This window comes from Manduca sexta, chromosome 11, assembly GCF_014839805.1.
Source record: "Manduca sexta isolate Smith_Timp_Sample1 chromosome 11, JHU_Msex_v1.0, whole genome shotgun sequence".
NCBI lineage: Eukaryota > Metazoa > Arthropoda > Insecta > Lepidoptera > Sphingidae > Manduca > Manduca sexta.
The window spans coordinates 8,340,751-8,560,967 of record NC_051125.1 but is presented as its reverse complement, the minus strand read 5'-3'; the positions used below and the strand labels follow the sequence as shown (position 1 = coordinate 8,560,967).

The 220,217-nt window shown below is 34.5% G+C and overlaps 11 protein-coding genes across 18 annotated transcripts; 7 read left to right on the top strand and 4 right to left on the bottom strand.

Annotated features, from left to right (window-relative positions):
* Positions 1-9,816: 9,816 nt before the first annotated feature.
* LOC115452698 (G-protein coupled receptor moody) lies at positions 9,817-53,201 on the top strand. The gene is made up of 4 exons (XM_037437513.1): positions 9,817-9,869; positions 45,503-45,992; positions 51,949-52,187; positions 52,306-53,201. The coding sequence occupies exons 2-4, from the start codon at positions 45,753-45,755 to the stop codon at positions 53,150-53,152; spliced, it is 1,326 nt and encodes a 441-aa protein (XP_037293410.1). The 5' UTR covers positions 9,817-9,869; positions 45,503-45,752; the 3' UTR covers positions 53,153-53,201.
* Positions 53,202-53,777: 576 nt separating this feature from the next.
* Positions 53,778-59,943, top strand: LOC115452708 (G-protein coupled receptor moody-like). The gene is made up of 3 exons (XM_030181302.2): positions 53,778-54,096; positions 56,022-56,260; positions 56,506-59,943. The coding sequence occupies exons 1-3, from the start codon at positions 53,890-53,892 to the stop codon at positions 57,326-57,328; spliced, it is 1,269 nt and encodes a 422-aa protein (XP_030037162.2). The 5' UTR covers positions 53,778-53,889; the 3' UTR covers positions 57,329-59,943.
* Positions 59,944-103,101: 43,158 nt separating this feature from the next.
* Positions 103,102-107,719, top strand: LOC115452875 (elongation of very long chain fatty acids protein 7). Its single transcript, XM_030181492.2, has 5 exons — positions 103,102-103,222; positions 104,061-104,248; positions 105,355-105,423; positions 106,192-106,494; positions 107,492-107,719. Exons 1-5 carry the CDS (start codon positions 103,180-103,182, stop codon positions 107,678-107,680), a joined length of 792 nt encoding a protein of 263 aa, XP_030037352.2. The 5' UTR covers positions 103,102-103,179; the 3' UTR covers positions 107,681-107,719.
* An 8,486-nt stretch (positions 107,720-116,205) lies between these two features.
* Positions 116,206-119,814, bottom strand: LOC115452989 (telomerase Cajal body protein 1 homolog). Its single transcript, XM_030181616.2, has 5 exons — positions 119,284-119,814; positions 118,553-118,741; positions 118,091-118,254; positions 117,503-117,789; positions 116,206-116,456 (listed from the first exon to the last, which is right to left on the bottom strand). Exons 1-5 carry the CDS (start codon positions 119,730-119,732, stop codon positions 116,238-116,240), a joined length of 1,308 nt encoding a protein of 435 aa, XP_030037476.2. The 5' UTR covers positions 119,733-119,814; the 3' UTR covers positions 116,206-116,237.
* Positions 119,815-119,987: 173 nt separating this feature from the next.
* Positions 119,988-151,204, top strand: LOC115452516 (hormone-sensitive lipase). 3 transcript variants are annotated; one of them, XM_030181070.2, is made up of 16 exons: positions 119,988-120,065; positions 120,489-120,776; positions 124,841-124,998; positions 128,225-128,411; positions 129,886-130,099; positions 134,330-134,520; positions 137,349-137,598; positions 140,161-140,370; positions 140,864-140,980; positions 141,556-141,705; positions 142,838-142,979; positions 143,656-143,754; positions 144,356-144,451; positions 145,009-145,153; positions 145,910-146,035; positions 146,264-151,204. In XM_030181070.2, exons 1-16 carry the CDS (start codon positions 120,030-120,032, stop codon positions 146,363-146,365), a joined length of 2,511 nt encoding a protein of 836 aa, XP_030036930.1. In that variant the 5' UTR covers positions 119,988-120,029; the 3' UTR covers positions 146,366-151,204. The 3 variants fall into 3 exon arrangements, with proteins under 3 accessions (XP_030036930.1, XP_037293343.1, XP_030036938.1); XM_037437446.1 differs by lacking the exon at positions 119,988-120,065 and adding an exon at positions 120,194-120,351; XM_030181078.2 differs by lacking the exon at positions 119,988-120,065 and adding an exon at positions 120,194-120,407.
* Positions 151,205-152,678: 1,474 nt separating this feature from the next.
* Positions 152,679-156,030, bottom strand: LOC115452643 (probable N-acetyltransferase san). The gene is made up of 3 exons (XM_030181224.2): positions 155,892-156,030; positions 155,427-155,750; positions 152,679-154,885 (listed from the first exon to the last, which is right to left on the bottom strand). The coding sequence occupies exons 1-3, from the start codon at positions 155,897-155,899 to the stop codon at positions 154,654-154,656; spliced, it is 564 nt and encodes a 187-aa protein (XP_030037084.1). The 5' UTR covers positions 155,900-156,030; the 3' UTR covers positions 152,679-154,653.
* On the top strand, positions 156,025-161,871 carry LOC115452621 (probable cytochrome P450 301a1, mitochondrial). Of its 3 annotated transcripts, XM_030181215.2 has the most exons (11): positions 156,025-156,217; positions 157,179-157,446; positions 157,740-157,977; positions 158,194-158,387; positions 158,714-158,912; positions 159,387-159,460; positions 159,788-159,894; positions 160,287-160,456; positions 160,974-161,039; positions 161,315-161,528; positions 161,683-161,871. In XM_030181215.2, exons 2-11 carry the CDS (start codon positions 157,296-157,298, stop codon positions 161,791-161,793), a joined length of 1,524 nt encoding a protein of 507 aa, XP_030037075.2. In that variant the 5' UTR covers positions 156,025-156,217; positions 157,179-157,295; the 3' UTR covers positions 161,794-161,871. The 3 variants fall into 3 exon arrangements, with proteins under 3 accessions (XP_030037075.2, XP_030037073.2, XP_037293356.1); XM_030181213.2 differs by lacking the exon at positions 156,025-156,217 and having other exon boundaries at positions 156,998-157,446; XM_037437459.1 differs by lacking the exons at positions 156,025-156,217; positions 161,683-161,871 and having other exon boundaries at positions 156,998-157,446; positions 160,974-161,071; positions 161,315-161,430.
* Positions 161,866-163,376, bottom strand: LOC115452652 (protein lin-52 homolog). The gene is made up of 4 exons (XM_030181235.2): positions 163,229-163,376; positions 162,981-163,082; positions 162,631-162,729; positions 161,866-162,356 (listed from the first exon to the last, which is right to left on the bottom strand). Exons 1-4 carry the CDS (start codon positions 163,314-163,316, stop codon positions 162,214-162,216), a joined length of 432 nt encoding a protein of 143 aa, XP_030037095.2. The 5' UTR covers positions 163,317-163,376; the 3' UTR covers positions 161,866-162,213.
* A 334-nt stretch (positions 163,377-163,710) lies between these two features.
* LOC115452900 (40S ribosomal protein S19a) lies at positions 163,711-166,512 on the top strand. 2 transcript variants are annotated; one of them, XM_030181527.2, is made up of 4 exons: positions 163,711-163,793; positions 164,216-164,286; positions 164,679-164,888; positions 166,301-166,512. In XM_030181527.2, the coding sequence occupies exons 2-4, from the start codon at positions 164,216-164,218 to the stop codon at positions 166,479-166,481; spliced, it is 462 nt and encodes a 153-aa protein (XP_030037387.1). In that variant the 5' UTR covers positions 163,711-163,793; the 3' UTR covers positions 166,482-166,512. The 2 variants fall into 2 exon arrangements, with proteins under 2 accessions (XP_030037387.1, XP_030037393.1); XM_030181533.2 differs by having other exon boundaries at positions 163,752-163,885.
* Positions 166,513-169,397: 2,885 nt separating this feature from the next.
* Positions 169,398-208,207, top strand: LOC115452424 (sortilin-related receptor). Of its 3 annotated transcripts, none has more exons than XM_037437457.1 (29): positions 169,398-169,738; positions 170,994-171,248; positions 173,420-173,581; positions 174,416-174,664; positions 187,667-187,929; positions 188,584-188,771; positions 191,038-191,119; positions 194,137-194,169; positions 194,557-194,820; positions 194,888-196,415; positions 196,655-196,856; positions 198,156-198,280; positions 198,519-198,731; positions 199,225-199,549; positions 200,063-200,280; positions 200,604-200,759; positions 201,152-201,318; positions 201,873-201,988; positions 202,465-202,688; positions 202,858-203,095; positions 203,378-203,650; positions 203,937-204,072; positions 204,473-204,578; positions 205,065-205,190; positions 205,562-205,710; positions 205,989-206,200; positions 206,535-206,587; positions 206,658-206,744; positions 207,234-208,207. In XM_037437457.1, the coding sequence occupies exons 1-29, from the start codon at positions 169,493-169,495 to the stop codon at positions 207,285-207,287; spliced, it is 6,450 nt and encodes a 2,149-aa protein (XP_037293354.1). In that variant the 5' UTR covers positions 169,398-169,492; the 3' UTR covers positions 207,288-208,207. The 3 variants fall into 3 exon arrangements, with proteins under 3 accessions (XP_037293354.1, XP_037293353.1, XP_037293355.1); XM_037437456.1 differs by having other exon boundaries at positions 205,989-206,209; XM_037437458.1 differs by lacking the exon at positions 194,137-194,169 and having other exon boundaries at positions 205,989-206,209.
* Positions 207,431-215,880, bottom strand: LOC115452892. The gene is made up of 8 exons (XM_030181515.2): positions 215,029-215,880; positions 214,162-214,661; positions 213,654-213,974; positions 211,931-212,072; positions 211,168-211,306; positions 210,749-210,857; positions 210,273-210,397; positions 207,431-208,505 (listed from the first exon to the last, which is right to left on the bottom strand). Exons 1-8 carry the CDS (start codon positions 215,742-215,744, stop codon positions 208,362-208,364), a joined length of 2,196 nt encoding a protein of 731 aa, XP_030037375.2. The 5' UTR covers positions 215,745-215,880; the 3' UTR covers positions 207,431-208,361.
* Between the last annotated feature and the right edge of the window lie 4,337 nt (positions 215,881-220,217).

Below are 220,217 nucleotides of genomic sequence, written 5' to 3'. Positions count from 1 at the left end.
TATTGCGTAATAGTCGCCAGTGCTATGAATCTTTGTTTTTTCATTTGGAAAATAGTAATAAGGTTTAGCAATAATAATATAAAAAATCTTTTCGGATCTTTCACTGCTCGTCTAATATGAAAAAACCGCTGAAGTTAATAATAATTTCGTCTAAGCTCTTTGTTTACAATATTATTAATAATTAATGTGAATAAATATCGATTAATGATTTCTTATGTTTACGCGAATATTAGACAATTTAATTTAAATAAATATCGATTATTTTTCATTAACAAAAGAGTATTAGTATCGATAGTTCGTGGTATCGGCTAATCCTTACGTATTAGAGTTGACCAACTAATAATATGAATGTCCAAGACGGATCGTGGCCTAAATTTCTGTCTGGACGTGCTAACAGCATTTTTATTTATGAGGTAACGTCTGAGATCAAAGCTAAGTAAGAAATAATTTAAAAAGGTTTTAAAATATAAATTGTGACTTTGATTGTTTCCCTAATATCTGTTATTGAAAAAATACGTAATTTTGTTTCACTGGTGTTTTGTAGTTGAAAATAAAATAATACCTCTGTATGCCCATTGCTGGACACGGCCTCTTGGACTCAGAGGACAGAGTTTTCATTACATTATTCCACGCATGCGGGTCGGTAGAATTTACATACCTTTGAAATTCTTACTTATTATTTTCATAGTTGTTTTAACGCAGTACATACCATCTTCATTTCCATTTATAGGATGAAGTGTCAATATTAAGACAACAAGGAACTTCATTAACTTTTCTGATAAATTAACAAGATACGACATTCCCATATATCGATTGCACCGCGGCTTGTGATTACGAGGAGACCCACATTAGTATGCTTGTTGTGTTGCAATAACTTTTCCAATACCTCCTGTAGATGTCTTTTCCAAATCATGATATTTTTATAGCAGTACACAAGCAATATATTACATAATAATAATAATAATATCAGCCCTGTATTATATACTTGCCCACTGCTGGGCACGGGCCTCCTCTACTACTGAGAGGGATTAGGCCCTAGTCCACCACGCTGGCCTAGTGCGGATTGGTAGACTTCACACACCTTCGAAATTCCTACAGAGGAACTTCTCAGACGTGCAGGTTTCCTCACGATGTTTTCCTTCACCGTTAAAGCGAACGATAAATTCACAAAGAATACACACATGATTTTTAGAAAATTCAGAGGTGTGTGTTGGGTTTTGAACCAGCGGACATTCGTCTCGGCAGACCGTTCCATACCCAACTAGGCTATCGTCGCTTATATATTACATTATTAAGTATTAAACACCGGCTACAAACACCCACTGGGCTGACGTTGGATGGTTCAATAAGAAATGCGGACGGTTGAATTGTTTATTTATTATAATAATAATATCAGCCCTGTATTATATACTTTCCCACTGTTGGGCACGGGCCTCCTCTATTACTGAGAGGCCATAGTCCACGGTGGCTTAGTGCGGATTGGTAGACTACATACACGCATGCAAAATTCCCATAGAGAACTTCTCAGGCGCGCAGGTTTAAGCAAGCGATAATTCACAAAGAATACACAAATCATTTTAGAAAAGTCAGAGGTGAGTGCCCGTGGGTTTTGCACTTATTTACTTTTGAATTTATTTATTGTTAGTTATTTAAAATAAGTTCTCTAGAAAAGATGACACAAGAATAAATTACTGGTTCACATAAAAATATGGTACAAACCAATATGCATCTTAATCTTTATGAGACACAGCATGATATAATATGTATAAATGTATTTAACGAAAATTCTAGTAGTTGTAGACAGTCGGCAAATAAAGAATCTGTTTAGGAATTATAAACTAAGAGTTATTAAACTGTAAAATTGATTCAAACAATTGTGAGTTTCATAATAGTGTAGTGTTTCTTGGCAACAAGTTGACAGTGTCCGCGATCCCATTGACGTATTTTATCCTATTTTAAACTCTACTGAAACAATTCTGCAACCTGCTTGACATTTAAAACCAATAGATGGCGATATTTTAGGAATAATTTAATTTATTCCACTTTCGATACGAAGTCAGACATGAAATATAAGGGAGGTACAAAGAAATACGTTCGAGATTGGAGTGATCGGTCACGTAGAGAAGATAGTGTGCTCGTGCCTTTACGTTTTATACCATTCCGTGCATAATAAATACCAGTCGAATAAGCTTCCAATATGTATTAAATTATCGAATTTTCAAAGAGTTTGATTCTTATTCGGTTTTCATATGTTAATCTTTTAAGTATTTAAAATATAGCTTTTGCCCGCGGTTCCGCCTACGTGTAAGAGTTTGTCTACAATTAGTCCGTTATATATTATCCGTGATAAAGAGTAGCCTTCATCTTTCAGAGGGTCTCAAACTATGTCCAAATTCCATCGAAATATTCGATAGTTTTGAGTTTATCACGTTTAGATGGACATACAGACGCGGCGGGGAGAGTTTTTTTTAACGGCTGAGCCATGTTGTCTATCTGGTCTCGCTCGGACACTTAGGAAAATGGCTGATATTCCTTTAGATGCAATGTGAACTTATGTGTATTAATATTCCAAAACCTTTGAAACTATCTTCTCCTTTTCTTACACTTCAAAACGGCATACAATGCGTTTAACTTGCGTCGATACGTAAGCAACAGCAATTGTTCGTCAAATACAAAAATCTAAAAATCGATAGACAAACACAAGTCAAGTCATAGATATTTTAGGAGAGTGCAACCATTCCTCTATAAATTTAGTAAATTTATAAAGAAATTTATTGTCAAAGACAGCCGTTTGCATTCGTTCGACCAAGCGGAGAATTTAATCAGACCTACAAAGCAAATATGGAGTGAATGGGACGCTTATTATATCTGATTGTTCGCAATAGTAATGCACAATAATATGATGCAATTATTTGTATTTTTGCTTATCTACTTTTATTCTTGAGTCATCACGCAATGAAAGGCTTTACATTATTATCAAGACAGTAGCAATATACATAGCAAAGTACGTACCTCATAGAACATATAATAGTTATATCAGTACTATATTATATACTGTCCCACTGCTGGGCACGGGCCTCTTGTACTAAGACGGATTAAGTCTTAGTCCACCAGGCTAGTCTAGTGTTTGGAAGACATGACATACCCTAAAAATTCTTATAGGGAACTTCTCGGGTACCTTTGTATTTTTCTTCACCGTTAAAACAAGCGATAAGTCACAAAGAAAACACACAACTAGAAATATCAAAAACGTTGGGATTTCAACCTTAGGACATTCGTCTTGGCAGTTCATTCCAAGTAGGCTATCGCCGCTAAATCTTCTACCCCTTGAAGTACTTTCATATATTACTGTAACATTATTATGATTGTATTCTCATTTGTAGTACTTATATACTGTAAGGATTTTGGTAATGAAATGTACTAGGAGTTGTGTCCTAACCGGCTAATTAAACCGAAACCGAGTGTTAAACCCCGTATTACAAAGCAATTAGCTCCGGGGATTACAGTTTATCTCGATACAGAATTTCCATTGTCACAAACTGCGAATAAAACCGAGGTCCAATATCCATAATGCATTAACAATTAATGCCTTTTTTCATTCGCGTTCACATTAATTTTATTGTATTCGAAATTCGAATGTATTTGTAAACTGGGTTAATGTCGCGTAATATTCTTTTTTTTAAAAATGCATAAAATATTTTTTATGCATAATACAACCAGTGACATACCCTCTATACTTAGTAAAACCTTTACAATATAGATTTCACTTAAAATGTGCATTGCATAATAACTCATTAAATAGTAATTCGAAAATTAAACTGGTACGTTCTGTTTGAATAGGATAATTTTCCCGGGAAAAGTTCCCATGGCATTATAAGGTTATAGATAACAAAAAATCATAATTTAAATGAAACGTTAAATTTGTTATTTTAATGTTACAAGTTATGTCTGTTGTATTTAAATTCTTTGGAGAATGAAATTAAAAAAAAACTTTTACAGTTTTCTCTTACCGTTTCAGTGTGTTAATTATATATCAATTTAATTAATTCCATAAACATCCACAATATCTGAAGTGTCGTATAAAAAGGAACATAATATTGGGATGACAGAAGAGCGGAAGGTGTCCAGGCCACTGGAAATCACAAAATTTTAATCCTAAGAATTTAAAGGAAAAAGACAAAGTAAACCATACAATATGAAAAAGAAGCTAAATATCTATGTGAATTATAGCACTCATCTTATCCCTTTCTTTATATCTTATCTAACTTATGTTATAAATGCTATAGTCCGTGATGTTTGGATGTTTATAAGAAGGAAACACAGAAACACCTAAATGTATTTGGATGAAATTTGGCACATGGTTAGACAAATTCCTAAATTAAAATATAGACTCCTTTATCGCGGTTTGCTGCTGTGAGAAATAAATGAACTTTTAACTAAAGATGGCGCTGTTGTGGTTATAGATGGCGTCATAAATCGCTAAAGATTTATGGAGTTTTGTAGCTAAAAGGGCTTTTCACGCAGGCGAAACCGCGAGCAATACTTGGTATAAATAATTAAATATAACATATTGTCGTAATTGTATTATATTTAACCAGCTGAAACGAATTACGAAATATAGCTAACAGATGTGGCGTGTGAATAAGCACACAAACACGATAATATTAAATGACACTTTTATAAAATTATTCTTCTTTAACTAAATTAATTTCAAAATGAACTAACTCATCCAGCTGTTTCGTCCGCGCAAAATTTGCGGAGTTAATGCTAAAATGATGGGAGCACCCATTACTGTAATAACGCTTATCTCTTCTCTCCACTTAATTAATTAACTCTTTAACTAAAATGAATTAGCGTGGCAATAAATTGAAGATTATGAGATTTTAAATATTACACGTATTATTTCCAATATCACGAATAAATAAATACCTAACTATTCCCACACAAAGTTCGTCAATGTTCTACAGTTTTACTGGAAACAATAATTTTATTAAGCCTAAAATTTGTTTTGTATGAATAAACGGGTTAGCAAAGGCCTAATTCAGTGAGGTTGTTCCATATTCAAATCCTCAAAATAAACAATTATTAAGGGGATTTGAATTTAGAACAATAAACAGTCATTTGCTAGAGTCAGTTTGTTGAGGACTAAGCCTAATCTTCTGTAACAAACATGAACAATGGAAAGTAAATATCGTAGTTGTGTGAAAATAAACAAAATGCAAAGCGTGGACGGCGTGTTTGTCTCGATTTTTAGCCATCGATAAGACAGACACAGGGCGCTGTTATTGGATGATTTTGAAATACAACTTTAATTGGCTGTCAGATACAAAATTGAACAGTCACTCAGAACTATGAAATTGGCGACGGTATACAACCTTCTAGTATTATGTGTGAATACGGTACTTTGGAAAGGTTTATCACGCGGAGGAAGACGCGAGCAAAACCTGATTTTCTATAAATCTAATTAGGGACATGTTCCGTAACAATAATACGTCACTGCTACTTGTAAAGAACTGTATGTCAATAGCTGACCTCAATCCTAGCTTTATGGAGTTTTAAATTGCCATTTTATACCAAACGAAGGCACCAATATGTAATACGGAATGGACTTAATTTGAGAAACAAATTCTACAAAGCACCAATAAAATTAATTCCATTAATTTTATTGGTGCTTTTTAGAATTTGTTGTGCATCGAATGTAAGTAGTTTAATGGACTAACATGGATTACATTAAACGTAATATCTGTTTTATATTTATAAGGTACATATACATACATAGATATATACGACACGCTTTTATATATTGAGGCGAAAGTGGAATTAACGCAAACCACTTTTCGCTAAACCTCTTTCCCGCCACACTGTGTGATTCTAGAGTTGACGATATTATTATATCAAACACTAATTCCAATCTCTAGTAAACGAAGTGTTTTTCTAATCGCAAAACTCGCAGAGATTTTTAGTTACTCAGCCCAGACGTGGTACCGGAAACCTCAAGAGACAGAGTCCTAGTACCCGAATTACTATTACTAAAAGTAAACCTGAATACTACCCAATGCAATCCTTAATAATGACATTGACACACTACGGTACGTAACCAAAGATAAATGATTTGCTATACTAAATACTCTCTAGGCGTCGCGATCCCCAGACTATGGTATGGAGCTGTTATACTCTACCCGTAGCACTCTGATCTTTAGCAAATGGCCTATCTAACTTCAAAAATCATTAAACTAATCGCTTTTCATCAAATCGCTTGAGTTGTATGCTAATTGCTAACCCTGTAAGCATATAGTTCCACGTTGACCCATAGCGCTATAACAAAGTCCATGTGGCCCCTGGATGGTATAAAATTTGAGTGAGGCTTGTACCGAGAGAACACTACCCTACTATGCAACTGACAAGCTTAGGCAACTTCAGCAATTATCTTACTTAACCGCAACGACTTAATGAAATAGAATAGCCGGCACGAGTTGAATGTTAGAATTGTCTAGTTCCCTTCCTAATTAGTTCTTAATTCATTAATGTGCGCTGCTTTACTTATCTAGTAACTAATCACGATTATTTATGGCATCCTCGCTCTTTTTATAATTGTACAACTCCAAGTTGAATTTTTTTTTAGAAAAGTTTGAGAGTTTGAGGATACCGTATCAGGCATAAGTTTTGAAAATACATTTATTTTATTTTGTTCAAAGGGAACAGAAAACAGTTACACGTTAAATAAGTAAATTTAGATAGATTCTAAGAATTATTTCCTTATATAAAGAAATGTATACACTCTTGAAATGTCATAGGCCTAAAATTGTTTGAAAGTCCACCATATTTCTACTGTGTATTTTTAAAAAGCAATTTACCAATAAATCCCTCATATTCAGGCAAAAATAAACGCGTGACAAACCATTACATAACTAGTACACATTAAACAAAACTCATAATTGATTTCAAAATCCTCACCGTCCCACCCATTCCTAATTAAAAGTTAGTAACACAAATACGATTGCTTTCGCATTGCAAGTATTCTCATTAACCCGCCTCCTGCAAAAAGTTCGGTGTTTAGCTACATGGGAATAATGTCGGATGTTATCTCTCAAGATAAATTATAAGCCGAACAAAGTGGATGGTAGATAGAACGGAACTGACAGCAGCGGGGAAGCTACAAAAGAAATGGAACGCAATATAGGCAACTCAGTAAAACAGTGTGCGATTTAGATGATAAAGTTGCGATACTTCCGTTGCCTGATGTTGGAGAAACAAAATAAAATGTATTTGATGGTATTTGTTTTTTAGTGTATTTTATCTAAAGAGGATTGATCTTCGCCAATGAGTCATTAAATCTAAGCTAAATCGTTTCTAGAATAAGTTTAATAAAGTTTGTTGCGCTGATCCGTTAGTGGAGTACCTATAATGATAAGAAAAGAAAAAAAATATGCAAATATATGGACAATAAAAATTGCGCCGCTACTACATTCATTCATCACATTGTCTTAATGCAATGGAAATTTAATTAAAAATAATGCAAATTAAATTATACTCTATTACAAACAATAAAGACACAATTGGCAATGGCGTAACAAAGCTCGATACCAAAATAATAAATTACTCAAGGCCGGGACACACTTCAGCTTCATCGAAAAAAAATTGTACCAAAATGAGGACAAACTTGGACAAAAATAGCCCGTTTCGGCGTAAAACTTGTATTTTTCATACATTCAAATTCTGAAGTTGGGATATTTGCATGAACTGTGTTTTGGTAGTTGAGAAAGTTGGACGATCAAACAGTATTTTGGAATCCACGTTTTTTGGATTGGCAAAAGAGCTGAACCTCAAAAACAAACCTGCGTTATTCTTTATAAGATACCAATTGTTGAAATAAATATCATTAGGGTACTTCTGGTTTAAATATCCCACTTTTTGAAATCGCGCTGTTACTTGAAGAAGCTATGATTAAAATAATTTGATTGTTTTTCATAGGCCGGACGTTAAACATCAACAGGTCAATGAAAAAGAAATCATGAGTAAAAAGTATTAACGCTAACATAGAGAATAAGCCTACATAAGAGTAAAGTTGCCGCATGTGCACTTACATTGTGAAGTTAGATTCCGTTAGAAATAAAACAACAATGTTTGATCACATCAGAGATACAGTTTAAAATTATACAATTCAATCTTAAAATAATAGTTTCATGTTATTATTCGTAATTTTTTTTTTGAACAATTACTTTTTCTTCATCGGAACAAATTTCTCAGAACTCATTTTAACTTTAAGTACTTACTCTGACTATGATGAAACAGCCATAAAGATCGCGTACAAAACTCATATTTCCTCCTTAATATAATATACTTGTACGTAGTTTCCTAGAAAAAATAATAAGTGCTTTTATTTCATTTGTGCTTTGTCACAGATGTGGACAATGGTAAAACATCATTAATTATGTGATACAAGTATTCTAGTAATAGGCGGTAGTATGACAACCTATTTATTATAATGTTTCAAGTCATACACATCATATCTTTGTTCAATAAACTACTATTTTTTACAATATGTTCATATGTCGCTGGCTCGCTTTTACAGTCATATATATTAATTCTTATTTATATTTTGGAAATATTAAATTTAGATATGAAAGTAACATAATTCATGGTTCCCCCTTTATTCATCTTTCGACATTATACAGGGTCATTTTGACATTGCGTTACTAAATGAAATAACATACTTATCTACTTGAAAATAAAACTTTATAATAAGTTACTTGAGCCGAAAATGCAAAATAAAAAAGTCCAAGTATCGAACAAAATAAATATGAATAAAAAGTAATTTATTATTACGCGCCTTAATACCACTACTACTACTCTTAGAGAATTCGTTGCAGCAACAACATCACACTTTCAGTCAGTAATATACTCACGCACACGCCATATTCGAATTAAACTAAAAATGATAAAAAAAAAAGAAAACAGAAAACTAATACCAGGATTTTTAGTGATTATATTCGATATTAATTGATAATTTTTGGCACAATGTCAGCAAAGGTGAAGACGACTATGTGGTTTCATTTAGTCACGCAATGTCAATATGACCCTGTATGTATTTTTACTGGAAAGGACAAAGAATCATGTGATATAATTCAAGTTGTGGATTTTTTTTTACATAGAACCTTACATTAATGAGCCAGATATATACAACACAAAGACAAGCTATCAATAATACATGACGTATACCTACAATATAATAGGAACATGGAACCCTAACGCTGGCGTAATTATATTCAAACAGTTAAACTGTAATTAGTTAATTAATTTGTTAAGCTGACCACGCATTCCAGATTCCTTTCATTCGTTCACCGATGCGGCTTATCTGTTCATCTCATTCCTTTGAAACTGGAGCCAACTTCGTGACCATTTCAAGGATTTTATTTATTCGTTGAGTAAGAATTGCCTTACTGACTTTGGTATTTATTCTATCGTTTGATTAATCTAATTAGGAAAATAAAAACCTCGCCATGATGTGATAAAATACGGAACTATTTTTGTACTTACAACGTTAACTTTAAAAAGAATAAGCTACAGTAGCGCTTCCAAAGCAGGTTTTTTATTTTCTTGGTTAAGCTATACGTGATTTATATTTTCTATCATTATTTTCGTCAACTATACCGTATTCATGAGACGTTATTAATAAAAATACAATCAACTAATTTTTCAATTATCTTTAAATAGTCATTATTTAATAATACAGCTTTATATGTTTGTTTTTTTGTTGACTGTAATAATTAAAAAAAATAGTTTTGATATTAAATGGGTATTACTATTATCTTTTCAGATACTGTCAAAAGGCAGTGAGATCGTGGAATACGAATAAGCCGTTTTTGTAGGTAAGTAACTCTGTTGTTTGCTTCATCATCATCATCATCAGCCTACAGCTGTCCACTGCTGAACATAGGCCTCCCCTAAAGCGCGCCACGCTGTTCGGTCCTCCGCTCTCCTCATCCAGCGACCACCGGCGATGTTTATATTGTTTGTTTGTTGTTTGCTTAGAGCCTTTAATTCATTAGTTTAAACTTGGACACAAAAGGGTATAGCTCCACAAACAAGAGCCCTTACATGCCGTTTTACATTCAGAAATATAAAATAATAATATCAGCCCTGTATTATATACTTGCCCACTGCTGAGCACGGGCCTCCACTACTACTGAGAGGGATTAGGCCTTAGTCCACCACGCTGGCCTAGTGCCGATTGGTAGACTTCAGACACCTTCGAAATTCCTATAGAGAACTTCTCAGATGTGCACGTTTCCTCACAATGTTTTCCTTTGCCGTTAAAGCGAACGATAAATTCACAAAGAATACACACATGATTTTTAGAAAAGTCAGAGGTGTGTGCCCTTGCGATTTGAACCTGCGGAAATTCGTCTTGGCAGTCCGTTCTACACCCAACTAGGCTATCGCCGCTTATTTAGAAATACTTATGTTATATTTGCTTAATAATATATCTGTTTAATTGCAACAAAACATTAGTCAATACACTAAGATCTCAGATTCTCCAAACCACACATAGATTTAACAAAGCTGAAAACTTATGAACATTATAATATCAAAACAAATTGATACATACTTTCAAACTTAGAAGGATTCTTAATTTAATAAAAACATTATACAAAGTAAATAAATAGGTGCTTATTATGCAACAGATTCTGCCAAGCAATACTAGACCTAATTTTTAATATTCCACAAGTAAGCATTTGCTTTTAAACCCAACGTCGCGACATGTCTACACGTTTTAGTAAATATAAAGATGTGCCAATACTCTTCCGACCGTATCAATTATTTATGACCGGCCATACTTCAATGTAATCTATTTGACCGCATCATACATTATGTATACAAATGTTTTCCTTTCATTAAAATGATAAAATATAAACGACGCGTGAAATAAAATACAATTTTTAGCTACATATCCGTGTTACGTTAGGAAAAATTTCATTGTTTGTTTTTCTTGTAGACCCTAAGTGAAAATGATTTTTGAATAAGGCGGATAGAATTTACTACGTACGATATTAAAATTCGTACCTTTACTTTTGTTTTGTTGTTAGCACCCCAGTCAAGATATCAGATTTTACGCAACATTAAATGATTAATTCTTTTTAGGTAACTTATTAGTTAAAAAGATCTCCAGAACATCTGATTCCGTGAAACTAGCCGGTGTGTAATAAATACTTGTAAAAGCTGTAGAGACGGCAATGCTCAGTGGTTCCAATTATATAATTCTACGTAGATCGGACCACCAACAGCTAAAATTTAAAAAGTTGTATAATTGTAAAATGTAGGTAGATATTGTAACTTTGACTTTACGGATGAACTACACCTCACTCCCCCTCGTGACCATGAAGGCTGCAAAGTCTTCGAAACGTCGGGAGAAAACTAAAATATAAAAAACCGCGATAAAATCCGAAAAGTAGTTTAATATTAATGGTTTCAATTAAGTTTATTAATCTTTATACCTATCGTGAAAAGGTTAAGCTGTAAATGATACCTATACCTATCTACTTGATAGATATTGTTGACACGATTATATTTTAAGACAGAGAACAAAAATCACTATAGTGTGTAAAATTAGGCTGTCATCACAAGTTTTTGTACCGATCTTTGTATTATGGGCATAATATTCATACGTTGGAGGGTAGGTTAGTTTTTGCAATTAACAAATCAGTCAGCCGCTAGCTCCCGCGATTCACTGTCTACAATTTCAAGTAAATATTGAACAGTTACCGTATTCGATTACAGATAGTACTCATAAATTACAACAATACGTAGATTACGATGTGATTTGTAACGAATAATATTTAGTTAGAAGGTGTAAAACAAGACCTAATTTTTTTTTAAATACATAAGGAAATAATCCCATATTTTCTACATTATCATCCCAATGACATGATTGTCCATGACGAATATATTATAATAACATACACGGCGGAAATCAATCAATGTTCCTAATCTATCACGGAAATGATCCAATCAGAATGAAATTTGATTACCCCTACATAATAGTATTATATATTTTGATTGGTTTATTTTCGGGAATAATCTGTACATATCTCCAATTAATTTCAGCTAATAACCAACACCAATTAATATACCTTCTTGAATTAATTCGGATACCTGGTCATTAATATTTATTGAAAATATTATAAGGCAAAATTTTAAACTACTAAGATCAGGAGGCCTTATTCCGTCTACGGGCCATCTACGTTTTTTTGGAATTACGGGTGTTGTAATCGAAGGACAGCTTTTACTGGTGGTAGGTGTCTCATATGTAAGAGTCCGCCTGTGTAGGTACCACCGCAATGTCTATTTCTGCCGCCAAGCAACAGTGTGTAGTCACTGTTGTGCTCCGGTTTAAAGAACATTGTAGCCAGTGTAGCTGTTATACATATTAAGACTTACATCTCATATCTCAGGATGGCGAGTGTAGTGGAATACCGAACATTACTTTATAAAATTCGAGGTGTTGAATGGTGTTTATACTTACTGTTTATGGGCGGTCATATCGCTTACCATCAGGCAAACGGCAAGCTTGTCTTCTCATTCAAACAATAAAAAAAAAATTATAGCTGTAAAATCCACTATTTACCTATACGGTTATCAAAACTGCCTTTCGATTAGAACGCCCTTAATTGCAAACAGACCTACATGGCCCGTAGACGTAAAAGACCTTCGACTTTAAAATAACAACAAATAAAGTTCCAAATGCTCCACTTTGAACCGAACATCAACACAAAAAGATATTAAGGTTAGTAGGTGGTTTTAAAGCTGTCACCACCCGTCTCAAACGGTTGCTTACCAGACCGTATGATATTTACCTAGTGCCCACGAACAAACGGCTTGCAATAAAACCTTTTTCTAGAAACCTGTATCTAGATTGCCCTAGGTAATTCAATTGAATCCGAGTTCTACAAGATGTATTGCTAGGAAAACGATTGAAACTAAACTAATACAGCGGGGAATGTATTGTGTGTGTTCTTTGAGGCAAATAGTGAAATATGGGGTACGCGCGTTAATGAAGTGTGTAAGCAGAGATTTTAGATTAGAATTTAAAATTCCATACATAAATTAAAGTTACATATCTATTAAAAATTCCATACACAAATTAAACTTATCTAAAACACACAGAAAAAAATAACATACCAAACGACACAACACAAATAGCCACAAACAAACAAACATTTCTAAAGGCGGCACATCAGATTGGAAACGCAGCATAATTAGGAACTGAATCACAATATGTTCGGCAGATGACGTGCGTTCAAAAACAAAAGAACGTCGCAGCAACATGTGGGGCGGCGCCGACTCCGCTTGTGTGAAACATACGCTACCAGTTAGAGCACCTAGGGTTGGCTATTCAACTCGTCTGAAAGTTTTGAATAGCCAACCCTAGGTGTTACTCGTGTTTGTGTGTACCGTATATGCCAGTCTAGTCTCTCAGGGTTCTCGCGTCTTATGCTTTCCCAGAATAATTACTCTAACGATTGTAAATTTTTAAGGGATAAAAATTAGTGTGTGCTCATGGACGTTGTCCTGCAATTCTGAACATTATTAAGTATAGCATTTTTGTTAACGGCTAGCCGTAAATCTCTCTACGAGTTATAAGAAATAATGATAATAAAAAAAAAAATGAAATGTTGGTCAATCGTATTTAAATAACAGACCGAATAAAACTCTCAAATCAGGATTTTATACCAAAAAAATATAAAGAATTAATTTCAAACGTCAGCATTCGCTTATCTAGCAGTCATTAGGCTCGCGCCAGGGCTCGGGTCATTAACTCTTTTAATGTGTGGCAACCCTACAGCACAGGGAAGTCGTATCTCTTGGCTCCGTGCCGGCTCGACCGCGGCGAACATGACAGATTTCACATGATACATCAAGCGATTTGGATCGCCTGCAAAATTAATATATTGATAACGTTCCTCACTACCGTGTTGTTTTGTGTACGCCTTAGATATTCTATTTTCAAATGTAATCTTTATTTTTTTTTCTTTCTGACAATATTTGTGTCAAAATTATTGCAACTATTTCGACTTTAACCCACTCCAAATATGTTATATAACACTAAAAAGGTAAGAAAGTTGAGAAACTGTTTCTTAGAAATCAATTACACTTCAATTTTTTTTATATATGTGTAAAAAACAAACAAAAAATTTTCGTATTCCATTATAGCCAATTCATAAATAATGATAAAATACCTTCACAAAAAATCGTATTCAGTGGCCTCATTCCTACGTTTTCGATTCAATTCTGTTTTGTGAGTTATAAATAATTATTCGAGGACCCGTAAACATTTCACAAAATAATGAAAACGTACAAAAGATAAGTTACGCCAAAACTACTCCTTTTATGTAATTCTTGTGGAAAAATCTTTTTTTAGATAGTTATAGAAATTATTATTTGTTATAGTTTAATGCATTTCTACAACTTCTTTTCAATATTTCACCTATTTATTAAATAATATTCTAATGTATTTTTATTATTCAATGATTAGGAAACGGCTATTATTTTTTAGTTTTTTCGAAACCAATTAATGTTCTTGTTTTTTTTGTTTTATAAGTAATACAAAAATAACAAACCCAATTACATATTATGTAATTCTAATGGTAATTATTTATCCACATAATAAAATCCACAAAATAAAAATAAAATATAAGATAATATAATATTTATAAAAGCACATGATTGGATTATTTATAGATAATTAAATGAATAAATTATCTTATATATAAAAATGGATAGATCCCGCATTACTAAGTCACAATATGAAAACATTTAGGTATCATACATACATACATTAAGGCATTATATTATATCTTCAGTAGATACTTTAAATGCAAATGAAGAAACTCTCAAAAGGAAATGATATCGAAAAAAAAGTAATCTAGGTGATCGAACACTCTTAATTATTCATTAAAACTTCTAACTTCCCATTATATTTGATGAGAATATATTTGGAAAATCGTATTTTTCCAGGAAACTTAATGTCCAATTTCCCCTGTTTTCAGTATTAATAGATCCAATTAGTTTACCAAGCTGGGCCGCGTTACTTCAAGGTTTTCGAGCAATTTACGGGAACACGGCTTGTTCGGAATGCAAAAGAAATTATGCTTCAATCTATTTTGAGATTTAAGGCTAAATATAGAAGATACGCAATGCCCTAAATATGGCACAAGCATTAACGGACGAAAATAATTTTAATTCTTCGCGTAATTGGATTGTTTACATTGTTTCGAAGCTTCAATTATAGTTATCTAAAGTTTAGCTCTTGGAAGATAATCTGATTTATTTTGTATCTGAATTGAGTATATACAAGGTGTCAAACCCCTTGTAGAGTACAAATTCAATTACATTTAAATTAAATTTGACACATCGTTAGCTATTTTTTGTTTTAACATTATACGTAAATAGTTGCTCGAGACTTCGACCGCAGGAATAGCCTTTTCCACTACAAAAGTTTCTTAAAAGTCGTACGACTCCAGCGCCATCTATTGAAAAAATACAAACATATATTCCACCTTTATCCTCAAAGGAGCATTCAGAAGTACAACCAGGGCACCGACTTTTCGCCAACTGTGTACCGGTCAATGTTGTGATAGTGGCGAACCTATCGCTATATTGAGCAAGATACGATCGAGAAATTCTAGACTTTGGGCTAAAATTTAGTAGTAAAACTGAAATATTATTTTTACCGACCCGGGATTCATATCCAGAACCTAGAGCCGTGTCGTACCGCTCACGCAAGACAGCGGAGCCTCCGAGCAAATTAATAGAATAAAAGGCCTATACATTAATCCAGGACATTGTCTATCTGTATGCCAAATTTCATCCAAATACGTTCAGTTTTTTCTTCTATCAAACATGCAAACTTTTTTACAAACTTTCGCATTTTGTACTATTGACAAGATATTATAATAACATGGGATGCCGTTTTTTTTCCCTTTAAAACCTGGGAGTTTAGTCAAAAATGTCGATACGGACTACATTATACTTATCGTTCGTCTTATTCCTTGGAAGTACACTTTTCCATACCTTCTTGATAAAAAGAATACTGCTATTAGACTAAGAGTGACTAAACTTTACCACTCTTAGCAAAATTAGGTACAATAAAGCGACAAGTAACTCTACCATGACCAATTTATCGTGACCTACCACAGCAATAATGTACCACACGGCAGTCGATACTAATTGCTCTTCATATAGAAACCCTATACCAAACCTTACGAAGAGGCGGATGTGCGGAAATTAATAAAAAAAAATTTTTTTCACAAAATTAACTGAAGATGTCAGATTTAGGTCATATTTTGTCGTCAGCATAACATGTGCGTAAACTGATGGCAAGCAATCAGCGTTAAAAAACAGCCATGACCTACATTATAGGGAAATTGCGGATGGATGTCCAAAAATGTTTACGCTTTCAAATATTAGCGTATCGTTCAAACATTTAGTTGCTGAATCCATTGTCTTATTTTACAGCCAGCAACTTACCCGCTTCGCTACAAAAGCAGCCAATATGAAATTTTAATAACTTAAATACAATTTAAATCGAACTTAAACCTAAAATAACGGTCTAACATATAAGATTGCCTCGGTGGCGTAGTTGTACTGCACGCCCGGTAGGGCAGCGCTCTGTGGTCACGGGCTCGAATCTCGGCACGGGCAAAGTGATATTTGGGATTTTCTGCTCAGTTTCAGCCCAAAGTCTAGAATTTGTGCCCATTATGGCGATAGGCTCGCCCCCTATCACATCATGGGACGGAACACATTCGACGAAAAGTGGGTGCCCTGGTTGCGCCTCTGCACACCCCTTCGGGGATAAATGAGTGATGTGTGTGTTTTTTAAACGTGAAATGTCCGACATCCGTAACTCTCAAACTGCTGTAAAATGAACATAATACTTCATACAATAAGGCTGAAATTAACAAAACAGGGACATAAAATATTCAGTCAAATCAGTTACATCAGTAATCTAATCGCGTGTATTTCGTGAGCATTATCGCGTTACCCAAAGCGGCCCAATATATCACCGGTCGCCTATCCCACTGACAGCGTCCGTGCCAACGACCGCTCTAGTTCAAAATGTATCAGAAATTAAATGTATCTACGTTTTTAAATACGCCGTTCTTAATTAACGGGCTTAAGTAAATAGGTTGGGCCAAAAATAGACAACCTATAAAATTTCGCAGATGTTCACAATATTTTTTATTAGTCTGCAAGTAAATATTGCTATGATTGATGTGCGACCTCGAATTAGTTTCGACTGCGTAATGACAGTCATAGTTAATATTGCCAGAAGGTAAAGAAATATCGTGTAATTTTGCCACAAAAACATGAGATGTTCGTTTATCATAACCTGTAATACTTCACGTGAATTTCTTGTGAAGTAAATGAAAATCTAAGGTAAAATAAAGTTTATCTCACCGGGAAAAGAAAGTCAAACATTTATTCTAAGTATAAAAGACTATTGCGTAAAATAAAGGACCCTTTTCCGCATTCTGGCAGAATGTTATTAACCCAACATATTACACAACCGTCCCATACATATTACACATCTGTACGTAACTCCTACTGTGAATGACCAGAATTTCAACATTGATTACAAAAGTATGCGAAATATAGCAAACTACTCCTCAAAAGGAGGGCGAGCTATGTATCAAAAAGCGGATCTCGCTCCCCTCCAACACCCCAACTGTTAAAACACAACACAACAATCTTTGTAAAAATATTCTCACTGTGTAAAAAATAACACGATTTTTTTTGAACATTTGAAAAAAGTTTGGTAAAACTACTACTACTTCTACTACTACTCATTATATCTTAAGAATACTGTTTTTAAACAAAAAAAAAGAATAATTTGACATGATACGATAATTGATAAACAATACACACGTAACTTCAAAATCCAAAGTTTGTGTCAAAGGTTCCGAACCTGTGAACATTCATCACTTCAGTCTTCCATTCCAGATAAGGCTATAGTACAATCTTTGTTTCGATACACCTATATTATTTTTTACTCCACGTATTAACACTTCTAAATGCTTTGATATCTTTTAAAAGAAAAGTAATTAGATCTAGAAATTGAACCCAATCCCAACCGATTATTGTCAGTCAGACCACCAGCAAATAACTAGATTTATATCGAACTCGTAAAATGGTCACTTTAACCCATTTACCCAGTGAACGCAGCGTCGTGTTAAATGTTCTGCATCCGTTTTCCGACTTTCATCTAATATCTATTTATATTTAAGGTCACGTCGGATGTAAGGTCAGTGAAGATTATGACTTGTGACACTTTAAAAATACCTGCATAGTTTTGTATTGAGTTGTGTGTGAAAATAGAAAGTTTTGAAACTGAGAGAGGGTATTATATTACTTTGAGCCGCGGTTAGCTGAGTTTTTGATGTTTTTTAATATTTATTTTTAGCAAAAAACTGAAGTTGATCCTGTTTTTGCGAAGAAGCCCCGAAGACTTGAAATTCTTGAGTATGTAAATTAGATCTTATCACTTAACTATTACTACTATGACAAAATATATGTGGAAACAAAAAAAATGGGCATAGACTTAGACCATAAACATATATAATAATAATATCAGCCCTGTATTGTCCCACTACTGGCCAAGGACCTCGTCTACTACTGAGAGGGATTGGGCCTTAGTCCACCATGCTTGCCTAGTACGGATTGATAGACTTCAAACACACTGAAAATTCCTATTGAGAACTTCTCGGGTATGCAGGTTTCCTGACGATGTTTTCCTGCACCAAAAGCAAGCGATAATTCACGAAGAATACAAACATCATTGTAGAAGTTAGAGACGTGTGCCCTTGGGATTTGAACCTGCGGACATCCCAGCTCGACCATAAATATAAATAGGTTAATCACATCATGTTTGTATGTACAGGGCAACTTTCATTCATCGAAAATGCTCAGTCATAGGTCAGAGGCATTAATCATCTTCAGGCCAAACCCACACGAAACTAAAGCAAATAAAGTGCCCCAAACAAAAACAAAGTATGGGTACTCTCATGTGTTTCATGTTTCCAACTCTGGTTATCTTGACTTGATATCTATGATTATGCCTGTTATGAATTCGAAATAATTAGTTTATTTGACTCTATATTAAATTCAATAGATGCCTCATGCATATTATACTATCCAGATCTTGATTCATTATACAAGATTCCTGCAGCTTAACCATGCAATAAATAATCTTTAATTAAAAACCGACCCCACTACCTCTAATTTCAAACTCTTGAACTAAAACTCTACGTCTCTACCAAACACAGTATCTATAGTTAGCATTTCTCAGATAGCTATTAAACGAAATTACCGAATAACAAGCAGACAATTGGTATGCTGAAAGGCGATCCTCTTTAATACCTCGCAAAATTTGAATAACCAGTCAATTAACTGGTAACGAGCATGCTTGTTACATACGGTTTACGTAGAGGTAGTGCATATTAATTTATTTACGTACCGTATTTAAAGAGAGCATGAATCGCGGCATTTGTGAAGAAGCGTCTTCCATTGCAAGTTATAGAGCTATGTTTCTAGCAGGGGCTAATAATAGATAAGAATTTCTATTTGACAGCTTTATTAAAATGCGTCTTTCACCTAATTTAAATATTGAATTGTCTACAACTATAAAAATAAATCGCTTCAACAGTCGACTCTTTACATAACCACGGCATTTATAAATGCATCGAAAAACTACAAATCGCTATGAATACCTATATTTAAAAAAACACAGCAAACATGAATGAAGATGCGCATACGTAAACTGAAATACAGTTATTTATGCAATGAAGTATTTAAGAATTCCATTATATTGGCACGTATTTTATGCTTCCCGATAGCAGCTTTTCAAAGAGTATTTTAGAGGATGCTGTAAAATTCCCATAAAATGCGCCGTATAACAAAATAATCTTTTATATATTATCGTTATACCGGTGTAGAAATTTTCCGAGTACATTAAAAGAGCAGTGTAGAACATTATTCGGGGTAATTAAAATAAAATTGAGTTAGCACGACAGTTGCTTTTTGATTTTTATTTTAACTAGATAAAGATCTATAGTTTTTCTTTAACGCAAATATAGTATTATGTTCTATTCCAGGTAGCAACCATGCCGCCTCTGGCTGATTCAGTGGCACTGGCATATGAACCATGATGTTAAGATCTGGGTTCAATCTTGAATCTAACAATAAAGTCTGAGTTTGTTAATTAATGGCATCAAATGCGTTTATACTATCTGGTGTCTGTTTTAATTCCGTGTTCTTTTCTGTTCTAAATATAATCCAATGAAAACGCTCCGCATCCCTGTTGAATCCGATTAGTCTCACTTTAAGACCTGAAAAGGTTGCTAGGCGAATTCCGACCCAATTGACGGCAATTTTCACAACTTTTATAATTTAACAAGAAATATAGCCCGCTCCCGACTCAATAAAAATTAATTGACCCAAAAAAGCAATACGGCGAAAGGTTATCTTCGTAAAAGTAAATTGGAAGTGTTTTAATTCATCAAATGTTTGACCAAGTTCGGCATTGGCCTTAATCTGATTTTGAATGCTGCGTTTCTTTTAAAATTGCTAAAATCGGGGGCGTGTCCTTGTCCCAGTGGCTTGTAAGTAGGTCCTTTGACCAAAACATTAATGAAACTTCCAACGATAGCTTTGGCTTAGGCGTGTTATCATAAAAACACTTCCCTTTATATTTTGATGGGAGATGTCCTTATTTGTTTTATGAGGGAACACGGACACTATTAAGGTTATGGAATTACAAGAGAATGTTATTATTATAAGGGCCTTCACAAGTTCTAAGTAAATTCTATTTGACATTTATCGTATTACATGGCTATTTTGATAGTACTCGTTTAAAAACCATTCATTTGGGAGTATAGATTATAATGATTGTTGTAAGTTATCCGCTTAAACATTTATATGACGAGTAACCATTTACTCAGATGTTAAACAGGCCTTTAATGTTTTATATGAGCTAAGCAGCGCCATCTATTATCATTTGGAGGAAATTAAATTTAATTTATATAACGGCGCCTTACTCAACGTTTTACATATGTTTTTTTTCTTCTAAATAGAATGGCTGCCCGATTACTATTTCATATCAATTCGCAATTATAGATACATTTTACTGTAGACTTGATTCAAAGTCATTTGCTAGGTATCTGTTCATTTGATAGCACGCTAATACGGGAAAATTGCTTGGAAGCCCTTTAGTACTGGCTATTAGCTCTTATACAAAATATACCTTTGAACTATGCGCATTTAATTAATAAAAATATTTCTACGTACAGAAAATATCATCAAAACTGTTCAAATAATATATGTATATAATATTATTATATTTTTATTACTTTGAAGGAGGAGACGAGCTTGCCGTTCGCCTGCAGCGATACGACCGCCCATAAATAGTAAATTCACCATCCAACACCCTGAATTACAAAGTATTGTTTGGTATTCCACTGCGCTCGCCATCCTGACACATGAGATGTTAAGTTTTATTATGTCCAGTAGTTACACTGGCTACAATGTCCTTCAAACTGGAACACAACAATGACTACACACTCCTGCTTGGCGGCAGAAATACCTATTGCGTTAGTACCTACCCAGGCGGACTCTCACATATGAAAGACCTACCACAATTATTGAAATAATTGAATACCAATATTATTCAAATAAGCAAACACGTCAGCGCTTCATACAAAGTTTGCACAACAAATTGCACTCAAAGCATATTTTTTCAACAAATAAAGCAAAACAAGTCTAGCAGACGTTGGTAAGTATTAACAAATATTGTAAAGAAACACTACATTATTAAAGTAACATTCAAAACCTAAATATACATAAGCAAAAGTAACACTTTCATAGAAGTAAGTAGCATCTATCTGTATATATAAAAATGAATCCCTATTTCCCTTGGTCACGCCATCACGCGTGAACGGCTGGGCCGATTTCACTATTTTTTTTGTTTTGTTGTGTTTGTTATTGTCAGGAGAAGGTTCTTATGAAAGAAAAAATTTAAAAAATTGCGCGGAAAATTAGAAAATTTAAGAAAACTTAACGAAAATATCAATTTTATATAACTGTAAATTGTTTGAAATAACTGTCAGCGATTGACATAATGCGCGCTGCAAATTCATAGTAAGACGGGACAACATCTGTCTGGTCAGCTAGTTTAAAATAAATATATGTATATGAGCACTTAAGTAACGCAAGTGCATCATCTTGCGTAACATATTGAAATCCATATCTAAAGCTTAGCATGAAAACGACTCATTATCAAAAGTATAACGTGGCCATTAGAGCGATAATGTAAATTTTCCGCGTATTCCGATCATTTCCTTTAATATCACCCGATACGATCGATTCACATGATAGCAATTAGTGGGGAAATTGTTTGCACGCTTTATTAGGACAGAACTTAATTGGAAAATTTGTTACAGGCATATTTTCGATTGACGGTTGATTTTTAAATCATCAGATAATACTTACTTATAGAGAAATACATCGTGAATAAAAATTTACACTTTTTTAATACTTTGACGAGGCGTGCTTGCCGTTCGCCTGATGGTAAGCGATATGCCCATCAACAGTAGACACACCATCTTACATCTGACATTACAAAGTATTGTTTGGTATTCCACTGTGCTCACCATCCTGAGACATGAGATGTTAAGTCTCATTATGTCCAGTAGTTACACTGGCTACAATGTAAACTTTAATGGAATACAGTGGTTTAATTCTTTTAGTTTCATATTTAGTAAGGTTATAATTTAGTTAACAGATAACTTTTATCCTATGACTTAAAACTTAGCCCTGAGGCTTGTTGCTTGGCTTGGCTGATATTTTATAGTATTAAATATTAATCATAGATGTCGCTAATAATTATTTAAATTTCATTAAATAATAAAGCTGCGTTACCAATAAAACAATTTATTTTTTTGGTTACCACTGCCTCGCACACGGCAAATCTACTTTCACTACGTATAGTAAATATTTTTCGTTCAACATATCCATGTTTTTGTGATATTCGTTTGATTCAAGTTAGTTTAGTTTATTTAATTTCCTAATTGGGAGTGAAGAGAACTGCCGAGACGAATGTCCGCCGATTCAAAACCCAAGGGCACTTCTGACTTTTTAAGTAATGTATGTATTGTTTGTAAATTATCGCTTGTTTTAATGTAGAAGGAAAATAGCATCAGGTAACCTTATATACCTGAGAAATTCTCTACAAGAATATCGAAAGTACGTGAAGTCTACCCGCACTAGATTAGCGTAGTGGATTGCAGCTTAAATTCTTTCAGTAGTAGAGGGGGCACGTATCCAACAGCGAGGTACTACATAATAAATTATTATTATAATTCTATTCCATTTCATAATAATATAATTCAATATACTTAGGTCTATATTTTTTCTGGCACAGTATGATAGTTAAGGAAAAAGTTGCAAGGAAAACCACAGTTTGGATACATTTTACCTGTATGTGCTACATTGGTTATAACTTTACTACAGCATTCATTGAAAATAGTCAACATTGACTAATAGCAAAAATGAATAATATATTAACAAATGAAGAAACATGGGATTTTTACCGCTAGCTTGCTCAATCATACCATTGTTTTATTCTATTAATTAATGTTAAAATTTGTGAAGACGTTTCGATATTTGTTGGAAAGACACATTCAAACTAGTGAATGAATTTGGATGATAGCATAGTTTTATTCGAAAGCATGGCATAGAGGATACCCACTCATGGTTAGTGAAGAGATACCCAGAAACATGTCGACTGGGATGAGATTAACTTCCCCGTCGGCACAGATATGCCGGCCTACGTAATTGCTTCTTCACGCTCCGTTTTATATTTAAACTTAAGTCATAATATTATTGACTGTTTCTGTGGCGTTGTACTGCGATATGCCTGCCGTGCTGAGACCTCTGGTTTGATCCCTGGATCGGGTAAAGAGAGATTCTGTCTACTCAATACCAATCTTGAATCTACAATTTTTTCCCTATACCATAAGAGAATAGGAAAATATTCAAGAAAAGACTCAATTTTATTCCACCGCGATCACATCACTTTGTTGATTGGACGGTAAAGTTTCAACTTACCGTTATTAGTTAGACGTAACAATGCCTAAGGCTACACGAAATCGTAAACATTCGAGAACTTATGAAACAACTAGAAGACTGGTAACAAAACAACTTGTATCTTACGTCATTACCCGACTGTGAAGAAAGATAGTAATGGTTTATGAGATTTGTGATGGATGGGGTGTAATAAATCTGAATTACATAGATCTTTATCTATTTATATTGGGGGTCAATGAAGGTCGGATGGAAAATAGTAATAAATTGCAAATTAGAAAAGTCGATGGCATATGATTTGGGATTACAAATATAGTGGACACTGTAATATATACCAACAGGCTTAGATTTTTAGGTTCCGTTTCGAACATCAAGCGACAATTGACAAAAAATACATAGAAAATTTTGCGAATTTGAACCTTTTGCGCACAATCATTCTCGAACGTTCGCGAACTTTTCAATACGAATAGAACACTAATGAGGTTATCTGAAGTCAAGACTACGGTTGACTATTAGGTTTACGAGGATCTCGGTCAAGAGGGTTATAATGCGAAAATCTGTAGAGAGGCAACATTTATATGATTTATACCAGCACTCTATCGTTTGCAGCTCAGCTGGATAACTGTTATGTAGTTTTGAGAGGTGCTAGGACCTCTTAGTGTTGTACCGAACTTTATTTGAAGTAGACATTATATGTTTTAAGGAGATATTTAAATTGTAATTCGTATTCTATCCTAAGTTGGAGTGTCCATTTTGAATGTTTTAAGTGCAGGGACTGTTTTTTATTTAATTTAATATTCCGTTGTTATACACTCATTCAGAGAAGGCCCGTGTCCAGCAGTGGGACTGTATACAAGTATGATGATAATCCCATGATGTGATATGGGACAATGTGTCATATCCGGTACAAATTACCGATACCAGGCTGAATACTTAGTAGAAAATACCAACATCACTTTGCCCGACGTGGGGATCGAACCCGACACCTCAACACGGCAGCTGTACTATAATACAACTGCACCACCGAGACATTTAATATGGATAATATTTAATTTATTGTCAGGATAATCTGTATTGCTGAATATATACATAGTTAATCTCAAACCTCACACGAATTACAGATAAATTATAGATTATAATAATCGCAAAAACATCTTTAAAATAAAATTAATGTGAAGTTAAAAGAATATTTTATCCACGGACTACGAAATTTATAACACCTAGATTACAATTTGGGTCTTATATTTGTCAACCTAAGATTTTATTATTGCATGAATGAAATACGCTACAACAAAAACATATTTTTCTCTGCGGATTATTTCCACAAGAGTTTCCTCATGTCTCACACTTACGTACACGACTCCCAATTGCGTAATAATGCCAGCGTAAACTACGGATTTTTAAATATTGTTTCTTGTGGTTTACTTAATGAGGAAATACTCCTTAATTCCTTTCGAAAATAATTAAAATTTTGGTATTATGGACTGTTAGGATGGCTTTTTGTATGATCATTAAGTGGTGTGGTATCATAAAATAACTGCTTTTATAAACCAAGGGGGCCAGAAATGGTTGAAAATCGGCGCTATGGAGAACACCAAATGAGGTCCAGCGACTGTTACTTGGGAATATAAATGTGTAAATAATTGAAATTAAACTAATTTTCGGATTCTATCGCGGTAATTAGTGTTTTATTTTCTCCCGACGTTTCGAAGACTGCAGCCTTCATGGTCACGGGGGGGACTGAGGTGTTGTTCATCCGTAAAGTCAAAGTTACAATATCTACCTACATTTTACAATTATACAACTTTTTTAAAATTTTTAGCTGTTTGTGGTCCGATCTACGCAGAATGAGCTCACAGTTTCTTGAAGTCTGGCAGCCGGTCTTTTGGGTTCCGATTTAATTAAATGTAGAACTGGATCCCATGCTTGTGCAAGCTTCCAACCATCTTCCCTATTGAAATTAGGATGTTTTTTAATTTCAATAGCCTCGCGAATCATCCTAGGCAAAATTAGTTTATTTTCAATGTCTAACATTCGCGTAAATATAAGAAATCATTGTGTAAATAATTTTTGCTCGCGTTTTGAAAAACTAAAAAATAGTCTATATGCTGCCAGGATTTTACTAATTGTGCCATTTCCATGCAATTCAACAATTTCCGCCTTTACAACTTTTCTAACAAACAAACGTTCGCATTATAATAAGTATCTAAGATAATTAGAATTGTTTCCAAGCAGGTCCAGTATAGTCTGTACTTTGCCCCGAATAAAAAAAACTGTCCCACTCAGATCGTTCTAAATCAATCACAACAAGCGACGTAACTCCTAACAATTGAATCTATTACCGGAGGAGACAGAATTAGCATCAGTTATTGCACTAAGAACTGCGAACCGACGCGTGACACGATCTATCCACCAGTGGAGAAGCATTCATACAACCCGGTTCCTACCGGCTTTTAGGTTTATTTACGTTGGTCTTAGTTTTTGTTTTCTGTTAAACTGCCCGCGATATATTAACTAAAGAACGTTTGTTTGCCTCGGATTATCTTTTGAAAAATTTCACTCTTCGCCTCTGCTATCCACATTTATTATTTACCGTATGCTTTCTGTTGAATATAACACTTCGGCAATAATATTAGATATTCTATTTTATATGACCAAAATAAAATTTTATGTCGTTTAAGTACCTACATGAAAATATAAAAATGTGTTTAGTTATATAAGCGACTTTATTTAACTAATAAATGTGCAACTATGTCCGCCTACGTAATGAATAAAGCATTTTATTTTATTTATTAAGTAGTATAATTGAAAGACGCCTATTGTCTTTTTTAGGTCTATGAATCGATAGAATTGTACCAATATGAATATATTTCATGCTTACAGATTTATTCGATGGGTTTTTCGGAATAAGTTATAAGTTAGATGTAGGGATTGTTTATCGATTTCAATAGTTTACCTAAAAGTAAACATACATAGATAATTCTAGGCAAGAGGCTTTAAAGATTAATGAGATGTTAACCATCAACAAGCGAAGCGGAATGTTTAAGTTTTAGCTTTCCCAATTTAAAAAGTTGGCTTTTCTATTTACATAACAATGTGAATTTTTATTTGTTTTAACATTGAAAATAGTAAAAAAATTAAAATAATTTTACATTCATAAAAAAATATATTGACAACGACGCGAATACTGAACAATCACGAATAGTATTTTATATTTTAGAAATTTTTATTCAACAATTATTTAAAACCCAATTCTTTTTTATTTGGCTCCTAAAATAAAAAATTAAAACTTTTTTATTTTTTTTATAAATTGCAAATAATAGATACCTACTATTGTTTTTTGTGGCGTGCGGCGATAGCCTAGTTGGGTGTGGAACGGTCTGCCAAGACGACTGTCCGCAGGTTCAAATCCCAAGGGCACACACCTCTGACTTTGCTAAAAAAATCATGTGTGTATTCTTTGTGAATTTATCGTTCGCTTTAACGGTGAAGGAAAACATCGTGAGGAAACCTGTACATCCGAGAAGTTCTCTATAGGAATTTCGGAGGTGTGTGAAGTCTACCAATCCGCACTAGGCCAGCGTGGTGGACTAAGGCCTAATCCCTCTCAGTAGTAGAGGAGGCCCGTGCTCAGCAATGGGCAAGTATATAATACAGGGCTGATATTATTATTGTTTTTTGTACTTAAATTTGAAATTTCAACTTCACTGTGTTCAATTCAGATATACTTACCGCAAGAGAAATTAACTTATTCTATCGAAACTTCGAAATGGGGATCCCATAAATTGTTTAGAATGAATTGTTAATCGGATGACGGAGCTCTGCCGTGAAAATTTGATTTTGTTTAACCCAAAAGATTACCTCACTAATTCGAAAGTTTGAATCCCATTCGGAACTTCTCTGTTTTGAATATTACATTAATAACTCAATTAATAATTCATTTGTTTCAGTAATATTTTGTGCTAAAAGTAGAGGAAAATGATTGTCATAAATATAGCAATAAAAAATACAGTTCAGAATATATTGAGCTGGGTCATTTTATATTATTTAGGTACCTTAGCTTGTAAATACATTATTCAAAAAACACACAGAACATCTTTAAATAGTGACTCTAAATTTTTTAACTATAATTAGTTATAACAAATATTAAAATCAACGTTCTATAGGTCATTTCATTCACGAAGACGCGCCCCACATCCTTATCAGCGGGGGCGTTGCGGGGTGTTGAGGGGTAAGGGGACTGATCCAAACACATACCCCGACGACATCCATCGTAGTGTGCGTGTGCATTTATACTGATCACGCACACTGTAATCGAATGAGGAAAGTAGTTGGGCGCGTCTTCGTGGATGGCATTATCTATACCAAACGGTGGCACAAAAAACAAACTGCATAAAATGATAATAATATCCGTGTATTTTAAACTTTGCCCCGCGATACGAATTAGTTATCTTGGTACAGTTTTGTTAGTTTTACGAGTCACGTAAACAATGGGTTGATAAGTCGTGCTCGTAAATTAACTGAGGTAAGGAAAATACTTACGGTATGAATAACTGGCGAGTGTTCCACACACGCGTTATTTTAGCTGGATTTATGTTATTACTAACCTTATTACCTTTGTAATAAAACAGATACTATTATTCGTACTTTTGCTCGTGGTAGCAAATATTTTTTATCCGCACGTAAGTGTGTCGCGTTCCGGGATCGGGCTGTGTATCCGGTTCCAACAGGCCGGCATAATTATGTCGAGGGGTAATCATCTCTCGTCAGTCGACTTTCTGTTGGACCCCACTTTACTTACCATCAGGTGCTCTGGGGTCACTATGCTGGGCACGTATAAAAAATTAACCCAGTTATGTCAACATGTTCCAATTCCCAAATTATCCACAAATAAGTTACTAATATTCAAAACGCAATAAATCCAAATTTGATACTTTACTGTTCAACAAAACACACTTATATCTATTTATATGACAAAAAAGTGTGAAATATTCCATATCTTTTCGTACAAAGAAAAATCCAGCTGTTACAAATAACAATCCATAAATGTTGTTTAAAAGTAGTTGATACATTTTGGCATAGTTCGGTCCAATTGATTGCTTGCAAATTGATATACATTTATGTACATAGGCATACTATTGAGTACTGAGCGACTCCAAGGAAAAATAAATGTCTTTTTACCCTCGTTTAATCTGTAATATTTAAGGTACGAAATAGTCTAAAACATCTTTTAGTATATTAGACTGTGAATTAAATACTCAATAATACGAAGTGTAAAATTTCTTATTTATCAAAAATAGACAGCCGAACGGCTTAAAGCAGAAATTTTCACCTCTTGATTACAGCTGAATCATCTCAGATCTTGAAGAATGTACCCGTCGCTTCACTCCACGGAGTTAATAAAGTATATATATAGTAGATGAGGAAATAATTATAATATGAAATTAGGCTACCCTCTTTACCTGTATACCAAGTACTAAACTTTCAAAAGTAAAGACATGTTACATAAGTATATTATTTAACCTCTTTGATAAATTTTTTCTCGGGATATCGAGTTCAATTTACGCAGTATAACTTTAAATATATATTTTTTATAACATAATATCATATAGACACAAGCAGAACCGTGAGCAACCCCTATTAAGTTATAAAAATAATTCCTACATAGAATAGTGCCTTTGAAAGCAATTGTTTTATTGAAATCTATCACATATAATACATTCTAACAATGTACAGCCAAATTCAATAAGCCATTCTTTATTCCGATGTAAGCGGGGTTGGTGTGAAAAATAAATCTGCCTGAACAAAAGTCTTTCGAATTTCCTTTGCCGAAAGAAACAATGGAGTGAAAATGAATCTTTAATTTCATACAAACATTACGTACAAAAGGTATTGAAATGGTTACATTTTTAATTACCTGTCAATGGCACGGAAACAATTCGTATTAACAATGCTTCGAATAATAATAAACTACAAAGAAAATTGTACAATTATTTAAACAACGAGGTATATTATTTGAAAATTAATTTTCCATCGAAATACTAAAAGCAATTTCGTGTGTCGAACTTTCAATAGAAATTAAAATATTTAATTTGATGTCAAGGAAATGCTATGCCCAAACTACACAAATGTATGCAAAAGCAACAATAATATTCAAAACCCAATACACAACAATTTTCACACCAACATTAAAATAAAACACAACATTTCTTCTTATTTAAATTTAATGTAATTGCTACGTTTAGTTTGTGAATACATGTTAATGGTGTACGTATAGTTAATATTAATACTGGTGTTATTTTGTTTTCGATGCATGCTGACACCTTAGAATGTTATGCATTTAAATCTAGTATTACTGTTATATATTATTGGAGCTAGTTATAATGTAACAACTACTGGATAATTATATATAAAAATAATACTATGAAATTGTGGAAATATTCTCCTTTAGAGATACTGGCAAAACATTATATTTTAACATCTGTAAATCAGTAAGATCTCTTTGTTTTCTCTCATACGTATGCAAAAAAATCATAAATGAATAAAATAAAAGAAAGAAATCCACACTTACACATTCGATAGTATAATATACTACATAGTTATATCGTAATTTTTTATGGTCTTGTTTAAAGTCATTTTACCGCGATTATCAAGTTCAAAAGTATGATAGCTATTTTAATCTTTTTGCAGCAGACTTAGTGCTGCGGTCTGCCGTACGAAAATAGCAAATACCCAGACATTCTCTTCTAAAATAAGATTTACAATACTAACTATCGAATCCGACTTTGCTCAGAAGAATCAGTTTATCTTAATTAATATCCACTAACTCCTTTCTCTCTTTTCCGTAAAAAGTGGCGATAGCCTAGTTGGTTGTGGAACGGACTGCCGAGACGAGTGTCCTCAGGTTCAAATCCCAAGGGCACACACCTCTGACTTATCTAAAAAATTATATATGTATTTTCTGTGAATTATCGCTTGCTTTAATGATGAAAGAAAACATCGTGAGGAAACCTGTAGACCTGAGAAATTCTCTATAGGAATTTTTCGAGGGGGTGTGAAGTCTACCAATCCGCATCAGGCCAGCGTGGTGGAATAAGACCTAATCATTCCCAATAATAGAGGACGCCCGTATAATGGGACAGTATATAATACAGGGCTGATATTATTATAACTCCTTTCTCAAAATTAATTTTTAAATATAGTGAATATTGTAGCTAAAAGTCATCTAATAACTTGAAAATGATCGGCGAATATTGTGTTATTGGTCTGTTGCTAACAAAACGATATTCTGGGAAAGACAATCAAGTTGGGTAATCATCTTTATGTAGATTTCCATCATAAATAAATTATTTGTTATTGGCCTGTGCGCACGGTGGAGATGAAATATCAATACATATTATAAGTCCCCTTTTCTGTCTTTCTGTATGTTATCGATTTTCTTAAAATGTACTGAACGGATTTTTATGAAATTTGGTATGGAGATAGTTTAAGACCCTGGGAAGGTTATATGCTACTAACCCGGGAAAATATATAGCGGGACTTTGATCTTAGAAAACTTATTCACGCGGGCGAAGCCGCGAGCAAAATTTACTCGATAAATAGTAGGTGCATGCCTCTGCCTACCCCCTTTAAAATTAACGTGATCTTACGTAAAAACAAACGTCTTTAGTCAATATACTTAGACATGCAAATAGAGAAGTTGAAATACGCAAACTCGTGAACTCTTTCAGTTAATAATACATGTACTTTCAGAGCTTTTACCCACACTAAGAACTTTCTTACAAACCAGCGTTATATTTGCTCTGTCCCTTTTGCGTAGAATAGCCCGAAAAGTTTTAATAAGTAGAGGGCCAGGTAAGAAAACTATTTGAATCGGAGCACTCACCTTTTAGTGATGCCATTAGTGGTCTCTAGGTTATACTAGGGCACTAAGAGTAAGTCAATATACCAACTTCTTTATTTACTATCGGGAAACGTAAAATGTCTTAAAAACTGGAATCATCAGATTCCAGTTTCACTTATCAAAGTGATGTTAATTATACATATGTTATTAAGGTGTTTGTTCGTTCTTCTTGAGTGAAACTTGAGTAATGAATAATTTGATGAGTTAAATATAGATAGTTTGTGCGTCAAGAGCAATATAGATAATATATGCTCATTTCATTTATTTATAGATATTTGAAAAAATCAGACAAAACCGGCAATCTAGTAAACTAAACTGTAAATTAAGGTTAATATTTGTTAATAATGTATAGAATGGTTTTCAGTAGCTTACAGTTCAGTGGTTTTTTCTTTCAATCACTATTTAAAGAACTTTGTGCTCAGTGGGTTTATTTCAAATATATTCTTAATATAAAATTCTCCTCAATTTGAGTTCTCCCTACTACCCATTACATTAAATTTTATTTATTCGCCAACATATATAAATTCAAATTTAGAATCACTTAAAATTATTGTGTTAACCTGTTCAAATTGTTGAAAAAGATTTGGCGATTGTCAATAAAGTTCATAGGTCGTCGACCCCGTGGGCGGGAAACCCCGGTTATCCCGCTAGGCGTCGATGGCACAATCTCAGCGGGAATAACACTGCATACGATGAAAACATTTGTTTATCTTAAATCCACACCAGTAGGGAAGGGAAAATGGAAGATTTAAGAAGCACTTATTTAAATGGTTAAGTAAATGAACTGAATTGAACAATATTACTGTTGTTTTATGCTCGGGGTAGGATATATTTTATATCCGCCCGAATAGCAACTACCGTACACAAGGTGTTAAAATCCGCCATAGTGGCTCACGTAAGTGTGTCGCGTTCTGGCTGGCTGGTTCGTCCAACAGGCCGGCATAATTAAGTCATACGAAGGGGAATTCGCGCAACTTTTGCCGATAATTGATAACGTTACGTCATTATCATCAGCCTCATAAAGTACTCATAGGCCTCCCCTACATATTAAAACAAAATGGCTTACATATATAGAAAGTTAATAACAACATTAATCATTCAAACTATTCCTTATCCTTTTACGCATAATTGAGTACAGTGGTTCCAAATAGGTTCCTGTAAAAATGTTCAGCCGACTATGGTTCACAGAACTTAATTTCATCACTCAATACAGCGAGCCTATCGTATCACACATATTTAATTCGGGGTAATTCGCATGCTTCCCCCAAATACTTCCAGACCGACCTATTCCTATTAATCATTGGGTGAGGCCCAGGTTCAGCAGTGGACATCGTACGGCTGATGGTGATGATGATGAATTCGTAGGAGTTTTTTCAAGTATCATACTCGTAAATTGACTTAATATGACTGAAATTTGAATCCAGGCAGCTAGCTAAAAGGGTTTCAACCTCACATAGTTCACCTCACATACTCCCAAAATTCTTATATATGTCTCCGTTGGGCTCGGGCTTCCTCTACTACTAAGGACTAGAGGCTTTAGTCCACCACGTTGGGCCAATGTGAGTAATAAGATTTCACATACGCTCATATACTTGTACTTATGGAGAAAACTCAGGTGTAGGTTTCCTCGCGATGCTTTCCTTCAACGTTAAAGTGAATGATAATTGATAAACAACAATACACACGTAACTTTGATAAGTCAGAGGTATCCTTTGGTTTTGAACCTGCGGACATTCGTATCGACAGACCATTTCATACCCCCATAGATACACTTATAACATAATAATTAAAATTATTTGCTTGAGCCTAAAAGATATTCAGAACAGTAGAGAGGTTATAGGATTATAATTTTTTGCCATTATACTATGAGTCCGAGATTCGAACCTACTTTAACGCAGTAGGGCTCTCCAACCCAATTACAAAGTATAAGAAACTCCCCTGTGGAGTAAACTGAATTACAAAGCCGCGGGGTACTTACATCTTAAGCCTACGTTACTAACATTTTACAAGCAAACTAAGGGAAACTTTATAAAGTTATCGTTTGTTTTATTCTAACTAAACTAGACTTCCTAGGTGATGTAGTAGTTGCGTGACGGTACGACACCTTCCTGAGATCCTGTCTTGGAATCACAGGTCTAGTCCTACTGGATTTTCCTGCTTAGTATCAGCCCGGAGTGTGAAAGTTGTGCCCGATATGACAATAAGCTCGCCTCCTATCACTAGTCATCTGTCATATTCGATTTTCCTGTTTAGTATCAGCCCGGAGTGTGAAAGTTGTGCCCGATATGACAATAAGCTCGCCTCCTATCACTAGTCATCTGTCATATTCGATTTTCCTGTTTAGTATCAGCCCGGAGTGTGAAAGTTGTGCCCGATATGACAATAAGCTCGCCTCCTATCACTAGTCATCTGTCATATTCAATTTTCCTGTTTAGTATCAGCCCGGAGTGTGAAAGTTGTGCCCGATATGACAATAAGCTCACCTCCTATCACTAGTCATCTGTCATATTCGATTTTCCTGTTTAGTATCAGCCCGGAGTGTGAAAGTTGTGCCCGATATGACAATAAGCTCGCCTCCTATCACTAGTCATCTGTCATATTCAATTTTCCTGTTTAGTATCAGCCCGGAGTGTGAAAGTTGTGCCCGATATGACAATAAGCTCGCCCCCTATCACTAGTCATCTGTCATATTCGATTTTCCTGTTTAGTATGAGCCCGGAGTGTGAAAGTTGTGCCCGATATGACAATAAGCTCGCCTCCTATCACTAGTCATCTGTCATATTCGATTTTCCTGTTTAGTATGAGCCCGGAGTGTGAAAGTTGTGCCCGATATGACAATAAGCTCGCCTCCTATCACTAGTCATCTGTCATATTCGATTTTCCTGTTTAGTATCAGCCCGGAGTTGAAAGTTGTGCCCGATATGACAATAAGCTCGCCTCCTATCACTAGTCATCTGTCATATTCGATTTTCCTGTTTAGTATCAGCCCGGAGTTGAAAGTTGTGCCCGATATGACAATAAGCTCGCCTCCTATCACATCACGGGACGCAACAATGTGTGCCCTACTTGCACCTCTGCCTACCCCATCGGAGATAACAATTGTGTGAGTTGTACCGTAAGTTAATTAAACGAATTTGGATAAAATTTGACACACAGATACATCTATCAAAATTGTATCCCATAATGTACGGAATGAGATTTCTATTTCTGAGAATGGTTTTTCACTCGTGTGTAAACAACACCAAAGTATTGAAACAAAACTCTGAGTTGAACGATCTTGAGCACCTTTACGTGGAAATCATAGAAAGCTAACTGTGATGGCTTATTTATTCTCTAACGGCTATAGTGGCACAATGGTTGAGTGAGGGTATGTCGTACAAAGGAACGCATTTAGCATATCGCACGCCTCCGGGGACATCCGATAGGGTTCACGACTAAAATTGTTTAAGATCTGCTTATTTCTCTAAATAAATTTAAAGATGCTGTACAAATTCTTTCTTTAATATTACAGGTAATATATTCAAATCTTTAAATAATAATGTCGTTTTAAAAAATATATTAAACAGATTTTACAAATAATGCTTATTCCAACGGGTTTTTTACTTGTATTTAGATACCATTTTTATTTATTTTTAATATAAATCAAAAATTATCATCTCAAAATTATCATAAACCGAAAACAATAGCTTAAAAGATATTATAATTTTCAATTTCAACTACCATTTCTACTTTATAAATATTTTTTTAACAAAGTGGCAACCCTATTATCTGTGCGTAATAGTGAAAGCTTCAATATTCGATGCTGCATAAGTAATGCATTGTTGGAAAACTGTACGATAAATTAGATTCCATACATAAAGGACGGTGGTCGAACACAAATTAAATTCAAAGCACTCACTTGCTATAAATAAGAAGGGCTTCGGAGCTTGAATATGCAAAAAAAAATCATCAGCCTTTCTGAGCTGAAATAAGTGACTGCATATAAGTGAAATAAGGTCGAAATAAAAAACAATCTAAATATCGCTTTTGAAGAAATGTGACAGATAATAAAGGAAATCGACATTGATTTCAATATAATTTGCATAAAGTATACTGTGTTATGTCTTATTCATAGTCGATTCACAATAAAGAGAATTCAAATGGACTCAAATCATATTTATTATACTATAAGGTAACAGAGCTACTGATAACCCACTTAATTTTAAATTCTCGGTAACGGCACTACTGATGGCCCAGTAATTTTAAAATCTTCGTTAAAAAAAATCTGAAAATATATTAAAATAAACGTTTGATTACATTCAAACATACCATTGCATATTATAAAGTTGAATGATAAAAAACGTACTTAGTATGCCTTTGCATTACAATACAATATAAAAACATAAGCAATGGATGATGGACCATATTAAGAACCGGGTTATCTTGAGTCCCTCTACCCTACAAGTATTATTATATATAATAATATCAGCCCTGTATTATATACTTGCCCACTGCTGAGCACGGGCCTCCTCTACTACTGAGAGGGATTAGGCTTTAGTCCACCACGCTGGCCTAGTGCGGATTGATAGACTTCACACACCTTCGAAATTCCTATAGAGAACTTCTCAGATGTGCATGTTTCCTCACGATGTTTCCCTTCAACGTTAAAGCGAACGATAAATTCACAAAGAATACACACATGATCATTTAGAAAAATCAGAAGTGTGTGCCCTTGGGATTTGAACCTGCGGACATTCGTCTTGGCAGTCCGTTCCACACCCAACTAGGCTATCGCCGCTTACAAATATTATTAAATACATATTAGGTAAAGAGTTTGTTCACATTTTCAATATATTATGCTCTTTAAATAAAATGAAAATGTGTGTATGTATCGGCTAGTATAGAGCTCACTGGCCTTAATCCGCAGTAAGGCCGAAAATATTTCCAAAAACTAGCACAATACAGTCCTCGTAACAAAAACCATAAATCTGATCCGTTCAAAGGCAATATTTAGAAAACTTAGTTGACAAAGTTGTTTATTTATCAGAAGCAATTCGTCTTACCCGATCATAATTGAAATCTCTAACAAGTAAGGAAGTTAAATGAATAGCGAAGTTTTTCTGCCGGTTGTCTCCCGGTTAGTTTGCTACAAATAAATTAATGTTACGAATCCTCGTACGTACAAAATAGCGTTTTTCTATAAAATTGTCTGTATCCCTAAAAGACTATAAAAATAATCATAATTTTCAATAGAACAATCAGACAATGTACATGAAATATTGGAATTGGATAACGTGTGAATGTAACGTATATATAATAATATCAGCCCTGTATTACACACTGTCCCACTGCTGGGCACGGGCTTCCTCTTCTACTGAGAAGTATTAGGCCTCCGTTCACCACGCCGACCTAGTGCGGATTGGTAGACTTCACACACACTCATAATTTAATATAAACTAAGCATCGGAAAAATCCTTTCGAAATCAAAGTTAGGCATTTTTGATTTGTGTTTATATAGAATTAATAAAAAAAATAAACCTTATTTACTTATACAGTAAGGCCTAAAATCCACATAAAACAAAACAAAAAACCATCACTAGAAAATAAACACGTGTCGCGTTATCTTACATGTTTACTTAAATAATTAATTTGTATGTACATACAAAGTTATTCCCATTCATAACTATAATCACACGCGCACACTTGACTTAGAATTTAGAACAATCTAGATAAAATCATTGTTTTTAACTCCTGTACACGAAAATTGTGTGTTTAAAATTATGTAAATTTAGGGCTAACGCAAGCGGGGAAATTTTGTTTCCAATAGTATAAAAGTTTTCAGAAACTAATCTGTATGACTAATCATACTTGCTGGTGGTAGGATATATTTTATATCCAGCCTTATTAAAACCCACCACAGGCCGACATAGTTGTGTTGACTGCCGAGGGGTAATCATCTCTCGTCAGTCGACATTCTATTGGACCTCACTCCACTTACCATCAGGTGCAGTTGGGTCAATTTACCGTGGCTCTATAAAAATGAGCCCCTATGGCCGGTTTTAACACCTTGTGTACAATGGTCGCTATTCAGGTGGATATAAAATATACCCTACCACCAGCATATTTTATAATAACAGTATATTTTTCATATATTCATATATTTTCAAAAGCTCATTTACAACACTCACAAGACCTCCATTATTATTTAACATGCCCAAAAGAACATACTAGAACATTCATTTAGAGTAATATAAATACTTTAATAACTGACATATTTTTTACAAAGATATCAAGCACCATTTTGAAACTCAAACTAACCTAACAAAACAAACAATTACACGTTTTGACGCACGCATTCCTAACTGGGTAACGCGTTTCATCATCGCCCACTCTTGGCCAAATAAACCTGACGACGTTAAGAATTAAATAAATAATGGTTCACCCTCATATAAATGACATACGTACGTGTCGCATATTCTGCGATTTCACAATGGAATCATAACTTATGACATCCCGTTCCCCGTTGATCTAGAATCATGAAATTTTTAAGATAACAACAAATGTCACGGAAACAATTTGAAAACCGTGAATATGTACTTATACACTTAGATACCATACAAACATTATACAGAACCCTCGGTGCGTGAATCCAACTCACACTCGTCTCGTTTTTCTATTACCCGGTCTAAGATTCGAACCTAAAATCTCAAAGTTCATAGTCCATCGCTGCTCCAAACCCAATGAGGCAAACAGAATCGTAACTGTTTTTTAATACTTTTTAATCAATAATAAAAGCAACGCACTGAATATGATCACATTAGCTTACAATGTCGATGTTTCAAATGGGTATAAAATATAGTATTCTTTTTCATACCTCCAGCAACCCAGAAATAAATGTATGTTATGGTGACAAATGTCCTTAACAAATTATAGCGAAACGGCTGATACTTTACAGGCCAATAAAGCCGGTATTCGAATGGCAACAATATTTCATTAACACTGCCAGACTCTCGACCTAAAATCTGTATGTAGGTCGGTGGGCGTCCCTATAAAAGCGAATTCAAGGCGCCATATCCCCTAAGCCTCTCCATAGAGATGGGACGAACAAAAAATCGAAATGTAAATGGTTTGAAAGTTTCTCTTTATTTAACGTTCACTGGTGGTAGATCCCTCATATCCGAGAGACCACCAGAGCAGATATCACCGCAATGTCTATTTCTGCCGCCAAGCAGCAGTGTTTAGTCACTGTTGTGTTCCGGTTTAAAGGACATTGTAGCCACTACTGGACATAGTAAGACTTAACATCATGTCTCAGGATGGCGAGCGCAGTAGAATACCAAACAATACTATGTAATTCAAGGTGTTTAATGGAGTTTTACTGTTTCTGGGCGGTCGTATCGCTTACCATCAGACGAACGACAAGCTCGTCACGTCATTCAAAGCAATGAAAAAAAAAATCATTCGTGCCTCTATTGATAACTAACAACTAATGGGTTCTTAGTACATAAAAGTACTTTTGTACATAAAAGACACAGTTTTAGTCCTTTTTTTACTTTATAGATGTGACCATATCTTCAACGCGAAGATTAAGCTTTGATAAAATTGCCGTTCTAAATAAAGCAATAAATCCATACGGATTGCAACCATTGTTGATATAAGAATTGCAATCGCAATATCTAGGAAATCTTTGTGTACATTGCAAACAAAAAAATAAGAGTCCAGTTTATTATGTATGCATAGAAATATTTTTGCTTTTAAATCTAAAGTACTAATATAAGTGCTGTTTCCATCTTGTTATATTTTTACCTGCCATGGCAAAATGGTTACAGAGGACGCGATTTTAATAATATAGCATCAATATAATGCTAATTCGTTATCATCGGAATAATGTAGGTCTATCAAGTATATATCTGCCAAATAGGGAATGCGATAAATCCCAACATATCAAGGCGAATTTTTCATGTTCACTTTATAGAGACCCATGCTTAATATTTAGAAGTTACACAGACGCTATCAACTTGTTGCCTAAAAACACTACAATACTACAAAACGGACATGGCTGAAAAACTATGAACACTACACTAGTGTAGTATTTCTCTGGAATAAGTTTACACCTAAGCAACACCTTATTATACTGTTAAGAGGATGTTATTCCTGTTCTTGAACATTTTACATCACCATTTGCAAGCCTTAAATGTATGTCAACCCACGACCCTTGCAAGAAACATAAACATCCCACGCGTAAACGTAACACTGGATCGTGAATGGAAGGTCATTGCGCCTGATTCGGCATTAACGCATCACCTCATTCCTCTTTACCTACTTAAATGTCGTAAAATTTGCAAAGAGATTACGAATAGAACTGAGATAATGTTTTGTTTAGGCTCTACTTAACACCCCACGTGCAGGATTTGGTGCCTAATTGAGACGTCATTTTCGCTCCGTTTCACGCGTAATTTATGGCACTTTTATTCACTTTTATTGGCAAAGGAAGTGTGTCGGGTCATCTGGTCTATTTGGAGGTAATTTGATTACGATTTTTATGTCAGTACGGCGTGTGCCCGGTTGTGTAATTCTTATTTATGAAAGGTTATAACTAATTACCTTAGCTCGTGGCTCTACCCGCGTAACTCTACAAACTGTTATAGCCTATTTTAACGCCTAAATAGATGATTATGAAAAAAGTGACAATGTGTTTTGTATCAAAAATCTACCATTTATGAAATAAATAAACTAATAAACTCAATGTATTTCTTATAGTCTATTATTCAACGAATTTGCACATTGACAAACATATTTTCAGTTACGGCGCAGTAGAAACTGAAGCTTTAAATATATTAAACTAACTAGTTTATCTAGAACAAGATCGGATTCTTACGCAAATTGGAAAGGCCATTCCGCGCCGAACTCGAATTGGTAGCTTAAAAGGAACAAGATATTGGGACTGCGGAATTTAAAAAACGAATTTTATCGAATCGTACCTAAGGTTATTATGAACTAGCACTTTCTCGCGGCTTCGTTCGTGTGAGAAAGATTTTCTGGAATAAAAGTCGCTATATAATTTTCCAGGGCGTAAATTTGCTAGTGTTTCTAACTGGAAAATTTCATTTTTCTCCCGCCCATATATGAAAAATAAACAGCCTATTTTATTAATGATTAAAATTATCAATTTGTAGGTAATATTTATCGAGTATCAAATACATTCCAACATAAAGAGATTTAATAATTATTTTGTGTCAATAATGCTTTGACAATAATTTTCACCCTCAAATGACTGCGTCATATTGTTTACTTCGAAAATATGACCGCATACCCACGTCGGATTTGCAAAACCCAGTTTACAAAGCCATACATTTCGTATAGGCGGGAAAAACCCAATAAGCCACACTTCGTCATCATTTTTACCAAATACAATATGACAATAGAGTGGATTAAACTTTTATCATTAATATCAACCCTATATGATATACTGTACCACTGCTAGGCACGGGCCTCCTCTACTTTCGAGAGGGATTAGGTCTTAGTCCACCACGCTGGCCTAGTGCGGATTGGCAGCATTAATATGCTAACAGCAAAGTAATTAATAACATCAGTTCGGGTAAAAGAGTTCGTGGAGTCGACCGTACCAGAGCGTTGGATGTCAAATAACTGAAATTCTAAATATCAATTTCAAAAATTGATTAAGATACTTTTGGAAGTATTCCAATTCGTAAACACAGGAAGTTTAGTGAAGCAAATCATCTTAAATTCTCTACCTACTAAATTATGAAATTTTGCCTAGCTGATACAAGCGTCTTGAAATACAGGTAAGACGTCCAACAATCTGAAATATTAGACAGGTTGATATTTTGACGGCTACTTACACTTAGGGTTGCCTCACAAATTCATTTATCACGTCTTAGGCATGAATTTGCATTGATGGGCTGCTGATGAAGGTTAACACGTGCGGACAGGGTGATAATTTAAAAGGGTCAGGTAATGTTCGGCAGGGCTTTAACCTCGCGTGTCCTTTGCATAGATCCGCTTAATCCTCTCAAATTTGAATCTTATAATCCTGTAGTTTTATAGAGGATAACTAGTGGATTTTCATTTGTTAGTTTAGCGTCGTATTTTAGAACACGGATGACGTGCTTAGTAATAAAGTTTATTTTTTCAAAATTATTATGTAGTAAATTATGTAGTAATCTTTGCCGATTTAAGAGTTCTTATATAATTCGCATAGATTTTATTATTAAAATATGTAACTTTTTAAGTAACACATCATTTGGAATCAATTTTGGATTTTTTCTCGTAAACTGTCTTAACAGCTTTGTGTTTTATAAACTCTTATAAGTACTAAGCTACTGAATACTACAAAATTTGAAATTGTTATAAAACTACGAACAACAAATTAAATACAGACACGATCATTTCTTTCATCCCAAAAGGGGTAGGCAGAACCGCAACTTGTGCACCCACTTTCCGCTGTGTGTAATAAATTCCATGACATGATAGAGCCCATATCGGACACAAATTCCAAACTCTGACCCGATACTAAATAGAAACACCCAAAATCATTACGCCCTCCCCGAAGATCGAAACCCGAGACTTGAGCACTGCAAGCGTAAATAGGTACAACTACGCCATCAAGGTAGACTCTCAAAATACTCAGAATAAAATAAAAGAACAGCATTAAAAAAATTAAGGGATACTTACACTAAAACACCTGAAATTTTGTTAAAACATTTTTCTAATACTCGTGTTGCTAAACTAAAAAGGTCTAACGACATCACTATTCACTAGGAGCCTTTCGTTAGCAACTAGAAATACCTATTCAGAAAAGGCTAAAAAGGCCTGAAAATAAAATCTCCAGAATTTTATCAACTACTTCACGCGCTACCTTTTTTTATAATTATCTTCACTGAATAGAGAGTAAATTATTATTATAGAGACTGACGAAGAATATAAAAAACTTCGCCATGTGATAAAATATGGAACTAATTTCTTATTTTGATCAGGATGTAAATCACTCGCCTCACTCGCGGTACGACATTGCTTTGTGTTCCTGGATTTGAAACCCTGTTCGAGCAGTGATATTAGGTTTTCCTATCAATATCAGTCCGAAGTCTGGAATTTGTGCCCGATATGGCGATAGACTCGCTTCCTATCACACCGTGGGACACAAGCCACAGGCAAAAAGTGGGTCCAATGTTTGCACCTCTGCCTGCCCCTTCAAGGGCAAAGGCATGATGTGTGTATGCTGTAAATTATATTATGTACATACATGTAAAAATAAAACCTACGAATTCTAGTACAATATTTTTGAAACTTTACCAAGAATATTGATGATTCGTCTTATATTCTGTTGTAATCACGATTAGTAAAATATTTTTATACACACTGTTAGGTGTTAAGTGTAATAAAGCGTTAAGTCTTAGATACTTTATCGGTAAACGAAACCTGATATACGGTCAGGTACTAAAAACGAACACAAAGGGCTTTGTAAGAGTACCATACCCTTTACCTGGTCCTAGTAATGAATATCAAGTGGAAGTTTCTGTGGAGGGTCTATCTAATCAACTTCACTGCACCTTTAATACTAATATAAAACTTATACTAAGAGACTGATAGGACATACTGTAAGTATCAGAACGAAAACACAAATTTTCTGTTAGTTATTTAAATCTTTAATGAAATGAAATGAAATGATTTATTTGAATCTGTAAAATGTTATACATTATTTAGATTCCGTCAATATTAACTCTACCACCAGTTCGGAAAGCAGTTTTCACCAGAGAAGAACGGGCAAGAAACTCTGGTGTTGCTCTTTTCAATCAGTGTAGGGTAAAGACTACAGTACATGATAAAGTAAGAAGAAAAAAAAACAAAAAAAGTTTAGAGCAGTTCATTTATAGGCTCGTGAAATAAGGAATAAATTAATTAAATTTTTTATATGACTGCACAACCCTCTCAGGAATCATGAAATTTCTCTATTATCCTTATAATTATTTCCTCCCAGTACCTCTAACAATTAGAAATTAGAAATGTAATGTAAAATTAGAAATGAAAATATAAATAACTAATATTTCGTTAGTTAAAAAAACGAGTAAGGTTTTTATCGGTGCTCCGCATAGTGGCTTCACTGCATGTTAAACGAAGTGATGCCCAAAGAAACTGCCGGCAAAAGATATAAGCAACCCCGACGATCGCGACAGTCATGCCGGCCTGCATAATTGCTTAGAGAAAGTTATAGGAGGAAATATATCTTACAGAAGCAAATTACCAGGACAGAAAGTTACCTATAATATGTAAATTTAAGAACGTGTTATATTATGTGCCAAATGTCATCCAAATCTGTTTAACAATTACTGCGTTTACTTCTAAAAAAACAACCAAACACATAAACATTTTTACAAACAATAAGTTACATTAATGCTCGTACTACCGAGTAAGATTACTGCACAAAGATAGCAGCATCTACATGTTTCAATCTGTACTCCTTACCACAGAGTCTAAATAGGCTTGATTCTTTGACGACCTCGTAAATCAACATCAACTCCGAAAATCACACTTCAAACATTCGAAGGAAAACGTAAGCACCTAATTTACACTTTTTTACCTAAAATATTCAGTGTTGCAATAACAAGTCCTTTTTTATGTAAATCAACGTTAATATTACTCGTAAATAACTTTCTTGAATGAGGTTTTTTCCTAAGGGTTTTGTTGGTACGTTAAATTTTCTTTCTTCACCTCATCTCGAATTTTAATGAGGCTTAACATAAAAAATCAATTTGTTTCGTGTCAATCGCTGTCGCACACAAGCCGTCGGATGTCGATCAATTACTCAATGTCTGTGAAAGCTCGGCTTCTGATTACCGTCTAAATGGTCGTGACACCAGCCTTCGACCTACCATCTCATCATTTGTCTTTCATTTTTGGTGACATCTTCATTTGAGACTTCAAAGGGTCCTTTTGACTTCCGCAATAAATCCTTTTCGAGAGCCCTCGGAATTTTTTGGTGAAACAAAAAATGTGCGATGTTGTGTAATGTTTCTTTGTGACTGCTGGCCAAATTATTAAACGTATATTTTTTATGAAATGCGATTATGATTTTTAGTGTTCTAATTAAAATTATCGGTGACTTCCTGCACTGTCATTTCGCCAATTACAAGTATTTTTAATTTGTCACTGTGCATCAAAGTTATTGTTAAATAAAAGTAATATTACAATTATTATTAACAAAAATATTGATTAACCACGTAACTCTACTGAGTTACGTGGTTAATCAATATGTGCCCTACTGCACTGAAACAAGATTAGCGAAACGTAGTCCAATATACTTTATAGTTTATACTTTAGAAGTAATGACACCACGATAACATATTCGCCTTTACTCTTTTTGGTTTCCAAAAAAGCAAATACACAAGAAGATGCAATTATACGTTTCCAAATTCCCTTCGCTGCAACTAACGCAGTTAACATATCTAATTTATCTTTACACAGATACGAGGAGACAACAGTGGGCCCGCCGTCGTCAGATAATGGACTCCACTTCCTGAGCAGCTGTGACCCGATGACCTCACGCATCAAAATGCCTTATCAACGAACTATTACCAGCCTCTTATTGACCGAACAGTTCTGGGATGTTTATCAGTCACGAACGAAACCCGCGCGCGTCCCCACCTAATCATGATCAATGGAGTCATTAACAGTGCATCGCTTGTGGACGAATGATGTGCGTTGATCTGCTAAGATGGGTGATTTATTTCCGAGTATACCGAAGAGTACGTTCGCGAGTGAGGTAGAAGGGAACTGGAGCGGGGGCAAGGGTTTGGAAGACTACAAGTCTGATGCGGATTTGGCCGCCGTGGAGTTGTTTAGGGATTACCCAGAACCGCTGTTGAGGTTCGCGTCGGCTTGCTGTGTGCTGTTCATGTTGGTCGGAATCCCTGGCAATCTGATCACAATTATCGCACTTGCGCGCTGCAAGAAAGTAAGTTCTGAATTCTCATAATTTGTATGCAATCCCTAAAACATCAACCACGAAGTTTATATATATTTTGTATAGCTTGCTATAATTATTAACGGCTTATAGATGTCTTAGTAATTAAGATAAATAATGCTCTTTTATACAGCAAAAGTTCCGTGAAAATATAAAAGTAGGTTATTTAATAGCACCGAACAAATAAGTAAAAATATTAAAATTAAAACACGATGAAAAGTCTTAAGAGAACTTGCAAATCTGCCACCGAGTCTCTCTTTAAACTGTTCCATTGTGAAGAAAAGGTGCAAACCACTTAAATACTTACTATGCACCATTAAACTTTCCAACTCCGACGTTATATATTTTAAATCAATCTTGCAATGGTTACAAAGAACCGTAGCAATAAGATATTTAATCAGTAACTTAATTCTGGAATTAATTGTGTCTAAATAACCAATTAATCATTAATAAATAAAATGCGAAATAATTATTGTAATGGCATGACGCGATAAAGTAATTTATTTAACCTTCATTTTTAAAGTTATCAATTCATTAGCATTGCAGTCGCTTCCTTTTGTATTATTATTTAATAAACATATAAATAATCAATTCGTTATCCCGCTGTTAAACGATGATTTCCATAAATCATCTATAATTTTAATGAAAAGTAATATAAAGTACAATACTTAGATAGTTAACACATTGTAGTCTAGTTCTGGTTACTTACCATATTTATACAAAGGTACATTAAATTAGTTATACAAAAATATAATTTGAATCATAAAATTAAATTATTCGACTTCATATAATTATTTATTGCAGCACAAAATAAAAATTATCTGCGTCTGAAATATTCAAATACTTCGAAAATGTTGCGTGGAGCGTTTAATGGGCCAAAGGTTTACGTAGACCCAGCTTTAAATATTAATTTCCGAAAGGTCTCTTATCTATAGTGACTGTTGTCCGAAAAATCTCTTCTGACTAATATTATTTGCCCAACTACAATGGGACCCAAATGAATACTATTTACGCGATAAGACGCATTACATTGCTGCAGTACAAATACATTAAGCATTTTCTATTGAAAGTTATTAAGTTTTTAGCTAGTAACTAATCTATCAAATTATTTTATAAAATACATTATACCACAAAATCATGACTTAAAAAGGAAGATGAATATTAAAGATTTTTTGTTCCATAAAGCCATTTGACAAATTCATAATAATATTTAATTATAATTATAAATCTTATTATTTATCTATTACATTCATCTATGGACATAGGTATCTATTATACTTGGATTCAGTTATGGCAAAATGTACTAATTTACAAATAAGAAAAAGTGATTCATATTTAATACGCAATTAATCCAAATGTGACACTTTACTGTTCAGCAAAACTCGCCAATATCTATTTAAATAGATAGATAATTCTTTATTGAACACCACATAAGTGAAAACAAAATTATACATATATACCTATACTGATAAAGCATGAACCAATCGAAGTACATATTTTTTTTAAGAAAGAAAAATCAAATAACAATTTTTAAACAAATAACAATCCACAAATGTTATAAAAGTAGTTGATACATTTTGGCATATCTCAATATAATATTGTTAGTTAATTAATAATAAATTTTATTAAAATTTTGAGGTTATTACGAACGAGAACTTAAAAAAGATTAACATTGGAGACTTAATTATAATTCCCAAGTCGATTATGTATTCTTATTTCTGATTTAAAAACATAATAATAAAAATACTTTCGGGTTCAACGACGCTTGCATTCAGTAAGCACATACTTTTATCGCTTTAAAAAGCGGCACACGTACATAACCTCAAACTATTTCGATGATAATTGTGTCACAAACTTAAAACAACCAAGATAAAACTACTCTACTAAAACAACGTTAGAGAATGTTTGTTTGTTTATTGATAAGCGACGGTCAGCGAGTGGCAGGGACAAATGATAACACTGACACGGTACATCGCAAATATTTGAGTATTTAATTATGTATTAAGACTGATTCTAAGGACATCCCCTTGCTAGGGAATCGTTAATCAGTTTTTAACTAATCGTTGTTTTTCTTTGTGGTATTTAATTTAAGTTAATAGCTTATACAAAATGTCTTTATTAACCGTTAATTTATTTTGATATGATTGGTTACTTTCGTTAGAGATGGTTACTTTTTAAGACATTTTTGTTTATTCGAGCACAGACAAGTGAACCTGCACCTGATGGTAAGTGGAGTGTGGTCCAATAGAATGTCGAATGACAAGAGATGATTACCCCTCGGCAGTCGACACCATTATGCCGGCCTGTTAGAACCGGTTATATACAGGCTGATCCCGGAATGCGACACACACATGGGCTACTATGGCAGGTTTTAACACCTTGTGTACGGTGCTCGCTATATAAAGTTTTGTTTCACTTTAAAATATAACTTTTATATAACTATTTACGTGGAATCAGTCACGTAAACATACTTTGCGTTATGAATTATACTATAATATGATTATACCGCCATATTATTTCCCACAAAAATATTTTGTATGGTAAAGAACCTATTAGACCAATGTATACAATTCGTTTAATTGATTCTAATAACATAATGCTATTATTTCGGAGTCACCTTTGTGGTATCCAATTCGACGGAATATTGCCTAAATGATTTTCATAAATATTCCAGCTTGTTCATTTATCATTGTTTTAATTCGAATACGATTAAATCAAAAATTATTCAACACCATCAAAGTAAAATTTTAATAATATTAATAAATACGTCAAGAATAATTTGTCTAGCCGTAAATGCAACTTGTTTTGATCACTTTTTAAATACGAGCATCGCAAAGTAACCTCACTACATGGTAACATACTACACTGTTTTGTTAAATACGAATTTAAAAGTTTCATATTAATGATAGTGATACCTGATAACAATTCACGGAATTACCACACACTAGGCTATCACCGCCACCTTCAGGTATATACAAGACTATTTCATAAAATAATATTTTTATTTCTAATAAATAATTACAACAAAGACGTGTCCTCGGTCTTGAATAATTCTAAATGGTTACTAAAGGTATCCAAACATACCAATTATCTATATTAATGTAGATATAAATACTCAACTTATGATACCAATGCGTTACGAGAAATGTTTGTATGAAATCCCATACGATTACTGGGAACTCATTAGATTATTATAACATTCTAATTCCCGATAACAAATGATCAATATCCATTTAGTAAATTCCCCAATCCATATTGTTGGCTTCCGAAAAGTACGTTTTTCTTAAAACAATTATTTAGATTTAAAATCATTACGCGAAGTCACCGTCGTTTCGTCTTTATATAAAAAAAATACAGAATATATGAAACATCAAGCATACAATGTTACAATATACAGGGAGTCATCAATGCCTATACCACAGTCTAGGAAGGAAAATTAAAGTAAACTAGTATATTATACCCATTATTTAATTGAGTATTGTTTATAATGCTGTCCGATGCCAACCCGCGTTTTATACGTGCGATGAACGGTCTAAACCCTCTCATTAATAAAAACCTGTTCCCAGCAGTGGGACAGTCGAAGGTGTTATTATTATATTATTATTTGGTATGTATGACAAGTCGAAACAAAAACGGTGTTTGAAAAGTAGGTAATGTTTGCTTACATTTATTTTTTCCTACCTTGAACAGTCTTGACAAATATTTATGACACACTCTTTACGATTTAAATGCGGAAATGAACACACGAGCCACGACCGCTATTTAACTCAGTAAATTTAATTAATTTCTAAGTAAATTCTATTGTTTTACAAAACCACACTAATAAACTTTGAAAATAAACATTACATCGATCATAAAGTTAACACGCAGCTGCGATTTAATTTATTGTCTTTAGTGATAAATGTGACAATCAATGTATTGAAATATTACGATCCGTTCCTCTATTGGGCTAGGTCAGTGCTCACATTGTCAGTGAAGTACATATAAGCTATATTTGCTATTGGTAGAATATTTATATCCGCCCGAATAACGAACACCGTACATAATGTTTATTTCCCGCCATAGAGGCACCCGTAAGCGTTGTGTTCCAGAATTAGCATGTGTATACCCAGCTTCAAATAGGCCGGCATAATTGTATTGATTATCGTGGAATAATCATCCCTTGTCGACACTCTATCATTAGAAAGAAAGAAAGAATTGAAAGAAAGAAGTAATAATCACTTTACTTACCATCAGGTGCAGTGACATCAATTTCAATCACCTGCAAAAAATGTAGGCAAAATTGCGTGTGGTCACACATCGTTATCTTTAGTCGTATATATGATCTGTTATCTACAGAGACCTAGGATACGCAACGCTAATCCTAAAATATGACAGTAAAGTAGGCTTGATTTTTAATATCTTCAGGTATTACGTCACATTAAACATAATCAATCTTACTTATAAAAATTTCGCAAAGCTATGCTTAGTTAAAACACAAATTTACTCAGTCCCGCCATTTTGCCTCTTAATAAGTTTTAAATTAGTAAAACGGTGATGTTATTGACAGCTATTTGAACAATTTTGAACCACCACCTGTAACGCTAAACAATTTATAAGTAAAAATGAATAAGTACAGTGCAGTTAAATATAACGTCAACCAACGAGAGACGTATCTTCGATGGTTGCCGGTAATATACGGGATAGTCTTACTGGAGGTATTATGTCACGAGTGTTTTCAAACAGGCTGGCATAAATGTGTCGTCTGGCGAGTGATGATCACGCCTTTTTTTTCCCGCCCTCGCACCCACCACTACAACTCCTGTAATCCAGGATCAGCAGTGCCACACATTTTATGACACCAGGCGGTGAAGCTCGGCTCGGTCTCAGGGAAACTATGATCACGCCTTGTCAGTCGACACTCTATCTGGATCAAATGCCGCCTACCATCAGGCGCACTAAGGTCACTTTTTTATGACCGTAAAATTATCCCGATAAACGCTATAACAAGCTACTATGATAGGTTTTCATTGTATGAAGTTATTGTCGCTATCCAATTAGTAAAGAAATACAGGGTCATTTTGAGACTGCGTTAATAAATGAAATCACATAATTACCTTCTTTAAAATAACACCCTACAATAAGTTACTCGAACCGTAGATGTAATATAAAAAAGTGTAAGTTTCGAACAAAATAATAATAATCAATTACATGCAATTTTGAGTTTATATGTCCTAATGCCACACAGACAAATCGTCACTTGCGACAACATTACACTGTTAGTCAGAAATACAAGCAAACACACCACATTCCCTAAACTAGAAAATGAAAAAAAAACACCATAATAGTAAAACTGTGATTTTTGGGGAAAATATTCTTTAATCATATATGATTTTTGCGACAAAGTTAGAAGTAAAGTCGTGTATGTGGTTTCATTTATAAACACAATGTCGAAATTACACTGTATATATGTGGTATACAGCAACATATTTTCATAGTAAACGTATTCGTGTTCGATTTTTAAAATAAAACATATGCAATGCATATGCATAATGCAATCAACACAATCTTCACAGAGGAAACTATACCTATGCAATGTTAAATCGATAACTTTGTTCAGTCCATATCTGTGAAAGTCTCGGCTCATTAAACTACTCCAGTTAAATAAAGTTTTGCTTGTAACGTGATACATTTTATAAGTTTTATCCTAGCTTTATGTTTTATTGGAATATTATTTTCAACGCAATTAGTGCCCATAAATAAGTATTTTATTTTATAATATTTATATCGTGTAATATTTTTCGGTTTAATTTTTCTTATCCCATTCGCTCCGACTTCAACTACGTGAAGATTACAGTTAGTGCTTAATAAACCCAATTGTTTGAATTAAAGTAACAACTACATTTGAATTAGGATTCATAAAACACACCAGTATAGTACACAACACGTAAATCTTCCTATCTTCCAGGTCCGAAACGCGACAGCAGTGTTCATCATGAACTTGTCCTGCTCTGACCTTCTGTTCTGCTGCTTTAACCTGCCGCTCGCCGCGTCGACATTCTGGCGTCGGTCCTGGGCACACGGCAAGATCCTCTGCCGCATGTTCCCGTTGGCGAGATATGCCCTCGTCGCAGTCTCGCTATTCACCGTACTGGCAATCACCATCAACAGATACGTCATGATATCACATCCACGATTGTATCCTAAGTGAGTATACATATTCCAAGTTTAAAATTAACCAAATGCACAATATTCATAAGGTTTCTTAGAAGGCAAAAATAATCTTGCGCTATAGATTTTTAATTTCTTTTTTTTTGCTCTACAGGTTGTACAGACGCCAGTATCTTGCGGTGATGGTGGCAAGCACATGGGCATTCTCTTTCGGGGCGTTAATAGCCACTTGGCTGGAAAAGTGGGGCAGATTCGGGCTAGATCCCACCATAGGCTCCTGCTCCATACTTCCTGATCGCAATAACAGATCTCCAAAAGAATTCCTCTTCGTGGGGGCTTTTATGCTTCCCTGTTTGGCGATAGTCATATGCTATGCACGAATATTTTGCATAGTAAGGGATGCTGCTAGAAAATCACGAGCACCAGTTCGTAGAGCAAGACCGGGACTAGAAGACTCTGCAGTTGGGTCCGCTTCTACGGCAGTAGAACGATCACCAGGGCCTGAGAATGGTGCCAATCATAATCATATTTCAGCACCAAAAAGGGCTTTACTAGCCCCACCCGTACCACACTGCCCACCTACACCAGGTCCGGAACGATCATCATCTTCTGGAGTGGATACGTTAGACGGGCATGATGAGGAATGCGCTCTAGACGCTAAGCCTCGAACACCTAGTGGCGGCGAGACCGCCAAGCGACTACGTCAAGCAGCGTGTGTGCTCAAACGATCTCCAGCATCGGTCAGGCCTCCAAGACTGACGCCGAAAGATAGAAAATTACTAAAAATGATCATGGCCATAATGCTCTCTTTCTGGGTATGTTACCTACCGATAACATTAACGAAGATATTCCGCGAGTTTACTTCGCACCCAGCGGCGAATATAGCTGGCTACATCCTGATATACCTCACGACGTGCATCAACCCGATAATTTACGTTGTGATGTCCAGCGAGTATCGCCAGGCATACAAGAACTTGTTGATGTGCCGTCGGTGGGCGTGACGTTCACCAGGCGACGGCGCCTCCGAGAAGCGCCCGCCGTGACTTCGACAACCACCGGACTGCTTAAACCACTCGTGCAAATAACTGTACCAAAACATAAGAGCAAGGACAATCAAAATTAACTGCTCTAGTGATTGCGTTACCTGTGTATACGTGACTTTAGTTAAGGTGTGTTTCGATATATTGTATTTTATTATGTGTAATTGAGAACCGTCCGTGTAATGTGTGGATGGAACTGAATGAAATTGTAAAAGTTTTTATACTCGAACATTGTTTCAAGCGATACATAATGTGTGTACATACGTAATGTCTAAACTATTTGAAACATAAACTATGGTTACTGTATGCGGATAGTAAAGATACTCATTACTAATTTTATTGTATCGGTAAGAATGTAATTTATAAATGTATACCAACAGCTATTACCAAAAATCATCAACTTAATGTGAAAGTATTAGTTAGCAATAATCGTCGGAAGGACCAAAGAGTACGGTAGTTATAATGAAGGAAGCAATACGTTAGTGGTAGAGAATTAGAGCGTTTACGATGCTAACCGCGGTCTGCAGCGTTTATCTTAGTTGGGCATACCCAAGGCCGGGGTATGCTGACTCATCAGGGAAAACGTAGCAAAAACAAATAGTAATCCTGTATTCACTCAATTCATACTCATTATTAATAAAATGCTTGCGAGCAAACGACGTGTGAATGTTGTGCTGTAAAGTGTATTAAAGGAAAATATGGGTGGAATCAATGGTAGTGCAATTGAGGATTTGGTGCCGGGCCTGGAGGAATACGAGGACAGCGCAGCACTGGCCGCAGTGAAGCTGTACACGGATTACCCGGAGTGGCTGCTGCAATTCGCTGGGGCGTGCTGCATTCTGTTCATGGTCATCGGCATTCCAGGGAACCTTGTCACCATCATCGCTCTTGCGCGGTGTAGGAAGGTAAACTACATTTAAATCATTTTGTTCTGCTTTAACCTATTAAAGTATGTAAAGTATGTTGCGCAGACCTATCTGCGCAACATACTTTTGCATATTGTAAAAAGTATTTAGTTTAGTTTTAAGAACGATAGGCGCGGTAATCTAACGTCAAGCCCTCAGTCAATCCTGATCAAATCGTAATACACTCCCGCACAACCGATTTGCCTGAACTGAATATCATACTCAGGACTTTTCAGTCTAACGCTCTGCGCTTCCGCAAGACCAAGGAGACGATACTATATTTCTGGTCTAGAAAACAATGTAATCTCTTCCCTTGTTTTGTTGCATGTTTCCGTTTGCGTAATAGTTTAATCCTACAGCAATGTTCTTGATGATGTATAACACCCATAGGTAATATATAAATTATTTAACTGCACTTATTCTTATGCGTCAATGTTCTTATGTCATTTTCAACAATCATCCATTTGTTGATGTAGTAATTACATTATGTTTCTAATGAATAGCAGTTGTAACTACAATTCGTAAGAGACAAAAGGTTCTTAAAATAAGGTCATTATTAACGTCATCCAATGGATGTAAAGTAGTTAGGTGGCTCGTGACTAGGGTTGCCAAATCGAGATAATTAAACCTTTCTATGCCTATGAAAATACCTGTGGAATTCACCAGCCGCAGGATATTTACAGCTGAACATGAAATTATAAATATAATTTAAATTTGAATTATGCAATTCTGAACCAGGACATTTGAGTATTTTATGAGTACAACAATACAGAGGTCAACAAAGGTGACAGTTCATATATATATGTGAACGAGTGGCAACCCTAGTCGCGACTCAGTTGTCGTCATAGCGCTAACAAATTGTTCGAGGATAATACATTGAACTAAACATAATGGAAAATAAATAGTCCCATTAAATAATTTCATTTGTGTCGACCATACTTCATTTATAGTAATACATATTTTGTACGAATGACGTTGGCATGGGAAAAACATACAATAAACAGTTCCAAATTAAATACTTTATCTAAGTTTACATAATTATTCCCCTTAGCGTTTATTAAAAACGTAAAGCTAGTACTGAGTAAAGCCAAATATTCATGACGATGAAGAAAATATCTTATAGAAGATAGGGCACATATACGAGGTTCCGGCTAAATAAATACCATTACAAAGTCTAGTTTTGCCGAAAAGAAGCATGAGTGAGCATTATGAAACTTAACATCGAATGTCTCAAAATAAAAAGAATGATAAATGCTTTACTCTGCTTTGTAATTCGAAGCTTAAAAAGCGATTGCTTAATGAAAGCGTCGATCCGTTCCATTAGGCAAGTGGCATGCAAGTCGAGTAATTAAATGGGATAAAAAAATATCGAGCCCCGTTTACCACTAACCACAATTTGTTGACTGTAAACAACACAGTCACGCGGTGACGTAGTTATTAACTTTGATTACAAACGATTCATCATCTCGGCGCCCACCTGTTTTCGCTTTAAAATTCTATTTGTTTTAGTATTTTTCATTGTTAGATCTAAAAAGTTTATTTGGAACTCTATTTTCATTTCGAAATGGTACAATTTCCCTAGAATTTGTTCAATAAAAACATCTACGTCAAGAAACAAATGTTTTGATTTGTCAGGAATGTTCTTTAATAACAGTTTGGGGTTTCATTACCTTGAGTTCTTTACTACTAATTAATCATTAACAAATACACAAAATATTGTACATACGGGATTTACATATATTTCGTCAAAATAATTAAAGATTTATCCATAAACCTATTTTGTTACGCATTATCACAGAAAAATTATATTTCTTTTCTTAATTTTTTTGGAGCTTCAATATACTAAATCTACTTATGTCTCACATGAGAAACAAACGTTGCAGCACCCATTTCAGTTGCTATAACACATTTATCTCCCTTTACAGGTTCGGAATGCCACAGCAATATTTATAATCAACCTATCGTGTTCCGACCTTCTCTTCTGTTGCTTCGTCCTGCCTCTCCAAACTTCAATATTTTACCAACGTGCATGGATCCATGGGAAACTTCTCTGCCGATTGCTCCCGCTAGCGAGATATGCTTTGGTAGCTGTCTCGCTTTTCACAATATTGGCTATCACTATCAACAGATATATTATGATCTCGTTCCCAATGCTTTATCCTAGGTAAGTCTTACATTTATTCATTTTACTCGAACTATTTATAGTGTTTCATTATAAAATACTGCTTTTACTCTAACCGTTAACTTTACTCCAAGTGTTTCTTGCCTTGTAGTAAATACTATCTTAACGTAAATGTTTCGATAAAATAAAGTTAGTTGTACTATATGGGTAACGTTAAGTTTTTAGTATCTTCTAATATTTTTGTTCTTGTAGACACTGTATGACTATTTTATCTCTTTTATTAACAGGTTATACAGAAACCGGTACTTGTGGATTATGATCGCTGGACTCTGGTTGTTCCCGACCAGTGTGCTCATACCAACCTACTTCGAAGAGTGGGGTCGGTTCAGCTTAGACCCCATCACGGGCTCCTGCTCTATAGTGGCTGATGAGAACGAACTATCTCCAAAAAAGTTTCTATTCATTGCTGCATTCGTTCTCCCAAGTTTGGCAATAATCATATGCTACGCAAGAATCTGGTGGATCGTGAGGAAAGCAGCGAAAATGGCTCGTATTCCAATGTACACACGACCAGTATCTGCTATGGAAGCTGTGCAAATGAGCAGTAAAGATGCACGAACATCTAAAAGCCAGAGTAAAAAGAACTTAAACCAGATCTCCCCCTTACAAAAAGACGGACGCTGCCAACTAGCTCTCGGCTGCTTTTTGAACACAGGCGCGGAACTATCTTCTGTAGAAAGTTCTATACCAGAAGAACAAGACTCGGGACAAAGACCTCGTACATTAGGCGCGGAGTCTATGAGCAATATCCGCAAAAGTTTCGTAGCAACATTCAAGCGACCGTCGGGACCGCCCAAGCCTCGTCTCCCTACGAAGAAAGATAAAAAACTACTGACAATGATCGTCGCGATAATGGTGTCGTTTTTGGTCTGCCATCTCCCCATTACATTGACGAAGACTGTGTTCCAAGATTTCAAGTCTCACCCTACTTCTAACATTATAGGATACGTGCTGATATACATAACAACTTGTGTCAACCCCATTATTTATGTTGTGATGTCAAATGAGTACAGGCAAGCATACAAAAATTTGTGGAAATGTGGGCGATGAGAACCGCCCCGCGAACTCTCTTGAAACCCTGATAAGACTTTATTGTAAGTATTTTGTGTGACAAGTATTTTTGTGTGCGATAAAGTTGTATTTATTAGGTAGGTGTGAGCCGTCCCTGTCTGAATAAGAGATTAGTGTGATGTGAATAATGAATGTTAATGAGTGCAATTCTTATTTAAAATGTACGAGTAATCTCATATTTGTAAATATGTTGTTAGTGTAGTTTTGGAGTTTAAAGAGCCGCGTAAATAGCGTGTCAATAATACAACTTGGACATGAATTCCCGGACTTGGTATTTGTATACACGTCACATTCCCTGATTATATATTGTGAATTTTGTCATTATTGTTGCTATTCAACATTTCTATTCTGAAAATTTGTTATTCACAAAAGGCTATAGAATTTTAAATATCTAAGAATAACAATTTTTTAAATAAATATTTTAATTAAACGAATCTTACCTCGACCTAGCTATAGGGTAGATGTTTGATATATTTGATTTACTGTATATTCAGTAATAGCGTATAACTCGAATACTCCTAAGACCTAAGATAAATTTGTAAGACCTGTGGTTGACTAGCATTGTTTCGGTTACTTTTTGTGAACTAATTGAGTGCTGTAACAATGTTTGCTTACTATGCTGACGTTGCAAGCACTTAATAATCATAAAAATTAAAATGTTAACAAAAAGTCACCGTAACAAATAAACAGTTAAAGGGGTCAGAGTTTGTAATATTTTTACCATAAGAAAAATATAGTGAAATGTTGAATGATAAACCGCTACCATTGTTTACAAATTATCGAATAAATTGAAAGTGTATACGCCGTTTCTACAATCGCTGACGTAAACTGTGGTTCTTATTCCAACAATTACAAAGTATAGTTTTCTGTAAAACAAATCTCGTACAACTTAATTGACGCACTTCGTATGTACGTTTGTGGTTTGTTTCCACGTACGCGCTACTAATTGTTTCCTCTGAGTTTATCAAGTTGATGTTTAGTCACACTAACATAGGTGTACCGTACGATGTGTACAATATCAATATGTGATATTATTGTATGTAAGATGGATGTCAAAGACATAAATGTTTTCGATATTAATGATATTTTGAATCGAAAAAGGTGCTGTTGTAACGAGCTATACATGTGCTCCGTTTCCTAAAATCTTGAATAGCTTTTGGATAATGTCGAATTTTTGGAATAATTTACTTACAAATCCCTCGCAACATTCATTGATGTAAATTGTAAATCAGAAACTATTTTATCAACATTAAATTGCGATAGGCGTATAACAGCACTATATTTAATCGTTACTATGAGGCATTAAACGGTTAACAATACGAAAATAAAATCTATTGTCGAATTAGAAAGCAACTGTAATTTCACGTAAAAAATTAAATTCTTTATGAGTGCGGCAGCTATCATTGCAGAGAGTTAAATTGTCCCGTAGTAGGGGTTCTGATTATCATTTAATTATACGATGTTTTTTTAAAATATGAACAGATTTCAGAAGAAATAATAGTAATTTACTAACACTTATCCAATGTAAAAAGACAATCATTCCAAATTGTAACCCCTTTGTATCAAAATATTAATTGTTAGTATATTAAATGTTTTATACGCTAAGTATAGACTAAGTACGAGTATATAATTGTAACCGTTTATTTCCAAAGGTGTCTGTAGTCAACTTTTAGACGTAAAAAACTGTTAAAGTATTTAATTTATATGTTGATATGCTACTTTGATAAGTTTTCTATATTAAGATATATTGAATCGACATCTTATGCTGGGGTCACACTGAGGTCCCATGACATTAATTATAATCGCATTAATTAGGTGTAATGAGGTTAATAAGGTAACAACCTTATTAATTTGTATTAATAAGGTTCGCCATATCTTACAACGGCATCCATTGTGGTATTCGCCATTTAGGATTTGATTTTGTCAAATTGCGATATTTTTACGCATTTCATAATGCGATAAACATTAACCTTAGTGTAGCTCCAGCACAACAGTTTTACAGGAAAATAAATTGGCTATTATACGAGAGACTTGATAAACAAAATAATTTTCGATTTCGAAATCAAAAATTACAATCTAATAATGGTTTGTCAGTTTTCGGGTAGAATGTAACTGTTATTATTCAGCAGAAATATACATAAAATTTTAAATCAATGCCAACCTTCATTGCGGTTTAATTTTTCAAAGTATCACGAAATTGTTCGGTTTCGGAAATTTGTAGATTTTATTTTAATTATGACTAATAATTTCCACCTTAGTATTAATAGTCTCTCTGCGGCGTTAATATGCAGACTATATTTTCCTGTAAAAATATATATTCATGTGGCTTTTGATCTATTGGAGCAGTCATACAATACCCTGTAAGTAATATAAAGAATTTTAGATGCAGTCAAAACTATTCCTGGAGACATTATGCATAAATTTTAAAAAAATATTGTAAATGAATAAGTATGTAGTTTTGACTGTATTGAAATTCTATTTGTTAAATAGTCATCCATGTTGCTACCAAAGAACCAAACCTGGGGCCAGGCCATCCCTTAAGCCATTGTACTTACCAAAGATGTATGAAAATAAATAAACAATGTTAAATTTAATGCTTGTTTTTATAGTCAATCTAATAGAAACCTATTCCTGGATTTTAGTTCATCGAGATTACCTTCCTTCCTAGATGTTATACGTAGTATATTTATTGCTATATAAACATGTAGTCGTAGTCGAATACATATTCCATTGGCGTATAAATAAGGGAATTTTCGCATCAAAATACACAAATTTTATTTTCCCTCGAATCGCACTTTGCACCACACTCACCACACCACACTGTGATCTCAAAGGTTCAAGAGTCAACCAGCTGTTATAAGGAAAATAAAGTCATGATTCCCGTGATGGTGCAAACTACAAATTTTAATTTTGTCCCTTATAACTTGACTACTAAACGATTTGTGATGTCAATTCAAAGAATTCTAATGTAGGGCGAAATTAAATAAGTTAATTCTATATTTTTACTTGTGAGTCATATAATTGCAACACAAATATAAGGATTCATGGCAACTAATGATTTCTTCGAAGCAATAAATTGGTAAATATAATGATGGGCAAAGGCAATTATAATTAACGGTGCTTAAGTTTTAGTTAAAGCAACGCCAATAATTTAGTTACTGTCGAAATTAATAAACAAATCCAACGCGACTTCTCGACCTGGAATTCGAACCCAAGACAATCCACAGTTCCACTACCACTGGCAACGAGACAATAGAAAAAAGATATACCATACAACAATATTATAGATATACCATACCATAAAACAATTTAAGAATCTATCCTACAACGCAGTACTCCAAGGCCTAAAAAAGTTCGACCTACTTATAATCAACGCTTCAAAACATCCAAGCATACAAAGTAATCAAAACTTTCTTTAAACATTGAAGGCGTTTGTAACTTTTGTTCGAGCGTGTCTGCGGTTGTTTTGTTTTAACTTAAACTAAATAACAGTTTGCTGTAGCTCATTTTAAGTATCCTTAAATATTTTGACACTTCTTTCTGTGCGATACAATATCAGCTTTTAATTGCTTATTATTAAGAACGGATAAACAGGAAAAAACACTAAATAAAATATTAAAAATGTATCAACTTAATCCCACCACTCGATAAAGACGAAACCGGCAGTTGAAACAGAACCAGCCACTAAGGAATTACGTTTCGATGCCACTAATGGATTAGAAACGCCGCCACGCGACGATCATCTTTTATTCATTGTCCACGGAAAAAATTAAAGCCGAAGACAATATTTAGTAAAGCTGGTGGGAAGTATGTTCGATTCTCAGATCGACTAATCTTAGTTATTACTTAATATGCGAAAGTATGAAGATTTTTTAGCCCGTGTTGTTTCATCCAATGTCAAGTAGTTAACTGTCTTAATACATTGTACAAAGTCGCAGTGCCTTTGTCCAATATTTAACCATTTGTAAATAAGATATAACCTAACAATTAAAATATACCTTAACGCAAGTTGTAGGTGAGGAAAATGTGAAAAGGAAATTCCAATACCGACATTTAGCGCACAGACGAGGTACCTAAATCATTTATATGTCCTACAAAAAAGGAGAGAGCAGAAATATTTTGACTGCCTCGGTGGCGTAGTTGTAGTGCGTACCTGGTACAAGTTTGACTACCACGCTGAGGTCCTGGGTTCAACTTTAGTTCAGGCCAAATAAATAATTATGATTGGGTTTTTCTATATTATAAATTACTCAGTCGCAGCTCGGAGTAAGGAAGTTAGCGGTGTGATACCTTCGTACCTCAGAAAGTACGTAAAGCTGTTGGTCCTGCGCCTGATCTCTCTCCGGTCATGTCGGATTGTCTTCTCACCCGACTATGAGAGTGAAGGAACAAAGGGTGCACATGTGTATTGCGCACACACTCGTGCATTATAATATCTCCTGCGTACCTAACTGATCTCTATTGACCTTGGCCACCGTGGCCAAAATGCAACTAGAAGGGATTCGTGCATATTTTGCAAAGGAAGTACTGTAAAGTAAATATACAAGTAATTAGTTACCAGATTAAATTGATCACGACCGGAAACATGGAAAACGTCGTACGACCACTGGGCCGAATACCTTACCCACCTTATAATAACATTAATAGTGAAAAGATTGTAAGAAAACTTTTTTAATTAGAAAGTTGTTTCATACAGGTGCACTAAATGCAGATGTACATAATTCTTGTACAAACATTCAATAAAATATGTAATTATACGTAAAAATTTCTAACTTATTGTTTTTTTTTTGTAAGTTTAGTCTTTGTTTGTTTTGAAAGTAAAACCTATGCTTTTTCATATTCTAAAATAGGATGATAGGTTAGAATATTCCTTATTACTCAGAAAATGATTGTATTGTGCTGTCAACAGCATACTCTAAGGAATACTTGTGTTCGACACGTATCATTTTCCTATTTATCTCCAATATATCGAAAATAAGGCAGATTTTTTCGATTGCAGCCACTGACAAGTAATATTAAAATTGCTATAAAAATGCATAATATTAGGCTCAGTACACACTATAAATAGTAAAACCATAGAAAGTAACCATATTGAGACGTTTGTTAAATGTTAAAACGCGTAATGACATAGGCACAAAGATAAACCAGATTGTAACTTAAAGGTTTATTATACTGGCACGAAAATTATTCCAGTGCACCTGTTGGTAAGTAGAATGGGGTCCTATAGGATGTTGACTGACGCTAAATACCTACCCCACGACAGTCGACACAATAATGCCGGGCTGTTGGAACCGGATATACACAGGCTGATCCTGAAACGTGACACACTTACATGGGCCACTATGACGAGTTTTAATACCTTGTATATAGTTGTCGCTATCGGGCGGATATAAAATATATCCTACCACTAGCAAATATTTTAATTTATTTCTACTCTGGAAAAGCTAACTCCGTAGTAGAATAAATTCGTCCCCAGCAGTAGGTCAATATGTATTATAACCAGAAAATATTCAGAGATACCTTCATTCATAGACAGGCAGACGACATCGCGTGAAAAAGATAGTGTAATTGTACCGAAAATCACAATACTACTAAAATACGCTAATAATTTTCCATTAGCTCTTTATGTGATTCATTACCAAAATGTCAATAAATGAATGTCTGAAACCAGCTTTTGTATGCCAAGTAATATCTATAAAACAAAATGCAAATGTGAATGAACGGTTTTTTGAACAGCCAGTATTCGGTTTCATGATACTAATTTTGTAGCAATCTGTTGAATATTTCATGTCTGACGGATATTAATTTCATAATTACGCTTTCATTTATATTTGAGGCAATAAAAGTCCAAGAGGCACATGGATCACCATTGTCCATTATATAAATTACAGCAATTAATATTAAATGGTTAAATTAAAACAACTCTTCATATTTATAAAGTCATTTGCGCATAATTTTTTTTAAAATACAACGTTAATGGAAGAGTAAATTGGCACTCAAAGTAGTTATTTTTAAATTAACAACGGTTACTTTCAGTACATTGTTCGTGTTATTCGCATGGTATATAATTTTATAATAATGTCGTAGAAATAATCTCGTTTCGTGTGTCTACGAAACAATTAAATCAAAATACAAGTACCTACATGCTTACTTGGTTTCACAACACCGAGCCTCAAATGGATTCGGTGTTGTAAAACCATGAGTGGTTTCTTTAAAAAACTAAAATTTCACAACATTTTCTTCCAGCACAATATTTATATTCTTAGAAAACATATTTTTGATGAAACCTAAAGCTATAATATAATCAGTTCCGAGTACATAATATTTTGTCTATAATATTACCCATTAACAATTCAAACCACAAACTTATTAACCCTACTATCACAAAATAAAATTTGAGAATTGCAAAATAAATAATCACTCCATTCTAAATCTACCTAATAATTATAATATAATAATATCAGCCCTGTAATATATACTTGCCCATTGCTGAGCACGAGCCTCCCCTACTACTGAGAGGGATTAGACCTTAGTCCACCACGCTGGCCTAGTGCGGATCGGTAGACTTCACACACCTTCGAAATTCCTATAGAGAACTTCTCAGGTGTGCAGGTTTCCGCACGATGTTTTCCTTCACCGTTAAAGCGAACAATAAATTCACAAAGAATACACACATGATTTTAGAAAAGGCAGAAGTAGGTGCCCTTGGGATTTGAACCTGCGGACTTTCGTCTTGGCAGTCCGTGCCACACCCAACTAGGCTATCGTCGCTACTAAATCTACCTTATAATTCTCAAATCCTGTACCCATAGATTACAGATAAGAAAACATGAAAAATTAATCCATTCTGCAGTCAGAAATAATCTTTAGTCACATCTAGATACAGTAAACTTTGACTTGCTATAATCTTTAAACTGCACCTATTGCTGCCCTTCAGCCCTTGGGATTATAAAATCTATTTTCAAATTTCCAAACGTGGAATATCTACAATCTCGAGCCGCTGAATAAATGAAAGAATCACTCACTCTAATGGTTCCTTTTATCATGTTCGACTGCGTGAGGGAGAACGTATATTATTTTATATAATGTACCAATTTATCACTGTAAAAGGTTTTTATTACCTACAAAATTTATAAAAGGAGGATGATATTTTAAGCTACTCGGGTACGGGATGTGGGAATATTGATTTTTACCTGTAATTTTTCTAAGCAGTGTATGTTAGCGACGACTTGTTTAATCAATTAACAAAATACCATCACACTATCGACAAATTTTAAACAAAAATAAAATTCACGCAAGTACGCTTTTAGCTGTCGACGATAAACTTTATTATTTGTAGCTTCAGCAACGATTTCATAGTTGTGTACCTACTGTTCCCCAATATCGAGTTAAGAGCATCCGCACGGCGCGGCGCCTTATTTGATTTGCCCGTTTTTGCAACATTTTTAATTGATGCTCTGCTCCTATCCGTTATATCGTGCTGTTATAAGCCTATTGCCTTCCTCGATAAATGTGCTATCCAACAATAAAATATTTTTTCAATCGAACCAGTAGTTCCTGAGATTAGCGCGTTGAAACTAACTCTTAAATTTATATAATAGTATAGATAAGCGATGACCACATTATGAGCTCATGGATCTGCATTGCGATCAAAATTTTAAACATTGTGAGTTCATGAATAATGCATTAAAATCAAAATTCTATAATACAAAATAAAATTCACACAATACAATATGGGTACACTCGGCATCGTTGTCTACAAAAACAATGGGACCTTATTAACCTCCCAGCAATCGTGACCTTTGCAAAACATAACCCAACTCGTACTAATACTAACACAATTAGCTCCATATGCTCCAAATTCTGTTATTAATTCCTCAACACTATAATTACATTTTGTCAATACGACATTATTTAGTGCTAAACAATATCTTCGTTCATAGATGTATCCACACAATAGTACAGAATTCTATGTATACAATAACTAATATCTGTAATATGTTTACTATAGATTTCTCTTGCGATATTATTCGCGAATATAATTTAACCGGAAAAGTAATAAATTCAAAATAAATTATTGTTTATTATTGAAATAATTTTTAGAATCAGTAATTTTTGAACTTTAAAATTACCGACATGTCACAAATAAAACAGGAAAATTCGCGTGAATTATCACATTGATGGCAGCTGAGTCGAAAATTACGGATGTTCCTTTGTTTTATGGAGATGACGTTGTCCTGGCAACCAATATCCCATTAATAAACAATAAACTCATTTTGTACAACTGAAGAAAATACAAGATCATTTTCAATACCTCACTTGTCCTTATTAGATTAATGTTATAAATAGTATGTTTCTAATAAGTAATATTAATGGATCAAACTAATTTTGTGCCTTATGACATAAAGGTCATTACGGGAAAGACTTATGAGGTAAAAATCTGCTATATAATTATAACTAGGTATAATATGAGATGTTTAAAAAACGTAATAGAACTCCACTTGCTATCAGATGCAGTGGTATTATTTTTCCGAAGCCGTACAAATAAAAACTCTGTTCACTTTCTTATAATAAAAACGTTTTAAAGCTAAGTAAATTTAGTAAATTTGATTTAGCGCATACAACTATCATGTATTAATATTAAACGTAAATAGACCACTTTAAAATTACATATTGTACGAAAAATACAAATTAAATATCATATATCCAATAAATTCAACAGAAATGAACCCATAAATACCTATTATTTAATCCAAATACTGTGAGCTAACAATAACAAAATTATAATTCAAATTTGAGCCCCAATGTTTGAACTTACATTTAAAACTTGTGACGGCGATTGGTTTAATATAGCATAACTAAATATTAGTTGAGCGGTAAAAGGCTTTGTCTTGTTCATTGGAACCCGTGAATGGAATATTAAATGATCATGGGAGCGGAGTTTGCGTATTGGTTATTGCTAAGCTTTGTGCGAAGTTACCCGGTATTTGATAAGGATATATTGTGAATGGGAATATTTGCCACATTAGTTAATTAGAATAGTCTTATGATATTTGAAATATAGTGTTAAGGTTAGATCGCCCAATTCTGTCTATAGGAGCGAAAGCGTCTTTTTGCAATTGCGGTTCTAGTTGAAGGACAGCTTCTATAGCCCTATAAGTAAAAGAGTCTTAGCATCTTATATTTCACATTACACACCCATATTTCACCTACCGAGCTACCGCCTGCCTACCTCCTAAAAAGAGAAAAAGGCGTGATGCTATGTTTGTATGGATGTAACATCTTATATCTCAAGATGAAGAGCGCATTGGAGTGCCACGCAATACTTTGTAATTCAAAATTGTTTACTGTGTTATAACTGTTGATAGGCAGTCTTATAAAAGCGTAGACCGACTTGTAGTCTTTACCTTAAACAGATTTTGAAAAGAGCAACACCAGAGTTTATTGCCCGTTCTGCTCTGGTGAGACCTGCTTTCCGAACTGGTGGTAGAGTTAATATTGACGGAATCTAAATAATGTAATGTATTTTTACGGATTCAAATAAATCATTTCATTTCATTATATGTTCAATGTGACAATGCTAATAAATAAATAGACTGGGGGGTTCTGGTTTCGCTACCGAGTTCGGGAGACACAATCAACTAGCATTATAACACTTCACTAGTTTCTCTGTCTACGCACCTCACAAAAAAATTACAGCAAATTGTCAGAATTATTGTACAAACAAAATTATAACTTAGGTATCTATTATCTGTGGATTGTTGAAATATAGTCATGTTTTTCAGTCATGTTTTGCACGTCCTTCCCAGATAATTTTAACGTCAGTATGACGGTTGGTCATAATAACTAAGACAGATTCTTTTTACATCTTGTTTGAGACACGGTGAATGAAGGGAAGTGTGATGCCTCACCGACATTGGAGAAGATAAGCGTAGAAGGAAAACAGTTCAGCTGTGCTGTACTTTTTTTCTATATTTTTAAAACATGTGAACTTATTGAAATATGAATGGAAGTGTAGTTTAAATAATCAAATATTTGTCACCGTGTTACATTGTTTGATATAAATTGTATTAGAAAACTATATTTAAATATCCAGTTTCTTGAATACTAAAACAAATAAGTGAACAGGCAGGCTGTCCAGGAAATTGTTATGTTATTTGCAATGATCGAATTGGTTTCCTTAGATTTATTTAAACTATTATCCCGAACTACCAATGGTAGTGAAAAAAAGTGTATCGCAGCTCTTTTATACTGAAATGGCAAAGTGATCTCACTGCCTGATAGCAAGTAGAGAGTTATTAATAATTTATCAAAAATTAATACAAATCATTAAATAAATATTGCTGAGGTAATCACTGTTTAGACCTCCTGAATCCAATGTCATCGAAAATAAGCAAAAGATAGGAACCCCCCCCCCCTTGGTGGTTACGTAATACTTGAACGGCCGATAAGGGCTTATGCAAACTATAATAAGTCCTCTAACCTAGAACATAACACGAAAACTAAATGCTTATGCAAACTGTAATAAGTCGTTAAAATGTAACGCGAAAACTATGTAACACGAATATATTCGTCCCAAATTGTTACATTGTATCACATATAAATAGCGAACTGAGGCATTTAAAACGTGTTCCAACTATGTATTACATGTACAGATTCCTAATTTAAATTGTGGTCCTAGTCATTAATTACTGTCAGTAAAATTGTCAGTCCCAACCTTCCTTTCGCCTAAACCGCTCATATACCTAAACGTAATTGTAAAAATAAACAATAAAGGCATTTAAGCATCATTAACTTTGAAACAGTACCGATAACATGCTTAAAAGCAATTTCAATTTTCCCAAAAGCCTAAGCGATATGTTTAACAACGTGTAAATGCCGAGCGGTATATAATTTTTCATCTCACAAAGGTATTGAAATATTACGCTTACATGATAGGCGACAAGAAATTATTCATAAAAGCCCGGAGAATTAAGAGTTCACGGAAAATACTTCAATGTAATGTCTGAATAGTGTTTTCTACTTAAATTATAGAGAAAGTTACTTTGATTCACATTCAGAAGTATTAGGTTGAATAAAACGTGGTGAACAATAAATTTATTGCCGAATTATTCAGCGTTTTTGAGGAAAATAATGTCCGTGGGCAAACTTTATTTTCATTCTGAGGTTGCGCAATTCATTTTAATTTCAATCTTGCGAAGAACTCCCTGAATAAAACATTTTCGACAAAATATTTGGAATGAATTGGTAAAGATTACATGTTTTAAGGCGTGTTTTTTTCTTTAAATGAAAACGTGCCTAATAAAACGTTACGATAGTCGATATGAATGCAATATTGCGCTGAGCCATTAAGTATATCTAAATTCAAGCATATAGAATGCGAAAATTGGTCTTTCTCGAAGTGGGCGATAACATCCACTGGGGTCGCTGGAGGCCTCCATGGGGCGGTAAAGGGTCTAGAAATGAGAGCCGATGACGTGATACCAATTTTCAGCTAAATCCGTTCAGTAATTTTTCCGGGACAGCGTAACAATCAAACAAACACGCACAAATAAGATGTAGATTTTAAAGCATAAAAAGGGTAGGACTACATACGTACTGTTTTTTATAAAATAATTTCGGGAGGCGATAGAAAATAATTTATTCTCAAAGAGAGCTTTATACAAAAGAAATCTGAGAACCCATGCGCTAAACGAAGTTACCTTTTTCAAAATGAATTAGAATTCTGCATCATTAATGAATCAAAATCATCTTTAGGATAGCAAGAAATTACTTTCTAATTTTATTACACATAACAATCTTACATGGCTTACACACTTATACAGTAACTGACATTACCTATTTTAATAAATAGAAAGTCTTTTAACTCTAGAATTAGTTTTAAGAAACACTCTGATATAATCTACTAAGGTCTTAGTATATTATATCAGAGTAAATAAAATATTATCAATCAAAGTAAATAAAATATTGAGATTACAATATTTAAAATAGAATATCAGCTAAATTGACGCATTAAATTCGAATCACAATTTCGCGTGAGATGTATTCACATTTATAAACACATCCATTGTACGAAGCCCCGAGTTTTTACCGAAATGTGGCCCGTAAAATATTTTTTGCGAATCTCCACCAGATATCATTATAATCCCCTAGGGCGGCGGTTCCTAAACTTTTTTGATATTTGAACTCAATAGACTCCTTTTACTATACGAAACCCTATTTTAAATAATTGAAAGACTGTAATGTAAAATAGAACAAACCTCTTTATCCATAATATTATAGATGAAGAAGTAGCTCTGTTTGTCTGTTACGGTTGCATGATTAAACCACTGATTTTCATGTAATTTGGTTCAGAGTAAGCTCGAACCATAAAGGTCATACTACTTTTTATGCCGGAGTATTTCTTTCACGAAGGGGAAGCCTCGAGCAACACCTATTAAGTTAACTATTCATAAAGAATAACAAATTTAATTTCGCAGATACCTTGTGAATTTTTCGAGGAACCTAGAAACATTTGGAGAATCGCTGCCTTAGGGTTTGCGTTGTTGAATCTATTATATGAGAATATACTTACTGCGTCACGCTTTGTTCATTGTTTCTTTGGTACAATCCATCAACGTCTCACATGCTGGACTTACAGTTTAATTACCCAAGTAACAATATACCGCAGAAACATCGTTAATCATTAGTTTAGTAAGTAATTTTCGCGTTCGTTTGGTTTAATGAACTCGTAATGTTTTAGTTGATTTTTAAAAATAATAGTCATGTACGTAGTAAGCGGCGATAGCCTATTTGGGTGTGGAACGGACTGCTAAGACGAATGTCCGCAGGTTCAAATACCAAGGGCACACACCGCTGATTTTTCTAAAATCATATGTGTATTCTTTGTGAATTTATAGTTTGCTTTAACTGTGACGGAAAACATCGTGAGAAAACCTGCACATATGAGAAGTTCTCTATAGGAATTTCGAAGGTGTGTGAAGTCTACCAATCCGCACTAGGCCAGCGTGGTGGACTAAGGCCTAATCCCTCTCAGTAGTAGAGGAGGCCCGTGCTCAGCAGTGGGCAAGTATATAATACAGGGCTGATATTATTATTATTATTAGTCATGTACGATCAGACTTTCGTAGCCTTTTGTTAGTAGAAACAAAACATGATTTGGCCAATTAAATCAACTGTAACATTTATTATGTCGAATAATAAATTCTTTCGCACGTCATGTCAGGGTATATCTGTTGAATGTATTTAACAGCGACAATATTTTGTATTCACATAACATGAATACTACCAGATATTTTATTCATACTCGTACACTTTAATCCCCGAACACAGATTAATAGGCGCCGTCTGGCGTCTGGGACTTTACTAGGATCACGCAGCTGATGCAAATTGTATTTACCGAATTCGTATATTTGCAAAACTAAATTAATTTATTAAATACTAGTTGACCCGACAGACGTTGTCCCGTCTTAACTATGAATTTGCAGCGCGGATTCTGTCAATCGCTGACAGTTATTTCAAACAATTGACAGTTATATAAAATTAATATTTTCGTTAATTTTTCTTAAATTTTCTATTTATCCGCGCAATTTTTTAATTTTTTTCTTTCATAAGTACCTTCTCCTGACAATAACAAACACAACAACAAAAAAATTAGTGAAATTGGTCCAGCCGTTCACGCGTGATGGCATGACCAAGGCAAATAGGGATTCATTTTTACATATATAGATTATTATATAATATAATAAAACTTCAATGAAACTAATCCAATTAGTACCTACCACTGATATGATAATGGGTACTTTATAAAATCACGATAGTTTTACTCCAGAAGGGTTAAGCAAAAGCGTAAGTTGCAACCGCATTTGTACATTCACGCTTTGCCGAACTTATTTCTACATGTTTCTTAATTGCAAATATCCTTACTTGGATATAAAGGCACACTTAGTTTCCTGCGTCATGGTCTACCAACTTGCAGTGACGTAAAGAAAAAAAAAAGAAATAATTTCGTTCTAACAGACATACAATCAGCCATAAAAGTAGCTAAACTAATTTAAAACGCTTTATTTCTTTTTCAATCACACAATATTCGTTTAATATTTTTTTATTTTTCTTTATCTTAAAAACGTAGACCATCCGAAGTTTATTCTGGTAAAGAAAAAATGATTATTGATACGGAGACATAGGCATAAAGTCGATTTGAAATTTTGAATTAGTTCAGCTACTTTTGTGACTGCCTATACATACTTATAGGCAAAAAAATATGTACTTAAAACTATGTTTGCTACAAAACGGCTTAAACTCAGCATAATGCTGGCAATAAAGCTAGCGCTGTTCTTCCGTTCAGCAGTTTTATTCGTAATATCATATCTTACCATAATCTACTTAAATGTAATAAATGTTTCAATGTAACAATAATGTGGTTGAAATGAAGTCAGATCGGCTACGTCCAGCGCATTTCTAATAAGTTGTCCAAAACAACCGCTTTGAGACGTGCCTATGTATACATTTACGTAGAAAGAAGTAATGTGGAGTCCCGAGAGATGTCTGGACTGCGAATAGATCAAGCTGAATATTAGTACATTGAATAGTGATAAACTTTGGTATCATATTCTTGCCGTACGCTGGCTAATAAACTTCTTTAAAATTATCTAAACTTCTATTACTATACCCTAACTTAAGCGTGTATAACACTAGGAAATAGATATTCTTAAAATGCTCTTTAACTATACTGCTTGCTGGTGATAGGATATATTTTAGATCCACCCGGATAGCGACCACCTTACACAAGATGTTAAAACCCGCCATCGTCGTCCACGTAAGTGTGTCGCGTTTCGGGATCAGTCTGTGTATATTCGCTTTCAACAGGCCAGCGTAATTGTGTCGACAGCCGAAGGGTTATTAACTCTCGTCAGTCGGCATTCTATTGCACCCCCAACTCCACTTACCTTTAGGTGCAGGGGGTCATTTTCCTGAGTCCGAATAAAAAAAATAATAAAAAAACTGTGAAGATAGGTGTTCTAATATTGAGCTGTGTAATGTATGGTTTGATTCTCAAAAAGATTCAAATAAAGATTCTGAAGTGGTTAATTAATATCGGCCACCAAAATAAGGATGATTTATTAACGTTATAGGAAATGTGAACAAACTATAAGCGTCATACAAAAACGAGAATAAAGCCACAGTGTGGGTAAAAGGCCACTTTCCCGACTTCAAATTTTTTATAAATATTTTTTAATATGACAAAAATTAGAAAATAGGTATAGGTTCCGGCTGCTTATTATTGTTAAACAACGTAGACTGAATATTTTTTTATTGGGAACTAATTATTTGGATATATAATTTATAATAATAATAATATCAGCCCTGTATTATATACTTGCCCACTACTGAGCTCCGGCCTCCTCCACTACTGAGAGAGATTAGGCCTTAGTCCACCACGCTGGCCTAGTGCGAAGAACGAAAAAAGTGCTGAAGAACTTCTCAGATGTGCAGGTTTCCTCACGATGTTTTCCTTCACCGTTAAAGCGAACGATAAATTCACAAAGAATACACACATAATTTTAAAAAAGTCAGAGGTGTGTACCCTTGGGATTTGAACCTGCGGACATTCGTCTTGGCAGTCCGTTCCAGACCCAACTAGGCTATCGCCGTTTTTATTATTATTTGGATATTAAACCAAAATTATGAACTTATGATTACTTAATTACAGATTTGTTGGTTGAATATTTATAACAAAACTTATTTATTTTAACAAATTATATTATGAGACATTTCTAAATGCTTTTGGAACTCATACTTAAGTATTTTTTATAACGTTAATTTATTTTTGTCGCATTTAACATCACTATAAAATGTAACAACTCAAAATAAGAAACGAAAGAACTGCTTCGTTCTTACATATTATTTATAAAACAAAGTCCCCAGCCGCGTCTATATGTCTGAATAAGGGTTGCCATATTTTTGGTAAAAAAATATATGAAATTGTTTAAATAGGAAAAAAAAGTATTTTTCAAATTTAGGTTTTTGTTGTCCTAAACACATATTTTTGTGTGCTTTTAGCACACGCTGACAATTTTTTGTTACACTTTAAAACTCTCAAAGCTAGTTTTACATCTAAAATTAAATTTAAATAAATAAATAGCTTATATTTTACTTAATTGTTGTCAACATAATATCTACTACGATCCACTAAACCTAATAGTGTCGATAAATAGTTCAATACTTATCCAATTATGAGGTATAAATATAACACATATTCACTCTAAATGATTCGTTTTTTTTTAATCATTATTTAAGGAGCTTGGTCGTTATTTCACGACTATGTCGCTCCGTACGTCCACTTTTGCTTACTATTTTTTTATAAAATCAAAATATTTTTTTAATAAACCCTTAGCCTCTTCCGATACTGGAATGGACAAAAAGCTATTTATGCTGCCCACATTAAAGCTCAAAGTGATTCGTTTTACGTATCAGAATAAAGATTAGAAATTAAGTATATTTATCGAAAATAAAGTAGGATACGTTATTATAAAGTATGGTTGGCAACCCTAGTCTGAATGCGATTAACTCAAAAACTACCAAAGAGTATTCGGTTAAATTTAGTATAACATAATGAGACCCTGGGAAGGACTTAAGATACTTTTTATCATAGGAAAATATATAGCGAGACCGTTTTTCTCGGAAAAACTCTATCATGCAGGTGAAGCCGTGAGCAAAAGATAGTTCCAAAAACAAACCAGAAACTTACTCCCTCATTTTGTGAAAATGATTGTGTAGTTTTTGTTCAACTCGACTGTTAGGCTTGAGAAATAGGTGAGTGTGATATATTAGCGTCATTCAGAGCTCAAACTTCACGTGTACAAAATTCAAGTCACGCATCCGTCCCTCGATGATAAATCACTGAAGACCATTCCTGTATTGAGGTCAGTCTGATATATCGCTCTTATGCCGCCACTGACCTGAATAAATAAACCTCAGACAAACATATATTTTGCTGTTTGATGCGTGTCCGGCACCATATCCTGAAATATCAACTAAACGTTACGTGGCGAGTGAAAACGAATGTGAACTATCATTTTTGAAACGGTCGTTTTATACTCATTTTGCCTTCCATATAGATGTTATAAATAACTTGTAAAAACAATGAAATGCTAGTCATTATAGAAATGTTTTTCTACAGCGGAGACTTAAAAAAAAATGAGGCGGCTATATCGGAGTCTCACAGAAAAACAACGGTAAGTGTTGCGTTTCCCATGATTAGTATCATTTCCGGAGGCCGAAACAATTCGTTTCTTTAAGACGTGTAGCGCATGTAAGATTCTTAATGTAAGTGTTTATGGGCGGTAGAAATCACTTAAATCAGAAGATACACGGGCTCATTTTCCGGCTTGTAAAAAATGTGCTACACTTTACTATTAAGGCACATTTAGACGCAGCGAGTTTCTGGCGGCAAGTTTCTTGCGGCGAGTCTCGCCTGTGGAGGGAAAAATTGCTATTGTATTCAGACGAGGCAACTTTATGTCTTTTCAAGAATCTCACGTGCGAGGCTTCAACATTCCTTTGTCAAATTAAGGCTTCAATTGGCGAAGATCAAATAACATCAAGTGGGTCACTTATTTACCGACCTAAGCTATAAAAAATATGCTACATTTTACTCCCAAGTCATAAATAAAGACAATACGACCTACGGCCTAGATTTCAGTCATTATTTCCAGGTTTACAAAGGAAAATGAATAATGACAACAATTACATTTAAAACACCCCGCAAAAAATGCCCCACCGGTCGTTAAGGTCCTTAAGAGGCAAATTTTCGTGAAAGTTCTTCAAACAACATAAATTACTTGACTGTGCTAACAATATAAGATTGCTTTACTTAGAAAATGTGAACTTTTTGTACTGTAAAATATTCTTGTGAAATAGAACATAGCTTTGGTGATGTTCGGTTTGGTGTCATGGAAAAGAGGGGTTTATGGTAATGTCTTTACGACTATAGTACATTATTAGAATTCAAAAGTTTTAGAACTACGTTGTATACAGTTTTATACAGTGAGAGCTGTAATGATTTATGATTTTGTCTTACGGAAAACGTTCTGCATTTATTTTGACTCTAATTCCTTTTCCTCAATCATCATTCCCCACTAACAGTCAACAACACACAGACAATTCGTTTGGAAAAGAATTGCCAGATGGGCCAAAAAAGTTCTTGAGAGGAGATCACCTGCTGGCAAGCGCAGCGTTAGACGTCCACCTGTAAAGTGGACACAGGGTTTGATAAAGGTCGCAGGAACATTCTGGAAGCAGGGACAGAACATTTGACTACGAGTATTACATCAAGACCTCTTATCCCTGACAAACACGTTATGTAAACGCTAAGAGAGTCACATGGCGGTCTTAGCACCGCAATTTATTCGATCTGTACATCTATCTTATTTATGAAGCAATCAATCCACGAGCCAGCAGCTCTAACACGAGGGCTGTTCATTTCTTAAGGTATAATACAACTTACTGCGCAAGTATTCAGGCAGTGGCTCGGCTGTATTACCGGCATAGCAGTGGCGAAGGATAACCTTTTCCGAAACGGAACCTGGTATAGATACTACCAATACATAAATACGATCTGCAATAATTCCAATAATAATTATACTTTACATAAGTTACAAAAGGGAAGCCGGTAGGAATCAAGTTATATGGATTCATCACCACTGCAACATAGCTGATGTCTTCAGTCGGCAATATAACAGAGAAGCCGCAAATTCCTTATTTGTAGGAAACAAAAAAATTATTATATAACTTTTGACATCGATCATACGCGTAATAGTTACTACACTAATTAGAGTAGACGAATAACTGCCATGAACACGGCAAGCTTTACCATTTGCTACATTTTCGACAAATGCGAACAATTTGTTCCAATAATAATATATTAACATAGACTGGAGCTAGTAACTAACTTGCACAGAAGTAATAAGCAGAATACGGTCATATAACACAAACTTCCAGTAGCTGTCCTACAGTACTTACCAAGCCAACTCGCACGCTAGCTCACCATCTGTAACCATACCATTATATTCACACATTTCGTACCCACATCAACTTAATGAAGGCTCGTTGTGCCGATCCCAATCCTTATTTACTATAGTGTGGTTTAACATTTGCTTGTGATTCTATACGTTAGTCGTAATATACGTGGAATGAATTATTTTTTTGAGTAACATAGTTTGGAAATTAAAATAAATACTTATTGCACGAAAAAGTGACCTTACTGCACCTGATGGTAAGTGGTGTCGGGTCCAATAGAATGTCGACTGACGAGGGATGATTACCCCTCGACAGTCGATACAATTATGCCAGATCCCGGAACGTAACACACTTACGTGGGCCACTATGGCGCGTTTTAACACCTTGTGTACAGTGGTCGCTATCTTAGCGGATATACAATATATCTCACCACCAGCGTAACCTAGTTGTCATAACAATGATGATGTAACTTCCCGCATTTATTCCCAAAGGGATACAAGTGCAGCCATGCTTATCTATGCCATCTGACCCATTATAAAGTATGGAGCAAGCTGCGCACTATTCCCAAGAAACTCACATAATATTCTATGAGCCATTCCGGGAAACGACCGCAAACCTTGCGTTTCACAGCTCAAGTACACTAGCACCAAATCAAAAAAACACAATGGAGTCGAAAACACAGATAACAAAATGAACTAGAATTGATATTGTGAGAATTTTCAACGTTATGTCACTGTTTAAATTATATTCGGATAGATCTTGCAAACTCTTTTATTAACATACAATAAATTTGGAATTCTAACAGATTATATAACTCTAGAGTATACATAGACAATAACCACAGACATGGCGTAGGCAACAAAACAGACAACATTATGCCACAAACATCATATTATGTTTATTCTTTCAACAGTCACATCCACATCATTGCCACCGCCATCTTCTTTAAAAACAAAGAAGGTAAAGTCCCCAACTCTGAAACAGTTAATCGTCTAAATACTGGCACTCCAATTCCAGCTGGCGTTTATGGGATGAAACCGTTTATTTCAGCCGTCGCGTTACACTGCCTTTTCATACACAAAATGTCTTACCATTTTTCATAACGAAAAAATGGGTTTAATAAAATCTTCCCAGTCTGCATTTAAGAAAGAGTAACGTGCTTAATGGTTAACACCCTTGCTATTGACTAGAATATATATTACTGCCAGTTTCTTTTAGTATAGTTGCGTCATTTTTACATATATTTTGTTATTTTATGAATAGCTTTTGTTCGTGGCTCCGCCAGCGTGGAAGTTTTAATAAAAAGTAAGCCTTTAGCACTCAGGAGTAATATATCTTCTTATTAGTGAAAAAAAACTTCAAATTGGTTTAGTAGTTTTAGATAAGCGCGTCCGAAGAAAGAAACTATTTAGTTTTAGTTATTAGAATAGATTCAATTATCATGGTTAAGGGCTCCATAGTACGACGTTTGTCCAATGTGGATTAATCGTAAGATTAGATAACAAAGCATATGATAATAATAGAAGTCCCCTTTATTTATACAGATACCTAATATGACCCCACTACTAGAGATTGCAAACCGGGCCCACGCGTATTAAGAAACATACCAGGTTGCAATCTCTGCCCACTACACATACGTCTATAGCTATAGATAACAAAATAAACATTAAAAACTCATTCAAACCATGGAAGACTGAACACTTTCCATGGCATAAAAGCGGTCTAAGGAATGTCAAGTATTGGACACAGCTTATGATTTAAGAAGAAAAAGATTTCGTTATTAGACCAGAATTTCATTTAACATAATGAATTTTAACAGGAAGGGACTGACATCCGAGTTATTAAAATTGCGGTAAATTAAAGTAGAAATTACGAGTATATGAATATTCAAACTTCATTACAGTACTGGCAAAAGGTTACGAAAATTATAAAAGTTATTATTTATTCTATGATAATATTATAATGGAAATACCGTTATTCGATATTACGGTATATATTTATTCTATATTTAATCACTTATTCTTAGAAACTCGTGCTTATTTAAACAGATTGTAAGTAATTTTCTGTCCCTAATCCAATAAAAGTATAATATCTCTAAAGGAATAATAGAAATAAAAATATCTTAAAAGTAAAATAAAATTACGAAACCCATAAATATTTGAAAACTTCGTTCGTTCCGATACACGCAATAACATAAAATTCAAAAACCATTTTAATAAAAAAAATAATGTCAAAAACTGTACTAATAGAATTGAGTAAACGAATTGCTCCATTCTACGTTTTTTACAGGAATTAGCGAAGTTGGCGCGGTCGAACCAAGTTTTTCGGTAAAAAAGCATTTCGCTCCATTAGTTGGACCGGTCGCCCTAACGAAGCCTTTGAAGTTGCTATATTTTGTAAAAGATGTCTGCGTGGTTTTACCATTCTAATTTTTTATTACAAATAATATTATGTCCCATTGTAATTTGCATCAATGCCGGAATAATCGTGTACAATGCAGTGCAGATGCGGTGTGGTACAAATTAAAATAAAATAATGCCTCAGTATGCCATCCCGATAGATTATTAAATAAAATGGCCAAATAAAACACACAATTTATTGAATAATATTTGTCACCTTGCTCGAAATACTAACTTCAAAGTATTTCGCCAATTTATCAACAATTTCACGGTTTATTCATTTCTCTTGGTAATAAAAAAACCTTTTAGCGGTAACGTTAGCTGTCTACTTTCCATGAAATAAATTTTATAAATCATCTCATTACTCTTCGAGATTATACGCGTGGTTTATTAATATTTCCCTTGACAAAGCTATGTATGTTGATAAAATAGAATTATCATCACCGAAACAGTTACACGCTTATATAGTTATACGGAGAAATTTATATTTATGTTTTACTAGTGTTTCTCTTGTCTTCATTTCTTAAAGACCTTATTGGGAATGAAGGTCCTTTTGCAGTCGCCAAGGATGAGACTTTTCAAAAGGGAACCCGACACGACTTATAGCTTCTAATAATATGCAAAAATGCGGTCGGCAAATCATTCTAATAATAATTGAATGTAACACATAAGTTACGAATGGGAATGGAGTTACGTTAACTGATATTTTTTGTCTTCTAAATTTTATTTGAATTTTGATTAAATTGAATTGTCAATAAAACATTTAAAATCTGTCAGCTCTCTATCGGAATGTCGTAGACAGATAGATATTTATTTTCTGTATTCATTGGAAATAACTTAAACAACGTTTGTAAGGCATGTCAGATGCACAGTAATTTTAATTTATTTTAACAAGATTGTTTGTCATCTTAGAAACAGGGATTTATCATAGAAATAGTTATTATTAGTTATATATTTAGTATAGTTATTTCGGCCATTTTTGGTTTCCGTGGATGTATCTTAATTGAGATTCAAATTATAACAATAGTGTAAATGTCTGTCTTATAGCCAGAAAAAAAAATCTCGCCATGTTGTAATAGAATATAAAACTAAGTTCTTATACTGACAACGTTAACTTTAAACTAAAAACGAAAATTGCGCCCCTAAAGCAAGTATTTATTTTTTGGACTAGCTCTTATTCATAATTTACAGATACTAGTATTTTGTACGAAAAGAAAGAAATGTAATTTTTTTTATGGCACAGAATATACGGCCAAGGAATACAATGTTTCCGCCCCTTTTATAATAAATAAAGAATAGAGGTCATTAAAATGTAGACAAAAGATTGTTACGTACAAAATAAATTAAAATATGTCGCGTTCAGATGAAGAATATTATAATATCGTAAATTCAATTACTATCGACGCAACTTGTTTATTTTTAGATGGACGCTTTTACGTGTTTAATTAGATTTTATTGAATAAACGATTGAATGAGCATTAATAGAAGTAATATAATTTTCTTATTTTATTTATACACATGAATTATAATAAAGTTAGTATCTCTAGAAATAAACTACCACAGTGTTAAATGCAATATAATAATACATTTATATATATATATATATATATATATATAAATAATAATATCAGCCCTATATTATTTACTGTGCCACTGTTGGGCACGGACCTCCTCTACCACTGAGAGGGATTAGGCCTTAGTCCACCACGCTGGCCTAGTGCGGATTGGTAGACTTCATTCGCCCTCGAAAATTCCTATAGAGAATTTCTCAGGTATGCAGGTTTCCTCACGATGTTTTCCTTCACCGTTAAAGCAAGCGATAATTCACAAAGAGTCTGAGATGTGTGCCCTTGGGATTTGAACCTGTGGACATTCGTCTCGGCAGTCCGTTTCACAACCAACTAGGCTATCGCCGCCTATAACACCTTTACATATGACATATTAAATATATTTCCCAGCTACGATCTTCAAGGCGAACTCACAGCCAAATTCCTAGCTTCGATATAACATTTCAAACATAGTTTGACCCTCTAGAAGTTACCCGGCCCTTATGTTTTGTTAACGCCATATAGTTGAAGTTTAATTACTACAAGTCTTCAAACTCGTGTTTGACAGTTGTAAAGTTTTGACATCTTACACCACTGTACATATCACGCCTTTGTCCCCGAAAGGGTAGGCAGAGGTGCAACCAGAACTCGCACGTTTTACAATGTGTTTTCGGTCCCATGACGTGATAGGGGCGAGCTTATTATTTACGTAAATAAATATAATCATCATCTGCTATTAGCTAGCTACTAGTTAGTGAAGTCAACTTGGACTCAATTTTGAAAATTTGCCAATTTTTTCATGAAGTATTCAAAAACTTCATCAATCCTATACGGATGAAACTACAAATTGTGATACATACATTCAATAAAGCTAAAGAATTTGTTTGTTTGAATGTGCTAATCTCAGGAACTACTAGTTTGAATTGAAAAAATATTTTAGTGTATGATAGAACATTTATCGAGGAAGTCTATACACATTATAGCATCACGGCATACCTGCTTCGCTCGTATTGGTCATAACTAATAGGAGGGAAACATCAAAAAATTATAAAGCGGCAACAAATTTCTTATCAAATCATGAAAAAAGAGTAGACCACTTATTTCAAAAAGTCCGTTTTATTTGACTTCACGTCTATTTAACATAATGGTTATGAGATGTCCACGGAAAATAACAACGGACGTGATACTATAAATTGTAAATGTATAAAGCCTAAGGATTTCTAAGGTGAGAACCAGATCCCCAATGTAATATTCATTTCACAATAACATCGTGAAAAGGTGAACATGTTTCAACCGCCAAATATTTTAGGGATTGCTAGGAAATAATAGGTCGCGTTGAGATATAACGTTCGAGATAGGACCTTTGAAGTCTCGGATTCAAATCCCAGGTCGAACAAAATTATGTTGGGTTTCTCTGCTCAATATCAGCCTGAAGTGTGGAATGTCTTGCTTGATACGAATACCTGGTAATTCTTTTATCATTTGTTTTAAGGATACCTTTGCCTCTAAAGTAAAGGTCGCGAAATGAAATTCCCCTGTTATAAATGTATGTATTCATTTGCATTAAATATTTGAGTACCGCCAGGGCTTTCGAATTATTTGTTTCGTCAAACTAGTCATACCCGTAAATTGGACGTATTTATGCAAGAAAGAACAACCCACAAAATATTAATATTTCTTCAGTGAGATATTTCAATTAAATTTTTGTTTATCTAGTCGGTAAGTATTTAATAACGGGCTTTTTATGACGCAAAAACTAAGGTATCTGGTCAATTATCTGTATATTATGAAAATAAATCTGCTATCAGTGGCTGCCATTTTTATAGCTAACTGACGAGTTTGTGGGTTGGTTCCTTTTTGCATGTGTCCAATTACATTTGAAAGGTCGTCATACTGAATAAATCTATTATTTGCCCTCGCTGAAATATCGAGACGATCTAATATTTTCCACAGCTGCATTATTTTCTATTCAATTTTACAGATTCTAAATCAATTTATATTAGTATTTGCTTAAATGATATTCTTATTTCTTTGATGTAAATAATAAATCAAAGGCTTCTTAAGGTTGCTTAAAAGGTCACAAGTTTTATGAAAGGTCATTTTCTCTGTTTGTCATTATTGTTAATATCAGAGAGCACTTCGACTGTAGGAGTATTATTGCTTCGTTTTATATTATACAGAATGGTTTTTTAAGATGAAGCAGCAAGGCCAACCATCTTCGCTGTAGCTACAAAAAAACTTTTCTTAGAAGATTTTTCATAATTTTTAAGACATTAAGATCTGCATTCACAGATGTTGAAAAAAAAACAGTCAGCATGAAAACGAAATATTGATGCAAAAAAAAATTACGCCGCTTAATCTCATTGCTTATAAGTATCATAATACTCTATAGGACAAGTTTATTTTTTTACTAAAGAGTTGACTATGTACAGAAAAAACTTGATCCATCCATTTATGATCTTCGTACTCAGACAGTTTGAAACAACCACACAAATCACAGAACTAAAGGCAATAAAATTAACATTCATATTGAAGGAGAGAGCAAACTGCAAGCCATTATTGCCTCTAAAGATACTGGAAAGTTTGTACATAACGCAGTAAATCAGAACAAGTTAGGAATCTCGAGAGTCCATTCAACAGTTTATACGTTGTTTAACCTCCAAACTGGTGAGATAAGTTTTAAAATCGCTTTTGCAGAGCTGATGGAATATTTGTGCGACTGATAGAGATAATGTATGTTTGTTCTGGCGGAAAAATTCTTAAAAGTGTTGATAAAAAGATTTTGTTTTGCAGGATTTTATTTAATAAAGGTTTCGTTACATACGGCCGTCCAGGGTAAATTCGCTTGCAGTACCGATCGCTGTCAAGCTGATTAAAAATTTTGCACTATTGCCATCAGCTCTTCGATCTTGTCAATGAATTTATAGTAATTATAAAAAACGGATTATAAAAAAAATAGTTTAACTATCAAAAAAACTACACCTTGGAACTTTGAAGGAGTACCACTCAAACGTTAGAAAGTTTTAAATAGTAGGTATATTGGATTAGCTTACATTTTATCCCGAAAACGCAGTTTTAATGCGGAGGGAATTCTAGGCAATAACTATATTATCATACTTCATATTTATTGTAAATCAGAATGTTTGTGAAAATGTTTGGATATTTGATGAAATTCAACACACGAATAGAACATGTACTGGGTGCCCATATTATAGTTAGTAGTATTATTCAATCAGTAGTATTTATTACTTTGTATCCCGGTAATTTGCTCTCGTAGGAAAATATTGGCGCTGGCGTCATATAGATGGCGCTGTAGATCACTACAGTGATTTGAAGATTTTTATAGCAGATAACGTTTTGAGGCAGGCAAAGCCGCGAGCAGCACTAACTAATAACTTTAACTTGAACTATATAGATAAGTATTTCACACTAACCACACTAATTACTAACAAAATCGCCATTGTTAAGTTAACCGCAGCTCAGTTATGCGCTTAAGTTACACCAATTGTTAACCGAATCGATTTCAACTAGAACAATAAGTGATCAAATATCGGAACAAGCGTAAATTCTTTGCGGTAGTTATTGATTTATTAGCCTTTGTGGGCTTAGGTTTATTTACTGTAAACATGATATGTACTTTTTAACTTCCGACGTAAAACGTAAAAACAACGACGACCAAAGTAAAAGGACAATTATAATTTTAAAATATTGTATTTTTGTGTGTCTATGCCATCATAGCTCCCAAACAACTGGGTCGAATTAAATGCAGTTTATTTGAGTATCGTGATTGTATGAAGTTGTCCATATTACTTATTATTTGCCATCAGGCAGTGAAGCTAATGACGTTATCAAGCTACTAGTGTGTTCCCGATTAACTCAATTGCGCCTTTAGTATATCGAAATTCAAATACATTTTAAATTCCGAATTTAGAGATCGTGTCCATGAATTAACCCACTTATCTTTTATGCAACAAAACGAATTGATCTTATGCAATGAAAAATCATTGGTAAAAACTACTCAAAAAGGAATTAAGTTCAAATAACACGCCGTATGAATCTTAATTATTTTGTGCCGTATTCAATAATATTAATTATATGACCGTTTCAACTCGACTAGTGGAAAATTGGGCTCCGATAGAACGTAGATTTATGAGAAAACAATGGCATTAATTTGTTAAGTTTTTGTCTTCATTCATAACAAAACTATTTCCGAAGTTAGAACTTGCCGAATTTCCTAATGAGTTAAAATAATATTTTTTTTTTATATAATAAACTTTTAATTTAGTTTGCGCAACGAAAAATAGCATTGTCAAAATTTACTTTGCGCCAATTTTCATTTACACAAATTCAAAGGTATTCTTTATCATGCAACCTTACAGCATACATACATTAAAGAGCACAAAAACACACTACAACATTAATTGGTCCAAAAAAGTTAGTCGAGACGACATAATTACATGACAAATTGCGACACGTGATGACTGCTGAAATACGATTCACTCCGTCAGACGATATACAAAGTACCCACATAATAACAACTAGTAAAATTATATACTAATTATACCTCCATTTAGGGTAGCTAAATTAGGAAATAATTTATGTAGAAACTAAAACAATATACATAAATTATATTCACATTTTATAAAATCTCTGTAGCTAATTAGGATCTTACATATCAGACCTCATTTTAATATTTTTTTGTTAGGAACAGTAGAATGAAATATATTTTGCGAACCAATAACAATGCTTCATCGTTACATGTAATGGCATCGCTGAAGACATTGTTACGTTGCACGTAAAAAAGTATTTTTCGTGAATCCGAGGTGCGAACTTGCCGGTCAATGGACTTTGAATCCTTATAAAGTCCGTTCACAGTAGGCGGTCAGCTGAAGGCTTTTTTCAAAGCCATGAAAGGATGAAGCCTTATATAAATTTATTTTTGACATATACACACTCGTTGACGCTTTGACCATGTTTTTCAACAATAGTCTATTAAAGTTGAGGGTTTAATCACACTGGCACATTGTAAGCGAATTCACAGAAAGTCAAAGATGCTGCACGCTCGTCGAGTGTAAAAAGATAGTTAACTTCACCTGATCTCGGTTGTAAGAATGACCGTTAAATTCTCACATCCCTTTTATCCCTGAAGTCTTAACTTACATTATTTTTATACATGTCACTTTCAACACATTTCAATACTAAATTCCCACCATTACATAAACTTTCTGTTTTCTGTTACTTTTATGAATCTATAAAAAACATTTTTTATTACTGTAGGTTATTACTATATAATGTTTTCTATAACCTAGAATCCTAGGTCTATGTATAACCTGGTTTATTACAGAACGAATCTAACATGGTGGCACTTATCATGTTCTCTCGCTTGTACACTAGTGCCGTCTATGCTCACTCTCGCGCGTAGCGAAGACAGAAAAATAATCAGTCTTGATTTGCGTTTATGCTGTCTTGACGCGCTCAGTGATTTTTGTTATTTATCTATTATATATTTATCCATTGTTACTTGTTTAGTGATTATTGTTATGAATTCGTTGTTATAATTTTCTCTTATTTATCCATTGTTACTTGTTTGTTATTGTTGTTGGGTTTTGTTAAGTAAGAATTAAGAAATGTGGGGAGACAACCCCTGCAATTGATGATCCCGGTGATGGGCCGTCTCGTAGGCAGTATTACTAATTAGTTAAAAGTAATATTCATTAATAAGCATTTTTATGATTGAATTCTAATTAAATATTATTAATTTAAAATATAGTCTTCGAACTGAAATTTTATATGCTACCTGTACTATCTGTCAACGCAACAAAAGCCGCCATTTTGGATTCGTTTCTTAAATGCATCGGCATATAACAAATAATGTTTAACAAATAAACCCCTTTCACTCATACGATGCAACGCACATACTTCCCGACTACGTCGCCTTTGTATACGTATAAAACGCTTTAAATTTTCATTTTCCTTTCACGTCATGCCCAAGTTTCTTGATTGTAATTATTTTCGCTGTAAAGGCTGCAGGAATTAATGATGAATTAATGATTAAACATTCTTGATAATCTTTTTTGCTTTATTAAAGCAATCCTTTATAATACCTACTGCAATTGAAGATGTGATTGTCATTGGCTTTTTTATTGTAGCGCAAGAATAGACAAAGGATAATCATATTTTTTCGGATGTCTATCTTTAGAACTTGTAAGGACGCAAATTCGCCTTTATACATAAAGAAAGAAAAACTATTTATATATACAGGCTATGTTTTTTTATATTCAAAAATCATTTACGTTTATTTATAAATCAATTTAAGTGTAAATAATATTATAAAAACAGTATGCAGCCCATTCTGTGCATGTGACCGCACCTCCCTTATTCAGTAAAATAATACCTTACGAGAATTTAAGGCAGATTGTAAGATCTTTCATTAACTAATCCCAACTTTTACCATTTTCTTAATAAACCAACGATAATAATTATGTGTCTAGACAGTTCCATTAAATATCATGAAACCACATTTTTATTAAAAATAAATTATGACAACAATATTTACACCATTGTTTATTTTAAACAAAGATAACCTATGAAAAATATCAAAATCCGCTCAAATTTCAGTGCAGAAAAATATATGATTCTAGAATATTTAAAATTCGAAATTTAACGTGCATTCTCAGGCCTATTTCCAACTTTTATTTGTGATATCAGTACAACTAATTACAGTGAAAGGACCACTTGGAGATCGAACTTTCGTATACGAAATTCCTTATCACTAAGTATGTGCGACCATATTGTCGTCGTGTATGTTGCTGAACCTTTTTAAATAATTTCAGTTACATTTTACCCCAGCACACAACTATAAAATATATTTTTATATATACTTGTGCCTAACCACAAATTGGATTAATGGTGTGATTATGTGGTTATGACGCTAAATAGGAACTAATGGTTAGTAAATAATTAGGGATATTTCCGTGATAATTATTAAGAACAAATTACGTTATAATTATATGCAGCCGCTTGAAGCATTGCTTAAAAAAACTATCATTTTTATATAATAGAATGTAGGTAATCTGACAATTTCGATAACAGTACTAAACGCGAACATTGTAGCTTTGTATGTATTTGAGCCAGTTTCCTTGTCAGAAAATAATTTCTGTTCAAGATTGTATTTCTCGAGAACTATTTTTTTTTTTGATCCTGACTTACGTTTGTTAGCCTGGCAGGGCCGGCTTATACAAACACACCGGTCTTGCGGGTGAGTTCTTTAGGCACTACGAGCCCTTAAGTGACCATGCTGAGGGCGACCCTCTAAAGGGTCACGGCCTCGGCTCAGGACGGCCACTGAGAGAAGATGTTTTGGGGACATCAACGATTATGGCTCGAGAACTATAGGCGACATGTATTATTGGTCACAGGAATAAGTACTGACGTACAGTACATGTTCTTCATCGCGATTGATGGATTGTTTCCCTGCCTTTTACTCCACGAACGTTGTAACACACTTGATTTGCTTTCTATTGTAACGACTAGGTTAATTTTAAAAATTAGTAAATTCAAGTTCAAATATACGAAGTCTATTCATTTATCCCACGAGCCAAAGTTCAAAATAAGTCTTAACCAACACCAAGCCACAACAATTTCAATAAGATATTTCTTATAGACAAGTGCACATGCATACGATATAACATTGCCGAAGACCATTTTCACTTCCCTCCTTCAATCTACTCTCTCTTATACTATGGATGTCATGGACGACATTTTCTCGTAAAAAGAATGATAATTTTCTAAACATAAACTCCAATGTCACAACAGGAAATCCCTTATGTATTTTAACACTTCATTTTTAACACGAATCAATCATATTTTTTTCAAAACGTCAGAGTAATGTCTCAAGTGGCAAAACAAAGTAACGTCAAGCTCATTATAAATGCAAACTCGTTGAAACAATGGCAAGTTTGCACGTAATTATCTGCTGAGATTGAACACGTGCTCTAACTAGAAATGATGCATGTTTCCAAGTTTTGATAGCGAAGTTATATTTGTCAACTTGGTGTTGAAATGTGAGTGTATTGGAGTATTTTTAAACGAGCACGATTATTATTTTTAAACAATTCGACCCCTCTGCATCTGATGGTAAATGGAATAGAATGTTTACTGATGAGAGATTATTATCCCTCGGCAGTCGGCACACTTATGCTGGCCTTTTGGAACCGGATATAAACTGATCCCAGAACGCGACACACTTACGTGGCCACTATGGCGAGTTTTAAATCCTTGTATTCGGTGGTCACTATTAAGGTGGATATACAATATATCCTACCACCAACAAAAGTGAATATCCCACTGCATCATATTATAGACAATTATGCTCCCTTTTCTTTGTTCCTTGATTATGATGACATAATATAATATACTCGTATATAGCATACGTGCTGAAACAAGAGCATTAACTCGAATTATAGTGATTGTAATTATAGTTTTGGACAATACCTTAATTTTGCGTCCCAAAAGGCGTTCGAGATAGAATCATATATCTGTTTGTTATTGTTATGAATATGACTATTATGAGCTCATGAGAGCTATATTTCAAATGGGAGAATAGGCAGGTACGAATCCAGAACAGTACATGGGTCAATATCACCCTACTTCCACACATCGCCTGTTTCTCCCACATGTTTTACAAACTTTATCAAACGCCAACATTAAGTCGACGGCAGCATCTTGTAGCTAAAGTTTTGGAGACATTCAAATGTCGATTAACAATTTCATCGGTCTAATTATGGTAGTAAATACAAATTTTCAATAAAATTGTATTTATAGTAATCTTTTTTCACAAACATGTTTGTTTATGCAGAGTAACGTTTTTTGAGTACCTTGTCTGAATGGGAAACACATCAAGGCAAATTACCCCCTATTCAGATCACTGGATAGGAACCTGTGTAGTCTCATATACATTAACGGTTGTGTCCACAAAACAGTATTAAGGTTGACGTTAAAATGTTTGCAGAGGAAAAATCTCGCAGCTGATATGTGTTTGGCACGTCTCGCCTACTCTGTCAGAATAATATTATACTTTTTGCATTGTTGTCGCTCTGCTATTTCGGGAGAGGTATATTGATAACGTAAGGTTCAATTTTATTTACATTTAGTGAGTTTTTATGAACTTCTCAATAATATATTTAAAATAATTTGTAGAACTAGAATTTGTGGAATTTTGTTTCTCGAAATGCCAAGTTATATTTAACCAAATAAAATATATACTTCCTTATAAAATATTCAAAAAATTAGAACAAAAATAATTACGACTTGGATATGATTTACAAAAATAATTTATGCTAAAACTTAAATTCGCCTACACAATGTTTTGTAAAATTCCGGTAAGACCCGTTAACAAATCACATCAGTTTTCCAAGAACCTTACCCTAAATTAAAACAAAACGGCGAACAAAGAAAGGTCTCATAAACAAACCTAACCAATTAGAAAAGACCACAAATCGTATCCGTGTTAAATTTCGTGGAACTTTTTTAATAAAACCATTTCTGTATCAGCGTGGGACAACAGAAAACTTTTCTTATAACTTCTAAGAAATGGCCCTTACGTATATCATAAATACGGGTCTCTTTGATCTTCAGAGAATATAGTTTTACTCAACAGATTCAGGCGCTTCGCAGACGTTGTAATATTATTGTTAAGAAACGCATCGCTACTATGATATTCAATAATATAATAATATCAGCCCTGTATTATATACTGTCCCACTGTTGGGCACGAGCCTCCTCTACTCCTGAGAGGATTAGGCCTTAGTCCACCACGCTGGCCTAGTGCGGGTTGGTAGGCTTCACACACCCTCGAAAATTACTATTATTATACTATGAAATTTATATTTGCTGAGTTTGCTTCTACGAATGAGTTCCAAAGTCGTTAAAATTAAAAGAGCTTAATACCTAAAATATATGAGAAATTATAGATACTTATTTCAAAATATTCGTGTACTTGTCAGTGACGTGATTCGGGCGACGCCAGGGATGCTCAGGCACAATGCACAGAGCCTGACGGGCGCAAAAGTGACACGACTACGGTCAAGGTTTGAGTAAGTATCGGCGCAATTATAAAAACTCGAACCAAACGCATAAAAACCAAATTTTTGTACTGCATATAACCATTCAACTCCTGCCTACCCAAGTTATAAACTTAACATAAGCAATATTCTGCAACAATAATACATTCCTACGTAATATTAGTACTCAGAAACGCATTATTAAGGTTTCGAACTGCATTTTGTAAGTTAATTAAAGTAGTTCGGCACGAAAGGCTGGCTTTAATTGGTTCGGTTCGAGGAATATTAGATTAAAATCGATAGGGTTTTATGCATTAATTAATATAAATATTTCTATTACGTATAAACATAACATTTATTATTACGATAAGTTTAAAATACATGTTTACATTGACATTATAAAATAAACGTCATCCTCTTCAGTGTAAAATACAGTCAAATACAATTAAATCATTTTACGCCGTTCATTTTGGAAATCCAATAATAAAAATATAACTTATACAGGGTTATTTTACCATTGCATTAATATATTAAAGCACAAATTATTCTTTGCCTTTGCTAATATTGCGCCAAAAATAAACCATCAAAATAAATATTTTCATCAAAAATCCCTGTATAAAGACTAGAAACAATACGCACCTTCGGAGATACTTCTTAAAAGTACTCATTACGTACTCTTTTACGAGTTTTAAAATAGGTCCAAAAAAATGAATCAAAATACGACCAAATTCAGCCTATTTCTGAGAATCAGGTTCCTTTAATTTATACAAGACATTAAATACCTACCAATCCTTTCAAAACATGAAATATAACAACAAAATAATACGGACAAAATAGTTTTTTCTTTCCTCTCGCAACATCAACCGTTCCGCCCGAAAAGAAACGTTATTTACGTCCATCCCTCGGGAGAAGTAATAACCAATTAATCCTTAAAGAAAATTAACGCTCCACTGATAAATTATCCAGTGAGACGGCAATACAATGGTATTTACAATCTATACACGTATTTTTATTGCTTAAATAATCTGCATGTTTTCGTGGAAAAGAAGATTCGAAAAATTTGTAAATTTCGACTCTAGACAATTGTACGCTTCCTAGAAATATTTTTGTTTCTTATTTACTTTAAATATTTATTTTATATAAATGTTAAGAAATTCTAATTGAAGAGTAAATATGTTGTTAATGTACTTAATTGAGCGTTAAAAATATTTATCACTCAGATCCTTAATTTGCGTTTTGTGGATCCGTGTAGACATTACGTACGGCCTACGGGGCACTGGGATATTCTCATATTGTGTTAGTAAAATATTTGTTTATAAAACTACTGGTCTAAAATATTACAGCAGCTTTGTGTACACAAATGTACAGCTTAGGTTAGGAAAATATAAATAAACTACCTTTTGCTCGCGGCTTCGCCCGCGTTTTCCGGGATATTACTTTTTCCGACTTACTTGATATTTATCTTTGAATTAACACTAAATTATACAAATCCATTTTAAATTATAGCCTATGTTTTATTCTGATGTATAACCAATATTACTGTAAAGTTACATCCTTGTAGACCGGTTTTTTTCTAGTAAATTTTGCTATATACACCTGACGGTTATCTATATATATATATTTAAAAAAAAAACTAGCAAAAAAACATTATTACTATCTTTAGCCATAGGTTTTACACTGCTGAACTTAATCCTACTTCATAAATTTCCAGACCAACTTCTAAAGAAATATACAAAATTGAAAATACTAACTCGTCACAAAATATGTTTTGTTATTTATTTTAGTTGTTAAACACTACATGCATTTTCCATTTATAACACTTCACGTTTATTCCTCTTGTTCAAATAAACAATTATATTTAGTAAACACGCATTGGTTAAACTTGTATGTGTTATGCAGCGTGACTATGAAACTACGTAAAAATATTTATTATTTAACATAACAAACATGAAAAATATTCCTTGTTTCGTGTTTATGTTTTCATTTGAAAATTAAATGAAAATACTGATATAATACATATCGATACTTATGTTATATTTATGCGATTGTAACTCTATCTATCTTGCGCGTTAGAGTATAAAATACTGAATTGATTTTGATGAAAATTTATACCTACAGAGGAATCTTGAACAGGACAAAAGGACATTAACGGTATTTTTTTCTAATTGTCACAAACCTAATTAATCGTGTGAAAAGTGGCGAAAAAAAGCTATTATTTGTTTAAAAAATATTCAAATTTTCAAGACTATAGCACGTTGTTACTATTTCACTTCTTATCTCTGAAGACTGTGCTCTTTTCTTGCGGCAACCGATACTAATACCTATCCACACTATCGAAGTAACTGATTAGCTACGAGGACATACTGTAACCCAATGATAGTTAAAAAAAAACAAATTTCTGCTCTAACCTAAGTTTGAACGGCCTTTTACTAATTTAAAGTACTTAAAAGAAAACACGTAGTACCTGTATTCGAAAAGTACTTAAGGCCACATCAGTTCTTCAAATATATAAAGAGCTACTTAAGTTGTATTTTTGTAACATTCGGTATATATCAAATCGCACGCCAAGTCACGTAACCTATATTTTTCAGAAACATAAACAGCTCTTCTTTCATATAAATAATACATTGAGGACTGGTTGTTTTCTATTATACTAAAATAATAAAATACTTTGAAATAAGACAATTCTTTTATTTCAATGACTAAAATTCGCAATTATTAAACAAAATACTTTTTATTTTTTAATGTCAGATGATATTAAATTGTATTGTAGTAAATTTGCTAGATATGTTTGAAAAAATAGTACCAGTGTCATTTTTTGCTTATAATAAGATAGATGGAACCCTGCTTTAATTAGAACCATTTAAATTATTGTAGTATAATTTAATAATAAAGTTAACATTACCAAACACAGCACTGAATGGCACACAAATCCTCGACAGAATATTGCAAAGTAAACCCAACTAAGTATTTTAGTTTCTACAAGTCTAAAAATATATGTTTTTAATGTAAATTTAATTATATACTACATAACTCTAAAATTCATATTATGTAATTATTTGTATTTTTTTCTTTTTGCTATATCAAAATATTAATTAAAGAATCCTTATATAAAAATACATAAATATGAAATCTGAAATCTTTTATACAAAATTTTAATCCGAACACCAAACACCAATATCAAATTATTTCATAAGGTTCCATAAAATACAAAAGAAATTTAATACGTGAACATTTTCTTAGCAAGGATGAATTATTTCCGCCGCATTGTAGTGACCTTTATCGAAATTTGGTTACCGTTGTTTACTTTCATCCAACGGACGTGATCTGAAGTGAGGATCAAGGAAAATGGATATTTCTAAAGAAATTTTTAAGCATAACCTCTCTTACTTTACGTGTCGCTAACACAAATATAGGATTATGAGCATTAAATTGTTTATGTTCACAAGGACGTACCTTTAGACTTTTGGTAGACATAACACGACAAAGAAAATAAGAAAAACTGTTCCTCTATCTTCGCAGTATCCTCTATCTAACTATGAAACACGTGTTACAAAGCCATTTTTATATACTTCTTCAAAATGTTATTATAAGAAAATATTTTCCCAGTAAACACAGCTTTACTGGAAATAATGGTGAGTAAATGGCTAGGGCGCTATTTTATCTAAACGCCGCTATTAGCACGTTCTTAGAAATCCAGACATATGTCGAAAAACTCTTAGGCCCTGAATAATAGACACTACGAAGATCCCCAAGTGCTTGCTTTTAATGGAGTTACGTAAACCCCAACATTTCAATGATCGTGGAAATATAAATCTAGAAAAGAGAGGACTATATATTATGTACAGTTTACACGTACATAAGTACGTACGTACATAATATATAGCTTATGCTCACGCTTATCCTCGACGGGGTAGGCAGATAGGTCACTGACCACAAAATATAGGACTTTATAATATTGTAGTCGGATCGCAAAACTCATATCATTTTTAGCTTTTTTACCTGGGAGTAGAATCTAAAACCTGTCCAGCCTAAATTATTACATGAAACTAGACCAAAGACACGATTATGATACAATTATGAAAACGTAGCGTGCAGTTTTGTATAAGAATATCAGGTTTTCATGATACGAGTACGTTACAGAGATTCTGCGACTTCCTGCATGCACACATTGATATAAGTAGGTTTCATAACAATAGATTTTCACGCTCGCACCAGATCCGTTCAGCATTTAAACGCCAATGGCTTGTCAAAACTGAACGCACCACACGCGGATTGAACGTAGCCGAGTGCGTAGAAACAGTTAATTTCATCTACGCGGCGACCAAATAAACTCCGTGCAATCTTATGCTTACACAAAACGTTACACTCATAATTGTAAATTACTACAACAAAATAATATTTTCATAATCTTAATACTAGTTTAGGAAATCTACAATTCATTCAAAGTGATTCTACATAGACCTTGAACAATAACACAAGATACAAATCCTATTAAAAGCATAAACATTTAGTTAAAGTACAACTAACGGCCCGCCGCGGAACGAAACAATCCCCACTAACAGATCAGTGCGTACACTAAATAAGGCTTTATCTGTATCATCTTGTTTAATTGGGAACCGCCCCCGTACTGTTCGCTGAATCCTGTAATTACTCTTGTCACAGCGGCAGATTATATTGGACTTTCATCAATTGAAGCTGGCTTTTTTATTAGTAATGGAAACATGTGAATTTGAAAGTATGAATTGTTAGCGATGTCCGTTAAAAATAATAAAACATATTGTATTTAAATTGGCATCATAAGTTTTATTATAAAGCGGCAACATTGAACGGATGGTCGGACTGTTGTAATGGCAATAGCAGCACTGATTAAGAGAATTATAACTAGTCATGTTTTTGAGAGATTAAAACGTTAACGTTGCTAATTGCAGTAATACCTTACTAACATTACGATAATGTTGCGTTCATTCGCAATAAATACCTACAAACTCAGAAGATACACGGATGCGCTATGACCTTTAAAAGAGTAAGGAATATTTAAACCACCAAATTTAATATTAATCATCGTATAAGACACAAGTTGTTATTTCACATCGATTTCCTGCGAGTGATACTTAGTTTCAATCCAGTCACTTTATACAAATGTCTGACAATGTATGTATATCTATAACTTTTGTTTTAAACATGTATTTAGCTAACAACAGCAGTTTCCGATTCAGAAACTTGTATGGAACATTAAATACTCCCGAGTATGTTTTCAGAAGTTTAGCTGACTGCAGTTTGCCCGGTACACAACAAATGCTTAAATCAGGATACCTAACTGCTTCGAACGTTTGTGAAACAAAATTGCTTGTGTTAGCTGAAAAGTTTATTTATCTGTTTGTTCTTCAGTCAAGCCACGTACGAACTACGAATCAATGATGAAATCTTTATTCTAGATATCTTCTGCATTTGTGCACATTTCGTAATCGGTTGACTTAAAAATAGTATAGCACTACCTCGTGTCTACTTTTTGAATAATACTAATTGCTTCAATACAATAAAACGTATCGTAAAAATTATATATCTACTTAAATTTAAATTCAAATGACTTTGGACTAAAATACTTTATTCAAACATCCATCAAAATGTACTTACGAATCCACGAGCACAAGAATATAGATAGTGGTTTATGTTAACTGCAATGGTCTTTACATGAGAACTACATTATATTGCTCAGCAGTAAATATTACACGTCTACCTTTAAGCGTCATAAAACATTTAGCAGAGCTGTCATGAAAATTTAAGTAGCTATGTAATTAAAAATAATACTAACCATGTTCGTTTTATAATACGCTAATTTGTGAGAAAACATTTACAGAAGAATAATTAGGATCTAACTCGAATAATTTTTGTCATACCAGAAGGGTCATTAAAAATAACCATTTTCTTTTATATTACGATAATTTGCAAAAACATATTCACACAAAAATAATTATTGTCTAGTTATAATAATTGCTCACATACCAAAACGGTCAGCCCATCGTTAACGACAAAGAACCCAACCATTTTCCACAAAGCAAACAAAAATGTAAATCATGAAATTAGTACCTTTAGGTCAAAGGTCTTGCCAACGCTATGTAAAGAATCCAAAACCCTCCAAAAATACCGCAATATGTTATTCTAATTGATCGCATTAACAACAGAGGTTTCTGTAGGGCTCGCAGGGTCCCATAACGGCCCATTTTACTAACAAACCCTAATGCTTCTGAGATTCGCGCCACTGCACTGAATATCTCACACAGGCATTAGAATAATAAAAAAATATTTTATAGAATGTTTTTTGTATTAATGTAGCTACTACCTACTATTACCTAATTGCGAATCGAACGGACTGCTGCGATGAAGGTCTGCAGATATAAAAGTCAAGGCATAGCCACTAACATATCGACACTAAATGTGTGTTCCGTTCGCTTTAACCGTGAAGGAAAATATTATGGTGATGAAATCTCTATATCTAAGAATTCAACATCATAATTTCAAACTTTGGGAATTCAAGCAATCCGCACTAGGCCAGCGTGTTAGACTTTGGCCTAAACCCTATGAGTAGAGGAGGCCTGTGCCAAGCAATGGAACAATTTATAAACAAGGTTCGTACTATTATTTTTTAATGTTAGTTCATAATTTATATATTTTTGAATGTGCACATAACAGTACTCTATTATCAATACTATTCAATGCATATTTACGCAGATATTTAAAAAAACAAAGTCTTAAAAATTATAATTGGCTTATATTACGGATACGTATAATTTTAAAAAATATCTTCTCTTAGATAAAGGCTGTCCCTATTTATACATATTACCCATGCAATCATTGAAATAAAAATCATATGCAAGCATAAAAACAACGAAATACACGAAAATAATATAGAATTTAGAAAGACGAAACAAAAGACCCCAACTAAAGCCTCGCATCGTATACACGGGTTGACCATCTTATCAGTATATAATAATATCAGACCAGTATTATATACTTGCCCACTGCTGAGCACGGGCCTCCTCTACTACTGAGAGGGATTAGGCTTTAGTCCACCACGCTGGCCTAGTGCGGATTGGTAGACTTCACACACCTTCGAAATTCCTATAGAGAACTTCTCAGATGTGCAGGTTTCCTCACGATGTTTTCCTTCACCGTTAAAGCGAATGATAAATTCACAAAGAATACACACATGATTTTTTAGAAAAGTCAGAGGTGTGTGCCCTTGGGATTTGAACCTGCGGACATTCGTCTCGGCAGACCGTTCCACACCCAACTAGGCTATCGTCGCTTATATTATCAGTATAATTCCCAGCAAAATAAACCCTTGCTTGCAAATAATACATGTTAGATACAAATACGTATGAATTACTCTCTCTCAACTAAAATAATCATTTCGCTTTGTTTGTCATCTACACTTCCCGTTATATATAAAATAACAAGATCGTAGAATAAGCTACTTAACAGAACTATGCGTGCTGGCTTGCGAAACCACAGCTTAGTGGTCTCTTCCATCCCATCTCGATCCAAAAGGTTCAGTAATTCTTATTTCTCACCGTTAAGTGAAACAGTTTGGCAACATACAATCCCTTGTGCCTATAACCTAGGCTCCTTCGACCGGAGTATGAAGAAACAATTTAACAGGCCAGCATAACTGTGCCGACCGTCTAAGGATGTTGATCTCTTGCAAATCGATATGTTTTTGGGCATCTCTTACCATGGTATGCATTTACCCACTTTACGGTGCTGTTGATGCGACCAAAAAGGAAATATTCAAGTTAATGCACTATGCACAGTGGCATATCCGATTTATACATCATAGCTTGTTATCCAGTGACCATTTAATGAGGAAAAGCTGGTACACTTATGACGACCGTCACGAAATCACAAAAGATTAGTCGAAATTATCTTATTATTTTAGAATGCTCTACATTACTGTGTAACGTTTTATTCTAGTAGATAATGAATTATCATAATCCACCGAGACACAGGATAATCTCCATGATCTACGGCTCAAATCTTTTGGGAGAAAATTTAATTTGATAGTATGTCGTGTTATAATATAGAAACCGCTACAAGCCTAGCTAGGCCCAACGAGTCCTCAAGAGACTCATGAATCATTTAAGACTACAAATCATAATTTTCAACGTAAAACACTAAACTATGAAACGTATCAAGTTTGAGATTAATAATAAAATTATGCTGTTGATAAAATTCCGTTATTCTACAATTGATCTGAGACAAAAGAGCTTTCTGCAATCATTGACACTATAGAAAACAAAATATGTATAGAATAACACGGTGACGAGGAAAGTACTTGGTCCACTGGGCCCTTATTCTGTATGATAGTGTAAACGCGTAACGCGGCCGTGTCATGTTATCTTCGAGAAATGTGTGTGGAATGGTATTCTGTAAGCCAAATTTCTATAGTCCTAAGCATGATGCGCGACAGAATACCATTCCACGCACATTTCTCGGAGATAACATGACACGGCCGCGTTACGCGTTTACACTATCATACAGAATAAGGGCCCTGAACGGCAAAACAACCTAACAATAAGTCACGTGGTCAAAACCAACGAATGGATAAATAAACTGTACATAGGAAACACAGGATATATAAGTACTAATATACAATAATACTGTCTGCAAATTGTTCTAATGATAAATAGTTTTTTCATAAATTGTGAAAGGGAAGCTGACAGGGATATAGACCTTTGGCCACTAGAGAAGGAAAAAATACAAACGTTTGCAACTTCTCTAGGGCCTCGATTTTTATGCTACGGAACTAGGTGGCTGAGTGTGAAACTAAACGCGCATATTGCTACGAATGAAATGTAATTAAAAATATCACGCAACATTATGTTGAACCCTGTGGCTCGGGGCATCTAAAGAATTACGCCACGGTATCCCCTGCCTGTCGTAAGAGGCGACTAATTGGGGCTTAGAGCGAGTCGCGGGCGAACAGTGGGGGGCTGCTCGCTCGACTACAGCGACTCTGAGGTGGACGACAACGCGGGCAGTAGGTCTCCCGATGTCGTAGACTCCAAAAGAGTCATTCAGCTTGTGGGGCATCTTAGCCCCTTCAATTAGAGAGGTGCCGCAATGCGGTATCGCGCTGGGACGGTTCCGAGCAGCTATCTTAGTGCAACAAGATACCCCGGGGCCGTCCCGTATGCGCCGAAGAAGGCCACCGCGGGTTTTGGTTGGTATGCCGGTGTAGGGTATACAAGGGTTAGGGACGCGGTCCAACGCTCGCTCGGATGATGTTATACTCCCGAGTGTCGACATTGGGCCGTAAGACCGGTGAAACCAACATAACCATTCCAATGACCCTCCGAGTGGTGGTAGCGATAACGCGTTTTTTCCCGCGTAAAAAAAAAAAAAACACAACATTATGTTATTGTGTTTTAAAATAAGGAGCTAATGTTTATTGGATTTATATTTATTTCAATTTCCTTTTTTATGTTGCTTGAACTTTTGCGTGGACGTAATATATATTACCTGATAAGTATAGCTTACGGATTCCCCCGGGTAAAAAACGTTTCACGCTATAAAAGCCCTTAAAAAACTATATGACGCCAGCGCTATCTAATTAAAAAAATATTATTTCCCATGAGACTAAATTACCAAAACAAAACCTATGTGTAAATCGAGAACATGGTCTACCCGTGTGCCAAAATTCAAATCCGTTCTGTTGTTTCTGCGGTTTACTTCTCACAAAAATCTCAAAATTTCGCATTTATAATATTAGTAAGATAGATTAGGAGCTAAGAATAAGAATTAGCAGAATAATTTATATTTATATTTTCTGTATATGTTTGGTTTGGCGGCTGGTCCTTAAAAAGGAAAACCGGAGCTATAACAACCTGCAACCTTCCATTGTCGCTGAATTTAGTTTATATTATTAGACCAGAATAGTGATTAGGAATTTATGTACTTATGTATGACTTTACTAATGCACGTGTGTGTCAATCTTTCCACCGATTTGATTATAATTATTTCGTGATGTCTTGACGGAATGTAAGCAAATACTCACATATTTTGAAAAGAACACTCTCAGAAAGCAAGGAAAAACATAAAAAATATTGGATTTGATGAACGTACAGGAAATGTGGAACTCGTGTACGGAGAAGACATAAAAAATCAAAGAAAGTATATAAAGGCAGGAAAAGAAAATATTGCGTACGAGTGAATACATTTACAGTAGATTGTAGATAAATATATTTTCCTGTTTTTTACTCCTTTCATATTCGACAAAATATTAACAGCAAATTAGAAGCAAAATTGTCAAAAGATCTCAACGTAATCTTCCGCTAAAATTGAGCTACCTATGCCAGTCTGCTAAATGTTTGACGGATTAACATAACACGATCTTAAAAATTATCATTCTAAAGTCTGCCAATAAACACTAACTGAATTCCAAAATTTTTAAATTCACCTCTTGGCCGGTATGCCTATGCTGACCTTATAAAACATACGCATTTGTCGGAACCCTTTATTTACTGTGGGCGGTAAATTAGGCCCCACTGCGAGCATGAAGAATGGTGACATTTACAGCCCTACGCTCTGATTGTGTTTAATACATGTATTATATAGTGTCTGAAACATTTGTCACTTCATACGTTCCTCTTACAACTAAATTATTGGGTTCTTCATTTAATGTGACAGTATTATTGTAACATTTGAGGCTTTATACTGACGATAGTTAGTGTTCTTTACAGATTGCAGCAACTAAGCATCAATTATCGTTTTGGTCTGGTTCCAGCAAACTTGCTCTGATCTTTCGATGATCAGATAAAATTCCCTTTTCATTTTATTCACCTTTCTACAACACAAATAAGCACACAGGTATAACATGATGCGTCTAGAACATATTACAGCATAATAAGAGCAGGAATATGGCTTAGAACAAAAATCAAGGTCACTATAATGCATAGCAAATAAACCGGCTAAAATACTAATACGCCTCGACCCACAAATCTCGTGACGTCACCCACACTCACCCTCAAAACGGCTGAAATGGCATTACTTAGTGGTAAACAAATTTAGCCCCAAAACGCGTCTAAGTATTTGCATTTATAAATCAATTTACTTCAGCGGTGTTCGTACCCTGTTTACCTTCCCATTCGCATTTCTAACCCGTAATACCTTAAGAGGCTATAAAGTGTGCCTTCGTACAAATTCACTGTACCATTAAATTGGAGATTTAGGCCGTCATGTCACAACTCATAAAGCGATCATATTGATTTCTTTACGGCAGCCGTACCTCGGATAAATTATTATTAGATAGGCCTTTATTAGTTGATGATGAGAAAATTTAATAACTACTTTGAAACACATTATTTTGCTTATTACTTTAAAAGGTGTGAGCTTTCTCGTAAAAATCCTTTACGCAAAATGCAGGTTGCTGTTTGAAATCATTGCAGCTGGGTTAACAACTGATGTTTCAGGCTGTCAAGAACACAAAAAGGCAGAAATTTGCAGGGTCGTGAGTCGTGGAGTTCTGAAAGGCTGTCATTGATGCTTGTTTCAACAAATAGCGTTTGGGTGTCAGATGGCAAATAACATTTAAACCAGCATTATTTTGGTAACTGTTAAGGAATGAACGTTAAACAACGTAACATTTAACCAGAACAAAGATTACACGTGTAATATTTCATCTAAGAAAGTTTCTTCTCAACACAAACATTTTGTCTCAAAACTCTATTCAATTTCAATGTTACTCCCTGGAGCTATTACAAAATCCCAAAGGATTAATTTATTTGTCAGTGAGGAATCTCGAACGTCGAACATAAACGTTTCAACGCAACCTGAGTTAAGTTTGAAGTACAAGTAACTTAGTTATGAGGAAGTTGGCGGGTATCAACACGACCTTATTAAAGATAGATTGTTATTATGTTTGTCAGTTCCTCGTGTACAAACAGCAGAATATAGGTATATGATGTTGTCTATTATTGTATAATATAACGTAAAGGTATTTTAAAACAAAAATACACATTTTAAAAATTGCTGTTAATTAAAACATGGTTTATTTATTTCTTTGTCTTAAAAAGAAAAATTATAATGTGATCCTTCGGAAATATAAACATGGGCAGAAATAGAACGTGGTAGAGCGTTTATTTTGTACGTTACGTTTTAGTACCAAAAATAAATTATTGCACAGATTACTTTGGATAAACGAAACTTTAATCTTTAAAAAAACTATTTCAAATATCTAAGAACTTGCTACACATACTCCGACTATACCTATTATATAGCCTTAGATATAACATGTACATATTACTGACTAGTTCTTACATAATAATGATAATTTCAATTTTAAATAAAGTACACGTTCTAACTAACACGTTCACTCTACACGTTCCAATTACAGCTATATACTACTATAATAGTAAATGAATCATATTCTGATTTTAAAACCTATCCTTTTCTTAGTAGTTAATCTTTCAACACAATTTGCTAATCGATCGTTAGATAGAAAGTAGTTAACAATTACATTATAAATATTACTTAACATTTTTGCGTCTAAATGATTGAGGTGAGATGCTTACATAATAACCACTTTTAAATTATTAATTTTACAATTGTTAAATAAATGTAAACATTAAATTGCGTAAGTACTTAAACAGAAAGGTCCGCTTGCGGAAGTGAATTAAACCGTTTTACAATTATAGCGCAATTAACAAACAACCTTTTTTTATTTTAATACGTTTTTATTATTATTTGCAATGGATTAGTAACGGTTTTGACAGTCTATTTGTTAAAAAGTCAAAAATAATTTAATGTGGTGTTTTAAAACAGGAATTGAATTACCTAAAGGAGAGTGTATGTATTAAAAAATTGCACCCATAGATTGGTGGCGTGTAGACTGTAGCATAATATAGATTTAGAAGAAAGTTCGTTTCATCAATATCTGTTTCTGTTCTTAGTACCCAGTTTACCTTCCCGTTGTTTGGGAGTTAGGACTTTCCTGTTCCCTAAGTTATTATAAAATAAAGATTCTTATTATTCAGCATATTATTTATTTCATTTTAGTGCCATGGCGGATATTGCCGAAGGCCTAGCTCGTTTTTCTAATTATAATTTGTTCTCTATGAGGGCCATCAATGGACTCACAATAGGATATTTCACATGTTTAACTTTGTACATTATTATTAAATATATGTTTGCAAATGGTATACAAAATAAGCTTATATGAGAAAACTGCATTAAAATTCATACAGAAATGAATCAGTAATTCATATTTCAAATATTGTAATGTGCAAGAGTGGCCGCGCAGTGGGGATATCACTTCACCTCATTCATTCCTACACATCGTAATCCCCGCTGACGTCGCGTGCGCGTATTGTGCCTTTTTTCTCGTTTTTCGACACTTACCCCCTTCTATTACAATTCAAAGGCTTATGATTTTTACAGGACATTAATTAATCTCTCTGTATTAAATTTTATATGAGGTAAATATTTATAATAAATACATAGAAGAAAAATGAGTCGAACACACATCGATACGTCAATGCGAACACCCTTTTCCTTTGAAAGTGACGATCAGAGGCGTTGCACTAACCATTAGATGACGCATGTCCTAGTTTGCGTCCATTCTTCTATAAAATTATTCACTACGTAATTAAAATGAAACCAATTACACATTTTACCGCTGTTTCAGTAAGCTTCGTGGAAACATGGCCATTGATGAATCCAAACGACGTCGCATTCATTTTAATTACATATTTGCTGTTCACGTTCAAAGTGGGCCCCTACATTATGGAGAAACGACAGCCTTTCCAAATAAAAACTTTTATCGTGATCTACAATGTTTTTAAGATTATTAATTCCGTCATTTTAGGATCCAGGGTAAGTTTATTATTTCTTATGTGACGTTTTTTTATTAATAAAATACCTAGACTTACTTTTATAGTACATAAAATGTATATTTTAGAACATACAGTTTGTTAAAAGAATCAAGGACTTTTTGTATATTTTTTACGAATAAAAAAAAAACAATTATGCCCAAATATTAAATAAAGGAACAGACCTTATATTCAAAATTATGCACATGGGGGATTTAACACAACCTTCCAATAATACAAAAGCGACTTCCTGAAATAGCATACAACATAAAAAGTTTTTTGGACGTTCGACATCACAATACTTTATCCGCATTCCGCACCAAAGGGTTACTCAGATTAAGTAGGTCTTTGGTCCCACAAGATTAGTAATTCGCGTATGACGTCTTGATTATGTAAGCGTGCAGTGTTTTTGTTTTTCATATAAAAGTCTTACTGCGCAGCCCTACAGTACGCAATATATGCATTATCAAAATCTATTTTTTTATATTAGTAGTATAGAATTATCGTCGGTGCGATAAAAAAAAATCCGGTTATAAAGTATCATTTAAATAAAATAAAAAATTGTATGAGCTTTATTATAGAATTAAAACATGAATATTTATTTTTTATTTATTTTGGTAAATCCGATATTAATTTATTTCACGTTTAGAGGCTAGTTGAAATGTCGCACGCTTCCGATTACCTAGTACGGCCACGGCGCTAAGTTTTAGCGGTATTGAATACATCTAAAGTATAGCGACGTGTTTTAGCACACCATACAGACGATGGGAAATCGACGTTAGCGATCTACGTTGAACACAAACATTTTCTGAGACAGAGGACGTGGTTTTTTAGCCGCTTATATATCAACTACCTCGGAAGCAACGACAAGAGACTGATAAACAGGTCTCTTGCCACAAGTTGTACCATTTTGTGACTTATATCACTCGACTTTGACGCATAAGTCTCTCGTAATACCTATTTAGAATTCAGACAGACCCATGAAACAAAATATTTATTAATAAAGATTCATACAAACAGAGATATCCTGCCTTCGTCCGAGCAAATCAAATATCCGCGTATTTATGTATTGTTGTGTAGGTACTAATATCATCGTCTTATTGCTTTCAGTTTCTGTCCTACGTTATTGACAACGGCTTGTTTCCAAGAACGTGTAAATACAATAATAACACTGTTTATGTAAGTTACGGCTTCATGTTTATAGGGACTACTGTGCGTTATGTACTATTGCTTTAAAACCCCTTTATTGCAACAACTATGAAAAATACAAATCATTTTAATATTTTATCGCTTTTATTGTCTGTGAGCAGTATTTAGGCATAGAATCGTTCTTAGTTCGATTCGGTAATGGGCGACTAAATGTTATACGTTTTTCATTTCAATAAAACAAATCAGGAGTTGCTTGGCATTTATACGCGACATAGCTATAAGTTCCTCCTCTATCTGATCTCGAGACGGAAATAAGCTGAGCGAAATGCATCTAGTTATAGTTCCGCTTCTATCTTCCCATTTAGAGATAGAAGTTGTTATTATATGGGCATATGATGCACAGTTATAATAAAAATAATAATATTAGTCCTGCATTACATACTGTCCCAGTGCTGGACACGGTTCTCTACCATTGAGGTATTAGGCCTTAGTCATGCTGGCCTAGTGCGGATTGGTAAATTTCACACATAAAATTGTTATAAAGAACTTTTCAGGTATGTAGGGTTTACTCAAAATGTTTTCCTTCACCGTTAAGCCCAGCAATCATTTACAAAGAATACACATATAACTATTTTTTAGATGTCAGAGGTGAATACCCTTGTGGAAGTCACAGATGCATTCCCTTTAGTTTTGAACCTACGAACATTCGTCTCGGCAGTACGTTCCACTCCTAATTAGGTTATCGCCGCTGATTAAACAGTTGATTTAATCCAATTATGCAATACCTTTTCTTTTCAGACAATAGCGGTCCTCTACTGGAAATATATGGCAGCTTCAATCCTAGACCTTTTCGATACGGTATTTCTGGTAATCTGCAAGAAATACAGTCTTGTGACATTTCACCAAGCCTTTTACAACGTCTTACTACTCATCACCGCCTGGTCCTGTCTTAAATATGATCCTACGGACCAGTGGATGTGTACAAATATGATGAGTTGTTTCATACATACAGTAATATATGTGTATAATGCATTGACTACAATGGAGCCTACTTATGCGAAGTATTTATGGTGGAAGAAGTATTTAATGATTGTACTGATGGTAAGTTACATCTTACATCTTTTATATTTTTTATTTATATATTTTTTTATATATATAAAAAAGGTATAGATTCGTAATTAGCACTCACAATTTAAAGACTCTAAGTCACTCTATTTGAGACCATTTTATACACTATGCGTAAATGAGAAAATACTTTGTGTCTTCTCGTTGGTATGGCTTAAATATGTCATAACCCTCGTATGTTTATGTCAAAAGTAGTGTATGTGTTGACAAAATTAAGACATCAACCTCCTTACTATGTAGCAAAAACACGACGAGATCGCCCATGTCGTATCACTGTGATTGGTCGAGAGACTAACATGAAACACACATCGGTCTCTCGACCAATCCCAATCATCATAATTAAACGACATGAACCTTCGCATGTCGAAGCATTACTCTTTCATTATGAAAATAAATAGTTTATAAACTGTTAGTTTGTATATTAAGTAGAATACAATTCATAAGCCCTGTCGACTGACTGTCTACTTCAAGCCGTAGATTAGCCTGTGCAATCCAGTGACTATAATTGTGTGGGCGGCCGCACCATGTCAGTACGTCGCGCTGAGCCGGGCTTTTGCGAGTCTCACCCGTCGGCCAAGTTGACGGGAACCGAATTAATCATTTTATACGTGAAAAAGATACCCACTTAATTACGTATGACAGATATTTATTGTACTTATAAACAGTTCGCGAATTGTTTTAAACTATTGAAGACTTTTAGAAATCTTATCAATACCGGTACATTAGCTGTGTTAGAGGCTGGTGAATATGAGATACCTTTCGTACGCGGCTGAACAGCAATAATTATAGAGCATAACTCAACGCGCCTCGTTTTGATGGTTCGCGTTTTGGGTTTAGCCCGTGTGCAGTGCACAACCAATAAGGAAGCCCAGTACTATTACAAATTGTAATGGTGCTTCCATTTACACGACCTTGCTCCTATAACCCAAGCCAGTGTCGTCATTTACCGTACCAGGATAAATGTCTGTTTCAGATACAATTCGTGCTAGTTGCAACTCAAGTCGTTATCCAAGCTTCGACCTCGCAGTGTCAGATTCACGCTGGAACCTACTGGGTAGGGCTGTTGAACCTGTCTCTGTACATTTGCTTGTTGATTGATTTTCACCATAAGACGTATGGTGCAGGAGAAGTTAATTTCACCAATAATAAATATTATGAATAATGTATGTATTTATTTAATATCTGAAATAAATCTTGATGATAGTGATGAAGTCCTTCTGATGCTTGCAAGGGTTGTAGTGGCGGGTATGAGGTCGGGAAAATAACTAAAAAAGTCTCTACATTGTACATAAAAATTAAACAAGACATGATAAGTGAATCTCCTGTCCTGTAGTAAACAGCCGGTCTACACAATAATATCAAAACTCTTAACAATAAATTAGGTTTGATGAGTAACACGATCCAATTAGACAGAGTCTGAAATCTACTCCATTACTCGAAATCAAGCAGATAAACAATACAAACAGTAAACTTGAGATTCCCCTAACGAGGAATAGATTGTTTTATCACAGAAGTTTATTCCTTAACTCGCATTCATAAAAACTTGTCTAGACAAATAAGGAGTAACCGAAAACGTATCAGTACGTAAACAGTAACTTAAACAACAATAATAAGGAAAGTGATCCGTTCACGATTTACGAGGGGGTAATTATGGACTAATGGGTAACCTGCGCGTTCTCCCCAAGGGAGGACCACCCTTGGTCATGATTCAATTCCCTGCCGTTTAATGACAAACTTTGTTGGGGAATAGAAAAATACAAGGGAAATCTTTAGATTAAACAAATTATATAATTGGAATGTTTATTACATATTGTTAAATCGTTTTTGTAACTTAATTCTGTCTATATTATTTCTTCTTATAGCTTTTACATTTTATTTTACTTATCTAAAATTCTAAACATTAAATTAATTTGTCAGAAAAAGAAAAGTTTAGAAAAACATTCACTTAAATTATTTTAATTAGTACGCCCATTTCCATCTGTTCACGTCGAATTCGTATAATCGTAGGGCAATATTTGCCCATAGGAGCCGAAGCTATTTCCCAAAAGTATAATGTAAAGTTTCCGCACCGACAGAACAAGTCTAAATAAATTTAATTTCAATTCATGTTTAGTTTCCTTTGCTTGTTAAAATTAAACAAAGAAATAGAAACGTTAACTCATAAAACAGTAATTAATATAGAGAGAAATAAAAATGTTAAGTGACGAATCATTTATAAATTAAAATAGTAGAACTTCGCTGTAAACTAAAGTGTAATGCTGCAAATTAGCCAACACTAGGAAATTATCATTGACCTCCCTAACAGTTGAGGAGAGGGATAGCCTATCCCGGATATGTTACCAGTTTGAATCACGGTTTCGATTTTTTTGGAATATCAAGAGTGTACCTTATAGTAGCAATTTAACATGACGTATAAATATTCTATCAAAATTATTTTACAAAAAATGTGAAACAAAATGGCGTCCTTATTTTCCATACAAAAGGATGGTCTCGTAAAAAAACATAAGTATTTCAGCACACATATATTATACCCCAAAAACGTTGCAGCGTCCTACTTAAAAACGAATTTGCAGTCCCCGCCATAAAATTGAAACCACCGGTCCGCAATTATTACGATTTTATTATGAAGAGGATGTTGGTCCCTTTCATGCCAAATACTGACTTGTTAGGAGGGCGTCCTGCAGACTTTTTGCGGTTGCACGTAAACACAACGCCATAACCGTAAAAACGAGTTATCAGTGCTATGGTTATGTTTGTTGCGACTGGCTGACACTCAAGTATGCCCGCGCCGTTTAAGTGTACCATTTTTATAGGGCCTGTATAGTTTACGACCTCTTCAATAATGCAAACTAGCTGTTTCGCCTTTTTGTATTTGAAAAAATATGTATTAACATAATATAATATTTTTTCAGGAGGTTCATTTCCTCATTAACAAAATATCTTAGGAATCATCATCCGGAATTTTCGTTTTTTTTTGCAATTTATATACTAGTCTTGCAATTTGGAATACCTTATAATTTACTACTAATAAGGCATTTCATATTATAATATACCTACCTAATAATCCTCTTTCTGTTTAAGCATGCGTGAACTATTTATGTTCCGCGTCTTAGGAACTAACCTTGGAAACGATTTGTAAGTTAAGGTGGTAGCTCAAGGTCCATTTTCATACATTTTGTTTCACCTTTAATCTGGGTAACTAAACAAGTATTGGCAAGTAAAGAATTTAAATTCACGTCTAGTTAGTGATTAATTCTCGCAGTTGAAGAAATATGTAAAAATAATTAATAATCATGGATATTTCGGCCTTTAAAATTTCGTCAGATTAAATTTTAAAGGCCGAAATATCCATGATTAGTAATTATTTTTACGTTTTTCTTCAACTGCGAGAACTAATCACTAACTAGACGTGAATTTAAATTCTTTACTTGCCAATACTTGTTTAGTTACCCAGATTAAAGCCGAAACAAAATGTATGAAAATGGACCTTGAGCTACCACCTTAAATAAACTTTTATGTCCGTTTTTCAATTTGCCCGAGTTTAAACCCGTACAGCCATAGGCTCGCTTCTGTTCACATAATTTGAAGAAAATATCGTTTGCAAAATGATGGTATAATAGTGACAGCTCTGTATTAATGTACTATCCCCTTACTGGGAACTGACCTGGTCTCCCACTGACAGGGTATTCTCAATACTACAGTACTATGTTAAATTATTAACTACTGAACTGTGAAAAACGATATTGTATCTGACGGCATAAAGCGATGTCCTATAAATATTTATTTCGTGTCTGTACTTTTTACGTTATATACTTACAGTGAGCTGCCGATATTACGGGTTGTCCTTTGATATTCTACATCAATCTGTTTACAAGAGCTCTCATACATATTCCTCAATTTTTTCTTTGCGTATATTTTAGCATGTTTCTAGTTTTACGTCTTTGACACAGAACTCGTAACTATTTCTGTCTATCTAATATCTTACACCAGATGAATAAAATCTCCAAATTCTAACACGCGTACTTCAAAATTCGCAGTTTTAAATCTTGCTTAATAAGTTAAAGAACTAGATTGAATTTCTAATTATCGCTTAAGAAATGCGAAATCTGTATTATTTAATTTGTATCTAAAAAGCTTTATTGCAACTATTAAATTTAACCGTATTGTAAAACGAATTATCTCAATCTGCAATGCCAAATCGTGGACAATGTCCAACAAAGTTATGTACGAGTTCGTGCGATACTAAAATGGACACGAAACACATGTCCCAGTCAGAAACAAATGGCATGGAAATTCAACACAAGACACGCTATTTGAATACAAGTGTCTGATGTTCCCCGTTCACCCCGATATCACTTTGTCAAAGACGTGCATTGGCTGAAAAGCGCAGTACAGAACATATCCTATTTTGTTTTGTAACACTTTATTAGATACATAAGAGAAGGATATTGTGTGTTTTGAGAATATCTCTCATTATATAGATTGTTTTTAGGTTTAACTTTGTATGAGGTTATCAATTTTAGCTCCCATAGAGGGATTGCTGTCCGACAGAAGACTGATCATTTAATTTGAGCCATTACAATACGAGGTAGGAGCAAGAACCAAGTCACATACACTTAGAAATTAGTTACAAGTTTTTCTTGTGAGTATAAGAACTTCAAATTCCCTATTAAAATTTTCAAGTGCATAGAACTTTTAAAAAACATGAAGATTAGCATTTTATAGAGAGACCAGTTGACGTTGGGCAAACGAGTTTTTAATAACTCAGACAGTGTCAGCTGGTTAGTTTTTAATAAGTAATAAAAAAAAATTGCTGGTCAGTTAAAATAAAGGCGCATGAGTGCATATTATTGCAAATTAAATTTTGACAAAATTAACACTAAAATACACATGTCCACACAAATACATTGCCTCAATGAATTATATGAAAGACATTATATTCATTCAATATACAAGAAAATGACGTCATAATAAAATAACTTAATTTGTTCATGATTAAAATGGTATGCTTATTCATAGTTCGTACTGACATCAGATTTCGACATATGGAAAAAGAATTACTATATTTTTTTCACAGCAAAACAATAAAATAAGCTCATACTACATTTTATTAGTCATAAGTCACCAATTAAAACCATTTACAGAGAGAAACGCAACCACAGACATTCCTAATTCAAATTATCACGTTTTCAAAACTTAAATGGCTATTAAGACATATTAATATAATAATTTAATGTGCGCTTAAGACTGAATACTAAATGAAGTGCTCAGGGATAATGTTACAATAAAAGAACAGTTATAATGAATAACTATCGTGTTTAACAGCTCTCGTTAAAACTTTAGACGAGAATCGCAAGAGAATTTCCTTAGCAAAATGAAGAAACGCCGTTAATATTTAAGCAAATTATTTTATATTAACTTCAGATTCGAGTACATTTGCCTTCAAAAGTTTATCGGTAATTAACAGATTGGATACTTTATAATAAGATTTTCCTAAATAATAGAAAATTGTTGTACATTGAGCTATTTGCTTCTTAAAAAAATATTATATTCCATCTGGAAGAAACTAACAATAAACAAATTTATTGTATAATATAGTGTTACGCGCCGCTATCCTAGCCGATGACATCGGGCGTTTCCGGAAGTATTCGTCTGCGCGGGCAGGCTGGCAGAAGACAAGATATGTCACGCGACGACTATTCTATTATTATTCTCTCTGGTTGGACGTTGTCAAAAAATGTCTAAAATTGTATTCTGTAATTATTTTGCTAATATAATGTTTACTGTAAAAAGAGCGTTTAACAATAGGTCTAACATAAAGTAAATAAGTTTTCATGGCTGTAACACTCGTGTGGGGAAATATATCAGCCCGACAACTTTGGTTAATCAAAGAGAGATTCTTTTGTCAAAAGATATCAATTCAGTCATTATGAAACAATAGAATAACAGAATAAACCCAAGCATCGCTATTTCCTTCAATAAGATATCAAGTGAAATATAAAATCTCTTCGCAAACTACTACTTCATAAACGATTTAAAAATAATGAAACGCCGACGGGCGTAATATCATCGTTGCGGCCGCAGCTGTCTTCAATATAAATGAGTTTCGCAGCAAGTTCCTAATTAATGGAAAATTGTGGTTCAATGATGGATAAATTCGTGTCGGCCTATCGCAGATCCGAATGAACGATAGACAAAGATAATTTTGGAAATAGAGGCGCAACGTATTACCAGATGTAAAGGATCCTTGTGGAAGCGCCGGTAGTCAGAATATATTTTGGAAAATGATAGATAACGTTTAGACTCGCTCATTTAATCGGTGTTTAATGTGATTCAAAAGGATGAATGTTATTTCCATTGTATAATAGCTTTTGCTCTTGGTTCCGCTTGAATAGATTTTCATTGATTCTTTCAATTGGCCAATATTGAGTATGGTATCGAAACCAGGTTTGATAAAGAACTTAATGAAATAAAAATGACACTTAATTATTGCACATAACCCAATTTAATGTTAGTCTATAAACCTGTATACTGTACAGGCCATACGGGCCATAAAATCTGTACATAACGTTAGTTTTACGTTACGGAAATAGTAAAAACATGCCGAAGTAAACAGCAGATAAATACGAATAAAATCTTATCATAGCCGTAAAGTTGGAGATATTTTCTCATCCGTAGTAGCTGTAGCACCGTAGCGTTTCGTAGGTGGTAGCACAACACGGTACGACAAAAGATATGCTACGAAGAAACCTCAAAGTTCAAACCGCAACAATAGTACAACAAAAATATAATAATAATAATTAAGTATTTCGTACTGCACTTACCTAAGTACCAATCAATTAAATATTTCCGCGCCTTTTTGGATCTTGTATTGTTTAAGATATAGGGGAAAGGAAGGCAAAACGAACCACTTAACAAAAAACAGGTATAGAAAAGAAACTATTAACTTTATTAAACTTCTTTTAAGTAAAAGTAAAGAACATTATTATCTCTATATTATGTACGAATCAGGCTTTGATAAAATCACAGGCAACAAAGATATTAGACGATTTCTAATACCTTCAATATGTTCGTTTTACCTTCATGGGTTAGGCAAAACGGACTACACATGAAGGCAAAACGGACTTACATAAAATTAATTAGTCAGAACATATTTCACATAGAAATAATGTCTCACCATCCTCATCCTCGACTCCTGCGCAAGCGCAGTGTGTCCATAGATGACATTTAGGACATTTTACCTAACCTTCGATTGATTCTGAGTATAATTGAGAACAGTACAGGCACTTAGCTTCATCGTCGTCAGATGAACTATAATTTTTCTTTGTTTTTGTGTTTTTTATATCAGATTTTTTTCTTGCCTTTCCTTTTTTATTTTTTCTTGTGTATTTTTATTTTCCTTCTTCCTGTTTTTTTTTTATTGCTTTTATTTTTTTTAGTTTTGTGAAACTAAATACTTCTTCAAATTAATTTTTTTCTTTCTTATCAATATTTTGAGTAGACATATTTCTCCAAATTTCTCTTCAAAGCTGTCTTTGGTATCAGGAACAGAATAACAGCCTTATTGAGGCCTATTTCTCCAGCAATCACTTTCTCAATTGAATTTTTCATGCTAGACTTATTCCAAGAATTCCGATTGGATTTTCTTTTGTAATTATTTACGATCTAAAACCAAAGCAAAAGAGATTATTATGATATTAAAAACATTATCTTCCCCTAATTTTATTGGAATTGCACTAAAATTCTCGTTAGATACTCTATTGAAGGCAAAACGGCACCCCGGTCCGTTTTGCCTTTTTGCTATAAACAACAAAAATCTAAAATTTGGAGATTATAAGTTGAGATAAAGTCTGCATACTTGGTTATTACTTTAATCATACATCATTACACACACAGTTATCATCAGAACACATTATGACAAACCAAACCAAAGTATAGACTAAATGAAAAACGAATATTTTAGATCAAAATCTAAAAAAATATACTTATCTTGCTAAATCAGTGCTCGTGCGGTTGGTAGAATTGAATACACTGACAGAGAGCGGGAACCTAGCGGCCAACATTTTAATGTGACAAAGTCATAGATGCGGTTACTCGTTTAAAAATTATTAAGGTGGACCGTTTTGTCAACAGGGTCCGTTTTACCTTCCTTTCCCCTACATATTGTTTGCATGTTTTTATTACGATTAGAATTAAATTTATCATTATTATAGCACATGCTGCATGCTTACTGTATAAGTTTTAAAAGATGAACAATAGTTTCTTTTACTAAACATTTTTATAGTTTTCGCCACGGAACGTGTAGCAGTTTCTTTAAACGTCGCTTCAACGAAGGGGTACGGTAAGGTAAAGAGGTACGGTAAGCGATCGTTTATCCCGTCCTATCCGCTCGTCTATTCCCGTAATTGAAGTTCCATAAGACCCGGTGGCGTAGTTATATGTGCGGTATGACGCCACACCGTCTTATGTTTGATTCTCCTTATTAAACATAGAGACCTCTATATGAATTAGTAAGATCAAAATATCTGATATTCTCCAATTATTTTCTGAGTGGACACTCAATAACGAAGAGGCAAGGATACGATAATAAACCTTATCAATAAAGATTTATGTTACAATAGAACCCTGGAAAATATAGTAAGTCTACGAAAAGGTCATCTCGTTTTACGGCCCTGGGCACTGTGGATTGGCCAATACATCGTGCTAAGTGTTAACGAAAAGTAAATTACGAATCTTATTTGTCCGATTGCTGTTCTGAAATATGATTGATGAACACATATTTGCAACTGTTAGATTTTTAAGATGTAAGAAAATTGACTGTTAATTTACTTAGTATATTTATTACTAGTATTTGTCCACGGCTCCGTCCGCGTGAGTTTTTCCGGGATAAAGATTTTCTTGGGATAAAAAGTAGCCTATAACACTCAGGAGTACTGTAGCTTCCTATTAGTGAAAAAAGTTCAAAATCGGTTTATATACCTATTATTATTACCTGAGATTAGCATTAAAACAAACAAACAAAATCTTCAGTTTATATATTAGTCACAGATAAGTTCCATCAAACTATAGGAGCAAAAAAATTAAAGATACACCATCTCGCCAGGTAATGGAATACATGTACAGAAATCATTCCATTATTAATAAAATCTACAGAAGAAATAGCGAAATCTCAACTCAAATATTGCACAAAATTGTATTCAGACATAAAAACCCGTATCCAAAAAAAGCATCCATACAATAGTCACCAAAGTAAGTTTCCATTTTCAATTAAGGGGAATCTTGGCCTCCCTTGCCCCGAGGGTCTCAAGATGGGCGCTTAGTACACTAAACTTAGCTTGAGTAGAGATACATCTAATATAATTTGCTATAACAGAAAAAATTAAACATCCAGGATATCATCACTTTAATGATAATTTTACAAATGCTTATTCATGAATTGGTACTCCGGGATATTTTATGATTAAGTATACATCACTATCAGCCAATTTCAATAAACGATCCCAATCGCTTTTTTCGATCTATCTAAAAAATTAACCAATCAAAACAAAGTATTTTTTGACATACTCACAAATGAGTTATTTTGATTGGTCCATTCTCAGAATCGAATTATAGATTGGAATTGGGATCGTTTATTGAAAACGGCTGTTAATAAAACAATATTTTCAAAGTCTAACAGAAAAACAAACATCAATTCATAAAAAATATATTTGTCCTTATCACTACAACACATCACCAGTCCACCAAAAAACTAAACAGTTCTCAGCTGTACTCGAATATTTCATGTCTCTGAAATCGTCTATATCTTCCTTCTGCAAATCTTCTGGTGATTCCAGTTTGGTAATTGGATTAGTGAAGTGAAACTGGCCAGAGCCGGTCGCTAAAATCGGTCGACATGGATGTATTGATACGCTGTTACAGCAATCCTTGTGTAGTGGAAACTGAAATAAATGGCAGTATTGGTAATATTGATAATTTGGATTGACCAGTTTTTAGAAACGCACTCTTGATAAAATTTGTTGAATCATCAAAAACTAATTTCTGTTTGCGACCATTTTTTCCTTTTATTTTCATGCTATAGGTTTCATTTTTGACCTGTCTTTAATATGTTCAATTTTATAGCAACTTAAAAAAAAAACACTAACACAAATTAGTTTTTTGACTATTCCCACAAATTAACAATTTTGAAATAATCAGATTTTATTAAGAGTGCGAAATGTACTTATAGCTAACGGACTTAAGAAGATTACGATAGTTAATAAATGTTGAATAATAATTAAATAAGTGTAAAGTTAAATAAGTCTATTATAATTGATGATACATGGCTAGTTTTGGTGACTAAACCTATCCAGGAAAAAGTTGTCCATACATTTATGTTATTCTAGTTATTTCGTTAAGGCTTCGCATGCGACAGATCTTCCATGGAACAGGAAATTAAATTACAAAATTAAATCTTAAAATTGGATGTTCACTTATTCTAATAGTGACTGTGTGGTACAGGTACCAGGTAACTTTATTTAATTTACCTATTACGCGTACCACACAACTGGAATGAATTTAATCAACAAAAGCTCAGGCAATATAAATAGGTTTCTAAAATTCTTAGTTCTAACTAATTTACACACAGTATACAATTTAAAGTGGTGGCTCTGGAAGCATGCAATTTAGCTGCTAAGGTTTCTTTAAATATTTTTTTTAAATAATATGCTGGTTTTAGGATATATTTTATATCCACCTGCATAGCGACCACCATACACAAACAGTTAAAACCCACGAAGGTGTTAGTGGCCCACATAAGTGGTTCACGTTCCGGGATCAGCCAGTGTATTTCTGGTTCCAACAGGCTGGCATAATTGTGTCGACTGCCAAAGAGTAATCATCTTTCGTCATTCAACATTTTATTGGACCCCATACCACTTACCATCAGGTGCAGTGGGGTTACTGTGCCGTGTGTTTATAAAAAAAATAAAAGATAATAATAAATTACCTTGTATGTTGCATCATCACCTTCATCAGCTGTATTAAGACTAGATTTCCAATCATTCTTTTCTGCATCCCATACTTTCACAACTCCGTCTGTACCACCAGTCACTAAATATTTACCACATGGTGATATATCAAAGTATACTCTTTGGTTTGTGTCCATAGCTCTGTGTAGAATGTTTAATGGGCGGCGATAATATCTTATGTCCCACACTAGCAACCTATGATCTTTGCGCGCACCTGATACCAGCTTTAAACCATCTGGTGTGAATTTCATATGTGTTACACCAGCTGAAACATAAATAAATAAGTATCAGCATTAATTTATAATTTATTTATGTTTCCAGAAGTTGTATAGAAAAACTTCTTAATGACATTTCAATATGGCAGTATTATATTTTCTACATTAAATTATAGGATTTAATGTAAAGCACATAAATCACACAAAATACGCAATTCCACGATCAGCCAATGGGCTCCAAAGCTAATTGTGTCCTGCTCTCAGGTATATCAATAAGTGACCCAAGATTATCAGGACCTTTGTAAGTAAGGATAAACAGTAGCAGTTTATATATAAATTTAGTAAAATTACCGGCATGACCATGCATTTTTCCAATACTTTTGTATGTGCCAGTTTCACTAACATTATACAGGCTGATTGTAGAGTTCCATGAACCCACTGCTAGTAGATTACTGTCCGTCGCAAGGCATGCGGCTGGACTTGTGATTTTATGTTCTACATAATCCCTGCCTGGTCTGGAAATATAGAAAAAATTATATCAATTGGAATATGTACATTCCGTATGCTGTGCAATCCTCCGTTCACACCTCTCAGTGAACAATTCATTGTGTGAGTTGAAGTTTATTTTATACAGAGAGATTACAAATTGGTAAGTGCTAAAAAGTTTTTGTATCATATTTTGTTTAACATAATTATTAAATCAATATTATGAGAAATATTTTTAAATAATCTTATTAGTATAATCAAAACTTTAGCAAATCATGTTTACGCTTTACGTTTTTATATCAATTTAATAAACCTAAAACAAATTACCTTTCAACATCAAAAGTCCTAAGGACTTTGGTATAACCAGCTACAATTCTACTGCAGTCAGGGGTGAATGTTATGGTCAATGCAGCTTCCATTTCATCAACTGCATTATACCCTCTGTATGAACATCTTAGTGACCCATTGTATGCATCCCACATCTGTATTGGACTATTTTGTATTGTAGTTAGCCAACTGAAAAAGAGATTAGAAATTATTAATAGGAATTACTCTTGTATTTAATAATGATTCTTGTTAAATTATTTATTTTTCTTGAATTTTTTATAGTCTTTGATAGTCTGATTTTTAATAAACAATTTGAATTTTATAGTTTGTCATATAAGTATTATTTTAATCATTTTATGGCAAGAAAAGTTTATCAATATTTTACATGACTAAATATTTACACTTTACTATCCTTCTAAAATTGTGGTGTGGCTTGTAAAACAGAATTATGAATATGTACCCTACTCCACTTACCATTAGGTGTAGTGAGGTCACATTGTCATGCCAGTTTAAATTATAAAATCAATACCTCTCATCTACAAGTGAATTACTATAAAATACTGTGTTCAAGATACTTATACCTTTTTATAAATATAATAATTATTTATTGTATATAGTTACTATCTTCTAAGATAAGATGAATAAATACAATACAATAGTACCCCATTCCAGTGAGATATGTCAATGCTTATATCATACTACATTATTGATTTAAATCAAAACACGCTTACCAACTAGTTTCAGGAATGCTACTGTTCATGGCAGGATACCAACAGAAATCATAAATTAAACCAGCCTCTTTTACGTGTATCACCGAATCTAAAACGTCTATTAGCCTCCCAGAAGCTAAATCACCCGTGTACAAATCTCGGGGCAGCTCTGTCACATGCACCCCATCGTTATTTACCACACAGAGGCAGCAGGTACCGTCTGGCGACCACTTACAACCTCGCAAGTACGGCTGAATTTGTTCATTAGCATTCCTGGACCTCGACCATGATGAATTCGAGAGTTCCAACAATGTTTTGCTTGTAAACAGACCGGGTATTTGATAACATGTGTTGGTATTATTTAGTCCATTTTCTGTAACTTCTGTTGCGTCATAAGTGTCGCTATTGTTAGATATTAAGTTTACGTCGTATATTGGGTTAGTGTCCTCGATTAATTCTTCCATTTTCATATATAATTTTCACAAGAAAACAAATTTACTGCTTTATTTTTCACAATTATAGACTGGTAAAATTGACAGCTATCATTGTCAACTGTTAGGTGTCAAATGATAACGACTAGTTACGTTCAGGAATCTTAGTATAATTACTATTATCGCTAATTAATTAATAACCAAGCTATATTTTAATAATAATACTCTGTTATTGGCAAGCTCTATATAAAGCAAATTTTCTTAAGTACATATTAGTTGCAAATTAACCGTCCACTACTTAAGTATATCGTTGGGTTCCATCAAAAATTAAAATACATGATAAATTTGTCAATAATGGGTAATTTATGCAAGGTATTAATTTCCAATCTAAATATTAACGTGGTAAAATTATTTAGTGATAATATTATATTCGTCGAGTACCTGTTCCATAAACAATAGAAGATAATTGTGAAAATGGTGAAAAGTTTAGCAAAACAGCTGTCATGTGTCATTCGATAAATTTTCCTTCGTTGACGTAAATAGATTTCCCGTACTACTCGTCTACTCTAGCGAAACGAAAAAATTAAATATAGCGATAAACTATTCTTAGCGAACCTAAACATCAATGTTAATGTTAATTGGCTATGTAAAGATAAATGTAATAATATCATAATAATGATACAATGATAGCAAAATTTATTCGCGAAGTATTTTGTAATTATGTTTTTGATCGGTGTCAGTTAATTAAATTGGCGAGTTTAAACGTGCTAGATGTTTATAATAAAATCTTTGCAGATGAGGCTTAAGTTTATTAGTCGCGGATTTCGGTTTGCTTCGGGGAATCTGTCGAAAGTAATGTCGTTTTCGGAGCCGCCCGCGAAGGCGTCACTATGCTGCGAAGAGACCCAGGAGGGTGCTCCGCCGACGTACGCGATGTACGAGGCGCTGAAGGATTCGTGCCAGAACAATGCCACATACTTCCAGCCCGACGATAGTGAAAATGGTCAACGCCTGTACCAGGGCTTCATGACTTTACTGGATCACATAGACACAGTTTGGCCGCTTGTTGATCATGTGCGAAAGGTATTTATGTTTCTGCATTATATAGTATTTTTAAAAAAATACACTCTTGACAATATAACATAAAAGATGTATGTATACCCACATCATATATATTTGTGTTCAAAAAATTATTAACTGTCATTTTAATGTTGATTTACATTTTAGAAACATCAGGGTTGAATATAATTCTGTGTTGTTTAGAAGTCAAATAAAACAGAATCCTAGAGTAAGCCGTAAAGTATTTCATAAGTTTTAAGAATGTATAGTGTAAAAAAAATATAATCCCAAATATTGTTTAACTACATTATGTTCTAAATTTATACCAATGATTATAATCTTGCCAAGATTTTTTTATGTATTGTAGGTTCTTAAGATATTTATATTAAGTTCATTACCTTATGATAATTTTATTCATGATAAAAAGGAAGTGTCGGTTATATTGACATATGATATTATTTGTACTTCTTGCATATTGTTTCTTAGCAAAGATACAATCTTATTACTGGAACTAGGGAATATGACGATATTTAAATAAGTATAAACTATAGGTATATCTTATAATACTTAACATAAGCATGTAAAGTAAAAATTAATGCATATGATGAAATATTTGTATCAAAGAATATAGAATAATGGTTTTTATTTATGCTTTATTGTTTACCATGCTGTTGGATAGATAATACTTTTCAGCTCTCTTAATAATTATCTGAATAAAGAGCTGAAATATATTTTAAAACATTTAATCCATATTTTCACATAATAATAAAAATATTATAAATAGTGGAAGAACATAAAGATTGATCTGTTAATCTACCAAAATCTCTTAACATGAACAAAAATACACATTACATCATGCATAAAACAAGTGTTCAATTTAAACTCTTTGTTACACATCAGCTTAATAGGCAAGTTTCTTGTTATCACACATGTGTCTGTACTGTACGTATGGCATCGGACTTTGCCCATGATGTTAAATAACTAATCAGTTCACACCAATATGATTCACTCAAGGATAGAGAGTACAGTTGTGTACACAGTGTTTTAACAATAATATTTGTATAAATGATTGTGTAGCATTCTAGTTTTTCGCTTCCTACACATTTTGCTATCAACTCGTAATAAAAATTGTTTTACTTATGCAAACAAAACAGAAATAAATCAAAATGTGGGTGTTTATTGTGTATGTCAGTTTTCGAACAAATTTTTAAATTGTTGCATGTTTAAAGTGCATTATTTCCGCGCTAAAAGTAGCCTACATGCAAGCATACATAATGCAGAATTTAGTCTATTTCTTTGGTTTTACTACGTCGATATATAAAGATTTTTACGTGATTGTCTAACAAACATCTTTCCAAAATTTCTCATTACTATAAAAAACAATAAAAACATATGAGTAAAAGGGTAAAGATACACTATTATCAGTTCATCACATATAATTTCAATTGTTCTGATTATGATTCAGCGTATCATTGCCACTGATAAAATACGGCAATAAAATTAAGATCGGTTAAATGCTCGCGTATCGTATCTTAATACCTCATATCTCATCGATCTCTCTCAGTGGTTACTTACTAAAATGTAGAATGTTCTATGACAAAAATTAATTAAAAGATATTTATAAATGACTGATAGAGACAATAAATACGCAAAATAAATATTTTTTAAATTCCAAAGACTTTATAATGCCATTGTTCACTAATTGCTCGTTTAATATTTATGAGTTCTAAATGAATTGTACGCTCGACTGTCCTTGTCAACGCAATTAACGCTCAAATAATATACAAGACGACGCTTCGGGTGTGTCCATACAAAACTCAATTCATTTATTATCCTCATTAAGCTAGTTATAAATGGCATGTATCAGAGTTCAGACTAGTTTATGAATAGAAACTTACCTTGAGTTGATATAAAATAAGTTACTACTGATTGTAAATGAAAAATAAGTAACGCTACCCTAAAGAGTCATGACGGAAATTGGTATAACGCGCCCTATTGTTAGTATCTTCAGCCAGAAAGCCGAAATTTCAGCCAATTGTATACGTTATTTAAAGAAATCCTTCGTAGAACGTCTGAGGGCAAGATGCAGAGCAGTGCGGTTTCAATATTCGAAGCTACATATTATGGGTAATATATATAAAGTCAGTGCATCAGATTTGTTTGAGCGAGCGTTCAAAAATCCTCCCCATGTCTACCTTTTCTCATCTATCTGGCAACTATTGCTTATTTAATACTATGACAACAATGGTTCAATATTTTAATATGGAAATTATAATCAGTATTAGAACGTCAAAAGTGCAACGGAACTGTTTGCTAACATCGCAGTTACTCATATCTTCTAACTAACTACGCTAACTGTGGAAATAAAACCCCCTCGTACATCCCGCTCGACCTATATTTTCCGTTTTATATTGAAATCCTCCAATTACGTCTCGCTATTGAATAAAGTAAGCATGTTTCGGAAACTCTTTTATACGTTTTATATGTGGACTCAAAAGTGCTGTTACGATGCGAAATTGTAAGCGGTGAGAAGTTGGTAGCTTTGGTTTCAGGGACAAATGTCAGAAACACATGCTGTAATCTCATAAAGATTTCATTTTACAGCGACATTTTGATCAGAAAATAAAATAAGTTATATTTAGCGTAATGTAATCTTATTTTAATGTACAGACAAACAATATTAGTTGGTATTGGTTATTAAGTAAGACCAATAGTACAACGTGAAGGGGAAAAAAATTTACTACGAAAACCGGAATGACCGCACGTTTTCAATTTCAAGTTCAATCAATGTAGATTACGTTAAACAAGAGTTTTGACTACCGCATCTACACAGCTATTGTGCCATGAATTCATTTCAATTCCGATACCAAGCAGTAAGTCTTCGAGAGTTCCTGTCCATAGACATTAGTGGAGAAGGGTCCATATAATCCGATTCCTGCCGGCTTCCCTTTCATAATTTATGTAAAATCTAATCATCATTCATTATATCAGACCGCATTTATGCATATTGTTAGTACCTATAAGTTGTGTCGGGTTCTCTTTCGGAAAATTTCAACCTTCGCCACTGATGTATCAACGCATTTTATATCTTTGTCGCCAAGCAGCAGTGTGCGTTTTCTGCTACGGTTTAAAGCATACTTTAGCGTGTTTTAATTAATCATTTGGGTTGTAATATTCGTTTCATTCCTTGGCGTTATCGGAATTTACTTAATTTTAAAGATGACGAACGATGTTCGGCAATTCATAGCTTTGAGTGACGTTACTGCTATTGTTACTGTTTATGAACTCTTGAGGCGATTGCTATTAAAGGAGTAAAACTTTTCTCAATAGCACTTAGCTCTATGCGTCATCTGGCTAACTAACCCTTACGTAGTATATTTACTTACTCCGTGAACTTGACGTAAATACTATAAGTACTCCCTATCGTTAGGAAATGCTTTTTGCACATTGAAACGTCCATTTCAAGATTCAATATTTACCTTATAGTTCAGCCATATTTGCTTCGGACTAGCTGCCATCTAGCCTTTCACAATTCGCTGAGTTATGCCAAATATTTTTACATAGGCTGCAATTCCGTTTACCGGAAACCTCGATGGTATGGGCAATTAAATACTATCTTTTGGCATCGTTTGATATTTACATAATTTTCAAAGAGCCAAATGTACAGACAAAACTTTTAAAAAAAGTTGACATGAAATTCGCATTCAATAGTCACAAATTTCGATAATCTTACACACCCATGGTATTATGTGTGGGGGGGGGGGGGGAGCATACTGTCGTACAAGATGCAAATTCCGATCCAGAGCAATGACACGCATTTTCTATACACATTTTTTTTTTATCCGGCTTGAGAATCAAATCTAGAACTCTAGATTTGATTTGGCTGTGAATCTAGTTACTTAAGGAACTCCTTATTATTACTCCACCACTAAACCAAAATAAGGATATTATTTTTAAATAATTTAAATTTTAAAGAACTTAAACAACCAGTCCATACCAGTCCGTACATTCATACATCGCAAATTATGTATCATACGTGACCTCGTTGCAGTTTTATAAAAATGTAAAATCTAAGATGTTTGTTTTAGGTGGCGCCGCAATACGACTTCGACGCAAAATCCCCCGGGAACGGTTATCGCAGTTTTGTATCTGTGGTCGACTCGTGTGTGCTGTACGGATTAAAACTGAGCCGGCAAGTATCGACTGGCAGAGACGCGCTGCTGTTCCGCAAAGGGCACTTTGTGAAGTAAGTCATGCGACGAGTGAAAGCAAAAACAATACATTATGTATACCATACACGACATATTGATTTTTTTGGTATGTGAAAATGCATATCTATATATTAGAAGTGTTTGTTACTGAGCACTATGTAATCCATGTATAATCTTATGCAGGTAGATGTTAATCGTGATGTGTCTCGTTCGCCAAAAGTATAAAATTGCCTAGATATTAGTGACGAGGGTGAAATGTTTCAAAAGGTAACCCGAGAAAAAAATCCCTTACCTAACATATCGCAAGTAATTTAAGAAAAAACAAAAACGAAGATAAACGTAAATAAACCTAAAAGGGAATCCGGTACGAATCTGTTTTTACTACAGACAGACGAAAGCTACTACTCTGGTGGTTTATTCGCCGTGTTTGGTATTCCATTTCCGTAACATTATTATTGCAAAATTTTGTTTCTCCGTTCCAAATGTTGTAAATTCTTGTTCAATAATATTAGCTTACAGCGCTCCTAGATAATGTAACTTCATATGAGCCGATTTTTTTAGAATCACATTAACTATGGTTCCAATGATTACCTTCTACATGCAAACAAACAAACAGCCTCTAAATATTAGATTGTTATTTACGATAGTAAAATCCTTATATGAAATGACCAATCACATTATCACCACTACCGCTCATGCGCATTGAAAGTAGGTGTACCTGAAAGTAGGTCTTTGCCTCGATACTTCAGATGCCGTTGCTCTGTAGTCTCCACCTCTTGTTCAGACTGGAATGGAAGGTGCTTGCCGCGTCTCGCCAACGATACGCTCACACGCCAAATCTTATAATATATGTGAGACTAGCTGACCCGACAGACGTTATCCCTTCTTAATTATGAATTTGCAGCGCGCATTCTGTCAATCGCTGACAGTTATTTCAAACAATTGACAGTTATATAAAATTACTATTTTCGTTAAGTTTTCTTAAAATTTCTCATTTTCCGCGCAATTTTTTGATTTTTTTCTTTCATAAGAACCTTCTCCTGACAATAACAAACACAACAAAATAAGTTAGAGAAATCGATCCAGCCGGTCACGCGTGGTTGGCGTGACCAAGGGAACTAGGGATTCATATATATATATATATATATATATATATATATATATATATGTATAAGATATATCAGTCGTAGATAATTAGTTATAGATATAAACATATCTCGAGATACTTAGATATAAGATTGAAGATATTAAGAATTGAAATACAAACAGATTTAAAATGTTTTTAATTTTATACTGCTTGAGAAATATAAGAAACGTTCACATATTTACGACAAATTCTATAAAGATGAAACATACAACGGATAATATAATAATCCAAATAAACTAGTAATGCAGAATTCCTACAATACACTTAAAAATTAAAACCATGTATTTTATTTGATTGTACATTTAGATGCAAGCTATGTTACATGTTCAACAAACTCTAATATTCAATGCAGTTCATTTAAATAAACAGATTGTAGCGACTGAACATATATCATCGAATGAGCTCCACTCATTTGACATATTCAGTCTGTAAAGTTATATTGATCTAGGAGCACTTGGCACATTTTTGTGTCGCCGACGAACGCGGCATTACTTATTGATAAGTGTATTAAAGCTTGGGTATTTTATACTAGTTTTTGCCTGAGGGTCCGCCAGCGTGTAAGTTTCCCGGGATAGAAAGTAGTGTATGACCTTCCCTGGGTCTCAAACTTTATCCATACCAAATTTTATCAAAATACGCTGGGTATTTTGTGCGTTTATCGCGTTCAGATAGATAAACACACGCAGCGAGGACTTTGTTTTATAATTTATTTTTTTAAGAGGAACAATTCCGACATACGTAATTGTTGCGTAACTTTAACGATTTAGGCAGCGCCCGCAACGGAAGCTCTTAAAAGAAATATTTTTTTCTGTGTTTTTGCAACATATTCGTGAATGCTCCACTCCGATTTGCCATATACAGCCTTCCTCGATGAATGGGCTATCCAACACTAAAATAAATTTTCAATTGGAACTCTAAGATCCTGAGCTTAGCGTGTTCAAACAAACAATCTCTTCTTTGGGATGGATGCGGTCGTTATGAAGGCGATCTGCACCTAAGGTTCATGAAGCCGTCCCTAATGCGTCGAAGAAGGCAACCATGGGGTTTTGGACGGTGTGACGGGGTAAGGTATACAGAGTGTTAGGAAGTCAGTGCAGCGTGATGGCCGACCCGATGTAAATCTTCCCGAATGACTTAACGTTGGTTCGTAAGACTGGTGAGCCTAACATAACCGTCCGTCCACCATTCTCCATGGACTGAACGGTATCAATAATCTCGGTTCCTAGCGAAAAAAGGGGCAAAAACTTAAACGTTTCCTCAGCCTGGGAATTGAACATGTTTACGTCGCCATGACACCAAGCGACAAAATAGAAATCGATGTAATTAATAAACTGTAACATTGGAGTCGCTTTGTTAGCACATCAAAGTGATTACACCAACTTTATTTGAAGTACAGTACAGTCCAAATATAATGTAATACAACAAGTCATTGCAACCCTCGAGAGCCGTGAGAATTATGCCGGCCTGTCTTAGCTGTATACACCGACTGTCTCGGATTCCTTTGATGCATTTTGATAGCAGAAGTTTTCATTTCTATTATAAATGATCGATTTAGCGGCTCTATTGGTCCCGTTGGTAAGCCAACATAATATATAAAACTAAGTATGATCTATTAAGAGGTAAGATTTTCTTCAGTCAAATAACTGGTCTTATTTAATTGATTAGCTCCGAAACGTGACATACGGATGCCAATTGTTTTCTGTCTCCATGTAATATTTATGTCTATGTGGTGAATGGTAATGCCTAATTACATTCTCATTAACTTTCTAAAGTATTAATTTTTATAACATATAAAGATGGATATTCTTAAACTTTCTATTTAACCGTCAATTTCTATTACCCAGTTGCTCTTTTTGAGTATTGCGAAAATGGACCAATCAGAATAGAGATTTTTTGACAACCTTACAAATGACTCATTTTGATTGGTTTACTCTCGAGATTGGTACAAAGATCAAGATTGGGATCATTTCTTGAAATTAAATTAATACACTTATCTGCAAGATGTAACCTGACATACATCATAATTTTAATGTTTTCCTAATTATGACCTAACGTATTCCTTATCTTCAACGTACTCATCCAAAGCTCTTTAATCAATACTAAATCTGTTTTAGGGAAGTGGAATCATGTGGCCAACTCCTCGCATCCCTAGGGACCTGTCTGCACCACCTACACACGTTGCTAACATGGGCGCCGCCTGGAGAACTTTTCCCGACCGAACCTCACACGCCCGAGGAACTGTTCGCTCAAGCGGATACGATCAATCAGTATTGTTTTTATGGAAGATGTTTAGGGTTCCAAGTAAGTGCTTATATAGAATAGAGTACTTTCTCAACTTTATGAATAACAAAAAACTGTCAAATTTAAATACACCCAGTATTTTTTTTTAAACCTGATGGATCGAGTTAATATTGAATAACAGATGAAAGTTACAGAATGTGAGCCGTGACGTCACTACAATATCACAGCAGGTGTAAGAGTAAGATAGCCAGAATATCTCACTTCGCGCCCGCTCTCGCAAATAGCAATATTTGAATTATCTATTACTGATTTCCTTTTCACCAATTTTGACGCGGTTTCACAGATTTCTAATGTATTATTACTCTTGCATATGAAATAGAATACAAAATGAAACATAGAATATTATCTTCTCTGATCTCTCTCTGTTCAAAGTTTGCTTTAGCGAATATGTGGTTCCAATTTTCGAAAGCGACCGCAGCGGCGGCCACAATTACAATTGAAATAGCGGCAGGCATTGGGTGTGCAACTAGAGGCTGTAGTGTTGCTATTTGAAACTAATAAAAATATACCTGTGCCAACTAAAGAATTTCTATAATTTGGCCTAGTCTTATACTTTTCTAAATGCGTTTGTTTTTTGGCAATGTCTTTATAGAGTAATTATCATTACTAATGATTGATGCAGAAAGCACAAATTGAGTCACATAGCTGCCCGATACAGCAACTGTATTTTTCCCAGAAAAATATTAAAAGCTATATACTGCTCTACACATTATTGAACAGCACAGTACGGTTCGATCCCAGCACGATGCTCCCCGCACGATATTTAGGTCACAGAAATGACGACCACGCGATTAGACGGCATACGTAATGAGCACAGAAGTGGATACTTTCACGTGCCCTCGTGTGCCGGTGACGTGGCCTATCGCGAACCTTTTGTCGCGTCATTCCGATGTGACGTCATAGTGCATACGGGAGTTCGGAAATGAGTGTCGGAATTTGGATTAGAAATTAGGATAAAGAATAACAATTTGCATTCTATTATATCGTATGAAGCTTTTTTGAAACGAAAGATTATCGGTTTAGTAGGTATCATTTTATTTTCGGTTAATAAGTACGGACATAAATTATATAATTATTTAAATAAGATTGCTATTTTATTCCAATGTTTTACAATGATAAAATACATCCTTGAATTTAATGAAGAATTTGGGACCAGAATAATTTTAATAACACGAATAACATCCGTCTAACAAGATAATAAAAGATACGTATCCATAATATTTGTTATAGCGTCTTTATTATTATAAGACACATTAAAATAATTGTTATAGAAAAAAATTGTGAGTTTTAATTTTATAAATAATATTTCGTACATCATGTGTCAATTATCCCACAAGAATTGAAACACAATGAAGTTTACATCCGTTACGATACAATAAGACAGTTAAATACATTCTGAATTCCTTATGAATATTTATTATCGCTTCAAATGATTCACCTGTGCCATCGAAAACAATAAACTTTTCTCTTGCAGTTTCTACCGTCGATGCGCGGAATACTAAAAGGTATATCTATATGCATGGCGGGATTCTCGGAAGCGTATTATTGTCAAGGCAACCTGATCAGCTCGGTGTGGACTGGAGGACAGTATCTGATAGACCCAGAGATGAGAGCGAGACGGATCGTCAACATATCGCAGTCGGCAAGCATCGAATTTTGCAAAGCGTTCTGGTTTTTGGCTGAAAGTGGTAAGTTTTATTTTCGCACGGCAAAGTCACTACGCTTGAGTATAAAATGGAGTCCAGATAGACTGACTTGAGGTTATTGTTCCTCGCCAGTGGCCATAATTATGTTGATTCGTAACGAGATACAGCCTGATCCCGGAACGCGACACACTTTGTCTACTGGTTTTATACTTGGTATACATGTGTTATCATTGTATAGTACAGGTCATTTACCTAGCCGGCGTGCATCGACTGTAAGTGAAGTCTAGTTTGAATAGATCTTTTTCTAGTTTCAATGTAGGTGTTATGTCATTTCATCCATTTTGTTGTGTTAGGTATACTTAATACTCTAAAATAAACATTACCCGAGTGTTTACTCACCGTAGATTATGATTAATTGTGGTGATCGTGAACACAATTATAGTATCATAGAGAATATCCATTAGATCACTCCCACAATAGTATCGACCGTTGAAAGGCGAATTGACTTAAGCGACATTTCTTTTTTTTTCAAAAATTTTAAACTTAGAAAAAAAAAAAACAGAAAAAGTGCTGATTTTAAATATTTCTATGAAACTTAGTATGGCAAAAAAATGTCGCTTAAGTCAATTAGCCTTTCAAGCGACGCGTCGATATATTACAAACGTTATTAATAATAGTACCTATCATTCTTAGGTATATTTTAAAATAATGTTCATAATAATTGCGGAAAACATTATATATTGATGGTTTATAAATAAAACTAAGATTCCAGGATGAACGGACATATATATTTCTACAGTAATGTTACAAGAGCCATGGGCACAGACAGAGAGAGAGAGGAAAAGCTAGTGACGTTTTGTTTTGTCAAAACGTCATTAGTGACGTGCTCGTTTTATCAATTGCGTTTACAATAATCGTCTTACATATATGTATAATATTTAAAAGGAATACAATTACAATTTATTTTCCATACAATTTATGACTACATAACTCAATTAAATATAAGCAGATGTTTATTTTGTTAATTGTTTATTGTTTTTTTTTTTGTAGAGTCGTTTCCGTAGTATAATTTCAATTAGGGCGTAGGTTTAAGGAATACAATCTAGTCCTAATGTAATTTAGTGCTTAAGTATTCTTTATAGTGATTGTGTTCTGTGTTATACCTTTTGTTAAATAATAAAAACAAAAAACCGCTAAATATATTTATGTTATTTTTGAAGCTGTAAGTATTTGAAATACTAAATACAGAATACCTCAACGTCAGATTTTTGAAACATCGATTAAAAATTACATATTAAGGAAGTAATTGAAATACAAATACCAAATGTGTATTTGTATTTAAATTACGTATTTTAATTGTAAAATAATTTAAATGCAGCCTAACCTTGTAATAAGTATTAAGTATTGAATTTTCGAAATATTTTAATACTTTATGTGTGAAACATTGAGATACGTCACTACTTCACTTACTTCCTAGTATGTACATAAGTGTATCTGTTTTGAAAAATCTACGTCAAAATGATACATAGAAAATACAAAATATAAGATGGTGAGTATGTTCTTGAAAACATGGTTTACTTAAACTATACGCCGATATTAGCTTTCTTTCTATACAATAGATTAACGAAATCATCCAAAAAACATCAATTCTTAACCGACAATGTAGTTGGAAGCTATTTTAAACGGAACACAGGTTCGATTATAGAGAGCGTAATTATAGATTCTGCTACTGCATTGTAGCAAATATTTGCATTTATCTCAAGGCTGGATGAACGATACGCACTTGTTTACCTATATACATTTATTCTGTTATAGGTACGGGAAAATGAAATATAACATCGTATGGTATATATCCTCATTTTCGTTTAAGTAAAGTTTAAAAGATGATCCGTGTCATTGGATGTAATTTAACACGCACATAATGTGATTTTGTTTTATGTAATGAATTTCTATTAATTATGTTTTTTTTTTAATTGCTTTGAATGACGAGAAGAGCTTGCTGTTCGTCTGATGGTAAGCGATACGACCGCCCATAAACAGTAGAAATACCATCCAACAACTTGAATTACATAGTATTGTTTGGTATTCCACTACGCTCGCCATCCTGACACATGAGATTTAAGTCTTATTATGTCCAGTAGTAACAATTTATTATATTTCTTATGTTTACGCGAATGTTAGACATCGAAAAAAAACTAGTTTTCGAATTTCATCATCGTGGTCACGGGGCGGACCATGAAGGCATACTTCCAAACGTCACGAGAAAATTGTAATATAAAAAATCGCGATAAAATCTGAAATTTAAATTTATTTTAATATAACCTAATTATTATTAGGTTATAGGGACATTGTCGCATTGGGTATACTTTACCTATGTTAAAATCTATGTTCACAAATAAATAATTTACATTGCAAGTCTGCAATCGGCGAAGAAATATGATTTGAAGAAGTTTATGATTTAATGAACCATGTAATGGATTTTTAATCCCATTGAAACCATAAAATACATATTATAGTCTCTCCTACTGTAATATTTGCCGTGCCCGACAGAGTCTACGATTATGTATCTGACTATATTGTTTAAATGTAACACTTTTTATTAACAATAATTGTGGAGATCAATAAATTAAAATCGAAATTGCCTTTCTAGTTGCGACTATATTCAATTAGTAAAAAAAAAAATAAGATAGGGTAGGACGGGGCTTAAAGGTCCGCGGGTAAAAAGGTCCACCACAAATATCTCAAAAACAAGTGACGTATCGTTGTTGCTAATGACACAAGTATAAAGATACGGGCGCGGGGGGAGGAACGCGCTATCGCTGGCCGTCGGGCGACGTCGCTTGCGGGAGATACACGGTCGCGTGTCCAAATTTTGACGTAAGTATTTTTTTTCGTTTTGAATATTTTTGGTTTCAAGGACTGTTTTTAAGTTAACGATGCCTGGAAATATTTTTTTATTATACGTTGTTTAATTGTTTTTAAATGTTTATAGTCATTTTTAAGTTATACTGAATGTTTTTTTTTTGTATAACCTCTATAAATACTCACACGCGGTTGGGGTAAAAAGGTCCGGTTGGACCTTTTTACCCCAACCTCGAATTATTTTTGTTTTATAAGAGTTTAAATATCTATGTTTAATATTCTAAAATTTTAAGTGCTGATTTGTTTAATTTTGTTCTTCATCTGAGACTGAATATTAATTAAAGTATTAAGATAGTTAGAATTGATAAATAAGACTTTATATTTTCCAAAAATATATTGTTATTTGATTAAGACTGATTAAATTGAATTATACTTCAATGAAGAGATTATATTTTTTTTGTAATAATGATAACCTCATGTGTTATTTTTTGTTTTTTTGAAAAAACAAATATACTTTTGATTTCCATTAAATTATATGTAGTTATTATTTCATTAAACCCTTTAAAATAAAGAACGAAATATTGGACCTTTTTGCCTCCTCGCTGTCCCTTTTTACCCCTACTATGGGGCAAAAGAGACAGATTACAATGTCTAGAAAAACAGTAAAAATATATATTTCTATAATGATGAATCAACCAAGAATTGAGCCAAACATAGTTCGATAATTGTTTGTTTCATATGTGTTGTTTGTTTTGTTGTAGTAGGTTTGATTTTCACAATGTAATTGCTAGAAGTGAAATTGGACCTTTTGGCCCCGCCCTACCCTACAGGAAAGAACCAGTTATGTTAGTAAAAAGTGTAAAAACACGCGGAAACAGTTTTTCCAAGAGGCAAACCTATTCACTTTTGAAATTGAAAACTTGCTTACTATAATAAGATTCGCAATAAGGATTATTATTGATACTATTATTCGCAAACAATTTATTAACTTTGTTTCTTGATTCCTTATTTGTAACTTTTAAGGGATTCAATTAAAGTTACAATGTTATACTTACTAGGCATTGCACGCGGCTTCGTTCGCGTAAAAAGGTTTTCTTCTACAAAAATCCAATATTTCTAACGTGAGCAAATTACCGGGATAAAATTATCCTATGTGTTAATCAAAGACATGGTCCATCCGGGTGATAAATTTCATCCAAATACGTTCCTAATTCATCCAAACATTTGAAGTTATAATATTATAAGTATATATTAGTAAGATGATATTAATAAGAAAAGTATAAGGATATAAGAGTAAGAAATAAGACATTTTTTTTTTTCAATAAAACGGTGTATTATTTCCAGACCACCGGAACATTAATAATACAATTTTTAAATTTCATAAATATTCAAAATATAAAACATTTCCAGAGATAATGAAGCGCGTGCCGAGTCTGATGTCGTCTACAGTGGCGGTGAACAAGCTGATCACCATCCCGCCGGAGCCGCTGACGGTCACAACCGCCGAGGGCAAGGAGACCACCGTCCTACCACCCACAGTGCATATCGGACTGCAAGGACTGAACGTTAGGTTGATCAGCGTTAACAAGAGAGTTGGTATGGTGAGTGATTTTTTTTTATTCACTACAGTGACGTCACTGACGGTAAGTGGAGTAACGACGACAGTACTACGCCGACGTGTTTGAAACCGGACATGCTAAGACTGGTCCCAAAAAGCGATACTTACGTGGACCATTATGGCGGGTTTTAGATCTAGCGTTCGGTCGCATCGTATATATCCTGCAACCAATTTCTTTCTTTAATAATGTTAGTGTAATATGTTATTTTACGTAAGGCTTGTTTCTTTTCGTTGGTTCGTGATGACCTCCTGAAATAATTATAAAAGTATTATAGCACTTTCATAATCAAGTGAAAAAGAAAAGAAGAAAAGTGCTACATAGCTGTTAATGGGCATCTTTTACGCTCATTTTATCATATCTTCAGTGTTTACCCACTTATTTATTATGATAAATACTATGACGTATTCTTAGTTTCTACTTCTATCTTATTCACTGAATGTTGTAATAGGGTTAGAAAAGCGTCTTTAGCTCGTTTAAAAACATTCAGTGCATAATGCACATTGCATGGTCTGGAAACCTAAAATGGGGGATGCCGTTCTAAACATCCATTTTACATTACGTTTGACATTTACGTTTTGATAAAAGTTTTGGTACTACAGTAAAGTGATAATGGCGAATATTTACTCGTCTGAACACTATATATACGAGGCTTAGCTCTGCCTGTTTTGAGCCTATACTTAACTAAATCTAATCTAATCAACCAATATTATAAATGCGAAAGTTTGTGAAAATGTTTGTAAGAAATAAACGCTGAAACAGCTGAACGAATTTCAATGTAATTTGGCAAACAGATAGACATATCCTGGATTAACACATCATCATCATCATCATCAGCCTACAGCTGTCCACTGCTGAACATAGGCCTTCCCTAAAGCGCGCCACGCTGTTCAGTCTGCCGCTCTCCTCATCTAGCGTCCACCGGCGATCCTACGAATATCGTCGGACCAGCGGGTCGGAGGTCGTCCTACGCTACGCTTACCGAGACGCGGTCTCCACTCTAGGACTCGTCTGCTCCAGCGGCCATCGGTCCTACGACAGATATGGCCAGCCCTCTGCCACTTCAGCTTGCTTATTTTCCGAGCTATGTCCGTTAATTCGGTTCTCTCACGGATAACCTCATTTCTGATTTTATCCGCGAGAGAGACACCTAGCATAGTTCGCTCCATCGCCCGCTGCGCGACCTTAAATTTATGGACTAGCCTTACCGGATTAACACATAGACTACTTAATATCCCGACAATTAGTTCCCATAGGAAATAGTGGGATTTTTTAAAATAGGTGGCGCTGGAGTCGTAAAAGTGAAGTTATAAATCGCTACAGTGTTTTAGGAAATGTGTGGCGGAAAAGGCATTTCATGCGGGTGATGCCGTGAGCAAAACCTCCTCGCTATAATAATCTATAATCTGATAATTATTAGTCATCGCTATACAAATTCTTATACTATTGACATAAATATGCACTCTATTAAAGACAGATACTATTAAAAAAGATATCGAAGTTTGAAAGGCTAATTGACTTAAGGGAATTTTTTTTTTGTGACACTAAGTTTCATGCATGTTTAAAATCAACACTTTTTTCCAATGACGTTTTACAAATAGACGCGTCATACACTAACAAAATGGCACATAAAAACGGCGCACTATTTGCTATATTCACGTACCTGTACATATAATTACAAATTGGCTCGAAGAAGGAATAAAAGGATGCAGCCTACATTCGTTAGAAAAGAATATACATACATCGACAGTTACGTAACAAAGTTAGTGCCGCACGCTCATTGGCTGTCAAGTCGGGCAATTACCTTACTTTCGTCTTGCCAGTACGGAACTCGGACAACATATCTATGTAATAAAAACATCTTGGCTTTTTTCTATATTTTTTTAACCTAGTTAAATTTTTTCGAAAAAATTTTTTTTTTGGTAAACAATGTCGCTCAAGTCAATTACCCTTTCAACCGTCGATATACATCGAGCCGTTCAAAGAAAGCCGCCAATATAAACCAGAGCACATCAATAGTCACGTGTGAGATTATTAACAATACTATATCTATAAAATGCACCACGCGTCGATGATAAAGTAATAATAAAGATAACTCATCATGCAACAATAACGTAAACCGTAAACATGTTGACACACAGTAGTGGTTGTCTTGTTTTCCCACGTGCTAGTGTGTAGTGAAGGTTCTGTAGGGCCCGGGCTGTCAAACATTTCTTGACGCAAATAGACTATTTCATGTCTACTAAAGTCGCTCTCAGAGCTGCCGGCAGCAGCTTATCAGTTGTCAGTCAAGTGATGGGTTAAATTTGACTTATCTTGTCGTATTTGACGATCCAAATTTAAACGTTTTGGTTTATTGAAATGCGTTTAACAGTCAAAAGTTGTTCAATTGTGTACCGCAAGATGTCACTATACTATATGGGGTAAGGTTAAAATGTCATTAATCCTACATTCACGAAGAAATATCTGTGATCAAGGCAGAACCACGGATTATCCTTAGTCAAGTAATGTTAAAGGCAAGGCTGTCGAATTGCAAGCGAATTCACAGCGAGACGAAGACTAGACGCTTGTCCAGTATAATAAGACAGTTAACTTTACTTAACAACGTATGAAACAACACATGATTATTGATGTTGAAAAATATAGATTTGCTGCAAATAAACCAATATAAATAATTAAAATAAATAATTTTTAAGCATGTCAAAAAAGTTGCTTCTAATTTTCGATATGGATCGAAAAAAGGATTGAGATCGATTATTGAAAACGGTGAACAGCCTATACAACAAAAGTGATCTTGTCAAATATTTCCTCAGGGTTCGGACCGTTCGTCCTCAATCCCACCAGCGGACGGCGTGCTATTCCACTGTCACGGCGGAGGGTTCGTGGCGCAGAGCTCCAAATCCCACGAGACTTACCTGCGAGACTGGGCGGCTAAGTTGAATGTACCCATTCTGTCAGTGGATTACAGCTTGGCCCCACAAGCGCCCTTCCCGAGGGCTTTGGAAGAGGTGTTCTATGCGTATTGTTGGATGCTGAATAACTTCAAAGCTATCGGGACTACGGGTGAGTGCAATATTATCGATACAATTCAAAGCGAAAGTAATAGCGTAAAATGTTTATGTACTTTCAGTTGGTATTTAAGATCCACTTGCGTCTAACTAACGTTTCGATTAAACTCCATGAAATATGGTTCACAGTTGCTTGTTAAAAAGGATGAGATTGCAATGCCAATATATACCAATGTAAAAGTAGACTTTAAATCTGCTGTAGTAACTGTACACATATTTAACAATAGGCGATGAAAAATACGATGTTATAAAATTATCTTTAAAAAAGGGTAGATTTTGGTCAAAAGTTACATTGATTCTTAATTTAGGTTCTTTTGCGTTTTTTAACTCGTTATAACTCCTTGACATACAAATAAGAATTCTGACAGCACATTTATAATGTCTTAGCTCTTCATATAGAAGTCTTAGTATTATGTTTAAATTTACTTCATATATGAATGTACGATCAGCAACAAAAGTCGATGAACAGATACTAATTTACAAAACACCTGAACACTGAAACGGACCATAAATCACTTACCAAAGAAGAATACAGATTAAGGTTAACATTTCAATATGGACACCAAAGTAAAGGATTGGCTGAAAAATTATGGAAAAGAAACTGACGTTTACGTTGAATCCTTCGAAGAGAATCTCCTGCCAGAATAATTTTGAATTTACACATTTGTTTCTTAAAGCGGCCAGTGCTCTATAAAATAGGATGTTTAAAATGTAACTAACCTATTCCTATTAATGTTATAATATTACTTACTAATATATTATGATGTTTTGCCCATACTTAAGAAATATATAATTCTGGTTATTAACTTCAATATGTACTATTATATTAACCTGAAGAATTTGTTTGTTTGAATGCGCTAAACTCAGGAACTACTCAACTTATTTTGAAAATATTTGACTAATAGAAAGCTACATTACTCCCGAGTGCTATAGGCTACTTTCTATCCCGGGTAAATATATAGCATGACTTTTGACCTTGAAAAACTTTTTCACGCGGGCGGAGCAGCGAGCCAAAGCTAATATGTTATAAAATAACAATTTAATTGATATTCTGGACTGTTGTATTAATTCGGCAATGTTTTGATACTAAAAAACGCGGTGCGCTGCGTTTCGCGAGATGGGTGTATTGAAGCTTGATGGGTTCAATTTAATGAATAGGAAAAAAGCTTGTACTTATATAAAACAAAGAATGTGCTAATTTCAGCCACATTCGTATTTATTACAGATCATAAAAAGAATTCGCTAGTAATATTTGACATTCAATGGTTTGACTGCGTTCAGCTACTTTTGTAGTTCAATTATGACAAGTTATTTTGAATTTAATGTAATCAGTAAGTTATGGTAAATGATAATGATTAGGAAATATTGGAAACAAATTATTTTCGACGACTTCTGTTGCTGACTGTAACTACCCCATTTCTTTTTCTGGGTATTTAAATTCCTTTGATGTATACATTATCCAAAAACGTAAAGTTCGTAATGATCTGATTTTACTTATTTGAAACTCAATTAAATGTAAGAATGGTGTTATCACATACAGACGTTACCTTCAGATTTCTGTTTATCTGTGACCCCACGAGATCCGTTTACGAGACGGACGTTGTTGACCTTAAAACTGATATATGTCTATAGGCTTAGATAAAAATATGTTTGGGACTTCCCTCATAAAAACATGAATCAAACATTCAGTAGGCAAGCGATCAAACACAATATATTTCTAATATTGTGGCCGATTTACAAAACATTACTTGAGTCGTATCCTTTTTACACTAATGACAAGACGAGCAAACCACTTTCTTGATGATAAACATCACATCTTCTCATAAACAGTAACAATACTATTGAGAACTTCGTATTACAAGAACAGCATAGCGATACACTGCACTCATCATTCATAAAAATAAACGACTGGGTTTTTCTGTCTTAAAAATTACTCAGTTGCAGCTCCGAGTCAAGAAGTTGGTGGTTTGTCTTGCACGTACGCATGCACGCACACACGTACACACACGCACGTACGCACGCATTTTACTTCCTAAGGGGTAGGCTGAGGCGCAACTGGTTCATATACTATCCGCCGTGTTTTTACTGTCCTATGATGTGATAGTTGGCGAATCTATCTCCATATCAGGCACAAATTCCATCCATCCATTTTGATGCCTAGTAGAAAACCCAATATAACTTTGCCATTCTTTAACATACGGTAATCGTAGAAAATTAGTTTTTAATTAGCAGAAATAATAATAAATGTGTTACTGCCTTACTGAACACACATTTAAAAAAATATAACAGATATATAATCTGTACTAATATATAAAGCTGAAGACTGTTTATTTGTTTTTTTGGAATGCGCTAATCTCAGGAACTACTATTCTATGATAGATTTTGAATTTATTTTTACTAATAGAAAGCTACATTAGTCCAAAGTGCCATAGGCTTTAAATCCCGGGAAAATATAAAGCGGAACTTTTATCCCGGAAAAACCTTATCTTGCGAGCGGGGCCGCAAGCAATATACAAAATGGCGGTGTAAGTAAATATATAAATCTGATTGTCTCCAGGTAAACGCATAGTGTTCGCGGGCGATTCCGCCGGGGCGAACCTCGTGGCGTCATGCACCCTCAAGATATTAAACTCCGGTCTCCGCAGACCAGAGGGGTTGTTCCTAGCGTACGCTCCGTTGAACGTGAGCTTTGTGCCGAGTCCCGCGAGATTACTGTGTCTCATGGACCCCATACTGCCCTTTGGGTTTATGATGAGGTGTCTCAAAGGTTAGTATTTTGGGTACGTGTAATGTAACTACCACACCTTGTTAACATGTCTGACGTCTCGAGATTTAAAAAAGATTTCTGTGATGGCCAGAGGCTTGGCTATGCTCCTGGGCCATGGACGATGATGGGCGGTGTCTTTCCAGACTACAAAAGAGGGATTAATAGAAAGTCTTTGCCTTTAATTTTATTGTGTTTTAATATATTTTTATATTAATATTTTGGAAATGAAATACTGTGTGTTTATCTTAAAAAAAAATTAAGCCTTAAATTATAAATGGTGTTTTTTTTAAGTCATTATAAGACTTTCGAAAAAAATAACCGGTTGACATAAGTTATTTATCCTCGTTTAACCCATGTATTGTTCAAGCTGTCGAAAGGTATTAACTAAAATAGGCTTTATTTCATGCCCGTTAAAGTCACTCGTAAAGGGCTGTCGGCAGCAGCTTATCAGTTGACACTCAATAATTATTATAAAATTATAAAATAATTTCAGCATACGCCAGTCCAAACTCGAGTGGCAAAGGCGACAAGCACGGCAGCCAGACCGCCATAATGAGCGCCACCACGCCGCCAGATAGCAACGGCTTTCTTAAAGTCAGTCCATCACAGGGTATGTTACTTTTTTATAACTTAAAAACTGTTTTTTATATTCTACGAAAATCACTCACCATATCTAAAGATCTGTATTTAAATTTTTTTTTCTTTGACTACGTCGTTATAATGAATGTGTAAAAATCAATGTCGCTGGTTCAAGATACTAAATATGTCATATCTTATGAGATCAATTAATAGCTTTTTTTACCAATGTGAAGACAGTTACAAACAGCTTGACACTAGTTTCATAACCTAAACAGCGACAGATATAGATGACGTTAATCACTTTATTGGTTCAAACACAGGGGGCTTTATTCCCTATGATAGGGATGGCGAACCATAATTCAGGCACGCCTATAATATCCCTACTGAAAACTGTGTTGGGACATAAAAAAAGGGTCACTCGGATGGATAAGGCCGGACTTGAATGGCACGTTACCTACTTACTTAATCACTGATCACCAAAGAACCAACTGAGCGACACCAACGCCATCTATTTAAAAATCAAAATAAAACCTACGGAAGCAAATTACTGTTATGAGTTTCACATTTAGGTATATCAATAGGAAATAATATAATTGTCCTCCGCAGAAGGTATAAGCGAAGGTCCATCGTCGTTCGAGGAAGTGTCGCCGTCGGACCTGGCGGAGCTGCAGGCTCACAAGTCCGGCAGCGAGCGCAGGAAGTCCTCCGACACCACCATCAGCGCCGCTTCCTTGCAGAGCGAACACACTGCCACCGGTAAGGACATATACAACCCAAGTACGCTTTGGCAGTATAGTGGATAGTATTCAACTGTATAAAGGATGTTGCATAAAGAATAATGAAGAATTAGTGCATGTCGTCTAGGCAATATATTAATGATTTTTTATGTTTACGTGTTAGACATTAAAGTAAAACTATTTGGCGGTTTTTATCGCGGTTTTTATGTTATAATTTTTGAAGACTTTACAGCCTTCGTGATCTCAGGGTGTTGGTCATCCAGAAAGTTGTTGCAATATCTACCTACATTTTACAACGATCTACGCAGAGTGAGCTCACAATCATTTGAAATGTGGCAGCCGTTGTTTAGGGTTCCTATGTAATTAAATACATAACAGGATCCGAGGACTATTTTTTAAATTTAATTTTAAACCCTACTTTTTGAAGCATTCTGTATATCAGTAACTAAGGCAATGTATAATATATTTGTAACGTATTGTGATGGATATCACTCTATAAATGCGCATATTAAGATACGTAATCTGTCATGTGTAAATATTTCATTATCAATGAAAAACAATCCCCGCAATAATCCAATAACAACACAATTAATGCGGATAATCCGTCATTATGCTAAATAACTGCGCATTATTCGAACCCTAACCTAGTTTACTTTAATCTTATCGTTAGATATGCGAAATGCGTAGGTAACGATTTTTAATGATACATAAAGTTGCCAGCAAACGTATTATAAAATAAATTTAATTATGTCATCGCCCTTTATAAGAAAATGTAGTACACGATAAAAAAAAATTGCGTATTAAATAAAATATATCCTACCACCAGCGTAATTTGCTGGTCGGATATAATTTACATCCGTCCGGATAGATCATACACAAGGTGTTAAAGCCCGCCATATTTGCTCATGTAAATATGTCGCGTTCCGGGATCAGCCTGTGTATATCCCGTTCCAACAGACCGGTATAATTGTGTCGACTGCCGAGGGGTAATCGTCTCTCGTCAGTCGACATTCAATTGGACCCAACTTCACTTACCATCAAGTGCAGATGGGTCACTTTTTTGAACCCGTATAAAAATATATATTAATTGTACCGCCACACACAATATATTACTGCAAAAACGTTCATTTATCAAGTGTTTCTTTCACCAGGTATAACCCCACCAGAGGATAAGTCGCAGAAGTACGTTGCAGACTTTCTAGAACGTTACGTGTTGGACAGCGACACGGACTCCGAGGGCAGGCGGATACCGGTCATCAAACCTAACCACGAGGTCATCGACGAGGTGCAAGGGTAGGTTCTCCGTTCTCCAGAGTTTCTTGCCCGTTCTTCTCTGGTGAGAACTGCTTTCCGAACTGGTAGAGTTAATATTGACGGAATCTAAATAATGTATAACATTTTACAGATTCAAATAAATCATTTCATTTTAAGTAACAAACCTAACAGTATTATTGGGATGTAGACATAAATCCTGTGATAGCAAACTTCATGCTGCACTATGGTCTGTCAAATTAATTCTTCTTTTGTAACTGTCTCTTACATTATAACTAACAATTATTATAAATCGTATTTTATTTATTACAAGTATCTATGAATTTGAAACATGATTCTATGCGGTTATTGTGTTTTTTTTTAAAGTCTTAAGATAAATAAAAAAGAGTGTTCAACTCCCGGGAGGCAACGGCTTGGCTGTGCCTCTAGCATTGCTTTAGTCTATGAGCGGCGGATGCTGCTTAACATCAGGCGAACCGCTCGCACGTTTGTCTAGTAAAGTAATAAAAAAAAATATTAAAAAAATGAAAATTGTTCCTGAGTCTCGCTGAGCTCCACCGCTCGTGGAATGCGTGCCACTGCTCATCCTTGCGAAGGTTGTAGCGGCGAATTTGAAAGCAAGAAAGTCTTTGCCAACAAAGTACAGAAATAACTTTTATTTATTATGGTATAAATATAACTTTAATTCGCTTCTCAGGGATCAAGAATCGGAAGCCTCGAGCACGTTAGTCGGTGAAACTCCTTTATTAGAAGAATCTGAGCAGACTGCTGAACAAAAGAAAAGAATGAAATCAAGGTACTAAAATAAAAAAAAAATTATCAAAATCGGTTCATCCAGTCAAAAGTTATGAGGTAATGAACAAAAAATACAGGCGAATTGAGAAACTCTTCTTTATTTGAAGTCGGTTAAAATAAAAGATTACATTACAGTTACATACGTTATATCCGATTAATAATAGTTTTTATTCAGTAAAATATAAACAGACATACATTTTGTTGTGATCGGTATGATTTGATAATAAGGAAGGATTGAACGGTTAAAAAACTTGCATTCTTGAAAATTCTATAATTTTGCTTAACATAATAATTTAGTTGCATACATAAATAAACTAGCTTTGGCATGAAGTTAGTTTCAGGTTAATCATACATTACGAGATTCAAATTTGTAAGCAATATATTATATACATTTCGCAGATTCACACAGCCTAGATAAACCTTTTTTTATGTTTCGAGCGAACCACTAACAGATCGTAATATGACATTTTTCTTTTTATTAACAATTTGATGTTTTACTTTGACATTGACAGTTCCAGTAAATAAAAGTTGTAAACTTTTTGGTACATATATTTCCTCCACATACAGTATATTGGCAATAATTGCTTTGTGTTGTGTTTGAGGATAAGCGAAGCGGCGACGGGTTTCATGGGCGCGATGCAGTCGCGGCTGGCGTACATCACCGGCTCCAACGCCATCGTGCGGCCAACACAGGAAGAGTACGTACCATTGTGTTTGACATAGAGTCTTATTTTCATATTTCAGAATGATACTACTGCTTGGTAATGCACTGCGCACTTTGCAAATTTTAAATATCACTATTAATAAAATTTGTTGTTTGATACTTACTTAGTGAAGGTATGATTTATCAGTCTATATTTAAGGAAGAAAGTAAGAAAGTTATTTTGCAACAAACATAAAGTACATACATATAAAACAAAACACAAAAGTACTTAAAACTATGTAATTTTTTTTTTTAAGTCTCCAACTTAGCAATATGCTGGCAGTGAAGCCAGCACTGGTCTTCCTTTGTCCCGTTTTTAATATGTGTGTTTAAACTGCCGGGTATGTTGTATGGACCAGGGCCCTTATCCTGTATGACAGTGTAAACGCGTAACGCGGCCGTGTCATGTTATATTTGAGAAATGTGCGTGGAATGGTATTCTGTAAGCCAAATTTCTATAGATAAACATGATGTGTTGTGTTACGTGCTTGTTACGCACTGAATAACGTGCGGGATAGAGAATAACGCCCCAGTATATGTGTGTGTGTGCAGGCTGTCGGTGCGCAGTAACCTGGACGCGTTGATCGCGCGGAGCCCGTCGGACGAGTTCATATTCAGCGTGCCACGTGATCCATACCTGTCGCCCTACTGGGCCGACGACCGCCTGCTCAAGATGTTCCCGCCCGTCAGAATACTCGTACGTGCCGCACGCGACTCACTTCACACCTGTTTACAGTCTTACTAGTATACATACACAAAGTTTATCCTGAAGTTTGTTCAGGCACGACTCACTTCACGTCTGTTTACAGTCCTACTAGTATGGGCATGCACAAAGTTTATCCTGAAGTTTGTTTAGACACAACTCACTTCACGTCTGTTATAGTGGCACTAGAATATGGATGTATACAAAGATTACCCTGAAGTTTGTTTGGACAGTGTTTTTCAAATGTTTCAGTTACTAAGATATCAAACTTTGGAACGCGACGCGTATTTCGCATAAATGAATCTATGCCGTCGTACAGTTAGTCGTATAAATAGCGGATTTCTTTTTATCTCCAAATCGCCCATACTCGTTAATTGTAATTGATTTTTTTTTCTGTTCTGTGTTATTTTTTTTATGAAGAGAAAAAAAAATGGTAAGAACACAGAAGGATTTAGGTGATTTGAAGTTTTGAATTTGTTAGCGACGTAGTTGACTGTACATTTGAAAATTTCGAAGTTGAGATGGAAAATATATTTTAATTCTTCAAACAACATAAAAAAATGAGTGTCATGTTACTTCATTTTTGTAAAGTTATCGTCAAAATTTATATTGCTAAATTTCTTTACAAATGGCGTGACAGCGATTGTTTTTGGCTACACTGCGACAAAATACGTAGAGGGCGCTTTTGAGTAACTAACTTCACGTCGGTAATAAAGTTAGGTTTGAGCTGTATAAATGTTTTTATTTCAGTCCGTACATTTGGACCCGTGCCTCGACGACTGCGTGATGTTCGCCAAGAAGTTGAAGAAGCTCGGGAACACAGTCAGTATTGAAGTGTTAGAAGGATTGCCGCATGGGTTCCTTAATTTTTCACTTGTAAGTATTTATTTTTTTTTAGAAAAGGAATTAGTGTTTTTGTTATTTGTAATAGAGGCTATCGGAGATGGATATCTTCAGTATTTATTCTCTTGTGAAAAAGTACTAAATATAAAATAATGAGTTTGGGGTAACAGCCAAAAAATTAATAAAGACATACCCTTAATTGTAAGCAATTTAAAGGCACGGTCCGAATACAACTAAATAATACGAAACTTTTTTCACTAGATGGCTAAGGAAGCAAACGAAGGCTCAAAACTGTGCATCGAGCGTATAAAACAGCTGCTAGATTTGGAACAAGTGGCGCCATCTAGCGAGAACGACTTATGAATGTGCGGGCTGTGCTGCCGCGCCTAGACTGTAGCCTACATCCGAGCCTGACATCCGGCCCGAGGGACGGTCGGCGCCTGCGCATCGTAGTGAACACGTGGACTTAGGCGGTGCACAAAAGTGTACGTAAACTATTAGTGAAATTATTTATGTACGTATTTGGACGGCATCACAATGTTCGGGTCGGAAAGACCATAGAACATATATAGTACCTTCAGAAATGATAGATCGAAGGAAGGTATATATTATATAAATAACGTTTGGTTTAACAAATCGAAAAATAAAAGTACTATAAAAGCAAAAAGTTGTAACCATAGGACGCAGCGTGTTCGGAAAAAATATATTTTTTTTATTTCGTTGTCTTTTTCAACAAGTGCACCGTCAATATGAAATTAATTATTTACTTTATTTATTATGTTTTTAATATAATGGAAAATTCATCAAACATGTACATCAGGCGCTGACTGTCAATAAGCACTGAAGTGGTGCGATCAATATGTATTGAACGATGTGTATTGCGAGTTACCTATTATATACATCTTCGTATATTTAGATAATATAATACGTATTTAAAAAGTGTATCAATATTGAACATTTTTATGGGCTCTATCCGCTAAAATGTTCTCTCATTGTGATGCTGCCACGAGCGTCACTCTAATTGGCATCGCTTGAAGAAACTTGCAAAAATTTATTGCGCGATTTAATCTGCATACAATTAATTGATCGTGCTTGCGTTAACGTTTGTTCGTATGATTCGTTAAAATATGCCAATATGAACACTGATACGTATACAAATATACACAAGATGTGAAACTGGCTGTATGTGATTAATTATTTTACTTTAGTCAAGTTTTTTATATATTTTTATTGAGGGTAACACCGGCCCTTTCATACGATGCTTATTACTCTATAGCCCGTCCACAGATGGCCTTATATCCAGTAATGGACAATGTGAAGCTAACGCTTTTATATGTAGTGTCTATTTATATACATCTTATAATGCCCTGTAGTTGATTTCAGACTCTCTCTTTTCAATAATCCCAATAAAAATGTTCAATATAATATCGTCCTACTTGCGTCGCTATACGACGTTTATGTGCACACATAATGTATATCTGTAAATTTATTTCTATATCGAAATTAGCGTATGAAATGCTCATTTACCAATAATTTTAATAAACGATCGTATTCGCGTATTTTCGAACGAAAATTGACCAATCAGAATAAAGTATTTTTGACATTACAAATAACTGGTTCTAATTGGTTCATTCTCGGGATCAGAGATTAAGATTAGGATCGTTTATTGAACTGCCGTTAAAGGAGTAAAATATTTTATTTGTACGTCAAGACAACGATACCACGCCATCCGTAATGTTATAAAAATGGAATACTCGGGAATACAAACCAAAGTATGTTTGAAATAGTGTTTAAATTTATGCTCAATAACTAACTACATTTGCCACCGCAGTCTTGCTTTGAAAAATATTTTACACTTTTAATGAAAGTAAAGACTTCTGTATTGTACGTCTTGGATAACATATATAAAAATATAATGCACTGTTGGCGGAACTATATCCAAGAACAAAAAACAAAGAACAAACAATATTAGAAACAATGCCAAATTAAACATGATCCATTTCTTATGAAAACAAATGCGTGAATATTTAAAAATGTTTTTTAATGTATTTATACCAATATTATACTTCTTTTTAGTTTTCACAGTCTACAATTCTACACCAAAATGTTTGTTATCCGTTAAGTATTTTCTCGACACGCCAAAGATTTTGTAATCGCTTTAATTTTTGTAACATCTTTTTCTACCTCTGAAAAGAATTAAGGACTATATACATATAAGGGCGTACACGCATATACGCATTTATACTCTTAAATATACTAGAACTAATGCCTCAAAAGTATATTATTGGGCCATACGCCACTATATGTGTATACCTTTACATAAAGGTCGGGAAGTGTAACAAGGAAATGAAGTTATTAAGTCACGTTTAAAATGACAATTTATAAGCGTATATTTTAAATATTTCGAAGCGACGTAATTAATTATTCGTGTTGTAGTCGAAGCTTTACGTGTATATAATTTATTGTTGTATTTGTAATGTTAGTGGTTGTGTGATTTATTATGTGTTGTGTATTTTCATTAATTATTTAGTTTAGGAAAGGAATGGGAAGGCTCGTGTAAAAATAGGCCATCGCCAACGGATGCCGAGGCCAGGTGACAATGAAAACTCAACCTTTTGATTTTTGTTATACAGCTAATATTGTGACAAAACCCAAGAAATGCGGAAGCGGTTCGCCAGTTTACTATTTACCAATATAAGACGTATGAAAAAAAACTTAAGGTTGATTATCGTTGTCGATTTCTTAACATTTTAATTAAAAATATTAGATTGTAATTTTGCTGTAACTCGAAATTGTTTCGTTATGTCTAACTCGAATATAACTAACTAACCAGTAGAACACTCAAATGTTCCAAACACACGATTGTTGTCACACTAATATTTTGTGCCGGCAAAATATATTGTATGTTGAATATATTGAAAGCAATATCTTATAGTAGCAGTCCTACAAAAAAAATTTACTGCTGGGTCCAAATACCTCAACCATTTGTGACACCATACTTGAACACAACTAGTTTGACCCGTTGCTAACTTCAAGTAACCTCTAAATAAGAAAATATCTGAATATAGTGTTCATGAGTGGTATTTGGTAACACTATTTTATTATGTATTGTTAATTTATTACTATAATAACCAATAAATCCCTATACTAAGGGAACGATGGGGAAGTGTGGCAAAAAATATGAATATTAAAATAACATTTATTTTTATTAATTTAAAGTTCTACAAGCCGGGTGGATTTTATTTGAATGAATTTAAAATGTGAACCTATACAGTATACCTTTCATACCGTATAATTCCTTCTCGAAGTATTTCATTGCCAAAATGCATATAATCACAACGGTTTCCTCTGTTAATACTGGAAGCTTAGTTAAAGGCTTGTGTATATTCTTAAAAAAATCAATGCATTTTATAACATTCAGTTCCTAATAAATGCAAATACTTAACATCACAATGTTTTGAAAATTTCAACGTCACGCTAGATAATTTAGTTTGAATTTAATGTAGTAACCTTAGGTATTAGTAGAGTTACATTAATGTTATATATACAAAAAGATGGAATGCTCATCTCTGTTAACAAAGCTATGGTAAACAGCATTGTACAGATTGGCAATTCAAAAGAAAATTTATTATTTTTTGATACTTTTAAATTGGAAGTAAATCCTAAATGTTAAAATGTAATAATGTTTGCCATGTTTTTTCTCTAACGTTGCTACCTAGATGGCTATTAAATGCCAAAGAGTGCGCATTTTTTCTTAAATTTTCTTGATCATTCCGTCTTAAACTTCAATTGTCAGATCTTATGTCTTTGTTCGTGAAACTTATTTATTTAATTTAATAGTTTATGTTATATTAGATGTGCTAGTTTAGAATGTGTGTGATAACTTCGAACATTTTATAAAACTCACTTGTTGTATTTCAATAACTTTAATAGATTTATAGAAGGTATAGCCTTTTATTACCTATAGTGAAATTTTGTGCAAATAGCTCTTGCAATTTAATAAGTAGTCAAATTAACCGAATTGTGTACAATTGGCAATAAAAATTAAAATGTATAATTGTTGTTACATGCCCATACTCCCCCAAAATGTCATATTAAGAATTTAAAATCTTATAAAATGGAATTTAAAAAAAAATTATGGCTCACTAATATCAATGGTTTATAGTTTGAACAACCATAAACAAAAATCAGTGCAGAGAACTAACTCATGGCCTTCGGCATACGACGCCATCGAAATCATAAAGATTTACAAAAATTTAAGCATGGTAAACTTTTTATTGAAGAATTTTTATTGCTGATTGTGCTGCAGATTGATGCTTTAAATGATTTCGCGTTAGTTTTTATGTAGGGGTCCATGAAGCATCGGTCGGAAGGAGACTAATGCATATCACAGCGCCACTCACCGCTGACCTACGCATTATACAAGTACATTCTATATGCATTACTTAAATATTATAATATTTTTATAGGTGAATCGCAAAATGATTTTTTTCTTTGCATCTTTTATATATTTTTTTTATATTATGTACTTAAAAAAAACAATGATGATTAATTTAACTTTAATTGTAAATAATTTCTTTAAGAGTTTAATTTTATTTACCGTTCAATATTATTAAATAGTGTTCTCCAGATTTATTTTATTATACGTTGATGTAAATCCGACAAGGCCATTACTTACTGCAAGAATACAATTATTTTAAAATATCTAGTTACACGCAACCTTGTGTGCGTGTTGTAGACATCATAATCTAATATCGGCGAGGTCAGATGTGTGTGCGCGCTTTTGTTGCGGTCGCTATTAGAGGGTTAAATGCAATATGTTAAATGTATCTGTGATAGCGAATTGAAATGCATTGATATAGCTAACAGTATTCTAAAATACTAAACATATAATATAAAATATAAATAACATCGTATTGAAACGATTCTTATATCTTTTCGTGTAAAGGAAATGGAATATAATGTATTTAAAATAATATTTTTATAGAATAACTGAAATTTAATTCTGTAGAAAATTGTATTGCATATTGTAATTTATTTATGAACATATGAAAACTAGGCCTTGAAATAGACACTATTTAGAATAATCAATAATCACAATCGAAATAGTTACGACCAAAGGTTGTATAGTAACCAACTAGTCATACGACAATATTGTACAATGTGTTTTATTTCAATAAACTAATGCAATTAACTGTGTTACTTATATTTTATTTTTTCTTTTAGTACCCAAAGTCATCTTATAAGAAAATACAAAACTTATCAGTCACTTTCGTATTCGTGGTGCCATTGTGTAATTATTTTCAGTGTTAGTACTTGTGAGTACCTACTAGGGCACTAAAATTAACCATCAGTTTATTATTCTATATTTCCATAGATCTGAGTCCTGACCATGACCATACTTTTTATTGGGTCGCAATATGTATTTATAAGGTCAAGGGCCTTATTCCCCCCACGGGGCGAATCCATATTTTTACAATTACAAGCATTATAAATGAAGGACAGCTTTGATAGCTGTATAGGTAATTTCTCTCATGAAAAAAGATGGATTCGCCTCAGCGAATAGCCGAGCCACGCCCCTCCACCCCTACCTTTACCTATAATGGAAAGTCTATTATTTTATAAATACCTCTAGAATTAACATAAGACTTTTTGTGGAGTGATTGGAGCTATGATTTTAACCAAAACTCAAGGGTAAACGAGGTTAAATAACCGATCACCGAATCCGACACGTGATTGCTATTTAATATCTCACAAGATACCTTATGAATCTTATCTATAAAAATTAAATTGCAACTGGAACATATCTACGCTTCAATTTATTAATGGGTGCAAAAGATAACATTTATTCAAGAATTATTTACTAAACTTGTATGCATCTTTAAATATTTAACTCACCAAATTGCTTTGAGTAAGTATACTTGAGTATTTTAAAAATGATTATAACCAGATTCTAACCAAAACCAAATATAAAAAGGAATGGCAATATCGTTAACACCAATTTTACACTTGACCGTTTTAGTTATATTACCCAATATGGACTTGGTTTCGTAATTAGGTTTTTCCAAGTCTGGCTTTGAAAATCATGGACACTCGTACCATTGACCAGTTTGATGAACTTGTCTTATTCCCTTATACACTTCAGTGTAGTTACTTACCGTACCTTAAGTTTACTAGTTTACCAATTAAATTAGGTGGGTTACGACCTGTGAACTCTGAACACTGAAAATTTCAACTAACCAATAATTGAAGGTTGTAATCAATGTAAGAAAAAAACATATTAAGTACTTATATTACTTAATTAAAATTAATATTTACTGCTTTCCTCAGGCATACAAGAGATGACTATCAAAAGACCACTGCTTAAATATTCTATCCAAGACCAATGCTTTCTGACAGAATATGTAGATTAAGATTTCAAAGTTCTCTAAAACGACATCTAGATTGGCAAGAAAGCTTGCAAAAGTTGACTTGCGCTATTGACTTTTACCGTGTAGTCACGGAAACTGATTTTTACAAACTTTAGATTGGTGGGCTTGCGGCAAACCGCATTCGTATTGAACTGTTGAAATATTGCCGCCAGTCTGAACACATCTGGAAGATCTTGCGCAATATATTGCTGAGAGAAGTTGCTAGTCTACACTTAGCTTAAAGCTTAAATAAAAGTAAAACAATGTAGAATGTTAATAATATTTTTATTATACTACTAATGCTAAAGTTGGAGTGAACATGATGTAAACGAGTTGTATACAGTACGGTTTAGGGGACTGACAATTGACGTTTTTGGTAACAATTTAATTATACCGAAGAACAATTTCCATTATCTTACTGGGAGAAGTTTTTACAACATTACAAAATATATAACACAACAACAAATTTAATTAAATAGTAAAGCAAAACAATGTTTAGTTCAGACAAGATAATTAAATCATTCGTTAACAAATAAAAGGAAACGCCAATTAATTTAATGCATATTAAAATACATGTGTTGAATTCGAGAACCTTAATTTAGAAGTTTTTATGTCTATCTCATAATACTATCATATAAAGGTATAGTAAAAAATGGACACGAATTTTAACATGCCACCATAGTTAAAAGAATGTCTAGAGCCACTTACTTTTTCTTAAAAGTCTAGAGATATCATGAAGTAAAATTCATTATGATTTTAAATGTAACATATGCATACACGAAAGTTGTACATTCTGTCAAGTTATTTGATGATTATATGTTATAGGCCGTCTGGACATTATCTAAGTAAGAAAAAATTTTTTCCTCATTGTAATAATTTGGGCAAATTGAAAAATATTTTAACAATGATAACATACTCATTAGATACGGGTTCATGGCACAAACAAATGCACCACTAATTAAGTACCTATAACGTTGGTTTGTTGTAGAGCTTCGATTTATATTTTATGAAATTAGCCCAATGGTCATCATGTTGTAAAAATGGATAACAATATTATTCAATTATTTACTTATTATTTAAACCAATTTTTAGATCATTCATGAATTTGTAAGTGCCTTTCTAATTGCCTAGGAAAGAAAAATGCACAGAAGTAGACTCTATAGCGACAGAGAATTTAGACAAGCTATATAATATAGGAAAATAATAATATTCAAACAGCCTATAACAAATATTACTATTAATACAAACCTACAGACAGTAAACACACTCGCAAGCAAGGAATTGAACAAGTTCTGTACAACAATGTTTTCTACACTTGTAATGGAACATCAGTCATAATATCTACTATATTTATGGCCTCAAGTATCCACAACCACAACTTATCATATACCCATCCGTTACAATAGTAATGAAATTGTTTGTGTACACACATACTGTTTAATGATTTTTTTTATCTAGTTTGGAATCACTCAGCGCTTATATGTTGGAAAAGGTTAATATGATTTCTATTGGCTAATGTTTGCAATCACATCAAATTTTTATTATGAGTTATTTATTATATATGAATAGAATGTGTCAGCTTTCCTTTTATTTTTAGCTTTCGCCATTAATGTAATCTATGTAAACAAAGCTCACAACTAGAAATACTGATTAGTTTACAATAGAATATATTATATCTGTTTTAGCTACTTGAAACATTGAAAATTGGCACACAAAATCCCTTATATAAATTAATGATGCTCAATCGAACACCTACAAAAACATTTGAGCAATATCTACTATATAAAGTATAGACAAAAACATCATTTTAATTTTATTATTTTTTATAAAGAAGCTGCTATTTAATTTATTTTATAATTTCAGTAAAAATGAAGTAACTGATGTGAAGATTTATACGTGATTTTTATGCAGATATTGTGCCACAAAGATTTCTAGAAGAAAAACTACAGCCAGCATTGTTAGTTACTAAAGGCAGACAAATTCCTCTAACTTACTATTTGCATTAATCAAACTAGTCACTGGAATTAAAAAGCAATCTATGTTTTAAATTGTTGAAAAAATATTATTGCACTGTGGGTATACATTCGCAAATATGTACACAAAATTTTATGAAATGTAGTTCTCCTCAACACACATCCACTTATAAATAGATGTTAACACAATATACTGTTTTGCTGAATTGAGTGACTCCAAACTAGAGGTATTTTATAGTCGTATCACTTGCATACTTCGTGTACATTTTTACAGATAGAACATGATATTATTCTGTTGTGAGCTATCATGGCCATTTGTTTTTGCGTGAGGTACTGTTCCATTTACTAATGGACTTGCTTGTGGCTGTCTTATTGTCTTCTGCAACACATGAGCATCAGCAGGTTCTATCCTTTTGTAGTAGTGTTCTTTCGTCTCAACTATTTCAAAGCCAAATTTCTTGTAAAAGTCTATTGCACCCTCATTGTTGACTTGGACATGTCTGAAAGAAAATGGTTTGTGAATATAATGTAATATAGATTTAGATTTTGGCCTCAATGGAATTCTTAATTAATGTGCATCCTACACACACACTCAAGCCTTTTTCTCCTAAGGTGTAGGCAGTGCAACTAGTGAACCCACTTTCCGCCACTTGTATTCTATCCCAGGATGTGAAAGAAGGGTGCACTTATAGTACCATCATAATAAATGATTTCCTTTATCTTGATTATAGAATCATGTATAACCTTTGTTTTAAACATTACCTATATTTATTACTCTTCACAGTTCACAGATGCTTTTTATACTATTCTATATTGTTATACTCCAAAATTACATTGATTATTATTTTATAGTCACTATATTAGCTGCATACTAATACAAAATAATAGAACAAAGGTATGTGTGTCCTCTATTGCAAAGTATTTGATAGGCACTTGCAAACATACCTACATAACCTTCAGGCTATTTATAGACATGCACAAAGCATCTCTTCTCAACGCAATCACTTCTTAGGCCACAAAGAACATAAACAGCGTACTCACAAGAAAATGCTGTCGAAATTCCCGTCTTGTTCGACAAAGTTAAGCACATGTTCCACCATCAATGTGCCGATGCCGAGTCTCCTGTACGGGTACAGGCATCCAAGTGTCATGATGTAAAGCCTCCTGGAGTTCTCCGATGTGTCTATCCTACAGCACACCGCTCCGACTACTATATCATTGTAGTACGCTAATTTCGCCAGTTCACCAGCTTCCAAAACGTCTTTGTAGAATTTGTCATTGTACGACACAGGGAATACCACTGTGTTCAGTTTCTTAAGTTGCTTTATATTATGCGGTGTCACGTCGCCGAGTTCTATTTTAGCTCTGTAAAGGCAAATGTGATCTTTTATGGGTAAATTCTTATGATATTGAACGAATGTAACATCTCTATTATGAAGGTCAATATAGCTTATATATTTTATTAACTGTAGTAAGCAGATTATTGACCTAACGTAGATGGCTTACCTAGTCATTTTAATAACTATTCTACAAATTAAAACACTAAAATTTAAACTCTAATCTACGACACCTATATCACACGAGATCACTCCCGCCATCTACCATGAGCGCACTCGTTCTTTCATTAGATTTTGACAAGTGTTTAGGTGCGGGGTTTACATCAACAAAATGAAAAATATTACTATTAGGTTACCAACGCAAGTATTGATTTGAAAATTCTTGTATCATAATATTATTTTTATATGTATGACGTGGATCTAGTGTACACCTACACTTAGAAAAGCTACAAAATACAAATGAGAAAGGTTTTATTTTCGAAAAGATAGGTAATTGTAAGTAATAAAATTTTACTTAAAATCAATAATTTGCTATTATTTCTAATACTCACACTACTTTTAACTATTTTCATTGTTTGTACGTGAGGATTTCTAAATAAGTTTCTGTTTCTACATAACATCAGTGTTATCAAATAACACCATTTGTGATAACTAAAAAACGTGTTTTCTATAAAATTAATTATTGGCGCATACACTGTTTTGTCATTTAGTAGTCGATATTTTGTATAGAATTGCGACCATTAGAGACTCATCGCAGCGTGGCGGATCAGCGGAGCAAGTCACTTTGCGTTGTACGGTAGTACATAATATTATCTCCATGTTTTACGCACAAATACAGATAAAAATGTGCCCTACAATAAAATAAGGCATAAAATACTTAACAATATACATCCGTTCTATCAAATATTATGAATACAAACATAGTAAAATGTTTGGATGTTTGTTAGAAGTAAAAACAGTAACAACTGAACGCATTTGGATGAAATTGACACGCTGTTAGACCATGTCTTGAATTAACATTTTATATGCTAGTTTTTATCTCGAGAATTTGTTTTCATGGGAAATAATGAGATTTCTAATTTTATGTTTTAAATCGATGGTGCTCGCGTCGTACACATGGCGCTATAAAGCGCTACAGCGTTTTGGGAACTATTGAAGCTGGAAAGGCTTTTCTCGCAGGCAAAGCCGCGCGCAGCATCTAGTATCAAATAAACAATACCTACAATGCAATAAAAAGGTCTTATGTTGACCGGAAATGTATCGCCTGATTCGAAATAATTCCACACTTCTATTGTTTTAATTGACACAAACACAATTTATTTCTTTGAAGGAAAGTGTATTTTTGTGCGGATTCATAAAGTAGAAATTAACGGAAATGTTACTAAATCAGTTGCGATACGTTCAGTCTTGTTTAATATCCAAGAGATGCTATGGTTTTCACACACCGTTATTTCAGACAGTCCAACATAAGGAGGTGGAAAAAGAGTTGAAAGAAGTAACTAATACGCCGATAGCTTCTTCGGGCGCTAATAAAATACCTGGAGAACTGTTCCCAGCTGCAAGAGTAGTTCCAATGGTACTCACCAACAAAGAGCCCGTGGTGTTGTCTTTTGACGACGTGCCCGGTCCGAAATCTTTGAAGTACTTGTCAAGTTTTCGTCATTATTTGTCTCAACTCGGCACGCAATTTACGGCTAGCGTTTTGACAATCGGCCTCAATCTAAGTAAGAATACTAATTCTTATAAAAGAACACTCATGCTTTTTTGTCATTGTAAACGTTGTATGCTGAAATACTAAGAATGAGTGGCAGCATGTTGTTACCGCAAATAGGAAGTACATACTTAGGCAGATAGGTACACCGTGCATATACTTCTTGATACATGCACAATGTTTAAGGTCTCAGGGGTTTCAATGAAACGTGCTCCAAATGAAGAATAGGTTTCCTCTATCGATCTATTTATCTTACAAAATGCAGTCAAACTTGATATAATAATATACCACTATATACTTTTTAAGGTACATACATAAACACAAGAAAACCACTCAAGAACCTCTCCGCACTCTTCGATGAGTACGGCCCTGTGGTTCGCTTCATCAGCCCCGTCGGTAATGACATTGTCCTCATCAACCATCCGGATCACATCCAAAAAGTCTACACTATGGAGGGAGACTGTCCGGTGCGGTCTGCTCTAGACTCCTTGGAGAAGTACAGGATGGAGCACAGGCAAAACGTGCTTGGGGGGCTGTTTACTGTGTAAGTTAACATCCTTAATGTTTCAGAAAGTTTAAATCCAATCAATAATTATTTGAACAAACTTTACGTCGTGGGTGGTTTGAACACTGAAGCCTCTCTCCCTAGTTGCTGCTGCTGTGATCAATCAGCAACCCTTCACTAAGTTCTCTAAAAATAATGTAGTAGTTAATGTAATATAGACTTTACCGTAACCAGGATAAAGCACATTTGTTACAGCCAAGGTGAACACTGGTGTCGTCAACGCGAAATAGTGCACAGTCCTCTACACAACTCGATAGCCCATCACATCAACGGTGTGTGCGAAATTTGCGACAACTTCACGCAGAAGGTCTATAACATGAGGAACTACCAGGATGAAGTCCCGAAAGACCTGTACGACGCGTTGCATAAGTGGGCCTTTGATTGTATGGGTAAGGTTTCAGCTAATATAGAAATTTCCAAGTTGTAAGTACTTTAGTGATTTTTGCCGAGAATAACAGGAAATTCTCGGTTTCCGTTCCTTTTCTCTTTCACAATATATCTATGAACTGATATAGGTTCTTATTAACTGTTAAATGAACATGATAATTAATGCTGCTATTTTCCCGTACGTATGTTTGGGTAAATGCAAGTTCTTCACGGTTAACATCATGATTTTAAATTCAAACGAGAAATTAGAACTAAGCGGATGTATTTGGCTATAAGATAATCTTTTCATGCAGCATCTATGTTATTTTGAGGAAAATAATGCTTCCAGGGCTAATATTGTTCGCGAAGAAGTTCACGATGCTAGATACGGAGCTGGTGTACAGCCAGTGCGACATGTCGTGGATGTACCACAGCCTGCAGCGAGCCACCGACGCCATCGTCAAGTGCGAGTCCGGGCTCCACTGGTGGAAGATATTCTCCACGCCAGCCTGGCACTCGCTCGTCAAGTACTGCGATAGCTTGGACAAGTGAGTCAAGGGTTTCATCTTCCTCAGTCACCGAGTGCGGGTTGACAGAGTTCACTTTTGCCCACTGTACTATTTTGTCCTGTTGCGATGTATGATGGGCATTGATAATCTTTTACTTTTATATGCTTTCTCCCTTTTATATTTAATACATATGAACATCAACATCAAAATATTGATAAGCCTATGACGCACCATCATTTCACTTCAATCACGACTATCTTTTAGTAGACATACTGGCGTACTGAATATAAGGAGAATATGCATGAGTAGCACTCGGAGGGATGGCCTCCGCATTTCGTGCTTCGTGCGGGCCTCCACGAGGCGCACTCGCGAGAATGTGTATCCAGGGTTACAAACATAATTGAATCAAAGTTATCAGGTTGATTGAAACTCTCTCAATGATAATCTCGCTATACCATTGTCAGAGGCAAACAAAATCACAGACTCTACGTACAATTTCTTTACCTCTTTCAGTCTAATCGGCAAGCACGTTTTGGAGGCGGAACAAGCATTAACTTTTAAACTAAAGGATAACGAAGAGAATATAAGTTAGTATTGAACCCATATCCAATTTTGTTACAATATTTCTACAAAATAGCAATGTTTGATTTTAGGAAAGTGTACAAATATAAAATATGCGACTTGTTAATTTTATATTTACCACAAGGGCCCTCTAGTAAATGATACTAGATACGGAAGTTATCACTTCTCTTTGTGCCGTGCGGCAAATTAAAAAACGCTCTTTGGTCTTTTATTTTAGCGGCGTTTGTGTTGTAAGACTTATTATGGGCTTGCAGAGCAGCAGCGCTGCTATTGCGGTTTCAGCTGCGAAGTAGGTACCTATCGTCCGTTAATGTAAAAATATTTAATTATAGCGAGTTCAAACATTTTGATCAACTCTATGTTGGTGGGACAAGAAAAGATGAATCCTGAAGACATAGCAACCGTTATTATGGATATGCTTCTCATTGGCGTCAACACTGTTAGTACTTTACTAGATAAATCGTACGTACGTAATACGTTATGTAGCATTTAAGGTTATAGCTTAAGGTCCATTTTTCATACATTTTGTTTCACCTTTAATCTGGGTAGCTAATCGCGTATTGACAAGTAAAGAATTTAAATTCACGTCTAGTTAGTGATTAGTTCTCGCAGTTGAAAGAAAAACGTAAAAATAATTAATATGCATGGATATTTCGGCCTTTAAAATTTCGTCGTATTAAATTTTATCGTTAGCCCTTGACTGAAAGTCCCGGTGTTCATCAAGGAGTTCAAAACTGTTACATAAAACTTTCAGCTTGCGTGCATGGTCTACAAACTGCATGCAGGCTATTTGCGCAATGGAAATTCGCCTAAATTGCTATATGTCTACAGATAACATCGTCGATGTCCTTCTTGCTGTATTATTTGGCTAAGTACCAGAGAGCCCAAAAACTTTTATATCAAGAAGTGGTACAACTGGATAGCCACTTGGATTCAGAACACTTGACGAAGATAAGGGAACAGACGCCTTACCTCCAAGCTTGCTTAAAGGAGACATTAAGGTAATATAAAATTCCACTGAAGTATTCCCACTGTGGTTTGTGTTGATGCAAACTGCTGCAGACTTTTTTAAGTAATTGTCAGTGGATACTTTCACGTAACATGTAATTATTTGCTCCAAAAGACTTATAAGAATAAATTCCATTACATTGTTGTGTTGATCTTGAATAATTTTTCAATGAAGATAATGTCGATAATAGTTTGACAGTGAAAAAATCTCTGCGCGGCGTTCAGGCATATATGCACCGGCCCTAAGATCCTATTAATATGTGCTTATTATATCATTTTAGTTATGCTTATCCAGATTGTCCTCCTTGATATTGGACCAATGATAAAAGAATGGACACTATGTCCTAGACAGATAAACCTTTGTGTAGTTTGTCTGCTAGTTGCATTAATTTTCCTTAAAGGCGCCAGTGATGGTGTTATTGCCCCGAGCTGAATTTAAAAAATTATTAACTACCTATAATCATTAGACAAGTTTGATAATATTGCATGCTAATAATAAATATTTTGCAGATTAGTGCCACCAATTCCAGTGCTTACCCGAATTTTACCAAAGAACATTACGCTGGATAGATACAAGTTAGTCAAACTATACTTTTAATTATTTAAAGGTAGAAATACAAAAAAATATTATACAAATTTTATGTAATTAAATTATACTATTTTTCTGATTTTATCGCGACTGCGGATGACCAACGTCACAGTCAGCGGCGTGACCACGAAGGCTGCAGTCTTCACAACGGCGGGAGAAAATTAAAATAAAAACCGCGATAAAATCCGAAAAATAGTTTAATTTTAATGTCTAATTTTATGCAATAGATATTGGAAACAAAACCAAGTTCTTATTGTTCCAGTATACCTCGAGGCACTCTAATAATAATGTCAACACAAGATACAGCTTTAAAAGAAAGCAACTATGACGATGCAGCAATGTTCTATCCTGAAAGGTGGCTGAAACCCGAGGCAAAAGACTACCATGCCTTTGCGTCTATACCATTCGGTTTCGGAGCACGAAAATGCTTGGGACAAAATATTGCTGAGACTTTGCTTTCACTTTTGACTGTAAAGGTAACTATTGTTAACATACTGATTACTGACAAACTGATGTATGGCAGCGAATATAGAAAAAGCAAAAACTTTTAGTCTAATGGACTTGAGTTAGTTATAAATAAGTTACCCAGAAACATTTTTCTAGTTTGTCATTTGAGCATTCTTTTTACAGATAGTACAAAAGTACAAACTTGAATACCACTATGGTGACATCCAACCTACGAGAAGTTTCATCGCTAAACCAAATAAGTCATTGAAAATAAGGTTCATAGATAGAAATTAAATATTTTGCTTTTAAATTGTACAATTAAGGTAACTTTGTTGTTAGTGTCCTGTAAACAATAAAACTATTTGATTGTAAGCTGTTTTTTTTATTAGGATAAACATATTTGATTATCATAATATTCAAATTTTAAGACCTTATGTGACTAATCATAAAATAGTACTCTCATAATGCATAACAAATAAGACGCAAAATCTCTTACATAAAAAAACAATGAATCCAATGTCAATTACCCAACCTGTAAAAAGTGAGACACTATCATGTAATGATAGACTTAGATAGACTGTCACATCCTATAAAATCCCTAAATTAATTATAGTATGACCTAATACGAAACTATCATAAATCCTCAAGATTGCCTAAACATACACAAAAAAAATGTGTAATTATATTACTTATCCCACTTGCAAATGACATAATTTATCGTTGTCGTCTCGATGAAAATATGTTCAAGTATTTTCCCCTGGTCATCTCTTTGGCTTCCTCCAGTCCTAGTTGGTAAGCAAGATCATGAAGCTTTTTCACTTCCATTATAAGTCCACTTACAGAGAGCGCTCCCAATTCTGAAATGAGAACATTTTTAATAGGGGCATTAAATTTATTGTGTAATTTGTCTGGTATAAATATATGTTATACATAACTTAATGTATGGAGTATGTTTTAAATCTCATTCTTCAGTTATGATTTGAAATTAACTGCAACTCATATATCAGAGCAATGTTCATACATTTTAATGTTTTATTTGAACAATGGAAATGTTTAATAAATGGTTATTTAGGGTAGTAACATAAAGACCAGTGAACAAGAAGTTTAAAATAAAAACAACCAAAAACTCACGTTGCATGTAGTTATAATCCTCTTTGGTAAGACCTCGTTTCCAAGACGGCGGAGACTGGTTGCTGTTCGGTATTGGAGCGAACTCCGAAACGCCCGGAACTGACAAAGAATCAGAAGAACAATGTGATGAATCGTCGGCACACACAATATTGTTCCCATCATCCATTGCAAATTAAAAGTTCAAAAATAGTCGTTTCTAACCGAAACACCAACGAATAAAATATTGAAAATAGAAAGGGATGACAACATAAGAAATAAAAATGAAATAGCGCCATATTTAAAAATAAATACCTGTACTACAATGAAATACGCAAATCATAATTATGACACTACCACAACATCATTCTTACTTTGTTCTGGCCATAGCTCTGGTGAAGCTCGATCAAGTTTTTCAGAGCTGAAGAGACTTTCTTCCAAGGATGTCAATGGAATATCATCTGAAGCTACTTGCTCTGAAACAGTTTAGAAAATAATAAACGTTGGTTCCAACATACATCCCTGCAAATAAACTGAGTTACGGCAAATATTATATAGATCTTTTAACACAACCCCTGTGCCATTTTATTACATACTACAGGAAAAAATAATTACTATTTACCTTCTTGAGAAAGAGAATTTTGTTTCGCGGCCATTTTCCGATTTTTGACATTAAAAACCCAAAGATAAAAGACCGCTGATGAGTACATAGACAATAATTGTAAGAGATAATACTTTACTTTAATAAACTATCATTCTCTTTGGATCCTACCTACCATGACTAGTTAAAAAAGTATAAAGGGATATAATTTTATAAATACACTATACTTATAGAAATTATTTTCTCAGTAAAAGGCATTAAATTCTTCGACGCAGAATAGTTCATCATGGTCAAATTCATGGCAATATTTTGGAAGTTAATGTTACATTGCAAATAATTTCTTCTATTTAGGTATAAATTGTAAACGATAAAATACTCTTTTACTAAACAGATACATTATGTATTTGCATTAGTAAAAACATAAAGATATTTATAATAATTAACCGTAATAAAAAATACCAGATAGTTTTAATTTCTCCAATTTAAAAAATCTTTTACGTTTCATGGTAAGTCTTTCGCAGTTTTGTAATTTTAACCCTGGTATACTTTTACAAATTCTTTCTTCCGGTTGCCAACACAAGGCAAGGTGCGTATTTTGGAACAACCGCATGGTTTTATAGTGAAATAAATGTGTATTGTTTAGTTTTAGTGAAATAACCGCAAAAATCTGTGCTTACGGTAAATCCTGTGATGTTGTTTTCATTATTTTGCCACCAGTTTACTTGGTGTGACACATTTATCTGCAGCTACGAGAGCGTTGCAATGCATTGATGTTTCCCACTGTCTTATTGATCAATAATTTGTTCTATGTTGTTTTGCCTTTTCGTCTATAAATAAATGCCAAAGGTAGTTGTAATATATAAGCTGTCTGCTCGTATACTTTAATACATTGCAGACTTCGTATAACATAACCTCACTTTGCAGTCATGTCTGCTTACTTCTGACATGCCACAAATCTAAGTCGAATCTTGTTATTCCTAAAATTTGGTTTTTATTACTTATTTTTAGATGCGTTCCGTCACAGTCAAGGATGTTGAACAAGACAAGATTGTCAAGACAGTCGCGGCCCATCTGAAGAAGTGAGTTTCGCGTGCATATTTTACACAATTTCTGACCAATGACTATACTAAAGTTATTCTAGTAACAAGTTATTAGTTATTCTAGTTATAACGAAGTGGTATACTAAATAAACTAATACCATAAGCCCCAGTTTCCTGTTTTAAAAACAATGTAATGAAAAAATATGGTCACCTAGAACATAAAAACTTGTTAGACTTTACTACGTTTAATATATTAAATCCATAGTAAATATCAAATACAATTGTTTATTTTCGATATAAAAAAAATCTATAATCAGAATACAAATTACTGACCACTAGTTCACTGTAAGTGGTACAACACTATTTTAGCCTGTAGAGTTTTAACTTATAAATAATAGATAAAATAATTTAGTAATCAAATATTATTTTAGGATGGGCAAAGTCAAGGTTCCTGAACATATGGACCTTGTGAAGACTGCCCGCTTCAAGGAGTTGGCACCCTACGACCCCGACTGGTTCTATGTACGCTGTGCAGCCATCCTCCGCCACATCTACATCAGGTCACCAGTTGGAGTGAAGACTGTCACTAAGATCTTTGGTGGTCGCAAACGCAATGGAGTCACACCCTCACATTTCTGCAGGTGAATATAAGATTAATATTATTGCAGCCCCCAGAAATAACTGGTTTAGGTTTTTCAGTTCCTTAGAATCTTGATTTCATTAATATGGCCCTCTTCTTAGTAAAATGGTGCGCTAACTATATTTTTAGATGCTTAGATAGCTACTAATCTGCTCTCTTATAAATTTATGATATATATACAAGAAAAGTATGAAACATATTTCTACAATATATCTTGAATTGTTTTCTAAGTATCAAATAATTTATTATAATTTAGAAATATTTTAAAATTGCAGTATTGTTTTGTTCATTTTATATAAAAAAAAAATATTGATGTGCATTTTTCTGTGTACTGTAGAGCATATTAGTCCATTATGAATTTATTCCCACACAACTTGTAAGTTTTTAATGTATGGAACAAACTATCATTTAGGTATGTCTGATAATTTTGTAGTCTTGAATTATTATCATCATTCTTCAATCCACAAGCTGGTATTTGTAATTAATGATACAGAATCTTCATTATTATATATTTCCATAAAATTGTGAAGAGTACATAGATTGACTGATCTTGGGTTAAATGGATCCTAGATAAGACGACTCGAGAAGAAATTTATCTTGCAAGTCAAATAATAAAAAAAAAAATCATTTTATGCATTATCTGTGTATAAGCTGACAACTGTAGATCAGTCTTTCTCATAGTGGAGGAATGTGGAACCTTGTGAGCACTGAAGGCTTTAAGGAGGCAGTAAAGGGTTTAGAGAATTAGGGGGTAATGATGTGATACCAAATTTTACCTAAACTAGTTCATTAGCTTAGTTTAACTCTGAAAAAAGAAAAGACTACATAATAAATGTAGTAGTATTTATTACAATTATAGACTAAGAACTAAAATAAGTTACTTTAGCTTATCTTGCATATCTGAGAATTTTTTTATACATATTTGCAAACTGTAAAATATGTAAATATATAACTATATTTGTAATATTTCGTAACTAGGATTTACCTTAGATAAGCAAAACTTAATAAGTTTGACTTGCACAAATATTATTATTTTGTATGAAGCCCTGTTGAATTTTTCCTTGTTATATATGGCATATTATATACATATTATTAGATTGCCAATATGCATTCTTCAAATTTTACAATCTGTTAAACGTCTCGAAATTCCTACCATTTTATTACACAATCTCAATCTCAGATCTGATCCCCAGAATAAACCAACTGAAATATGTAATTTGTAGGCAAACAAAACTGATCTCATTGTTCTATTTTCGCAATTCATTGAAAAAAGCGATTGGGATCGTTAATTAAAAATGGCGGAAATCGTATGAATCTTTTTTAAGAATCATCCAAAATTCTCTTTTCTATTATTATATAAATGTGACTAAAAATTTTAGTATAAAAATATGTTCATGTTTTTTTTATTTTCAGATCATCAGGCAGTATTGCCCGCAAGGCCTTGCAAGCTCTTGAAGCCCTCAAGCTGGTAGAGAAGGTACAAGATGGTGGCCGTATTCTCACCACCCAGGGTAGGCGTGACTTGGACAGAATCGCTGCACAGGTGCGCCTAAAGGCTAAACAACAGGCCAAGCAGCAAGTGATTGTCCTGTAAATTTAATTGTAATAAAAAAAATAATAACCCACTTTGTCTTTCATTTCTTGATAGAATTTTAAAAGGCGCCACCATTGCGAGAACAAACGACTTGTAGCAGTTTACAATTTTAAAATCTTTTAAAATAGCGGCTTTACCTATTGTGCAGGGTGTGCACTGTGCGCCGCACACGGGCGCAGTGTGTTAGGGGCGCCAGACAGTTCGATCGTCGACTATTTCGCCGTGCCTTCTTGAATGCGTTTTATCATGAAACAATTTTTAAAAGTAAGATTTATTATAAACTAGCTTCCGCTCGCAGCTTCGCCCGCGTGAATTTCGGACTTCAAAAATGGAGCCGGTCGCGAACGTTCGAGAATGTTCGTTTTACGAAGCTACTCGCTAGGTGATTCGCTAGCCTCTAGGTGCCAAGCAAGCCGCCTGCCTGTGCGTTCGCGACCTTATACAAAAATAATACTTATAGCATGATTCAGTATTCACGCATGATGGCTTATTATTAGCGTATTTCATGTATAACTTTGGTGTTTCTATACCGATTTCTATGATTCTTTTTTATGGAATATTTAATAATGTTAACTTTTTTAATTAGGGATGACTGAGAGTGTTATAAACGTAAGAGTAGACAAATATAATGAGAAAGCTATCGAACTGCTAAGCTATCGGGAGTTACACGTGTTATTGTAAGTCAACCATAAAAGATAGACATATGCTGTCGTGGGATATTTTTTACATAATTTTAAGGAGAACATTTCCGTCATACATGATTTCTGTGTAGCTTTTACCATTATGGTTGCACACGCGACGGAAGCTTAAAAAATGGAGTAACTTCTCCCGTTTTCCCAACATTTCCCTTCACTGCTCTGCCCCTATTCATTGTAGCGTGATGAAAAGTATACTATAACCAGCACAGGAGTATGACAAATAATTGTACCAAGTTTTGTTAAAATCCGTCGAGTAGTTTTTGTTTCTATAACGGTTATACAGACAGACAGACAGACAAAATTTTACTAATTGCATTTTTGGCATCAGTATCGATCCCTAATCACCCCCTGATAGTTATTTTGGAAATATATTTCATGTACAGAATTGACCTCTCTACAGATTTATTATAAGTAAGTATAGATTATCGCTTAACCATAAAAAAATCGGATTTCCTCTGACAAAACTTCAAAGCCCCTGCCGGACGGCCCCCGGATGCCCTTTAAACTAGGACAAATACGGGGAATTCCGGACGGATGGCAGCCCTACCCCCACGTAGTTCTACCTAATAACCAATTTATAAATGAGATATTCTTTACTAGTTTTTTTTTCACGACCGCATTGTACATGAAGATTCAAAATACGCACGCACGAGGAAAAGTAAAGGTAAGTTAGTTACTGCATTTTTACAATAAATAAAATGTACTATACTTAATAAATGACAATAATGAATCATATTGTTTTATCTGCAATTTTACATAGTTTACAGTACACGCAGGTCGTATGAAACACAAGTACATTTATTTTTGAAAAAAGTGGGTAATAATTATAGTCAGCCTAGATTTCTCACTCAGAAATTTGTCATAGGGACGGTAGAGGTAAGGAGAACCATCACGAGTGATCTCGTGTATGGAAAACTGTCAATCGAAATGTGCCAAATTATTGTGGCGCCACGGTAGCAAACGGATCAATTTTAAATATAGCGGCTAGTTATAAGAATTGGGTATTAAATTATGGAAGAAAAAAAATCTTGCACTTTTTTATGGTTGATGTTTTATATACTTTAACGCATACATACTGCAGTTTCATAATTCATCAACCTTTATACGTCAATTGTACTTTGCACCAGAGATATAAAACTTTTCAACTCGACAATTCCTCTTGCTACACTTACGCTATTGTAGTGGATTCTTATAGGTAATTTGTATTTTGCTTCTTACTGCTGGGCGGCTGATTCTCCATATAGGATTGTTCTCCTTACCTAATCCCTCCATTTTCTGTAGGTGCTTTGCCGTTCAGTGCTAATTGCTAAATGCAGAGCTAAATGCGAATACTTACTATAGCTTTGGGCGTTTCGTTTTACGGACATGCATATTTTGCCATTCCAACATTAAAATTAAAGCAGTATAATTACATTAAATATTATGAAATTACGGTAGACCCAACAGAACTGGTCACACTCTTAAATTTGATATTTGATAGAGGTACGTGGGTGGCAAAAAAACATAACTCTCATACCTTTATTGTATGCACTTAGTTCACTATTTTTCTATGATTGGTCAATATAAATACTCACCTTTAAGCACTTTGCCTCGCGGATGGGTTTCTAATGTTCTACTAATATTTTATTTCATTCGCGGAGAGCGAACCTAAAAATACTCTTGTCATTTCTTTGGTAAATTGCTTGCAAAATAACCCAATTTGGTGCGATTTCCTTAATTTTATGCCACTTAAATAATCCTGGCAACACTCTATTGTTGCTGAAGGGATGCACAAGCACAAAAATGTCGATGTTTTGAAATTGCAATCTTTTAAAAAATCATTAAAGTTATTCGGATTTATCGGATTTTTTTTTAAATATTATACCTTATAGCATCCGCCGTGCGGCTGATATATAATACCGTGCAAATCTTAAAACATGAAATAGAATCGTTAAATTTGTTAATTTTCTTCAACATATTATGACAAAAATAAAAGTGATAACATTACTCTGTCATAAAATGTTAAACAAAACAAAAGATGTATAGATTCGGAATCCATTTTATCGATAAAATTATATAACTTAGGGGTGTAATTGTATTGCATTAATTTATGATTTCATAAAATTATTCTTACTTATTTGTAAAGGAATTTAAATATTAAATCGATTCTTTGATTATAAATGTTATAATATCGATAAGTATTTCTTTTTGCATCCCTAAGGTTCCAGTCAATATTCGCACTTGGCATTTGATTTACAGCTAGCTTCACAATCTTTCATAGTTCATTCGAAATCTTGCGTGCGTCAGGTTGTGTTCAGAAATGCAGTGAACAAAATGTTGTTGTCTTTTCAATATCGTATTAGTTTCGTGGCATTTGTGTGTTTATTTTCTGGTGTTATTTGCGTCCGGCAATATGGAAGTACGGGAAATAATTTATACGTAGTGGAAGATACCGCTCAGAGTGGAGGGAAACTAACTGTAATCAATAGACATGATGATAGCGAAAGTCCCTTGTTGGAAAGGAGAAAACGAGATGCGGCCATACAGTCACCGACCGAGCAGAAAAACATCAGTATATGGGTAACGGGCCATTTCCTTATTAAACGCTAATTCTCCCCTTAGTCGTATAATTCGTCCGGCAGTGATGCAAGGGTCGTGTGGCGAAGTTTTTCTTTCTCGAGTACCATTTTCACTGTTTTGTAGACAATGACGTAGTATTTTTCAGCGAGACGCCGGCGATCTTGAAGGTCGATTCCCTCCGGTGTTTATATTTAGTTGTACTAACTAATTATAATTAGCTATAATGACTCGACGATTTATTTACAATCTACCCGTTTTTCTTATTCTCATATTTTTCAATTTTAATAATTTATCAAATAATGATTTTTTTTTAAATAGTGTAATTGCGCTGCAATTTCCTAATAACAAAGCTTAATATATTTTTAAACAACTTTATCTGTTCCTTTTGGGAATATTTGAAATCTTACAATTTTTTTGTTATAATGGAATTATTTTTTTTATCATCCTAGACCTTTCCCGCTATGGGAAATGTTTGTATACATAATGAATTATAAGAATATTTCTCTAAAATTGAGATAGAAGGTAGAATAGAGGCCTTAACAATGAGTTAAGGCCATAATAGAAATTATGACTAAATTTTTTTTGCATACTAAATAATTTCACTTTTGTTTACACTGAAAAATATGAATAAAAACAATACTGGATATAGAAACATGCATCATGTTATTGTACACAAATAGGTATTTTTAATTATCAATATCCTACATTATAGGTATGTTTGCTATCACTGCAATGTTTATAGCAGAGACTGATTGTATCCTTACTACTTATAATATCAGCCCTGTATTGTATACTGTCCCACTGTTGGGCCCGGGCCTCTACTACTGAGAGGAATTAGGCCTTAGTCCATCACCCTGGCCTAGTGTGATTGGTAGACTTCACACACCCTAAAAAATGCCTAGAGAATTTCTCAGGTATGCAGGTTTCCTCACAATGTTTTCCTTCACCGTTAAAGCAAGCGATAATTCACAAAGAATACACACATAATTTTTTAGAAAAGTCAGAGTTGTGTGCCCTTCGGATTTGAACCTGCGGACATTTGTTTCGGCAGTCCATTCCACAACCAACTAGGCTATCGCTGCTTTTTTTTTACTTACTACTTAGGTTCATTAAAAATATTCCAACACAAATCATTACTTGTTTGTATAAAATATTATCAATTAAGAAATCTACTAAAGCCTTATTAGTTAAAATATTCTTGATATTTAATTTAATTGCATATTAAAATTAAGCTAATAAGTAAACATGTTTTTAGACTACCCAATTGAAAGACAGCCATCAGCAACTGATGGTGCACTGGGTCGGTGAAGGTTCCAATGTCATTATATGCTTGGCTCGAGACTCAAGTCCAAGGAATAAAGGTGGACTTTCACCATCAGCCCTTTTCATCTCTTATGACTATGGCAAGAACTTCACCAACAAAACTGAAAGCTTCAGGCTTGGGTCAGAACCAGATAGTGGATATGCTCAGCTGGACAAATTCTTCAACCATCCGAAGTACCCTGAATTTGTAAGTGAAACTTGTATATTCTTTATAAATGGAAAAATTTATGATGAAAGTATTTGGACACTTCTATCAATTATAAGTGTCATATAAATAATTTCTTTGTATGTCATAATATGTGCATTGTAGAAAATGTTTTTTTGTCAAATCAAATTGTTTGGTCACCTTATTACTGACTTATTACTGACTTCATTAACTGAATTTCTTTTTCTTTTTTCTATCAGCACCTTTTGACTAGAGTTAGAGTTAGTCATAATCTCATAAAATCACTGTATACATCATTAATTCATCCACAAAGTTACATCACACCACTTTTTAAGTTGTGCCCCAAAAGTATTGGGGCACATCTTCATGGAAATCATCAATAGAAATTGTTCTGCTTTGATAATATTGGTTTTAAGCCCATTTATTTCAATAATTTATTTAAGAATACATCACACATGACAAAGAATGACACAATTTTTTTTATACACACAACCTGTTTTTTTTATTGAGATGAAAATAAAAAAAGTTATTTTGTGTACATACTTAAGTGAATAATAATGATCAGAGAATAATATGATTGGTAATATTAAGGCCACTTCTTTAATTGGGCTGAATGCACACTTTATAACCTGTTTAGTTGTTATTGAATTTTTTTGTTTTGTTTTTTTGTCATGAAGATAACATTATGATAATCTAGATAACACTGTAAATGTCACTAGGGTTTTACCAAAATTTAATAAATCATTAGATGTCACCTCTACTAAACAAAGAAAAATTTCTTATGATATATAAAATTGTTTATATAAAAACATAAAACATGGAGACTTCTTATCATAGTTGTAATAATTATAAATGACTAGTTGATATTTAATTACTGGGATAACTATGTTGCAATCAACTGCAGATTATTTTGTTATTAGTAGCTTTAATTGAATGTGTTTGTGGCAGGCCATGATAGTCATAGCAATTTAATAAAATTGTCACATAAGATAATATTCTTTTATAACTAATTGGTATAAGTCATAGTATTTTTCAATTAATTTCTTGAGGCGTAAAATTCTAAACTAAAAGTAATAGGTGAAACTGCTATTGTATAGCGTGTTGAAAATTTTTACCTTTTTATGATATTGTTTCATACTGTGATGATCGATAATCGTCTTATATTGTGAAAATCTGTAAGAGTTAATATTTATAGAAATGAAGAAGAGAGAACAGAAAATAGAAGTGAAATAGAATTCCACTAAACGTTATCTGATATTATATTATTATATTCGACGATTACTGTTTACTCCGACATCGTAAAACAGGCGCATATTCTTTTTCCATGGTTTATATTATACGCTCGCCAAATCCTATTGCATATTCATATTCTATGCAAAAACGTTCTAGAATATTCTCTTACTTACTATAATTATGTTATCATAGTTATTTAAAATATCACAATAGTGTAGTTCAATACGTGTACGTTTGCAATATGTGGGCCGCGATCGTTGCCCCTGTTCTTACCAATTGAAACTGTTATGCTTTATCCTTTCGACCCGTCACTGCGTAAACTGACAAATACAACTAGTACTGATGCTCTGGAGAGTTCCAGAAACGTCGAAATACTTTAAAATAAATCTAATTCTGATCTAGATAAAACATTTTATTGGTATATTTATAAGCGTAAAAGTGCAATTTTTATACGCTTTCGACGCGACTTTAATTCATTTCAACTCATTTGCATTTGCAAATTATTTTAGAAAGTTTCGTTTGTGATACTTTAACGCGGCTCAGTTTTTATTCTTGTTGATAAAACAATGAGCTAATTTCGTAGCAATTGGAAATGTGCGAAGATAGCAAAAAGTCATAAAAATACAATGTAAAATATAAATCTTAGTTTATTAATCGGATTTATTTGACTCTTCAATTTGCCACATAACAAGAAATTTTATTTATTGGGTCCACCAATGGCTTTCACATTACAACATTTTGTTACATTATAACTTAATGGAGTTTATAACGATATAAATAGCCACATTGATGCACTGAGAATTTACAGTATTTACACCATTTTTTTTTAATTTGTTGGTACTGCCCGTTTGTTTGTTAACGGCCAGATATTTTATATCTGCCCAGTGTTCTTGGCTTTGATTAAAGACCTGTATTCGCAACTGCTAGACATCATCATGAATACTAATATAATGTTTCAGTGCGTGTTCGTGGATTCTACTAATATGAAGTTATATTACACGAGTGACAATGGAAGGAACATACATAGGTCAGATCTGTCGTTCTCTCCTACTGAATTGGCTTTCGACGAGGAGTTCCCGGACAAATACGTCATCCTGGACAAAGTGGATTCAAACAGGAAGGTGAGTTGTGGAATGTGAACACAAGTACTGGTGTATTTATTTCACGTATGTATATTTGTCGTAGCAAAATACTAGTATTAAGTATTGTGGTAATAAACGAGTTTGTCTATAATGTGCACAAATTAGGGCGTAATTGTCTTGGCGCGAATCGTGTTCGTAAAAATCTGGCAACGGCTGGCCGGCTGTGTTGTACAGATAACAAAAGAATTTCAAGTTGTGTCCAAAACCATTATTGGGTATTGTTTTAAATATATAATACTTTTCCTGTTCTTAAAATAGATAACTTACTTCACCTCATTTGTATACAAAATGTACTCGGAAAGAAAAGTCGACAAACATCGACCGCATCACTGTAAAATTATGATAAATTGAAAAACAAACGGCGTGAACCAAAGATGATTTATTTTGTTTGATGTTTTTGGCTTGATAGTCTACGTTGTTGACAGACGATGTATGAGACTTTTAGGACATCATAAAAACGTGGACGTCTAATTATACCTTTAATGAACGCAACACGAATATTTGTTATGATCTGATTTGACTTTATTCAGTGGTCCAAAAATAGACATTTTTGTTTATTATACATACCTATAGTATGTCGGACATATGCTTATTGTACAACGGCAACAGCTAAGTAACACCTTATACGGTGTAAGACCAAACTATTTCGTCCGAAAGCCGCCATTTTATTCCGGCATAAATATGAGGGAAAAAATGAAAAATAGTTCTACGGACTGATCTAGGGTTTGTCTAAGAAATAATCTCTTATAATCCCACTTTTTTTTCACATCAACTTTTTTTGACATATTTATTCAGACAATTCATTCATTTTAGCTATACCTAACCCTCGATGGCGGAAAGACGTTCAAAATGATCCAAAGCTTTGTGAAAACGTTCTTCTGGTCGTCCGGGCCGGGGTACCCGAAGGTTTTCTACGTGGAGCGGTGGAAGCCGGACGGCACTAGCACGGTTTTCAGCGCGAGCGATCCCACCGACCTGATCAACGCCGAAGTGTTGTTTGAAGAGGCCAAGGACTTCCAGATCAAAGGGGATTATATGTTCGCCACCAAGCAGAGCAAAGAGGTGAGTGGCCCTTATAATAATACTAGTATTCATTGAGAATTTTAAAAACACGTGACAGTAGAGTTGCTCGCCTAATCGGAAACGTCACGAATGTCTATGAAGAGTACTAAGTCAACGGAAAATTTCGTATTGCGAATCTATGCACAACGCAAAATTTAGTTCCCCAGTATAATATAGTCTTAGGTCTTATAATGCTCAGTACACTAGCTAGTGGCAACATCGTGCCAGTACTTAAATAAATATTGAATTATAGGTTTGAAATCAAGAATAGTCACTAAGGCATTGTAGGTAAACAGCCATGTTCATCTCGCATTCATTACCTTATCACCTGCAATCTAAATAATAAAATATTGTTTTACAAAATAAAAAACAGTATATAACGATTCATGAACCTCAGTACACGCCGTCTATCCGCTGATCTAAATCCATCAATAAACATAGTAATTCTAGTAGGAAATAATTAATGTGGGCTAGAAGATTGTGGCTCTATCTATGTCGAAATGTCCTATATCGCGTGCGGTCTACAAATTACGACACATTTATTTGATTACAATATGATTGTACCTGTTGATAGGGGTCTTTACCCTATTACGGTGAAGTTAAGGTGCGTAATCATTTTAATACCCTATGCCTTGCTTATACTTTGAACATCGCCGTATTTATAATAGGTTATGATTTCACGAGTATTTTCTTGTATGCATATTAGTTTTATTATTTCGGTGATATTTATTGATTTGTATGAATTATTTGTATTACATGTTAGGTAATTATACTAAGTGCACATAGAATTACATTTTAATACTATTCAACTTCTTAACAAATAACCGGAAAAAAAACCTTGTGAGCATCGGGTATCTAGTCCAATATTTTTAGTTGTGCTATTTTTGTTAACTGTGATAGTAAATACAGGACAATAAGTTTAATTGGAATGTTTTTCTAAATATGTAACACAATTTTAGAAAAAGGCATTGTCCTTGATTTTCATATATATGAATTGTTGCTAACAAGACAGCGATAGTTTTATGCATACAGTAATACAATCCGTACAGCGATAACTGGCGATTACCTGGTCAGAGAAACTACATTCAAAACAAAATAATGTAATGTATTCAGTCAATTGCAAAGTTCATTTAGTATATAAATTATTAATCGGTTAAATTTTAAAATAATTCTGTACTTTTTTATTCCTCTGAACTATTAACCGGGGGATACCCGCGCATTGATACTCGGAAATTCGAAATATTTAATAAAGTAACCGTGACATCAATATTTCATTAACTACAATACTCGCAATTATCCGTCCTACCATTTTCGCGTTAAGAAATTATTTGTCTCATTAGCGGTTTAACGACAAATTTATGAATTGTTTTTAAGTTAGTTATTAGCATGTTTAGGTTGATAAATACGCTATTGCATAAGTTTATAATAAACGACAATAATTAAATATAGAGAAAAATTTTCGTTTCAAAGTGCTACAAACATTGACGTATATTCTATAGACACGAACGTCCATATAAACTATTTGTTCAACATGTGAACTAAAATGAATTATAACTTATTTATTCACTTGAATAACAAATAATTTTACTTATTTGATTAATATTTTTATTCACATCCAGGTTTGCACTTAGACTCGTATTTTTATATTATGAGCGCCACTCCGTACACAACCACAAGCATCATATTGACACCATACTAGAATCAGTTTGAATGGATCACCATTCAATTCAGTTATAGTAGTAGTATATATATATCGATGGCTACAAATAATTCCGTATTCCATATCATCGTCTCCAATTATATTGTTATCAGACGTTGCACTGTCGCGTGAAAGTGATGTTATTTGTTTATAATACCATTATCAATATATTGTGTCTGTTTACAAAATTGACTAGGAAGCTTTGTGTTATATTTTCACCAAAGTATATATTGTTTGAGTCACTTTCTGTTGTGGCGCGGAAGAGTGACTTATCTGCACTTTTTTTAAATGAATTGAAGCTTAAGGAATATGTCAACCAGTAAGGGACGCTGTTTTCGTTGACAATTGGTACAATTATGCCGGCTTATTGTTTTTAACGTTCTGTTAAGACTCGATATTAAAAGGAGGGATTACAAACTTGAGATTACAAAATATTTTCAGAAACAAATATATTTAGATTATACAAAGAATGCCCTCTGCGGAAATCGGAGATGTGACCTCTAGTTTGTCACCAATGTACTAATCTACTAGGGCTGCCACCCGTTCTTAATAATAAGTATGTATTGCTCGTTATTTTGAGTAATTATACTCTATAGTGTATATTTTATGAGAACGATAACGTACCCAAAAATACTTTATTTAGCATGATTTGATTTCTTTGGATTTCGTTTTACATAATATAAAAAAATAATTGTTTATCAATAAGTTTTAAAATAAATTTAATTTTACTATGGTAATTTGTAATATTTAATTTTAATACTGTGAATTACTGCGAGTCCGCATTCACAGAAAGATTTTTCTGCGATAAATAGCAATTAGCGAGACGAAATATACAAAGCGTCTTTGAAACTACTATAAAATAAACAAGTAGGTACCTAGTTATTTGACAAAGATAATTTTATTTTATAAAAGTAATAGTTTTATTTGAGCAAAATACGTTTTTAGGCAAAGCAATTATTACATTGATAACATGTAATTTTTTTTACGTTTAAGTAACCGATGTACTTTATATGCACAAAATAAAGTGGCAACCCTACTATCTACCATGCTGTAAAGGTCATCTAAATATTATTTTTAATCTCTCGTACGAGACAATTTTCTTTGAATAGAGTTTAGTTTATATTACTTCTTTAAATACGGCATCAATTCTAGTTAATTCCAACTATGGCTTCGTTATATTTCTTCGGATTAGTTTACCTATATTGTTTTATGCAGCATTATGCAAAAAATATAATTGATTAAATAATATAACGTTCGCCAAATGGTTATATTTCGATTCCCCGTATTGGTGTCAAATGTTTGTGTTATATTCTAATATTTGTTCAAGGCATTGAACTTGTGGCATTAACCGTCTACATTTGATAAACTTGCTTATTTTGTCCATAAATTCTAGTACTTTACAGTGGCATTGTTATTACGCGCCATTTTTTCCTGGATTTAAACAAAGTGTAGTTGTTACATTACTAAATCAAAACATATTTGTAAAGTAACAGGAAAAATCAATAGTTTGATGTCGCATTAAACGGCCTTGCATTTTGCAATTTAAAGTAACACATGTATTACAAACTATACTGTAGAGGGCGTTATAGCAAATTAAATAGAAAACTAATAAACTGGAACAAATGATATGCTATACAATATACCTTGTAATTCAAGAGAATCGGATTATTAATTAGGTGTTATTTTGCACGTCCAAATAAAAGGCATTTATTGGGCCTTGGTGTGTTATTGTGTGCTGAAGGGGTATTGGCGTAACCGCGGTTGATGATTATTATCTGTTTGGTAATGTAGAGTCGGTAGATAGAATTTGGACAAATTTTTACGATTCCTCCGCGACGTCAACCTCTTATGGAGGAGCCTGCCCGGAACTAGGATTTGTGGCGTTGGCATAAAAATCCAAATCGGTTCTCGAAATTAAAATTATTAATGCATTTGCCTACATTTTTGATTACATAATTATATTATTTATAATATACGTACAGTGACTCATAGGTAATATTTTACATCAATAGGCTACAAATCATAGAAATTATGAGTCGAGTACTCATTTATTTAAATATTAAATAAATAATGATAACATGGATTATAACGGCCATTGTTCACATGAACCGCTGTTTCCAAGTAAATAATACAAATTGCGTTAGTTCATACAATCAACCACAAAGAGGTATTGAATTTCATATTGTCTTTCCTTATTAGTTTGCCACTGTATGCATTTTGAATTTGCTATTTTGACAATTACTTATAGAATAGCCTCGATGTCATAAAATGTGATCAAGCTAAACAATTGGAAGTTGATTGAAAGCAATGATCATTGCACATAATTTGCAATTAAAAAACATCACTCAATTCTGTGATTTTAAGTCTAGTCTGGCATATGTATTTCCATTACCTGCTTTATCTTTGGTTATACAATCGTGATCATAGTATGCTGTAATATTATTATAGTAACTCAAGGCCAAATTAAAGTCAACAATGCTCTCTCGCCCTTTGTAGCAATTCATACATTCATCACACGGTGCGTCGGCTGTCAGTCTCCCTGCAATAAAGCTGCGCCGGAGTTTAACGGAGGAAGTCGCTTGTTGAGTGTGAACGAGCCAATTTGTCCATCTTGCTCGCTCTGTGCTGCTTGTCACGTTCATAAATTGTCCAAATCACAGCCACTTGCCTGCTTTTATACGCGAAATGTATGAAATACTGGTTTCATCCGTTTGGCCCGCAAAGGTCTTTCGAGTTCGGTATTCACTATAATATAATTGAAAGTATTGTGTAAAAATAGCTTCGATTTTCGAAAACAAAAAAAGTTTGTTATCGTCTATTGCCCTCCCCTTGGTAACTACAATTAAATGAATGAGGTATTTAATCATATTTAAGCTGCGCAGCCGAATCTGTCAGTACCGCCCACCACTTCTACTTAGGGGTTCTTAATAGTTGACCTAGGAACTATAAAGTAACATCTGTTTAGTAGTGGTGAAAGATGAAATTATCCTAAGGGAGACCCGACACAAAATATACGTACGTATGCATAAATGCGGTGTGCAAATTGTTCTAATAATAATTTAAAATCAACATAATTCCATACATATTATAAAACAAAGTTCCCTTTTCTGTCTTGTGTTATCGATTTTCTCAAAATCTACTGACTGGATTTTTATGAAATTTGATATGGAGATAGCTCAAGACCCTGAGAAGGTTATAGGCTACTACTACTACTTTTTATCCCGGGAAAATTTATAGCGGGATTTTTATCCCGAAAAACACTGACGCGCGCGAAGCCGCGAGCAAAAGATACTTCTACATAAAAGGAAGACGGCAGGAATCGCGTTGTATGAATCGTTGGCCACTGCTGTTTAGTTTGATGGCATCATCCTACCCGCTTAGATAACGAGACGGAACATGTTTAAGTGACTCATTGCCCCCAGTCGATTCGGAACTAGTTTGTACATTCAGACATTGCACATGGCGTTTGCAATGATGAATCACCGTGTTTGTTGGTTTACGGATTATAACATCAGAGTTCATAGTTCTTTTATATATTTGCGTCGACAAACGATCATAATATTGTAAATGTTGAAGTAGTACTATGTACTTCGTAAAGCTATACTTGCCACGGATTGACTGCCTCGGTTTCGTAGTTATAATTGTACATGATACAAGTACGGCTACCACGCTGAGGTCCTAGGTTCGAATCCTGGGTCGGCCAAATTAATTAAAACTGGGTTTTTCCATCTTAAAAATTACTCAGTCAGGAAGTTGGCGGTGTGATACTCCCGTGTCTCGGAAAGCACGTAAAGCCGTAGGTCCTGCGCCTGATCTCTCTCCGGTAATGTCTGCTTGCTGTCTCACCGAACTATGAGCGTGAAGGAACGGAGTGCACCTGTGTATTGCGCACACACTTGTGCACTATAATATATCCTGCGTACCTGGCTGACCCCCTTGGGATTGGCCACCGTGGCCGAAATTCGGCTAGGAGGAGGGTATGGTTATGGTTAAAGCAATACTTGCCACGCTAGTGTAGCTATCGGTGATAGCAGACATCTAGATATAGTTTTGTGATGAAATGGCAGTAGATGATGATTTTATGTATAGCAATAATTTAGGTGTTTATGTATCTATAGTGTTATTCTATTGCACATGCTGTAGAAGGTACTGCGTTTTAAGTTCGCCTTTAAAATGGGATGCAATTCGCAAAGTGAAAGCACTGGAAGAATCGTCGCCTCCTTGGTCTAGTGGTAGCATGTATGGGTTGTGGATCTAGATGGCCTGGGATCGATTCCCAGCTCGAGCAAAACTTGGGTTTGTCGAACATGGAATTGTGGATAAGTGTCATTATGGCAGATTTTTTTGTATAAGTAAGTCCTAAAACCCGAGGCGTGTTCAATGGCAGGTTTCTATAAAAAATCTTACTCGTTATTGTCGGTTTTCTGGCAAAAAATAACCAAATAGAAGAAATTTTGTTTGACATACTTACATATGAGTCATTTTGATTCGTTTCATTTTTACCGTTAACGAGTAGTTAGCGGTAGGGATAATTTATCGGAATTAATATTGTAAAAGATTGTACGCGAGACTGTTTTATTTATTTTTTATTTATTTATTTGTTTTGCGATACTATATGGTGTCAGCCAGCTTGATCGCGATAAGACTTCCGAACAAAGATCTAATTGACGCAGCGGTTTCTACGTAAATCCGCTTCGTGGAATAGTGTATCAAATTATAGCTCAGTGTACGTTATATGAACTTCATGTTTATATCAACAGAAATATTACACAACTCATTAATAGTAAGCAAAAATATGCCTACGTCCTGCCTTCTCGGAACTACAGTGAAAACCGGTTATAGCGAGATTGAAGGGACCACCGAATGTGGACGCTATATCCAATAGTCCTTATAAACGATACTCTTTTTATGCATTCATTTAAAGAGACCTTGTTATTTAGTCGTTATAACTGATGCGTCGCTATAACCGGAGTCGTTATAACCGGTTTCTACTGTATTAAGAAACACGACACACACGTGTGTTGTTTGATTGTGATTTGGGTCACATTTTTTTATAATCTATGTAATAGTGATTACAAACGGTTTGCTATAATGAATGCATGAAAACTGTTTTTCCTTTTTGTGTTCTGTACTACATAATTTGTTTACTTTTCCTGTTGTTTTATACGCAACATTATATTTATAGTTTTGTTGGCCAGATATAAAAATGTCAAGAAAAGGACAATTATTCTTCTATGAATTATCGCGTGTAACAATCATACATTTTATTAAACTTTACATAGATTTTAAAAATATAACGCATTGACTGAGGTAATATTTATAAACTCCTATGTTAAGATGAAAGGGCGGATAATTATATTATGATGAAACTTATATCCAAATAAAGAGTTTTTATTCCGTACGTTACATATATGGCTTCGACGTGACACACATTTAACTGTACACAATAAAGGGCATTAAGTGTTGTATAAGTTAGTGGGCGGGGATTTTAAGTGCTTCGGTTACAATCTTTAAAAGTCGCAATAAATAAACTTAAGTGGCTATCGTTCAAGGGCGTCGCCAAAAGGGGAGCTGTTCCCCCGCTAAAGAATCCAAAATAGTTGCCAAATGTAAAGCAACCAAGGTCATAAGTTTTTGACTTGACTTGCTTGATCGATCATTCCCGTACGTCGAAACTAGAATGAATTCACCATTTTTCATTCCTAATATTCAGTATGCTCAATTATGTTCTGTTGTATGTTAGTGTTAAAGCGGGAGAGGGAGAGTTTACCTACAATTCATATTTTTCTCAGTCTCCATATCAACTTATATGTCTGGAGATTTAGAAAATAACCGGTTCTACGCAAGATCTATGTTCTGTGGACATTCTCCAGTTGTCTTGCCTTCCGAGCAAAGCCCTAACCTTGAATTCACAAGGTTTCAATAAATATGCGCACTGCAATAAAGGATTAGTCATAATCGATCAAAGGTATGTTATATTACAAGACGGTTAAGTAGTAATTGCAGTTGTTAAAATTTTGATTTGAGAACCTTTGTTCGTCATTATTTGGTCTTTAACTGCGAATAATAAGAATGAAATGAAAAGATGTAATCTTGAGTTGTGATCACAATCAAAATACTCATTTTATTTACTATACCAAAAGTATTATATTCTTACATGAAAATTTACGATCCTTTTATAAAAAATAATGTATTATTTGCGCCACATTTCAGTCTAATAACGGACGGAAGTTGATTTGAGGGCGGAATAAGCGGCTCCATCTAGTGTCCGTTCAATATCCTGTTTGGTTTTAATTTTCTTTTAATATTTTTAATGAAATTATATTATATTTAGTAACATTGTAGTTTGATCGTTAGGTATATTCATAGAGTTCATGCTGGATATTGGAATTTTTTAATACTTATTTCGTTTCCATAACTTTGTTATTAAAAAATAATCTTTTGTTTACCACAATAAAATTATCACAGGGTGAGAAGTATCAATTAAAACTATGAAAAAACAATATTAGGATTTTCTTTTTATAAAATCAAGTTTTTGATTACCCTTCACGTTCATAATTTACTATCGTTATACGTGTATATTTAATTTGAAAACACGTTGTTCTTTGTTATATGATGATAAAAAACAAACGAACGATATGATAAATTGGCCAATCGCAACTGTAAATACAAATCGATAAGTACCTAAAGAATGTTTTCAACAGTTGAGTCCTTAATGCCATTTTAAAATTTCTTACCTAAGCTATGTGAACGAAAAGATCTTTAAAAAAATTGTTTGCAATGTTTCGTCTTTCACATAATATACTGATAATATCAGTCCTGTATTACATGCTGTCCCACTGCTGGGCACGGGTTCCCTCTGCTACTGAGACGGATTAGGCCTTAGTCCACCACGCTGACCTAGTGCGGGTTGGTAGATGTTACATTCTTTCGAAATTATTTTGGAGAATTTCTCAGGTATGCACGTTTCCTCACGATGTTTTCCTTCACCGTTAAAGCAAGCGATAATTCACAAGGAATACACACATAACTTTAGAATAGTCAGAGGTCTTGAAATTTGAACCTGCGGACATTCGTCTCAGCAGTCCGTTCTATTCCCAACTAGGCTATCACCGCGATTTTTCGTCTTTAAAGGTGCGAAATGATGTATTACATAGACATAACAATTTAATCGTTATATTCGCGAAAACGCAAGTGCCAATAATGATTCATAATTAAATGTCTACAACAGTTTACATGACTCACGTACATTGAACAGGTCATTATCGTTATGATGACAATATCGTAAGAGTGTATGCATTTTTAGAACAATGTGCTCGAACCAAAACACTTGCTTTTGTATCGCTCACATTGGACTGTGGGTGTGCGATTTTTTTCTTTGTTCTCTGTTTATTGACATTTCGAAGTCGAGACTTCCTTGATGTAAGGTCTCGGGAGGCAATGTAATTACCTACATCAATACAATATATGTATACTGATATATAAAGCTGAAGAGTTTGTTTGTTTGAACGCGCTAATCTCGGGGACTACTGCTTCGAATAGAAAAGTCTTTTAGTGTTGGATAGCCCATTTATCGAGGAAGGCTATATGTTATATAACATTACGCTATGACCAATATAATGGAGCATGGAAACAATGAAAAATGTTGCAAAAATGGTCAAAATTTATTCCTTTTAAGAGCTTTACTCGCATGCGCTGTATAAATGGTTAGTTACGCAACAAATATGTATGACGAAATTGTTCCCTTTAAAAGTGTCTTAAAGTATATTTTAAAAGAAAATCACTCACCGCATCCGGCTGCTTGACTGAGTGCGATAAACTCCAAATCATCCAACTTTTTTCATTAAATTTGGTATGGGAAGGACGTAGGTTACATTCTATCCCGGAAAAATATATAGTGAGACTTTTATTCTGGAAAACTCTATCACGCGAGCGAAATCGCGAGCAAAAGCTAGTCATATATATCAGGATTCGGGATAGTATAAAGATCAAAAAGAATTCGATAGCCGAGAGCAGTCCAATACATGTTTTGTTTTAATTTGTTAACATATCCGTCCTAATTACAAACTTTCTACTGAAATGTTAATTCGCTGCCTATTACAGTTGAAGTGATAGCGGCCACACAAGTCTGTCTGATAGTCCTTTATCTTTATCCGAAGAAGATGGCACAGTTGATATGAATTCGTAAAAAGCAAAGACATTATTTTTGGCTGTACCACTTGGAAGTTATTTCGAGATGCGGGACGTATAAATTGTCAATTTTACGGTTATTAAACTCGTGTACATGTGACCTTACTGAGTGATGTCTTTTAATGTTGGTATTTCTTTTACTTGTTGCAACCATTTATGTTTATCTCTCTACATTTATTCTTGGTTCCATTATAAAGTAATTAAGAAATCCAGTAAGATAATTATATGAAAGTACAGCCAGCCATAAAAATATCTGAATAAATTCAAATCGCCATTAAACTTTTGTTTTCTTATCAACATTTTTTTTTCGTAAGATAATCTTTACAGGGTTTACTTTATTTTAGATAAAGAGCAATATTACAATTAAAGTTAATATGTAGAATAGTTTTGAAATTGTTCAGCTACTTTCGGATCTGACTGTAGGTACTTAATTCTAGAATACATACAGACTTTATGACTAGGCACAAATAAAGTCGCATTTCTATTTATTTATCAATTAAATATCACAAAAGCTTCAAGTGGAAATGCACCAAGACGCTTGAGTGAAAAAAAAAAAACAAATAGACAAAATAAACCAAATCAGCTTACAGTATGGCATGGTATAGTCTATGGAGCTTGTAAAGTACAAGGTTGGATACGACAATATTTCCATAGTTGCAAACCAGTACATAAATTAAATATCCATATACCACCCCTACTGGATGTGTTACGTGAAATATAAAATATTGTTTCTAACCATTGTTTGGTAGTTGTTAGTTATTGTTTATTTTAAATAAAGTGTTTATAACTACAATTATATACATCGCTTGTCTGATGCATTAATATTGTTTACCATTATTGCGTGCAATATTATTATTAGCGATTATTTTTACTGAGTTTCCGCCCTCTTCTGTTCGAAGATATTCCGAGACATGGATAATGTATTTGTTTACTCGCGCTGAGTTCTTTTGTACTACCCTTACCTATATTGCAATTGCGTAATTAATGAGTTTCAGAAATATAAATAAAAAGGTTATTCTGTGTTTTTGTTTCTATTTCTGAATTATTTTAATTAAAACTGAATTATTAATTAAAACTGAATTATTTTCGAGAATAGTTAGAATTGGCTTCGTTTAAATAAGAAAATAGTTATGGAATTATTTAATTCTTTAAACACACAGTCTTACTTATAAACTTGTTTTAGCGTTAGAGGTGATTAAGAATTGCTTAAATAGCTGCCAAAAAGCATCACCAGTTTCGTAGTTTAAACCTTATTAAGAGGCAAGATCGGGTTTTGACTTACAGCTGATCGAATAAATTTGTGTTTTAACTAAGCATAGTTTTGCAATTTTTTTATAAGTAAGACTGATAATTTGTAGGTGTGTATAAAAGTATAATCTAAAAAAAATATTTTAAAACATCCGCTACTCGTAATAACAATAACAACCAGTTTATTTTTAAACACAGAAACAAGTTGGCTCAAATGAAATGCAAAATTATATACTCAGATCTACAATGCTAGTAAAAATAAAATGATCTAGGCTTTACACTCACATACCAGTTTTGTAATGACAAGCCGACAAGAACAAGTTGCAGTTTCTTAACTTCACTCACGCGGTAAAAAAAAACGAATATAAAGATCGGAACATAATGTGTAGTACAACATATAACATAACATAATAATAAGGTTCAGTAAAGCCACTTTGCCAAGTTAATATAAAAAAAAAAAAACATAATGATTATGATGACGGTTGTAAAATGATTACATTGGAACACGAAATATGAAATGAAATGCATTATTCATGTAGGTAATTAATTATAGCTTATAACACAAGTCCTAAAGTAGAACAAACAGAAGCGTTTATCGTTCCACGAACTATTGTTAAGTCACAAAAATAGAGAGGTCGATAATCGTGTTAGTGGAAGTAGGTTCGACTTTTAGTCGCAATAACGTGTCTTGCTGGATACCTATCTACCTAGATAGACATTCCGGATTTAGCCAGACAGAATGGCGCCATTCGGCTCGCCTAAAACATATTCCGAACTGTGATATGATGAAAATTTACAAGATATATCATTTGTAATATCAGTCTTGTACTATATATACTGTCGGACTGTTTGGCACGGGCTTCCTCTACTACTGAGAGGGATTAGGCCTTAGTCCACCACGCTGGCCTAGTGCGGATTGGTAGACTTCACACGCCCTCAAAATTCCTATAGAGAACTCCTCAGGCATGCAGGTTTCCTTACGATGTTTTTCTTCACCGTTATTTATTTTTTATTTGTGAAAATTGAATACGGTACGATAGCACTCTGAGGGCCTTGGTTCGAATCCCGGGTCGGGCAAAATGATATTTGGGTTTATCTGCTCAATATCAGCCCGGAGTCTGAAATTTGTGCCCGATATGGCAATAGGCTCGCCTTCTATCACATCCGGGGACGGAACACACTTGGCGAAAAGTTGGTGCTCTAGTTCGCCTCTGCATACCCCTTCTGGCATAAATGCCTGATGTTATGTGTGTGTGAAAATTGATTAACGTTGCTTTGTTATACACGTCAAAGATACGCAAACCCTAGGATTACATATGAAGAGATAAACATTACATTTATTGTAAACGAGATATGGAATTTAAAAGAACGTAGTTACAATTCCTATGTTATTTTTGAAGTCATAAAGTTTTATGATTCATCTATTGCAGTTAATTTGTTGAAAGGTTATGATTAGCGAATCGCTGACGACAAAGTAATTAGGAAGAAGTAGTTTATATTATGTAATAATCTATAATAATAAATCATGGTAGCATGTCGTAGACTGAAGTACTGTATAGTGTAGACTGACTGGACTTGGGTGTGTCCCCGGTGTTGTCGAACTAAGTCACAGTGCTCATAAACTATCAGGCGGGGCAACGACCGTCATAGTTACTAAAAGAAGAATCTTAACGGTTTATTTATGTTGAGAGGTCATTAAAGTATTGATGAATTTAATTAGGAAGAAAATGTATTAATGTAAATCGTAGAAACATGCGCTTTTTCTTTTCAGGGGTAGGCAGAGACACATCACTCTTAAATTTCGTCAGCTATGTTAGGTCCAATGTAATAGAGGACAATGTGTAAATTTTTTTTTTTTTTTACAGAGAAACACGTTACACCTATACATTTCTCATCAACGAGGACCGTTCTACAAAGCGGAGTTCCAAACCGAGTTGGATCTTCGTAAGTTCCATATCGCAGATGTGACCGACAAACGTATATTTGTCTCTGTCATGCACACGGAGTCGCTGGCGAACCTGTACGTGTCCGAGATAGGCAGGAACTTCACTCAGTACAATTTCGTGTTAAGCATGGAACAGATTCTGTGCTACTTCCCCGATGGGAACTGGAGGAATAGTTGGCTGGAGTAAGTATTTATATCTGGTATTTTAAATTATTATACTTAATTATGAGTGTACCCTAGAGGGTAGGAGTGGGGGATGGTAGAGACAGGCGCGGGTAGCTGCTACCTTCTCAATTTTGTTTCCCAATGTAATGGAAGGATGGATATATGTGTTGAGACGTGTTCTTGGTTTTAGGCAATGACGTTTTATAAATAGACGCGTCAAACACTAACAAAATGGCACATAAAAACGGCGCACTATTTGCTATATTCACGTACCTGTACATATAATTACAAATTGGCTCAAAGAAGGAATAAAAAGATGCAGCACACATTCGTTAGAAAAGGATAATATATACATCGACAGTTACGTAACAACGTTAGTGCCGCACGCTCATTGGCCGTCACGTCGGGCAATTACCTTACTTTCGTCTTGCCAGTATTGAGCTCGGACAACGTTTCTATGTAATAAAAACATTTTAGATTTAGGCTCTTTATTTGACTGCACTCATTATACTAATACACTACGTTATATGCCTTATATACTAACTATACACACTACAGCCAACGCACTTATGTATTCACTTGTGATGATTTATTCCCATGATTTCCTTACACGACTGCAGCACAAACTTGCCTTTAGATCTGACAAATAATTCAAATAATTTGTTCTTTTAGGGATGTAACCGAAGATCCATTCACGGATTTATACCGTGTAGAAGGCCTAAAAGGAATCTACATAGCTTCTCGGGTAGATTCCAAAGCGCCTGTCGCCAACATCGGCCCGGAGCACCTGATATCGTTGATCACCTTCGATCATGGAGTCACGTGGTCGCCTATCAAACCACCCACTGAAGATGAGAATGGTAAGTGGATATAGAATGCTAGAAATGAAGATGTTCTGAGTTTTATGGTTTATGAAAACTGTTTAATTTTCGAACTGTATCTACATACATATATATATGTACATACATTTAGATATGATGGGGTAACAAAGGCAGCTATTTTTAACCTAAGTGGTAGTAAATAATAAAATTCAGTGGAAGAATATTGTTGTCAGTTTGAATTACTTACGTTATTTATAAAATAGTAGAATAAAAAAATACTTTCGAAATAGTCTCTTTATTTTCAAAGTAGTTTTATTACTTTTTAATATACATCTGTAAACATCAATGCATATTAAAATAAATGACTCCTACGGCGAGGCTCAAGATCCCGAGCCACCGGTGATTAGGGATTCAAAGTGAGCAATCTTAAAATGCGTGCCGTGACCAGCCTTGCTTCTTCTACACCTAGCTCTTGACCCAATGGGAAATACTGGCGAAGATAGTTGAGGTTATTGGTATCAACCTATAAATACAAAGGATAATCTGGACAATAATTGTAGAGTCGACATCACTCACGTCAGCATATATTATGATTAACAAGTTCATGCTCAGACGTATTCACTAAGCCGTTTAGCTCTCGTGCCAACTCATTCGAAGCTATTATTACATAAAATATACCAATTTTGTAACTCGTTATGGTTTCCCTTACCGTTTTTTGTAATTTCCTGTACAAAGTAAACAAATGTACGTGTCGTTGAGCGTAATATTTTACCTTTATACTATAGCTGGTCACGCGATCTGTCTAGTAAGTTCTCCTCGGGGATAGTTGAATGTCTGTTTTGTACGTTGCGAATAGATAAAGTATAGGTGTAGGTGATGATTTAGGGCTAGTGGTTGAGTTTATAATATGGGTAAATAATTTTCGCTGGTTCCACGAAGCTATTTTGTATCCAATCCAATTTATTCTGTTTGGCTGTATCGTTTATACGAGAACTGTGCCAATGTCAAGTTTGAAAAGCAGAAAACACGTGCTATATTTATGAGAAAAAAAGTCTTTGGCCAGGTGATTATGAGAAAAGAGTATACGTTAGTATACTAATGGAATAAAAAACAAAAAATGACTATTTTTTAGATAAAGTTATAATGGATGTAGGTAATTGTTTAGTGATTGAGCTTGTAATATGGCGGTGGTAAATTATGTTTCCTAGTTCCAGGAAGTATTTTTTTTTATGTTGGATGACAAGATATTTAATTTGTTCGACAATTTAGATAGATCAACACGTGTTGTTTTATCACTGGAATCTAGATGTATAAATACATAACTATGTATGTGGGACAATTTATACAGCTGTGAAACATAAGCAATACGATATTGGAAAGGTGATCAGGTCAACAACCTAAAAACATAATGCGCACAATTTTTATTTCGTTCTTCAGCATTTAGTTTATAAAAATTCTATTTCATGCTGATAGAACGGCCTTGACAATTTATTATTCCGTAGCTGACGTGAATGGTTGGTTATTAAGGATATGTTTCCCTTTTTGTATATTAATTTAATTATTTAAATACCCTGCAATTGTCGATATACTGATTGACGTTATCACGCAATCTTCGTGCGTTCGCGTCGGTTTACAGTTAATTTTTGTATGAGAACGTAAATAGATAATGTTTTGAAATTATAATGCAATGGTATACGAAATTCATTAAATGACTGTAGACGTCCTGGATTGATGATTTCCAAATAGAGTAACAACACTGCATATTGTCCAACACGATTCGCCATCACTAGGTTTCCCTCAGAACAAGAACAAGCGAGGTTTCCTACAGGAGAATGGTATCAAACAGGCTGTCATGCGTCAAAATTAAGCCAAATACGTTATTGAAAAGAATTATATGAGTGGTTACATCCGTGTGGTTAATTTATTATACTATACTCTTTATCAACAATTTTTAACCAACTGCGTACAATCAGCGTCATGTTATTTTTTTTGAATTTTTACTATTTTAAATTTAATAACTATCGCAAAAAATATAACTTAAATGCAGTTTTAAAAAATAAAAATAAAATCATCGAAATCGGTTCACCCAATCAAGAGTTCTGAGGTAGCAAACACACAAAAAAAACACACACACACAGTCGAATTGAGAACGTCTTCCTTTTTTGAAGTCGGTTAAAAATAGATTAGTGTCGATATAGGATCAAGGATTAACATTTTATTTATCGAAAACGGTCGATAGTCCAGTCTTTCAACTGGCTATATGTAGTTTATCGTAATATGTTTCTTACATAGCTTTAACGTTCAGGTAAACCGCTGAGCTGCCACATCGAGAACTCGTGCAGTCTACACTTGTGCCAGAAATTCAGTCAACTGTATCCGGTAACAAGGTAAACATGAACATTCATTACATATTAGAAACAAGCGTGTTAGCAATTTGATTATCATTTGCTATACGTTGACACCGTAAGAGTTGACGTGGTAGAATTTTTATTATTATCTAGTACTTATTCTAATATGCTACTAATATTATAAATGTGAAAGTTTGTGAGGATGGATGTATGTTTGTTCCTCATTCACGAAAAAACTACTGAACGGATATGGATGAAACTTTACAGTAATATTGGTTATTCATCAGAATAACACATAGGCTATAATGTATAATGATTTTGTGTCATTTGGTTATAATATCACGATACATGTCAAGAAATTCGGAAAAAAATGTATGCCGGAAAACTCATTCACGCAGGCGAAGCCGCGAGCAAAAGCTCGTACTATATATTTTCGAGTATTGATAACAAGAGTTGGTGAAACTTCTATATAGATAGTAATAGTGTTGGCTTTAGGGTGGGGCTCTCGGATGCCTTGCGCGCCAGGTCCCTTTGTCAACAAATGTAGGGGCGTCTGCCTTGAACATCGTCACCAACGTATGACTCTTGATAAAAATGTGCTTGGAACGTAAAAAAATATGTACTCAGAAAAAAGGGGAACAAAATTTGTTTCACTTCGGGCGCCCAAAAGCTACTGTAAGTGTACAAAACGAAATAGTTATTACAAATTGTTCTGTCTAATCTGTCTTTGTTATTTGTCATAAACACACTCCTTTTATCAAATGATATATAGCATAAAATCTATCAAGACAAACAAAAACATGATGAGACAGAAGAATTTGTAACAATATTCCGTAAAGACTATTTCATAACACATATATTTTGAGAAATACACGACTAGAATTTGGCAAATCACAAAAAAATATACCTGAAATCACTAACCGTTGGTAAGATGTTGTATACAATGCACACATACACACATAAACGTGTTAAGATAGGTCGTCAAACCCGTCCACTATGCGGACTATAATTTAATTATCGCGTCATGTATTGAACTTGATATTGAGAAGCGGAATTGAGTGGAGCAGATAAACTACACGCCTTATCTCTATTAGCATATGTTTTGTATTTAAGGTTGTAACTAGATGAAATCCAATGGTTGTCTGGTAGAGATCGCCTCGAGCGATGAGACCGCCATTTGTTCCACCAATGTAATGTTTGTATACAAATTTGTCTTCTTTTTTTATTTTATTTTACATTTTCGGTGTACAAAAAAGTTTTAAATAAATAAATAAATAAATCGTAAAAATTATATGTGGTTGTATTTGCAAGGTTTATCAGATCTGCTGTATAAAAAGGATTGGAGAGCTTTTAGCCATGGTTCAGATGGGTTAATTTTATATAGAAAATGTCATATCATGTCTCAGGATGACGTAGTGCAATACCAAACAATACTTTGTAATTCAAGGTGTTGGGTTGTGTTTCTAAGGTTTTTGGGGGTCTCGTCATTCAAAGCAATAAAAAAAGGAAGAAGGGTGTTTATTCTATGGTACAATTTATATTTATAAAGAATATTTAATCGTATAATCATTGGCAGGCATAATTAGTCATAATAGATGTTAGGTAAATATGTTACTTGTAATATCTATGTAAATTGAATGTTGATTCTGATATTTAGGTGAACTATTGCTGCTATGTGTTAATATGGTGCAATAATTTAACTAAGCAACATATTTTAGAGGAATTAAAAATAAAATTATTTGGTAAAATTAACAATACTTTAGAATACATTATGTGGTATACTCAGATCTCCTGGTTAAAACGTGTGTGGCTATCTTAATTTTGTCATCTATCACATCGTTGCACCTCTGCTGACAACTTTGGTGATAATGACGTGATGTGTATAGAAGCAGATGGAAGAAGTGACTCAAATCTCTTTGCTTTGATATAATAATTGCCTTTAAATTGTTGGGAATGATAAGATTAGGAAGGTAAAAATTAGGACGAACTCGAATGTTTATTGATTGTTGTATGCGTGATAATGTTCAATGATATAAGTAAAAATGATAAGATCTCTTTGTCTATTAATGTTATACCAATCTATTGCGATTTACTACAAAAATTCAATCAAGGTGTTACTTTGCAATATAGATATAAAATTTTATTTTATGATTTTCTAATAGCAAAAATATTTGCATAATAATATTAGCCCTGTATTATATACTTGCCCACTGCTGAGCGCGGGCCTCCTCTACTACTGAGAGGGATTAGGCCTTAGTCCACCACGCTGGCCTAGTGCGGATTGGTAGACTTCACACACCTTCGAAATTCCTATAGAGAACTTCTCAGATATGCAGGTTTCCTCACGATGTTTTCCTTTATCGTTAAAGCGAACGATAAATTCACAAAGAATACACACATGATTTTAAAAAAGTCAGAGGTGTGTGCCCTTGGGATTTGAACCTGCGGACATTCGTCTTGGCAGTCCATTCCAAACCCAACTTAGGCTATCGCTGCTATTTTTGTATAGTTGTTGTTATTTATTTAGACTTGATTCACAAGCATAATATTATTGTCTCGCAAAAAAACAAAAGGTGAAGATACATACTGCTGTTTTGATTTGTATGCAGTTACACGATCAAAGGTTTCTATTCCTTTCTCTTTCTAACTTTCCTTTTTTACCCCTAACAGGCGACAATGTACCAATTATTTCCATAATTATGTAGGCGATGATTCACAATCCGAACAAGTCAGTCATTAGCTCGTTTAAATGAGTAAAAATATCTAAAAAATCAATATTCGTTTCCTTTCGAAGAGCATATTGCGTTCGTATAATCTTGTCGATTGTTTCCATGTTCGCAATTATATCGGTATGTAACAACTCGTTGAATAGAAAGAGATAGCTGCAGTTTTAACAGTTTATTTACAGTATGCAATAGTACTTAATATAATGCCATCACGTGTTGTGATCAGCCGTGAATGTATGTATATAATGTTTAGAAAAATATTCTTTATGGCACACTTTGATTATAAAAACACAAACATTATACTTTACCAGAAATATGACTTGTTCACAGCCCACCAGGAAATGTCATTACAAACGGTCTGAGGTAAACAGTCATGAGAGTTGAATCGAGTTCACACACTATATGTGATTAACACGATCGCTTATATTTTTATTTTGCATATTGCACGGATTGTTGCCTTTTTATCGAGTTATTTTATTATTAGTATAGTCATTATTATATTTTATTTGTGCATTCTACTAACTATTATTTTACAGTCATATCACCATATTAGGATAATTGTTTATTTATCATTTTCATTGGATTGCTTGTGTTTTAATATTGTGCGTAGAAAATGTATGAGTTTATGGTGTATGAGGTGTCTCCACTATGTGGTGTGATGATCGTGTTTTAAGGTGGATCATTTTAGTTTTCACTTGGTGTATACACGGATGTAGTGTAACGAAGTCATTAAAAAATCATTTTTTAAAGGTCGGCAAGTATAATGAGCTCTAAATCAGCGCCGGGCGTGATAATGGCTACTGGAGTGATGGGCAAATCCCTAAAAGGAATCCCAGGAGTATACATGAGTAGAGACGCCGGACTTACTTGGAAGAGGATCCTGAAGGATTACTATTTCTTCAACTACGGAGACCACGGCGGCGTTCTAGTTGTTGTCAAGTACTTCAAGTCGCGCGGCGAGACCAGACGAATTCTGTATTCGACGAACGAAGGCATCGAATGGAACTCATATCAGTGAGTCATTACAAATAAATTATCAATTAATTATATTGGAATGTTGTTGATATTGTTGTATTTGCAGGTTCAACGCCGATGACCTGCGTATCTACGGACTGATGACTGAGCCTGGCGAGAACACCACTACGTTCACCATGTTTGGATCTGCCAACGATCAACACCAGTGGATCATCATTACCATTGACCTAAGGAACACTTTCAATCGCAATTGCACCGCTGATGATTACAAATTCTGGTCTCCGTCGCCACCCAACTCTTCAGTGTCTTGTGTGCTTGGTACCAGAAATATATTCCAACGAAGACTAGCCCACACTAACTGCTACAATGGTATTGACTACCAACGGCCAGTAAAACAGGAGGTCTGTGAATGCACCCGAAGAGATTTCGAATGCGATTTTGGATTCATGTTGTCGGGCGAAGAATGTATTCAAAACAAGTCTGTCAAATTCGACCCGTATTCCATCCCACCTGATTGTCACGAAGGTGACTACTACAAACGGACAAAAGGTTACAGAAAGATCGATGGGAATGCGTGCACCATATCTGGTTATATGGCTTATGCACCGGACACCATCCCCTGTCCAATGGGAGAGCCTACAGAATTCATGTTAGTCGCGTTACGGGACAAAATTGCCAGAATAGACCTTTCAAACAATTTTACTCTCTATCCTGTGGAAGGCCAAAAGAACATCGTCGCAATCGAATTTGACTTGAAGACTAACTGTATTTATTGGGCTGATATCGAATCGGACAAGATTATGAGACAATGTTTTGGGACGTTCGGCACCCCCCAAGAGGTGATAGTTGATACAGACTTAGCAAGTATCGAAGGTATGGCTCTAGACTGGATATCAAATGTCCTGTTCTTTGTGGATGGATTGAGGAAGAAGATTGAGGCAGTCAGGACTGATCTAACAAGCGAAGGGAGGATGAGAGTCACTATTCTGGACTACACACATCTGTCGAAGCCGAGAGGTATTGCTGTCCATCCCAAAGCGGGCTATCTGTTTTGGACGGACTGGGACAGGAGCGCCCCATCAGTCTCTAGATCGAGGCTTGACGGTACTGAAGTGAAAAAATTGTTTGGCAATCCGATAGTGCAGTGGCCTAATGGAATCACTATCGATCAAATGTCAGAGAGGATTTACTGGGTGGATGCTATGGAGGATTACATCGCCAGCTCCGATCTGGAGGGCCGGTACCTCCGGAGGATATTGTGGAACGACGACAAAGTCATCCATCCGTTCGCCGTCGCCGTTCTGAAAGACAAGATGTACTGGGACGATTGGAAAGCGAAGTCGATATTCATTGCTGATAAGGACACTGGTGATAACGTGATAACGATCAATAATTCGTTCTCCGGGTTGATGGATTTGAAGGTGTTCGCACACTCCGTTCAGTATGGAATTAATGCGTGCTCATATAAAAACACCAGTTGTGATGCCCTGTGTTTGGGCATGCCGAATAACAAGTTCAGTTGTCTATGTCCCGATGGGTTTAGGAAGTCGAACGGGAAGTGCGTCTGTCCTGACGGAGCGGAACCACTGGCCAACATGACGTGTCCGAAGTCAGTTGGTGCTACGTGCGGACCGGTTAGTATAGTTTTTATTCTTATTACCATTAAATAATAGGCATATTGCATAATGATTTGCGTTCATTAAAGGCTAATTATATGCATAGATATGTATGGCTTTGATAGAGTTAGTATGTTGTTCTTACATCTCAGCTCAGTAATAGAAATAATCCTATAAAGTTATTTTTTTAATGCAGATCACATTTTACAAATATTTGCAATATCGATTTGCCGATCAAGTATCGATATTGATTGCAGGAGCAGTTCGCGTGCAAGTCCCGCAACGCGTGCATCCCGCTGTCGTGGCGCTGCGACGGCAACAACGACTGCGGCGACCTGTCGGACGAGCTGGGCTGCCTGTGCACGCCGCCCATGGTCGCGTGCGACAACACGCGCTGCTACATGCCGCACTGGAAGTGCGACGGAGATGTCGACTGCATTGACATGAGCGATGAGAAAGGTATTTATTTATATATACATCATTTTATTTCTTCTTTCCTGCCAGCCCGAGCTGGCTTCTTTGTTTCTTTTTTCATTTATTTTATTTTCAATATAAATTGTCTTTATTTATATAAGCTTCTTTAATTAAGTAATAATTAAATATTCTCATGTACCTTGACTTATCATAAGTGCAAATTTGTTCGCCTACGTGATGCAAAAAGCATTTTATTTTATTTATTTTATATATCGTTAACAAGTGTAGGTTACATTTTACTTAAAGGTACAGTCTCTTTTTAAGAAAAATATTGTTGCTTGTATTAGGAAAGGTATGTTTATATTTACGGATTATATCTTACTAGATAATGGTCGCGGCTTCGCCCGCGTGAAGACTCTTTCCCTCTACAAAAGCCTTATTACACTGTAGTGATTCATAGTGCCATTTGTAAGGCGCTAGGAGTCATCTATTTGAATATCAAATTTAAAAAAATCTGTTAGTTCCAATAGGAGTAAATTACCAGGATAAAAATTAGCCTATATAACTATAACTGGGACATTGTCTATGCGTGTGCCAAATTTCATCCAAATCCGTTCAGTTGCTTTTGAGTTTACTTCTAACAAACATTCAGATATACAAACATTGTCGCAAACTTTCGCTTACATAATATTAGTTAGAACATGAGTTCTATTATCTTGAGAATGATTTCAAGTAGTGCAAATTAGTGTAAGTAAATAAATATACGTCAGTCGAATGTTCACGAATCCTTTTTACTTTACGTTTTATAAACCCAAATGTTTTATCTATCTATGGTATAAGAAAAAAAAATTTAACAGTAATTTGATAGGATTCTGCTAAAACTGTGGTTCATTATTCATGATTCATAATGATTCATCTTCCGTCTATCATTATCAGAGGTCAAAGGACATAGCGTGAAATTCCAATGACGTCAAAATCATTATCAAGCGACGCGAAAGAACGAGGGCGTTCGATAAACTATGTCATAACCGCTAAAATCCAGACAATGTATGAATGATATTTACTATATACAAAATAAAATAATTCAAATAATAACTCCTCTTTTTCTCATAATTAGCCCTGCTTCTCCTGGTGGTATGAAATACACTTTTTATTCTTCAAGAACTCTTTTGTTCCTAGATGAAAACTAATCTAACGACTCATTAAAGTTCTAGTTTTCTTCTTGTTAACGTCGATGTCAACCATGTATTTATGCTTTAGGAAGTAACAAACAGACCATATTTTTAATAAGAAAAGCTATGGCTGTATGAATTGAGTTTATTTTTATTTATTTATTGTTTGCAGATTGCGGTCATCATAATTGCAGCGAAAATCAGTTCCAATGCGGCAACGGGCACTGTATAGAGAAACGATGGGTGTGCGACGGCGATAATGACTGCAAGGATGGATCTGATGAACGCAATTGTACGGTAAGTTCGATATGATTCCTAAAATATATATCCACTCCAATTCCATACTGCAAGCGAAATAAACTTTCTTAACTAATTACATTTTTTGCACGTTTATTACTCGGCTATTACAAATTATTACACAAATTTCATGTTGTCCGTCAGACTTATAACTTCGTATTGTAAACATTGGTCCTTCGAGCCGGAACACAGCCGTCCATCCATAGATCAACAATTTAATTCCACACTCCCCCATCAGGTTCAAGTGAAACGTCCAGACATAGTGAGCTGCACCGGCAACGGTTTCTCCTGCGGTAACGACACGGAGCTGTGCGTGCCTCACTCGTGGGTGTGCGACGGCGACAGCGACTGTCCCAACGGCGCGGACGAGCTCGAGGACCGCTGCAAGAACTCCACTTGCGCGCCGTACATGTTCCGCTGTCCTTCCGGCAAGTGCATCTTCAAGACTTGGGTGAGTTGGCGCTCAGTAATTAAAATTTGAAAGAAAACTGATTGAGCATTAGAAAAGGATATATGGTTGAAGTCAATGACATATATTCTATAGACACGAACATCCATATAAACTATTTGTTCAAAATCTGAACTAAAATGGCAACCAAAACGTCACTGTTATAACCTATTTATACACTTGAACATTAAATAATTTTACTTATTTGACATTTTTTTTTATTCTCATCAAGGTTTACACTAGACTTGATATACACTAGACGGGAGTTCTTATATTATGAGCGTCACTCCGTACATTGAGCACTACAGTTGAGTCGAACACAATGAGTGTATGGAACGCCAGACCTAGTTCGTAGTACAGATATATCAATGGTTAAAGTACATAAAAGTGATAATATTAAATTGATTATTCCTTTGTCTGATTTTGCAACACACTGTTCCCAGGCCCGTATTTCGAAAAACATAGCATTATTGACATTTCATTAATTCTCTTGTAGGTATGCGACGGTGAGAATGATTGTGGTGACACGGAATCCTCCGACGAGCAAAACTGTCCCAATATAGGCCATTCGAAACTGCTGCCGGATCCGGCGGTAGAGCGGCCTAACTTCCCCGTGAACACCACCTGCCTTAACTGGATGTTTAAATGTGATAATGGGAACTGCATACCCGATTGGTGGAGGTGCGACAGTATCGACGATTGTGGCGACCATTCCGATGAGGTTGGGTGCGGTTTGGTGTTGCCAGAGCCTAAAGCTGTGATCCCAGAACACTCGCTGTCTAGACAGAAATGCGGCAAGAATCAGTTCACATGCTCGCCAGGTAAGAGAATTATAAAATGAGATTGTATAATTAATGTTAAAATTGCTACAGCTTGATATGATTGCCATTGAGTTGGATTGTGTGAAAAAATTGCTTAAAGTAATGAACGAAATAGAAATTGTAGACTATTTTTTATGTTATGAAATTAATATGTTTTATTCTGGCCAACGTGAAAAATAGTTGTTAGTATCTCATCCCACCATCGTTGATGTTTCATCCTCTCCCAGTGGCCGTCCTGCGTCGAGGTTCGTAGCCCGTTGAGGGTTGCTTGCCCCCAGTACGGTCACTTAATATTTAAGGGTCACCTCCTCCGCATTGAAGTTTAAGCTTTCATCGTTTAAGCATCAAATAAGAAAATACAGTCTACGTTCATGGAAAGGCCGGTGTTTTATTAATGAAACCCCACAAGCTATCGAAGACCAACATCAGTCATCAACATTATTAGTTGTGGTGTTTTACAATGTTATTATAAATAGATTCAATACGATGCTGAAGTGGTCGTTTGTGGTGCAGGCGTGTGCATCCCGCTGGCGTGGGTGTGCGACGGGCCGGAGGACTGCGCGGACGGCGCGGACGAGGCCGGGTGCGGCGCGCGCCCCGCCCCGCCCGGCGCGTGCGGCGCGCGCGACGCGCCCTGCGCCGACGGCCGCGGCTGCGTGCCCGCCGCCAGCCTCTGCGACGGCACGCCGCAGTGCGCCGACGGCAGCGACGAGCTGCACTGCGCCGCACATGTCAGTACACCTAGCCCTATACTATGTCTGCATCTATTCACGACTCGTACACCTACGCATAAATTAATTTTATATGTGAATAGCAGATATGCTAACGTACCCAAAAATATTAATCTTATTACAAAAGAATCGATTATAAGTCGAACATTTAGCCTATAAATATTTTGACAATCGTCATTTCTAATTACAAGGGTAGCGCATAATCGTACTTTTGCTAATTCATCATAATAAATATCTTTATTATCACTTAAAATAATGGAAGTTTAGCAATATGATGCGTTAGTTAAATCTACAAAATAAACTATAATAATAATTGTTCACAGGGCCAAAAGCCGGCATCGAACTGTTCAGCGGGCTACATCCAGTGCGACGAGGGTCGATGCGTGTCGCAGGCGGTTGTGTGCAATGGCCGACAAGACTGCTACGATGGCAGCGATGAGTTGAACTGCTCCAGCACCAGCGACAATCGCATGTATCAGGTTGGTTATAGCCACGTAATATATTTTCTCCATTTTTATTTAATTATTATGTAATATTACTCATAATAGAATTATTATTCCTTTTTGTTACATTTTACTAATATAAAAATCGTTCTGCCCGCTTGACCGACTTTTTACAGGATTGAAGACCCTCTGTGTACTTTTTAGGACAAGGATAAGACTATATGTGAAAATGGCATGGTTTATATTTGTGTCAAATATCATCCAAAGCCATTGAGCAGTTTCTTCGTTTAGTTCTAATAAACATCTTCACAATCTGTCGCATGTATGATATTAGTAATAATGAAATTTTATAATTTTCGTGCTGTTTTATAAGAAGGAGCCTAGCGTTCATGGCATAAAAATAAATATCTGATGTTTTTGTCCTTCAGTTCTTGAGTATCGGAGTGGACCAGACATCGATAAATTCTACCAGTTTTTTGATATCATGCTGGATGGCGCAACAGAAGATGGTCCTGTACAGCTTCTTGCCTTCCATCTCGAAGGTCAGCGATGGCAAATGGACGAACATGTCTTGGACAAACGATAGTATATACAGGTAAACTCGAGATTAAGTTCATTTTTGTTTAATAAATAAGTTTGTTGTCGATAAAATATGTTCTACTGATATACTTCAAATTGTCAAGATAAGAGGGATATGGTGAAGTGCCCGAGAGAATAATGTAGGGTAATTTGAAATAATAATTATATAACAACTATTGTGCTTAATCATTCGAAATTTCAAATCGGTAGAGGTAACTGGTAATTGTAAGTGAAAAATATAAACTACCTCACCATTTGATGAAGTTCAGTGTTCAACTTTCTACCAGGATGCGATTAGGCCGGTACCAATATACTTCAACATTCTATGTAGGGACTACTTTCCTCCCTTAGCAATCACTTTGCTAGTCATGGCTCTTGGGTTAGTTTTTAGATATCCTGAGATTAAAGGAGCTTTTATTGAACATGGGGTTGATTCTCTAATAATCAACAAATTCTGAGATAAGATAACGTTCTTGTTTGTTGTATTAAAATCATTTATGTATAATTTTCCGTGTATTTTCCTTCGACACATAAATAAATCATGTTTAACCCAAATTATTATTATAACAGGTTCACGAACTTGGAGCCGTTCACGAATTACAACGTAACGTTCTACATCCGCGACAGCAAGTCGAACAGGACCTACGCCTCTAACAAATATGTCAACACTACCACCAGACAAGGAAGTACGTGTATTGTAGTAAAATATAGGGTGTTCACGTTTTAACAATTATATACATTGTTTGGCAGGACTTATGCATATTGTACCTTTATGTATTTATGCATCTCTTCTTTGTCATGTTCTTCATTATTGAAGGTCGTGTCCCTGAAAGGCCTTCGTGGTTGTTTGTATAACATCTTTCCATTTTGTTAAATTTTCGACTTCTTTTAAGGCAGTCGCAAGAGACAATCTTGTAAGGGCAATCTTTTGATATATTCAACGAATAGGTGTCCGGCCGTCAGGTCTTTTCCCTTCTACTTTGCCCACCACAAATAACTTGTCAAGGTTATCTGGACGGCGGTCAATGTGTCCAAAATAAACAAGAATCCTTTTCCTTTCCTTTCAAGAATTTATGCATATTAGTACCTATATATTGTGCCGGATTTCCTTTCGGAAAATTGCATCTTTCGCAACTGCAACGCACTAATTTCTGTTCCACAGTACCATCGCCACCAACGAAGCTAAGCGTGCGTCAACTGATCGGAAACGTCGTGCAAGTACTGTGGGACAAGCCCGAAAACCCCAACGGCGTCATTCAGTACTACAAGCTTTACTACTCGCCGCCGTCTCCGTGGAACATGAAACTGTATCGTGCGAACGACACGAAGACGCAGTCGGTCAATTTGAAGGCGTATTTCGTGCCGAATACGAATTATTCGTTTTGGGTAAGTGTTTTTTATTGTTATTTTCTGGGTGTTTGTATGGAAAGTAATTGTTTGGCTTTTATGTCTGAATGGTGTATAATAATGTTTTATAACATGTTTTAAAATATTAACCAAACAATTGTATTGTATTAGTTTAGCTGCAGTAATCTAATTGTGATATTTCTCACAGGTAATGGCGGTAAACGACCTGTACACTTCTAATTCGTCCGAAGTGGTGTATCTGACGTTCGATATCGGCGGCGATGTCGATGAGCTGTCCAACGTTAGTATGTCGCGGATCAATACGTCGGCGGTGTACCTGGAGTGGCACAAGATCCGCGGTGTGGAGGGATATTCGGTGCAGGTTCGCCCGCCCATGGAGTACGCCAAACCGCCGCCGCTAAAAACCACTAATAATAGTATTACTGGTGAGTTATTGATCGATTTTTTTTATGGATGCTGTAGTGGTAATTTAATCTATAATTGATTTTTTTATCGATGGCAGTGGTGATTTTTGCCTGTTGGATTTACTATGAGATGGTTTCTTTTTTTGTCTAGATTATTCCTTTAAAGGGGAGATGTGTTGTGCAGAATTGCCACTATAACGTTTCATAGATATTAATTATAATAATATTATGCTGTATTTATTATAAACAAACTGTGTAAGAAGGCTAAGGTACAAATAATGGAATAACAAAATTAATTTACAGTAACAAATCTGCCGCCTGGCGTGGACCTGTTGATCGACGTAAGCGCTTACAAAAACTCGATATTCGGTGTGCCGTTCACGATCCCTTTGAAAACCGAAGGCGAACCGGACGTAATGTTGAACTTTAGCGCAATTCTACTGATAGAGAAACGCACCTCAGTGGAACTGCTTTGGTCGCCGCCAGTCGATAAACGATACCAGAATAAGGAGTTAGTGTACGAAGTGCATTATACCAATATGATACACAGGACGAATCCCGGAGAAATGTCCAATGGTAAATTTTTGATGGTTTCTATTCTATTTTTGATGGTACTCAAACTATAGTTATATAAGTTTTAATTCTTTCTAATGTGAAACTGTATTGATTGGCATAAATAAATGTTTTGTACATTTGATTAATCTAACTGCATATTATTTTACAATCTAAGAATGCCGGTAAAAATATTATGTTCAAAATTAAAAGTAATCGTAATTTCTAAGTATTGTTTTGTTCAAAGTAGCTGTCGTTAGTCTCTTCTTACTTGTACTCTATATATTAAAAATATAACTTTCTTCACCAGATACAAGAATATTGACGAAGAACACAAGCATCGTCATCGATAACCTGCATCCTTGTGAGAGCTACGAGTTCACTGTGGGTCTCCTCGGCGGACCTCTAGCACCGCACTTGGAAATTATCACTAGAGAAAATTCAAAGTGAGTTTTTAATTATCATTCTTGCCCTTCTCCTACTTTATATTGTGTACATCATCGTAACGTCTCAGTTATCCATGCGTTTGGAGATATTAATAAAAGTAAAAAAAGAAATGTCACACTGAATCAAATAGTTAAAGCAGACTACAGATTAGTATAAACGTAACGACAATGACGCTCGCCACAATTACTTTGACCTGCCTTCGATATTATAAACCGGCTGATTCAGGAATTCGACTCCCGGAATGAGCCACTATGAGCTACTGACCGTGAATAAGTAATAGCTCTCCATTCGGGGGTAACATATCTATTGGATATCCACTAGCTAAATCATCTCGTACATGCTCGCTTATCGACTTTGATTACATCAGTGTACTATATGAATATGTTTATTATCACTCAGAGCTCCAGTCAAAAAATTGCACGTGTTCTACGATGAGGTGAATGGCAACATGACTATCTCCTGGGACGCAGGTTGCGACGCGCTAAGGAAGCCAGTTACCTATATAGTGAGTTATTCATAATTATTCCCTCTAGCCAGCCAACTGGTCAGCTTATCGCCGGCCATCACGGTCTATATAAGTGCTCGCCAGTAACCAGATAAATGAGTGTTATATACTTGAGTATAATTGTCTCGGTCCAGTCACATTGTGCAATTAAGGTTATCGAGGGTATTTTTTTTTCACACGTGCACGGCAAATTGATTCACTCAACCTGATAGTATCCAATTTAATGTCGACAAACGAAGGGTAATCGAGATGATTACCCTTCGGCAGTCAACACATGTACAAGGCCTGTTGGAACCAGATATGGACAGGCTGATACCGGAACGCGACACACTTATGTGGGCCACTACACCTTGTGTACGGTCGTCGCTATTCGGGCAGATATAAAATATATCCTATCACCAGCCACCAGGTTCTGTTACATCCTTACCTTTCGGGGATAAATCTGTTAATATATTAGTGTATAATTGCTTGGTATGTTTATTTCAGCTGGACATAACGGAGGAGACGTTGATGAAAAGGAATCGTTTCGCAATGGTCCCGTCTACAATCTCGCATTACGAGCACGTCATACACAACGTGCCGTTTGGCGGCAGATACAATATATGCGTATACGTAAGTTGTCATTTTTCAAACTAAGGAATTAATTAATTTTGGTTGATTATTGTGTATTATAACAGATTCTGGATGTATGGTGGATTTTTCAGGTTTGTAAAGAGAATCAATACTGCTATCATATGATTGCAATATTTATTCATTTTACAAATGACGCGCTGGCCACTTATGCTAGCAGTACACTCGGCGTATTTGAGTGAATATTTGCGTTATTTTCTCACAGTATCGTCAACTTTGTGCACTAAGAATACCAAGTCGATATTGTTTAGCTCGCAAGACGCAAATATTAGGACGAATGGGCTAAGTGTATTGAGCATATAAGGTGCTAGGGCCAAACAGATGTGTGTAATGTGTGGGGTGTGGTGTTGCAGCCGGCGGAGGTGGCGGCGGGAGAGGGCGCGGGCGTGCAGTGCGTGCGCGCGCGCGCCGGCGTGCTGCCCGCGCCGCGCGCGCTGTCGGCTCGCCGCGCCGCCGACTCGCACCTCATCGTCACGTGGGCGCACGTGCCGCCCGCGCACAGGTACGCACGCGCTACTGATCGCCCCTCGCAACTACATAACGCTGAAGTAGTACAAATGGCGTCAAGGATTCCTACAGTGATTTAGGGATATCACTAGCTGCCAACCAGCGCTCGCCACTCGCAACTACATGATGATGGTGTAGTACAAATAGCGTCAAGGATCCCTACAGTGATTTAGAGATTTGTAGCACGAAAGGCCTTTCACGCGAGCAACACCTAGTATTTTTAATAAAGTATGAGAATAAAATATCCATTTATCAATTATTTCATTTTTTCAGCTACAAATTCGAAGTGCTAGTGTCAAGTAAAGAGATCCCCGACGACCTGCTCAAGCCGACGGACGAAATGATATCGGTGGTGGCGTATTCGTCGCCGGTGCTGATGACGGCGCCGTTCGAGTCGGACGGGCCGCTGTACGTGAGCGTGCGCGCTGTCACCGAGGAGGGCTACTACAGCGACCTCAGCGAGGTTCAGACGCTCGAGATGGAAAGTGAGTACTGTTAGTATCGTATATCTTTGGGGTGAAGGGGTAAAATGCGTTTATGTTTGTAGTGTTCATTTTAGACCTTTATATTCTACGTTCGTTCTGTCATTTCCGTATCGATATTAGTGTTGTAATTATGTATTGAATGCCAGTAAATAAGTAGTCCAGTAATATCGAATTATTTTCAATGAATATTTTAGAAATCACTGGGCGCTATTATAGTAACAGACGAAAGGTACTCTTCAATATAATTTATATTTAAGATATTGTTTTATTCAGCAATTCATATTGATATGTGGAGTGCGAGTGCAGTATTGCTAAAGTGAATGCGTGTGCGCAGCGGTGCTGGAGTCGGCCGGCATGGGCGGCGGCGCGGTGTCGGCGGCGTGGTGGGGCGCGGGCGCGGCGCTGGCGGCGGGCGCGCTGGCGGGCGGCGTGGCGCTGCACGTGCTGCTGCGCCAGCGCCGCGGCGCGCGCCCCTTCCTGCGCTTCAGCACGCACACGCCGCGCTACGACAACCGCCGCGGCCAGGCCACCATTACCGACCATGGTGAGTCCTTGCTTAACTTACCGGCCTTTATTCATGGTAGGTATATACGGGTACATTAGTGATATTCATAGGTCGGCAGAAGCACGACTAGAGGATACCCAGTCCTAGTTTGAGTTAAATATGCCCGTCTAATTTCTATAGTCGCCGTGGCCGGAAACGGTTAGAAAGACTTCATCAGATAATGACGAACTTTTGTGGTTCGGTGGTATGAAACATATTTCATGATATGAAACATACACCAAACGAATATTCGTGGTTAAAGTTTGTACCAGTAACAAAATAGGAAAATCTTTTTGTAACTGTCTTTATAAATAAAACTAACAAATAATACTGATAATGTGTATTTATGAAACGACATTAATAATAAACATTTATACTAATCAGTGTAGCCTTAGACACAAATTATTTGATCGAATAAATTAAGACACAATATAGTGATAACTTTAAACTCCTAATAAGTATACGATTAATACTAAAAACACCTTTCAGATGACGACGACGTGCCGCCGATCCACGGCTTCTCTGATGACGAGCCGCTGGTGATCGCGTGAGCGACAACCAACAATTGTGATGCAACCGTGATCTTGTCATAACATAGTATTTTATATTTATTGTACTATACCTACTCTGTGGCAATTGAGAATGTGTTGGGCGATTTTTGGTGATGTGGATGACTTACTTTTTTAAAAACAAAATTGTCCCGTATTTGCCATAAATTATACAATAGGATCTTCATTACTCAAAAAATTGTTTAGCAATCGATTTGAATAAAATAAGAATACGAAGATTCCCTTGTCGCATTCTGAATTGCCAATTACCTTATTTTATATTTATTGTATGATACATACGCGTTTAGATCAACATGTGAATTTCGAGGTTGTTCGTAGTCACAAAAAAATCTTAGCGAGAAAGTACAGGTATTTTCCATAATTTAGACAATGAAATAGAAAATCTATATAAGTATTTTTATATTCAATAAATTATGCCCTAAGTATTATTACGTTACTGTGTTTAGTTCTTATGAAGTCGTCGGCAGTTTCACTTCAGGTAAAGTGCGTTGAAGTGAATCCGCCGACGAAACAAACGGGCTGTAATTTGTAAGACTTGTTTATTGTATGTTATTGATAAAAACATTTTATTTCGCGCTATTTTCTAAATTGTTATAGTTAATATAACCACATCTATCTCACTCATTGTTATTCGAGTTCGACACCAAAGAGCGTTTTATGTATTAAGTACAATTCATTAATTTATAAATTTAAACGTGTTGAACTTTGTTGTAGTGAAATTTCATTTGATATGTTCGCGTAGGATCTCGACATTCCCAATGTTTAGTAGTTAATGTTTAGTTCCTAGTGCCACTAGTGCGGAGTCGTGGTGTTTGCTCAGAATTAATTGTCGAAACGATCAAGCTGGTCTCGCACATAAAATGTAAACGTGATTAAAATAAAATTAAAAAAGTATTCGTAGTGTGTTTTGTTTTAACTATCCATCAACGTGCCCTATTTATCTGTTGATTTACATAGTAATCAAAACTAAATAAAAAATAAAGTTAGAGTTTACACTGCACCTATCTACCTCAAAGTACATATAAAATTACGGGTAATTATTCCAAATTCAGTCTTGATTGACAAGCTCGTGCGCCTGCATAGCCCACTCCGTCGCCGGTAGGAACACGACGTCAGTGTCTCGGAACACGGCGACGCCCACCACAGCGTCGCGTCCCTCCACGTTGCACATCAGCGGGCCGCCTATACCACTCTGGAAATTTCAATATAGTTTAAATACTGTCCGATAAAGAAAAAAAAATGCCAAGTAACGATCGAACGAACAGTTAATGAAAATAAACCCATTTTAATTTGGCTTATTGTTTTGACAGTCTGAATTTTTCATATATATGATAATTATTTTTAGTCTGAATCGTAAAAACACTGAAGTAGTCACGGGAATATGCTAATTTACCATAGTTATTAATAAACTCGCGACTGCCCTGAAGGGTTAGGTAGAAGCGCAACTAGTACGCTCATACTTTGCCACCACATAAGGTCAGTCGGGGGAAGTGCGCCATAAAATTTTCATAGCTGGATTCAATGCAAAATAATTTCTTTTTGTGCTGACTTAAGAATGTAATTTTATTAATTTAAGAATATTTGGTATTTTGTGATAACAACCTATAGCCATTCAAGGAAATCGGACCATAAATTAATAATATTTTGCTCAAAGTAAAAAAAATGGTGGTAGGCGCACTTGCCTCTGGAAATGGGGTAAGTGCGCCTGTGTGAAAAAAAACGCCAATATGAAACATTATAAAGAAAACACTCACTTTAGTCCATAGAGAAATAAGTTTTACTCGCATTGTTCTTGGATAATTCTTAATCACTCAATATTATAACAAACTATGGCTGTCAAATCAAATTCGGGGTAAGTGCGCCATATATATGTAAATCAGGGCTTGAAAACATTTTAGATTTTTTTTTTATATATAATTTTTTGCTATGTTAGAGTTTTGTGTGCGAATATGTTGGAATAAAAAAATGGTAGCTCTAATATAAAATCTATTTTATTTCTAAAAACTAAAAAAAAACATACAAAAAAGTGGGAATTAACAATTTTGAATGCATTATAACTCAATTACTTAGAATTTGGCCTTATGACATTTGATATGTTTTAGCTGCATTATATCCAGATAACGTGCCTGATCGAACAGTTGCAACCTATTCACGTAAAGTTGCTCTAGACCAAGGTATTTCAGTTTTTCTTTTGTAAAAACGAATTAACTAATACGCCCTTTTATTTAAGTCGACTCAAAACAAAAATACCTTGAGTACAAAAAATTCTGCTGTTAAGTATAACATTTTAGTAATAATAATTCATATTAGTAAAACTTATTCTCAAAAAAGGTTGATTATATATGGATTAGGGGCAAGTGCGCCATACGACTACTAACTGTGGCGCACTTGCCCTACTCGACAATTTTTAGGTACATTTTTTCGCATTGCTAAAAAACTCTTTATTTTAGTATATATAAATAAAATTCAGGCAGGAAGTTAAAATAAAAGGTTTAAACTATGTATTCACCTTACTGGTTTACAGAAATATGTTAAATATCTTGAAATATTTGATGTTATCTTTCACGGGGTCATCTCGGTTTACAGGTCTAAATGACACTTAAAATAAAATGGCGAATAAATCGTATTAAAATGAACATAGCCATTTATGTTTTTTAGTGGAACTGTATTTCAGTTAGTGGCATAGATGTAAGATTGCGGTAATTGTATAACATCAATAGTTCTCGATTTTTTTAGGGTAGGTGCACTTACCCCGTCGGCGCACTTGCCCCACCTGACCTTAATTAATGCCAATATCTTTTCCATGGTGGTTGGCGAACAAAAAATAGGGACAGAACTTTTCAAAAATGCTATTTAACAAAACCCTTAATCGACCGCAATACTCAGGCTTACAAATTTGCGAAAGGACTGCTCAATAGAAAAGGAAATTTTAACAAAAACAAATGTACAATAGACTCACCACGGTGCCACGCGATTGCACAGTGCCACAGAACGCGTTTTTCGGAAGAGCTGATTTACTGACTGAAGACATTTCATCACACTCATGCAGTTGCGCTCGTTGCCAACGAGATCTCAGACGCAGTGCTGAAAATAAACACAAAATCCATACAACTGACAAAAAAATGATAGATGTTTCTTAGTATATTCGTTTCTTTTCTTTTTGTCCATTATTAGTTATCTTAGTTCACTACAAGCAATTTGTGTGAAAATAAATTTTAGAGACGATTTTTCAAGCAGATAATCTGACAGAGATATCCTACAGACTAATTAAGTATAAATATCAAATAATTATTTTAACTTATTCATACAAACAGGTTTTTTGTTTGAGTTACAGTTTACCCTATGAATAATTTAATTGATTAAAAAATCAACAGGAGTTACGATCGTCACGTTACAGAAGAATGGTTAATTGTTCAATGAAACCGAAACCGCTACCTTGATCGAATCCACCCCAGCCGTAGAGCATACAATCCTTTCCTTGTCGAAGCTCCGCTACGCACGCGGTCTGAACTTCATCGCATAATCTGAATGGACGCGACCATGTCTGGAATTAATACAGAGCTATATTGTTACTTTGTTACGTACGAGCTGTCGCGTCGTGAAGTCTTTCGAAAATAAATATTTAGTAAAAAAAAAGTTGAGAAAGAATAGAACTTTTATCAGTGCTCAATCGTATAATATTTCTATATCTAAATATATTTATAAATATTATAATTAACCATCTCATGTCATATTTAGTAAAATTGGTATTGCACCGATGACCAATCAGTAGAAGATCTAATTATGCTATCTTAAAAATGTTTGTATTTGAATCCAATATTCCATTTCACGTTCTAATAATAGAAATTTCTTACCAGAGTAGCCAAATTGTTCGCAATACTGCCCGGTTTAAACTTCGGATGCAAGTGGACTTGCGGCGTTCGTTTTTTTGCATTCGTTTTTTCATTCAACTTCCACAGTCCAGCCAGAACGATAATACCTTTCGGGGAAACCCTAACAAAAACAAAAAATATGTTGATAACCCTTGAATTGTTTAAATATTGATGGGTCAAGGAAAAGGTTAATAGTCCAATATCCTGTAAGTGACGTTCAGAAATATAGGCAGTTTGTAAAATACTTTTGTTATTCGTTGCTACTTAATTCTAATGTAAGATATTCTCCACATATTTACTTATCAGGTAAATCGACGGCTATAAATGTTCTAACTAAACATTAGGTGTCCATCGGTAACCTGTTTAGAAAAGCGAAGGGTCGTTACACATCTGGACTATGATTTCAGGAAGACATCGACGCAGTAATTATTTTCTTTTATAATAGCTATTAGGTAGGTGTTCCACGCGGCTTTCCATGATCTTTTCTCTGTCTAAGAGTATGCTTTTGTCAGAGTTTATTTCTGAGAAACATGCAAATATCACAATAAACTTTTATGTTTATGATATCAGTAAGATATTTATAATTAGTTATGCATATATTACAGCAATGTCTTGACCGATTTGGAGTTAGTTACAATACCCGCTCTCTATCTGATACTACTCGAAAGTCCCAGCGACCAAACCTTTGTCGTCACTTGTGACAAACTTCGAGCCGGTCTCGACTAAGCGACCATACTATACTTACTCAGAAACGCAATCAGCAGCAGTTATAGCAGCACGGGGATGTACGAGGGTGCCGTAGCAGAGGATGTCGTTCTGATCGTCTGCAGGAGTCACCACTACCAGCCACGGATGGGAGCCTTCTTCCGCGCCACCGATTTGTGCATCTAGTCACATTTATAAAAATGTACTTACTTAACCATATTTTTTTTCTTTAACTTAAAAAAGGAGGTGTTATAAGTACTATGGTTTAGTAGGGTATATTTAAATGATGGTGATTTAAATATATTATTGTCTCTAACCTAACTTAACGCAGGACGCGTTAGGTTACCAGGTCGGGCGAAATAGTTTATTATAATATTTGTTTCTGGATTAGATTTCTTAGGGATGGACGTTACATAAACAGACGCAGTGCAAAATGCGTGAACGGTGTGTTGCGCTGACTATAAATTAGAGGGAGATGAGAAAATGTGGCTGAACAATAATACGGCTAGGACTAAAATTTATTATCTACTAGCTTTTGCTCGTGGCTTCGCCCGCGTGAAGGAGTTTTCCAGAATTAAAGTCCGGCTATATATTTTCCCGGGATAGAGGCTTACAACCTTTCCAGGGTCTTAAACTATCTCCATACCAAATTTCGTTTTATTAAACCACATTTTATGTCACTATCATCATCCTATGTCAGGCTATGTCCGTCTCCCGGTTTTAAGCTACCTCCCTACTAATTTTCAGCCAAATTGGTTCAGCTGTTCTTAAGTTATAAATAGTGTAACTAACACAACTTTCTTTTATATATATAGATGTGCTATTCGTTTTTTAAATCTCTGGGTTTCCATTCACGTAATAACCTAGCCAAATAAACAGAAGTATTAGATACGCTCAGAATTAGTTGTCAAAGGAAGCTGTATTGTTTAGTTTTTGTACAGGCCAGTAATGCGAAGATATCTTACTCACTATCTTCCGATTAATTATGCGTATGGTTTTATCACTTTACGTTTGGATGTATGAATGTATAAAATATCGAGCAGGTATAACAGTCAATCTCAGATACGTCGCCCAATGACATAATTGAAAGATTTAAAAAGTAAAGTTCATTCGCGACTTTACTTTTTCATTTATGTATCACCGATCGCTACAGTATTTTTTACACCAATGGCGAAAGCTGAAATTTTCATAAAGGGAACCCGACACAACATATAGGTAGTAATAGGTATAAATGCGGTCTGCAAATTATTCTAATGATAATTAGATTATAAACTGTCCCACTGCTGGGCATATTTTTTTTATAGAGAACTCAGGTATGCAAGTTTCTTCACGATGTTTCCCTTCAACGTGAAAGTGAGCGATAATCCATGGAGAATACACACATAACTCTAGAAAATCACTTCAAGTAATGACCCTGCGATCACTTGTCTCGACAGTCCATTTTACTCCCAAGGTAGGCTAACGTCGCTATTAATTAATATTTGATATATATTCATATTTTATCTGTAATCTTTAGTTACAGACAAAGCTTTTTTATAATACAGTTATGGATTACGGATACAGGCATATTACAAAGCATAGACTTCCGTTCCTTTCCCTAATGCGCATGGTCATATTATGACGATATCCTTGGATTAGGTTCCGCAAACCTATTTATAGAACAAACCAACAAATGTAACGATATAAATATGGTATAAAAATTCTAAATATTAATACATAAGTACGCTGAATTATTCTTGAAAAATATAATGCAATTAAAGTACCTTTTTGCTTTAATTTCCTTCCAGTTTTTTCACAGTCACCAAATAGCTGAGTTTCCTGTTTATAGTTGTCGGTGTTTTCAGAACTTTTCACAAGCCTGATATTTGATTCTTGAACATCACTATCATTGCTTTCGCCAGATTTCTCAATCGTTCTTTCGGGAACTTTGTTTTTGTTACGTACCAAGTTAAGAAGTTTAAAACCTTGAAAATCTTCAAAATTAGGATTTGACTGAAAATTTATAATTTGATTTTCTGGATTATATTTTTCTTTTTCCGTCACAAGTTTTATAGGCTTTCTTCCTTTTTTAGTGTTTCGGTTATCTGCCAACAGATAATCAAATTTTAGAAACAAAATCAGGGCATACAAACTGGAAACTTATTTCTTATGGGTTCACGGATCTCATAGTTTAGTATTGACAATATTTTAAGATATTAATATCAATGATTGATGTCTTACTGCTTATTCCATTAGTTAAGAATAATAATTATAAAATAATGTGGCAGTTACCTTTTCGAGGATCTATAGTTCCATAGCCAAATGGAGTTCCAGGATCGTCAACATCATCGTATTCAGTGCCCCCGCCATAAGTTTGTTCTCGCTTCGTCACAGACCAGCCGGTCGGCTTTCGTTTCTCTGAATATATTCCTAATAAGCCTGGTCGCGGCAGTTCATCAGTATACTCTTCGATGGAGTCATCTTTATAATCATAGTCTGTTGTCTTAATTGGTTTCGTAGTGGGTTTGAAAGTATTCTTAATATTCCAATAAGGATCTTCGTCTTCATTTACTATTTCGGCGGGAACTGTTTTGGTTTTTTCTTGGGGCCGTCTCCGTTTCAGAAGTACTTTTCTTTGTTTTAGTTCTTCGTTGGATCTTTTAGAGCGTATTTTTTCTCGAAAGAACACTATGCCTTGGTCTTTATTATCAGTATTTTTGCTATTGTCTTTTATTGGTAAAGGTAGTACGCAGCATACAAGTGTTGGATTTTTTGGGCCTACATTCAGGCTTCTGTAAGTAAAAATATTAACTTAATTATATATTACCCAAGTACTTTTTTCGAGACTCAGTTAAAAGAATATGTTCTGAAAGTTGGTAAGTCTTCCATTTTTATAGTAAGGAGTGACTTAACTATTAAATCGATCTTAATTCTAATTTCGAGCCAATCATGAAACTGTCGCAAATTGCGTGCCATGGGAGGTGGATCCAAGATCTCTTGTTTCAATATAAATTCAAAATATAATTGCGCCAAAGAGCCTTTAAATTTTATAACTTGACTATAATTATAATAATATGTTGTATTTATTGGTTGTTAACATTATAAACAATCACATAGATGTGAAACTAAATAAGAAAAGAATGATAATCGCGTACTTACTTTCCGAATTCGACAGTGTAAATAAAACCGTCCAGTTTTATACATTCTTGTTCTTTAATGTAAGTACAAATATTTTTAGACTGCTCTTCATTTCGATTTTTGCTATCGAAAAATATTATATCGGTATTTGTTGTAACTTCACTTGTGCTTTCATGGTTTGGCGCTGTTGTTTGCGTATTGATAATTGTTGTAGCAACTGTTTTTTTGGGTTCTGGTATAAAAAATGTATCTCTTTCAGGAAACTTAATGCCGACTGTATCTTGCGTAGTGCTTGCAGTAGTTTTCTTTACTGTTGTTTGGTCATTTCTGTTGAAATTCTGAGTCGATGCAGCTTGATTATATTTATTTTTATTACTCCTGTCGTCACTCGGCCACACAAACTTATTGTTATCGTGCCTTTTATACTCACCGAATATAATTTTATCTTGACTATTGATCATTTTATTTATCTTTGCTTGTGTAGCACCAGGTCTCATCTTATTGTCTTTAACGTTTTTTGGATTGTTAATGATTTTAGATTTCATTTCATGAACATTTTCGTCAAATAGTATCCTCGTTTCATCAGTGTCGAATTCCGTCAAGTCTTCAAACTGAGGCGGTGGTATTTTTTTTCCGTTTAATTCACTCACTTTGCTATTTAACCACCAAAACTCACCATTTAATTGTGCGCAAACGCTGTTCATGAATAAAAATGATATAACTATTTTAGTTAACATTGCGTAAATGTTTGTATGCCGCTGTTATTGTAATTGTCGCGTGATTTGCGAAGTACGATTTATAATTACGTCCGTTTGGGCTGAATGCGATGTCCGATCGCGCACCCTACTACGACAATGAATGGTCGGCCACTGAACTGCATTTGTTATAGTGCTGTGATGAAATATCAGATCGCAAGGCCATGACCTATATACCTAGGGACTGTCTTTCCTTCTCTGAGGGCGGTTTTGCGCGGGTCATTTTAATATATTCATTGATCAATGAGATAGTTGAAATAATTATAGTAGATTTATCTTAAATTATATTATAGTAGTTATCCGCGTATATCTGTCTGGCAATTAATCTGCTAAATTCTGATATTTCAATTAAGTTTATTTTTTATAATAGAGATAATTAATTTATTATTTACAAAGACATCAAAAATTATTATTTTCGAACGCTTATAGGGCATACGCTCGTTATAAATGATTACTTAATTATTGCTTACGAGATACAAGATAATATACTCTTCATATATGCGAATAAAGTTTGTTTGATTTACTTAGAAATGATTTATTTTGATTGGTTTATTTTTAGTGTGCATAGTTAGCAGTTGATAGTTAATTGGAATCGGTCCATAATAGGTACACGATCTATGTATTAAGGATTGACGGGAGAACGGCTCAATATACCTAATAATCAACCGGATATCATAATTTTGCTTCCGACTATTACCGTCATGATCACAGGCGTTGTTAAGATCAGTTTCTGCATATTCGGCCAATTATAATTATTGGAGTATCATGTGTATAGACTACGGTATAATTAACCTAGATGGCATAGGAAAACCATTATTATTAACTTAAATAACCGTTATTTTTTATGGGTTAAATCAATTATTTTTATTCTCTCTGACATTACTCATTAATTAACAAAGACTACACAATATATTTTCAAACTCTCGCGATATTTCAATGAACTAATTTATTTGCGTTCCAAATCTTAATCAAATCCAGCTAAGTTGAAAATTCATTGCCGTCCATTATTATTAGAATGTTGATAATAAAGGCCTTGACATAAATACTTTTTGCGGTAAACATTGCATGATTCATGTAGGCTGGGAGACGATTTTAATACTCGCAATACTTTGGGTATTTACAGGAAAACTTTGAGGGAACATGTGGCAGTTGGCAAGGTACGGAAATTATTCCCAGTATTTATATTATCGATAAGTCTTCATCATCGGGTATTGTTTGATTATACGTTACGATTTAAAGTAGGTAAGTCTATATGGGCGACGGTTTGGATATGCTCTTAGCATTGCTGATATCCGTGGATGACGATAACTACTTACCATCCGAGGATCGTTTGCCCGTTTATCCTCAGATGTATACAATGTGTGTACATTACATATGTGTATACAAGATGTCGCAGCAAATGAGATGTACTTTTAGTCAATAAACGCAATATTTGAATGCTTGACTGATCTCGAATCTGGGACTACAATGGACGACTAGACAACCATTGGACTAACGACTAATTAAGTGACCAGGGAAAAGCAGCCCATCTACATCACCTATGATTTTTACTACCACAGTTTTTTTAGTGCAGTTGTCATGTCCTTTTTGTTGTTTGTTAGTTATGTAATTTATGACTGTTTCCGTGGCGTAGTTACGTTACGGTGCGACTGCAGTGCTCAGATCTCGGAATGGATCCCGGGACAGGCAAAGTGATATTGGTTTTTTCTATTCAGTATTAGCCTGGAATTTGGAATTTGTGTCCGATTTGGCGATAGGTTCGCTCCTATCATGGGATGGAATACACACGGCGGAAAGTGGATTCATCAGTTGTGTCTCTGCCTATCTCTTCAAGGATAAAAGGCGTGAGTGTATGGTATATAATTTTGTGAGTGGGATTTGTGTTAATGTGTTGGTAAGAAAATAATAATGCAAAGTCTTGAATTTATAATCCGTTCTTGTAAATGGCGTTCGATTATGAATGAAATGAAATGATTTAATTTTGCACTTCATTGATTCATCTACTCTGTGTCATGGACGAGTATCCCAATACTAATACAGCATCAATGTACAAGGTCATAATGCGATACTTTCTATTCGGGCATTGATCGTTAGTCATTACAGATTGATTCGACACCGGAGGAGCAATGTAAAATGTACTAATCTTGCTAATATTATGTATGTGAAGATTTGTGACAATGTTATTGTTTGAATGATTTTTAGAAGTTAATGTAGTGGATTTAGATGAATTTGGCACACGGAAAATTATATCTTAGATTTACATATAGGGTATTTTTTATAATTTTCTCCCATGAGAAATAATGGGATTTCTAGTGTATTATTTTTAAATAGATAGTGGTGGTTTTAGAGACTTACGTAGCGAGAAAGGTTTTCCACGTAACACCTAGGTTAGAATAAAATTTATCGAAAGAAAGGCAATGGCGATTTAAAATTTTAAATTTTTTCAGCTACTTTTGAGTTTGACTGTGCCTAGTAAATTACGATTTAGATTTTTAAAAACTCTAAGAGGAACAAACTTCATGAATTTTAGAAGAGTTGGACATTTTGTTAAAATGTTTATTATAGACTAAACATTTTATGAACAAGAGCATGTCAATTAACGAATCGAAATTTTTACTTAAAGCACTGGAACCTGTTTTAATTATTTTATGAATATAATTGCTACCATTTGAATAAGATAAATGCCCCGATGATGTATTAAAATACTTAAATTTTATTATAAAAATGTATAACATAAAAAACATCTCGTTATAATCTTATGTGCTAAGGTAATATGTGATTGTTGTGTGTAATGTTTTAAGATGAATAATAAAGGTAAGTAAATGCGTGTGTCAGTTCCAAAGAAATAAGAAATTACTCATTTGACATTGTAACGCATATATAATTTTATATCCGACATGCCAATTGAATCATTAAGTAGATACTTAAAGAATGTAATACCGCGTAAAAATAAGAAAAACGTACTAATTAGGTATGGAAAGAATAACTAAACGTAAAGTCTGATCATAAAATAACCTTGCCATGTTGTGGGAAAATATAATTATGGAACTAATTTCTCATAGAGAACACATATACTAAGATATTTTCTTGTACTGACACCGTCAACAAAACTAGCGCCTCTATTTTGATTTGAAGTATAAGCTAAATATTTAGATTTCCTTTTATACCGCACTGCAGCTGATGGTTTGTGTAGTAGGGTGTAATAGAATGTCGACTGACGAGAGACAGCCGGCCTGTTGGAACCGGAGATATACGTCTATCGACTTTCCTCTTAGCTCCAACTTGACACGTCCGAAACAAGACATTTTTAAGTAATTTAATTAAAATTTTGTTGCTGGATATGGTACACCAATTTAATAACATAAGACACAGTAAAGAAATTTGACAAGTAGTCTATTAAATCTTGTCTTTCTTCCTAAATTGTTTACAATATTGCATTTAGTAAACTTGGTGCTGGGTTAGTTTTGCTTTTACTTTTGTTACATTTGAATGTCCTAGCTTAGATATTTACGTAATATATGATTACAACGCCACATGGCCTGAAACTTTATATCTAATATTATTCTCTGTGTAAAGCTAATGTTTTGTATAGTCTGGTTATTATTGTCATACAATATTACAATAGCATTTACTTGTATTTTTTTCATATTGGTTTTGAGGAGTGTCGTAATTTTTAAATCAATACAAATGATGTATTTGATTTGTTACAAGTATATAAACCATGAGGTTAGTTAGTTGTTGTACAATAAGGGGTAATACAACTGAATTACTAAAGCCTATAAATCTCAAATTAACGGAATATGTATTGAGTATTTTATATAAATCTGACCTATTTTTTAAACGTAGGCATATGAAACAGTATTAGAAGTAATTTTAAATATGGCCGCATGAAACGTATATCTCAAGTGAGGCTCCAACTCCTGGTGAAACTGCAAACGCTACAAACAGTAAATTAGGTTACCGTTGAGAGATACCCGCTGAAGTTAGTGCAAACTCCTGATAAGAGTTACTCTAAAAACTTCGTGCAGCTCCCAAATTGATTTCGATAGAAACTACGAACTTAGCTAAGGAATTGATAACTCAGTTTGCTGCAAGCTAAAGAGAATTTGTTTTCTAGCATTCATTAAACTTAAGCAAGTGTTACGAGTTGTTATCCTTTTGAGGAAACTGAGTTTGTTGTGACAATATTGAAAGATTTTGTTGAGGAAAGGATTTAGTCATTGTTGACAAATAGTTTACTATATATATGTTACTTTATTTATAGTTTGTAGGCGCTAACGTTAAGGTACCTAATGATATTTGCTAAGGTGTAGACTGTGGGTAAATAGTTCTTAAACATTTAGGTCAAAACAGATAAATGACTGGTGGAAAATCCTAGTACTGGCCTTTAATACAATCCACCCGTTCACTGATTTGCATCAGATCAGCCTGTTGGATAATAACCTTGTGTTTAGC

What these genes read in the sequence shown, in the direction of transcription:
- LOC115452698 (XM_037437513.1), top strand. Translation starts at nt 45,753, where the DNA reads ATGGGTGATTTATTTCCGAGTATACCGAAGAGTACGTTCGCGAGTGAG. An exon ending in CACTTGCGCGCTGCAAGAAA is followed by an intron (nt 45,993 to 51,948) that starts GTAAGTTCTGAA and finishes CCTATCTTCCAG; the next exon opens with GTCCGAAACGCGACAGCAGT. An exon ending in CATCCACGATTGTATCCTAA is followed by an intron (nt 52,188 to 52,305) that starts GTGAGTATACAT and finishes TTTGCTCTACAG; the next exon opens with GTTGTACAGACGCCAGTATC.
- LOC115452708 (XM_030181302.2), top strand. Translation starts at nt 53,890, where the DNA reads ATGGGTGGAATCAATGGTAGTGCAATTGAGGATTTGGTGCCGGGCCTG. An exon ending in CTCTTGCGCGGTGTAGGAAG is followed by an intron (nt 54,097 to 56,021) that starts GTAAACTACATT and finishes CTCCCTTTACAG; the next exon opens with GTTCGGAATGCCACAGCAAT. An exon ending in TTCCCAATGCTTTATCCTAG is followed by an intron (nt 56,261 to 56,505) that starts GTAAGTCTTACA and finishes TTTTATTAACAG; the next exon opens with GTTATACAGAAACCGGTACT.
- LOC115452875 (XM_030181492.2), top strand. Translation starts at nt 103,180, where the DNA reads ATGTGGTGTTTTAAAACAGGAATTGAATTACCTAAAGGAGAGT. An exon ending in CCGTCATTTTAGGATCCAGG is followed by an intron (nt 104,249 to 105,354) that starts GTAAGTTTATTA and finishes TATTGCTTTCAG; the next exon opens with TTTCTGTCCTACGTTATTGA. An exon ending in ACAATAATAACACTGTTTAT is followed by an intron (nt 105,424 to 106,191) that starts GTAAGTTACGGC and finishes TTTTCTTTTCAG; the next exon opens with ACAATAGCGGTCCTCTACTG.
- LOC115452989 (XM_030181616.2), bottom strand. Translation starts at nt 119,732, where the DNA reads ATGAAAATGGAAGAATTAATCGAGGACACTAACCCAATATACGACGTA. An exon ending in AGCATTCCTGAAACTAGTTG is followed by an intron (nt 118,742 to 119,283) that starts GTAAGCGTGTTT and finishes TCTCTTTTTCAG; the next exon opens with TTGGCTAACTACAATACAAA. An exon ending in AGGACTTTTGATGTTGAAAG is followed by an intron (nt 118,255 to 118,552) that starts GTAATTTGTTTT and finishes CTATATTTCCAG; the next exon opens with ACCAGGCAGGGATTATGTAG.
- LOC115452516 (XM_030181070.2), top strand. Translation starts at nt 120,030, where the DNA reads ATGATAAATTTGTCAATAATGGGTAATTTATGCAAG. An exon ending in CTGGTTTTTGGCTGAAAGTG is followed by an intron (nt 130,100 to 134,329) that starts GTAAGTTTTATT and finishes AAACATTTCCAG; the next exon opens with AGATAATGAAGCGCGTGCCG. An exon ending in TTAACAAGAGAGTTGGTATG is followed by an intron (nt 134,521 to 137,348) that starts GTGAGTGATTTT and finishes ATATTTCCTCAG; the next exon opens with GGTTCGGACCGTTCGTCCTC.
- LOC115452643 (XM_030181224.2), bottom strand. An exon ending in AATTTCGACAGCATTTTCTT is followed by an intron (nt 154,886 to 155,426) that starts GTGAGTACGCTG and finishes ATTTTCTTTCAG; the next exon opens with ACATGTCCAAGTCAACAATG.
- LOC115452621 (XM_030181213.2), top strand. Translation starts at nt 157,098, where the DNA reads ATGTTACTAAATCAGTTGCGATACGTTCAGTCTTGTTTAATATCCAAG. An exon ending in TACTGCGATAGCTTGGACAA is followed by an intron (nt 158,913 to 159,386) that starts GTGAGTCAAGGG and finishes TACCTCTTTCAG; the next exon opens with TCTAATCGGCAAGCACGTTT. An exon ending in GGATAACGAAGAGAATATAA is followed by an intron (nt 159,461 to 159,787) that starts GTTAGTATTGAA and finishes ATTTAATTATAG; the next exon opens with CGAGTTCAAACATTTTGATC.
- LOC115452652 (XM_030181235.2), bottom strand. Translation starts at nt 163,316, where the DNA reads ATGTACTCATCAGCGGTCTTTTATCTTTGGGTTTTTAATGTCAAAAAT. An exon ending in AGAGCTATGGCCAGAACAAA is followed by an intron (nt 162,730 to 162,980) that starts GTAAGAATGATG and finishes ATTCTTTGTCAG; the next exon opens with TTCCGGGCGTTTCGGAGTTC. An exon ending in GGATTATAACTACATGCAAC is followed by an intron (nt 162,357 to 162,630) that starts GTGAGTTTTTGG and finishes TTCTCATTTCAG; the next exon opens with AATTGGGAGCGCTCTCTGTA.
- LOC115452900 (XM_030181527.2), top strand. Translation starts at nt 164,216, where the DNA reads ATGCGTTCCGTCACAGTCAAGGATGTTGAACAAGACAAGATTGTCAAG. An exon ending in GTCGCGGCCCATCTGAAGAA is followed by an intron (nt 164,287 to 164,678) that starts GTGAGTTTCGCG and finishes ATATTATTTTAG; the next exon opens with GATGGGCAAAGTCAAGGTTC. An exon ending in ACACCCTCACATTTCTGCAG is followed by an intron (nt 164,889 to 166,300) that starts GTGAATATAAGA and finishes TTTTATTTTCAG; the next exon opens with ATCATCAGGCAGTATTGCCC.
- LOC115452424 (XM_037437456.1), top strand. Translation starts at nt 169,493, where the DNA reads ATGTTGTTGTCTTTTCAATATCGTATTAGTTTCGTGGCATTTGTGTGT. An exon ending in CTGATGAACGCAATTGTACG is followed by an intron (nt 198,281 to 198,518) that starts GTAAGTTCGATA and finishes CTCCCCCATCAG; the next exon opens with GTTCAAGTGAAACGTCCAGA. An exon ending in GCGACAATCGCATGTATCAG is followed by an intron (nt 200,760 to 201,151) that starts GTTGGTTATAGC and finishes TTTGTCCTTCAG; the next exon opens with TTCTTGAGTATCGGAGTGGA.
- LOC115452892 (XM_030181515.2), bottom strand. Translation starts at nt 215,744, where the DNA reads ATGTTAACTAAAATAGTTATATCATTTTTATTCATGAACAGCGTTTGC. An exon ending in AAGGAAATTAAAGCAAAAAG is followed by an intron (nt 212,073 to 213,653) that starts GTACTTTAATTG and finishes AAATGTGACTAG; the next exon opens with ATGCACAAATCGGTGGCGCG. An exon ending in TGCAATCGCGTGGCACCGTG is followed by an intron (nt 208,506 to 210,272) that starts GTGAGTCTATTG and finishes TGAAATTTCCAG; the next exon opens with AGTGGTATAGGCGGCCCGCT.